The 232,900-nt window shown below is 41.2% G+C and overlaps 4 protein-coding genes across 13 annotated transcripts in view; 2 read left to right on the top strand and 2 right to left on the bottom strand.

Annotated features, from left to right (window-relative positions):
• Nucleotides 1-28,690: 28,690 nt before the first annotated feature.
• On the top strand, nucleotides 28,691-89,489 carry ANKRD13C (ankyrin repeat domain 13C). 2 transcript variants are annotated; one of them, XM_060206419.1, is made up of 14 exons: nucleotides 28,691-29,671; nucleotides 45,992-46,033; nucleotides 50,651-50,755; nucleotides 56,584-56,669; nucleotides 58,697-58,742; nucleotides 60,461-60,527; nucleotides 63,671-63,815; nucleotides 68,835-68,966; nucleotides 72,322-72,483; nucleotides 75,990-76,070; nucleotides 76,463-76,506; nucleotides 77,973-78,071; nucleotides 81,656-81,756; nucleotides 87,439-89,489. In XM_060206419.1, the coding sequence occupies exons 1-14, from the start codon at nucleotides 29,284-29,286 to the stop codon at nucleotides 87,567-87,569; spliced, it is 1,629 nt and encodes a 542-aa protein (XP_060062402.1). In that variant the 5' UTR covers nucleotides 28,691-29,283; the 3' UTR covers nucleotides 87,570-89,489. The 2 variants fall into 2 exon arrangements, with proteins under 2 accessions (XP_060062402.1, XP_060062403.1); XM_060206420.1 differs by lacking the exon at nucleotides 76,463-76,506 and having other exon boundaries at nucleotides 28,696-29,671; nucleotides 75,990-76,069.
• A 6,331-nt stretch (nucleotides 89,490-95,820) lies between these two features.
• On the bottom strand, nucleotides 95,821-134,886 carry SRSF11 (serine and arginine rich splicing factor 11). 7 transcript variants are annotated; one of them, XM_060206404.1, is made up of 15 exons: nucleotides 134,749-134,882; nucleotides 127,206-127,263; nucleotides 123,143-123,364; nucleotides 115,024-115,157; nucleotides 111,297-111,406; nucleotides 110,293-110,385; nucleotides 110,012-110,061; nucleotides 107,954-108,081; nucleotides 107,265-107,349; nucleotides 105,321-105,419; nucleotides 100,767-100,901; nucleotides 98,877-98,966; nucleotides 98,025-98,120; nucleotides 97,304-97,436; nucleotides 95,821-97,198 (listed from the first exon to the last, which is right to left on the bottom strand). In XM_060206404.1, exons 3-15 carry the CDS (start codon nucleotides 123,337-123,339, stop codon nucleotides 97,001-97,003), a joined length of 1,548 nt encoding a protein of 515 aa, XP_060062387.1. In that variant the 5' UTR covers nucleotides 123,340-123,364; nucleotides 127,206-127,263; nucleotides 134,749-134,882; the 3' UTR covers nucleotides 95,821-97,000. The 7 variants fall into 7 exon arrangements, with proteins under 7 accessions (XP_060062387.1, XP_060062388.1, XP_060062386.1 ...); XM_060206405.1 differs by having other exon boundaries at nucleotides 123,143-123,361; XM_060206403.1 differs by lacking the exon at nucleotides 127,206-127,263 and having other exon boundaries at nucleotides 134,749-134,886.
• Nucleotides 134,887-134,951: 65 nt separating this feature from the next.
• Nucleotides 134,952-173,368, top strand: LRRC40 (leucine rich repeat containing 40). Of its 2 annotated transcripts, XM_007525680.3 has the most exons (15): nucleotides 134,952-135,143; nucleotides 139,934-140,115; nucleotides 141,305-141,378; nucleotides 143,598-143,727; nucleotides 146,691-146,814; nucleotides 149,109-149,251; nucleotides 151,270-151,442; nucleotides 153,384-153,471; nucleotides 153,579-153,624; nucleotides 158,116-158,224; nucleotides 161,503-161,610; nucleotides 164,206-164,316; nucleotides 165,594-165,671; nucleotides 167,991-168,176; nucleotides 170,778-173,368. In XM_007525680.3, exons 1-15 carry the CDS (start codon nucleotides 134,990-134,992, stop codon nucleotides 170,881-170,883), a joined length of 1,812 nt encoding a protein of 603 aa, XP_007525742.1. In that variant the 5' UTR covers nucleotides 134,952-134,989; the 3' UTR covers nucleotides 170,884-173,368. The 2 variants fall into 2 exon arrangements, with proteins under 2 accessions (XP_007525742.1, XP_060062385.1); XM_060206402.1 differs by lacking the exon at nucleotides 165,594-165,671.
• A 23,252-nt stretch (nucleotides 173,369-196,620) lies between these two features.
• Nucleotides 196,621-232,900, bottom strand: part of LRRC7 (leucine rich repeat containing 7) — a 583,417-nt gene continuing 547,137 nt past the window's right edge. For both annotated transcript variants that reach the window (XM_016189360.2, XM_016189361.2), the window contains 2 exons: nucleotides 223,097-223,171; nucleotides 196,621-198,720 (listed from right to left, as the gene is read on the bottom strand). In XM_016189360.2, coding sequence (XP_016044846.2) covers nucleotides 198,613-198,720; nucleotides 223,097-223,171 — 183 coding nt within the window. In that variant the 3' untranslated portion in view covers nucleotides 196,621-198,612. The remainder of the gene's footprint in view (nucleotides 198,721-223,096; nucleotides 223,172-232,900) is intronic.

Genomic DNA, 232,900 nt, shown 5'->3' with positions numbered 1-232,900 from the left:
TGAAACAGATCTGCAGGTGTCTATCTATCTCTCTCCCTCTCTGTCTTCCCCTCCTCTCTCCAGTTCTCTCTGTCCTATCCATCAACAACAACATCAATAACAACAATAATAACTACAACAATAACACAAGGGCAACAAAAAGGGAATAAATAAATATTTTTTGAAAAAAAGGAGGTCAAAAGCCCACCAGTATATCCCAGAACTTCACCTCTCCAGAGCCCTGCCCCACTAGGGAAAAACAGAAACAGGCTGGGGGTGTGGATCCACCTGCCAACATCTACATCTATCGGAGAAGTAATTAGAGAAGCCAGAACTCCCACTTTCTGCTTCCCATAAAGAATTTTGTTCCATGTTCCCAGAGGGATAAAGAAAAGAGAAGCTTTCAATAGAGGGGATGGGACATGGAACTCTGGTAGTGAGAACTGTGTGGAATTGCACCCCTGTTATCTTACAATCATAATCATTATTAAATTACTAATAAAAGAAGAAAATGGCAATCTAGTTGTTAAAATGTTGCTTTGATCTCAGTGAGTTAGTTTAGTCAGTCAATCAAACCCAAGAAGGAACTAATCAAAGCTTCCAGTTTACAGTCAGTAGGTCCAAAGAGCAGGGAACTCCCAAGCTTGCAGTTTTGGGAGTTGACATCTGAAGTGTATTTAGTTAGTGGTGCTGGTGGGGTGGAAACCAATCCCCTTTATCTGTGGAACAGGACATTGCCAGAATTGAACTGTAGGACAGGCCTTTGTTGTTCAGCACGTTGCTAGTTGTGGGGCAGGTGGGGCAGGGGTTGGGTGGGTGGATGGGGAGATGGTGGAACTCCAGCCCCCTCCCTTTTAAAATCAGTACCTGAACACTTGTAAAACACTGTCTGTAAAGTGAGTATCCTTTTCTTTTTTTTAAAAAAATTTATATTTATTTCCCCTTTTGTTGTCCTTGCTGGTTTTTATTGTTGTAGTTATTATTGTTGTTGTTGCAGATGTTGTCATTGGATAGGACAGAGAGAAATGGAGAGAGGAGGGGAAGACAGAAAGGAGGAGAGATAGATAGACATCTGTTGACCTGTTTCACCGCCTGCCTGTGAAGGCACTCCCCTACAGGTGGGGAGCCAGGGTTTTTGAACCAGGATTCTTAAGCTGATCCTTGTGCTTGGCTTAACCCATTGCGCTACTGCCTGACTCCCCTGAGTATCCTTTTCTGTTTAATCTCTCCCTCCATTTCCCTCCCTCCCTCTTTCTTTCTTTTTTTAAAAATATTTATTTATTTATTTCCTTTTGTTGCCCTTGTTGTTTTATTGTTGTTGTTGTTACTGATGTCACTGTTGTTAGGACAGAGAGAAATGAAGAGAGGAAGGGAAGACAGAGGGGCGAGAGAAAGACAGACACCCGCAGACCTTCTTCACCACTTGTGAAGCAACTCCCCTGCAGGTAGAGAGTCTGGGGCTGGAACCAGGATCCTTATGCTTTGCAACACCTACTTTTAACCCTCTGCGTTACTGCCCAACTCCCTCTCTCTCTCTTTACCCTCACCCTCTCACCCCACCATAGCACGGGTTCATTGTGGTGCTGGGGATTGAACCTGGCAAGGCTGAGGCTTGAGTATGAAAGTCTTTGCAGAACCATTATACTATCTCCCCAACCCCCCTAGCGTTACATTCCTTATCACTTATGTGGTTTCCAGAACAACTCCTGTTTTTAGTGGAAAGTGCAGACTAAGGTGCCTTGTGTTAAGACATTATGTTCCTAAAGTAAGAGGGGCTGTATCTGAGGATCAGCAGCTCCGAGCTCTGCATCTGCAGATAGCATGCAGAATATATTCCATCAATGTTGTTAAATGACTGGCATGCTGAGTGTGGAAGAAATAACAAGACTTAGATTTTGCCCTCAAGAACTCTAACATATAAAGAGTGGGAGCACACAAGCTTTACCATGTTTTTTGTTGTTTATCTTCAATGAAAGAAAGGGGTTTATAAGGTGATTTATGAATTCCTCAGTGCCCAAATAAATTATGTAAGTCAGCACACTATTTTAATTTATTATAATAATTACTTTATCTGTTACTGATAGTATGTTACAAAATGGTAAGATTACAGTGTATAGTTCCATACCACACCTTCCAACAATGTTCTTTTTTTTCACCAGAACACCGATCATCTCTGGATTATGGTGGTATGGAGGGTTGAACCTGGGACTTTGGAACCTCAGACATGAGGGTCTCTTTGCATAACCATTATGCTATCTACCACCACCCTTATTTTGTATCTCCTACTTAAGTCATCAGCATTTTAAGTTAGTTTTTGTGAAGGGTATAATGTTTTTGTCTAGGGACCAAGGGAGTCAGCATAATGGCTCTGCAAAACGCCTATATGCTTGAGGCTCTGAGGTCCCAGGTTCAATTCCCTGCACCACCAGCAGCCAGAGGTAAGCAGTGCTCTGGTCTCTCTCTGTGTGTGTCTTTCTCTTTGTAATTCTCTCTCATTAAAATATAAAATACATTTTTAAAAAATAGTGTGTAGGGAGTCAGGCAATAGTGCAGCAGGTTAAGTGCACATGACACAAAGCGCAAGGACCAGCGTAAGGATCCTGGTTTGAGGCCCCAGCTCCCCACCTGCAGGGGAGTCGCTTTATAGGTGGTAAAGCAGATCTGCAGGTGTCTGTCTTTCTCCCTCTCTATCTTCTCCTCCTTTCTTGATTTCTCTCTGTCCTATCCAACAATAACAACAGCAATAACTACAACAATAAAACAATAAGGGCAACAAAAGGGAATAAATAAATAATTTTTAAAAATATTTTATTTATTAATGAGAAAGATAGGAAGAGAGAGAGAAAGAACCAGTCATCACTCTGGTACATGTGCTGCCAGGGACGGAACTTGGGACCTCATGCTTGAGAGTCCAATGCTTTATCCACTGCACCACCTCCGGGACCATGTATAAATAAATATTTTTTATAAAATATTTTTTTAATTAAAAAATTTTTTCCCTTTTGTTGCCCTTGTCTTTTTATTGTTGTAGTTATTATTATTGTTGTTATTGATGTCGTCCTTGTTGGATAGGACAAAGAGAAATGGAGAGAGGAGGGGAAAGCAGAGAGAGGGAGAGAAAGATACACCTGCAGACCTGCTTCACAGCCTGTGAAGCGACTCCCCTGCAGGCGGGGAGCCGGGGGCTCAAACCCAGATCCTTTTGCCAGTGCTTGTGCATTGCGCCAAGTGCACTTAACCTGCTGCACTACCGCCCAACTCCCAATAAATATATATATATTTAAAATAGTGTGTAGATTTTTTCTTTTGTACCAAGTGGATGTCATCTGTTTTAGCCCTGTTGAAAGTACTAGTCTAGGGTTGGAGCGATGGCTCACTGGGTACAGTACAGGCTTTGCCACATCAGCTCCACATGAGAAACACAATGGCACTAAATCACTAAATGAAACTCCAGTAGTCGTTTCTCCCTGTTTCTTTTTTATGTCATTATGTCTGACAGAAAACACAAAAACAAAAACAAAATAAACAAACAAACAAAAAACAGCTCAAGGCGGTGACATTGTGCTTGCGCAAGGCCCTATTCCACACACAGAAAAGACTCTGTGCGCTCTATTGGATTGCATACTTTTTCTGCCAAATGTCAGTTGACTATATTGATGAGGGCCTATTTTAATTTTTTAAAAATATTTATTTTCCGTTTTGTTGTTCTTGTTGTTTTTTATTGTTGTTGTAGTTATTATTGTTATTGATATCGTTGTTAGATAGGACAGAGAGAAATGGAGAGAGGAGGGGAAGACAGGGCGAGAGAAAGATAGACACCTGCAGACCTGCTTCACCGCCTGTAAAGCGACTCCTCTGCAGGTGGGGAGCTGAGGTTCAAACCAGGATCCTTATGCCGGTCCTTGTGCTTTGCGCCACCTGAACTTAGCCCGCTGCGCTACAGCCCGACTCCCAATACTTTTTCTTAAAAAAAAAAAAAACACAACAACATTACGAATAGGGGAGGTAGTATCATGGTTATACAAAGAGACTCTCATGCTTGAGGCTCTGAGGTTCCAGTTTCAATCCCCAGGTTCACAAAAAGCCAGAGCTGAACAGAATTCTGGTAAGAAGAAAGAAAGAGAAGAGAAGAGAAGAGAAGAGAAGAGAAGAGAAGAGAAGAGAAGAGAAGAGAAGAGAAAAATAAGGAGGGAAAAGATGATTATTTAGTGTTTATCTTTTTGTTGTTTGGCTCAACAACATTCCATTCTGGTTGTATGTCGAGTCTGCCCAACAGAAGTTGACCTTTAAGGGTCTAGGTGGTAGTGCACATGGCGCAAAGCTGGGACTAGTGCAAGGATCCGGATTGGAGCCCCCAGCTCTCCCCTTGCATGGGGATTGCTTCACAAGAGGTGAAGCAGGTCTGCAGGTGTCTGTCTTCCTTTCTTCTCTCAGTTTCTCTCTGTTCTTTCCAAGAACAACTACAGCAAGGAAAAATGGCATCTAGGAGCAGTAGATTATTGTGCAGGCACCGAGCCCTAGTGATAACCCTGGAGGCAAAAAACAAAAAACAACCAATAAAATAAAATAAGAAGTTGACCTTTTTCCAATCCAGAAACAGAGCTACAAACCATGTTTGCTGCTCAGCTCTGGCTTATGGTGGTGTGGGGGACTGAACCTGAGGTTTTGGGGCCTCAGGCATGAGAGTCTCTTGCATAACTATTATGTTGCTGACCCTGTCCGCATCTGCTTTTCTCTTCACCTCTAATATGTCAGTAATTATTGGCTCTTACCAGACTTCTGAACAGTTTCTATCCTTTCTTTACATCTCTATCCAAAGTAAATCCAAAGAAATAAAGGACCCTAGTTAAAAAAAAAAAAAAAAAAACTAGAGAAGCTAGGTGGTGGTGTACTAGGTAGAGTATGTATATTACTTTGCACAGGATCTGGGCTCAAGTTTCTGGTTCCCCCCTCTAGGGGGGAAGCAGTGCTACAGGTCTCTCTCTCTCTCTTTCTCTCTCTTTCTCCCTCCTCCATCTCCATTTCTCTCTGTCCTATCAAATAAACATAAATAAAAATGGAAGGAGTCTCTCTGGATTGGGAGAGGGCTTCTCTTGGGGAAAAAAAGGTAGCAATTTCTTGGACTAAAAGGAAGAAATGGTGAAATACTTCATCCAGGGATTGGAGTGAAAGGACAAATGATTGCTCCTAGGCCTAGGATTTCTTTCTTTTCTTCCTTCCTTCCTTCCTTCCTTCCTTCCTTCCTTCCTTCCTTCCTTTCTTTCTTTTTTTCTCTCTTTCTTTCCTTCTTTCCTTCTTTCTTTTTCTGCCTCCAGGGTTATTGCTGGGGCTGAGTGCCTGCACTACAAATCCATTGCTCCTGGAGGCTATTTTATCCTATTTTGTTGCCCTTGTTGTTGCCATTGCTGTCGTTGTTGCTGGATAGGACAGAGAAATGGAGAAAGGAGGGAAAGACAGAGGCAGGGGAGGGCAAAAGACAGACACCTGCAGACCTGCTTCACCACCTGTGAAGCGACTCCCCTACAGGTGCGGGCCGGGGATTCAAACTGGGATCCTCCACAACCAGTCCTCGAGCTTTGTGCCACCTACGCTACTGCCTAGCCCCCGGGTGTAGGGTTTCTTTTAGTGGTGATAGAAATGACGTAAAACAAATCATGGTGATGGTTGCACATTTCTGAATATACTATAGAAAACACACATGGACTATGTACTTGAGATGGTTGAGTGGTAGCTGTGTGAGTTAGATCGAAATGAAACTTACTAAAAAAGGAAGGTGGTGGCTGGGAGATAGCTCAGCTGGTAAAACACAACTTCTTTGTTAATATTTTATTTATTTATTTATTCCCTTTTTTTGCCCTTGTTGTTGTTATTATTGATGTTGTTGGATAGGACAGAGAGAGATGGGGAAGACAGAGAGGGGGAGAGAAAGACAGACACCTGCAGATCTGCTTTACCGCTTGTGAAGCGACCCCCCTTGCAGGTGGGGAGTCAGGAGCTCGAACCCGGATACTTATTCCGGTCCTTGCGCTTTGCGCCCACTTAATTCTTATGTAAGCTTTAAGATTGGGATTAGTATTCCTGCTTTAAAATCAAGAAAAATGAGATGTTTTCCCAGAGTCACATAAACAAGTTATGGAGTCTATACTTGACCTGAGCTACAGTTTTAATGTCCCTGCTATAAGTCTCATAGAATTTCTTCACACTTAGTAATCACTTTTGAGACTTTAAAATATCATATTTAAGCATTATATTGAAAGAAAAAAATTGAGTGGTCCAGGAGGTGGAGCAATGGATAAAGCATTGGACATTCAGGCATAAGGTCCTGAGTTCAATCCCCAGCAGCACATGTGCCAGAATGATGTCTGGTTCTTTCTCTCTCTCTTCTCTTATCTTTCTCTTAAATAAATAAAATATTAAAAAAAGAAAAGAAAAGAAAAATTGAGAACTCTCATGTCACTTTTTAGTCTAAATAAATCCAATGCCTTGATCACAATTATTTAATTATGAAGATAAAAATGCTAAGGCTGGGGGGTGCAGCCCAGATGGCAACTCAGAGACAACACCTGGCCTGAACTCTGCAAGGAGGCTGCTTCAAAACTGGGAAGTTCAGCCACCAGGTTCCAGATGCTACCATGATGCCAACAGGCCTTCCCTGGACAGACAACCCCACCAATGTGTGTCCTGGAGCCTCACCTCCCTAGACCTTTGCCCCACTAGGGAAAAATAGAAACAGGCTGGGAGTATGGATCCACCTGCCAACGCCCATGTTCAGTGGGGAAGCAATTATATAAGCCAGACCTTCCACCTTCTGCATCCCCATGATGCCCCTGGGTCCATACTCCCAAAGGGTTAAACAACAGGAAATCTATCCAGAGCTAATGAATAGGAGGGAATGGGATATGGAGTTTTGGTGGTGGGAATGTGTGGAATTCTACCCCTCTTATCCTGTGGTCTTGTCAGTGTTTCCATTTTATGAATAAATTTTTTTAATGTTAAGGTTGGCATGATAATAAGTATGGTATGATTATTAAGTCCAATGTTTGGGTTGATCTTGGCAACATATTTGTGATACCTGTATACTGAAAACATAAAAAGAAACATGTTTTTACTACTTCATGTCAGGAAGTGGAAGTTATGGGTATTACTAATGGCCATGATATATCAGTTGAAATCTTTATCTGACACAGCTATTTTATTCATGTGTACATGTACACACAGACAATGTATTCAATTACTCTTTGCTTCTTAGTGACTAGGTAGCTTTTTTTTTTTTCTTTTTCTTTTCTCACTAGCTTTTAGAAAAAGACAGACAATAAAAGGTGGCAACAAGAAAATGGCTCTCTGGGTAGAGGGTGGGCCTTGTGATGGGCGTGGCCCAGGCTGTATGGCAGCACAGAGGAGGCGCCATGAGTATCCTAGCGCTTGCATGTCTCTCTTTCCTTCTACCTCGATGGAGAAGCAGTCCAGAATGGTGGTGTTCTGTATGTACAAGGCACTGCCTGAGAAAAAAGAGATAAAAGGAGAGAAGACCAGGAGGAAGAGGAGAGGAGAAGGAGGAGGAGAAAGAGAAGAAGAAGAGTAGGAACAGGAGGAGGAGGAGGGGGAAGAGGTGGAGGAGGAGGAGGAGGAAAAAGAAGGAGGAGAAGAAGAAAAGATTTACCTAAATTAATTTTAAATAAAACATATTACAAAATATATGTTGATTGGGAGTTGGGCGGTAACACAAAGGGTTAAGCGCAGGTGTCACTAAGCACAAGAACCGGCATAAGGATCCCGGTTTGAGCCCCCAGCTCCCCACCTGCAGGGGGGTCACTTCATAAGCGGTGAAGCAGGTCGGCAGGTGTCTGTCTTTCTCTCCCCCTCTGTCTTCCCCTCCTCTCTCCATTTCTCTCTGTTCTATCCAACAAGGATGCCAACAATGACAACAACAATAAAAAACAACAAGGGCAACAAAAGGGAATAAATAAATATTAATATATATATATGTTGATTATCTTGACCTTAGAGTTACCAGGATCCAAAATTGTGAGCAATAGATTCCTATTGTTTAAACAACTAATTTATGGTATTTTGCAATGGTAGCCAAAGTTAATTGACTAGGGATTTCTAATTTTGGATTTTATTTATTTATTTTTATTAATGAAAGAGATAGGAAGAGAGAGAGGGAGAGATACCAGACATCACTCTGGTTCATGTACTGCCAGGAATTGAACTCAGGACCTCATGCGTGAGAGTCCAATGCTGTATCCACTGTGCTGTCTCCCAGCCCACTTGACTGAATAGTTTTTTTAAATATATTTTTAAAATTTATTTATTTATTCCCTTTTGTTGCCCTTGTTGTTTTATTGTTGTAGTTATTACTGTTGTTGTTACTAATGTTGTTGTTGTTGGATAGGACAGAAAGAAATGGAGAGAGGAGGGGAAGACAGAGAGGGGGAAAGAAAGATAGACACCTGCAGACCTGCTTTACCACCTGTGAAGCGACTCCCCTGCAGGTGGGGAGCCAGGGGATTGAACCGGATTCCTTGTGCTTTGCTCCATGTGTGTTTAACCCACTGTGCACCACCTGACTCCCAACTGTTTTAACTCAGACTAGAATCTCTTTTAATTGCCCATGACTGTCAATGAGCTCTATCTTCCAGCCCACTGCCGTCTCTGAGAATGACTTTAAGATTTATCTCTTAGGGAGTCAGGCGGTAGTGCAGTGGGTTAAGCGCACATGGTGCAAATGCAAGGAGTAGCGAAGGATCCTGGTTCAAGTCCCTGGATCCCCACTTGCAGGGGTTGCTTCACAGGTGGTGAAGCAGGTCTGCAGGTGTCTCTCTTTCTTTCCCTGTCGTCCCCTCCTCTATCCATTTCTCTCTGTCCTACCCAACAATGACATCAATAATAACTACAACAATAAAACAACAAGGGCAACAAAAGGAAATAATTTTTTTTTAAAAAAGATTTATCTCTTAAACTTGATCCATGTGCTAATGTTCTATAAACAGAACCACTGCATGCATTCACTGAAAGAGAAACTATACTTAAAAAATTTTTACTTAGTTGTTAATGAGAGAGAAAGAACTAGTACATCACTCTGGCACATGGGATGCTATGGGTTGAACTTGAGATCTCGTATTTGAGAGTTCCAGTCTTTATCTGCTGTGCCATTTTCCAAGCTCTTGGACTAGATTATTGTAAGGAATTGTAAAGGAATCATGGATTAGCAGAAGCTAAGAATCCTTAAGAGCTGCAGTTGACAAGCCAGAGACTCAAGATAGCTGATAGAAAAGCTCTAATACTAGTCTGAAGATCTGAGAAGCAGAAACTCAAGGGTGTTAAATTCTAGTTCATGTTCAAGTCTGAAGGCAGAAAGAGATTAATCCTGCAACTTGAAGATGGTATGAAATGTCTTTTTTTTTTCTTTCAGTCTTTTCTTTTATTCAAGATTTTAACAGATTGGTTTGAGGTCCATTTATATTACGAAGGATTATCTAATCTATCTTACCAAGTAAAGTGTTAATCTCATCTAGTAAAACCATCAGAGCTACACAGAATAAAGTTAATCCAAATATTTCCAAATACCTGGGCATAGCATAGTCCAATCAATGTAAAATAGTGCCAGGCTTGTGTCGCAGGAGAGAGACCAGGAACTCATGGTGGTGTGGTAATACAATTCTTTATTCATGCGGGAGCCCCAGAGTCAGGTGTGAGCACAGCGGGTTAAACCAGTGTCCGCCTCCCTGTCTGCACGCCTGCCCTCTTCCAGGTTAGGACACTAAAAAAAAAAAGAGAAACCACAAACAGAAGTGGTTTTTATAGGATAAAACCGGAAGTGGCAAGTCGGAAACAGAAATGGCTACGAAAGGGGGTGGAGAAAGGAAAAAGGCACCCTGGGAAGGTAGAACTTCCTTTAGCAACTGTTGTTATGGTTTTAACTGGTGGTATTAATGTTACCCTGCAGGCAGGGTGGGTCTCAAAGTAGAAAGAAGATAGATCAATGGCAGGGGGGGCTGGCTTAATGCCTGACAAAATGATCATCATAATACATTTATTTCTTTTTTTGTGTGGTCAGACTTTCATTTTAAGTCAAAATTCTTATTTATTTATTTATTTTTTACAAAAGCACTGCTCAGCTCTGGCTTATGGTGGTGCAGGGGATAGAACCTGGGACTTTGGAGCCTCAGGCATGAGAGTCTCTTTGCAGAACCATTATGCTATCTATCCCTGCTCCAAGTCAAAATCTTTATTTATTTAGTTAGTTATTAGTATTATTTTTTTATTGCCACCAGAGTTATCACTGGGGTTCAGTGCCAGCACTACAAATCCACTGCTCCCAACGGCCACTTATTTTTATTTTTTCCTCTAGATAGAACAGAGAGAAATTGAGAGGGGAGAGGGAGAGAAGGACAGGGAAAGAGGGAGAAGCACATAAGCTTGGGGGCTGGGACTTTATTTACATAGAAATTTGAAGAGAGAGGAGTAGCACAGGCACAGGTTGGCACTGCCCATCCAAGCATGATGTGCTGCTGGTCAGGAGTAGAAGGGTTCTTCTCAGGTCTGTGAGTCTCCATCTGTTCACAAACAGAAGTCTCAGACCTATGGAACAAGACACACCAGGCTCTCAAGCCACAATGCCATTAGCAATTAGAATCAAATTACTGGCACTTGATTCTGATTGCTCAATGAACAGCTTTCTGCTTCTTTGGCTTAGCTGGCAGTTGTCTACAGGGACGTCCTGCTGACTGATTGTGGTAGATGTGATACTTCATATTAGCCTGGAATTCTGATGTTAAGTCTTTTAGGTTTGGCTATCTCAAGGTGATGCTGAGAAAAAAGGTCCACTTTCAGGGAGTTAACAAAATTATATCTCTTTACTTGTTGGACTAAGAACCAGCTTACAGTCAATGGTGAATCTACGGTATTAGATGCCTCTGTAAAAGGTTTTTACAAGAGGCCGGGTGGTGGCACATCTGGTTGAGAACATGTTATTTTTTTTTTAATTTTTTATTTAAGAAAGGATTAGTGAACAAAAGCATAAGGTAGGAGGGGTACAACTCCACACAATTCCCAACACCCAATCCCCATAACCCACCCCCTCCCATGGTAGCTTTCCCATTCTCTATCCCTCTGGGAGCATGGACCCAGGGTCGTTGAGGGTTGCAGAAGGTAGAAGGTCTGGCTTCTGTAATTGCTTCCCCGCTGAACATGGGCGTTGACTGGTCGGTCCATACCCCCAGTCTGCCTCTCTCTTTCCCTAGTAGGGTGTGACTCTGGGGAAGCTGAGCTCCAGGACACATTGGTGGGGTCTTCAATCCAGGGAAGCCTAGCCAGCATCCTGGTGGCATCTGGAACTTCAAACTCTAGTGTAGTCATGCTTTCAGGTATATATTTTGCAGTAGTTTATGGATACGTGTGCACATAAGCTCTCTCTCACAGAAACTGGTGTATATCTAGGTTATGGGACTTTGTTAGAAAGTGAACTACCTGAGATGAAATTAGAGTGTACTATTAAAGGAAAGGTCTCACCCGAGTAATGAAGTTGAAGGGTTGTCATTCCACACGTGAAGTCTCTGGATACATTCTGAGGTGAAGCATGTTGAGGAGAACATGTTATAATGTGCAAGGACCCAGGTTCAAGACCCTGGTCCCCACCTGCAGGGGGAAAGCTTTGAGAGTGGTGAAGCAGGGCTGCAGGTGTCTTTCTCTCTGTCTGTCTCTCTATCTTCCCCTACCCTCTTGATTTCTGACTGTCTCTATCCAATAAATAAAGACAATTTAAAGAGAGACTATGCCGTCTGACAGTAAAGCCTTTTATTTATTATTAAACTTCTGCATGCTAAACTCAGACCCACACAATTAATTTTTTTATCTTTATTTATTTATTGGATAGAGACAGCCAGAAATTGAGAGGGAAGGGGGAGGGAGAGAGGGAGAGAGACAGAGAGACACCTGCAGCCCAGCTTCATCACTCGCAAAGCTTTCCCCCTGCAGGTGGGATGAAGGCTTGAACCTGGGTCCTTGCACATTGTCATATATGTTCTTAACATGTGCATCACCACCACCCAGCCCTAGGCAACATTGTCTAAACTGGAGTTAGAAACAGTCAAGGAGCCACAGAGGGTATAGATTTTGACCAATTTTGACACCCTTCAGTGATTATCTGATTGCTTGATTTGTTTTTCTGCTCTTGACATTGTTTCAGAATGACCAGGCTAATACTATCCCAGAAACTGCAGAAGCAGAATATGTGGATAAGAACTCATTAAAGCTGGAATTCGAAAGGTTGAGGATTGGGAATAAGAAGACTGGGGTTGAAGTGGAGAGAGCACCCTTTTCCACATGTGGTTCTTTCCACCTGGTGCTAACTCCTCCCGCTTTGACTTATCTCAGGTACCTGCCTTTCTCTACAAGTGAGAGGAGAAGATGATGAGAGGCAAAGATTTGGAGAAACATCTTTAAATCAGACTGAAGGGAGAGCACCAGTGAAGTCAACAATGGTATCAAGAATACAGATAGGAGTGGCTATGTCACACCAAAGTCAAAGACTCTGGGGTGAGGGGAGTGCTCAGGTTCTGGGACATGATGGCAGAGGAGGTCCTGGGGCGGGGAGGATTCGAATCTTATGTGGAAAACTGAGAAATGTTACACATGTACCAACCACTGAATCTATTGATTGTAAACCTTTAACCCCCTCCTAATAAAGAGAGAAGAAAAACAATTTAAAAGGAACACAGATAAACATGAAAGAGAGTATTCAAGGAAATAAATCCATAGTAAAAAAAAAAGTCGTATTGCTTTATTAAAGTAATAATGCATGGGGGTAGGGCAGTTGTGCAGTGAGTTAAGCACACATGGTGCAAAGTGCAAGGGCTGGTTCAAGGATCCGGGTTCCAGCCCCAGGGCTCCCCAACTGCAGGGGAGTCACTTCACAGGCGGTGAAGCAGGTCTGCAGGTGTCTTTCTCTCCCCCTCTGTCTTCCCCTTCTCTCTCCGTTTCTCTGTCCTATCCAACAACGATGACATCAATGACAACAATAATAACAACGATAAACAAGGGCAACAAGAAGGGGAAAATAGCCTCCAGGAGCAGTGGATTCAAAGTGCAGGCACCAAGCTCCAGCAATAACCCTGGAGGCACACATAAACACAAAAAGTAATAGTGCTTTGGCTTTTTTAAAATTGGGGTTGGGGTAATGGTCACAGTAGGTACAACCCTTCATGCACTGACCTTCACATCCGGGGTTAGAAGGTATTAGTGAGGGGAGTTGGGTGGTAGGGCAGTGGGTTAAGCACACATGGCACAAAGCCCAAGGACCTGCATAAGGATCCTGGTTCGAGCCCCCTGCTCCCCAACTGCAGGTGAGTCGCTTCACAGGCCATGAAGCAGGTCTTCAGGTGTCTGCCTTTGTCTTCCCCTCCTCTCTCCATTTGTCTCTGACCTATCCAACAACGACGACATCAATAACTACAAGTGTTGTTTTCGACGGGCTGGCTTCATGGGCGGGTAACAGATGACCAGAGACTCATGGTTGAGCTGTAGGTAGTATCTCTTTATTCATGCAGGACGCAGGGCAATCTATACCAAGCTAAGCTAAACTAAAAACTACAAACAATCTTCTCCTTATAAATAGCCCAGTAGGGTGGGAACAGGATGCTACGCAGAGAGGGTGGAGAGAAAAGTGACTGGTGAAGATCAGGGTGTGACAAGGAGAGGGTGTGGAGCAGGCAAGAATTCTACCACTGAACCACCAATGCCCTGGAGGGAGGGTGGTGCTTGTTAACAGCGGTTATGTAAATAGAATGAAGTGGTTATGTAAATAGAATAGTGTTAAGCAGGGGGGATTAAACTAATGAAACAGAAGGGGTTTTTAGAAGCATACCAACATCACATCCACTGACTGCTTCCCTTAGACTTAAGATATGATCACACCTCTTCATACCAATGGATACATTCCCCCTTCCTTACCTGTCTACCCTTAGTTGTGGGACCCTAGCTTGTTTTACTTCCTCTGCTCACAATAGGTCCTATAATTCTTTTTTTTTCAACATTTTAATTTATTTATTAATGAGAAAGAGAGGAGGAAAGAGAAAAAACCAGATATCTTTCTGGTACATGTGCTGCTAGTAATCAAACTTGGGACCTCACACTTGAGAGTCTAACGCCTTATCCACTGCGACACCTCCCAGACCACGGTCCTATAATTCTTGACAAGCTCATGGCCTTTTGTGGCAACAGATTGATGCCATAAAGATGCAACCTATACAAACTCACTATCATAGGCTGGACATGGCAGAATATTGAGTTGCTGTGGAGGATTTGCCCCCCTCCATCAGAACGTCCACCATGTAGAGGGCTGGATAGCCAATGACGGGTAAAAGGGAAACTAGCGCTATCCAATCAAGCTAAGACAGGCCACCTGGTACTACTGGGCAAAAATGACCAGGTGTTCCAATGACAGGTAAGACGGAAGGCTGATCCCCAACCTAAGACAGGCACAGTCCACCCTGCCACAAAACAAAGTCCGCCAAACGTCAAAACATGATATAAGATGGGGACATGTGGGGAGCCACGTGTGCCCTCAAGGTTGCTATTGGCATGGCCATAGAGTTTATGTTAAAAGATAGTTCCTGGGAATCAGGCGGTGGTGCAGCAGGTTTAGCACAGGTGGTGCTAAGTGCAAGAACCGGCTTGAGGATCCCAGTTTGAGCCCCTGGTTCCTCACCTGCAGGGGAATCGCTTCTCAGGCGGTGAAGCAGGTCTACAGGTGTCTTTCTCTCCCCCTCTCTGTCTTTCTCTCCTTTCTCCATTTCTCTCTGTTCTATCCAATGACCACAATATCAGTAATAACAACAATATAATTACATACAATAAAACAACTAGGGCAACAAAGGCAAGATACAAAAAAAAAGGGGGGGATAAGATAGTTCCCGCTTCCCTACACCTTAGAGTCTTTGTTAAAAGATAAGTTCTTTTTCCCCATGAATCACCCAGGACCTTCCAGATAACGGCTGACTACCATGACAAATAATATAAAATATAATCATAAATGAATAGGAAAGATACATCCCCCAATACTCAGTTGGTCAAGGCACCAAACCTCTTTTTCTATAAAGCATTCAAATCAGATGCCCTGCTAACCATGAGAAGCAGATTGTTTGTGTTTCTTCCACAGGAATCCCAGAAAAAAAAAAAAAAACATCTGGACCCCTGCACACCCTGACATCACCCACTAGATGGCACGACTACAGTGGCACACCCCCTGAAACCCTAGATGTCACCTGACGCAATCTGAAGAATCTGATTCACAAACTCCAAGGACAGAACCTTTTTGCTGCCTGTCTGCCTTTCCTGCTTTTGCTTTGACCTGTCACGTTTTGGTGGTTCCAGCTCACTTTCTACAGAAAAGCAGAATTCCAGAGGCTGACCTTCCTCATGCAGCATTTCATCCCCTGCCATTTCTCCCCCTAGTCGCCTACTTTGGACTGAGACTTTTATCGGACTTGCTGGTATACCCTTTGGACACTTTAGACAATTTTACAGCAGCTTTCTTCCCTTCACGTTGCTGGTTTTTCATAGACTGACCCTGAGTAGTTCACAGACTTTACACACTGTTGCCCTTGGCATTAGATAAAAGGAAAGGGGGAGATGCTGGGAAATTGTGCAGATGCATTCACATCTGCCATGTTTTCCCCTCAGGCTACTAGTTCCCATGAGAGTTGGGACATTCTGGGAGTGCCATGTTATGCCCTCAGACATTGTCTATATCCCCGCGATATCTGGAGTGCTTTGGTTACTCCTCCCCCCTCCCATTCTAAAGAGAGTTATCATCCTATCCTGGAGTGCTATGGTTACTCCTCCCCCTTCCCATTCTCGTGAATGCTACTCCTATAAAAACCCTTCGTTTTCCGCACCTCAATCTCTTGCCAGCGCTTCACTCCAGTGTTCAGAAGCAGGAAAGGTTACTGCATGAGGCGGCCATTTTCGCTACCTCCACGTGGCCCAACCTGCTTCTCTAGCACCCAACTCTGAGGTGCCAGCGCAAATAAAGATTTGTGTTTCCTATTCACTCCGGACCCCCTCTCTCTCTTCTCCGCGGCCCGCGCAAAACAATATACAAGAATAAAAAAACAAGGGCAACAAAAGGAAATAAATATTTTTAAAAAGAAGGTATTAGTGATTCACAATAGTTTCTTTCCCCTCCCTTTTTGTTGCCCTTTTTTTTAATTATTATTGTTGTAGTTACTGATGCCGTCGTTGTTAGAACAGAGAGAAATGGAGAGACGAGGGGAAGGCGGCGGGGGAGAAAAACACCTGCAGACCTGCTTTACTGCTTGTGAAACGACGCCCCTGCAGTTGGGGAGCGGGCGGCTTGAACCGGGATCCTTACTCCGGTCCTTGTGCTTCGTGCCACCTGCACTTAACCCGCTGCGCCACCGCCTGACTCCCTCACAATTGTTTCTTAACCAGCAATATTATTTAAAAATTACATGCTGTGGTCCATTGGGAGGTACAGTGGTAGAGTTCTGGATTTGCAGGCCTGAAGTCTTTAGTTTAATCCCTGGACCACATAACGCCAAAGTGACCTTTGACATCTCTCCCTCCCTCTCTATTTCTGTCTCATGGATCAAATAAAATAAATACGAATTGAGAGGGGAGAAGAATAGGGCTAGAGAAATAGAGACAACTGCAGCACTACTTCACCGCTCTCTGCAGGTGACAGCCAGGGATCTGAACCCAGGTGCTTGCTCACGGTAATGTGTGTGCTCGACTGCGGGCACCACTGTCCAGCTCCCAAGTAAAATAAATCTTGAAAAGATACAATTTTGGAGACGAAGACCTAGTGCACCTGGTCTCAGGTTATAGACCCCATTTCCCACATGGGAGGACTATGAAGCGGGAAGGCTTCACACGTGATGAGGCAGTGCCATGGTGTCTTCTCTACCATCTTTTTTTTTTCCTCTCTTCTCTTTATTTTTTTTCTTCTTTCTCTCTTTTCCTCTTCTTTTCTTTCTTTCATCAATGTCTCTCTTTCTTTCTCTCTTCTTCTTTTTCACCTTCTTTCTGTGGAAAAAAGGTCATCAGGAACAGGTGGAATCATGCAAAGCTCTGGCAACAAAATAAAGATGAGGAAAATGTAGTAGCTAATTTTTAGATGCTAATTTTTTATTTTATTTTATTTTTAAATATTTTATTTATTTATTAATGAGAAACATAGGAGGAGAGACAAAGAACCAGACATCACTCTGGTACAAGTGCTGCTGGGGATTGAACTCAGGACCTCATGCTTGAGAGTCCAATGCTTTATCCACTGTGCTACCTCCCGGACCACTAGATGCTAATTTTTAAAGGTTTCAGATTTACAGACAAATTTAAATAGTACAGAAAATTTCCATATACTGCTGACAAGTCATTCCCTAGATTGATAATATCACATATCAGGGGAGTCGGGTGGTAGTGCAGCAGTTAACTGTAGGTGGCACAAAGCACAAGGATCAGTGTAAGGATCCCGGTTCGAGGCCCCAGCTCCCCACCTGCAGGGGAGTCGCTTCACAGGCCGTGAAGCAGGTCTGCAGGTGTCTATCTTTCTCTCCCCCTCGCTGTCTCCCTCTCGTCTCTCCATTTCTCTGTCCTATCCAACAACAATAACATCAATGAAAACAACAATAACTACAACAATAAAAAATAAGTTAAAAAATATATATATATCACATATCAGTATGGTATATTTGTAAAGGTTAATAAACAAATATCAATATGATATTAATAAATCAAAATCTTTAGTTAGCAGTACATGTACTCTAGGGAAATAAAGGAGAATAAATTGAGAAGAAAATACAGGTGACAATGGAATTTTTATTAGCCTCCATAACTGCAGTCTTATCAATACATAATAATATGTAAAACAGAATAATGTCTATATATTCATCAAATTTGAATAAAATACAATTTCATAAACTTACCACATATACCTAAAAATGATTGTCACAAACTGATGGGTGCCCACAGTGCTGTAGTCCTCAACAGCAAAAGACCTGGCTTAGGTCTGAAACGAACTTGCACAAGGTGAATAACAGAAGAGTGATTTCCTTTTCTCTCTTATCTCTTTTTGGGGGTTAATGATATACAGTAAGTACAGTCGTTGACACATGGGGATAGTTTCTCTTCTCCCCATGACAAGTGTCTGCAAAAGTCTCTCACCTCCAACCTCGGTTCATCTCCACCACCAAGCACCAGGACCTCAAAGCACTTCCGATCCCTAGTCCTATCCCTGCCCTCTGGGAGGGATTTTATACTACACACTGAGATGGCAAGAGTTTACAATTTTATAAAATTTTTTAAAATATTTATTTGATAGAGTCAGAGAGAAACCAAAAAGGGAGGGATGATTAAAAGGGAGAGAGAAAAACAGAGAGACCTGCGGCACTGCTTCACTGCTTGCAAAGCTCTTCCCCTTCAGGGGCAGCTTGGGAGCTTGAATAAGGTGCCTAGCCCATTATAACGTGTGTTTGCTCAACCAGGTATACCACCACTCAGTTCTCAAGATTTTATGATTTGAGCTACATGTTTATTATAAAGCAGGGCTAACTGCTATACAATTAAAAAATATATTCAAGATTCCTAAACAAACCAGCCCTTATTAATGAACTAATCTATTATTAAAAAAAAAAAACTGGGGCGCAAAGCGCATTGACTGGCGTAAGGATCCCAGTTCGAGCCTCCCCCCCCCCCACTCCCCACCTGCAGGGGAGTCAGTCGCTTCACAGGCGGTGAAGCAGGTCTGCAGGTGTTTATCTTTCTCTCCCCATCTCTGTCTTCCCCTCCTCTTTCCATTTCTCTTTGTCCTATCCAACAGAACAACAGCAATAATTACAACAATAAAACAACAAAGGCAACAGAAGGGAATAAATAAATAAAAATAGTTTATTAAAAAGAAAAACTGGGGACCAGGTGGTAGTGCAGCAAGGTTAAGTGTACATAGTACAAAGCGCAAGGACCATCTGAAGAACCAGGTTTGAGGCCTCGGGTTCCCCACCTGCAGGGGGCTCACTTCACAAGCGGTGAAGCAGGTCTGCAGGTGTCTATTTTTCTCTCCCCATCTCTGTCTTCCCCTACTCTCTCGATTTCTTTCTGTCCTATTCAATAACAACAGCAATAGCAACAACAGCAATAACAACAAGGGCAACAAAATGGAAGAAATGGCCTCTAGGTGCAGTGGATTCGTAGTGCAGGCACCAAGCCCCAGCAATAACCCTGGAGGCAAAAACAAAAACAAGGGAGTTGGACGTTAGCGCAGCGGGTTAAGCAAATATGGCCCAAAGCGCAAGGACCAGCATAGGGGCATAAGGATCCCTGTTCAAGTGCCCCCCCACACACACACACCTGCAGGGGAGTCACTTCACAAGCAGTGAAACAGGTCTGCAGGTGTCTATCTTTCTCTCTCCCTCTGTCTCCCCCTCCTCTCTCCATTTCTCTCTGTCCTATCCAACAACGACATCAATAACAACAACAATAATATCTACAACAATAAAGAAAAACAAGGGCAACAAAAGGGAATAAATAAATAGTTTTTAAAAAGAAAAGAAAACAGGCAATTTAAAACAAAAACAAACAAATAAACAAAGCTAGCTATTGACTTATATAATATGAGAGAAACAGAAGCCAGAGAACTTCTCTGGCATGTCTGTGCTGGGGTCCAAATCCATGACAGCTTTGAGCATGCAAGGTCTACATTTAACCCACAGAGTCAACTCCCTAGCCACTACAGAGAACAAGTATATGAAAGACACATTTGTGTCAGTGCTGTGTGGGAACCATGGACCTTGGGGTAAAGACTACAACATCTCTATACTTTTGGAGTTTGTATGTCAGAGGGAAAAACAGAAAAGTAAGCCCTTACACGACAGCACAAGGAAACGGGAATGGTGACAACACTGACTGCTTCACACTACATGGGAATATCCAGTACAGACAGAGATGGGGTGGAACACAAGTTTTCCTGATGCTCTTATAATTAACTTGAGCCTTTATGACTGAGGGAAAGAAAAGGAGGGCTGGGCTCTTGAGAGAAATTAGAGTGTGGACAGTGACTTGGAGATTTTCTGAAGAAAATTGTTCAGCACGTTCTGTACAATCTGGAAGAGATAAGATGAGAGAGACACATAAGAACAATGAAACCAAGAAGGTGTTTGTGACCCACATTGCATTCTTTGGACTTTATCTAGAAGGCTGTGGAAGAGTTTAAAAATAGCTTATCATCATGTGGGGAGGTAAGAAGCATGTACAAAGCATAATAAGATAACCCATATACATCCCACCAAGCTTCAGAAATGACATACCAGTACACTTTAAGCAAGACGTTCACTTAACCCACAAACAGAACTCTTTGTTTTTCACTAGACCAGTGCTTAGCTCTGGCTTATGGTAGGAGGGAGGAATGGGGTTTGAGTTCTGGACCTCAGAGTCTCAGGCATGAAAGTGTTTTGCATAACCACTAAGCTATTTCCCTGGTCCAACTAAGACACATGAAGGGATGTTTAGTATAACTTATTGATTTATTGGATTGATAGAGACAGATATTGAGAGCAGAGGGGGAGAAGGGGAAAGCGAGAGAGAGAGATACCTGCAGCCCTGCTTCACCACTCGTAAAGCTTTACCCCTGCAAGTGAGGACCAGGGGCTTGAACCCAGGTCCTTGAGGACTGTAATGTGAGTGCTTAATCAGGTGTGCCACCGCCTGGCCCCCTATAATTTACTATTCAGGAAATGCAAATCAGAACCACAGACATACCATTCCACAGCAGTTGAGAACAGCTTGATGGCTCCAATGAGGATGGATCCTAATAGACTGGAAACTAGGACTGGTGAAGACAAGGAGATAAAGGAATTCTGATAAATTGTTAAAGGAATATAAATATATTAGTGTTAAGACTCTGGAAAGTGACAGGGAGATTTCCTCTCTATTTATGTACTGATTTTGTTTTTAATTTTTATTTATTAATGGGGATGAAGGTGGTGGGGGAAGGGAACCAGAGCATCACTCTAGCACATGTGATGCAGGCCCTCATGCTTGGGGATCTATTGAACCACTGAGCCAGCTTCCAGATTGTAGCAGCGATTTTTTTCTTTTTTTTTCTTTTACTTCGGTTTGTGTTTACTTTTTTTTTTTCCCTTTTGTTGCCCTTGTTGTTTTGTTGTTGTAGTTATTGTTGTTATTGATGTTGTCATTGTTGGATAGGACAGAGAAATGGAGAGAGGAGGGGAAGACAGAGAGAGGGAGAGAAAGACAGACACCTGCAGACCTGCTTCACCGCCTGTGAAGCGACTCCCCTGCAGGTGGGGAGCCAGGGGCTTGAACCAGGATCCCTAAGACAGTTCTTGTGCTTTGCGCCACCTGCACTTAACCCGCTTCACTACCACCCTACTCCCAGTTTTTTCTTTTCTTTTTTTTTTTTAAGTGGTTTAATATTGATTGACAAGATTGTGGGATAAGAGCAGTACAATTCCCACCACCAGAGTTGTGTATCCCATCCCCTCCATTGGAAGTTTCCCTATTTTTTATCCCCTCTGGGAGTATGGACCGAAGATCTTTTTTTTTTTTTATTGGGGAATTAATGTTTTACATTCAACAGTAAGTACAAAGGTTTGTACATGTATAACATTCCCCAGTTTCCCATATAACAATACAACCCCCACTAGGTCCTCTGAATCCTTCTTGGACCTGTATTTTCCCCATCCACCCACCCCAGAGTCTTTTACTTTGGTGCGATACGCCAATTCCATTTCAGGTTCTATTTGTGTTTTCTTTTCTGATCTTGTTTTTCAACTTCTGCCTGAGAGTGAGATCATCCCATATTCAGCCTTCTGTTTCTGACTTATTTCACTCAACATGATTTTTTCAAGGTCCATCCAAGATCGGCTGAAAATGGTGAAGTCACCATTTTTTTACAGCTGAGTAGTATTCCATTGTGTGTGTGTGTGTGTGTGTGTGTGTGTGTGTGTCGGGTGTGGGGGGGTTTGCTTCACAAGTGGTGAAGCAGGTCTGCAAGTGTCTATCTTTCCCTTCCCCTCTCTGCTTTCCTCTCCTCCCTTAATTTCTTTCTGTCCTATCCAATAAAATGGAAGGTGGGCAGGGGAAGTCCCCCAGAAGCAGTGGATTCATAGTTCAGGCATTGATCCCTAGCGATAACCCCAGAGACAAAATAAATAAATACATAAATAAAGTTTGGTTTTCATTTAAATATGTCTGGAGCAGTGGATGGACACTTATAGTATATGGAATATTGCCCACGTAAATATTTGGTGTTTATTCACATTAAAATTGTTAATAGGAACCCCAAAGCAAACTGGGTACCCAATGGCTTTGACAAATCTGGCCATTTAGGGATGAGTTAAGAGTTTTGTGTTTGTCTGCACAAGAGGTGAGAGCCAGGAACCAGCAGTCTGGAAGTACTTCCAAGGTGTAGTAAACTGAAGCTAAGTATGGCTGATGTAAAATTGAGAAAAATGGTCTCACATTCCCCCTGTATGGGGAGGTAAAAGATCAAGATTAGCTGACTGGCTTAACTGGAGACTGAGGGAGAGGGAAGATAATGCAAGTGACGGATATATTTTATCAGTGAGATTAGTGGTTAATAAGTGGGGAAGGCTTCCACTTTGGACTTGTTGAGTTGGATGTTCTCTTGAGAAATCGTTGGACTAATTGATAAAACCCCAAGCTATCTGTGGTAATAAAATATTTGACAATAAATACAGAATGTTATATATACAGGTACTACTAAGCCTCATCCATCTATTCTATTTGTTCTCTGGTTATTTGGTCATAGTCTCTTCTTTCCCAACCTTCCCTTACTGCTCTTCCCTCCCTCCCTCCCTTCCTCACTCCCTCAGGAGTCTCTCAGTCTGCTGCAGTATGACTCTGCCTCCTATGGTTCTTTCCTCCTCCTTTCCTTTTGATCTCATATTGATGTGCCCTCTTCTCACATTCCTAGCACCAGCACAGACCCCTACCCTCATCAAACTATGTTTCATCTGTCCCAGAAGAATTCCATAAATAGTGGTACTACTTCAGGGATTTCTTGTATTGGCTTTAGTTTCCTTGGCAAACCCCAACTTGCAAGAGTTTTTCTAATTTTCGAAGAGAAATTTGGCTAACTCACTAATCATCACTGGTGAGAAGTCCTGGAAGCAAAGGGAAATGCCTAGCACTGCGTCTGAGGAAGAAAGTGAACAGATTTAGTGGCAACAAACAAATTGAGGCTTCGGGAGATGGTTGTAACATAAATAAAGACAATGTTTTAAAATTACTATTTTAAAAATTTTATTTATTTATTCCCTTTTGTTGCCCTTGTTTTATTGTTGTTGTTGTTATTGATGTCATCATTGTTGGATAGGACAGAGAGAAATGGAGAGATGAAGGGAAGACAGAGAGGGGGAGCAAGATAGATACCTGCAGACCTGCTTCACCGCCTGTGAAGCAACTTCCCTGCAGGTGGACAGCCGGGGGTTCTAACTGAAATCCTTACACCGGTCCTTGTGCTTTGCTCCCCTGCAGGTGGGGAACCAGGAGCTTGAACTGGGATCCTTACATTGGTCTTTGCGCTTTGCACCACTGCACTTTGCGCCACCTGCACTTTGTGCCACCTGTGCTTAACCTGCTGCGCTACGGCCCGACTCCCTTAAATTACTTATTTTAACTCTGGCTTACAGTGGTGCCTGGGATTGAACCTGGGGCTTTGAAACCTCAGCCATGACAGTCTTTTTTAAAAAAAATTTATTTATTTCCTTTATTGGGGGATTAATGTTTTACATTCGACAGTAAATACAATAGTTTGTACATGCATAACATTTCTCAGTTTTCCACATAACAATACAACCCCCACTAGGTCCTCTGTCATCCTTTTCCAGGACCTGTACTCTCCCACCCACCCACCCCAGAGTTTTTCACTTTGGTGCAATACACATGACAGTCTTTTGTATGACCATTATGTTATCTCCCTAAACAGGGCATTGATTTACTGTTCATTGATCAGTCCACCATTTGGAATGTTGTTAGGGAATATTCAAAAGTAGAACCTCATTAACCAGGCAGCTAGATCACCTAGCCAAGTAGCACTACCAAAGCTGAGCAGTGCTCTGGTAAAATCTGTAAATAAATAAATTGGGTGGGAGAAATAGTATAATGATTATGCAAAAGACACAGATTCAATCCCCCCCCCCCATAAACCATAGAAGTGTTATAGATGGTGGTCATGGCTAGGAACATTCCAGGCTGCACTAATTTCAGGACCCATCTTCCTTGGGTAGTAGGTAGAGTATGTTATACAACCTCCCTTTGGAGAATGGAACATTCTCTACCATTATTGAATCCACATTGAGGGCAAGGTCCAATAGGGGCCCACAGAGGGGTCCATTATGTTGTTCCTGATGGAGATGACCAGTGACAGTGGTGAGAGGGATCTGCTAGAGGTCTAGGCCCATCATGTCTGTGTGGGAACCCAGGGCTCCCTGACTAGGGCCCCAGGTGATGAGGAGGCCTGGTTGTGACTAAAGAGTCATCATGAAAGTATGCCAGTCTCTTGCCCTTATTCAGCTTTTGTAGTCCTTACTTTGTCTGACAAGGTTAGCTTTGGCATGGATGGGGAACATGTAATAGGAGGGTAGGTGATGAAGAGATCTAGGTCTGAGCAGAAACTGTTTCTTTAGGTACTTTAAGGTGTCTTTTTACTTTCTTGCTGCATTTATTGACTCACTGCAAATTACTGTGCACTTTTGCTTTAAGGTATATATATATATATATATATATATATATATATACATATATATATATAATTTCCCCTAACTTATGAATACATGTACATATGCCCTATCTCATATCTAGGTTTTGTTAAGAAGTGCACCACTCAGAATGGAGTTAAGGAGTCCTATGAGCTAGGAGTGGTCTCACCAGATTAATGAAGCTGAAGGGTTGACATTCCATGCCTGATGTCTCTGGACACAGAAGTGAAGCATGCCGAGGTGGTACTGGTTGCATTGATTAGATTGGGATCAGCAGATGCAGTATCAGTTGCTATGATTTGAGAGAAGCATGCAGGAAAGTGAGCCTCACCCTAGAGGTTCTAGGACTGGGAGATGTATGGCCTTTATAGAGAAAGGGGAAGGTTCCTGCCATCTTCAGGTTTTAAGAAGGCAATAGGTAGTTATTGCTATAGCCAAATTATCTGGCAATTGGGTTAACTTTGAAAATCCCATTGTTAGGATTTGCTGTATGATACAAGACCTCAGCATAATTTATGACCTTTTCTGCTATTTATATATAGCTGTAGCTTATAAAGTAACACCAGCAGTTGCTTCTGTTCTCCCTAGTCTAAGCTTTTTGGAGACAGTATTTCAAAGAACAAGTCATTATTAGAAATGTATTTACAATTTGAGCCCACTGTTAAAATTCAATCTGATTGCCAATTTGAAGTCTTAAGTGCTTAGCCTATGGTCCATGCATCAAAAAGTCTGAGACATTCAATCTATTTTTTCCCCTCTCATATTAACTAAATAGTGATTTGTGAGACTGTAAGTCAATAGGAGTGTATATTAACACCATTTCCACCACCAAAGGTCTGTGTCCCTGGCGATTTCTCTAGGGTCCACGTGAGACTTGACTGTGCTACATTCTAGCTTGGAGATGCCAGGCAAGTCCCCCCTCCCCCCAACCCTGCCCCACCAGTGAAGCTTAACATCTACCCTCACCCTCCACCCAGAAATTTCTACTTTGGTTCGCTACTTATATTATTATTTATTTCTCTTTTTAACAGAAGACTGTTCAGTTCTCGTTTTCTTTTCTTTCTTTTTTTTTAAAGTTTATTCATTCATTTGCCCTTTTTGTTGCCCTTGTTGTTTTACTGTTGTAGTAATTATTGTTGTTGTTATTGATGTCATCGTTGTTGGATAGGACAGAGAGAAATGGACAGAGGAGGGGAAGATAGAGAGAGCTAGAGAAAGATAGACACCTGCAGACCTGCTTCAGGGCCTCTGAAGCGATTCCCCTGCAGGTGGGGAGCCAGGGGATCGAACAGGGATCCTTACACCAGTCCTTGTACTTTGTGCCACCTGCACTTAACCCGCTGTGCTACCGCCGGACTCCCTTTTTTTTTTTTTAAAGAGCAACTTAAAAAAAATTTTAAAAAATACTTATTTATTTTCCCTTTTGTTGTCCTTGTTGTTTTATGGTTGTAGTTATTGTTGTTGTCGTTGTTGGATAGGACAGAGAGAAGTGGAGAGAGGAGGGGAAGACAGAGAGGGGGAAAGACAGACACCTGCAGACCTGCTTCACTGCCTGTGAAGCGACTCCCCTGCAGGTGGGGACGGGGGTGGGGGGGCTCAAATCTGGATCCTTATGCTGGTCCTTGTGCTTTGCCCCATGTACGTTTAAACCCGCTGCGCTACCACCCAGCTCCCCAGTTCTGGTTTTCTGCAGGGCTGTGGATTGAACCTGGGACGTCAGATAATCAGGTGTGAAAGTCTTTTTGCATTGCGTTTAGTTTTTTTTTCTTAAAAGATTTATTTGGGGGTCCGGCGGTAGCGCAGTAGATTTATGCGCACATGGCACGGAGCACAAGGACCGGCATAAGGATCCGGGTTTGAGTCCCTGGCTCCCCACCTGCAGGGGAGTCCACAGGTGGTGAAGCAGGTCTGCAGGTGTCTATCTTTCTCTCCCCCTCTCTGTCTTCCCTTCCTCTCTCCATTTCTCTTTGTCCTATCCAACAACAATGACAACAATAACAACAATAATAATCACAATAATGATTTTTTAAAAAAGGGCAATTAAAAGGGGAAAAATAGCCTCTAGGAGCAGTGGATTCATGGTGCAGACACTGAGCCCCAGCAATAACCCTGGAGGAAAAAAAAAATATTTAAGGGAGTCCGGTGGTAGTGCAGCGGGTTAAGCTGGTTAGAGCCCTGGCTTCCTACCTGCAGGAGGGTCGCTTCACAGGCAGTAAAACAGGTCTGCAGATGTCTTTCTCTCCCCTCTCTGTCTTCCCCTCCTCCCTCCATTTTTCTCTGTCCTATCCAACAACGACGACAACAATAATAACTACAACAATAAAAACAAGGGCAACAAATAGGAATAAATAAGTAAATATTAAAAAAATTACTTGTGAGAGAGAAGAAAAAGAAACAGCATCATTCTGGCATATGTGCTGCTGACTGAACTTCAGACTTCATGTCTAAGAGTTCAAGTCTTTTTCTACTGTGTCTCCTCTGATGCCACTGAATACTAAGTATTTTTTTTCACTGCTTTTGATGTTTATTAGGCTTTACAAAAACTGTACATTTTTTCTTAAGAAAAAGCATTAACTTAGTATTGGTATCAAATAGACATTAACAGGAAATATTCTGATTTTTATTTTTGCACGTTATTCTCAAGTACACAATTACAATAATGTCATACATCCCTATATGATTTTCTTTTTATGTATTTTACTTTTTTTATTACAAAGTATACAGATGGAGGAATATACAATATTTCATAGGATATTTCTACAGAACAATAACTTACATTATGTCCTTGTAAAAATCTGTACTTCTTTAAAACATTTAACTGAAACATCCATTTTAGCTTTGCTAATCAAAAAAATTAAGAATTAAAAACTAGGCTGCTTAATGTCAGTACATAACATGAATATTTAAAGTGGTCATAAGTACACATAAAATGGTTAAAAAAGTATTTCACGTAACAATAAAGATTTAAAAGGGCAAACCTCATGTTATTTCCACATTTCACATCCTTAAAAAGCAGTGCACTGGGAGTCTGGGGGTAGCACTGCGGGTTAAGCGCTCCTGAGGCTCTTCACAAGGACCTGTGTAAGGATCCTAGTTCGAGGCCCCGGCTCCCCACCTGCAGGGGAGTCGCGGTGAAGCAGGTCTGCAGATCTTTCTCTCCCTTCTCTGTCTTCCCTTCCTCTCTCCATTTTTCTGTTCTATCCAACAATGACGACATCATTAACAATAACAACTACAACAATAAAACAACAAGGGCAACAAAAGGGAATAAAGAAATACTAAAAAAAAAAAAAAAAAAAAGCAGTGCACTGATTGCAGAGTAAGGTCTAAACTGTTAAGATGACATTCGAATTCCAGCACGAACGGCCCCTGGCGCTTTAGCGAGACTTTACTGTGCTACATTCTATCTTGGAGACGCCAGGCAAGTTTTTTTTTCAGCAGTCAAATGAAAACTAAAAAACTAAAAAAATAAAAAAATTACTTATTACAAATAGAAGTGCCAGACCGCTTAACATGGAGTTAACAGTAATACTGGCGTGTGTGTGTGTGTGTGTATTTTTGTGTATATGTATTCAGTCTCACTGTCTGGGTAGGGTCTGTTAGCTGTTGACTGGGTAACATCTGAACATAGTAACACACATACATCCATATCCAGAGCATCGTGCACCTCTGGCTACTGGTGTTTGTAGGGGATGCCGCTAGGACGTCTGGCCCGCCAGCCCTGCGTGCTGCAGCTAAACGCAGTCAGTGTGGGTCGGGCTGCCAGGCTCGCCGGCCATGTGGCACCGAGTACAGACACTCAGCGACTGTTTACAGAGCGAGCGTCCCGGTGACGTCACTCTGCACGCCATTGGCTCGGTGGCTCCGAGGCCGGAGGAGGGTCCGAACCAATGTTTACAACGTGCCAAGGAGCGCGTCAATGACCGGCGGATGTTCCCTTACACACACGCAAAGCGCGGCCGCCCGCCCGCCGGCCGGAGTGTGGGCTCTCGGGGATTTGTGTTAGAGTCCAGCGTTAACGGGGTGGCTGGGGCCGGACAGGCAGGCACGCGGCCTCAGAAGCCCTCGCGGTGCTCACCCTTTCCGGGACAGGGAGCCGGCGGCTCATTTATCGCGGTATTTTCCTCTTTCTCTGCCTCCCCCATCCGGCTTTTGCGCGAAGTCTCGCGAGAGAAAACCCGGGCAAGATGGCCGCGCCCTGGCTTTGCGCGAAGTCTCGCGAGAGAAAGACTGGGCAAGATGGCCGCGCCCCGGTTCCGGCTCTGAAACCGAGGCGCCGACGTTAGTGGCGGCGTTAAGGATTCCCGTGCGGCGTGCAGACGAGCGCTAGCTCGCCTCCTACCCCCGCGGCGCCGGGGCCGGGAGACGGCTCGGTCCCCGCGGGCGATGCGCGAGCGGCGGGCTCGGGGGCGCCCCGGGAGTTGATGCCGCGCCTCAGGCTCCCGCCCGCCGCCGCGCCCGCCGCCGCCTCGCGCCGCCGCCGCCGCCGCCGCCGCCGCAGCACCCGCGCCGGGGCTCGTCCGCGCCTCTGGCGGCGGCGGCGATGACCGGGGAGAAGATCCGCTCCCTGCGGAGGGACCACAAGCCTAGCAAGGAGGAGGGCGACCTGCTGGGGTCGGGCGACGACGAGGCGGCGGCGGCGGCGCTGGGCGGCGGCTTCACCGGCGGCCGCGGCGGCAAGGGCGGCAGAGCCTGTCCGAAGGGCTTTGGCCACCACCCGCACCCGCACCCGCACCGGCTGCAGCTCAGGGCGCCGCCGGGCCCCGCCGCCTCGGCCTCGGCCGCCGCCGCCAGCCCCGCGGCCCTGCTCGCCGACGGCGGCGGCGCCCGGCCTGCGCTCTTCCCGGTGCACGAGTGCGTGTTCAAGGGCGACGTGCGCCGGCTGTCCGCGCTTATCCGCACGCACAACATCGGCCAGAAGGACAGCCACGGTGAGCGAGGGGCCATGGCGCCGCCCCGGCCCGGCCCGGCCCGGCCCGGGCCTTTCCGCAGCCGCCACACCGCTCCTCGCCCTCTCCCCCTTCCCCTCTTCCCTTCCTCTCCCTTTTCTCTCCCTCTCTCTCTCCCCCTCTCCCCCTCTTCCCTTCTTCTCTCTCTTCCCTTCCTCTCCCTTTTCTCTTCCTCTCTCTCCCCCTCTTCCCCTCTTCCCTTCTCTCTCTTCCCTTCCTCTCCCTCTTCTCTTCCTCTCTGTCTCCCTCGTCTTCTCCTCCTCTCCCCTCTTCCTCTCCCTATTCCTCTCTTCCTTTACTCTCTTCCTTTCTTCTTCTCTTCCTCTCCCTCTTCTCTTCCTCTCTCTCCCTCTTCCCCTCTTCCTCTCCCCTCTTCCTTTCCTCTTTTCCTCTCCCCTCCTCCTCTCCCTCTCTTCCTCTCCCCTCTTTCTCTTTCCTCTTCCTCTTTCCTTTTCCTCTCCTCTCTCCCTCTTCTCTTCCTCTCTTTTCTTCCTCTCCCTCTTCTCTTCCTCTCTTCCTATCGTCTTTCTCTCCCCTCTTCTCCTCTCTTCTCTTCCTCTTCTCTCCTCCTCTCCTTCCTTTCTTCTCCTCTCTCCCTCTCATCTCTTTTCCTCTCTTCTTCTCCCCTCTACCTCTCCTCTCTTCTCTTCCTCTTTCTTCCTCTCCTCCTCTCTTCTCTCCTCTTCTCTTTCCTTCTCTCTTCCTCTATTCTCTTCCTCTCCTCTTCTCTCTTCTCTTCCTCTCCCCTTTACCTCTCCTCTCTTCCTCTTTCTTCCTCTCCTCTCTTCTCCGCTCTTCTTCTCTTCTCTTCTCCCTCTATTCTCTTCCTCTCCTCCTCTTCTCTCTTCTCTTCCTCTCCCCTCTACCTCTCTTCTCTTCCTCTCTTCTCTTCCTCTCTCTTCCTGTCTTCTCTCTTCTTCTCCTCTTCCTCTCTTCTCTTCCTCTCTTCTCTTCCTCTCTCTTCCTGTCTTCTCTTCCTCCTCCCCTCTCCTCCCCATCACCCTGGGCTGTGTCTGTCTCTCCAGGTCTCTGCAGCGCCAGGCATCCTTTCAGACAGACCTTCACCACACACAGACACTTTTTTTTTTTTAAATCATCACTGATTTCAGTGACAGTGAGCAAGATTGTGCAGGGGCACAGTTCCATGCTCCGTGTTCTTTATCCCTCTGGAAGCATGGACCAAACTCTTTACGGGAGCAGAAGGCGGGAGGTCTGGCTTCTGTAACCGCTTCTCTGCCGGACGTGGGTGCTGGCAGGTGGACCCACACCCCCAGCCTGTCTCTGTTTTTCCCTAGCGGGTTAGGGCTCTGGGGAGGGGCGGCTGCCCAGGAGGGTGAGGATGGTGTCATGGCAGCATCTGCAGCTTGGTGGCTGAAAGGCCAGACAGAAAGCAAAACAAAATGATTAATACACAGGAGCCCAGAGGGAGGAATAGAGCAGATGCAGTTAGGGGTCTGCACGTGGGAAGGGGCGAGGAAGTCTATCTTAGGTCTGTCTGTTCCAAAGTCCGTGACTTTGCTGACTTTTGCCTGAGCCTCACGGCTCACATGCAGGTGGACTAAAAGTATCGTCTGGGGAGCTGGTGTATAATGGTGGCATGCCAGTGGTCGGGGGTTGGCTTTTGTGGGTGCAGAGGAGTGTTTCCTCCTTGCCCACCCCCCTAGTTGCCTGTGAGAAGCCGTCCTGTACTAGCTCTGAGACAGGCCTTCAGTGCGTAAGAAATTCTAGGGGGCCTCTCATCCAGTCGGGACTCGTTCCCTCTGTATGTGGACTGTGTGTCTTTCCTCTCTCCGCAGGGTCAAATCTGGGAGCTTAGAACTTCCCGCATTCCCTCTGCCCCAGCTATAGAGCTGGACTGACTGCGCTGGTTGTGGTTTCCACCTGCCTGCCTTCCGGTTCCCTTTCTTTTTTTAAAAATTTTATTTATTTATTTTGATATTTTACTTATTAATGAGAAAGGAGGAGAGAGAAAGAGCCAGACATCACTCTGGTACATGTGCTGCCGGGGATTGAACTCAGGACCTCATGCTTGAGAGTCCAGTGCTTTATCCTCTGCGCCAGCTCCCAGACCTTTCTTATCCCGGAATTTAGGGGAAACTGATACAAAACGTCTGCATGGTCATCTGCATTTGGGATGGAATATAGACACTCTGGTTTCAGAAACTTGTTGGCATTTGGAACCCAGGGCAAGTAAAATAACTTCTGAATAGCACAATTCTGTCGGTAGTTTTCTTTTCTTTTGCTAATTGCTGCTAATGGTAATAAGCATCTTTATGGCCATGGTTAGGATCGTCCTGCAAGATTTCTTAGTAACTTTATCGTGACCTGCATCACAAGTACACTATCCCATGTTACTCCAGGACTGCATTTCTTTTTTTTTTTTTTTTTAATTTTATTTAGTGATGCATGCTGAGATGGTACTTTTTGCATTCATTAGGTTGGGAATCAGCAGATGTAATATCATTTGGCCTGACTTGAGAGAAGAAGCATGCAGGGAAGTGAGCCCCACGCCAGAGGTTCCAGGATTGGGAGAAACATAGGCTCTATAGACGAAGCAAGAGATTCCTGTTGTCTTAGGGTTTAAGAAGGCAACAGATAGTTATTGCAATAATCACATTGTTTGGCAATTGGGTTAACTTGGAAAGAGAACTGCATTTCTAACTTGCCTTCTTTTAAATCATCAACTGATTTTTTTCCCTCTATTTATATATGTTATGTAGAGGACAGAGAAATTGCGAGGGGCAGGGAGATAGAGCCATCTCCAGCACTGCTTTGTCGCTCGTGAAGCTTCCCACAGGCGGCAACTCAGGGCCTGAACTTTGTCTTTTGTGTGGCTGGGTGTGCCCAGCTCTAACAATGCAGTGAGGTTGCGTTAGTGTTATTTTTTCAAGTGTTTATGGAATAATGAGAACGGACAAGAGAACACCAGAACATCACCCTGGGACATTCTGTTGGATCTGAGGAATCCTGAGAAACCCAGCCCAGAATCCCATGCCTTCAACTCTCATGTTCCAGTTAACTGTGCCCATCTGGGCAGCTAGAGTTAATTTTTATACAACAGATTTGTAATAAAAAATTCCGTAGTATAGCTCAAGAGTTACCAAAAAACAAGACCTGAGGCCACATGGAGGGCAGGGAGTTGCGTTTATGTCACGTTAACAAGTTACAGGCTGATTCCTACGAGACCTGCACACGCTTGCCCCACAGCACCTAGCTCTTAGCAGTCTCCACCTGGGTGTGGCACAAGCTGATTGGTTAGAAACAATGTTCGTCAAGGTGCAGATGGTAAAGGAGAGAGCAGCTTGGCTGCCATCAGAGCCCACCACTGGGATGCTGGAATGCAGAAGTGGGCGTCCATGGGCGTCCACCAGGAGCCTGGAGATTTCTCATTTCAGATTCATTAATAAGAACTAACATTAACCCCTACCTTCAGACAGTGATAGGCATTATATTTACTTGGAAGACATCTTGTTGACCCCCTGAGCTCACCTTTTTCAGACAGACAGATGGAAAGACAGCACAGTGCTTAAGTTCCCTGCAGAGCTGAGGGAGGCCAGCTGGAATCTGAGTCATGTGACGACACAGAAGGCATGCCATCCAGGTGAGCTGCCTGCCTGCCATAATAATCTGGGTCATGTGACGACACTGAAGGCGCACCATGCAGGTGAGCTGTCTGCCTGCCTGCCTTCCGTAAGAGGGCGTGTTAAGCTGAGGAGTTGGCAGGTGCTGTTGCTGGCTCTTCTTTTGCCTGAACTTGGACTCTTGTATACATTCAGGTAATACTCACATAATTCTGTGCTCAAAATAATGAAACACTTACTATGGGTAAGCTAGCTTCCTTCATTTCATTGGACTCTATGCTTCTTATTCAAATGGAGGACCAAAACTAAGATTAAAACAATACTAAGTAAGATTTCCATTGTTTGTATAGCTTCATAACAATTGCAGTTGTGTTCTGAATTTGCTATATTGTACAAATATCAATACTTGTCATTTACCTTATATTACCCCCAAAGTCCATAGAAACTGCTCAGTTTTCTTTCCTACATTTCATCATCTTACTACAATTGCAACAAGTATAGTATCATTTGTTGATGGTAATAATACTCTTTAAAAAAATTTTTTTTTTAAATATTTATTTTCCTTTTTGTTGCCCTTTTTTTTAAAAAAAAAATTATGTATTTATTAATGAGAAAGATAGAAGGAGAGAGAAAGAACCAGACATCACTTTGGTACATGTGCTGCCAGGGATTGAACTGAGGACCTCATACTTCAGAGTCCGATGCTTTACTCACTGTGCCACCTCCTGGACCACTTGTTTTTTATTGTTGTATTTATTGTTGTTATTGATATTGTTGTTGGATAGGACAGAGAGAGATGGGGAAGACAGAGGGGAGAGAAAGATAGACACCTGCAGACCTGCTTCACTGCTCTGAAGTGACCTCCCTGCAGATGGGGAGCCGGGGGCTTGAACCGGGATCCTCAAGCCAGTCCTTATGCTTTGTACCACTTGTACTTAACCCACTGCCCTATTGCCCGACTCCTGGTAATAATATTCTAACCCTTTGGGGGAAGTGTGCTTTAGGTTCAAGTTATTAGCCATTTGTTAAGTTTTTTTTCCAGACTTGGTCTTTATTAGTGGCTGTTTTTTTTTTTTCTAATATTTTTATTTAGTATTAGATAGAGAAAGAGAGAAATTAAGAGGGGAAGGGAAGAGGGAGGGAGAGAAACAGAGAGACACCTATAGCCTTGCTTCACTCATGAAGCTTCCCTTCCCACCACGCTCAGGTGGGGAGCAGGGGCTTGAACCTGAGTCCTTGCACACTGTAATGTGTGTGCTTAACCAGGTGCACCTCTGCCTGGCCCCAGTGGCAATGTATCTGTGGCCATTGCCTTTAAAATATAGTTACATTACCTTGAAATGTCTGTGAAAACAGATAAGTTTCCTTTTGAGATCTGTCTTTGAAAGTGGTGAGACATGATAGGACTGGTAACGTACGATAGTAAACTCTATTGGAACTGATCATCTAGGTTAATCACAGAAGCCAGAATTGTAAAATTAATTGGGCTACTACTCTGTGCTGCAGTTCAACATTAGGAGTTAGTTTGATGAAGTATAAATTAATTTCAAAGTAATTAGAACCCTACATACCCTGGAATTCTTGTCCTTAACCCATTGTAATTCTTGTAGAAAATTGTCTTGGTATGCCAAATGTTTGTACTGTAGTCATCCAGATGTGTTTGATAGAAGTAGTTGGGATAATGGACTTGTGAGAAGTGTGACTGTGTCACTTACCCATACCCTCTGAAATACCCATTTCATCTCCTCACTTCAAAAATGGAATCTTCTGGGAAAAGCAGCTTCTTTAAATGGACTGATTCTCCTCCTTTGTTGTCATCTTCTTCTCTTTAAAGATTTTTTAAAAAAATATTTCCTTTTTGTTGCCCTTGTTGTTTTTATTGTTGTTATTATTGTTGATGTTGTTGTTGATGGATAGGACAGAGAGAAATGGAGAGGGGAGGGAAAGACAGAGGGGGAGAGAAAGACACCTGTAGACCTGCTTCACCGCCTGTGAGGCGACCTCCCTGTAGGTGGGGAGCCGGAGGTTCGAACCGGATTCCTCATGCTGGTCCTTGCGCTTTGTGCCACATGCACTTAACCCGCTGTGCTGCCGCCTGACTCCCTTTAAAGATTTATTTTTAATGAAAGAAAGAGTGTGAGAGCTAGAGCATCTCTGTGACAATTCTGTGGAATTCTGGGACTTCACACCTAAGCATCCAAAGCTTTATCCACTTGGATTATTCCTTTATTCCCTCTTTCTGCTGTAGTTGCATAACTGTTTATTACTTTATTCTTGATATTTTATTGAAACTTTCTAGAATGTTTTTCCTTTAAAATTACACATGATAGGATGTGAGGGTGACCTGGCTGCGACACCAGTCACCCCGCTGGTCTCCAGGGTTGATTGTGCTGATCAGGCCAGCCAGGTGGGTGTCCCCTTCCTCCCTCCGTACTCCACGCGCATCTTTGCGGAAGCTGACTCCGGAGTAGACAACCTTCCCTGAATAGAGACTGTCTTCAGTCGAGGCTGCGCTCCCCTGCTAGAACCTACAAACAAGCTCTCACATGACACATACATTCTTTTTAACTTACTCAAACAGAGCAGTGTATTATATTTGGATCATTATAGCATGATAAATGGGTAGCAGACGGATGTGCTCAGACAGATGCAGGGCAGAGCTCTGCAATCATCACACAGCTGGTTTTATCACTCGCTGCTCGGACGGGAGCCCAGAGCCACTTATATGGTGCAGATTGTGGTGGCTGAGCTGCTGATTCTTGTGTTTAGTTGTTTAGTTGCTTGTCTACTTATTTTGTAAGTCACTGGGATTTTACTGCCACAGATAGAAAGATAAAGGAATCACAGCACTGATGCTTCCTTCACTGTAGTGGGGCCCCGGCTCGAACGCGGGATGTGTGCGGTGAGCTGTCTTGCTGGTCCTGTCCTTATTTTGAAGAGGAGGATAATGAAGCCTGGAGACAAACAGGAAGCTTTGCTAAATTTGCATACTTAGTGTAAGGGGAGACACTGGAAATGGAATCAGTAGGTCAGATTTCAAAGCTGAAGCTGATCCTCTGTGTCTGCTGATCAGGACGCTCTGTGTGACAAATCAGTTCTGGTAATACTCATTTGACACTTTGCAGCAACATTCATAACTTTTTTTTTTTTTTAATTATGTTGGGAGAGACCAGATATATCTGGCATGTGTGGTCCCGGAGATTGAACCTGGGACCTCACATCTGCAAGTCTTGGGCTCTGCCTCATTTTTTCAATGCATCATCTCACTTGTCTTTGATAGCACTGTAAAGAGGCTCTGCAGTTGGACAATTCTCAGCTTTTCACAGCCCAAATCTCTTGGTCTTGTTTGTTCTGTTTCTTCTTTATGTGATGGCATAAATAAGTGGACTGCCTCTTCATATGACAGCCCTTTAGAGATTTGAGAAGAGCTATCGTTTCTGCCTGATCTTATCTTCCTTCAGGTTAAACCTTCCGGATTCCTCATATGACATGGTCTGTGAAGTGCTTAACGGAGTCCCCGAAACATAGTGACCACTGTGTCAGTTTGTTCAGTTAGCAGAAGAAACTTGTGGCTTTTTTTTTTTAGGGGGGGGGCGCGGTGTGTGTATGAAAATCTAGTGCAGTTCTTTCCTTTGAGTGTGGTGCTCAGAACTAATGTTGACTGGAGCATTGCCTCACAAAGACATTAAGGAGACTGCTTACGCTTGTGAGCAGTACACATTCAGTTATATGCGTCATCTAAGAGGCAGACAGGATGCAGTGAAAGACTATTTTAACTGTGTGTAAATAAATACATAAATGAATATTTTATATTTATTATTTTTTTTTAAGCAAACCCCTGCTCAGCTCTGGTTTATGGTAGTGCAGGGGATTGAACCTAGGACTTTGGAGCCTCAGGCATGAGAGTCTCTTTGTATGACCATTAGGCTATCCACCCCCTGCCCGAGTATTTTAATTTTTTTCATATTGATTTTTTTCTTTTTTTAAATATTTTATTTATTCCCTTTTGTTGCCCTTGTTTTATTGTTGTAGTTATTATTGTTGTTGTCGTTGTTGGATAGGACAGAGAGAAATGGAGAGAGGAGGGGAAGACAGAGAGGGGGAGAGAAAGACAGACACCTGCAGACCTGCTTCACCGCCTGTGAAGCGACTCCCCTGCAGGTGGGGAGCTGGGGTTCGAACCCGGATCCTTATGCCGGTCCTTGTGCTTTGCACCACCTGCGCTTAACCCGCTGCGCTACAGCCCGACTCCCCGTATTGATTTTTTTCTCAGGTGATTGGCTCCTTTTCATTTTATTCTTTTAATGCACTGATTGTAGTATTTTGAAGACTTCTTTCCATGAGAGAGGAAGAGAAGGGCCAGAGCAGTATTGTGTATGTCCTGGTAGAGATTGAATCCCAAGTCCTTACAAATTCACTGACTCTACCAACTGGGCATCTCCCCAGCTGCTCTCTTTTTTGTTAAAGATTTATTTCATGAGTATATATATATATTTGTTTATTAATGGGAGGAATAGGAGGAGAGAGAGAGAAAGAACCAGAGATCACTCTGGTGTATGTGCTGCCAGGGATCAAACTCAGGACCTCATGCTTGAGAGAGCAATGCCCTATCCACTGCGCCAACTCCTGAACTACAGGATGAATATATCTTCTAATCATGAAAACAGATCTGACTTAAATGTAGTAAGCTTTATCTTTTTAGCTCTGATCCTTTATCCAGCTTTGTTAGGCCAGCCTGTTGAATCCTAATTTGGTTACTGCTTAGCTTACTGTTCATTAAATCAGTTATCATGGTTTAATTTTTGCCCGAGCCCACTAGCTAACGTGCAGGTGAACTAGAAATACTGTCTGGGAAGATGGTGTCAGTTGAGAATAGGCCTAGAAAACTAGATCAGGGCAAAGAGCAGTTCCCAAGATTAAACTAGAGCACTGTTCAGCTCTGACACATGGTGCTGGGGACTGAATCTGGGCCGTCAATGTCTCAGGCATCAAAGTCTTTTTGTATAACCATTATGCTATCTCTTCAGCCTGGGGTCTAATTGCATGGTTTAGTTGAACTTCATGTTTTGAGCCTATTGCTCTTGTTGAAAGACCTGAAAGTATTCACAAAATTGCAATGCCATCTCTGGGTTTGAGGTTGTGGTTTTTTTTTTTTTTTTTTCCTCCAGGGTTATCCCTGGGCTAGGTGCCAGCACCACCAGGAATCCACTGCTCTTGGCAGCCTTTTTTTTTTTTTCCCCTCTTGTTTTATTGGACAGAACAGAGAGAAATTGAGAGAGGGGGAAGACAGAAGAGGGGGAGGGAAAGATAGACACCTACAGACCTGCTTCACCGCTTGAGAAGCAACTCCCTACAGATAGGGGGCCTGGGGCTCAAACTGGGTTTCGTACCATGTGTGCTTAATCCAGTGTGCCACCACTTGACCCCCTGAGACTGTGCTTTTCTGCACAACCTGTAATCTCTATGAGGTTATACTGTTTACTTAAACTCAGAAGTAAATGGAACAGGAAGATCACGCATCCAGTCGATTGCACATTTTACCAGTGCAAATCCCAGCACCTCATGTAAGTACCATAGCACCAGAGGAAGCTCCATGGATAATGGAAGGGTGTTGTGGTATATTTTTCCTCTATTTCAGCTTGGGGATCTAGCATGTGTGAGGCAGAGAGAGTATTACCCCAAAGAAATAAGTAGACATATACCTCTTGGGGCATCATCAGACTCAGTGGGAGACTGCTTGAAAACTATTTTTACTCAGAAGGTTCATATCTATTTCATATTTTGACCTCACTGGTTTTAATGATCTCACAGCAGAATTGTTTTTGAGGTTTACTTAGAACTGCAGCTAAGGTTTCTGGCACTTGAAAATATACTGCTTGCTAATCTGTCAAATGATTGGCTAGACTTGACTCGTAGTCCTAGAAGTCATCTTTTGGTTCCTCTAGGTGTGGCGTGTATTTGAATTCATGGCTGTAGCGACATCCTAGGTGTGTCAAAGTGTCCTCATGCTCTGCTGCATTCTGAATTCCACAAGGCTACTCGTGCGTGGAGGCCCTCTGCCTGGCTTTCATTAAGACTCGTGTAGAGACTTACCTTGTTCTCCATTGAAATGCTTTTTGGAGAGCAAAGGCAGATTTTTTTTGTTTGTTTTCTTTTTTTTTTTTATTCGTATTTTTTAAATTTTTTTTATTTAAGAAAGGATTAATTAACAAAACCATAGGGTAGGAGGGGTACAACTCCACACAATTCCCACCACCTAATCTCCATATCCCACCCCCTCCCCTGATAGCTTTCCCATTCTCTATCCCTCTGGGAGCGCAAAGGCAGATTTTAACACTTTATGCTTTTCTTCCTAGAAAGAAATTAATTTTTTATTATTATTAAAGATTTACATGTCAGGGCTGAGTGGTGGTACACATATCATTCACAAAGACCTAGCTAGGTTCAAGCCCCTGGCCTCCACCTGCAAGGGGGAAGCTTCACAAACAGTGAAGCAGTGCTAAAGGTCTCTCTCTTTTTCTCTCCATCTCTACCCACCCCCTTTCAATTTCTCTCTATTTTTATCAAATAAATATATAAATGTTATTAAAAAAATATTTGTTACCAAGGAAAAGAGAAGAGTGGTCAGGGAGGTGGCGCAGTAAATAAGGCATTGGATTTTCAACCATGATTGAAAATTCCGAGATTCCGAGTTCGATTCCTGGCAGCACATGTACCAGAGTGACGTCTGGTTCTTTCTCTCCCCATACCTTTCTCATGAGTAAATAAGTTCTTAAAAAAAAAGAGGAGAGATAACCAGGGTATCATTCTGACACATGCATTGTTGGGGATCCAACCCTGAACCTCAAGCTTGAAATATTTATTGCCTTTTGTTGCCCTTGTTTTTATTGTTGTTGTTGATGTCGTCGTTGTTGGGTAGGACAGAGAGAAGTGGAGACAGGAGGGGAAGACAGAGAGGAGGAGAGAAAGACAGACACCTACAGACCTGCTTCACCGCTTGTGAAGCGACTCCCCTGCAGGTGGGGAGCAATGTGCTTGAACCAGGATCCTTACACCGGTCCTTGTGCTTTGCGCCACCTGTACTTAACCCACTGCGCTGCCGCCCGATTCCCTCAACAATTTGATTTCAAAAGGCTCACTCTGGCTGCTCTGTTGTGGACCAGAGCCACTTTAACCTGCTTTTCTGGGTTGGGGGGGAGAAGTGGTTAGGAGCGGTTAGAGTCGATGTATGCTCATGTGCATGTGGGAGTGGTGGGAGCACAGTAACTCCTGAGAAAGCTTAGAAATGGTCATTTTGCTGCTGCCTGCTCAAAGAGCACACAGTGTTTGTAGGGGCTGGAGTTGTGTTGGTCCAACTCTGGTAGTCCCCTGTTGTGCCCCCTCACTAGGGGGGTTGTGAAGTTAAAGCTATTCTTACAACACAAAGTCATTTCTTGCCTTTTTTACTGTGCTAACACTTGCTGCTGGTAGTACACTTGCTGTACACTTGCTGTAGTGGATAAAATTGCTCGAACCATAGTGTAAATGGAGACACCAAATGACTAGCACTTACTGTGTTATTCACTGTCTAGACTTCTATTTTAGTTTTGCTTGATTGATTTTTCTGGCCATCCCTGTTCTCACTGAGGACAACGGTACCTGCATGACAGGTCTACTGTGCCCAATGGCCATTTCTCCCCCTTTTTCCTCCCTCCTCCCATTATTTGATAGGACAGAGGGAAATTGAGAGGGGCGGAGGAGGCAAAGAGCAGAGAGAGAGAGACATCTGCAGCACGACTTCATTACTTGTGAAGCTTTCCCTCTGTAGGTGGGGGCCTGGGGCTTGAACAGCAGTCCTTGCATATGGTAACATGCTCGCTTAACTTAGTACACCACTGCTGGACCCTGGACTTGCTTTTTTCTAAAAGTCAGTCTCACTTTAATCTTTGTTGGACATGTAAAAAGCGATTGACTTTATTAAGTCTTAATATTGAGAAAAACCTTTTTTAATTAACAGCTGGGTTATCGCTGGGGCTCAGTGTCAAATCCCAGCAGCCCAATTTTTTTTGATAGGATAAAGATAAATTGAGAGGGGAGGGGGAGAAAGAGACACCTGCAGCCCTACTTCAAAGCTCCTGAAGCATCTTTCTTTCAGGTGGGGAGTGGAGGTTTGAACCTGGGTCCTTGCACCTCGTGACATGTGCACTTAACTGGGTGTACCACTGTCTGACCCCCCAAAAATACTGAGATTGAGAGAGTCAGAGAGAGAGTGAAAGCGACCACAGCACCGAAGCTCCCATCAGTACAGTGGGAGTCCAGTTCACACCTGGGCCACACATGGCAAAACAGCACTTAGCAGGTGAGCTACTTAAATACACAGTTATTTTTAAACTTTCAACATTTTATTTATATATTTATTTTATTTGATAGGACAGAGAGAAATTGAGAGGGTGAGAGGCAGACCTGCTTCCCCACTGGTGAAATGTCTCCCATGAAGGTAGGGCTCTGCACACAGGTCCTTGAGCATGGTGACCAAGGCACTCACTAGGCACAGCTTCACATATTACTGTTAATATGATAGGGATCATACATGATGCCAGTGAAATGGTTCAAGTTTTGAGATGAAAGCTGGAATTGGAAAAGCTTGCTGGCTGCTCTAATAAGCTTAAAAGCATTCCAGTGTTTTTTTTTTTGCCAGAGCATTGCTCACCTCTAGCGTATGGCGATGTGGGGATTAAACCTGGGACTTGAGAGACTCAGACATGAAAGTCTCTTTGCATACCCATTATGCTATATCCCCACCCATGTGTTCCAGTATTTGAAGGCTGGTTTGATCAGAGTGGTGATATTACCAAGTATGACTGTTTTCACTTAGTATGGTGAAATGTTTTAACATTTGGAAGCGTCTGCAGAACTCAGCGAACCAGCATTTTTCCTGATTATCAATGAGTGATGTTAGAAAATTTGGCTTCGGCAAAACCTGGAAGCAACCCAGGTGTCCAACAACAGATGAGTGGCTGAGCAAGTTGTGGTCTATATACACAATGGAATACTACTCAGCTGTAAAAAATGGTGACTTCACTGTTTTCAGCCGATCTTGGATGGACCTTGAAAAAATCATGTTGAGTGAAATAAGTCAGAAACAGAAGGATGAATATGGGATGATGTCACTCTTAGGCAGAAGTTGAAAAACAAGATCATAAAAGAAAACACAAGTAGAACCTGAAATGGAATTGGCATATCGCACCAAAGTAAAAGACTCTGGGGTGGATGGGTGGGGAGAATACAGGTCCATGAAGGATGATAAATGACATAGTGGGGGTTGTATTGTTAACTGGGAAACTGAGGAATGTTATGCATGTACAAACTATTGTATTTACTGTTGAATGTAAAACATTAATTCCCCAATAAAGAAATAAATTTAAAAAAATAAAAAAAAACAAAAAAAAGAAAATTTGGCTTTGGGAGTCGGGCGGTAGCGCAGCGTGTTAAGCGCATATGGCGCAAAGCACAAGGACCTGCGTGAGAATCCTGGTTTGAGCCCCCAGCTCCCACCTGCAGGGCAGTCGCTTCACAGGCGGTGAAGCAGGTCTGCAGGTATCTGTCTTTCTCTCCCCCTCTCTGTCTTCCCTTCCTCTCTCCATTTCTCTCTGTCCTACCCAACAATGACGACATCAATAACAATAATAACTACAATAAAACAACAAAAGAGAATAAAATATTTTTTAAAAAGAAAATTTGGCTTGACAGTGAGGCTGTTCAATGTGTAGAAAATCCAGTGGCTTCTCTGATGCAATGTACAACCTTTTGTTTTTCTAAATATGGTTTAGATTTCTCTTGTGGAGAACCCAAGGAATAGCTTACTGAGTTTTGGCATAGTACCAAAGAGCACACTCAGATGTTTGGAAAGACTGTTAAAATAGAACCCAGTGCACAGTGGTGATGGAAGGCTTAGCAGCTGATGCTGGGAGTGGTGCACAGACAATGATCTTAAGGAGATAAGAAATTGTATTCATTGATCACTACTGTTTTAAAATTATTATTTCCTGGGGCTGCGGTGGTGCATTTGGTTAAATGCATGTGTGTGTCCCAGGCGTCATCATGCATAAGGACCCAGGTTCAAGCTCTCTGTTCCCAGAGGGGACATGAGACTTCATGAGCAGTGTAATAGTGCTGTGGGTATCTGTCTCCCTTTCTGTTCCCTTCCAATTTCTCTTTGCACTATCAAATCAAATAAATAGATCAAACTAAAAAAACCCAAATCTTGCTCCAATAAAATGATTTGGAAAGAAAACCTAGATTCTTTGAACTGTTAAGAAAACAATCAAGCTAAAACAGTATTTTACACACAAATGAATGCAGATGCAATGATAAAAGCCCAGTTGATATCTACTAAGCCAGACATTAAAATAAATCTAATTTAGTATTTTTTTAAAATTGATTTTTTTTTCCATGTTAGGACAGAGAGAAATTGAGAGAGAAGGGGGAGGAGATAGAGAGGGAGAAAGAAGGTTAGACACCTGCTTCACCGCTTGTGAAGCATCCTCCCTGCAGGTGGGGAGTCAGGTGCTACTTCTTGAAGCAGTGCTGTGAGCCAAACCTCTTTTCTGGACACTGTGTGCCAATGTGTCACTGTTGGTGGTGTGTATTAGAGCGGGTTTCCTGTCTCAGCTAGGATAAGCCTAGAGCTGTCAAAATGAGGCAACCTTTTCTCTAGCCACTAATGTAATTTGTACTTGTGTCGACGATCTGACCTCAGTTTCATGCGTACATTTGACTGCTGAGCTCAGGCCCGTCAGTACCTTGTAGCGTCCACTGTAGAATGTAGTCAGAACTCAGTAGTGTGGCCTGCTCTTATCAGTGATCTTTTGCTCCTCTTATCAGTCAGTCCAGTTTCTCCTTTTAGATCTTTATACCATTAATCATAAAACTTATTTTTAGTTCCCCAGTATAAACTTTTTGAATTCAAATGTGATTAAAAAATAAAGACTTATTGGGGCTAGGCGGTAGGTAGCTCACCTGGTTAAGTGCTCACATTACAGTGTTTAAGGACCCAGGTTCAAGCCCCTGGTCTCCACCTGCAGGGGAAAAGGGCTGCAGGTGTCTCTCTGTCTCTCCCTCTCTATCTCCCACTCCTCTCTCAATTTCTGGCTGTCTCTAGCCAATAAAAAATTTAAATTAAAAAAAAATAAAGACTATCAGCATTGTTTTGTAGTCCTATTGTCTTATTACCTCTCGTCATAGACAAACTTAGAAGCTATGCCCTATGTTTCATTACCATGCTGTACTTTCTTTTATTCCAAGACAGAATGTTTATTTCAATAAACCTCTAATAGAAGACTTCAGACAACTTGAGAACTGGCATTAGGTTTTATTCATATCTATTGCAAAACCATGGCAGCCGTTTTGGAATAAGTGAAGACAACGGTGTTACTAGTTTCCTGGAAGTTGCCATAACCCCTTCACTTTCAGTATTAGAAAAAGCTAAGTTACACTGAGGATAAGTGAAAGAGGAAGAGACTTATTTAGCAGTAACCACACAATGTGCATTAATTTCTGTCCTGACTTGGTTCTCCATCCATTATCTTCCAAGTACATGCAACCCAGGGAGACCAGATCCCAAGAGAAAAAGAGGACTGCTGAGGCAAAACTCTGGCTTAAGTAGTTTTCAGAGCTTTGGTTACTGCAGCCTGTTTTTCCCCCCAAATTACATCACAGGCTAACAGCTGACATGAGGCCTGCTAAGCACGCCCAGCATGCCCACGTGCCTCATCTTCCTCTTTGTTTATTGGCTCTGACAGTTAACAGTCACAGTGGATACTCACCGCAGATGTCTGCCCCCTAACTATGAGTATTTAGTAGGTGTCTGAATTGTTTGCTGGGGCTAGGTGGTCGTGCACCAGGTTGAGCAACCATGTTACCATGTGCAAGGACCCAGGTTTAAATCCCCAGTCCCCATCTGTGGGGGGTGGGGGGGAGCTGCACCAGTGGTGAGGTAGTGTTGTAGATGTCTTTCTCTTCTCCCTCCCTTCTCAGTTTCTCTCTGTTCTGTCAAATAGAAGAAAGAGGAAATAATGAAAGGTGAAAAAATAGCTGCCAGGAGCAGTGGGTTTTTGTTGTCTAGGCACTGAACTCCAGCGATAACCCTGGTGGCAAAAAAAAAGAAAAAGTTTGTTGAATAAACAAAAAGTACAGAGAAGTCAGTAGCAAAGGAAACAGCAACATTTATTGGAGAAATCTGTAGAGCAAAATAGGTACGTTTTGTGGAGGTCTGGCCAGAAAGGAGGGAGAGGGTGCCTTGTGTCTAGATGACACCCTTGGCTTAGCCATATAAGCAAAATCATTAAAAAAAAATTTTTTTTTAATTTATTTCCTTTTGTTACCCTTGTTTTATTGTTGTAGTTCTTGTTGATGTCGTTGTTGGACAGGACAGAGAGAAATGGAGAGAGATGGGGAAGACAGACGGGGGAGAGAAAGACACCTGCAGACCTGCTTCACCGCCTGTGAAGCGACTCCCCTGCAGGTGGGGAGCCAGGGGCTCGAACCGGGCCGGTCCTTGCGCTTTGTGCCACGTGCACTTAACCTGCTGCGCTACCACCTGACTCCCAAGCAAAATCATTTTATGGTCATGCTTTTTTCTCCCTTAATCTTGGTGAAATTTCTCAAGGAGCTGAGACCACCATTAAATAAAATGTATTGTTTTCTCATACTAATTCCTGTCTCATCCTCTCTCCCTTTTTAGGAAACACTCCTTTACATCTTGCTGTGATGTTAGGAAATAAAGGTCAGTATTTATCGCCTTTTTACTTTTTTGATGCTTATCTGTATTCAGTCTAAAATTCTCAAAATGAATTTTTCTCTTTTGAGTTCTTACTGTTAACTGGGTTATTTGAAAATTGAATTTATGACTTAGTACACTAAAAAGTACTTTCTTATTTTTAATAGAATTTCCTCAAATGGTAATGATATATTAGATCGTTGTCACATGAGTACAATCTCCTAAAAATGTCATACAGGTGTCTTCGACTGCCCTGAGACCCAGTTGAAGTTCACTCATCACATCTGGTTACCATGCTTCCCCACCCCATTCCCACTTTAAGTAGTGAGTTAACTGTTTTACAAAACTACTAGATTTCTGGGGTGTGATTTCAAACCACAGCTGATGCGTGGTTTGATGCATCAGAGTTCTGCAGTCCACCCTTCCTGCCCTAGTCAGCAGCATAGTTCAGTTGTTACGCTTTCTGATTTTAGTCTGGAAATGTTTGCTCACTTGTTTGTTTGTTTCTCCCTCCTTTGTATCTGAGTTTTGAAGAATTTAAATTTAGCTCAGTAGAAAGTTCCCTATGGTATGGGATGTGGTGCAGCAGAAAAACCATTGGACTCTCAGCATGAGGTCCTGAGTTCAATTCCTGGCAGCACATGTATCAGTGATGTCTGGTTCTTTCTCTCCTCCTATCTTTCTCATCAATCAGTAAAAAAATGTTTTAAAAAAAGGTGGGTCAGATGGGTGGCGCACCTGATTAAGTGCTCACATTACAGTGCGCAAGGACCCAGGTTCAAGCCCCTGATTCCCACCTGTAGGGGGAAAGCTTCACAGTGGTGAAGCAGGGATGCAGGTGTTTCTCTGTCTCTGTTCCTCTCTATCAAACTTGCCCATCTAAATTTCTCTCTGTCTCTATCCAGTAATAAATAAATAAAATATTAGAAAGGAAAAAGAGAAAGAAAAAGGGGCTGGGTGGAGGCGCACCTGGTTGATCGCACATGCTGCAGTGCACAAGGACCCAGGTTTGAACCCCTGGTCCCTGCCTGCAGGGGGAAAACTTTACAAGTGGTGAGGCAGTGCTGCAGGTGTCTCTCTGTCTCTCTCCCTCTTTTTTTTTTTTAATCTTTATTTATTAGATAGAGACAGCCAGAAATGGAGAGGGAAGGGGGTGACAGAGAGGGAGAGAGACCACCACCTGGCCTGTCTCTAATCTCCCCCTCCTGTCTCCCCTTCCCTCTCAATTTCTGGCTGCATAAAAAGTTTCCTTTAAGAAAAAAAGAGAGAGAAAGGGAGTCGGGCTGTAGCGCAGCGGGTTAAGCGCAGGTGGCGCAAAGCACAAGGACCGGCATAAGGATCCCGGTTCAAACCCCGGCTCCCCACCTGCAGGGGGAGTCGCTTCACAGGCGGTGAAGCAGGTGTGCAGGTGTCTGTCTTTCTCTCCCCCTCTCTGTCTTCCCCTCCTCTCTCCGTTTCTCTCTGTCCTATCCAACAACGACAACAACAATAATAACTACAACAATAAAACAACAAGGGCAACAAAAGGGAATAAGTAAATAAAATAAATATTTAAAAAAAAAGATTAAAAAAAAGAAAAAAAGAGAGAGAAACAAATAAAGAGCCCTATTAGGCCAGGCAGCAGCACACCTGGTTGAGCACACATGTCACCATGCACAAGGACCAGAGTTCAAGGCCTCGTTGCCCTGCCTGCACAGAGGAGCTACATAAGCAGTGAAGCAGTGAGGAGGGGCAAGGCAGAAGGTAATGCTCCCCATCCCACATAGGCCTTGTTTGCTTCTCATGCTGTTTCTTTATAAATTGAAAATTAGTTATTGAGACTCAGATTTAATCTAAGTCAGACTTTCTGGAAAGAACAATACGAAGGGACCGGGTGGTGGTGCACCTGGTTGAATGCACATCACATGTCACAATGTGCAAGGACCCGGGTTCAAGCCCCAGGTCCCCCACCTGCAGAGGGAAATTTTTGCAAGTGGTGAAGCAGGGCTACAGGTGTCTCTCTGTCTCTTCTCTCTATCTCTGTATTCTCTCTTTGAGTCTGGCTGTGTCTATCCAATAAATAATGATAATAAAAAGTAAAAAAAAAAAAAACCTTTCAGATTGAGATACAGAAAAGAGAAAGAGAGACATCATTGCTCTGTGATTCCAGAGCTGGAACCCAAGCTGCGCACCAGTTTCTGGCCCACGGTGGGGTTATAAGGTGCTGATTTTCTAGTTTATTCCACATTTAGTAGCTTATTTTTTTAAGTTTATTTTTAAAAAATATTTATTCTCTTTTGTTGCCCTTGTTTTTATTGTTGTAGTTACTATTGTTGTTGTTGTTGTATAGAACAGAGAGAAATGGAGAGAGAAGCAGAGAAAGATAGACACCTGCAGACCTGCTTCACCACTTGTGAAGCGACTCCCCTGCAGGTGGGGAGGCAGGGGCTCGAAACGGGATCCTTCCACCAGTCCTTGGCTTGGCGCCACCTTCGCTTAACCTGCTGCGCTACCGCCCGACTCCCAGTAGCTGATTTTTTTTTTATGTAAAGAATTACTGCTCCCTCCCCGTCTCTGTATCCCCTACCCTCTTGATTGCTGGCTGTCTCTATTCCAATAAGTAAAGATAATAAAAATTTTTTAAATTATTCGGCTTTGCTTTTGAAATAATAAACAGGCTTTTTTCTCTCTGGGCTATTTTTCTGATATAAAATAATTACAAACTGCAAAATAAGTAATTATGGGAACATTGTCAATTCATCTAGTGAACTTAATTGTTTAAATGTATATATTTAAGTATATACATATTTGCTTATTTTTTGTTATTGTCAGGGCTCCACTGCTTTTGGATTACTTTCTCATATAAAGAGAGAGAGAAACCTAACCATGTGAAGCTTTCTCCATTGTTTTGTGGGCCGGACTCACACCTGGGTCAAGCAAATGATCAAGTGGTGCAGTAGCCGTGCAGGCTGTTCCGCCAGCCCTGTATTAAATTACTTAATTACTTATGTCTGTTTAGAAACCTAACCCAGGTTTCATGTGTAGTAAAAATTAGTTCTACTGGGGGTTGGGCGGTGGCGCAGTGGGTTAAGCGCATGTGGCGCAAAGCGCAGGGACCGGAGTAAGGATCACGGTTCGAGCCCCCGGCTCCCCACTTGCAGGGGAGTCGCTTCACAAGTGGTGAAGCAGGCCTGCAGGTGTCTATCTTTCTCTCCCCTTCTCTGTCTTCCCCTCCTCTCTCCATTTCTCTCTGTCCTATCCAACAACGAATTACGTCAACAAGGGCAATAATAATAACCACAACGAAGCTACAACAAGGGCAACAAAAGGGGGGAGAAAAAGGCCTCCAGGAGCGGTGGATTCATGGTGCAGGCACCGAGCCCAGCAATAACCCTGGAGGAGGAAAAAAAAAAAATAGGCTAAAAAAAAAAATTAGTTCTACTACTAAGCTCCATCCCTATATTGATGTATATTGACAAAAATCTTGTTTTTATTTATTTATTTATTCATTCATTCATTCATTCTTTCATTACCTTTTGTTGCCCTTATTTTATTGTTGTTGTCATTGTTGGATAGGACAGAGAGAAATGGAAAGAGGAGGGGAAGACAGAGGGGGAGAAAAAGATAGGCGCCTGCAGACCTGCTTCACCGCCTGTGAAGCGACTCCCCTGCAGGTGGGGAGCCAGGGGCTCAAACCAGGATCATATGCCGGTCCTTGCGCTTTGCACCACGTGCTCTTAACCCACTGTGCTGCCACCTGACTCCCGACTATCTTGTTTTTATAAAATAAATAAAAGCTTTCTATTTCACCTTTTTTTTTGGGGGGGGGTGGTACTAGTTGGTATTTTGATGTGAATAACTCTGAAATACTTGGGCTATCATTTTGAGCTTGGAAACAGTCTCAAAATATTCTAGGGAACATAATGCTTTATTTGTAGAGAAAATTGGTTTATTTTTAGGCGATAGAACAGGGTACTTCTTGAATCTGAGGTTCTGAAATAACCTGGCATAGATACAAAGGAATTTAAAAAGAAATATAGTGTTTGTTTCATAGACCTATTTATAGTAGTTGATTTCTTGAGTTTTTTAATCTTTTTTTAAATATTTATTTACTTCCTTTTGTTGCCCTTGTTTTATTGTTGTATTTATTATTGTTGTTATTGATGTCGTTGTTGTTGGATAGGACAGAGAAATGGAGAGAGGAGGGGAAGACAGAGAAGGGGAGAGAAAGACACCTGCAGACCTGCTTCACCGCTTGTGAAGTGACTCCTCTGCAGGTGGTGAGCCGGGGGCTTGAACTGGGATCCTTACTCAGGTCCTTGCGCTTTGTGCCACGTGTGCTTAACCCGCCGCGCTACCACCCGACTCCCGGTTTCTTGAGTTTTTACGTAAACTTTGTTAAGAGTCCTCCCCCACTCCCCTTGGGGTTTCACTGCTCTGGGCTGACTTCTTCAGGTAGAGACAGAGTCAGGGAGAGACAACATGGCACTGGGGCTTCCCTCACTGTGTTGGGGGCTGGGCTCAAGCCTGGGTGGTGCAGGTGGCAAAGCAGCTCACTGTCCAACTGAGCTGTTCTGTGAGCCCCGTATTGAGAGATTCTTAGTGTTGCCTGATATGTGATATTGTGACCACTGCATGTTTCAGAATGTGCCCATCTGCTTCTGGCTCACAATGCTCCAGTAAAGGTGAAAAATGCTCAGGGATGGAGCCCACTGGCGGAAGCCATCAGCTATGGAGATAGACAAATGAGTAAGTACTCCAGAGAACTTTCACTGAGATGTACCCTAAAGATGAGAATTCAAATAAGTTTTGTTTAGTGTAACTTATATAGTATGGAACTTTGCTGTTATTTGTAAACCTGCATTTGAATTATTCGTGACTTAGGGATTTGAGCCCTTAGGTTGTATAAAATAAGAATTCAGGAATACTGTTTGGAAATTTGTTTCTAATTATTTTTTCTTCTCTTTACAGCTTTCCCCACTACTGATTATCTTCAATTTTTAAATTTATTCAAGATGGGGAACTTAGTAAAAAAAAAACAAAAAACAAAACTGTGACCTGACTGTCATTTTTTGCTACAGCTTAATTCTTTGCAATGTTAATTAGAACTGAAAATAATCAGTGTTTTGTAACAGCCAATCTGTCTTCTTTAATTGCTGGGTGTAGACTTGCTGGAAGCAGGGAACAATTGGCCTCTAATTTCTTTTAGTCTTTTAAAAGAAAAATTGCAAAAAAAACTTTATGAAGTCTCTCATAATATATAGTGTTCATTGCCCATAACCCTGTTTTAAAATAATTTTATATGCAGGGGTTCTGTTTGTTTGTTTTGTTTTTCATTTTTTGCTTGGGCTAGGTGCCTGCACGTGGGCTACATCATTCCCAGCAGTTTTTTTTTTCTTTTCTTCATTTCCTTTCTTCCCCCACCATTTAATTTTTAGAAACAAAAATAGGGAGACGGGGAGAGAAAGAGAGACGCCTGTAGCACTAGTCTGCTGCCCATGAAGCTTGTTCCCTTGTGCAGGTGGGAACCAGGCCTTGAACCTGGTGACTTGTGATGGTGTTGTATGTGCCACCCCTTGGCCCCTGCCGGTTTTTTGTTTGTCAAGATCATCTTTTTTTTTTTTTTTCTCTTTATTTGATAGAGACAGCCAGAAATCAAGAGGCTAATAGAGAGGGAGAGAGACCAAGAAGACACCTGCAGCACTACTTCACCACTCGCGAAACTTTCCTCCTGCAGGTGGGGACCGGGGGCTCGAACCCGGGTCCTTGCACATTGTAATACATGCGCTCAACCAAGTGCGCCACCACCCGGCCCCAGTAGAACATATTGATAATTGAAAATTTTATAAGACAATCTGAAAGAATAAGGCTATTATCTTTTGGGTATTAATACATTTTTATAATTTTGGGCTGAAAATATTTAAATTCAGCTTTGTAGAAGGAATAATAAAATGTTGGCATTTTATTAAAGAACTGCCACATGTTACATTTGGAGAGAGAGAGAGAGAGAGAGAGAGACAGTGTGTGTGTGTGTGTGTGTGTGTGTGTGTGTGTGTGTGTGTGTGTTGTAGTGGAGCTTGTGAATGCACAGTTTTTTCTTTTTTTTTTTTTTAAAGTTTTTATTTATAAAAAGGAAACACAAGACCATAGGTTAAGAGGGGTACAACTCCACACAATTCCCACCACCAGAACTCCGTAACCCATTCTCTCCTTTGATAGCTTTCCTATTCTTTAACCCTCTGGGAGTATGGACCCAAGGTCATTGTGGGATGCAGAAGGTGGAAGGTCTGGCTTCTGTAGTTGCTTCCCCGCTGAACATGGGCGTTGACAGGTTGATCCATATTCCCAGCCTGTCTCTTTCCCTAGTGGGGCAGGGCTCTGGGGAAGCGGGGCTCCAGGGCACATTGGTGCGGTTATCTCCCCAAGGAAGTCTGGTTGGCATCATGATAGCATCTGGAACCTGGTGGCTGAAAATGAGTTAAGATAGAAAGCAGAGCAGTTGTTGACTAATCATGAACCTAAAAGCTGGAGTAGTGTGGATGGAGATGTGGGGGTTTCCATTTTGGAAAAAGCTAGTAGGTCTATTCCAGGTATATTCCAAGGGGCCCATGACCCAACTAGTTTTTGCCTGTGCCTGACATCTAATCTGCAGGTGACCTAAACTAATGTCGGTGTGGGGGGGGCGGGAGGTATGGTGTCACAGTTAGGAAAAGGACCAGAAAGCTGGATCAAGAAAGAAAGTAGCTCCCAAATATGGGAAAAGTATATAAATATTGTTAACTATAAACCCCATCGATCTGATCTGGGTCCCATAGTCAGCATAGGAGCATATGTAACCTCTGCATCCCTGTAGGTCTCAGCTCACATTCCGTGTTCACAGCTAGGAACATTCCAGGCTGCGCCAATTTCAGGACCCATCTTCCTCGGGTGATAGGCAGGGTATGCCATCCAGCCTCCCTTCGGAGAATGGAACATTCCCTACCATTGTTGATCCACATTGAAAGCCAGGTCCTGTAGGGGCCCCCCACAGAGGGTTCCATTATGTTGTTCCTGATGGAGATGATCAGTGACAGTGGAGAGAGGATCTGTTAGAGAGCTTTTTCGTTTTCATTAAGAGAGCGGAGCTAGAGACTTCCATTTGTGGAACTTGGCCCTGATCCTCTCCCTGTTAGCTGCTGACCATTTCGTTTCTCTTGATCCTCCTGTGTATACACACTTCCCCTTCTGCCCCTGTGCCTCTTGATGTATAAGAAGCCCCCTTTTGGCTCCATATGCTGTGTCAGAATGTTACTTGTTGTGCCCCAGGAGATGTTTTGTGGTGGTAGAACACAGAACTTTTTAAGGGCTTCAGATTCAAACCCAGGCACTACATGTGCAGAGTAATATTCTGGTGTTCTCTCCGCCCCCTATTAGTAAATAGTAATAGTAATAAAGGATTTTACCTGTTAATTTCCCTTAGATACAAACTCATTAGAGCAACAATTGTATGTTTGCTTGTACCTACCAGATGCCATTAGCTCTGACTGAGGATTCTTCCAAATTAGGAAATGTAGACAGTGACTGTTCTGTGACATTTGGAGGTGTTTACACATAAGGGGAGCCTGATGTGGGATAAGGTAATTCTGCATTTTTCCAGGTTTGGTTGTTTGAGCTATGTCTCAAGGATTTTAGGATTTTTTCTCTTGTGCTGGTTTTTCTTTTTTTATTAGTGATTTAATAATGATTGATAAGATTGTGATCTAAGAGGGGGTACAGTTCCCACCACAAGAGTTGCATGTCTTATCCTCTCCATTGGAAGGTTCCTTATTCTTTATCTCTCTGGGGCCATGAACCAGGGTCATTATGGGGTGCAGAAGGTGGGAGTTCTGGCTTCTGTAATTGCTTCCCCGCTGGACATGGACACTGGCAGGTGGTTCTATAGCCCCAGCCTGTCTCTGTCTTTCCCTAGTGGGGCAGGGCTCTAGGGAGGGGAGGTTCCAGGACACATGGGTGAGGTCATCTGCCTAGGGAAGTCAGGATGGCACCATAGTAGTGCCTGCAACTTGGTGGCTGAAAAGCATTAAGATATATAGCAAGACAATTTCTTTAATAATCAGGAACCTAAAGGTAAAAGTATAGCAGATGAAATTTGGGGTCTTCATGTTAGTAGAAGGAGCTAAGAAGTCTGTTTTAGGCACAGCATTTTAGAATTTAATAAGGTGGGGTCCTTATTAAAGGGAGCTGGGATTTCCTCTGTGGGCAACTCTTTGCTTTTCTCTAGCAGCCTTCAGAGATAGCTCTAAACCCAGGGTTGGTGTTGGTAAGGTGCCTGTTCTATGGCTGAGCTCTCTTATGGCCCCACTGCTTAATTAATTTGATGTTGATTTGTTGAATTTGAGATATTAGAATTCTCCCAGCAGTCTGGGTGGTGTTGCACTTGTTTGAGCACATATCTTTCCATGCACAAGAACCAAGTTCAAGCTTCCAGTCTCTGCCAGCAGGGTGTGAAGCTTCACAAACAGCGAAGCACTCATTAATGAGAGTGGCCTAGGAGTTGGCACAGTGTTGAAAGTGTTGAGATCCCAAGACAAGGCATCACATGTGCTAGAGTGATGCTCTGGTTTTCTTTCTTTCCCTCGCACAGATAGATAGATAAATAAAAAATATTTACTAGTGAGAGAGAACTAGAGCATTCCAGCAAGTAGGATTGAACTCTTGACATAATTCTTCAGAATCCACCATATTTGGGGCTCCTTTTTCCTGACTTTTAAGGCTCAGCTTCAACTATTATAGAAGTCCCTTAACATAAACATCGCTCTTTGCTTTTTGGCTTTTTAAAAAGTATGTTGAGGTTGTAGTTCAGTTCTGTTGTTGAAGATCAGAATAGATCCTTCTCGGTTTCCTCTTTTCCCTTGAGCTTTTCCTCATACAATCAGTCCTCAGTATCCTTGTTAATCCTTGAAAAATGTGTCTTTAAGCAAGCCAGTATATCTTGAAACCAGTTTTACTAATTAATATAAACTGGAATGATAGTCATAGAGCTTATTTCTGTTCACAAAAACACCACACTTCATGAAGACTCAACATAACGTCTAATACTAAACAACAATATATGTATTAGTCCATTCATTTTCCAGTATGCTCTAATCTGCTTATTCCATTTCAGGGTGATAGATGACTAGAACCTCCCTCAGCTTGGATGTAAGGCAGGAATGAATCTTGGATAGGAAGGACATCCTTCCTTCACAGGATGCGTGTGTACACACACACACACACACACACACACACACACACACACCCCACATGCACACATACACACTCCCACAGTCTTACCTAGACTGTGCCAGTTGACAAATGCCAGTGAGTGGTATGTGCAGCTTTGGAATTATCTGGAGAAAACAATGCATTCTGAAGTATTCTGTGTGAACTCCACTGGAGTGACCCTGGCCAGGATTTGGTTTTTTTCTTTTCCTCATTGTAGTGCAGCAGCATGCAAGGACCTTCTGTGTGATCAAAGCAGATTTGGTCCAGACTTGCACTGCCATTTTTCTAGTTTTTTTTTCCTTCACCTTTCCATTTCTGTTTCCTAAGATTTAAAGTAGTTTATGAGAGTATGTATTGGGGTTGGCAAAAGAACTCACCTAGGTCCAAGCCTGAGCACAGGGATCTTCACTGCTATAATCTCTGTCTGTCTGTCTGTCTGTCTTTGTCTCTCTCTTTCAGTCTGAAAAAATCATCCCAGAGGGATTCGGGCAGTAGCGCAGAGAGGGTTAACTGCATGTGGTGCAAAGCGCAAGGACCAGCGTAAGCATCCTGGTTCGAGCCCCTACCTGCAGGGGATTCGCTTCACAGGCGGTGAAGTAGGTCTGCAGGTATCTTATCTTTCTCTCCCCCTCTATGCTTTCTCTCTGTCCTATGTAACAATGACAACATCAGTAATGACAGCAATAATAACTACAACAACAATGAAAAACAACAAGGGCAACAAAAGGGAAAATAAATATTTTTAAAAATCATCCCAGAATGCTGACACACCAGCAATAACAACAAAGGAATGAAGAATGTATTTTGTGAAATAGCAACATCCACACGTGTAAGTGTGGGATACGCATCTATAGCTCGGCCAGGATCAGAAGAATATCAGAATGCGTCCTTTTCTCCTCAGTGCACATTTTCTTTCCATCCAGGTCTCTTTCCCTTACTCCCTTTTATCTTTTTCCTCTTCTTCCTCCTCTTCTCCTTCCCATCCATCCATCCACCCACCAGAATGCTGCTCAGTTCTGGTTTAAAGTGCTTCTGGGGATTAAAATTGGGACTTGGTAGTCTCAGGCTTGAAAATATTTTCCATAACTACAATACTATCTCCTTAGTCCTATTTTCTCTTATTGCAATAAACATATGACTGAGCATGGTATGTCTTGGTTCAATCAGGTAAATCCTTATTGATAATTAAAAACTATGATTTTAGTATGTTATAGATTGATGCCAAGATGTCATCATTATTAATTTATTCACAGCGTGTTTTTATCTCTAATGGCTTAGTGATAATTTCTAGCATAGGGAAATTCCCCTTAACTAATAAATCATTTAAACTTTAGTTACAGCTCTTTTAAGGAAACTTAAGCAGCAATCCAGGGAAAGTGTTGAAGAAAAGCGACCTCGATTATTGAAAGCCCTGAAAGAGGTAGGCTGTATTGCTTTGCTGATCTTGTACATAAAGATTAATTGTGGGGTTAAGCACACGTGCCATGAATTGCAAGGACCAGTGTACTCTGATTATCATATATTAATGTAGTTTTATAAGAAACACTGTAATGTATAGGGGGAGATTTCTTTTCTGTTTGTTTTGTTTTTCATCTTTTTTTTTTTGTCTTCTCCAGGGCTTCATTGCTTTGAAGAAAATTTATTTAGAGATCAGTTTTATGAGAAGAAGTTTCACACTAGAAATAGAGACAGAGAGCCAGCATATGATGCACTCCGTGCCAGGAATTGGACTCGGAGTCTCAGATATGAAGCTTGGTGCTCTTGGTCTTAGAGCTGCTTTTTTTTTTTTTCCCCCTTAATAGAGAAACAGAAGTAGAGGGGGGAAAAAAGAACACAGCATTCAAATTTCTTCTGGTGCGTTGGGACCCAGGCACCTGGGTAGTGCACAGGACAAAGCTGACACATTACCCAGATGAGTAGATGAGCTAAAGATGTGATTGCCAATGAAAGAGAGAAGGCGAGAGAGAGAACCACAGCACTACTCTGGCACACAGAATACTGGGGCTGGAACTCAGGACCTCAGGCTTGAGGAACACTTTTTCTTTTTAAAAGTTATCTTTATTTATTGGATAGAGACAGCCAGAAATCAAGAGGATAGGGAGAGGTCGAAAGGGAGAAAGACACTTTGAGCACTGCTTTACCACTTGAAAAGCTCCTCCTCTGCTGGTAGGAACCAGAGATTTCAACACTTTATCCATAGTATCAACTCCTGGGCCCCTTGGACATGTCTATAAAATTTTCTTGTAAAATTTATAATGGTACATCATCTTCTTTGTTGATGAATATAGTAATGTGTGCTATTATGTTACTTTATTCTACCTAACAACTATATATATATTTTTTCTAACTCTAGACATTTAAGTGAGTTTTTAAATTACTACTTGCTATGTAGTGTATAGCAAATAGTGTTGACTAGTAGCTTTATTTCATAAAGATGAAACAAGAAACTTATATGTCCTGAAGTATTGCACAAAAAAAAAAAATAAAATGGGAGTCAGGTGGTAGCGCAGCAGGTTAAACACAAGTGGCTCAAAGCGCAAGGACCGGTATAAGGATCCCGATTCCAGCCCCCAGCTCCCCACATGCAGAGGAGTCACTTCACAAGCAGTGAAGCAGGTCTGCAGGTGTCTGTCTTTCTCTCTCTCTCTGTTTTCCCCTCCTCTATTTTTCTCTGTTCTATCCAACAATGATGACATCAATAACAATAATAGCTATAACAATAAGACAACAAGGGCAACAAAAGGGAATAAATAAATATTTGAAAAAAAAAAACCCAGTGAAATATATTCATACTTTAAGGACAGTTAGATTTGCTTTTTTAGTAGAGAAAAACATACATTCTCACTACAATGTGAAAAAACAGTCTTTAACATCTGAAAGTCATATCTATGGCAAATACAAATATGTGTTTGAAATTTTAAGTGAAGAATGAATTACAGATAGTTTCACATCATAGCTGTGAAGTCCAACTTTGAACTCACATACTAACTGTGTAGGGACATTGTCCAACTTTTAGGAGATTATTTTTGTCTTACAATACTTAACATATTAAGTTCTTTTTAAATGTAGGAAGAGTAATATAATGTGAAGCTCAAAATAGTTGCAGCTGTAAACATAGGAATGCATATGTCCCTTTAAATGAGTGTTTCATGGCCCTTGAATAAAAAAAATCCAAGAAAGTATTGCTGGATCTAAAGGTCTGTTTCTACTTAGGGACTCCCATGCTGTTTTCCCTAGAGGCTGCCCTAGTTTACATTCCCATCAGCGGTTAAGAGAGTCCCTTTTTTCCACAACCTTGCCAACACCTATTATTTCCTCTTTTTGTTGATGTAGGCTAAACAGTTTCACATAGACCTTAAATAACAGATCTTGTAAAGCAAAATGTTAAGCAGATATGAAACTGTTAACAAAGGGACATTCAATAACAATTCATATTTTATTTCTCAGCTAGGTGACTTCTATCTAGAACTTCACTGGGATTTTCAAAGCTGGGGTAAGAACATGCTATGTTTGGCTATGCTATGTTTCACTGCTATGTTTTCCTGCATTCAGGCAGGAAAATAAGTACAAAATAAGTTTTATAGAATATTAATATAATAGCTTCTACTTGATATATAAACTGTTAATTGAATGAATATAAGGATTATAAAACCCAGTTGGTTAGTAACTTTCAAAATTCTTAAAGTTGAAAACTGTCTTTTATTTTTAATTAATTAATTAATTAGTTTGTCAGAGCACTGCTCAGTGTTGGCTTTTGGTGTTGCTGGGAGATTGAACTTGGGACCTGTGATCCTCAGGCATGAAAGTCTGCTTGCATAACTATTATGCTATCTTCCCCACCCAAAAATTATCTTAAAACCATTCATTCATTCATTCATTCATTCATTCATTCATTCATTCTAGATAGAGAAGGGGGAAAGAGAGACCGACCACTGCAGTAGGAACTGAGCTTGAACCTGGAGTGCACATGTGGCAAAGGCAGTACTCTATCTAAATGAGCTATTTCGCCAACCCTGTTGGAAACTATCTTAAGGTTTTCTTTACAGATCTTTCCTTCCTTCTTTCTTTCTTTTTTTGACTGGCTATAGTTTTAAGTATTATGATTTTCACTGATAGTTCCCAAGACATAACAATTAATACATAATTTAAAACTAATAATTTAGCATGTGGTGTGAATATGGGCAACATTCTGTAGGTCAGTAGCATGATTCCATTTTATAGATTTGAAACTGAGGTAACGTGAACTTAACTAAGGTTACATATTTGAAATTCAGGGAGTCAGGAGGTAGTGCAGTGGGTTAAGCGCATGTGGTGCAAAACGTAAGGACTGGAGTAAGGATCCTGGTTCAAGCCCCCGGCTCCCCACCTGCAGCGGAGTCACTTCACAGGAGGTGAAGCAGATCTGCAGGTGTCTTATCTTTTTCTCCCCTTTTCTGTCTTCCCCATCTCTCTCCATTTCTCTCTGTCCTATCTGAGAACAACGACACTAATAAAAATAATAACTACAACAATGAAAAACAAGGGCAACAAAAGGTAAAATTAAAAAAAAGGTCATATTTGAATTCAAACTCAAATTTGACATTTTGTTCAAAAATATTTTTCTTTTATGCATGTTAATTTCCTATTTTTTCTAAAAATATTTTTATTTTATTTTAATGAGAAAGAGTAGATACAGAGGGAAAGATACACACATACACACAGAGAGAGAAATGAGAAAACTGCTTGGTTCTGGTTTATGTTGATGCTGGGGATTGAACCTGGGACTTGGGAGCTTCGGGCTTGAAAGGCTTTCGCATAACCATTATGTTGTCTCCCCAACCCTACTTTCCTGTTTTAATCAAACTATATTTAAAAATTCAAAGAGAATTCAGACCTACTCGTTTATATATTCAAGGAGGACTGCTTGTAACGGCATTGCTTTTTTATCTGTAAATGCCCTGCACGTGTATCCAAGAATGTGTCATATTTACTCTGCTACTCTTACATTTGTTTTTGATATTGGTTGGTTGAACTGTACAGAAGTAACAGTTAGTTACAAGGTATCTGATGTTATTCCAGATTGCTTTCTGTATTTCTGTGTAGAAAATACTATATTAAAAGAAAACATTATAAGTTTCCTGAATTAATAAAATGTTATCATTACTTTTAAGTTTAAAGTTGATAACATCAGAGAACTTCAGGTGGTTATGTTTTGCCTTTTTTAAAATGCAGTGCCTTTACTCTCCCGAATCCTGCCTTCTGATGCATGTAAGATCTATAAGCAAGGTATCAATATCAGGTAAGATGACTTAATGTTTTCTGAATAGTAGAACATTGCGATTTAGAGGCGCCTTTTCCTTCTGCAATTATAGCTTACATTTGCTGCAATATTTTGCAACTAAAGATTCTTTAATGTAATTGTAATTGCAATATTTAGTTTTATTTGGGATATATTACAGATAAGGAACTGAAGACTTAAATGTTTTATTACAATGAATTAGTCTGATTGAATAGCAGACTGCCTGTAAGGCAAATAGTAAAGATCATGATATAATACTGAAAAGAGATTACAGCTATTTCCCTTATCATGTAAAGGAGACATAGGAAGACCCAATTCTTGCCCTTTTTTCTCCATTCCTTTGTTTTCCTTTCTTCTCCCCTATCTTTTTTAAAAATTTTTTTTAGAAATGTATTTATTCCCTTTTGTTGTCCTTGTTTTGTTGTTGTAGTTATTATTGTTGTTGTTGCATAGGACAGAGAGAAATGGAGAGAGGAGGGGAAGAAAGAGAGGGGGAGAGAAAGATAGACACCTGCAGACCTGCTTCACTGCTTGTGAAGCGACTCTGCTGCAGTTGGGGAGCTGGGGCCTCAAACCCAGATCCTTACGCCGGTCCTTGCGCTTTGCACCATGGGCATTTAACCTGCTGCACTACCACCCAACTCCCTTTACTCCCCTATCTAAGGATTCATTTATCTCTTCCTTACTCATGTTCATTCTAGCAATTGAACACATGTAGCTAATTGTTACTTTCTCCTGCTCCTTTTAAAACTAAGATTGATGCTTGAATCAGATGGGAAATCTTGTTTTTACTCATTTTATGATCTTACATTTATTACTTTTACATCTTTAGCTTTATGTTAGTATAGGTATGTCTGCACATAGTGGTAGTAAATATACCTCTCTGTGGATACACAGTGCATTCATAAACTGCAGCCACATACACAGAAAAGTATATATCTGTAGATTTCCACAATATTAAAATGGAAATAGAAGCGTCTGAAATGGAAATGTCTTCTAAATGATCTCATTATGTTCGAGTTTCATAGATGAGGAAGTTCGGTGAGGCGAGGTAAGTTTTGCAGGAACATACTGCAAATTAATGATGAGCCAGGGGTGCTGTTGGAAGGCACTCCTGGCTAAGCATTCACATTACAATGCACAAGGACCCAGGTTCAAGTCCAGGTCCCCACCTACAGGGGATACACTTCATGAGCGCTGAAGCAGGGCTGCAGGTGTCTCTCTGCTTCTCCCTCTCTTCCCATCTCAATTTCTTTCTGTTCTATCAAAGAAAATAAATAAATAAAAGCTAAAAAAAAATAAAATAAAAAAGCCTGAGCCCATACCACTGACTTCCTGTCAGTTTTCTCTGTCACAAAACAGGCATATACAAAACAAAAAATGTACAAAGGTTCACTGAGCAACATGTTAGATTATAATGAATAGTAAAACCTAGTGCAGTAAGTTGCAAGAAGGTTATTCTCAAGCAGAATTGGATTAAGCCTTCTCTGAGCTATTTGAGCATATCATGAACATTTGCTATCTGGAGCCTGATTCCAGTCCTTAGTCACTAGAGTTCACTTCCGATGTTTAAGAAACTGAGTCTCTGAGGTTCCAGGTTCAATTCCCAGTGAGTGCTGTCATAAGCCTGAGCCAATCAGTGCTTGTGGTCTCTCTCCCCTCTCTTGCATCCATTAAAATAAATAAACTATATATATGATGACTTCTAGTTCTGCTTGATTCTTAGATGAAGGCATAAGTAATAGCAGGCAAAAGACCACCAGATTTACAAGCATGAAGTCCTGAGTTCTCAGGCACTGCATATGCCAGAGTGATTCTCTCTCTTTCTCTCTCTCCCCCCTTCATAAGCAAACAAATCTTTTTTAAAAAAATATTTATTTTATTTATTTCCTTTTGTTTTTTACTGTTGTAGTTATTATTGTTGTTGTTGTTACTGATGTCGTTGTTGTTGGATAGGACAGAGAGAAACGGCGAGAGGAGGGGAAGACAGAGAGGGGGAGAGAAAGACAGACACCTGCAGACCTGCTTCATGACCTCATCTGTGAAGCGACTCCCCTGCAGATGGGGAGCCAGGGGCTTGAACCAGGATTCTTACGCCGGTCCTTGCACTTTGCGCCCGCTGTGCGCTTAACCCGCTGTGCTACCGCCCGACTCCCGTAAACAAATCTTAAAACATTTTTTATTTATATATGGCTTTTAAAAGTAAATGACACTGTGCATGTTGCATCACAATCATAAGTACTAAAACCACACATTGCAAGAAACAGACTGGAAAACCAAAGCCCAAGGGAACATGATTATGTCAGAGAGTATAGGCTGAGGGAAAGCTACAGTAATTTATCAAGACACTCAGATATGAGGCCTGCTTGTAGCTGAGGATACAGGAGGAATGTGTTAAGCCTAGAGCTCTTAATTATAGAAAGTTCACCAGGTTTGTGGAGAAGCTGGTCTTACAGTGCTTGTCAGGGTTTTGTTGTAATGATGACAAGAGCATATTTAAAGAAAACTGGCAACAGATACATCTAAATGTCATGATTAAAACAATACAGATGATAAAGAGGACATCTTTACAGTTTACTGATGACATCCGTGTGACAAGAATAGAATACGCTTAAAGAAAAAAAATTTATTTATTTATTATTTTTTAAATTTATTTCTTTATTGGGGAATTAATGTTTTACATTCAACAGTAAATACAGTAGTTTGTACATGCATAACATTCCCCAGAAAAAAATTTAATATTAAATAAAAGCTTTGAAATTTAAACATCATGAGTTGACTAGTGCTTTTTAAAAATATCACTTTAAGTGAAGCTGAATTTAAAAAATATTTGATTGCTTTCACTTTTATAAGGGAGACACAGAGAAACAGTGAAGACCAAGGCAGGGTTTAGCTGATGTGTGGTGGTTCCAGTAGGGGGTTGAACCTGGGACCTTGGAACCTTAGACATGAAAGTCTTTTGTCACTTTTTTTTTTCTCCATAAAATATTTAAATTTAACTTAGACATATACATTTGACTTTGAAATACAGGGTTGGCATCTTAGTTTGAGTTTAGAAAGAACAAAGCTGGCTTAATTATTATGTGTTTTTTTTTACTGGAATTTGATTGGTCATAGTTTCTCATGTCCTTGGCCTTTCACAGACTTGACACTACTCTCATAGACTTCACTGACATGAAGTGCCAACGAGGAGATTTAAGCTTCATTTTCAATGGGGATGCGGCACCCTCTGAATCCTTTGTAGTGCTAGACAATGAACAGAAAGTTTATCAGAGGATACACCATGAGGTGAGCTTGTTATCTTTTCTGTATCTCGAAATGGCTTAATGAAATGTTTGTGCTTGTCACCAAGCCCCAATGTAACTGTTTTAAAAGGCATAAGGAATGATTTTAAAATGGTCAGTTTCAGCGCTGTCCTTTCTTTCCTGCTAGCTTTTCTTAATTTCTCCTCATCTAGTTTCTGTCCTGACTACCCCATTAAATGTTTGCTCATAATTTCCCGATGAACATGTGTATCTCCTGTTAAATGAACTTTTGGCTTCTGCTTGTTTGCATTTTTAGTTCCTTTTGCACGTGTGTTGGTAGCTCTTTTACTGTTTATCTCACTGCTTTAGTTTCTTTTAATGTTGCTATCTCTATTTCCTGAAGGTGAACACTTCTTTTATCTATGTGTGGCACTAATTCATGAGTCGAGGACCTCACACTTGCACAGCACTGCTGATAGGCCTCCCTAGCCCAGTTTCTTTGATCTTTTATGCTCAGGTTGAAAGCAAGGCAGGGAGAGAGGAAGAGATCCTAAGCATAGCCCCATGTAAACCTCCTTTGGCTGTTAGTACTCTTGGTTTTCCCTAACTCTTTGGATACCTTTCTCTTCTTTTAAATACTTTCTTAATTAATGAGAGGAATAGGAGGAAAGAGAGGAAGAAACAGACATCACTCTGGTACATGTGCTGCCGGGGATCAGAGTAAGGGCCTCATGCTTGAGAGTTCAGTGCTTTATCCACTGCACCACTTCCTGGACCACCCTTTCTTTTCTATTATCTTAACCCTCTTCTAGTACAGAATTGTCTTCCACCATATCCTATATCTACATTGGAACCTCCATAACCACATTGAAAAACTAAATGCACCACCATCTTCATCCTTTGCCCTCTTCCTTCCACCTTTCTGGCTGTAAGGAAAAGAACTTTTCTAGTATTTACAGATCATTGATAGCACTACCCATCAATGTATTTATTTCTCAAAAATATTGGGTGTCGGTTGGTAGTGCAGTGAGTTAAGTGCATGTGGTGCAAAGCACAAAGACCGGCATGAGGATCCCAGTTCAAGCTCCTGGCTCCCCACCTGCAGGGGAGTTGCTTCACAAGCGGTGAAGCAGGTCTGCAGGTGTCTATCTTTCTCTCCCCCTCTGTCTTCCCCTTCTGTCTCCATTTCTCTCTGTCTTAGCCAACAACAATGACATCAACAACAACAATGACTATAATAAAAAGGGCAACAAAAAGGAATAAATAAATATTTAAAAATCTTAAAAAATATATTTGCAAGGGTAGATAGCATAATGGTTATGCAAAGAGACTCTCAGGCCTGAGGTTCCTAAGTCCCAGGTTCAATCCTCTGCACCACCATAAGCCAGAACTGAGCAGTGGTTTGTTCAAAAAAAGAAACATTTTTCATTCAACATTTTGTTTTGCTACTGTTCCTTCTTTTTTGCTTTCTGTAACTGCTCCAATTCTCTTCATTATCATTTATCACATTAATTGGCTCCTTCCTCAACTTCTAGTCAGTCAGTAGAGATGATCATAGATCCAAGGTACTGATATGATCAGAAAGTAATTTTATTGACTTTATCTTAATTGTTTCTTTTCTGACGTTTATCAGAGTCGACCAGTACTGCTCAGTGCTATATACACTGATATTGTATTGAGTGAATATTAATTACTGTTGTAGTAAGCACTGTTTGCCAGCATATTAGTCATGTAAGTGATTTAGATTTCTTCTCAGTAAATCTTTAAAAGTAACTTGTCGGGCAGGGGTAGATAGCATAATGGTTATGCAAACAGACTGTTATGCCTGAGGCTTTGAAGTCACAGGTTCAATCCCCTGCACCACCATAAATCAGAGCTGAGCAGAGCTCTGGTTAAAAAAAAAAAGTAACTTGTCAGAGTAAATGGTACTGTCTCCATTTTACAGGTGAGAGAATAGACACAGATGTAAATGGCATCTCTAGCATCGTGCAGCTAGAATGCAGGAAGGGTTGGAACAGGGTGAGAAGAGAGGAGGGAAGGCAGGGGAATTACATGAGAAGTCTTTACGAGGTGTTGAGGATCTTGACTGCAGTAGTGTAGTGAGTGATAGTAAGAAAGGGAAACTGCCTTTCTCAGAATGGAACAGTAGCACTTGCTATAAGGAGGAAGGAACATCTGGCTTATGGAGAGCTATTTATTTATTTGCTTTTTTACTGAAACTTTATTGCAAAGACTAGTGCCATGTAGGTATATTTCTGACTAATACCATCATTGGAATTTTATCACAACATCTTCATTTAAAGTTTCTTCAGACATTCACAATAAAGTTTTATTCATTGCTTTGGTAAAGAGATGTCAACAAAACTCTTATAATGGAAAAGAGCCTCCCACTACTGATTTCTTTATTAGTGACTTAATATTGATTTTACAAAGTTTTAAGACAATAGGGATATAATTTCTCACCTTTCTTACCACTAGAGTTCTGTGTCCCCATTCCCTCTAGTGGAAACTCTGGTAGTTCTCCCAAGGTCACAGATATGGGCTATTATTTCTGTATCTGTGTTAGCTTGTGGACAGTTTACAACCCAGAAATCACTTGTTCTGACCCTTCAAGGCAACCACAATTGGAACCTGAAATTCAGTAAATCTAGGACCTTTTATCATAGCATCATTAACTGCTAACTTTTAAAAATTTATTATTGACTAGAGACAGAGAAATTGAGAGGGTAGGGGGAGGTAAAAAGGGGGAGAGAAAGAGAGAGAGAGAGAGAGAGAGAGACACCTACAGCACTGCTTTGCCAGTTGTGAAGCTTCCCCCTGCAGGTGGGGACCAGGGGCTTGAACCTGGGTCCTTGCTTACTGTAATGTGTGCTTAACCAGGTGTGCCATGCCTGGCCCCTTAAGTGCTGTTTTTTAAAATTTCTTTATTGGGAGATTAATGGTTTATAGTTGACAGTAAAATATAATAGTTTATACATGCAAGTGCTAATGTTTAAATTGGTGGTTTCGAATGGGTCACCCATAATGTTGTAAGTATACAAATGACCCTGTGCAGAAAAATGATTTGCCACCCATTTTAATAGCTTGAATGCAGGGAATTAAGTGTTGAAAAGATGCTGGGGGGGCAGGTGGTAGTGCACCTGGTTAAAAACACGTTACAATGTACAAAGTCCTGGGTTCACGTCCTGGCCCCCACCTGCAGTGGGTGAAGCTTTACAAGTGGTAAGGCAGGGCTGCAGGTGTCACTCTGTCTTTCTCCCTCTCTTTCTCCCTCTTCCTCTCAACTTCTGGCTGTCTCTATCCAATAAGTAAAGATTCAATTTTATTTTTTTTAAATGATGCTCTGGGGAGGTGTCTTAGTGGTAGGGTACTGGACTTACATTGTATGAGGTCCCAAAATTGACCCCTGTCATCTTCTATGCTAGAGTGACTAGCATTTTGATTCTCTTTCTTTCATTAAGTAAATGCAAGAGAGTTACAAATATTAAGGGTGGCTAGAGATTCTGCTTTAAAAACTAGAATGATGGTGTTGTAACTGAGAGAGCTGGCACATCTGAGACATGAAACAGGGTTTGATTAGACTAGATTAGGATTAGATTAGATCATAGATAGTACAGAAGCACAGTTTTTCACCTCCTCAAAATACTTCACCATATCACTGTCTCCACCAGACCACCAACACTCCCACACCAAAGTCTATTTTTTATGAACCTGAGTTCTGTCCAGGTCAAAGTCCATGGCTTATTTTCCTGACTTTTGCCCAGGATGAGTCATTCTGTGAGTCCCTCTAGTATCACTTGCAGGCCTGGATTAGTGTTGATGAGTTTCTTCAGCTGTGGCTTGCAGGGAAAAGTTCTTTTTCCCTCCTTTAAACTTGCTGGATAGACATGCTGGATAAAATATTCTTGGGTGGAGGCCCTTTTCACTCAGAACCTAGAACACATCCTGTCAGACCTCTCGCCTTCACAATTTCCATTGAGAAACCAGCTGTTGGGATTTCCTTTGTAGGTGACTGCGTTTCTCTAGCAGCCTTCAGAGTGATCTTTGTCTTTGATTTTTGCCATTGTAACTATTATGTCCCATGGTGAACTTGGGTTTGGGTTTATTTTTCTTGGTCAGTTGAACCTTCTGGATCTGGGGCTCTGTTCTTTAATTTGAGGGAGTTCTCAGCTAAGATCTCCTCAAAGATGAATTATTTTGCTTTTTTCCCTTTTTCCTTGTGCTTAGTTTGAAGTAGTCACCTTTCCCTGTTACACAAGTATCAGTTTATTGGCTTAGAAGTCCTAAATTACAGAGGGTGATACTCTCCTTAATAATTAAAAGACGTGGGGCGAAGCGCAAGGACGTGCTCAAGGATCCTGGTTCAAGCCCCTGGCTCCCCACCTACAGGGGGTCGCTTCATAGACAGTGAAGCAGGTATGCAGGTGTCTGTCTTTCTCTCCCTGTCTTCCCTTCCTCTCTCCATTTCTCTCTGTCCTATCCAAGAATGACAGCATCAGTAGGAACAATAATAACTACAATAAAACAATTAGGGTAAAAAAAGGAATAAATAAAAATAAATACTAAAAAAAAAATCACAGTGGGTTAAGCGCACTTGGTGCAAAGCGCAGGGGCTGGCATGGGGATCCCAGTTCAAGCCCCCAGCTCCCCACCTGCAGGGGAGTCACTTCACAGACGGTTAAGCAGGTCTGCAGGTGTCTATCTTTCTCTCCCCCTCTCTGTCTTTCCTTCCTCTCCATTTCTCTCTGTCCTATCCAACAATGACGACGTCAATAATAATAACTACAGCAATAAAACAACAAGGGCAACAAAAGGGAATAAGTAAATAAATAAATCAATAAATCAGTAGCTGTGGGCTGAGGGTTGGTTTAAAGACTAGAATGATGGACTCACTCACCATCAGGAGTCCTGAATTTTAACCTCAGCCCTGCATATCTGAGAGCGATGCTCTCCTCTCTCATAAACAAATCAGTAGAATTTTAATTGTTGCTATTTTCATATGTGAACTAATAACTTTTAAAAACCTGTATTCTTATATTTTTAACTTTTGCCTCCATTCCAGGAATCGGAGATGGAAACAGAAGAAGAAGTTGACATTTTAATGAGTAGTGATATATACTCTGCAACGTTATCGACCAAATCCATTTCTTTCACACGTGCTCAAACAGGATGGCTTTTCCGGGAGGATAAAACAGTATGTGAAATTAGATTCTAAACTTTAAACAATTGTCTGGTATTCAATACTGTCAAGATAATTTGATGGAAATGCAGGAAGAGGTAGCTTCTGAACTGTTTTGCCTTCTAAGTTGTTTATTCCTCCCTTGAGTCTAGACAGTGAAATGCAGAGTTAGAAGATGCTCTTCTTTTCTTTACTGGGGATTCATGGTTTACAATCGACAGTCAAATATAGGAGTTGCTACATTTCTATCCACATAACAGCTCACCCCCCACTAGGTCCTCCTCTACCGTCATATACCAGGACCTGAAATACCTCCCACCCCCAGAGTCTTTTACATTGGTGTAATACATCAACTCCAGTCCAAGTTCTGCTTTGTGTTTTCTTATTTTTAAATTTCATATGTATATATTAGTGGTTTAATACTGACCAACAAGATTGTGGGATAAGAGGGATACGATTCAGACAACTCCCACCACTAGTGTGCTGTATTCCATTCCCTCCACTGGAAGATATTCTTTATCCCTCTGGGAGTATACACCAAAGATCTCTATGGGGTGCAGAAGGTGGGAGTTCTGGCTTCTGTAATTGCTTCTTTGAAATCTGTGAAGCAGTCTAGCGAACGGGATCCCCATAGAAGAGCTGATGTGGTCTTCACTCTGAAAGGCTGGAATCTTAAGATTTCCATATTGGAATCTTGGGCCAGAAATACTTTGCTTTTATAAAACCTTCAACTTTGCTTTATAAATCTGAAATTAATTAGGTGGTGTCTTACAACATTGTACAGTATAAGCTGCTTTATTCCATTTATTCTAAATGTTAATTACATATAAAAATTATCTTTGCGGCCTCACTTAGGCTGATACTCGACTAAACAACTAGACACCACAGTCCAAACAAGTTGAGAGAAAACGAGCCATGCCTCACAGCCTAATGCATATGCTGAAGAGTGCATCCCTTAAACACTACTCAGGGTTCCAGAAACTTTTGTAGATTATCACCCTGCTTTCTCCAGACTGCTTTTGAATGTTTTATTTATCTTATGAATGTCTCTATTATAGTATGTAACTATTTTTTCCTAAGTATCATAATGATATCAGTTGCTTTGCAATGGTCTTTTACTTTTTAGTGTATCTTAGAGTCTTTTTCTTGCCAATAGTGCTACTTCATTCTTCTTTGGGCAGTTGTACAGTATTCCATAGTATGGGTATAGACTATAATTATTTATTTAGTTTTTCATTTGTGAACTTTTAGGCAAATGCACGTGTTTTTGTCATCTTCTGTCCTATATTACATCCGTTTGCACATGCCTTTACACTGTCACAGAGAGCAAAACATGAAATGGCTGAGTATAGGGAATAAACTCTTGGAATTGTTATCTATTCACTCATTTACTTTTTTTTTTCTTTTGGATCGGGCTGCCTTTTTCAGATGATGATTGATAGATACATAGACAGACAGACAGATTCTCTCTCTCTCTCTCTCTGTCTCTTCTCTCTCCTTTCTCTCTCAGGCAAGGACACCAGAGCACAAAAGCTTCCTTCAGTGTTTTGGGGACCTGGCTCAAACCCAGGTCATGCCATGGCAAAGAGTACAGTCAGAGAATCATTTTGCCAGCTGTATTGATTCTCTTTTAAGATTTCTCATTATAGGATTTCTAAAGCTGATAGTTAACATCTGAGTATTCCCCAGCCCTAGAACACTTCTTCCTCTGAGTCTAGTTTTATCAGTTTTCCTCTCTAAGCCTACTTGGCAACAATGACAACAAAAAGCAGTGTAGGATTTCCAGTTGTGAGCTCCTACATTACGATCCACTTACTGGCTCGAAATCTTACTTGCTTGTACTCTGTTCTTCTGGACAGCATTAGAAGGATCACTTCAAGAGAAGATAAAAATTGAAGCTGCTGCTCCTCTAGTGCTACTGCTAAGCAGCTCAAAGCTCTTGAGCAGCGTCTAGGTGACCTTCTTTAGTCTGTGAAAGGTAAGGAGGGAGTCAGCAATGCTTATGGTTCCCATTTTATAGGTAGAAACAAGTGCAGGTGGCCTTGATTTCTGATGCATGGCAAGGAGCCCACCACAAACAGGGCTGACACAGAAACGGCTCTGACAGAATAGTTTTGAAGAGCCATAGAAGAGCCACTCAGTGGAAACTGAGTGACTTGTACAAAGGTAGAGATTGGAAGCCTGTTTTCAGTAAGCTATTGCATAGATATGTAACGTATTTAAAAACTCCATCCAACCACCTGTGGATCTGAAGAAAGTGAAGGTTAATTTTTTTTAAATTTATTTTTTATTTAAGAAAGGATAAATTAACAAAACCATAGGAGGGGTACAACTCTACACAGTTCCCACCACCCAATCTCCATATCCCATCCCCTCCCCTGATAGCTTTCCCATTCTCTATCCCTCTGGGAGCATGGATCCAGGGTCATTGTGGGTTGCAGAAGGTGGAAGGTCTGGCTTCTGTAATTGCTTCCCCGAAGGTTAATTTTGTAGGAGGAATTTATTGAAAGAAAACACGAGACACCCCCCCTCCCCCAGGTGCTCTTCTCTTACTTGAGTTTCCCTATTCCTGATCCATAATGTAGGTGCTTGGTCGTGTGGTAAGCAAGACTACGATGGTCTCTTCTTTTTGTTGAACTCAACAAGAACCTTGAAGTTTGGTCCTACTAATAAATAGAGGACTGGGGCCCTTAATTAGTTCTTGCTGTCCTAGAGACGCATCTATGACTCATATGATTTCTTTCTTTTTGTTACATTTTTTTTTCTATCTATAAAATGGGAATAGTAATTATCCCTGACCCCTCCTTGTTCTTCATCAGTTGACATTCAGCAACATACAGTTCTAAGACAGCTTTGTGTTACTTGAAAGTAAACTCTAGGGACCGGGTGATGGCACACCTGGTTGATTGCACAGGCTACAATGCACAAGGACCCAGGTTGAAGCCTCCGGTCCCCACCTGCAGGGGGAAAGCTTCACGAGTGGTGAAGCAGGGCTGCAGGTGTCTGTCTATCTCTCTCCCTCTCTATCACCCCCTTCCCTCTCAATTTCTGGCTGTCTTTATCCTATAGATAAAGATAATAAATTTTTGTTAAAAAAATTTAAAAAAAGAAAGTAAACTCTAAGGGAATACTATGTAGCATTTTAATTTAAATTCATTTGCAGCTTAACAGCTTTAACCTTTACATATTTGAAACATGTACTTTTATGTTTTTTAACTTCATAGAATTTATAAGAAATTTGACAGTTTTAATATTTTTTACCTAAGTGTGGCATGCTTTGGAGAAACTAGTATGTGCTTTAAGACTGTTTTTACACACCTAAGATAAATTTAATCTTACTATTTCAAATTATTTGACTTTATTTTCTTAGGAAAGAGTAGGAAATTTTTTGGCTCACTTCTACCTAGTGAATGGACTTGTTTTAGAATCAAGAAAAAGGAGAGAACATCTCAGTGAAGAAGATATTCTTCGAAATAAGGCTATTATGGAGAGTTTGAGCAAAGGTGGAAAGTTAATGGAGCAGAATTTTGAGGTATGACTTTTACTTCTTATAACTTTAAGATTCTAAGGAGGGGCAGACTTTATCCTTGGTCTAAGTGAATGTATTTGTGTTTCTGCTTTATGGCCACTGGTGGTTTTTGTTGCTCTGTTCCTCAACTTTGACTTTGAGTCTTTCCGAACAAATAGATTAATATCACTTCATGGTCATGAAATCCAGTGTTCATTTGAATTTTTTTTTTTCTTTTCCCCACCAGCATTATCACTGGAGTTTGGTGCCTACACAACAAATCTGCTGCTCCTGGTGGCCATTTTTCCTTTTTTGTTGTTGTTTTCTTTCCTTTCTTCGATAGGACCGAGGTAAATTGAGAAAGGAGTGGGGAGATAGACAAGGAGAGAGAAAGAGAAGTGCTGCAGACCTGCTTTACCACTTGTGAAGCTTCCCCTCTGCAGTAGCCTCAGAGTCATGTCTGTTTTATAGATACGCATATGTGTAGTGCTAGGGTATATAAAAGTGAGTCACTGTTTTTAATTTAGTTTTTTATATTCATTTATTTATTCCCTTTTGTTGTCCTTGTTTTATTGTTATTATTGATGTCATCGTTGTTGGATAGGACAGAAAGAAATGGAGAGAGGAGGGGGAGACAGAGAGGGGGAGAGAAAGACAGACACCTGCAGACCTGCTTCAGTGCCAGTGAAGTGACTCCCCTGCAGGAGCCAAGGGCTCGAACTGGGATTCTTAACCTGCTGTGCTACCGCCTGACTCCCGTGAGTCACAGTTTTAAAGATACTGAAAGCTAGGAGACTTAGCTTCCTTGAACATTTAGTTTCACCTCTGTGATATCGCCCCCATACTATTCTCTGTGGTATTCCCTCTTGATTTCTCTCTGTCTTTATCCAATAAGTAAATAATTATTGATGGAGCTCCTTTAAAAAAAATTTTTTTTTTTTTTTAAACCAGAGCCCTGCTCAGCCCTGGCTTATGGTGGTGCAGGGGATTGAACCTGGGACTTTGGAGCCCAAGGCATGAGAGTCCCTTTGCATAACCATTATGCTACCTACCCCTGCCCTGGAGTTACTTTTAATAAAGATCTTCCTGTTTACTACATTTATTTTAATTTTGGCAACATAACAGTTTAGGCTGAGTACATGGAAACAAAACTTCATAACACAGAATTTCATGAACCATTTGCCAGTCGTCTCAGATTGTCTGACTTAGTATTTAAACTTGATTTTTTGGGGGAAGGTGGCAAAGGTTGGATGTAACCCGATGCACTTAAATTGTTAAGGCATCTTTAAATAGCATTTTTGCATATAGAAATTAGGACAGCTTACTCTCCAGTAGCTATATGATAGAACAAAATATGATGAACTTAATAGTTAAACTATTGACTTCTGATAAAAAAAAATCAAAGGACATAGTGCTTGTGTGAACCATAGTTTTTTGAACTTTATAAAAGTTTTGAGAAATACTTAAATTCAACTTATCAGTTTTTATGAAAGGTTGTAAAACTTGGTAAGATTTTGATTAGGATAGTGTTGAGTGTAAAAACAGTAAAGTTCTCCATAAAACTCTTGCTTGATTTTCTAGGTTAAATTTAAACTTTTACTTTTTTAAAAATATTTACTTATTCCCTTTTGTTGCCCTTGTTTTATTGTTGTAGTCCTTGTTTGAAAGGACAGAGAAAAATGGAGAGAGGAGGGGAAGACAGGAGGAGAGAAAGACAGACACCTGCAGACCTGCTTCACCGCCTGTGAAGCGACTCCCCTGCATGTGGGGAGCCAGGGGCTTGAACCGGGATCCTTAGGCGGTCCTTGTGCTTTGTGCCACCTGCACTTAAGCCACTGTGCTACCGCCTGATAGCAAAAACTTTTACTTTTGAGATGATTATAGATTCTTAATAATACGTAATTGTAAGAAATGATAGAGGACTCCATGAATGCTTCATCTAATCCCTACCCACAGTGACCGTTTTTCCTCCCCTCCTGGAGTGTTGCTCAGTTCTAGTTTACAGTGGTTTGGGGAAGTAAACCTTGCATCTCAGAGCCTCTGTGTGAAGGTCTTTTGCATGACCATTACACTGTCTCCTCTGCCACCTCCCTTTATTTTTTCTCTCCTTTCCTGTCCCTTTTCTTTTTTTATTTTTTTTTATTATTATTTTAAATCTTTATTTGCTGGATAGAGACAGTCAGAAATTGAGAGGGAAGGGATGATAGAGAGGGAGGGAGACAGAGAGACACCTGCAGCCCTGCTTCACCACTTGTGAAGCTTTCCTCCTGCAAGTGGGGGCCAGGGACTTGAACCTGGGTCCTTGCACACTGTAACGTGTGCTCAACCAAGTGCGCCACCACCTGGCCCCTGTTCTTTTTCTTTTTCTTTTTTTTTGGCCCTTTAACCACTCACCTGTTTCTCTGTTTCTTTAGTCATTTTGGTGACATTGAATGTAATCTTTGAGTTTGGCCTTCCGTCTTCACTCAGGTTTATCCAGTTTGTCGTGTGTGCCAGTGCTTTCCCCCATGTGATGGTCTGGGCGCCTCTGTCAGAGACTAGGTGTCCATCGGCGTGGGGGCTTTTTGAACTTTTGATAGGGAATCTGAAGAATTATATTTGAAGATGGTTTTGGAGTTCAGTTATAAATTCTTAGAAGGGAGTTAAAGAAAATAGTATTTCTGTTACATAGATATTCATCTAATCAGTCAGCTGCAGAATACTGAAACATCAAAATGGAATTGTTGACTCTAAATACCTATATTGTATTATATATATTACAAATACCTTTTCCCCTTCAAAGACATAAACTTGGGAGTCGGGCTGTAGCGCAGCGGGTTAAGCGCAGGTGGTGCAAAGCACAAGGACCGGCATAAGGATCCCGGTTCGAACCCCAGCTCCCCACCTACAGGGGAGTCGCTTCACAGGCGGTGAAGCAGGTCTGCAGGTGTCTATCTTTCTCTCCTCCTCTCTGTCTTCCCCATCTCTCTCCATTTCTCTCTGTCCTATCCAACAACGACAACAACAATAATAACTACAACAATAAAACAACAAGGGCAACAAAAGGGAATAAATAATAAAATAAATATTTAAAAAAAAAAGACATAAGCTTTACTAACTTGGAAAGCAGCAGAAACTGATATAAGAAAAGTAAAAGACTTCCGTGCTGAAAACTGTGAGTCATTATTGAAGGAAATAGAAAAAGACACAAAGACGTCTCTGTTCATTGGTTGGAAGAATAGACATTATCAAAATGAGTATTCTGCACAAAGCCATATACTTAATGCACTTTCTCTCTGTGTGTGTGTGTGTGTGTGTGTGTGTGTGTGTGTTCCTTTACTCGTTGACTTGTAAACTCTCTACAATTAGCGTTACTTTTTACACTTCTCTGTGGTTTACTTGTTCAGCATCTCTTATCATACCAGGAACCTTTAAATTATCATCTTTCTGATTTAATCTGGAAGTCATATTTTTCTTTGACCCACCCTCAGCATTTCTATCTAGCTTTTCTGTCTCTTTCCCTCTCTTACTTCTTTTTTCTTTTTTGGCAGCCAATTCGAAGACAGTCCCTTATACCTCCTCCTCAGAACACTATCACTTGGGAAGAATATATATCTGCTGAAAATGGAAAGTAAGTGTTCCCTCTCTGTTCATGTGCTTTTTGGTTTTTAGAAAGGCTATATTATAACAACAGCGAGTGGGTGGCATGGTTATTTGAGAGAACGTTGCCACTATAGTTTTGATCGAAGCTTTTCTTCTCCCTTTAGCAATAGAGTAAAGCATGAGCAGAGGGAGAAGTAGCCCCAGTTATGTGCACTTTCAGAAGATGCTTTGACCCCACCATTTCTGCCACTTTGTACATGCCAAAATGCAAGGGTATTGATGAAATAAAACACCTGAAGTACAGTACAGCTTTTTTGAGTTTTTTTTTTTTGTTATATGATGAGCTTTTGTATTTCATTGTTATTATGAGACTTTAACATGACTTAAAAGAAGTTGTTTATCTCCATTCTGCCTTTTCAAGCTCACCACCTGCCGTCATCCCTTGGTTTTAGTTTATGCCTCATTGTATGTCAGTCCCCGAGTATGCAAGGCCTTTGCGCCATGTTCATTACTAACAGTCTAGCTTCTGTCACAGAGTTTGTGTTCAGTCGTTGTCTACTGAATAAAAAAGAATGAATGAACTGACTGCTTTGAATAAATATCTTTCTGTCAATTAAAATGCAGTCCTTTGTAGAAAAAGTTATTCTTTTAGCTGGAGGTTATAAATATTACATCACACCAATGCTATAGAAGGCTCGTTGCTGTGACCTGGGAGGTGGAACAGTGCAGAAGGTGTTGGATTTTGGGGCAGGAGAGTCCAAGGTTGGTCCCTGTCTCTGCATTTCCCAGAGTGAATCTTGCTGATCTGTCATATCAAGAAACACATGAATAAATCTCATTTCTTTAGTTGCCTCCAGGCTTATCACTGGGGCTTGGTGCCAGCACAGGGAATCCACTGCCTCTAGCGGCCATTGTTTCCTTTATTTGTTTATTTGTTAGTTTTTCTGTTTTTATTGGATAGGACAGAGAGAGGAGAGGGAAATAAAGAGGGAGAGAGAGAGATACCTGGAGATTTGCTTTAGCACTGGTAAAGCTTCTCCCTTGCAGATGGGGGGCAAAGGCTTACACCTGGGTCCTTGTGCACTAAAGTGTGCGCACCTAGCCAGGCGCACTACCACCTGGCCCACACACAGAGACTCTTTTTTTTTTTTTAATTGCTGCCAGGCTTGGTGCCAGCCCGATGGCTCCATGGCTCCTGTGGCCCTTTAGTTGCTCTGAAGCAGACCCCCTGCAGGTGTGATGGCGGACTCCAACCTGGGTCCTTGAGCTTGGTAGCTGTGTGCTTGACCTGGTGCACCATCTCCGGCCCCATCACTTCTACTCTGAACAATAGCAAAAGAGATTGAATTAAATAAATGATACTTAGTTGAATATGATGATAATTTAAAAGGCTGTTGTGGGGATTTGATATACGTAAAACTATATTTAGTGCGAAACTTGTTTTTGAATGTTCACACCATTTTGCAACATTTTGGTTGTCCTTGTCTCACTTATTAACTATGCCTCATTCCCCTTCAGCACAGTTTACACTGATGTCCTTATTTAGTAAGGAAACTTGGATGATGATAGATTCTTCTTAGAAAAAACTATTGTCCCCACCTGCAGGAAGGTTGCTTCACAAGCGGTGAAGCAGGTCTGCAGGTGTCTTTCTTTCTCTCCCCCTCCCTGCCTTCCTGAGCTCTCTCGATTTCTCTTTGTCCTGTCCAACAACGACAACAGCAATGACTACAGTGACAGTAACAACAAGGGCAACAGAATGGAAAAAAAAATGGCCTCCATGAGCATAATAAAATAAATAATGGAAAATAAATAAATAATAAGAGATAAAATAAATAAAATGAATAAAATAAATCATAAAAGCAAAGATGATAGTATGGTACGTGTGAGGAAAGTTTCCTAATTCTCTATCTCTCTTATGTATATAACTTCAGAGCTCCTCACCTGGGTAGAGAACTGGTGTACAAGGAGAGTAAGAAAACCTTTAAAGCCACCATAGCCATGAGCCAGGAATTTCCCTTGGGAATTGAGTTGTAAGTTTTTTGTCGTTATTTCTTAATTGACTATAAGTTTGTGAAAGAAGCTAACTATAAAAATTGTATTGATAATAATGTCTGCTGCGTTTGTGTGGTATGTTTAAGGTCTGTGTAATGTCAAAATATAAAGCAAATAAACACCCATTGTTCTGACAGTGCATGCACTGTTCCAGAATTTTCTTTTAGATACTGTTAACATTCTGCTTTTATTTTTTTGAAGTAAACATTTCTATGTGACACTGAGTTATATTGAAAATATTGTAATGTATGCATTCTGTGCCTCACCTGGTTACAGTGAAAACCAGCAGGTGTAGACAGCATTACTCTCACCACCACAAGTTTAATTCTGGAATTTTCTAGTTAAGGCAATATTAACATTTTTGTATTTTTAACCAGATACAATTTTGAGCCAGGTAACCCCCCCCAAAAAAAAATTTATTTAGGGTAGAAGCAGAGCAAAATTGAAAAGGAAGCTTCCCCCTGCAGGTGGGGGTAGGGCTACTACTTGAGTCCTTGCTCATTGCCGTGTGTGCATTCAAGCAGGTGCACCACCACCCAGCCTCTAGTCAGATAGGCATCTGAATAGTGTTTTTAAATGATGAGAACAGTACATGCTTATTGAAATAAATCAGAGTGGGATTTAATAGGATTAAATGAGGTTTTTTAAAGCTTTTTAAAAAAATTATTATCTTTATTTATTAGATGGAGACAGCCAGAAGTCAAGAGGGAAGGGGAGAGAGACAGACAGACACCTGCAGCCCTGCTTCACCACTCACAAAGCTTTCCCCCTGCAGGTGGGGACTAGGGGCTCGAACCCAGATCCTTGAGCACTGTAATATGTGCAATTAACCAGATGCACCACCACCCGGTCCCCGGATTAAATGAGTTTTATCTCATGAATAGTTTATAGGTCTGTAGTCTAATGTTGTCTAGGCATTTTGCTCCTTTTTGCATAAAAATGGTGAATATTGTATATTTTGTTCTTTTTCTTCTTTTAAAAGTGAGTGCATATATAGAAGTTCTTAAAATAATTACATTTTTGTTTTCTTCCTTGGTACTTTGTAGTATTGTTTAGACTGTTTTGTAGCATTGATCATTGTAGGATTAACTTATTACGACATTGCTGATAAAAACTTTTTAAAAAAACATTTTATTGGGGTGGGGGCTAACGATTTATATCACAGCTGTTAACAGGGGTAAAATTTCTCACCTCGCCTTGACAGATGTCTGCAAGACATCTTCATCCCCAATTTAGGTCCTTTTACAACACCCTGCACCATGTCCTCCTGTCCCAGAGTCCTTTGCGTTGGTCAATATAACATCTTTGATTATATATAATCATTATCATAAACAGTACTGCAGTTGACATCTTGAATGTATCTTTTCAAACCTGTAATCACTAGAGGTTCATTTTAAAGAGGAAAGATAGTGCTGGGGAGATTGTATAATGGTTATGTAGACATTTTTCATACCTGAGACTCTTGACTTTCCAGGTTTAATCCCTAGTACCAGCATAAACCAGAGCTGAGCAGTGCTCTGGTAAATAAGTAAATAACTATAAGTAAAGAAAATTTTAAACATGATTGGAATTTGGGTGGGTAAGAGCTGGCTTTTAGAACTGTGACTTCAGACTCTGCCTAAAATAAGGGATGCATCGAAGCCACAGGCTATTTTTTAATTTTTTTTTTTTTTTTTTAGAATTTCATTTATTTATTTTCCCTTTTGCTGCCTTTGTTGTTTTTATTGTTGTAATTTTTGTTGTCATCATTGTTAAATAGGACAGAGAGAAATGGAGAAAGGAGGGGAAGACAGAGGGGGGGAGAGAAAGACAGACACCTGCAGACTTCCATCACCACCTGTGAAGCGACTCCCCTGCAGGTGGGGAGCCAGGGGCTCGAACCAGGATCCTTACACTGGTCCTTGCGCTTCGTGCCACGAGCGCTTAACCTGCTATACTACCACACGACTCCCCCAGGTAGATGGTTCTTAGCAGCTGTTGAGAGGGAATCAGTCATACCTGCAAGACTGCAAAAAATCAACTCAAGGATCCAGCTGACTGAAAAACGCACCAGTTTTATGTTTTTTAAAGAAGAGAACCATGGTTCCTTGGCAGATATCACCAACTAGGAGTCGGTATAATGTGTTAATATGTGAAACAAAAAAATGAGTATTTAGAATTGACAAAATGTAGCAATTATAACCTCTTCCCCACAAATTTAAAATAAGTAAGACATACAGCATATTAAAAAAAAAAATCAGGGAGTCAGGCGGTAGCACAGCAGGTTAAACACAGGCGGGGCAAAGCACAAGGACTGGCCTAAGGATCACAGTTCGAGCTTCCGGCTCCCCACCTGCAGGGGAGTTGCTTCACAGGCAGTAAAACAGGCCTGCAGGTGTCTGTCTTTCTCTCCCCTTCTCTGTCTTCCCCTCCTCTTTCCATTTCTGTCTGTCCTGTCCAACAACAACATCAACAATTACTACAGCAGTAAAACAGCAAGGGCACCAAAAGGGAATAAATAAATTAAATAAATATTAAAAAGAAAGTCTTTTAAAGAATCAGACTAAGAATTCATTCTGGAGTGAAACACAGAAAAACATTACAAGAAAATGAAAGCCTTACAAAGAGTGAAGCAGTGCTGCAGTATCTTTCTTCACTGTATTTCTTCACTTTTTTCACTGTCTCCTCTTTCCTTTCAATTTCTCTATGTCTCTATCCAAAGGAAATAAAAATTCCAGTGGGTAGATAGCAAAATGACTCTGCAGAGTCTCATGCCTGAGGCTCTGAAGTCCCAGGTGTAATCCCTCCACCACCATAAGGTACAGCTGAGCAGTGCTCTGCTTAAAAGAAAAAAGTTATAGTGAACAACTAGTGTAAAACTGAATGCTAGGATGCATTTTGCCTTTATTTAAATTTATTATTTATTTTATATTATATTAATGAGAGAAATATAGAAAGACACAGAAATACCAGATCGCTGCTCAGCTCTGGCTGATGGTGGTGCTGGGGATTGAACCTGGTACCTCAGAGCCTCAGGCATCAAAGTGTTTTGCGGAACCTTTCTGCTGTCTTTCTAGCCCTAGGATCAATTTTTGAGCTGTAGTTTAAAGGCAAAGCATATAAGTCGAAATTTCTTGTCCCTTTATGTTCCCATTTACTATGGGACACACGCACGCACGCGTCAAATTTGCAGGAAGTCAAGGAATGCTAATTATATTCCAGCCCACTCACACACAAAATTGACTTTCAGCCACCCAAACAATTGAGACTAGGGAACCTCGGATCCAGTAGACAAGGAGATAGATTAAGGAACCCTGAACTGTGTAGACTGTAAGATTCTGGTATGTCTTGGACTCATTTCAACACAGAACTATAATATGACTGCACCAGCAAATGTAGATAGAAAGGTTGACATAGTAAAGGGAATAATATAAAAACTAGCAAGGAGGAATAAAGAGGTTGCCTTCTCCCCTGTAATGTTTGTGAGCCAAATACCACACCTAAAACATGCAGCTACAAAAAAATATAAGGACACAAAGAGATCACTTAGAAAAAAATCGACTTTTTTTTCTCCTTCCTTCAGATTATTGAATGTTTTGGAAGTAATAGCGCCATTCAAGCACTTTAACAAGCTCAGAGAATTTGTTCAGATGAAGCTTCCTCCAGGTTTTCCTGTAAAACTCGGTAAGAGAAAAATTGACATGTAATTTTAGTGCTTACTATAAATAGGGACTTTTTGTCTAACATTCAGTAAGAGATTGACTTTCAATAAAAACGAAATTTCTTAGTTATCTTTCTGTAGTTATATACACTAATACTGATGTCCTGCCAAGTCTTTTTTTTTTTTTTTTTTTTTAAAGAATTTATTTATTCATGAGAAAGTTAGGCAGAGAGAGAAAGAACGAGACATCACTCTGGTACATGTGCTGCTGGGGATTGAACTCGGGACCTCATAGTTGAGAACCCAGTGCTTTGTCCACTACGCCACCTCCCGGACCACACAAGTCTGTTCTGTACCTGATAAGAGTTCTGATTCTGCTGGACTTGAGTTGAATTTAAGGAGGATGCAAACATTTCATGCCAAAGGAAGTGGGCAGTGATGCTTTGAATGTAAAATGGATCAGATTTTATTAGACTGAATTTGTGCATACGGATCCAGGTTTTTATATGATATGAAAAGTGTGAGCCATGAAGAAGAAGAATCTTAACATGTATATCTATCACCAGATTGATGCTCTGGCTCTCCTTCCTGTTTCTCTTTCTCAATCACACTAAATAGTTCAAAAAGAAAACCAGGGCGGGGTGGTGGCACACCTGGTTGAGCACACATACTGCAGTGTGTGCAAGGACTCAGGTTCAAGCCCTGGGTCTCCACCAGCAGGGGGAAAGCTTCTCAAGCAGTGAAACCATGCTGTGAGTGTTTCTCTTTCTCTCTTCTTCTCTGTCTCTCCCCCCCCCCCCCGATTTTTTCTTCATCTCTATTCCATAAATAAATAGTAAAGATCTTTAAAAAAAGAAAAGAAAATTGATTGGGATAAAATTTCACTGGAATTTAATAGGAGAGATATAATGGCACTTTCAGAACATTTAAAAACTAAAGATTGGGGGCTGGGTGGTGGCGCATGTGTTAAAGTGCAGAAGAACCTGGGTTTGAGCCCCCGGTCCCCACCTGCAGGGGGAGAGCTTTGTGAGTGATGAAGCAAGTCTGCAGGAGTCTCTCTATCTCTCTTTTCTATCTCTCCTCCTCTCAATTTCTGGTTGTCTCTGTAGAATAAATAAAGATGATAAAAATTTTTAAAAAAAGAAAAAGTAAATTTTTTTTTACCAAAGCTTTGGCTAGATTTTTCCTTTTTAAAAATTATTTTAAAGGACAGACATTGAGAGAGGAAAAGTAGATAGAGATAGGGGACAGATGGTGGGCACCTGGTTGAACACACATGTTACAGTGCATAAGGACCCAGGTTCAAGCCCCCAGCCCCTACCTGCAGGGGAAAAGCTTTGCAAGTGGTGAAGCAGAGCTGCAGGTGTCTCTGTCTCTCTCCCTCTCTATCTTCCCTTTCCCTTTTGATTTCTGGCTATCTCTATTCAATATATAAAAAAATAATTAAAAAATTAAAGGAGAAAAGAGAGAGAGATGGGGGCACATGTGGCACTTCTTCACTGCTCATGACACTTACCCTCACCCTCATCCCACCCCGCAGGTTGGGACTGGGGGTCTGAACCTATCCTTGTGCATTATAACATGAGTGCTCAGCGACAAGACAGCAGGGGTGTGACTCCACACCTTTCCCACCACCAGAGTTCAGTGTCCCCATTCCCTCCACTGGAAACTGCAGTGGTTTTCCCAAGCCCACCGATATGGGTTTGACTATTATTTCTGTAACTATCTATTTATTACTCTATATATTTACCCACTTTTTCTGTGCTCCTACCTTCTGTTCCTCTCTGAGTCACATCTACACTTACTACTACTTCACAATGTCCTTCCTTTTCCCCCTCCTCTCTCTCTGGGCTCTCTAGTCAGCTTCCCCTAGGACCAAAATTCTTTATGGGGTGCAGAATGTGGAAGGTCTGGCTTCTGTAATTACTTCTTAGCTGGACATGGATGTTGGCAGGTGGGATCCATGTCCCCAGCCTATTTCTATCTTTCCTTAGTGGGTTAGGGATCTGGCGAGGTGAGGAAAAATATATAATGAGTGGTCTGGGAGGTGGCGCAGTAGATTAAGCATTGGACTCTCAACCATGAGGTCCTGAGTTCGATCCCCAGCAGCACATGTACCAGAGTGATGTCTGGTTCTTTCTCTCTCTCCTCCTATCCTTCTCATTAATAAATAAAACCTTCAAAAAAATTACTTAAAAAAATAATATATAATGAATTGGACTTCACAATTTTTAGAAAATGCTTCTGTGAAAAACCCAGTTATGAGTCATAAAACACAAGAGCTTTTCAGACTCGTGAGTAACATAGATAACTGTCATGGGGAGATAAGAAATTGTACCTATGCTACCACTGTTTTGTAAATCATTTTGTTAACAAAAAAATTAAAAAAAATAATTCAACAATAATAGCAAAGAAGGGACAGAAAAAAAGCCAAAGACATGAAGAGACCATCCCCTGTCCAGGATATATTAGTGGCAAGTAAGCACGTAAACATTGTTCAGTATTGGATGTGTGTGTGTGTGTGGGGGGGTAGCATAATGCAAAAAGTCTCTTATGCCTGAGGCTTCAGAGTCTCAGGTTCAACCCCCCACAGCACCATAAGCCAGAGATGAGCAGTGCTCTGGTTAAAAACAAACAAACATTGTTCAGTATCAGAAATGCAAATTACATTAAAAAGGCACACGACTGCTCACCTCACAGAATATCTAAAGCAGAACTTTGTGGCCGTGCAGATGTTGGTAAGGCTGTGTCACATGCTCATACTTTGCAGGTGGTGCTGTAAAACGGAAAGTACTTCAGTAGTGTTTGTAGAAAGAGAAACAAGCCTCCAACGTTCACATGACAAAGCATTCGTACTCATTTATTCCCGAAAAATAAAGACTGTTTACACAGAAACTTGTGTATAAAAAGTTCATTCACGGTGACTATTTTCAGCAGCTAAAAACATGGACTAATCCAACTGCTTATTGCAGACTCTCTGTTTCTCTTCTACTCTGTGCTTTCTGTTGATTCCACTGTTTTTGTTTTTATCATAATGTCCCCAAGATTTGAATGATTCCACTAGAATCCTTTTTCTAGTAGAAAAAGAGAGTAGTTTTTCTTTGACTTTTGCTCAACCTCTGAATTGATTTCTTTCTATCTGTAGATACTCTTTCTGGAGCACAGCTACCCTTTATTCTTGGCACCTCACATTATAGCCTCATTACATCTGCTAAAACTTATATGAAGATGCTTGAATTGAAACAGTATTTGTGTTTAATAACCACAAATAAATGAGTTCCCTCGAATAATGGGAAATCTGTAATCATTACATTGATTTCTGTGTGTGTTTTCCTGAGATTGTTTCCTGTAATATATTAGGCTTGTAACAGGTAATGTACTCCCATCTGGTCTAGAGAGACACCTGATTTATCTTTCTCATCTGGAGTTTTAAGTAAACCTTAGAAAAGACTTATTTTAGGGAGTCGGGCGGTAGTGCAGCGGATTAAGCGCAGGTGGCGCAAAGCTCAAGGACCAGTGTAAGGATCCCTGTTTGAGCCCCTGGTTCCCCACCTGCAGGGGAGTCACTTCAGGGGAGTCACTTCAGGGGCGTTGAAGCAGTTCTGCAGGTGTCTGTCTTTCCCTCTCTGTCTTCCCCTCCTCTCTCCATTTCTCTCTGTCCTATCCAACAACAACAACATCAATAACAACAACAAAAACAAGGGCAACAAAAGGGGAAATAAAAAAATAAATCATAAAAAAAAGGAAGTACTTATTTTATAGCTGAAAACTCTGAAACATGTAAGTTGAGTGATTTCTAGTAATCAGAACCAGGCTTTACGACTTGTGTTTTTACGACTTTTCCATCAACTTGCTAGGACTAAAGCTAAACAGAAAAACCTTTTTTAAAAAAAACACTTTTTAAATTTTTATTTATTCCCTTTTCATTGCCCTTGTTTTATCGTTGTAGTTATTGTTGTTATTGATGTCGATGTTGTTGGATAGGACAGAGAGAAATGGAGAGAGGAGGGGAAGACAGAGAGGGAGAGAGAAAGACACCAGACCTGCTTGACCACCTGTGAAGTGACTCTCCTGCAGGTGGGGAGCTGGGGCCTCAAACCCGGATCCTCACCCCAGCCCTTGCACTTTGCGCCACATGCACTTAGCCTGCTGCACCACTGCCTGACTCCCACAGAGTAACTTTTAAAAAAAAATATGTACATATTTTTTTATTTATTACCTTTTGTTGCCCTTGTTTTATTGTGGTAGTTATTATTGTTGTCGTTGTTGGATAGGACAGAGAGAAATGGAGAGAGAAGGGGAAGACGGGGAGAGAAAGATACCTGCAGACCTGCTTCACTGCCTGTGAAGCGACTCCCTTGCAGGTGGGGAACTGGGGGCTTGAACCCGGATCCTTATGCTGTTCCTTCCGCTAAGCGCTACCTGCGCTTAACCCCCTGCGCTACCACATGACTCCCACAGAGTGACTTTTAAAACATTTTTTATTGCCACCAGATTTATCACTGGGACTGTGGGTCTGCCTGGTAATTCCACTGTTCCTGGCAGCTACTTTTTTCCTTTTTCTTAGTATTTTCTTGCTCTTGTTTGATAAGACAGAAAAATTGAGAGGGGAGGGAGGTTGATAGGAAGTGAGAAAGGGAAATACCTGAAGCACTACATCACAATTGTGAAATTTCCCCCTTACAGGGGTCTGGCTGGACACTCTGGTCCTTGTGCATGATAATGTGTGTGCCCTACTGAGTATGCTATCACCTATCCTGTTTGGTCATTTTTTTTTTTTTTAGGATTTTATTTATTCATGAGAAAGATAGGAGGAGAGAGAGAAAGAACCAGACATCACTCTGGTACATGTGCTGCCGGGGATTGAACTCAGGACCTCATGCTTGAGAGTCCGATGCTTTATCCACTGCGCCACCTCCCTGACCACCCGTTTGGTCATTTTTAAGGTTATATTTCATTCAATTTCACCTGTCTTTAATTAGAACAAAAAAAGAAAAGATTGATGTATTTTATATGATGGAATGAAAATGTTGGGTTGTCAGAAAAGCTATGATGTGTAGAAAAAGATTTCCCAACAAACTCCGACATACACCAGCTCAGAGTCAAAAAACTACACTAGAATTGATGAAAAAACAGTTCAGCTGGTCAGGGCGGTGGAGCAGTGGATAAAGCAAATAAATTCTTTAAAAAAATGTTTTTTTTTAATTTTACCTTTATTTATTGGATAGATAGCCAGACATCAAGAGGGAAGAGGGAGATAAGGAGAGAAACACCTGTAGCCCTGCCTCACCCCTCGTTGAAGCCTTCCCCCTGCAGGTGGGGACTAAGGGCTCAAACCTGGATTCTTGAACATTGTAATATGTGCGCTCAACCAGGTGCGCCCCCACCCAGTAAATAAATTCTTTAAAAAAAAAAAAGTAGAAATGTAGTTGCTCAGTTGTAAGAAGAAGAAAAGGTGTCAGAAGTGGAGTTTTAAACATAATGGGAGCTTCAGTTTGCAATACAGTTCTTGATCCTTTGTTTTGTTTCCCCTTAATGATGGGTGAACTCTCCCCTGAAAACAGGCAGACTTAGTGTTACACATATGTTAGGGTCTGTTTCTGAAGTTAAGCTCTTACATTTTATAAGTATAATGTATCTCTACTAGTACCTTATAGCCTATAAATAGACTCACCTTTTATTTTAGTGTTTGTTATTCTCTCCAGACATACCCGTGTTTCCTACGATCACAGCCACTGTGACTTTTCAGGAATTCCGTTATGATGAATTTGATGGCTCCATCTTTACTATCCCTGAGGACTACAAAGAAGACCCCAGCCGCTTTCCTGACCTTTAGCTCACATGGGAAACGATGCCACAAGATGAGGAGGAAGTCAAGGAATCCAGACAGGCAGAACCAAGACTTCAGTGGAGAAAAGGGAATCACACATTGAATTGACACAGCAGATACAAACAAAGAAGGGTCTCCACTAAGAATTCTAGCCAGTTTCCTGATGTGCCATTGTCAGTCTCTTAAAAAACAGATACCTAAGTGTTATAGTTTGACACCTTAATGACCCCAAGTCCTTCCTGCGTAAAACAGCAGAGTGCTGTGATTCGTTTTTAAAGATTTTTACACTTATTGTTGAAAATATATATGCATATAAATATATCTATATTCTATCTATATCTAAAACACTCCTGGACCATTAACATAAATTAAATGTCTTAAGATATAAAGCCCTTTTAAACTTGTCATCTTATATTCAAGGTGACATTTATAAATATTCTTTAAGCTTTGTTTTCATAAAATGTAAATTATGTAACATGTATATTTCAGTAATCTGAATGTCTGTTCAATATAATGAACGAGAAGGAATGCAGTTTTCTGTAGACAAATGAACCCAATGGTCCCATTTAACAGTTGCATTTCTGTGTTGCAATACATTTCAGAGAGAGCGCTCACTGCAGGGAACAAGGTTACCTCCTGTAGCGCCTTAGTGCGACTCATTGTGGTGCTAGTTCTTTTACCTGGGTTCTTTCTTCAATGGGAAAATGTTTGTTACTAATCTTCCTTTCATAGAACCTCTTTTTTTTTTTTTTTCCTAAACTTGAGTTAAAAAAGACTTCTTTTTGGTGTGTGTCTTCAGGATAAGTACAGCCAGCATGCACAGAGCTATTCCTCACCTAAGTCTCAGCACTTTAAAGAAATCCCCACATTTTTAACTCGCTTCCTAATAAGTGCATATCATTCTGATAATTTTGTTTTTAGTGGATTATAGATGGCACTGGTGTCAGTTTAAAAAAAAACACACATTTTTTAAGTCATTTATTTTCCTCTCCAAAGTGTTAAAATCATGCATTACTCATTTTCTACAGTTAAAATGCTCATATTTTATTTATTCCAAAATGGTTTGAAGGTCCAAGAAAAGAAAATTAGGAATAATAACACTTAACCATCATAAACGTTAATGTCTTTTAAAGAACTTAGCTATATAATGTTTCCTGAGAAATGTGTCAGAATGAATCTGTCAATTTTTTTTTTAAGCGTGACCAGTGGTGTAAATGTTTTCCAGGATTTTAAATGAATTTAGACCTTTATTGAAGAGATGATTTATTAAAGATCCAAAGCTTCCCCCATAAGAAGACTTTTATAGTGACTATATTGGAAGCCCCATCTTCCACGGGATACATACCCTACTGCATATGCTGACATTTTCCTAAATACATTTTATAAGAAGAAATCATAGTAGCAAAAACTTCAGAGACAACTACTACCTTCTGTGGGTCTGTTTGTTAAATTTCATGGAGAGGTGGAGTGAACCCTGCCTAGGCTCATGGAGTGGGAGTTGATCCCTATTATTTGGGACAGCTTGTCGATCAGGTGGCTTAGATACCGAATCATCCTTTAGTGACTGTGTGAAGTTTGAAGACTGAGAGGCAGCTGACCACTGCCCTTCTGGCTCCCTTACCTTCTTGGATTAAGATAAGCCTTTGGGGCTGTACTAGAGTGGGGGAAGATGGGGGAGGGACCGCAGCTATCCTGGTGTATTGGCAGCTTGGAGTTGGTCCATTTCCTTCAAACTGTGAATATCTTGCTGGGGGTACACTGGAGGTAAGGAGACTACTGAAAACTTTTGCACTTGGATTTTGTTTTTAATTTTTTTTAATATAGAGTAATAATTATCCATTCCAAAATGTCTTTTATCTGATCACAGAGGACAAGCAAATGTTTCTCTAATGGTGATGAAAACAAGGAGTGAATAAACTTTTCACATTAGAGTTGTGTGCCTTTCAATCAGCTAGTGAAGCAATATGCTATTCAATTAAGGAGACGCAAACACCATGCGGTTTGCTACCTGAAAATCCAGATGTCCTGATGCCACCCCTTAATGTTCTGTGGGACTCCCCTTTGTGTGTTAGGCTTGGGGAAACTGGGAGTGGCCCTCAGACTGGTCATCTGGGGGTTGCCCATATCCTGCCACTGGTAGTGCTTCATTTTTAGAAAGTCATGCTCCAATTTGAAACATTCTGGGCTGGAAGGGCTTTTCACTTGGTTAGCCCACCTGTGCTGTCGTGCGTGTGACCAGGTCCTCACCCAGCTCTCAACGGCCTGTGAGGAAGCCTCACTGCCAGAGTCTCAGTGCTACCCCTGCCCTGAAGGCCAGCTGGAACTGAGGAGCCCTACCGACGACAAAAACAGCTTGCTTCTATCCACAGTCAAATCAGACAATTGTCAAACTTCATACAAGTGAAAAAGCTTCAAGCAGTCAGTCTGATTGGCATAAGTTCAACGGTGGTCTGGAAGTGATCACGTTTCAGAGAAGCCCACAAAAAATCGGTGTTGCCCCGGTAACTGCCAGTGAGCACATTCAGTGTTCTTTATTCCCGAGGGGCTGGGGTGTGACTCCCACTGCGAGCCTAACCCCTTGTGCTTTGAGGCCTTAAGTCATCCTTGGAGCACACGAGCCTTTCCAGCAGTCTGAATTCAGGGGCACTTCTGCTCATGGTGATGCTGCCCGGTACCCAGAGTGTGGTAGGAAGCTGTTGATGTCCTGCTTGAAAACCTGAAGGCAGCCTGGGACGTGGTGCCGTGGGCCAGCGCCAAGGTCAAGTTCAGTCCCCGGTTCTTCCTCTATTTAAACTTTATTGGTTATTTAATGTTGATCTGCAAGACACGGGTATAATCAATCACACACTATTTCAATACCACCAGAGTTCTGTGTCCTCATTGCCTCTATTGGAAGCTACAACTCTTTAAAGGTTGCTGATAGGAGTTTCTTTCTCTCTGCCACACTATTAAGGGAATTTCTGAAAAAAAAAAAGCCAGGTGGTGGTGCACTCGGTTTATTTAAGCACACACATTACAGAGCACAAGGACTCAGGTTCAAGCCCTGGTCCCCACCTGCAGGGTGAAAGCTTTGTGAGTGGTGAAGCAGGGCTGCAGGTGTCATCTCCCTCTCCCCTCTCAATTTCTCTGTCTCTATCCAATTTTATTATTATCTTTATTGATTAAAAAATGTTCTATTAAACAAAAAAAGGAAAAACCCCAAGGAAGGCTGGGTAGACAAATGGTTCTGTGAAAGACTCCTGCCTGAGGCTCCAGGCTCCCAGGTTTAATCCCCAGCACCACCATCAGCCAAAGCTGAGCAGTGCTCTCTTACAGAAAATAAGAAAAGGTCTCACCCGAGTAATGAAGCTGAAGGGTTGTCATTCCACACGTGAAGTCTCTGGACACAGTCTGAAGTGAAGCATGTTGAGGTGGCAATCATTGTGTTGTTTAGGTTGTGATCGTCAGATGCAATATTATTTGATATTGAGTGGGAGAGGCATACGGGAAAGTGGGCCCTATACAATGGTTCCAGTACGGGGAAGTAGGGGCTCTATAGTGGAGATGTGAGATTCCTGCTGTCTTAGGGTTCAAAAAGACAATCGATAGTTAACGTTATCACATTATTTGGTAATTGGGTTAACTTTGAAAAGTCCTTTTGTTAGGGTTTGCTGTACAGTACCCAGTATCTTGTATATAGCTGTGCTATTGGTTGCTTCTGATCTACTTGGTCTAGGCTTTTGAGAGAGTCTGCATATCAATTACACAGCCTATATATTGAAAAGATTCAGTTTGTGTTTTGAAAAACTTCGAGACATACAACTAATTTCCCCCTCTCGTATTAATTAACTAGTGATTTATATGACTACATTTTACTAGGAGTGTACATAAACACCATTCCCACCACCAAAAGACTGACCCATCCCTCCCACCCCCCACTGGCCCAGGAAGCTGCGTGTCTACCCCTCACCACAGGGTTTTTACTTATACCCTTCAGCTTCATTACTCGGGTGAGACCTTTCCTTTCATAGTATACTCTAATTCCATCTCAGGTGGTTCACTTTCTAACAAAGTCCCAAAACCTAGATATACACCAGTTTCTGTGAGAGCGAGCATATGTTCACACGTGCCCGTAAACTACTGCAAAATATATACCTGAAAGCAGAAGTACACTAGAGTTTGCAGTGAGTACCCCCCTAACACTTCCTCTCCACTATTCCAAGCTTTGGGTCCATGATTGCTCAACAATTTGTTTGGCTTCGTATGTTAACTCTCTTTTCAGTCACCAGGTTCCAGATGTCATCAGGATGCCGGCCAGGCTTCCCTGGACTGAAGACCCCACCAATGTGTCCTGGAGCTCCGCTTCCCCAGAGACCCATCCTACTAGGGAGAGAGGCAGACTGGGAGTATGGACCGACCAGTCAACGCCCATGTTCAGCGGGGAAGCAATTACAGAAGCCAGACCTTCTACCTTCTGCAACCCACAATGACCCTGGTTCCATGCTCCCAGAGGGATAGAGAATGGGAAAGCTATCAGGGGAGGGGGTGGGATATGGAGATTGGGTGGTGGGAATTGTATGGAATTGTACCCCTCCTACCCTATGTTTTTGTTAATTAATCCTTTCTTAAATAAAAAAAGAAAAAAGTAAAAAATTTGAAGGGAAATAGCATAAATTATGCGAACAGACTCCCTGGTTTAATCCCCACCACAGTATCAGCCACAGTTGATAACTGGTCTCTGTATTGTTTCACTAAAAAAAAAGAAGAAAAAAAAAGGAGTCGGTGGTAGCGCAGCGTGTTAAGCGCACATGGCACGAAGCACAAGGACCCGCATAAGAATCCTGGTTCGAGCCCCTGGCTCCCCACCTGCAGGAAGTCGCTTCACAGGCGGTGAAGCAGGTCTGCAGTTGTCTTTCTCTCCCCCTCTTCTCTCCATTTCTCTGTCCTATCCAACATCGACGACATCAACAACAACTACAACAATAAAACAAGGACAATAGGGAATAATTAAAAATAAGAAGGGGGCCTGGTGGTGTTGCACTGTGCTGAGCACACATTCCAATAAACAAGAACCCAGGCTCAAGACCCCAGTCCCCACCTGCAGGGTGAAAGCCTCATAGTGGGGAAGCAGGAGGGCTCGAGGTGTGTCTCTCCCTCTCATCCCCTTCCCTCTCAATTTCTGGCTGTCTATCCAATAAAGGTAAGTTTATGAAAATATATTGGGTGGGGGAGACAGCATAATGGTTATGCAAATAGACTCTCATGCCTGAGGCTCCTAAGTCCCAGGTTCAATCCCCCGCACCACCATAAGCCAGAGCTGAGGAGTGCTCTGGTAGAAAAAAATCTGAGGCAGTACCATTTTAGATCGTCATCTAAAATTCAGCAGGTTATCAAAATTTTGGATTTTCTGGTGGTGAACTTATATATTTTAAATTAACTATTTGGATAGAGACAGCCAGAAACCAAGAGGGAAGAGGGTACTAGAGAGACAGACACCTACAACCCTGCTTCACCACTTGTGAAGCTTTCCCCCACAGGTGGGGGCCGGCCGGGGGCTCAAACCCAGGTCCTTGCACACTGCATTATGTGCTCAACCAGGTGTGCCACCACCCAGCCCCGTGAACTTCTAAAATGTAAATTTGTTTTATTTTTAATTTTTTTTTTTATTTTAATGAGATACAGAAAGACCAGAGCACTGCTCAGCTCTAGTTTATGGTGGCACTGGGGATTGAATCTGGGACATTTGGGATTTCAGACATGAAAGTAGTTTTGCATGACCATTACGCTTTCCCCCAACCTGAGTATTATTTTTAGCCACAAAGCACCAAGGTACTTGGAATTAGAATCTTGGCTGCTATTAAAATCACCACCTAAAAACACTTGGTAATTCTTGATGTTTTACCTTAGAAAATCACTCCCGGGAGTCGGGCTGTAGCGCAGCGGGTTAAGCGCAGGTGGCGCAAAGCACAAGGACCGGCATAAGGATCCCGGTTCGAACCCCGGCTCCCCACCTGCAGGGGAGTCGTTTCACAGGCGGTGAAGCAGGTCTGCAGGTGTCTGTCTTTCTCTCCCCCGTCTTCCCCTCCTCTCTCCATTTCTCTGTCCTATCCAACAACGACAACAACAATAATAACTACAACAATAAAACAACAAGGGCAACAAAAGGGAATATTAAAAAAAATTAAAAATTAGAAAATCACTCCCTTAAAATAGAAACTTCTAAACATAACCAAAAAAAAAAAAAAAAAAAAAACTTTTATATACTTGCAATGCCCCAGAGTTCTTGATCACTAAGGAAGGCTGGCAATGGTTGCACTTTTATTTTTATTAATATTTACTGGATAGACAGAAATTGAGAGGGAGAAAGATAAGACAGCTGCAGACCTGCTTCACCACTTGTTTAAACTCCCCCTCCCCCCAGCAGGTGGGGAGCCCGGGGAGCAGGGGCCTGGAACCCATATTCTTGCGCATAACCTGGTGCACCACCCACCTCATGGGTCCCTTACAATCGACTTTTTAAAGTTTTTTAAAAAATGTGTATTTTTTCCCTTTTGTTGCTCAGGTTTTATTGTTGTCGGATAGGACAGAGAGAAATGGAGGGAGAAAGACACCTGCAGACCTGCTTCACTGCCTGTGAAGCAATTTGATTCCCCTGCAGGTGGGGAGCCAGGGGCTCGAACCAGGATCCTAACGCAGGTCCTTACGCTGTGCTACTGGTCCTTACGCTGTGCTACTGGTCGACTCTCATCTTTCAATTTATCACACATACTTAGGCTTCAAAAACATATGGTGAGCACCGGACTCTCAAGAATGAGGTCCCGAGTTCAATCCCCAGCAGCACATGTACCAGAATGATGTCTAGTTCTTTCTCTTTCTCCTATCTTCCTCATTAATAAAGTCTTTAAAAAAAAAAAAAAAACAAAAACATGGAGGGAGCCGGGTGGTGGTGTGGTGGGTTAAGCACACGTTGGCGCAAAGCACAAGGACCGGTATGAGGATGCCGGCTGCTTCACAGGCGGTGAAGCAAGTCTGCAGGTGTCTGTCTAGTTGATAAGAGCTGTGATCAAGTAGCAGCTGCCATCTTCCACACTTGTGTTTTTCTTTCTTTACCTCTTCCCCTCTAGCTATCATCCCCATTTCACAAGCAAGTGGGTCACTGCTAAGAGGTTTCACTCCCTGGGCATGGAGACCAGTCATGGCCAGATTCAAAACACTACTCTTACTTCTAAAAACAAATAAATAGGACCAAGATTTTTCTAACAAAACCACCTTTATTTTTATCTTTTTTTTTAACTACCAAATACAGAACAAAACTCAGGTGTGGAGGCCAGTGTCCACTAGATTTCAGCTGGGTGTCTTGTTTCCAGTGCAACCTACCTTCATGCATGAAAATGTTCGCTGAAAACTGGGAGGCCTGAATTCCCTTCACTGTGGTATCTATAGTTTGTGATACTCCTTCAAGGCCAAAACTTACCCCTTCAAAAAAGGATATAGTGCTTACAGCCAGAGATCATAAGGGAATACTTTTAGTATTAGGTTTAAACCAGATGAACCCACCAATCTTTTGTTTTCGACTTAAAAAATGGCAATGTCAAATGCTTCAACTTAACTCTTAAGAAGTTTTTAAGTTTTAAACAAAGGTTTTGTGTTCAACTTCATGTTTAAAATTGCAGTGGTTATTAGGACCATAACTACAAGTTCTTACTACAGACAAAGTTCTTGTTGATAAAAATTTTAAAAAGCTGCTACAAACTGTAAAAACAACGCTGCTTCTCTATATGGCATTTTAGTTAAAAGTTTTTAAAAAATTAGATTCAAACTTGGTTAACAGCTACAATTCCAAGTCTCACTTCCTTAATCCCAGTCACTAAAAAACAGTATTCATTTTGTTAAGTGAATAAATATACTATGTAGTATATACATATGTAAAAATTGATGGTCTTTATAGCATTTCTGAAAAGGCGATTTCTTTACTGAAAATATATTTGCTCTGGATGGGGCTACTTATTTGTTCTCACCTTCAGTGCTTAGTTCAACCCAATTCCTACATCCCAAATATGAGAGAGAAATTACAGTAAAGATAGGAGGTTAAATAGAAATCAAACCAACTTTGACAAAGTTGATGGCAACTAAAAGCTACAGCGGCAGATTTCAATCTTGTCACTCTTTCAATGTGTGGATTAAAAGGGAGAAAGAACTGGACTTGCAGAATGACGAGGTAAGCAGGATACATTCCACAGTGTAAATAAATACAAATGGTTTTGCGGGGACATACACAGAAGTTTAAGGGTTTTATTATCAAAGTCTTGTAAAACAATTTCAGAAACTGTACATCAACATGGCACAGACTGTAGCCTACTTCTGCTTTTACTGCACAAAAGCATAAAATTTCTGTAACTAAGAAAACAGTTGCCTAACTATTTTGCATTAACATGGAATCACTGTGTGCGTAAGATTTACTACTGCAGTAACAGTAACACAAATTTATTCTTCTTTTACAACTTGAGATCAAATAAAAAAAGTACATTATCAAGTAGATTTGCCTTATTTTAAAAGCATATGAAGTTCAGTTTAAAATGCACTATCCCTTTTTTCAACACCGAGCTTGAATCAAATTAATAAAGAAGGGGAAAAGTGAAATTCAGGACAAGAGTAACTCCCTACAGATGGATTCAGATAAGGATCTAGCTTTCAGTGATGACAGAGGTGGAATAAATTATTAATCCAGGAAAAAAAAAACCCCAAATACTTGATGAAAAAGTATACAACTCTAGTTCAAAATATGCTATTTCCTGTCAAAGACAGCTTAAATTTGAAATCTCATTGTCTGTCATTAAAGTCTAATTAGCCATCACAAAATGGTTAGTGCATATATATAACCCTTCAAAAGTTACACAAAAGACAAAAATTTAGCCAGAAGGCTTAAAGGATTACTTCAAATGCTCATTTTTTCAGATGTAACTATGTGTGTTAAATTTTCATGTCGACAAACAAGTCCAAAAGTAGATTCATCATGTTGGAGATCTGAATGACAATTAGGATATTCCTGCCACAATGAACATGCAATCAGTGCATTCCCTACATGGCTCTATTATGGCAATGAATCAATTTCTAGAAATACTCTAAGTGAACTTGAGAGGCGGCCACACAACATAAAACAGTCCATGCCTGCTGTCGGTGCATGCAGCTTTCCGCGTCTGTTTCTTTGAAGCAGTTCCAGGACAGCCAACCTGCTGGCACTCAAATCACATCTCACCATGTCAAGAACTGGTCACCCACGGAAAATTTTCGAAAAGCTTTTTGATGGAAATAACTAATACCGTTACCAGGAGCTTCACAACCACCTGTAACTCAGAGCTGTGCACGTCTAGGTCTGAGATGAACAAATACAGCATGAAGAATTCACACAGAGGAATGACACTGATGCACGTGTCCAGCCGGACTCCACGGGGCAACACTCAGTCACTCATATCCATGTCCTCCTCATGGTGGTCGTCGCCGTTTACTTTGGATTCTCGGAGTGAATCACCAGCTCCCTTTTCCACAGAACATTCTTTTGCTTTAGGGGAACCTGGTTCTGTTGTTTTCTTCTCCTCTTTTCTTTCTTTCTCGCTGTCATAGCCTTGTTCTTCTTCGTCGTAATCTCGTGTGACCTGCTTTGCCAAGGAAAACAACACAAGTGAATTTCTTCAAAGAAAACACTTGTTAAAAACTGTGCCCCAGCACCCCCCCAGAAGCCACAAGCCAGTATGTGAACATACTTTCACATCCTTGTCGCTCTCTGATCTCCTCTCCCGATCCTTTTCCTTGTCTTTACTCTTCTTCTTTTTGCTTGTAGATCCTTCTCTTTCGTCTCTGCTTCTTTCTTTATCTTTCTTCTTCTCCTTTTTATGTCTAGGATGACAGTAAAATACTTTCAAAGACATTTCTTAAGCCACCAAGTATAAGAGTAAAGCTTAAGATGGTGTGTAGTGGGGAGTCGGGCTGTAGCGCAGCGGGTTAAGCGCAGGTGGCGCAAAGCACAAGGACCGGCATAAGGATCCCGGTTCGAACCCCGGCTCCCCACCTGCAGGAGAGTCGCTTCACAGGCAGTGAAGCAGGTCTGCAGGTGTCTATCTTTCTCTCCCCCTCTCTGTCTTCCCCTCCTGTCTCCGTTTCTCTCTGTCCTATCCAACAACGACTACAAAAAAAAAAAAAAAAAAAAAAAAAAAAGTAAAAAAAAAAAAAAAGATGGTGTGTAGTCTAAACAGCAAAGACCCCATTTCAGAACAATGACCACCTGTAGCAAGCTGTGCAGAATATGGGCAGAATGACTGCAACTGGATCTAAAGTAAATTCCCTCTCAGTGTCTCCTAACAACTCAGGCAACGCAGGGAACAAATCTTTGCACCTGCCCAGGCACTTTAATCTGTTTTCAAACTTATATTAAAACTTGGGGTTTCTTAAAACAATAAAGAAGAAACAAAGAATCCACGTTCTTACCTCCTGGGGGAAGGGGAGCGGGACAGCTTCCTCTTAGGGGACCTGGGCTTTTTAGGAGATCTCGAGCCACTCCTGCTCCGTCTCCTTCGTCTCTCTCTAGAAAGCACAATTGTGCAAACCACATCAGCACATCATCTACAGAATGCATTCAGTTCTTACTAGATGTTCTCTGAGGAAGGCTCATCATGCAGTTCCCAACAGGAGTTTGATAATCGGGAGTCGGGTGGTACGCTCAGCGGGTTAAGCGCACGTGGTACAAAGCGCAAGGACCAGTTAGGGTTCGAGCCCCCGGTTTCCCACCTGCAGGGGAGTCGCTTCACAGGCCGTGAAGCAGGTCTGCGGGTGACTCTCTTCCTCTCGATCTCCCCCTTCTCTCTCAATTTCTGTCTCTATCCAATAATAAAAGGGAGTTTGATAATCAAAGATTATTTTTGAAGCCTGGGATGTGGCCCACAAACATGGGACACGAACGTTCACTGAGTTCCTGCACCTGATTCCAGCATGGCATGCTCTGGCGTGTGCTCTCTCCCTGCGACACCCTTCACTAATAAAATGAGGTTGGCCAGTTAGCCTGCCTCGTCCCAGTACTCTGGAGGAGGCTTTAGTGCCGTGACAACTCCCCCTCTGGTGATTCTTCCTTCAGTGACCTGCAGATGAGCAATTTCTGGGGTCAGGAGTTAACTCACCTGGTTCACTACCATGGGTGAGAAGCTGGCTTTGAACCCAGTCACAAAGAAGCACCATGGTAGCAGCTGGTTCACAAGCCATAGTGAGAAAGACATTACAAACAGGAAGTGTGAAAGAGCTTCTAGAAGAGTCCCATTCTGGCCTGGGAACTGTGAGGCGCCTTACCTACTCGGGCTTCGGGAGCGTCTGGCTGTGCTGTAACTTTTGGGTGGTGTTTTGGAACGCTTTTTTTCCTTGTCTTCTTTCTTTTTTTCTCTAATAAATCAATACAATTTATGAATGTGTTAGGCTCAGCTCATATACATTTACAGGGCAAAAGATAATAAAAAGCGAAAACCAGAACCGAGACAATTTGAAATTAATAACCAAATGGAGTATTTGTGGTAAATACCTTGGGGAAAAACAGTAATAAAAACCTTTCCAGTGGAGCAAATCAGGCCACGTGGCAAAGAAGAAAAAGGTGTGCTAGCTGGTTTCTGGCGATGCAGAAGTCTACTAACCAACAGCAGCAAGTTTAACTACTGTCTGCAGAAAGAATCAACAGCAGCTTCTGGTTCCCAAACAACTGTGGCACTAGCCTCGAGTTTCTCTCCATGCTCCACTGCTCTACTGAACCACGCCTCACTGGTGCCATGTTGTCACAGGGTGTTGGAGAATGGGGCCACTTTCCCAGAAAGTCCAGACCATTTTTTCCATGAGATCCAATCGAGCTGACCCCCAACTCTCCCTTCAGGTCGAGAGAAGGGTTGGTTCCTCTGGTCTCTGGAATTTATGTCAGCGGGACCCTCGGACATGGGAGTCTTTCTACACATGCCACCTCCCCCTTCCCTTTCCTTCTCTAATTAAAAGCCATGGATTACTGTGTTAACTCTAAAACTCCAGCAAAACTGCTCAGCTTTTCCCCTCACTGCTCTAATAAAGTGCTTGCAATTTACCTCCAGAAAAAATGTACACTGTAAAGCTTATGGTCAGTCTATCAGTGAAAATGTAACTATGGATTATCCTACTCTGTGCTTGGGGTAATGGATTCCCCCCCCCGCCCCCCCCCCTGCAGCTATGGCCTATATCTATCTGCATATCTATCTGCTTTCTCTCTCAACTTCATTTAGTCACCCTCCGAGGCTTTTCCCAGGGCTGACTGCTTGTCTGCAAACACTGAGCTGCCCCGGGACTCCCCCACAGGGGTGGAGGGGGGGGAAGAAGAGGGCACCAGTCCAACCTGAGGTATCAGTCATGCCCCACACCAGCTTCCTCGTGAGAACTGCTCTTGGCTCCACAGTACTACCAGGAACCCCACTGTCAAGCAAGGTCTGGTAGCTACAGCCTGACCCCAAATTTTTATAGATTCTCATCAAGTGCACGTTCTCTTTTTAAAAAATATTAATTTATTCCCTTTTGTTGTCCTTGTCATTGTTATTGTTACTGATGTCGTTGTTGGATAGGACAGAGAGAAATGGACAGAGGAGGAAGACAGAGGGAGGGGAGAGAAAGATAAGACACCTGCAGACCTACTTCACCGCCTGTGAAGCGACTCTCCTGCAGGTGGGGAGCCAGGGGCTAGAACTGGGATCTTCACACCAGTCCTTGTGCTTTGAGCTTCGTGTGTTTAACCCGTTGCGCTACCGCCTGACCCCCAAAGTCCACTTTCATTCCCCACTGGGCTCTCCTTGGGGAGCCACCTCCCCCCCTTGTGGGGCAAAGGTAGAAAATGAGCAACACTTGCACCAGGGCTTAAGCTGCATAATGCCACTGCTCCCAGTGGTGGGATTTTCGTCCCCATTTGATTTCAGAGACAAAGAAGGGGATCGGGGAAGAGAAGGGACAACACGGCACCACTCCACCGTTCATAGAGCTTCCCCTGCTGCTTCCGTATGGTGCTGGGGGCCTCCCTGGCAGGTAAGATGTGTCCTCTACTGGGCTACTTGAGTAATGGGTGTTGAAGAATGAGAATCCCATATATCCCCCCCACTCCTATCTCTAACCCTCTATAATTTTCGAAACTCCGTACACCCCTTTTATCTTTCCAGTGGCTCTCCCAGTATACTCTCCATGTACCTGGTTTTGGATGTGCTCCTTGACCTTCGACCTCTTTCTCTGGAATGAGATCTTCTCCGTCTTGGACTTTTGGATCGTCGCCTACTCCTGGACTTAGAATGTGATCTCCTTCTTGACCTGCTTCTTGATGACCGCCTAGAAGAGGAAAAGAAAGGCAAGACCCATATATGAATACAAAACGACAAGTTCTGCTTCCAAGTATTTCAGCTTCACACATGACTCCTACATGTGCAGATATGTGTGCTGACCATCAGCAAGTGGCAATTATTTCCTGCCAGTTGTTACAGTTTCTTTTTTTTAATTTTTATTTATAAGAAGGAAACACTGACAAGACTATAGGATAAGAGGGGCACAACACCATGTTGCAAGTCATACCACTATTATGTCTTACATACTTTAGAAATAAGCATAAAAATAATTTAGCATTGTCGTTTAATACCTGGGATCCATTCCCCCTTTCTTTCACTAGTATTTTTTTAAATAAAGACCGAGAAGGCAAAGAGGCAGAGAATGAGGGAGACCTTTGCTTCCTTCAATGCAGTAGGGGCCAGGCTCAAGCCAGGGTCATGCACATGGCAAAGCAACACCCTATCCAAGTAACGTACTTGCCCCTACTCCCTACTTATTCATGTATTTATGAGAGAGCCAGAACATCCCTCTGGCACACGCCCTGCTTGGGACCTCATGCTTGAAGCGTGCGCTCTACCTGCTGCACCACAGCCAGCCTGGCCTGGGGCTTCACCACTGAGTCAATGCCACCACCCCCCGCCCCCACTAAGAGACAGTAAGAAACAAGCTTCCTTCACATGAGCTATCTTACTGACCTTGCCCTGCCTTCACTCTGTCAAGATGTCAGACATTCAACACTTTAGAAATGAGGGGAGAAGAACCTGTGTTCCCATATGAAAACGACACTCGTTACTCAGCTCCTTTGAGTCTAGTACTTTAGCAAAGAAAATAGTGCTGACACTACAAAGAGTCACAGTCTAAGCAATATACACTGATTCAGCACAGTACTTCCAGGGAAGCCTACACACTCAACGCCTTGGACTATCTCTTAGGAGGCGTTGCAGACAGTGTGGGGACACAGGGTAAGATATGAAATCTGTGGAGTCTCTACAGGGCTCGGAGAGACCGGTTTCCAATGGCAGAGGGAGATGAGGCTTGTTGGTGAGTGAAGTATGCTGGTACCACCCATCTTGGAGAGATTTGAAACACCACCACAGTAGCAAAGGTTTTCGAGTAATATTTCCTCAATAAATTGGTTTGCTGGAGGTGGGGGCTACTGTATTATTATTATTATTTAAAAAATAAAACCTACACCATTTACCTACACTATTCAGACCCAGATACCCTCCTCACCTACCTTCTATTGCACGTCCCTCAATCACTCCAAAGCTAACCCTGTCAGACAAAGGATTACAAAAACTGTAAGAGATTGACATACTTTAATGGTGACTTTTATGTAAATACCAGGACACTCCATCACCTGAGGCCCTAGTCAGGGAGTCCTCGGATTCCCGCAGACATGATGGGCCTAGACCTCTAACAGATCCTTCTCACCACTGTCAATGGTCATCTCCATCAGGAACAATATAATGGACCCCTTTGTGGGCCCCTATAGGACCTGGCCTTCAATGTGGATCAACAATGGTAGGGAATATTGCATTCTCTGAAGGGAGGCTGGATAGCATTACCCTGCCTATCACCCGAGGAGGATGGGTCCTGAAATTGGCACAGCCTGGAATGCTCCTAGCTGTGACCATGGAATTCGAGCTCCGACCTACAAAGATGCAAAGGTTACATAAGTTCCTGTGCTGACTATGGGCCCCAAATCAGATTGATGGGGTTTACAGTTTACAATATTTATATACTTTCCCCATATTTGGGAGCTATTTTCTTCCCTGATCCAGCTTTCTGGTCTTTTTTTCCAACTGTGACACCATCCCCCCCCCCCCCCCCCTGACAACAGTTTAGGTCACCTGCACATTAGATGTCAGGCGCAGGCAAAAACTAGTTGGGTCATGGGCCCCTTGGAATAGACCTACTAGCCTTTTCCAAAATGGAGACCCCCACATCTCCATCCACACTACTCCAGCTTTTAGGTTCATGATTAGTCAACAATTTGCTCTGCTTTCTATCTTAACTCCTTTTCAGCCACCAGGTTCCAGATACTACCAAGATGCCAACCGGACTTCCCTGGGCAGATGAGCCCACCAATGTGTACTGGAGCCCCACCTCCCCAGATCCCTGTCCTACTAGGGAAAGAGAGATACAGACTGTGAATATGGATTGACCTAACAATGCCCATTCAGGGAAGCAATTACAGAATCTAGACCTTCCACCTTCTGCATCCCATAATGTCCCTGGGTCTATAGTCTCAGAGGGCTAACGAATAGGAAAGCTGTGGTCCGGGAGGTGGCACAGTGGATAAAGCATGAGGTCCCAAGTTCAGTCCCTGGCAGCAAATGTACCAGAGTGATGTTCTTTTAATATTTTTCAAAATATTAAAAAAAACAACAAAACAAAAAAATGGGGTCGGGTGGTGGCGTACCTGGTTGAGCACACGTTACAGTGCGTAAGGACCCAGGTTCAAGCCCCCAGTCCCCACCTGCAGGGGTCTCTATGTCCCTTTCTCTATCACCCCCTTCCCTCTCAATTTCTGGCTGTTACTATCCAATAAAAAATAAAGATAATTTTAAAAAAAGAAAAAGAATAGGAAAGCTATCAGGGGAGGAAATGGGATATGGAGTTCTGGTGGCGGGAATTGTGTGGAGTTGTACCCTTCTTATCCTATGGTCTTGTCAGTGTTTCTTTCCATTTTATAAATAAAAACTTAAACAAAAACACAAAAACCCGCAATTTGCTAAACAGCTACTTCAAGGCTTGGCAAGCATGTCTCAAATTTCACCTTCTACTTTTAATATATTTTTAACAAGTTTTCAAATTCTTTGCATCAACAACTCCTTCCAATAACATGTCTAATGTCTACAGGGAATTTTTATGTAGGCTGTCAATCTCTTCTTAAAATACTGATCTTATAGAGAAATCCCAATTGAGATGTAAAGCATTTTGAAAAATAAAAGCTGAAGTTACCAAAACTTGGTATTCTTCATCTTTGGAGGATTCTGGTTTTTAGAAAACATTTTAGATAAACTGAGTTACCTTAAAACAAACAAACAAGCAAAAAACCCCAACTCTTTAATAGATTTAAGAAGAATGTAAACACAGAAGCAAAGTTCTCTGGAGCATCCCAACAAGTCCATCTCCAAAGTACAAATGATATAAACAAGTTGGGTGACAAGCGAAGCAGAACAGACACACCTGCGGCCCACGAGAGACTGCTGCTTGTGTCTTTACGGCACGGGGAACCTGGTCGACTAGTTCTGAGTAAACAGGATCTAATGCTTTTATAAGAGATTCCCTCACCATGCACACATGAGGTCATTTTCTGTACTGTTTCTGCTGTGTGCAAGTCTATAGTAACAGTGCCAAAGGAGAGGTGCTGTCAACTTCCCGCTCTCTCCTTAGTCAAAACCTGATGACTGACCTGCCTTAGCAATAGAAGAAAAGCCACTTTCACTATGGAAAGCCACTTTTCACTTTGATGGAATAGTAAAATTGTATTACAAATATAAAATGATAGTTTCACAATCTAGAGAACTACAAAAGCTGTAGTAAGAGTAGTATAATGAAGTTTAGTCCTCTGAGCAATGGCTTGTGCAATGAGACAAGAATCACATTGAAGCCATTTCTGTTATTTATTTGAATCCAAAGGTATCTGTGTGATGGGCTGTGTACTCATTCATTTTTTATGACACCAGGGCTTCACTGCTCTAGAACAGCCCCCTACCCCCAAGATAGATCTAGAAATAAAGTTCAATCCCCAATACCACCATAAGCCAGAGCTGAGCAATGCTTTGTTGTCTCTCTTTCACTCTGCAACTTTTTCTCTTTAAAATAACTATTAAAAAATAAAAACACAGATTAAAGAGGAAAAAAAAAAAAAAAAAAAAGAAAGATAGACAGCACAGCACTGAAGCCTCTTCAAATCCAGTGGAAGCTAGACCATGTCCGTGGTGTGCTCAAGGCAAAGCACATCAACTATGGGAGCTTTGTTTTTGCTCCCAACTAATTGCTTTAAAAACATTTTTCACTTCTTCGTTCAAATAAACTCAAACTATGATTATTCAGAACTAGGCATTCAGTAGAATTCCTCAGGAAAATTCAAAGCTAATTACTTGAAGCAATTAAATTGTTGTCAGCGACAAACCTGGTATCACTATTATGAACGCAATAGCTCTCAACTATTTAAAATTGGCTTTCTGAGCCAGATGGTGGCATGCCTGGCCAAATGCACGTCAGTGCCTAAGGACCAGGGTTCAATCCTCAGTCCCCACGTACTTTTCTCCCTCTCTGTCCCCCCCACCCTTAATTTCTCTCTGTCCTATCAAATAAATGATTAATATAAAATTCTTAAAAATGACTATAGTAAAAAAAAAAAAATTGGCTTTCTGATAAATGTGCGTTGTCAGGGCCAGTGAAGCGACTCACTTGGATAGTGTGCTGCTTTGCCATGTGTGTGACCCAGGTTCAGTCCGGGCCTCCATGGCATTGAAGCAAGCCTCGGTGCTGGGATCTCTTTTACTCTCCCTTAAAAAAAAAAAAAAATAAAAATAAATAAATGAATTTGTGGTGTTAATACACTTTTAGTTTGTATTAAGAAAATGCACCAATATTTGGAAGTTTGCACTGTACAATGTATCAGTTATTTTCTAAGCCACCAATATACAATGTTACACAAGGACAGCTAGGAAACTGAATGTAAATCCAACATGTCTTCAGCTACACTGGGCATTCCAGAAAAGTGCAAGTGAACCGGAAAATGACAGCACTGGGGAGAATTTTAAAGCTCTCTTCATACTGACTTTACTATTCACACACACAACTTGTAAAAAAGTATTTTATTGGGGTCGGATGGTAGTGTGCCTGGTTAAGCGCACACAGTCCTATGCTGAAGGACCTGCATAAGGACCCTGGTTTGACCCCTGGCTCCCCACGGTGTGTGTGTGTGTGTGTGTGTGTGCGTGCGCGCTTCACAAGTGGTAAAGCAAGTCTGCAAGTGTCTATCTTTCTCTCTCCCTCTCTATCTCCTTCCCCCTCTCAATTTCTCTGTCCTGTCCAATAAAAAAATGGCCAACAGCAGCAGCAGATTTGTGATGCTGGTACTGAGTCCCAGCAATAACTCTGGAGGGAAGGAGGGGGAAAAAAACTAAGGAAAAAGGGAGGTTGAGGGCTCACGTTGCAGAGCACTTTGGTGCCAGGAGCCCAGTGGCCCATCCCCTTTACTGGTACTATTAGTTTGAAATTCTAGTGATTTTGTTGTGCTGGGACCTCATGCATACGTAATTTTAGCTGCTCCTAGAAAAACTGACTTTTCATTTAATTTCTTCTTCTTCTCCTCCTTCTCCTTTAAGTTTCAGAAAGGGAGCAGATACTACAGCATCAGAGCCACACTTCCACATGGTGCTGGCACTCAAAAGTCAGACTGTGCACGTACCTACCAGTCCAGCGTTAGATTTTAATACAGTCAACAAACAGAACATGCACAGAAGGAGCTCCTTGGGGTTCATATATATATTTATATTTTCTTTTTTAAATCACTGGACCTCGGTGCCAGCAATACAAATTCACTGCTTCCATCAGTCATCTCTTCCTATTTTTATTGGTAAGAGAGAAACTGAGAGGGGAGAGGGAGCTAGGGAGAGAGACAGACAGACATCTGCAGACATGCTTTACTGCTTGCGAAGCGACTCCCATGCAGGTGGGGAGTAGGGGGCTCGAACCTGGGTCCTTGTGCTTAGCACTATGTGCACTTGAGTGTGCTCCTGCCCAGCCCCCATTATTATTATTACTAGTATAAAGAAGTTGTACAAATTTGAGACCCACTGATGTAAAGAAAACTAAATATTAATTTGCACAGGTGTCATATGGAAAAAGAGAATTGGGGGCCTGGGTGGCAGTGCACCAGGTTAAGCGCACGTAGTACCATGTGCAAGGACCAGCTCCAGCATCCCGATTCAAGCCTTCAAGCCCCTGGCTCCCCACCTGCGGGTGTGTGTGTGTGTGTGTGTGTGTGTGTGTGTGTGTCCGTGTCCCCTTCACAAATGGTGAAGCAGGTCTGCAGGTGTCTTATTTTTCTCCCCATCTCCCCCACCCCTCTCAATTTTCCTCTGTTCTATCGGAAAAATAAATAAAATAAATGGCCACAGGAGCAGTGGATCTGTAGCAGAGGAACTGAGCCCCAGCAATAACCCTTGAGGCAGAAATAAATAGATAAATTCAGCCTTACTCTAGGCAAGATAAAGGGGAATATCAGCAGAACTTATTAGTAACCAACTGAGCCAGGAACTAGCAAAACAACATGCAGAAAATTCAAACCCGACACAGAAGTGTTTCTGCCCAAGGCAGAAAGCCGGTCAGCAGCATCGATCTAACCTGTGCCTAGAAGACGAGGGTGTCCTCCTCCTCCTGGAGCGCGACCGTGACCTTGAATGCCTCCGCTGCTTCTCCTCTTTCTTATCTGGATTTAAAAGGCAATACAGATGTAATTAAACAGGGAGACATTTCCATTCAGAAGAAGTATCTCCTGAAATATTTTACAAACAGGATGCTCAAGATCAGAGAAGCTGATAAAACTATAGGCTGAACTCAGTGCTTATATTAGATCATTTCGCTAACAGGAATTAATTTACCGTGCAGGTTGTCCTTAACAACAACAAAAATCTTAAGAGAATGTAACAACTCATTTTAGTCACAAGCTTCCAGGAAAAGAGAAACATCACAGTGCTCTTGTTTTCCTCTTTCTAACTGGAACACTGCTCAGCTTATGGTGGTGGTACCAGGGACCGAAACTGGAGTTTCAGGCACGGAAGTATAGCACGTTCTTCTAACTCTGGAGTTAAACTGCTTGTCATGAAACCTGGACTAAAATCAATATCCTTCAATGGACAAACCAGACACTGTGTGTATAGCACTTGGTATCAATTCAGCCACAGTAAGATTTTAAAAATTACTTTGCTAATACACAATTAAGAACCCAAATCACACAGATTAAAAATATAGCATAGCAAGTCACCAGACAGGAATCACAGTTTCAGATCAATACAACTGCAGGGCCACCATACCTGGCTCTATAGCAGCAGAAATCAGGGATTGGGCTTCTCGCACTCTCTTCATGGCCTCCTCTATCTCTTTACTAGAGGTATCTGACTTCAGACTTGGTGAAACCAGGCCAGCAGCTACATGATTCAACCTGGAGTCAGAATCAAGAATCGAGATCTGAAAGTATGTTTTCCTCTACGATATTTTATTCATTTTAGTGAGAGATGCAGAGAGAGAGAGAGAGAGAGAGAGAGAAAGAGGGGGAAGGGGAGAGGAGAGAGGCACATGCACACCAGAGCACTGCTCAGCTCTGGCTATGGTGGTGCTAGGAACTGAACCTGGGACCTTGGAGCCTCAGGCATGAAATTCTCTTTGCAGAACCATTATACGGTCTCCCCAGCTGAGATCTGAAATATTTTAAAAATGTTCAACAGCATCTCAAATACATATTTACGTTTCACGTAATACATCATCTTAAAAGGAGGAGGCAGGACACACAGTAATTCTGGTTGATATGCCACTGGTGGAGCACCTGTAGGCAGAGTGCACACCACCAGGCTTAGGAACCCGGGTTCCGAGCCCTGGTCCCCAACTGCAGCGGGGAAGCTTCCCAAGCAGGAGACAGTGCTCCAGCTTCATCTGTCTACCCTCTTGAGCCTCAGGCATGAGTGCCTGTCTGCAACCCCCATCTGCTATATCCCCCACAAATATGGGAGCATTTTTGTTTTTTTTCTTTTTAACTAAAGCAATGTTCAGCTTTAGTTTATGGGGGTAAGCAGGGGAACTGAACCTAGGATTTCAGAGCTCCTTTCCATTCAATTTCTGTCTCTATTTAAAATAAAAAATTAAAACTACTAAAAATAATCCTGATTAATGATAGAGTAACTTTTTGCACATTTACATGGCATTTGCATTTTAAAGGTTCAGAGGTGTCCAGGTAAGAAGCGGAGCAGCCACACATTCCAGACACTTAGGAACTGCTAGTAGGTGTGCGATCATACGGATACTATTTTTCATCAACAGAATACTGCATCTGGAATATCACCTCATATGCGAGAACTGAGCAGCGCAGTGGACTCACCCGTAAAAACAATGGAATATGCCCTGAAATAACAAAAAACCACCTTGCCATTATAATCTCTTAGAAGAGAATTAATCCTCACGTTTGCTAATGAGGAGAAACTGGAGGCCAGTATGACATCAAAAGTCACTCATAAAATACCCGTTATGTTGACAGAAGATGCACCTTAAGGGCTTCACCAGGGAAGAAGCAACCGTAGACACCCAAGTAGGACACAGTGCCACCCTAAGAGATGCCACAGTGAATGCTGTTCAAGTCTCAAGCATGAGGTTGGTCCGCCAGCATCATGTGTCTCAGAGTGATGCTCTGGCTTGTTGTCAATAATTAAATGTTATTTGGAAGGAGAGTAGAAAATGTAAACAAAAGATAGTTTCTACTGTGCTGCTAATTTTTAAGGGAAAAATAAAAAGAATGAAGAACAAAGAAAAAGCCACCATCATAGTGAGATGATTCTGTTCCTCCCCATCAAGCTCTTCTACTTACTGAGAATGATTTCACCAAGTTAAGGAAACAAAGTTGTTAAAAATTAAGTATTTCATGTATTTGTTACACATCAACACACTGAGCAAGAAATAAACGTCAAGAGATAGTATGCAGTTCACCTTCTAGGTCTTAATCCCTCTGAATTTAAGTTAGCCCTGTATTAATCTCCTGGAATAGCTCTATACTTTCCTAGGTAGGTGCAAATACCTTAGTACACCTAAATAATGCTTCTCCTGCAGGCTAGTGTTTAAATGATGCAAAGGCACAAATTTATCATAATCACTCAATGTGTTTTAAAGTGAAAGCAACTAAATATACCACTCTTATTCTTTTCAAGCTACAAACCCTTTATAGATAATTTCTAGGACCACCCCCCCAGAATACATAATTAAAACATTGTATACCTATCAGTAAGTCTTTCAGCAACCAAAAAGATACCATTCTCTAGACAGCCTTGAAATACATACCCATACTACCAATGAAAATAGATTAAAAAAAAAAAAAAAAAAAGGCTTACTTGGGATCAACAGTACTCATAAGTTTCAGCAACTGGTCTGCAGCAAGAGACTACAAAACAGAAGTGGAACAGTGAGGACACAATTAAGCATTTCTGTAAAGGACTTCAGAGAAAGTTCATGCTAATTATCAAGAGATATTAAGGATTTCCAACTTAAAAAAAACTGTCATTTCCTCCCATCTTTCTGACACATTAATGATAATCTGCTTCCTGTGAAACCACTGCCTCCTATGAACTGTATAAAGGGCTAAACTCTGTAGTGAGTACTGAGACTGTTTTACCTGAGAGTTCAAGTTTGCTCCAGGAAGCCCCAGTGCAGCAAGGGCAGGATCAAGAGTAGGAGCTCCCAAAGCAGCCAATGGAACAGCGCCAATCTGTGAAATTTCAAATTTTCTTTGTAAGCTCTTTCGTTTGTTTCCTCCTGTCAGGAGTCAACTTATATTTTTCCTCTAAAGGGCTAGTGAGCAGATTCTAATCTACTGGCTATGTGGTTTCTCTCATGACTACTAAACTATGCCACCTCAGCTTGTAGTCAATGCACATAGAAACAAACGGGCAGAGTTGTGTCCCAATAAAAATGAGCAAAACCGGAACCCTAACCCCAGCCAGGGCTCTAAGCTTGTGTATCCCCAACTCAGGAGTAACAGGCGGCCCTTATAGGAACTGCAGGCAGAGCAACCTGCCACACTCCTACTTCCTGGGCTGAAGAATCATCATTTCAATGAGGGGATTCTGATCCCCCACTAACAGCAAGAGCAGCTTAGTATCAAGGTGCCTTTATCTGGCGGGTGGGGTGGGAAAGACGTAAAAGGTGCAGAGGCTCTGATTTCCTGGCTCCTCTGTACCCTTTCTGATTGTTACTGCAGTGCCAAGCGGAACACCAGGTGGTGCTCACCTATCTGCCTTGGTTTCAACAAGTCCTGGGACATCGCAGAGAGCTTCTTTAACACGCACTCACATGTGCACTTCTCCTAAGCCCTCAGCAGTACGGTGGCAGCTCATCCACGCAGCTCCTAGCACATGGCATTGCTCTGTGTATATCTTCTTACTAGTTACACCTCATAGAAGCTCTCACTGTTCCAATTACTGTACCTGACCAGACATAATGGTAACTTAACAAAGTTCCATAGCTACAGAGGCAGCCTTTTAACTCTTCCCTTTAGTATCTGATCATCACATAACCTTTCAACCATGCTGTGCACAGGTGATACTGCTTTGCGAACGAGACTGATACGAGCACCTAAAAGCACAATGCTGTCCCTTCCCAGCATCTGAGAACTAGTACCTGGGTAAGCGGGTTAGGGGTAGGCAGGAGTCCACCACCAGGCAGAAGACCTGCCACTGCATTAGCTGGTGCCAACAGAGACAAAGCCTTAGTCTCGTCAGGAATAACTCCTGCAGAGAAATATGTTTGCATTAGAACACACTCTTAAAAAAGATAGAAAACACACAAAAACACCCAGAAAATGTCTCCCTGATACACCACCTGAGTTTGTTGAAAAGTATTTATGTTCGCTAAAATATAAAGCTTGATTTCTATGATTATTTATCATTAATTTTTATGTCAGAATGAAACTTCAATGTGTGATAATTTGATTCCTTTTTTTCTCTACAAATGGTTAAGTTTCTAGAGTAAAAAAAAAAAAATAGCACAATACACACTACTTTTTTGTTAACACTGCCAAGATTTCATCACCTGTACTCGATTTTTAAGTCATGAACCAAACGTAAGCAAGCACAGTCGGTTCTCCAGGGGTGTGCTCTCAACTTTCAAAAGCTGTTTTATGAACAACGACTCGTGTCGGCTGCTTCACTATAAAGCACACAGAAAAATCAAGATACACAAGACAAAAAAAGTTTGATTTAGGGGTTAATAATATGATACATTTACTATGATTTTTTTTTACACCTACCACACAAATTTTGTAAAAATTTAGAAATGTAAAGAAAATATTCTGTTGGAATCAAGCGTAGGGCTTTTGCTGACTCATGGAAATGAATCTATCTGCTGGCTCTGAATACACACAGGCTGTGTGGGAGTGAATGAGACAGTGTAAAACATGGCACATTCCTTACCTGCAGAGTAAAATGCTTTTATTTTCCAATCTGTGCCATGTCAATCAGACCAAAAAATAATACTGCTACACAGTGTCAGTTCAAGAGCTAACTGAAACGCCTAGAAAGCCAAAGCCAACATACATGTCTGCTTTTAAAGTCTAATCTGTGTATTCAGATACAGTCTAGGCCCCTAAGACAAATGTTTATGAAGATAATTTCAATTCTATCCAACAGCAAAAGCCCTATACGATGGATTAATCTGTTAATGTGCCCAAGCCCCCAGAATGAGAGTTCAATAACACAATTAAACTACATATTTGCAAATACCAGTAGTATTTCTGTAATACATAGTAAGAAACTGCATCTCATCATAAAACATACAATATGTACAGGGCACTTAAGAGAAACTGGATAAGCTGCAGAAGAAAACTGTTGGGTGGTATTTTCAGCAGGGCCTGGTATATAGTTCAGGCTGAACCAGGGGAAAGAACTGTAAAACACAACAACAAAAAAGAAAAACCACTGTTAAATAAAGGTAATGGTTCCTTCACCTATACTGAGAAGTGCCGATAATATCAACAAATGTCTACTACACAGCACTGTATCTTGCTTGTGTCAGAGCTGTCACCAATTTAGATACCGAGTATGAAGGGGCAAGGGGAAGATCACTTAGATATGGGGCATTAATGCATCAATAGTAACAAACCTCAGAGATTACGGGGTAATTTTGCATGCAAAATTATGTCTCAAGAGGATAATACTAATTATCAACATCTTATTCAAATTAGTGCATTGCAACATTCCTGGCAAACTAAAATCCTCTTGAATTTATTGTGAGACACCTGGTAGAAGATCTGCATCCATTAAAAAAAAAAAGTCATGCATCTGATCCTCTGATTAAAAAAGACTATTTTAAAAATAAAACTACAATTTAAAAATAGCAATGAGGCCCCTCACCAGTTAATTTTCATGCGTCAAGAGTATTTTTTTTACTGCTGCTTTGATAGAACCATGAAATACTGCATGAATGTGTAGAAATGAAAGAAAAAGAAACAGACAAAAGAAACAAACATTAACCAAGGAACCTAAATATCCCCCCCCCCCAATTCATTACTATTAAGAGTTCCTTCTAACCCAGCTATGTCAGCACTATCAGTTAAAACCATTAACATAGACTTTGTGTCTATTGTTCTAAAATACTGACCCAGAGCTAACACCAAAGTGCTAAGAGCTAGAACCAGGTGAATGGTAACAAAGGGGCTGGGACATCAGTTATCTGCTGGAGGTGACATCAATACAGCATATCATACCAGCAACAATTACATCAAAAGGATTTCAGAACCAAGTGTTATTCTTTTGTACATATTTCCAAATTTCACTTTCAAAGCAAATTTAAAAAGCACTATGGTTTAAAAATAGTTGTGGATGCCAGATATGGTACACTGTATTCTGTCAGGACTTGGGGCCTGTAATACTTACTGAGTAGGGACTCTTTGAAAGCTAATGAATGTGTTGTACATTACCCATATGACTTTGCCCTGGGTCCAAAATTACCACCTATACTTACTTCACCTAAATTTGAAATGTAGAAATTTTATCACATAACAAAAACAGTGACATAGAGAAATAGCTTATCTAATACACACTAACTTAAATGATTCCCAGCAAATAGTAACTTTCAAGTTGGGCCCCCACACTAACAAGGAGACTGTTAATATACAGCATGCCTTAACCCACCTATAAATGTGACTTCATTTCTTAGGAAAACCAGAGGCAATTTTTCTACGTTTTAAGGACTAGACATTGCACAAAAATTACAAGTCATAGTGTAAATGCTTACATTGGCATTCAAAGATCTAAGGTAGCAGCTGAAGTCAACATCAAGATTCTGTGCTTTCACCAACCAGTTTAAGAAAAGGTGAAAGCATTTAAATAACTCCATCAGCATAAATTTTCACTTGAATTTATAAATCTATCTTATTTAAATCATTTCTTCTATCAAAACTTAGTTACCGAAAAGCAAATAAAACAACAGTACACTGGGAACAAACTAATCATAAAATTCTAAAATTGACAAAATAGAATTAAAATAGCACTAGTTTATCATAGTGGCTTTTTTTTTTTTAAGATCCCCAAACCCTGCTCATTATTTTTCTGTCAAATTACTTTATAACAGCCTAAAATACACAAGAGAAAATGTAGTTAAGAAATGGTTACACCAGGAAAACACTTGGGGGCTGGAGTGCTTGCTGGCCTTTAGTTAATGTCTATAGTCCCCTGTAGCTGCAGAGGACCCACTGTTTTTCAGTCATCTGGAAGAGTTTTGCATTTCCTTCTCCACTACAAAAATCACACACACAAATAACAGAGAGAAGAATTTATTATTTAGAGATATTCTAGAAAATATAGCAAGAACGAACAAGAAAATCTGGCATAAAAACAAAAAACACCCAGTGCCCATCTGGCACCTAAACTACAGGACATTCTCAACTTTCATAAAAACCAAACTGTTGTAACCCTTGGTATACTGGAATTCAGTATGGGACTTAAATACCAGTAAGTAGAAATACTAAGGAAATAAAATGAACCCAGCCACATGCATTTATTTGAAAGCTTCTAGCTAAGTGTGCATGGAACACACCAATCACCTTAGAACTTTTTCTCAGTACTCAATGTTAAAATTAAGTAAAAATCCCAAGGAATTACAAGCAGGGACTTAAGTATTAATGAACTAAAAAAAAAAAAAAAAAAAAAAAAAGTTTTACTTTTTTTAAAGAGTGAACCTTTATAAAACCTGTTCTGAGTTCTCTTTTGTATATCAAAAACCGCAGTATAACAAGGGTTTCAGATGTTAACAGCTAGACTTTTCACATGCCACTACTGCTGTCTCTTAAACTCTACTGAGGTAGATGGCCATCCTCAGTGCCCCACAGGTAGTGAAACAAAGCACAAACCTTCTGCATAGGGTACGACTATCAAAGCTCTGTCAACGAACACAGTATTTGTCAGGTGCTGTGCCACAACTGCTGAGTCCGGATCATGGAACTTAACAAAGCAGACACGGGATGAGACTGGCAAAGGCGAATCACTTAAAGAGAGAGAGAAAAACAAGTTAGCACATACATCAACAGAATTCACAAACCAAGAAAGTTATTTTCTAAAAGTAAAGTAGCTCTAACTATACACATCCATCGGCTGAGGAGAAAACAACATTTCCAATCAAGTGCCCCCAACTGAACTCATGGAGACTGACAGCTACTGGGACTGAGGAAGAAGCTCCACAGGTCAGAACACTGTACAGTTCCGTTCCCAGCACAGACTGTGCCACACTGGCACTCTAGCTTCTCTCTCTCTCTCTCAATAAATAAATGCAGTGAAGAAGTCAATAGTTTGACCTTAAGAGCTTTTCACTATGATAAACTTTTAAAGTATATATATATAAAAAAAGTTCTTCCCACTTTGTGACAAAGAACATTACAGGAAAAGTATAAAATACTCAAAATCAGTGTTTTCCTGACCTGCCTACAGAATGTTCTGTCCTCTTTCATCTACAGCATTTAAGAGCGTCCACGAGGCTGAGGAGGTGGCTCAGCTGGTAAAGTGAAGGGCTTGCGTGTGAGGACCCAGGTTTGATTCCTGGCACCATGTACGTCAGAGCATTGCTGTACTCTGGTCTTTCATAAAATGAACAAAGATGAAAACAAAACAGAACAAAAAAATTCTTAGATATTATAAAGAATTAAGAGTTTCTGGTTCAGAGAACATTCAGAGAAAGAAACTACCGACACCACCCTATGCCTTCCACCCATCTCCAGTACCATTATGCAGTTTCAGTATGGGAGAGTCACTTTCTCTAGCAAATGGCTCTCTTAGGAGAAAGAGGGGGAGGTAGAAAAAAATATCACTGAAATGGATGTTATGGTAGCTTGAAAAGATATATTTGGCGCCAGGGAAGACTTTCATGCTGGAGGAATCTTAAGGGTCCAGGTTCAGTCCCCAACACCTTCATGCTAAAGCTGAGCAGTATTCTAAAAGTTTAATAGAACAAACTATTAAATTTCACCAACTGCCCCAGAGAATACGCCCCAATACCTGGGCATTAACGTGAAAACTGCTTGAGTCTTTGCACAACGGGCAAAGCGTTGGGTTCTCAAGCATGAAGGCCTGAACTCCCATCTCTGGCATTCCATATTCCAGAGCAATGCTCTGATGCTGTGGTGTGTTTTCTCTCTCTCCCTCGTAAATACGTAATAAAGTGTTTGAAGAGCCCTAAAAGTTTAACCAGTATTATGTAACCTCTATTTTTAAAAAAATCTTTTATTGGATAGAGACAGCCAGAAATTGAGAGGTAAGGGGGATACAGAGGGAGAGACAGAGAGACACCTGCAGCTCCGCTTCACTTGTGAAACTACCCCCCTACAGGTGGGGACCGGGGGCTTGAACCCAGGTCCTTGTGCACTATAATGTGCGCTTAACCAGGTGCACCACTTCCTGGCCCCATAAATACATATTTTAAATAAAACCCAAACTTCTTACACTTGAATGAGGCTCTATAATCTGAGAACTCAAACCCATATGAATTTTTATACAAATTTTCCTAAAGGCATCATTCACCTTAGATTCTAATCTAGGTTTCAAAGCATAAGTGATGATACATCAAAATGGAATTTTAGCCATTTTGTTACAGTAGTTACTCACTTTTTGAGGATACTGTCTTAAGTGAAGTATTACTCACACAATGTTAAATGTTGAAAGACTGCCATATTGACTATAGTATTCTTCTATTTTTATCTATATTATGACTAAATTGAAAGTCCTTTAAAATGCTGTCACCAATGGCTGAGGAGGTGGTGTTGTGACAAGAGCTTTGGACTTACTACCTTGAGGCATCATTTGATACCCAGAATCCTATGTGCCAAAGCGATGCTCTGGTACTCTCTCTCTCTCCACCCTACCTCTATCAGTAACAAACAAACTTAGAAAATAATGGCTGGGGTTGGGCAGAAGCATATCCCATAAAATATACAAGTTACCACATGCAAGGATCTGGGTTTGAGAACCCAGTCACCAACAGCAAGGGGGAAGAGCTTTCTGAGTGGTGGAGCAAGCTGCAGGTGTCTTCCTGCCTACACTCACCCTTTCTTTTATCATCATTAAAAATACAATTACTATCATCTCCTGTTGCTAACAGCAAACAATGCCTTTGAAAGTAGGAGGCAGTGTTATTTCATCTTGATTTCCTCTGCCATCAGGATTTCTTCTGCAATCCCACAACTTCCAGTGAATGCCCCCACCACCTCCCATCCCATCCCAGAAACCAAAGGTAAGAAAGAAACCACCGTGGTCTGGGAGGTGGCGCAGTGGACAAAGTATTGGATTCTCAACTATGAGGTTCCAAGTTCAATCCCCAGCAGCACATGTACCAGAGTGATGTCTGGTTCTTTCTCTCTTTCCTTTCTCATGAATAAATAAATTATTAAAAAAAAAAAAAAAAACCCACACCACCACTCACTTCTGAAACTTCCTCTGGCATGGTGTCCCTGTAGAGGCTTGCTGTCTCACAAGGCAAATCTCTTAACAAGTGAGCCATCAACTGGCACATTCTTTCTTCTTCTTTAAAGGTGTATTTATAAGAGATAGAGGAGAGCCAGAAGACCACTCTGGCACATGTGAAGCCAGGGTTTAACTTAGGGCTTCCTACCAGAGTCCAACAACCCCTGCACCATCAAGGCCACTGCACTTCCGGGTTGGGGAGGCTGCACAGTTGTTACGTAAATGGCCCTCATGCCTGAGGCTCTAAGGTCCCAGGTTCAATCCCCAACACCACAATAAACCAGAGCTAAGCAGTGCTCTGGTAAAAAAATAAAATAAGGGGGTTGGACAGTAGCACAGCGGGTTATGTGCACATGGCACAAAGTGCAAGGATCCAGGTTCTAGCTTCTGGCTCCGTGTGTGTGTGTGTGTGTGTGTGTGTGTGTGTGTGTGTGTGTGTGTGTGTGTGTGTGTGTATGCGGTCTCTACCCTTCTGTCTTACCTTTGTCCTATCCAACAACAACAACAACAACAAGGGCAATAAGAAAGGGGGGCAGCCTCTAGGAGCAGTGGATTTGTAGTGCAGGCACCGAACCCCAGTGATAATTCTGAAGGCAAAAATAAATAAATAATAAAATGCTTGTATCATTTTTGTCATTTGACCTAAAGAAAAAGGCTACCCAGTGCCAGAGAGCATAACAGCTAAAGGTCATATAAAAGGTTCTCATGCTTGAGGCTCCAAAACCCCCACAACATCACTATTACTGGAAGCTGAGCAGTGCTTTGGTGAAAGAAACAGGCTATCAAATATTGGATTCTTAAAAGAACAGAAACATATTAAATTGTTCCTTAATAAATTAGAACCACCTACATGCTCAATGTAATTTTCAATTTGCTTGGCAATCTTAAAATGATTCATTATTTTTTCTACCCACTCATGTCACAGAACTGCTACCATTACTACTTTGACTCTATAATCCAGTAAGTGGTAATGAGGTTAAAAAAAAAAAAAGACCCAAAAACAAAATAGTGATAACTCAAAAGGATAAATAATGTTATCTCTTCTGCCTTCAAAGATTCATCACCACTTGAAAACACACACACACACACACACACACACACACACACACACACACACACACACACACACCCACCCCAAAATCACTAGAGCACTGCTCAGCTCAGACTGATGGTGGTGGTGAGGGCTGAACCTTGAAGTTTCTGTAATTAAAGTCTTTGCGTAGCCACTATAGTATCCCCCCGACCTGTATTTACTTTCATCATTAAAATTTATCATGATACACTTTAACATGAGAGACATTAGTTTTATCCCCTAGAATTCTGAGTACTACAACTTTACTCCTTATCATGAAGAGTTAACTGGTGAGGGAGAGAGGTTGAAAAGAACTGTAGAGTGAGCCTTGAATTATGGATTTTACTTTTCATATAAGGTTGGTGAAAACGCCACTAGGGAAAGATACAAACAACCTGCCAATGTTCATGGCCAGCGGAGAAGAAATTATAGAGGGCAGACCTTCCACTTTCTGCACCCCATAAACAATTTTGTTTGGTCCAGAAGTCTGGGAGGCGGCGATAAAGGATTGGACTCTCAAGCATGAGGTCCAGAGTTCAAGCCCTGGCAGCACATGTACCAGAGTGATATCTGGCTCTTTCTCCTCCCATCTGCCAAATAAATAGATAAATAAAATTTAAAGAAAAAAAAGTAAGAATTTTGGTCCATACTCCTAAAGGGGAGAAATGTTAGGAGAAGATGACAAGAGGGCTCTGGACCTTGGGGTCCCATCAAGACCCAGAGAGAGAAAGAGGGAAGAAAAAAAAAGAAAGAAAGAAAAATATGGGGCAAATATATATAAACAGTTAACTCTGGTGGTGGGAAAGGTGTAGAGTTATACCCTTATTTTATAATTCTGTAAATCACTATATCACCAGTAAAAAATTTAAAAAACAAGATTGGTGAAAATGGTTTTTAGTTTCCTCCAAGAGTTGATCCAGAATCTTCTGCAATATACACAGGAAATCCAGATTTCTGTCCCATCTGAGTGATACTGACTCTGAGGGTCCTTTACACAGAACTCCAGAACTTGACAAAGCCCCAGTTAATATCTATGGCCACCAAAGAGCGTCCGGCCTATGTCTCTTAAGAGTGTCACTGAACTCTGGCTGGTGGTGACTGGGGATTGAATCTGGGGCCTTCGGCAATGGCATTTCTTTTTGTATGACCAATATGGTATTTCCCTAGTCCTGTTCTATTCTAAAGAAAAAATAAGATACTACATCACTTGAAAATTTAAATTGTTTTTGTCACAGGGTAAATGTTACCATTCTAGGTGACATCCACATCCAGGGGCAGGTTAAATACACCCCCAATTGAAAGGGGAATGTAAAATCACACCAACTTTTTTTTTTTTTTTTTTTGCCTCCAGGGTTATTGCTGGGGCTTGGTGCCTACACTATGAATCCACTGTTCCTGGAGGCCATTTTTCCCATTTTGTTGCCCTTGTAGTTACCCCTTGTTGTTGGATAGGACAGAGAGAAATGGGAGAGAGGAGGGGAAGACAGAGGGGGAGAGAAAGACCTGCAGACCTGCTTCACTATCCCTGAAGCGACTCCCCTCCAGGTGGGGAGCCAGGGGCTCGAACCGGGATCCTTACGCCATGTGAGTTTAACCTGCTGCTGCTCTACTGCCCAACTCCCCCAAGTAACTTCTAATCGACTGTCAAAGGAAAAACGTAAGAGTAGGGTTCAAATGCTGTTCTACCATCTATAGAGTAATTAGAACATAGAAAAATGAACTTCAGCTCAGCGAAAATGGCAAAAATAGTCTTTCTCTGAGTCATTAAGTATCAAGCAAGATAAAAACAAAGTAGCTGGCATACAGCAATTTCAAATTCCCAACACTAGGGACAACTAGATATCAAAATAATTGCCTTTCCTTTCAAAGACTGAAAGGGGGAGTGAGCACCAACAATTTTCATATAGCTTCAGGGTCGTCACTATAAATAACCAAGAAGTAGATAGATTAAATCTGAGAGGAACCTTTTTTCTGTCCAGGGCCATTAGGAAACTCATAGCACCATCTAAGAGGCACATCAAATCATTACCTTACAAAATGAGCACCTAGTGTTGCTATGAAAAAAGCGCCGTTCGCGGGATTTCCAGCTCTGGCAGGCAGGGCCAGGAGCCTCCTGCATGCAGATGACTGCTTAGCTTGCTTGGCTTCCTTGAGGGCTCTGATCCCATGCTCTCCCTGAGTCTAACTTAGATGAAATAACTGAAGGGAGAGAGCTTTTGAGGACATCGCCAGGGAAATATCCACCAGTCCCAGAACCTGCACTACCAACACATACCCTGGGCTCCCTCCCTCCCTCCCTTCAAGGTGCTGAAAAGTGGGAGCCAGCAACTAAGTCCACGGTAGTTGCCTTGTGAACTAGAACACGGAGAGATGCTGCATTTTTAGACCCGGCTAGGTGACAGCTGAGCACTGCAATCAAGCTGGCAGTGATGCTCTGGCCCCTTACCCCTTCATGAAAAGTATGTGTACGTGTATTTATGACATAGTTTTTAGATTGGGGGAGTGAGAGAGAATGCAAAACCAAAGTTTCCTTCAAGTTAGTGGGGTCTGAGCCAAGAAATCTGCGAGCAAGTCACAGACATATCTGAAGGACAGGAGTTCCAGGACTCCTGAGAGTGTATTTTTGAACGATGAAGACGTCAGCACTGGTAGAGCAACAAGGCTTGGCAAGCTACTGTCAGTGAAACATTCCTGAAGAGTTCAAGTGAGAGCAGCAACTGAGACTTGAAGAGCACAGGAGTGGATGCAACAGAGGTCCCAGGCTCAATCTCCCACACCGAGACAAATCTGAGCAAAACAGTAAAAAGAAAGAGGCAGAGAAAAAGGAAGAGGAGAAGGAGTCCTCTGTAAAATGAGTCGCACATCACATCATGCCAGACGATACTCACCAGACCGTGACAGAACTTTGCTTTTCCTGCATGTATAGTAAAGAGAAGGACAGTTCATCATGATGAAAAGATGCTGCCCGGCTCTTTGGCCAAACACAGAGACCTTCACAGTGCACCGTACCAAGTCGCCTTCTAAATTAGGCAACTGCAACATTATTCTGTCTTGCCAGAGTTTTTCATAAAGAACCTTAAATACTATCAAAATAAGATGACTAGGGCTGAGGAGACAGCATGATTATACAGATTATTTTCATGCTTGAGGCCGAGTTCCCAGGTTCAATCGCCAGCATCACCACAAGCCAAAGCTGAGCAGTGCTTTGGTGAAAAACACGGACTCTATCACCCATTTTCATAGTACTAGCTTGCTCAGCAGCGCTGACTTACTAAAGCTTATGTTGTGAGAAAATCGACAGCCAAGCAGCTTTTTCCCTGTTCAAAACAATAGATATCACTTCCCCCGAAATCTACACTACGCACCAACAGACGGGCACCTCGCTCCACCTAAACATACCGAGCTACCAAAATGATCAAACACCATCCGGCCAGGTCACAGCACTGCGTCCAGATGCAGATGCACCGCGCCAGCCACAGCGGGCTCCCCGGGAGCGGCCACTGTCAGCACTGAGGCGACACCAGAAGCCAAACTTGCAGGCTTCCCACTAACAAACATTCTCAAGTAACACACTATTTTTTCAAATGTTTCTCTTTATCATCTTTATTTTTACTGGCTAGAGACTGCCAGACATTGAAAGGAACGGGGAGATAGACACCTGCGGCCCTGCTTCACCACTCGTGAAGCTTTCCCTCTGTAGGTGGGGGCTGGGGGCTCGAACCCGGGGCCTGGAGCACTGCGACACGTGCGCTTAACCAGGTGCGCCACCACCCGGCGCCTCCAGTAGCACACTTATTTATTCGTTTCTTCTCCTTCTTCTTCTAGCGTTTGCCATTCGTTCATTAACCAGAGGCAAATCTAGAGGAAGGGGAGACCCGGGTCCCGGCTCAGTCGGAGCCCCTCCCACCCCGCCTAGCTCGCTCGGGTGCTCTAACCAACACCCGACAGCAAGCCCAGCGCCTTGCGAAACCCCTTCCGCCTCAAACGTGAACCGACCAGAACAGTCTTCACTTCATTAAACAATGGGAAGCCAGGGCTTCGCTCACAACCCGTTTTGACTTAAAAGAACAAAACCAGCAGCCAAGTCTCGAGGACCTGGGAGCACAACGCAGGGTCACGAGGCCCAGGAGCACCGGCCCCGCTGCTCCGACGTGAAGCAGAGGAGCCTCAGCTCGGGGTCCGCCCGACACACGCAGAGCTCGCGGCGCCCGTCCGCCCGCGGGGTGCAGGGGAGAGGCGGGGAGGGACGAGCGCCGGCGGGGGAGAGGCCGGTAGGGGCGGGGAAGGGAGAGGCCGGTAGGGGCGGGGAAGGGAGAGGCCGCAAGGAGGGGAGAGGCGGGGCTGGCGAGGAAAGGCGGGGAAGGGAGAGGCCGCGAGGGGAGGAGAGAGGCAGAGAGGCGGGGAGGGGAGACCGGAGGGCGCCCCGCGGCCATGGCGGCCGTACTCACTCCGGCGGGAAGAGGCGCAGCTCGTCGATCTTGCCCAGGAAGCCGAAGAGGGTCCGCATCTGCTCGGAGCTGGCACTCGGGGATACGTTGGTCACCTGGATCACCTCGGTGCCGCCGCCCGGGCCTCCGCCGCCGCCGCCCGGCCCTCCGCTGGGCCCCGGACCCGCCGCGCCCGGGACGACGGTGGCGTTGCTCATGGCGCCGCTCGGCCGCTCGCTCCTGCTTTAACACATCAAACACACAGACAGTGAGAGGGGGAAGGGGGCCCCGGAGGACGCGCGCACAGGCCCCGCCGCCTCGCCGCCCGCTGCTCGCCGCTCGGGGGGCCGGGGCAGCGCGCGAGTCCCGGGGCCTCAGCAGACAAACGGCGCCGCCGCCAGACCGCCAACCACCAAGCTCGCGGGCCGCCAATGCCCCACAATGCCGCGCGGCGGCGGGTGCGTCATCAGGTCCCGCCCCGTGCAGGCGCGTCATCAGGCCCCGCCCCGCAAGCGAGAAGCAGGTGGTCTAGAGAAGCCTAAGCAGCTTGCTTCTGCTTGCTCCAAACAGTGCTTGTCACTTTTCTCTCCGTCTTCCTGTTTTTTTTAAATCATGCACTGACTGCCCTGGGAAGAAGGCGCGGTTCAGTAGCTATTCTTACTGAGGATGCCAATCGGGTTAATTTCTTTATGAATAATATCAACGTGCCATGTTACTAATGAAAAAAGAATTAATCTTTATTATTTATTGGATAGAGACAAAGAAATTAAGAGGGATGGGGGAGAGAGACCTACAACTCTGCTTCACCACTTGTGAAGCTTTTCCCCTGCAGGTGGGGATGCTTCAGGAGTGGTGAAGCAGGGCTGCAGGTGTCTCTCTTTTCCCTCTCGATTTCTGGTCGTCTGTCCGATAAATAAAGATGACTAAAAAAGAGAGACCCACCAACACTTACCTTCTCAGCTCTATACATAACATTTCTGGGAATCATTACATACATTTTGGTCATCTTAAATTTGTCATCAACTTGCTTTGCCAAGAAAATGCTCAGGAAAATCTTTAATATTGTCCTTCTTAGAGCTTTAAAGATACTTCTTGTTTCTTAAGCTGGGCTTGAAAAAGCACTTTTTACATTACTTAAATGCATTCAAGCTCAATGGGTAGCACATTGGGCTTGTACACCTGAGGTCCCCAGTTCAATCCCCAGCACAGCATGTGCTTTCTAGCTTCTTTCTGTCTTGTTTCATGTGAAACTCTCATATATAGGTGATAAAATAAATCTTACAAAGGTAAATTTAAATATATGACCTGCAAGTTCTGCAGACATGCATGATTTACATGCTTCTTCCAGCTTAAAACAGCTGTAGCTTCTGACTGCTCTGAAGAGATTCTTGATTGTTCACTCACATATGAAGTACTCAACTTTCATCCAGCCCTGTAAGATGACTCACAATCCCCCAAACTTAACAAAATCACTTTACTGTCCATTTATAGAAGAAGTCAATAATCTCCCTTCTCATTGTAACCTCTGTAGCACCTCCCTTCACTCACTGGCACAACTTTTTTTTTTTTTTTTTTCAGCCAGAGCACTACTCAGCTCTGGCATACGGTCGTGCTGGGGAACCTGAAGCTTTGGTGCCTCAGGTATGAATGTGGGCCACATAACCATTATACTGTCTCCCTAGGCCTGCCACAACTCTGCAAGCAACATCCCTCAACAAATATCTATCTTTGTCATAGTGACATATATATCCAACATGTATATCCATAAAACTGTGAGTTTTGGAGCTCAAGCTAGAATCTAGCACAACGGAGGGCTGGGCGGTAGCGCAGTGGGTTAAGCACAAGTGGTGCCAAGTGCAAGGACCAGCATAAGGATCGCTGTTCAAGTCCTGGGCTCCCGATGTGGGAGCAGGCGGGCACTTCACAAGTGGTGAAGCAGGTCTGCAGGTGTCTGTCTTTCTCTCCTCCTCTGTCTTCCCCTCCTCTCTCCTGTCCAACAATAGCTATAACAACAATAACAACTACAACAAGGGCAACAAAATGGGGAAAATGGTAGTGGATTCATAACCCTGGAGGCAGGAGGAAAAAAAAAGAATCTAGCACAATGTCAGTCAATGCCCAATAAATGTATTTAACAATAAAAAGAAAAAAGCCTTAATGGTAGTGCCATTTATTCTAAGAACTGGTGGTTCCTATGCAAGTATTACCAGTTCAACCCTGCTTTGTTGATGAGATCAGGTTTTGTCAGGTATCTTTTGTTCATAAACAAAAAAAGATGGTGTGTGTGTGTGTGGGGGGGGTCTCGCAGTGGAGCACTTGGCTAAGCACATACATTACAGTTCTCAAGGATGTGAGTTCAAGGCCCTGGTCCCCACCTTTGGGAGGAAAGCTTCACAAATGGTAAAGGAGGGCTGCAGGTGTCTCTTTCTCTCTCTGTTTCCCCTTACCCTCTCTGTTTCTGTCTCTATTCAATGGATAATAATAAAAAGGAAGCGAGAAAGAGGAAGGAGCATGGTTGTCTATCTTGGCTGGTGGAGTCCTTTAAATTGACAGTTTTAGAAATCTGAGCTAGTAACTCAATTTGATATTTAAGCAGCTCTTCCTTCCCAGTAGATAACTTTAAAAACAGAGAAGGAAATAGTTTTGTTTCTGATGCTTAAAAAAATATTAGAGCAAAGTTAGCATCTGATATGATTTATCAAGTATGACCCATCAGCTAGAAACTTTACATGTCTCATAATCTTCTCAGAAAAGACTTGGTGAATAAAGACAGGAATGTGCTTACTGAGAAATTTTGTTGAGATAAATTCTGAAAGCATTTTGCTATAATTTCTTTCCAACTGCTATAGAAAGCATTAAGAAACATCCAGGGAATAAAGTATTTGCTTACAAATACGTAACTCTTAAAAGATTCATTCTAATTTGTGTTTCAAATTCTACAGACTGGATAATTATACTTCTGGTCTGTTTCTCATTCTATAAATATTAGCATCTGTTTAAAAGCAAAATGGTATGTCCCTCACTCCCCCGCTTCCTTTGATTCCAAAAATGAAGGGTAAATGTTAAAAGATGTGTTAGCATCAGGACACTGATGCACAGATGAGCACATGGACACATTGACAGGATAGAACAAAAGATGATACGTGTATTTTCATAGACATCTCTTTGTTTATATTATCAATTAATAACAAGGGATTCCATATCTACATTATGAATTTGATAGCAAAAGGATCTGTGAATACCTTAAAATTGCAGGCAAGTATCTGTGCCCATTTTTTTCAAGCTGTCTTTATGAATGACAGGAGAAAAGTAGTTTCAGCTTTAAGATACTGTTATCCATATGCACAATATCCTTGGGTATGTGTATATTATGTATCACTTACAGAAACCAGTGAGGGGCCCAGGCTCCGGCTCACTAGGTTAAGCGCACATAGTGCAAAGTGCAAGGACCATGCAAGGATCCTGGTTCATGCCCCTGGTTCCACACCTGCAGGGGAGTCGCTTCACAAGCAGTGAAGCAGGTCTGCAGGTGTCTATCTTTCTCTTCCCCTCTCTGTCTCCCTCTCTCCTCTCTCTCTTTAAAAAGATTTTATTTATTTATTCATGAGAAATGATAGGAGAGAAAGAACCAGACATCACTCTTGTACATGTGATACCAGGGATTGAACTCGGGACCTCACACTTGAGAGTCCAATGCTTTTATCCACTGCACCACCTCCTGGACCACTTCCCCTCCTTTCTTGATTTCTCTCTATCCTATCCAACAACATCAGCTGCAACAACAGTAACAGCAACAACAACAATGGGAAATCCAAAAACCACAGTGAAATCGTTTTACTCATTTGACTTTTTGGATTGAACGGGTTTAACATAAGTAGCTGGGTGGGGGGAAGTTTTAGGCATTGATGACTCAACACCACCCAGTGTTAAAAGATGTTATTTTTGGAGTTCTCAACTGAGAAAAGGACACCTGAAGGATGTTTCATAAATCAAAAAAAAAATTCAAGTGGGGACTGGGTGTGTGGTGTTACACCATCCTGCAGAACACACGTCAGCATATGCAAGGACTTGGGTTCAAGCTCACCTGTGCGTGTGCGGGGGGTTTTATAAGCAGTTCAGCAGTGCTCTCTTCCTCTTTCTCTCTATCAGGAAAAAAAGAGGGGAAGAAAAAAACAATGGTCACTGGGAATGGTAGTCACTGAGAAGGTGCCAAGCCCCAAGCCCCAAAGATAACCCTGCTGGAGAGAGAGAGGGAGAAGCAGAGGGAGAGGGAGAAAAGAGAAAGAAAGGACATCCCTTATGACCTAGTAATATCACTCTTAGGCATCTAGCCAAAGAACATGAGAACATCAGTTTGAAGGGACATACACACCCCTACCCTATGTTCATAACTTCATTATTTACAATAGCCAAAGAGTGAAAGCAGCCTAACAGCCCACTGATAGATGACTAGATATAGAAGTTATGGACTAGACTCCACGGCACACTACTCTGCAATCAAAAAGGATAGTGTGGTCTTTGGGACAAATTGGATGGAGCTGGAGGTGATTATGCTTAGTGAAATAAAACACGAAAGACAACTACTATATAGTTTCATTCATGTGTGAAATCTAGAGAATGGAAACACATAAACTTGCCAGAACAATCAGGAACAACAAGCACATCAAACAAACCAGAAGTAAACAAACTGGCTCTAAGATTTTGTGTGGACCACGTTAATTATCAATGGGTATAGTTATCAAACTATACCCTGTAATCTTGTAATCTCGTAAATCACTGTTAATTATAAATTTAAAAATGGCTTAATAAAAAAATAATAAAGTGAAAAAAAAAAAAAACCACCCAGCAGTTATTTGTATCTTTTTTTTGGTAAATTGTTTCAAGCATTTTAACATTTGTTTTCCCTAATCAAGGAACTAGACATTTACATCACATTTCTTCTTTCTTTCTTAAAAAAACATATTTATGTAATTTGACAAGATAGAGAGAAACTGAGAGGGGTAGGGAAAGTAGAGAGGAAGCAGGTGCCCCAGCACTGGCCCCTGGTTCCCACAAGCAGAGACAGTGCTGCAGGTATTTCTGTCTCTATCAAATAAAAATAAATAAATAAATAAATAAATAAATAAATAAATAAGAAGCTACTGATTATATTATTCTCTTGAAGGAGAAAAGACATAGCAGAAAGGTAACTTTTATTTTCAAGGATGGAGAAAACTAAGTAGAAAAACAATGTACAGAGCTCTATAGGTATTCTGGAAAAAGTCCAACTAGCATCACCCAAAGTGCAATAGTTGAGTACCTGTATTCGTCCCAAAGTGCAATCTGAGTATCTGAGTATGCGACTCAACACCTGCTGACCCATAACTGTCAACAATTCACAGAAATATCCATCTTTTCCTCCTGGTCAACCTACGCTAACACTAACAATAAAATCTCAGGGGTTGTACCTCGCCTGAGCAAAGCCACTGGGTGCTCTGTGGGTACAGAGCAGTGTTGGGGCCACTTAGTTTCTTTTCTTTTTCTTTTTTATAGTCCTGAGCCAGTAAAGTTGCAAAATGAACACAAGAGAACAAAACTGATAGGAAGTTTTGGCAGAAGTTGATAATGAAGTCAAATTTTAAAATCATGGAATAAATGGGAGTCGGGCAGTAGTAAGCGCACATGGCACAAAGAGCAAGAACTGGTTAGGATCCTGGTTAGAGCCCCCGGGTCCCCACCTGCAGGGGAGTCGCTTCACAGACGGTGAAGCAGGTCTGCAGGCATCTCTCTGTCGCTCTTCCTCTCTCTCTCCCCCTTCTCTCTCAAATTCTGTCTCTATCCAATAGCAAATAAAAAATTTTTTAAAAATCATGGAATAAAAATATTTTGGGGCCTGGTTGAGCACACCTATGACATTGCACAAGGACCCGGGTTTGAGGCCCCAGTCACCACTTGCAGGGGGAAAGCTTTTGAAGCAGTGCAGCAGGTGTCTCTCTGTCTCTCTCCCTCTCTATCTTCCCCTCTTGATTTCTGACTGCCTCTTTCCAATAAATATTAAAAAAAAAAAATACATGGGAGTCGGGCTGTAGCGCAGCGGGTTAAGCGCAGGTGGCGCAAAGCACAAGGACCAGCATGAGGATCCCGGTTCAAACCCCGGCTCCCCACCTGCAGGGGAGTCGCTTCACAGGCAGTGAAGCAGGACTGCAGGTGTCTATCTTTCTCTCCTCCTCTCTGTCTTCCCCTCCTCTCTCCATTTCTCTCTGTCCTACCCAACAACAACAACAACAATAATAACTACAACAATAAAACAACAAGGGCAGCAAAAGGGAATAAATAAATAAAATAAATATTAAAAAAAAATACATGACTTTTTCCACTGGGAAGAGCATGGTGGGTCAGACATACGCAGCGCTGCTCTTGCAGAGTGTATCCCCACACAAGGCCTGAGCCCTGCCTGCACCCTGCCTGCTAGGTCAGCTCTCTGTACACTAAAATACTGCCTTTTTGAAGAGAACTAATTATTGTTACTTTATTTTTATTGGGAGAAACATAGAAGGAAAGGTACATAAACAGAGAGGCCAGAGCACTGCTCAGCTCTTTATGGTGGTGCTGGGGACTGAACTGGGACCTCAGAGCCTCAGACATGAAAGGCTTTTGCAGAACCATTATGTTGTCCCCTGAAACATAGAACTTATATTAGTAGTAGTTTCGCACTGGTGAAGACAGAATACTATGAGGTACACTCCAGGGCCTGGTCCTCCACTCTTACCGCTATTTTACCATAGCAGCATGGGTCTAGTGTACCTACAAATCTACTGCCTTTAGGCTTTCTCACTTTATCCATATATAGAGAGGAGACACCACAAGCCTAAAGCTGTGGTTACGGTGCTCCCTTGTGGTGCCAGGACCACAAAGCAGGGCAAAGCATGACCCCCATTTGCCTCTTCATTTTACTACTTTAAAGCAAAATTTTCATTGAGTTATACAATTAATATAAAAACTTTACAGCATATAGTAACATCGAGCTCTAAAAAAACCCCAAAATATCCAGCTGGGGGCTGGGGAGACAGCCTAACAGTCACACAGAAGACTTTCACTGGTGAGGTTCCAAAAAGGTCCTAGGTTCAGTCGAAGCCAGAGCTGAGCAATGCTTTCACTAAAAACCAAATATAGCTGTTAAAATAAGACTTAGTGGGTACAGCAGAACAGATTTTCAACTTTACAAAGTTTGCTATTTATTTATATTTTGGATAGAGGCAGGGCGGGCGGGTGGGGAGGGAAGGAGAAGGAGATGGAGGGGGGGGGAGAGAGAGAAAGAGAGAGAGAGAGAAAGAGAGAGACCCAGACAAAGCACCAAAGTTTCCTTCCAGGTGGTGAGGGACAGGCTCAAACTTAGGTCGTGCACACAGCAAATCAGTGCATTGCCCAAGTGAGTTATTTCACCTGCCCACTGCTTTTAATTCATTAATTTTCCAAATTAAGAGAGAGAAACAGAGCATCACCCTGGTACAGAACAGTGTACCCGAACTCAGATTAGGGCCTTGTGCTCTAAGGTTCAGTGCTTTGGCCAATGTGCCACTCTGGGCCACTATAACTTTTTTCTTTTGCCTCATCTCCAGTGCTTCACCACTCTGGGCTGACAGAAGCAGAGAGGCAGAAAGAAGGAAAAACAGACACAGCAGCACCGCAGCATCCTTCAGCAGGGTAGAGGCTGGGCTCAAAGCTGGGTTGAGTACATGGCAAAGCATCAATGTTTGCAACAAGTGATGCTTTTTTTATCTGTTTATAAACAAAAATTCTCACTAACCAACCTTATTTTGGCTTTAATAATAAGGAAAAAGACCAAAAAATAAAACTGAAAGCAACTAGAACACTATTTTTACTAGTTTCTCCCTCTCTCCCCCCACCCCCAACCTTAACCAGGTGGTGCAGGGGACTGAACCTGGGATTTTAGAGACTCAGGTGCGAACCTCTTTGCAGAACCATTAATTGCTATTTCCCCCACTCTCTCTTTTCCTTCATTTAAAGAAACCTTTTGTTTTTAGGGCTTTCCTTTTCTACTTAACCTTTACAGATAGAGAGACAGAGGGAGAGACTACAGCACCGAAACCTCCTCCAGTGTGGTAGGGACCCAGCCTGAAGCTGGGTCATATGGAAGGTAAAGAAGGCACATTATCCAGGCGAGTTACCTTGTCAGCCCTCAGTTGAAACTGTTAAAGGAAACTGAGGCCCATGTAACAAACAGCTTCATCACTGAGGACTTGAGGGGGCTGGCGGCGGCACACCAGAGAGCACACAGGTTAGTACTTCGTGAAGACGCACCGAGGTTCAAGTGCCCAGTCCCCATCTGCAGGAAGGAAGTTCTAGGAGTGGTGGAGCAGTGCTGCAGACATCTGTCTTTCTCTCTGTCCCTCTTTATTTCTATCTCTTTCTCTCTCACTGTACTGAGTCACTACTAGGAAGGGGGTGGGGGGCACACCAGCACTCTAGTGCTGTGGTCTTTCTCTTCCTTTCTATGTGAATGAAAAGGTCAGCCTGGGAGTGGTGAAACTACATGAATGGGGTCTAGGCTCTGCAAAGAAATAAAGTAACTTATTCTTAGAGCAAGGAACATAGAAGACTTGGAGCAAAAATCTATATATGGTATATGAAAGCAGTCTGGGAAGTGATGCAGTGATCTGTACACCAGCATGTAGCAAGATGCAACTCAGAAAGTATCTAGAGGGCTGGGTGGTGGAGAGCCTGGTTGAGCACAGAGATTACAGTGCACAGGGACCCAGGTTCAAGCACCTGGTCCCCACCTGCAGGGGAGGAAACTTCACAAGTGGTGAAATGGTGCTGTAGGTGTTTTCTTTTTTTTTCTCTCTCTCTTTCTCTTAATCTCCCCTTCCTCTCTCAATTTCTTTGTCTCTATCCAAAATAAATAATTAAAAAAAGAAATTTTTAAAGAATACACACAGACATGAGCATTCACAGGTGCTGGACAGTGGCACACCTGGTTGAACACAAATGTTACAATGTACAAAGATTCAGGTTCAAGCCTCTAATCCCCACCTGCTGGGGAAAAGCTTCCTGAGTAGTGAAGCAGTGCTGCAGGTCTCAAAAGTCAGATTTCTCTCAACAATTTCACCCCAAACCAGTTTCCACTGATAAGGCAATATTCTCAGATGAACAACCTGATTCAAAATAGGCTAGGGTCATCATGCTACAGAAGATAAAACTTCCTACTTATGTTTCAAAGCAAGTTCACGTTGCTCTTATTTGTAATGGCTTCAAAACAAATGTGTTGGGAAAATCTACAAATTACTATTATTTTCTCTTATGACAACTTTTTGATATGCATAAATATATACACCTTATCAATTATACCTTTCAGTTTTGAAAAAAAAACTAACATGAAGCAGTGCTCATAACTGTCATATTTGAAAGTACTTTACCATTTTATTTTAATAATTATCTTAAGATAATTATTAAACATTCTTTATTATTAAATTTTGAGAGATAAACAGCTATGACTACCATTTCATTTTAATAATTATCTCATTCAGATAATTATTAAACACCATTCTTTATTCTTAGGCTTATTTTATTTTTCACCTAGCAAAGATATGAGTGAGGGTTGGGAAACAAAATAACAGTTATGTAAAAGACATTCATGCCTGAGACTCTTAAAGTCCAAGTTCAATTCCCAGCACCACCGTAAGCCAGAGCTGAGTAGGGCTCTGGTAGTTCTATCATTTTAAAAAGAAATCCTTTCCTTTCTTAGTATGGCAACTATTAATTACTTTTCTGTGTGGAGGATACAAAAAAAAGGAAAAATGAAAGAGAAAGTAAAAAAAAAAAAAAAAGAGAGAAGTGTAATGTAGAATAGTTTGTCAGATGGTCGTCACTCTACCTTTTAATTCTCCAGCCAAGCTGACAGAGTAGGTCATTTCTTTTTATTATGAAAACTATTACAAAAGCTTTATGAAAACAAAAATCACTTCAGGCAAAGGAGGAAGAATCCCTCATCCTTATTAGTGGCACGAACTAGTCAAACTACACATTTCTGACAGAAGCTAACTTTTCAGGAAATACGACTTATTAGATAAATCTTGGTGAACAAAATCTTCATTTTTAAAATACTTATTTTAATGAGAAAGAGACAGATGAGAGCACTAAGCTCTGTCTGATGGTGGTGCTGGGGGTTGAACCTAGGAACTCAGAGCCTCAGAAATGAGAGTCTATTGCAAAAAGTCAGTGATATCTTTCCAATATCATCATTTTACCCTGAGGCCTGCTCAGCTCTGACTTACGGTGCTGCTTGGGGACTAAACCTGGGACCGCAGAGCCTCAGGTAGGAGATTTTTTTTTTTTTTTTTTTTTTTACAGAATATGTTGTCTCCCCCAGCTCTCAAAATTTTCATTTTCTATTCTGCACTGGAAGTCCCTTTGCTCAACAAGAGCTCGCTCTTTACATGTTTCTCTTTTCCTGAATTTGCACATCACCGACGGAGCTAAGAGCGACTGTCTCTAAAAGGAAAGATAGAATCACCTCGCAAGGCGAACAGCAGCCTAAAGGGGCCCAGCTGGGCCTCCACCTCGCTCCTCTGGTCCACCAACAACTGTCCCAACTCTCCTCGCCTGGGTAAAGCGTGCGCCTCCACGAAGCCTCCCCACACTGTCGGGCAGATAAGAACCTTTCTTTTTTTCTTGGTTTCGTTCATTATTTTATTATTGAACCGAGACAGAGGAATTGAGAGGGGAAGGGTGAGAGGAGAGAGACCTGCAGCCCTGCTTCACCACTCGTGAAGTTTCCCCTCTGCAGGTGGGGACCTGGAGGGCTCGAACCCGGGTCCCACTGCACTGTCACACGAGCGCTTAACAGCTGCTCCACCGCCTGACCCTCCGAAAATGGCGATAAAGACAGAGAACTTGAGGGAAGGGGGGTGGGGAGAGTTAGGGAAAGAGACAGACACCTGCAGCACTGCTCCACCACTCGTGGAGCTTCTCCCCTACAGGTGGGGAAGTGGCTTGAACCCGGGTCCTCGTGTCTTGTGATGTGAGCGCTTAACCAGACGACGCTCCACCGCCTGGCCCTCCGAAAATGGCGATTTTCTCTTTCATTTCTATGCTAAAGACGGAAAGAAACTGAGAGGGGGGAGAGACAGAGACAGACAGACACCCGCAGACCTGCTTCACCAGTGGCGAAGCTTTCCCCCCTGCAGGTGAGGACCCGGGGGTGGGGATGGGGGCTCGAACCCGGGCCCGCGGGCACTGTCATGCGAGCAGGGGCTCCCCGCGGGCCCCCACTGCAGCTTTCTTCTCACGCCCCCTCCCCGTTCTCCGCCGCCGGCTCCTGCCTTGCGCTCGGTCTCCAGGGCCCGGGGGCAACCAGACCGGCAGCCAGGAGCCCGCCAGAGCTCCCCGGGCAGGCGACACCCGCGACAGGCACGGCCCGGGGTCCGAGCAGGACGCAGATGGCTCCCGGGACTCCGGGGTTAGTCGAGGCCCACGTTTCGGCCCTGCGCAGGCAAGATGGAAAACGTAACCCTGCAGCCCCACACACAGCTCAGCACGGCGGGGGCCCAGAGCCTAAGGCGGAGCAGTCGCCACGCCACACACGATAAACCCCCAAAGCCTCCTCTGGGCCGGCCAAAGACACTTACTCGCGCAAAGAAATTCCAAGACGCAAGGCCGGCAGCGGCAAGGGCTCCTCTGTCCTCCAACCCTCCGCGGCGCCGACAGTGACGACATCGGGTCCGCGCCACCCAAAGCGAAGGCCCCTCGCGCCGCGCCAACGAGTCCGTCGCCGGACTTTGACATCATCATCCTGGAGGCGTGACGAGGCGGCGCTCCCCTTTTGACGTCATGGGAGCGGCTCGGCTTTCAGGACGTTGGCTTTTGAACATGTCGCGCTTGAAGAGAATAGGAGAGCGGGATCCCCGGGCGGGTTTCAGGGCGGAGCCCAGGGACGGTGGGGCTTCGGCTGTCCCACAGGGACTGTTAAAGGCGGCGAGGAAGAGCGGCCAGTTGAATCTGTCGGGTCGGAACCTCAGTGAAGGTAAGAGGTTGAGGTGCCTCCCCTGTGCAGGGAGGCAGGAAGAAGCTGGGGGTGTGGATCTGGTACAAGGCGCAAGGACCCGGGTTCGAGCCCCTCTCCCCCCCCCCCCCCCCGGTCTCCACCTGCAGAGGGAAAGCTTTGCGAGTGGGGAAGCGGGGCTGCAGGGGTCTCTGTGTCTCCCCCTACTGTCAGTTCCTGGCTGTCTCTATCCGATACGTGATGATGGTGATGCAGATGCAGATGCAGATGCAGATGATGTTGTAAAGAATTTGGGTCCAGGGAGTCGGACGGTAACGCAGTGGGTTAAGCGCATGTGGCAAGGACCGGCCTAAGGATCCCGGTTCGAGCCCCCGGCACCCCACCTGCAGGGGAGTCGCTTCACAAGCGGTGAAGCAGGTCTGCAGGTGTCTGTCTTTCTCTCCCCCTCTCTGTCTTCCCTTCCTCTCTCCATTTCTCTGTCCTATCCAACAACAAGGACAGCAATAGCAACAATAATAACTACAACAATGAAAAACAACAAAAGGGCAAAAAGGGAAAGTAAATAAAAAATTAGAAAAAAAAAAAAGAATTTGTGTCCGTGCTCCCAGAGGGATAAAGAACAGGGAAGCTGCCAACGGAGGGGATGGGGACAGGGTACTCTGGTGGTGGGAACTGTGTGGAATTGTGCTCCCTGTGATCTTACAGTCTTGTTAACCATTATTAAATCACTAATAAAAAAATTTTGAAAAAATTACAGGAAATGGAGTCGGGTGGTAGCGCAGCGGGTTAAGCACACGTGGCGCAAAGCGCAAGGACCGGCGTTAAGGATCACTGTTCGAGTCCCCGGCTCCTCACCTGCAGGGGCGTCACTTCACAGGCGGTGAAGCAGGTCTGCAGGTGTCTGTCTTTCTCTCCCCCTCTCTGTCTTCCCCTCCTCTCTCCATTTCTCTGTCCTATCCAACAACGACGACATCAATAACAACAATAGTAACTCCAACAATAAAACAACAAGGGCAACAAAGGGAAAATAAATAAATATTAAAAAATTTAAACTAAGAATTAAAAAAAAAAGAAAAAATTACAGAAAAAAAGATGCTGAGATACCTCCCCTGTGCAGAGCCCCCCACCCCTCTAGGGAAAGGCAGAGACAGGCTGGGGGTGTGGCTGCACCCGCCAATACCCATGTCCAGCGGAGAATCCAGAACCCCCACCTTCTGCCCCCCATAAAGAATTTCGGTGGTGGCCACGAGTTACAATGAGCAAAGGGAAAGCTTTGCGAGTGGGGAAGCAGGGCTGCAGGTGTGTCTCCATCCCTCTCCCTCCCTCTCTCCCTCTCTCCTTCTCTCCTCTCAATTTCTGGCTGCCTCTATCCAATAAATAAAGACGATGATGATGTAAAGAATTTGGGTCGGGAGTCAGGTGGTAGCGCAGCGGGTTAAGCGCAGTTGGTGCAAAGCACAAGGACCGGCGGTAGGATCCCGGTTGGAGCCCCCAGCACCCCACCTGCAGGGGAGTCGCCTCATAAGCGGTGAAGCAGGTCTGCAGGTGTCTGTCTTTCCCTCCCCCTCTCTGTCTTCCCCTCTTCTCTCCATTTCTCTCTGTCCTAACAATGACATCAATAACTACAACAACAAGGGCAACAAAAGGGAAAATAAAAAGAAATAAATAAATAAGAACTTGGGTTCATGCTCCCAGAGGGATAAAGAATAGGGAAGCTTTCAATGGAAGGGAAGGAACAGGGAACTCTGGTGGTGGGAACTGCATGGAATTGTACCTCCTGTGATCTTACAGTCTTGTTCATCATTATGAAATCACTAATAAAAAATTTAAAAAAAAAAAAAGATGCGGGAGGTGCCACTCGTTCTGGAAAGCTGTGCCGTATTCTCCCCTCAGGCACCTAATTGTGTCCCGTCTGCTCCAGTTTAGATCTCAGCTCCTGTCTCCACTGGGCCCTGTGCTCTCTAGGCATCTATGCCCATGGGGACCCTGCAGTGAATATGTCCTGAGTGTAAGGCTGGCACCATCTTGGGTCCCCTTGCTACCGCATAAGCAGCGTAGGGTGTGACTGAATTAACTGTCAGAGGACAGGCAAGTAGTATAACACGTGTTGTTGGCCCTTATTTCCTGCTACTTAATTTCATTTTATTTATTTTTAACCAGAGCCCTGCTCAGCTCTGTCTGGTTTGGGGTGGGGTGGGGTGGGAATTAGAATTTGAGGCTTCGAGCCTCAGGCATGAGAGTCTCTTTGCATAACCATTATGCGATCTACCCCTTGCTGCTTGATTTGATCTTTGTGCCTGCAGGGTTATTGCCGGGGCTCAGTGCCTGCACCACGAATCCACTGCTCCTGGAGACCATTTTTTCCCCTTTTGTTGCCCTTTTTTGTTTTATCGTTGTTCTGGTTGATTTGATTTCTTATGGCACTTAGAGCAAAACTCTCTCTCTGTTTTTTTTTTTTTCCTGCTTCTTTGTGAATTTCACTGTTTTCTACCAAGGCCCTTCATTTTTGTCTGCAACTGGGCAGAATCACTAAATACAAGTAGTAATAAGCATATTTCTTTTAAAAAATTATTTATTTATAAATAGTTTTATTTAATATATAATTATTTATAACTATAATTAAAATATAATATTAAATGTAATTTAACATGATTTAATATTAATATAATAGATATAATGTAAAATATATTTATAAATTATAAAATTTATTTATTGGATAGAGATAGTCAGAAATCGAGAGGGAAAGGAGAGATAGAGAAGGTGAGAGAGACAGACACCTGCAGCACTGCTTCACCACTTGTGAAGCTTCCCCCCCCCCCCCCCCCCCCCCCGCAAGTGGGAACTGGGGGCTTGAACCTGGGTCCTTGTGCACTGTAACATGCGCTTCTCCAGGTGTGCCACCACGCAGCCCCTATAAGCATATTTCTTAAATGGCAAATCAAGACAGATGTCCAGTAAAGTGATTTGAGAGACACCCTCAAAACCCTGGTGAAGGCTAGCAAGCACAAGTCTGCACTTCAAAACAAATTACCAGCCACGCTTGCATTTTCTCTTGCTTTTGATAGCGAGGAGGAAGGGTTGGGGAGAAGAGAGAATGGAGAGTTCTTCCTAGAATGCTCTTCCTTTTTTTTTTTTTTTTTACACTTTCAGCCATTTGTAAATCCTGATTATTTTTAAAGTCTACAGCATTCAGTCTTGTGATTTTTGTAATGTTAAATCTTTATTTGTCAGTTCTATAACTTTTTTAAATTGTTCATTCATTTAAAACTTCTATTAGTGATTTAATAATAGTATAAAATGTATGGGATCTTATATGCTTCCCCCTACCTCCATCAAATCATTTGGTCTTGCCAAGGGAAGGCAATCACTGGTAGGACTTGAAATTAGAACCTAGGAGTAGTTTTTCTTGTCTTTTTTTAAAATTTTTTTTTAAAAGACTTTTTAAAAAATATTTTATTTTATTTATTCCCTTTTGTTGCCCTTGTTGTTTTATTGTTGTAGTTATTATTGTTGTCGTCGTTGTTGGATAGGACAGAGAGAAACGGAGACAGGAGGGGAAGACAGAGGGGGAGAGAAAGATAGACACCTGCAGACCTGCTTCACCGCCTGTGAAGAGACTCCCCTGCAGGTGGGGAGCCGGGGGCTCGAACCGGGATCCTTATGCCGGTCCTTGTGCTTTGCACCACCTGCGCTTAACCCGCTGCGCTACAGCCCGACTCCCTTTTTTAATTTTTAATTTGTTAAATCATCTTTATTTATTGGGTAGAGACAGCTAGAAATCGAGTGGGAAGGAGGCGGTAGAGAAGGGAGAGAGAGACCTGTCACACTGCTTCACCAATTACAAAGTTTTCCCTTTGGAGGTGGGGACCGAGGGCTTGAACCCAGGGTCCTTGCATATTGTAGCATGTGCTCTCTACCAAGTATGACACCACCTGGCTCCTCTTTTCTTTTCCAGTCCTCACACCATAATAAGCTAGAGCTGTGCAATATTCTGGTAACAAACAAACAAACACCAACAAACATTGCCTGGTATCTATGATTGTAAATATTATTTTTGGCTATTACTTGTCTTTTCTTAGACTTAAAGTATAGTTTTGTTGTAAGAGTTGTAGCATTGGACCATAATTGTTATCATATCTTGTTATTCTGTTAATGTAAAGATAGTCATTGTTTCTTTTTTAAAAGTAAATTTATTTTATTTTAATGAGAGAGAAATATAGAGAGACCAGAGCACTGTTCGATTCTGGGTTATGGTAGTACCGGGAATTGAACCTGGGACCTGAGTTCAAACATGAAAGTCATTTGCATGACCATTATGCTGTGTCCCTGGCCCTCCATTATTTATTTTAATATATCTACCACAGTGTTCTATATAGTTTATGCCATAGTAAAGTACAGTTGAATAATTTAAAAGTGATATCTAATATGCAAAGTACAGGGGGCCAGGCAGTGGTGCACGTGGTTAAGCACACACATTACAATGCACAAGAACCTGCGTTCAAGCCCCTGCTCCCTACCTGCAGGGGGAAAGCTTCATGAGTGATGAAGTAGAGCTACAGGTGTCTCTCTGTCTTTCTCTTTCCCTCTTCCCTCTCAATTTCTCTCTGTCTCTATCTAATAATTAAATTTAAAAAATAAAGTATGTGTTATATGCATAATTTTTGAATAAAGTAATCTTGTGCAATTCATTGCTGCTTGACTTGATTTTTAAGTTTTAGAAGTTGCTTTTAAAGTAAATTAACTCACAAATGTATGCCACTTACTATCTCCTGTTCTCTCTTTTGTTGTGGTGGCCGTGACTTTGGAAATAGTGCCTCAGTGTGTATGGAGACTAAACGTGGATGTCCCTGAGGAAGCCAGCCAGAATCTTTCATTCAGTTCTACTGAGCGGTGGTGGGAGCAGACAGATTTGACCAAACTTATCATATCAAACAATAAACTTAAGTCACTGACAGATGACCTCCGACTTCTGCCTGCACTGATAGTTCTTGATGTAAGTTGACTGATAACACACATCACTCACTGGTCAGTGAGTTTTAGGCTTTGACAAGAAGAAAATCCATGTGTACGGAAGAGCAGGAAATTATGTTATATTAGGCATAATGTCATGGTTAAATATGCTGAGTCAGGAAACTTGTCTTCGGATTCTGACTCTGCCACTGGCCAACTAACGTTCTGCTGTTGCTTCAGTCTCCTTATCTGTCAGCCAGGACTGACACTACTGCCCCTGCCTAAAATTGTGCTTCGAATTGAGTTTATGCACGGAAGCAGAGGTAATACTTCACGAGTGATTGCTCTTCTTTTTTTAAAACGCAATTTCATTAGTATTTATTTATGGGGTAGAGACAGAAACTGAGATGGAAATATGGGAGAGAGAGAGACTTATAGCATGCTTCACTGCTTCTGAAGCTTCCATCTTGTAGGGGTGGGGTACAGGTGCTTGAACCTAGGTCCTTGCACTTGTGTGCTCAATCAGGTGTGCCAACCATCTAGCCCCTTTTTAAAATGGTCAAGAGTGGGGAGTTGGGCAGTAGCGCAGTAGCTTAAGTGCACATGGCGCAAAGCGCAAGGACCAGCATAAGGATCCCGGTTCGAGCCCCCGGCTCCCTGCCTGCAGGGGAGTCGCTTCATAGGTGGTGAAGCAGGTCTGCAGGTGTCTGTCTTTCTCTCCCCACCTCTGTCTTCCCCTCCTTTCTCCATTTCTCTCTGTCCCATCCGGCAACAACGACATCAATAACAACAATAATAACCACAAAAAACAACAACAAAAAAAATGTTCAAGAGAGACCACAAGCCCGAGCCTCACATGAGTGTCAGAGCTTCCCTCGGGCCTTACTTAGGAAAGGCATGCTCTCTGCTGCCGAGTCCTCTCTCCAGCCTAATGGGTAGTTTCCAACATTCTCATTTGAAATTGACATTTCACTCAGCAAGATGAAGCATCTCATTTTTTACATGTAATTTTTCAAACTGAGGAGTTGCCATCTCATGATTTCTGAATAGCAGTTTGGTCAGCTTAAAACTCCTTTCCTTCTTCTGTCTGCAGGGTAATTCCCAATAGCCCCACTCCGTGCTACTGAGTTAAAAGAATGGGGTGATTGTCAAAAATGTTATTTTAATGGCCATACGTTTGCTAATTAATTATGTGGCTAGGATGTTTGACTGTCTTTTAATAACATTTTCAGATACATGATAATCAACTGACATCACTTCCTTCTGCTATCAAAGAGTTAGAAAATCTTCAGAAACTTAATGTCAGGTAAATTTTGAAATCTTTATTTTGATGTTGTTGATGATGATGTTCATATAAGAATGTGAATCTAATATTCTTTTAACTTTTTTTCTAGCACTAAATAGTACTTTTTGCATTAACCACTCTTTAGCACTAAAATGGGGAAAGGGTAGGGATTATTTTTTTTTTAATTATCTTTATTTATTGGATAGAGACATTTAGAAATCGAGAGGGTAGGGGGAGATGGAGAGGGAGAGAGAAAGAGAGACACCTGCAGCACTGCTTCACCACTTGCAAAGTTTTCCCCCTGCAGGTAGGGACCAGGGGCTTGATCCTGGGTCCTTGTGCATTGTAACATGTGTGCTCAAACAGGTGCACCACCATCTGACCCCAGGATAGGGAGTTTTTTAAAATGGTATTGGGAGTCCAAAGGACTGGTAGAAAGATATTGGTAGCTTGGTCATGCATGGGCGTGGTGAAATATATTTGGAAAAGTGAAATAAATATTCTATGCCTAGAACACAGTTTTTTTTTTCTCTTTATTTACTTATTTATTTTTATTGCCATTGGGGTTATCGATGGGGCTCAGTTACAGCTCCCAGTGTCCATTTTCTTCCTTTTTTTTCTTTTCCTTTCTACTATACTTGATAGGACAGAGAGAAGTTGAGAGGGGAGGGAAGATGGTGAGTGTGAGAGAAAGATAAAGACCTGCAGACCTGCTTTACCACTTGTGAAGCCTCCCCCTCCCCCCGCAGGCGGGAAGCTGGGACTTGAACCCCCATCCTTGTCTGTGATAATATGTACGCTTATCCAGGTGCACTACTGTCCAGCCTGAACATAACGGTCTTTTAAGCAATTAATTTAACTATTTCTTTATTGGTCACTAGGGCCTTGCATGTGTATGATTTACTCAAGGATAACTTTTTCAGATCACAATACTCAAGGATTGTCCCCTGAGGTTATGTCTCTCAGGCTGTGTTAGGGATTAAACTTGGATGAGCACAAAGTAAGGCAGACACCCTGCATGTGCATCTTAAAAACCAAAGTCACTTCCATAAAAAACAAAAGTGGTTAAAGCCGAATAATTTGATACTTGTAGAGAAATGCAGAAAGCACATTAAGTCATATTATTATTATTATTATTATTTGCCTCCAGGCTTATTGCTGGGGCTCGGTGCCTGCACCACAAATCCACTGCTTCTGGAAGCTTTTTTTTTTTTTTTAATATTTACTAAAGTTTTTTTTTTTTTTAAATTATCTTTATTGGATAGAGACAGCCAGAAATTAAGAGGGTAGCGGGGATAGAGAGGGAGAGAGAGAGACACCTGCAGCCCTGCTTCACCACTTGCAAAGCTTTCCCCCTGCAGGTAGGGACTGGGGGCTCAAACCTGGGTCCTTGAGCACTGTAACATGTGCACTCAACCAGGTGTGCCACCACCTGGCCCCCTGGAAGCTTTTTTTTTTTTTTCCCTTTTATTGCCCTTGTTGTTTTATCATTGTTGTGGTTATTATTATTGTTATTGTTGTTATTGATGTTATCATTGTTGGATAGGACAGAGAGAAATGGAGAGAGATGGGAGACAAAGACAGACACCTGCAGACCTGCTTCACCGCCTATGAAGAGACCCCCCCCCTGCAGGTGGGGAGCCAGGGGCTTGAACCAGGATCCTTGAGAAGGTCCTTGCGCTTCGCCCCCACGTCTTTTAATTATTAAGGAGAGTATCACTCTCTGTGATTTAGGACTTCTAAGCCAATAAATTGATACTTGTGTAACAGGGAAAGGTGACCACTTCAAACTAAGCACAAAAGAATAGCACCACATATTATCTTTAGCTGGATATGCTAAGACCCTCCAACAAAAGTAATTATCTGTGTTCACGCTAGGTCTAAAGCCTCATCACCAGTACTGCAGTCTGCTGTAGTGTATAGTTTTTTTGTCAAGTGTAGTAAAAGACCTTATAAGTTCATTGTTTACTTTCTCATCACATAGGAAGAGTTGATGATAAGGAAATAGTCAAAAGTTCCATCAGTTTGATTAAAAAACCTTATAAAAGTCTGTATGTTTGTTCACATAGCTGTCATTGTAATGAATATGTATGTCCTCTTATGACCTACAGTGTGATCAGTAGTTAGTAGCTATGTCTCATTTATTAATGAGCAAATATGCTCAACTAGGAAAAATACCCTTATAAAAACACTTACTGTGTGGTCACCAAATGACCCAGCATTTATTTGTCGATTGCCAGCCATAACAAATTGAAAGGACTTCCTGAAGAAATAACATACCTGAGGAATCTCAAGGGCTTGTATCTCCAGCACAATGAACTGACTTGCCTACCAGAGGGACTTGAGCAGCTTCTCAATTTGGAAGACTTGGTAAGTTGTGACTTTCCAATCATAACATAATTTGGAACTGAATAGGTTTTCATTAGGCTAAGAAAATATATGTACTATTGATTATTATTTTATTACATGTATTGAGCTGTCACAGTAGCTCATGTTATGACTAGATTGCTAGAAACCCTATTTCAATTAGAGTTCTGGATTAGTCATTATGAATTTGCTTTTCTTTCTTTCTTTTTTTTTTTCTTATGAGGTCACCCTAATTTTAAATCATATAATTTGGGATAGAATCAATGAGGAGACTTTGTTGCTCAGAGATTTTCATATCTTAGCAAAACAGAGAAGGTATTTTTAGTTCAGACAGTTCCCTTTTATATACTCTGCCCCACTGCCTCCTTTATAGCTTCTATTCCCTCTGTGCTCTTAGTGTTCAGATGATCCTTCCAAGGTGTATCTTTCCTTAGCTATTTTCAAACTGGCCACATTTGTTGGAAGAATTTTTATTTATTCTATTCCTTATCTTAAATAGAGATAGTCATAAAGCACTGTTTTTAACCACATTAAGACTAATACAAAGTGGAATTTTATTTTACTTTGTGCTTTACAAATGATAAGATAGTTTTGTCATGGTATACATAAAAGGAACTAAGGCATATTTTAAAAAAAGTAATTTAGGGCAGGGGTAGGTAGCATAATTATTATGCAAAGAGGCTCTCATGCTTTAGACTCCATAGTCCCGGGTTCATCCCCAGCACCACCATAAGCCAGAGTTGAGCAGTGCTCTCGTTAAAAAAAAAAGTAATTTAAAGGGGTTGGGCAGTGGCACACCCAGTAGAGTACATATGTTGCCCTGTACCCAGGCTCAAGCTCATGGCTCCCATCTGTAGGGAGGAAGGTTCACAAATAGTGAAGCAGTACTGTAGGTGTCTCTCTTTCTCCCCCTCCATCTTGTCCTTGTACTTGACCCTGCAAGTACTTTCCATTTCTCTCTGTCTCTATCTAAAACAAAAACACTAAACATGAAAGTACTTGCAGGGTCTGGGTGGTGGAGTACACGGCGTGCCCAGGCCACTGCCACCGTGCCTGAGGACCCAGGGAGCCTCACAGCTGGTGCAGCAGTGTTGTAGGTCCCTCTCCTCTACCTCTCTTTTCCCTCTCAGTCTCTTTCTACTCAAAATAAATAAATAATAAAGTCACTTTCTAGAAGTCGTGTTACCAATAGGGGAGGAAGTTAGAACAAATGAATTTGATCCCAAAGGATATCATTTCCTCTTTTGACCCAATTTAATACCAAAAGAATATATTTTACTACAAGGTAGTTATTTATTCATTGTTGTTATTGCTGGGCCTTCAATGCTTCTGGAAGACTTTTTTTTTGAGAGAGAGAGATAAGAAACATCAAAGGGGTCTTTTTCTTCTTCATTTTTTAAGTTTGTGATTAGTAGTAGGTTACTACAGCGTGTAGTTCCACACCACCCACCTACCACCCACCACCCACACATGACCATTTTTTTACTTGAGCACTGAAGCAGCTCTGGTTTATATAATGGTGCAGGGGATTGAATCTTTCAAGCCTCAGGCGTGAGAGTGTCTTTGTCTCTTTGCATAACTGTTATGCTATCTACCTCTGCCCTCCCTTATATATCCTTATTCTTTTCCCTATTACATGATTTTTTTAAAGCCAGAGCACTACTCAGCTCTGGCTTATGATGGTATGGGGGATTGAACTTGGGGACTGAAATTCAGAGCCTCAGGCATGAAAATCTCTTTGCAGAACCATTATGCTATCTACCCCTGCCCTCCCTGTTACATGTTTTTGGGAGACTTACATGTGTAATTTAGCTTAAAGTTGTTCTCAGTAAGGGAAAGCTATTCTTGCTACCTTCTTTTTTTCTGTAAATATCTCCTTTTAATTACTAGACCTCATTGGCTCTAGTAATTTATATATATATATATATATATATTTTTTTTTTCTCTACTGTTATTTAATACTCATTTTTAAGTCTAACAGATTGGAAATACTGTTTGTAAAATAAAAGTCTTTGGTGGATAAAACAAATGTCAGAGAAAGGTGCTCTCAGAATTGCTTGTAGTGAAAGCCAGTAACATCTATATTTTTTAAGGATTGTATTAATTTGAGAGAAAGAAAACTGGACATCGAGCAGCACTTCCAACATACGTGGTGCCAGGAATTGAGCTTGGGTCCTCACACATGCAACTCCTGCATTTTCCTTGCTAAACCACCTACCTCCCTGGCCACCGACATTCTTTTTTTGTTTTTTCCCTGCAATTTTGTTTTAACATTTCTGAAAGTTGTATAAAAGCTGTTGGACACAATTATACTTAATAAAGATTTTTTTTCTAAACAGACATTTACTGAAGAATAAGCTGCAGAGCATAAGTATTGATTCATTTTTGTCATGCACAAACTTATGTTTTATGTCTAATGTCATATTACTGCAGCAAAGTAGAGGACTCTGGGAAAGGTGAGGGATGGAGGGCAGAAGTGGAGAACCTTGGGGCCCTGGTGCATGATGGTGTTTGGGGAGATGGCTAACTGTACCCATGTGTCTACAGTAACATGTAGCCATCAACTCTACTCCCCCCCCCGCCTGCCCAAAAATAAGAAATAAAAGTAAAAGAAGGACAAAACCAGAAAACAAAAACAGAAAACAAAACAAAAAAACCTAGATACAAACACTGAAAGAAGTTGTGATGATAAAAGTAACTCAGAGCTGCTCTGCAAAAGAAACACATAAATCTTAAATAAAGAAGAAGAAATATTAAGGTACAGGTTGGTTTAATTAGGTGGACTTGAAGGATTGCTACATTACTGGGCATTTTGAGTTAATGACGGTCTTCAAAACTGTTAATTCAGTGAGTTACCTTGGAGTAGTCTTTTTATGATTCAAGTCTCTCAAAATTCTGAAGACCTTGTTCAAGGTCATTTCTGCTTCTATTGTTTACTCACTCATGTTGTCTTTGTCTTTTTAAAGGATCTTTCCAATAACCGTCTGACAACTGTTCCTGCTAGTTTTTCTTCTCTGTCCAGCCTGGTGCGACTCAATCTTTCCAGTAATCAGCTCAGCAGTTTGCCAGCGGAGATAAGCAGGATGAAAAGTTAGTCTTTGCCTTGTTTTTTGTTTTTGTTTTCCAAATTGAAGTTGGTACAGCTCACATCTAGAAAAAACAATTTTAATATGATTATTCACAGAGAAGTACGTAAGAGGTTGTGTGATGGTCCACGTGAATTGTAACTGCTAGTTATAGTTCGTCCAGGCCAGCATGGGCAGGCAGCTTCCTAGTCAACTAGCACCACAAGTGTACTTGGGTATAGCAAAGGAAAAAAGGAGTATGGATTACAGTGAAATTATAGAGCTGATAAACTGATTGTGATGTTGAGCTATGCTACCCCCCCCCCCGTTCATTCATTCACTCACTCATTCACTCATTCATTCATTCAGCATACCCCCTCTCACGGATGATTCCATCTGTAGATTGTGCAGTAGCTGTAGTCTTTTTGTGGTCTAGAATAACAGTGCCAAGAAGTAGTCTAGTTTTCCCTGAATTCTCCTTTTTCTTTTTTTTTTCTTCTTTTTAAAGAATGTGGTTTTTGCTAAAGGTTAGCATTGAATCATCATGTTTACAGAATTGTAGGGCTAATAATAAGTGATTTAAAAAATTGAGATAAACCATCTCAGTACCTTTTAAATCACCTGAGATTTCTTGAATGAGCCCAGAGTCAGTATAGCAATTTATTTTTATTTAAAGGCAAATGATTTTTTTGTGTATGACCACACTGTGTTTCAGCGATAGATGATTTACTTTATCTAGTCTTTTGTTGATCATATGTAAACTCTCTTTAGTTTTTCAAACCTCTCTTTGTGTAGGGAATTGTAGAAGTGACATTGTACAGTTGATTATAGATTGCTTTTAGTTGACTTTGTAAACTTTTGCTGTTTTACATACATTAATAGTTACTTGTTACTTATATATAGGGAATATGTAACGTAAATCTGCATGAATTGAATTGATAATTTATGGGAGCCTTTACTTGTGATGCGAGTGGCTAAGATGCTTCTTGACTTTGCCATTTTTGGATAAAGCTATTAGAAAGTTAAACAGAAAATATGATATGTAGAGTGAGGATATAAGGGACAAAATTTTTTTTCCCTGATAAATTGAGTGGAAGTATATTGAAATAGAAATAGATAGGGGAATCTGTAGAAAAATATTTGGAGTTTATGGTATTTTTAATACTATACCACATAATTAATCATCAAAGTCATTCTGTCTTTCACCTATGACAGTAATACTTAGCGGCTACTGTACATTTACACGTTATTTCAAAAATAATAATATTTCAGCCCTGTATGGTCATTTAGACCTTAACATGCTTTCACATATGTGATGTTTTCATCAAGACAGAGCTGTAAGTTAGGAGGCATACATAGCATCTATACTTTAAAGACTCAAAAACCGAGGCTTAGAAATTGTATTGTCAGTTGTAGAGCCAGAACTTATCAATCTTCTTACATATTGTTTGGATTTCTAGTCACGCTTCTAGATGTATACAGTTGTAAAAATTAGCCTCTCACTACAAAGCAGTTTTTTCTTTATAGAATTTACTGCATTTGAATAGATCAGATGATGTTTTCCTCAGTGTTTTGATTAAAGTAATGCCTAAGGTTTTATAGTACAATCTCTGTTTTCCCTTAAACACAAATGTGGCTTTTGACAGTTACTTGATACTCATCTATACAACCACTATATGCACCATTTATGTCTTAACTACCTTAGACTTTTTTTTTTTTTCTACCAGAGCATTACTCAGCTCTGGTTTGTGGAGGTGCAGGGGATTGAAGCTGGGGCTTTGGAGCCTCAGGCATAAGAGTCTCTTTACATAATCATTATGCTATCTCCCCTACCCTTGAAGTTTTCCTTTTTAAAGGTATATAACTGAGAAAAGTGATACCTCATATTGTATAGTTCATCCATTTAAAATTACTTTCATGATACTTTTTAAAAATCAGTAACAAAATGACATGGGCAATTATTAAATATTAATTTAAATATTTCTATTAACTTACAATTTTTTTTTTTTTACTTATGTGTTTATTAGAGAGAAAATGAGAGCATCAGCATCACTTTGGCATGTAAAGTTCCAGGGTTCAAACTTTGGACCTTTTATGTATGTAACTTTTATCTTCTGTTGCTGCTTTCTCCTTCACTGCTAAATGTGAAACCGTTCTTAACTTATGTTCATTTAACTCACTTGTTTTCTAATATTCTTGGTTATATAGTTTTATATGATGACCCAGGTTCATAAACTTTTATGTTATTATTCTTTTTTGAAGGCTAATTTATTTTTCACCATAAAGTATTTTTATCTCTTCTATGAATGTATTTTACAGAATTAAAGCATTTGGACTGTAATTCAAATCTCTTGGAAACTATACCTCCTGAGTTGGCTGGCATGGAATCACTAGAATTGCTTTATTTGCGGAGGAATAAATTACATTTTCTACCAGAATTTCCTTCTTGTAAGCTGTTAAAGGTACTGCTTAGCTAATGACTGACTACATTATTTTCCAAAACTTAGTGTGAAAATGAAATTTTTAAAAAGGAACTAATTTTGTTTCACACTGCAGATTTGCAGATAGGTATTGGTTATAATGTTACTGTTTTTCCTATGGGGGTCACTCCAGAACTTTAGTATGAGTGATGACATTAGGAGCACTGTTAGTAATTTTTTTTTTTTAAGAGATAAGGAGTGTCATCTTTTCCCAAATTGAATAATTTATAGCTGGTGATGTGGTAAGTGGTGAGGGTAACATCATAAGTTCTGGCCAAACTATGAGAGATGGAAGTGCTATAAGTGGCATGTGTCCCAGTTCTGATAGTTGCCACCTTGCCTGTCCCCTGATCAAAATGAGATCTGCTTAAAATCAATTACTTGTCGATCTAAAAGCAATCCTCTTTCAGAAAAACACTTCAAGTTCCACAGTCTGAACACAGACAGTATCTTACTCTTCTCTAAAAGCAGCTCTGTGGACTGAATGACACTGCATAAAATTTAAAATCACTAGACACTTGGTCAAGATGCTATGCCAAACAAAACAAAAACTTACCCTGGGTCTAACTAGAAGAAGGAATGAAAATAGAGCAGGAGTAGTTCATCAACCCAATACTGTAGTCACAGAATTCTGCACTTTGACCATTTGCACAAAGGGAAAAGCTTTGAAATATTCATATATATGTATGCACACACACACACACACACACACACACACACACACACACATCTTTAAATTTTTTTTATATTTATTAATTTATTTTTCCCTTTTGTTGCCCCCTCCCCTCTTTTTATTGTTGTAGTTGTTGTTATTGATGTTGTCCTTGTTGGATAGGACAGAGAGAATTGGAGAGAGGAAGGGAAGACAGAGGGGGAGAGGAAGATAGACACCTGCAGACCTGCTTCACTCCTTGTGAGCGACCTCCCTGCATATGGAGAGCCAGAGGCTTGAACCGGGATCCTTATGCCAGTCCTTGCGCTTTGCACCACGTGAGCTTAACTGCCCGACCCCCTGAAATATTCTATGACATTGAGAATAGCCTTTCCTCAAAGTAGTCTGCCATTTACCTGCCATATGGCTGTTTTTCAAAACCTCAGGGACATTGGGAGTGGTTAGAAAGCCCAGACTCAGATATCTCTCCATTCTCATGTTTCTCCTCCCGTTTTCCAGCCAAGAGAGGATGGGCAGCACCTTGACCTAGTTCCTCTCTAGGGAATGTTACCCTATGATACTCAGTTTCTGGACCATGAAACAATTCTAACTGGAAAGTTGTACTGTGATAGCCCATTTTGGCATGCAAAAGTGATTTTTAAATTAAAAATTGAATCAATTTGATACCATTTTGTGTACTTAGGCTATATTTACAATAAATGCAGATCTAATTGAATTCGTATTTCTAAGCTGAGTTCAGCAAACAGCAAAGCTTTTTTGATGTCTTTACAGTATCAGTAGTTCAAAGGAATTTTAACCGTTTTTAACTAGTCTTTCTTTCCTGGAGTGACAGTTATGTTTCAATGTTTGCTTGACATTTTGCTTATTGTCATTGGTGTCAATGTTATATAATTATTAGACTTAACCATCAGATGAAAAAAAATTATTCTTTTTGTGTGTGTGTGTGTTTAAGTATACACCTGGTACCACAGCACCAGTGTACCAAGCATAGAGCTCTCCCAGTCTGTCCACGCAGCTCTCCTGTGGGGCATGGGCTGGAACCCAAGGCATCATATACTTTTAAGACTCGTAACCCACTGAGCTAGCTATCCTGACCCTAACATGGATATTGACTGGTTTTGAAATGACTGCTAAATAATTTGTTTTCTCTGCTAGAAGAAATCTTTCACTATCTTTAAATTTCCAGAGAATTGAGGGAAATATTGGTTGGACTTTTAGGCAATTCATCATTAGCATTTTGCTTTTTTCAGTGGTTTAAAATTAAGATTTTGTTTTTTGAATTAAAATCCAACACAGAAGAACTTATGATCAAAATTTGGTTTTGTAGGAATTACACGTAGGAGAAAACCAGATCGAAATGTTAGGGGCAGAACATCTTAAGCATCTGAATTCTATCCTAGTGCTGGACCTTCGGGATAACAAGTTAAAATCTCTTCCAGATGAAATTACACTACTCCAGTCTTTGGAGAGACTTGACCTAAGCAACAATGACATTAGTAGGTATGTTTAAAGACCGAGTAAGTTGGCGAGAATGTCTGTCTTTACTTACAATTCACATATTAAAATATTTGTAAAAGAAGCATGTAGAGATCTTTTCCTAAATTAAGGCCATTTTATACTGAGCAGGTATTCTGTGTAGACTACAAAACTCAGTTCAGACTTGCCTTTGGCAGTAAGCTTAATATGCTGATATAACTAGAGGTGCTTTTTTGTTTTGTTTTTGACCAGTCTTATTGCTGGAAGTCAGTGTCTGCTCAAGTATCCCATGGCTCCTGGTGGCCATTCTTTTTAGTGACAAGGACAGAGAAATAGAGGAAGATGAGGAAGAGAGATAGATAACTGAAGCATGCTTCACCCTCATAGAACTTTATCCCCAGCAGGTATAGACCAGGGACTTGAACTCATGTTCTCATGCATGGTATCAGGTACTTTACTGGATGTGCCACCTCCTAGTACTAAGTTAAATGATTGAGATGCAGGTCTAGAGAAGCTGGTTTTTTTTCCCCCATTATTTATTTATTTATTGTTTGCCTCCAGGGTTATTGCTGGGGCTTAGTGCCTGCAGCATAAATCCACTGCTCCTGGAGGGCATTTTCCCCCCTTTTTGTTGTAGCCTTTTTTTTGCCCTTATTGTTGTAGCCTTATTGTGCTTATTATTGTTATTGTTGATGTTGTTCATTGTTGGATAGGACAGAGAGAAATGGAGAGAGGAGGGGAAGACAGAGAGGGGGAGAGAAAGACAGACACCTGCAGACCTGCTTCACCGCCTGTGAAGCGACTCCTCTGCAGGTGGGAAGCCGAGGGGCTCAAAAGGGATCCTTATGCTGCTCCTTGTGCTTTGAGCCATGTGCACTTAACCCACTGCGCTACCACCCAACCCACATTTGTTTATTTTTTTAAAGATAGAAACAGAGAGAGTGAGTTGACCACAGCACCAAAGCTTCCATCCATGTGGTGGGGACTGGGCTTGAACCTGGGTTGTACAGAGCCACTATCCTAGTGAACTATTTTCTCTAGCCCACATCTCCCAATTTTTAGAAAAATATTTATTTATTTTTCCCTCTTGTTGCCCTTGTTGTTTTATTGTTGTTATTGATGTCATTGTTGGGTAGGACAGAGAGAAATGGAGAGAGGAGGGGAAGACAGAGGGGGAGAGAAAGACAGACACCTGAAGACCTGCTTCACCACTTGTGAAGTGACTCCCCTGTAGATGGGGAGCCGGGGGCTCGAACCAGGATCCTCACACCAATCCTTGCACTTTGTGCCATTTGCGCTTAACCTGGTATGCTCCCACCCAACTCCCAAATTCCTGTTTCTTATATTTTGGGAAGCTGTGTGTGTCTCTTTATTTCTATGGGAGCTCTTTAAAAGTAACCAAATCTTTGCATAGTGTAGATGCTCCGTAGGTTTCATTGAGATTGAGTATTTATTTCTAGGTATAGACAGTTTATCTTTTGTATAAAAAATAATGGAAACATGAACTGGCTGATGAATATGTTTTCCTTTTTGTCACATTTTCCTTCATTTAGAAAGGATTTTTGTTGCTTACTCAAGGAACAAAAACAAAACATTAGTTACAGCAAGGATATTGCTTTTGAATCTCTCTTTCACTTTGAACATTTGCTTTTTAGCACTAGATACAACTTAACTAATGTTTCATAGTGTATTCTATTTTTTGTAACACAGTGTGACAATTTGGAAGCAAATCTAGCTTATCTTTCAATTGTCAGCATTTATTTCAAGAGGAAATTATCTAGGCCCACATTAATTGACTTAAACAATTAGTCTTCATCTTTAAGGCCAGGTAATGATGGATGTATAGTACGTCACATTTCACTTTTTTTTTTAACTCCACTATCACTTTATGCTAATTCTTTGACAGCCAACTGTTGGGCTGAGTTATAGATAATGTTTCTCCTGAATCATTTTAATCTCTTATAGTTTGCCCTATTCACTGGGAAACCTTAATTTGAAGTTCCTGGCACTAGAAGGAAATCCTTTGAGAAGCATTAGAAGAGACATTTTAAATGTAAGTCTGTGTGGAATTTACCTCTCTCTCCTTGTTATTAAATACATATTGTTCTATAAAGTTGCAAGTATGTCATGGTGAATATATGTCTTTTTCTACTTTTTCAGAAAGGAACCCAAGAAATCTTAAAATACCTACGAAGCAAGATCAAAGGTGCATTTTCATTTTCTCCTCTATTTTGAAGGATAACATAAACAGTGGGAAAATGCTGACATTTCCTACATTCACATGTTTTTTGGGTACTTGGGGAACACTGAGAGCAGAGGTGTAGTTCTCATTCTGAATCTATGTAGACCTTTAGTATGTAGGAATTATGAACACACATTTAAATTCACAGCAATAATGCTTTGAAAAATATATATTTATGTATTTCTTTTGGATAGAAACAGAGAAGTTGAGAGTGAAGGGGGAGGTCGAGAGAGAGAGAAAGAGAGAGAATGAGATTGACCTGCAACACTGCTTTGCTGCTTGGGAAGCTCCTTCCCTGCAGGTGGGGACTGAGGGCCTGCACACAGTAATATGTGCTCTCAACCAGAAACACCACCACTCAGCCCCTAATACTGAGGTTTTATTTATTTATTTTTTTGTCATCAATCGGCCCTCACTGCTCCGGACTGACTTTTTTAGACAGAGAAAGAGAGAAGGAAAAATAAACCATTACATGTAACCCTTGTCCAGTGTAGTGGATTTCAGGCTTGAACCGGGGTTGCACATAAAGCAGAGTACAATTCAAGTGAGCAGCTTTGCCAACACCAGTGTTTTCACTGTAATGTCTTGATCTGTGTTACAGTGTCTAAATTAGAAAATCTGGGCAGGGGTAGGTAGCACAATGGTTCTGCAAAGAGGCTCTCATGCCTGAGCCACCAAAGCCCTAGGTTCAATCCCCCATACTACTGTGAGCTAGAGCTGAGCAGTGCTCTTGTAAAAAAAAAAAAAAAAGTAAATAAAAATGGAAATATAACAAAAATTCAGTTAATACCTAGTGCTTTAACTTTGAAAAAAGCAAAACTTAAAGCTTTTATGGTAAGATACATGGATTCTTTTGAGTAGGAGGTATATTATTTTAGCACTGAGTAATATTCCATTGCTGGGTAAGTGACAGTCTATCCATTCATGTACTCAAGAACATCTTGATTGTTTCATCATATTTATTCCTAATGAGAAAAACAGGAGGAGAGAGATAAAGAACCAGACATCACTCTCATACATGTGCTACTGGGGATTGAACTCAGGACCTCCTGCTTTAGAGTCCAATGCTTTATCCAGTGCGCCATCTCTGGGACCTCGAATTGGGAATGTATTATTTCAGCACCTTGAATTAGGAATATATTACTTGAGCACTTTTTTTTTTTATTGTCACCAGGGTACTATATAAATCTGTGGCTTCTGGCAGCCTTTCTTTCTTTTCTTTTTTTTTCTTTTTTTTGATAGAGGGTGAGAGAAATAGAAAGGTAGCATCACTGCTACACCCTTGTCAAGCTTCTCCCAGGGCATGGTAGTACCGGAACTTGAACCTGGGTCTTTGCACACATGGTAACATGTGTGCTCTATCAGCCATTTAGCCACCTGGCTCCTTCAGCACTATTTTGCTAGTGTCACACCATCACCATTACTGTTACAGTCTAGACATTTGAAAGTACCAGTTCTCCATCTTTGTCTTCTCCCTTTATACTGTACTGACTATTCTTAAGTATTTTGCCGACTATCCATTGTCCCTTCTCAGGTCATTGGAAAGACTTGGCTTAATTGTCAGAAGTAGTTGAGCATAACTGTTAGCTTGTTTTCCTAGATTTCAGTTTTATTCTATTGAACTGTATACAGACACAATTCTAGTATCACAGTCCCTTGAGCATCACTGCTCAGTATTATGTCTTGAAATTTGGAAATGTAAGTACTCCTATTTTTATTTTTTCCAGGCTTGTTTTGGCTGTTCTATTTTTCTTATGACAAATTCCAGAATCTGCTTGTTAACTTCTGCAAAGCAGTCAGCTGGGGTCCCTGTAGGAATTGCACCAGATCTGCTTGGAGAATAGTCCCTTCTTAGGCTTTTTTTTTTTTTTTTTTTGTCTTAACTAAAAAAGAAAAGTGTACATAGCTAAAAATAATAATGATTCACCCTGTGTATTCAAGTTAAATGAAAAGTAAAGCTCTCTCACTAGTCCCTTCCAAAAGAAACAATTATTAAAAGTATCTCTTTGGAAAGTGTGGAGAATACACTCTATCAGCATGTAAGTAAGGTCGTGTACTTGAATATATTTGTTATAAAAGTGCTGGGTTTTGTTGCTGGTTTATTATTTTCCTCTGCTGATGGAATGTTAGCAATGCATAGTATGCATTTTTTCAAGTAAGAAAATCAACTTTTCAGGAATTTCTAAATACAAAAGCATTCACTTGCTATTAACATTTCCCTTAGTAGATCTTTTTTTCTGATATTCTGTCATTTAATCCTGTTAATAAATAAATAAAATACTTAAGTGATGTTTGCATGGGTAATAGTTTAAAAATTATTTATGAAGTGGTCCAGGAGGTGGTGCAGTGGATAACACATTGACTTTCATGTATGAGGTCTTGAAATGTATTCCAGATAGCTCATGTGCTCGGGTGATGGTTTAGTTCTCTCTTCCCTCCTTTCTCCATAAATAAATAAATAAATGAGTGAATCTTTAAAGATTATTGATTAATGAGTGGCTTTGATCTAGATACAGTACAGTAGTACAAGTATATGTGGAAGTTGTAGAAATACTCAGGTAACAGCATTTTGAAGAATCACTTTGTCACTGGGAATAATGAGTTTAGTGTTTCCTAGGCTGGAAACATAGTGGTAGGAATGATAGAAATATGCAGGTAACATTCAGTAATGTTCATTAGATGTCTGCTTGACTGAAGCAACACCAGAGATACTACTGACTTTTATATTCTTTTGGCCAGTCTAATGCTTTTTTTTTTTTTTTAGTATTTATTTTTATTATTGGATAGAGAGAGATAAAATGAGAGTAGAGGGGGAGATAGAGAGGAAGAGAGAGAGAGAAACACCTGCAGCCCTGCTTCACTACTTGTCAAGCTTTCCCCCTGTAGGTTGGGACCAGAGGCAGTGTGGGCTCTTTTGCATACTATAATGTGTGCACTCACAGCCTTCTGTTTTTAAGGGATAAATGTAGAGGTTATCCATAGACTTATTTTATTAATATCTATATTGATGAAGTCTCTTACTGAAAAGTCACAAAGCCATTTCCTTTAAGTGTGTATGAGTTTTCTGTTATAGGGTGGCAGCACTGAATAGTCTCTTGAGATAGTGAAGGTATGTGGTCTGGGAAGTGGCACAGTGGATAAAGTGTTGGAGTCTCAAGCATGAGGTCCTGAGTTCAGTCCCCGGCAGCACATGTACCAGAGTGACATCTGCTTATTTCTATCTCTACTCCTATCTTTCTCATTAATAAATAAAAATTTAAAAAGGGGGGGGGCTGGGCAGTAGCACAGTGGGTTAAGTGCACATGGTACAAAGCACAAGGGCTGGCATAGGGATCCCAGTTTGAGCCCCCAGCTCCCCATCTGCAGGAGCTTGCTTTCCCAGTGGTGAAGCAGGTCTGTAGGTGTCAATCTTTCTTTCCTCCTCTGTCTTTCCCTCCTCTCTCGATTTCTCTCTATCCTATCTCACAACAGCTATGACAACAATAACAATAATAACTATAACAAGTGCAACAACAAGGGCAACAAAATGAGAAAAATGGCTTCTAGGAGCGGTGGATTCGAAGTGCAGGCACCGAGCCCCAGCGATAGCCCTGGAGGCAAAAAAAATTTTTTTTTTAATTATTGATTTATGGTAGCAGTTCTCAAATGCTGTCAATTAAAAAAAAATAATAAAAAAATAAAATAAATTTAAAAAAAGATAGTGAAGGTGGTGATTACATATCATGTGTGAGTTTACATGCATGCTAAAAGGTCTTGCTGAAAATTAAGTCTTGCATTTGCTAAGAAAAACATGCTAACACAAATAATGTACTGAAGCTTATTTGATTATATAAATAGACAAATTTTAAGTAGTGGGGGAATATTAGCATCATTCTATCCTAAACTGAAAAAGGTAGGGGGCCAGGGATAGCTAGCATAATGGCTATGCAAAAAGACTCTTCTACCTGAGGCTCCAAAGTCCCAGGTTCAATCCCCTGCACCACCATAAACCAGAGCTGAGCAGGGCTCTGGTAAAAAACAAACAAACAAAAAAACCAAAAAAAAAAAAAAAAAAAAAAAGGAAGGAAGGGTAGGTAGGCAAGTGCTTACTCTACACACAAATTTTTGGAAATGATGTTTTATTTCCTTGTAATGGGTCATACTATTTCACTTAAGAGGTTTATTCATTGCTTCTTCTGAGATACTGTAATTAGTAGTCTTTGAAGAGTCTTTCTTGCTCCTAAATTTATTTACTTTAGGAGTTATTCAAATATTCTGTACCCATACAGCAATTTTTATCTATTCGCTCTTAAATTCTGTGTTTCAGACCAAAATTGAGTTATTGGGAATAAAGTGTATGACTAAAGACATTTTCACCAGTAGTATCTAGAAATCATAATACTATTTTCATGTTTGCAAGAAATTTATAATGACTCTAATGTATACATAATGATTTTCTGTAACTTCTTTTGTCAGATGATGGGCCAAGCCAGAATGACTCTGTCCCTGCCACGGCCATGACACTGCCCAGTGAATCCAGAATCAACATGCACGCCATCCTTACGTTAAAATTATTAGACTATAGGTATGGATTTAATTTTTTTACAGCATTTCAAAACACAGAGGGAGATTTTCAGGAATAATCTTTCAAAATAGGGATAATTGGTGAGGAAGACTTCATCAAAATGCACCAGTGTTGACTTGGGACAGTAGCAATTGCAAAACCCATGATGGGATATAAAAGCATGTTAAGGGAGTCAGGCGGTAGCGCAGCAGGTTAAGCGCACATGGTGCAAGGCGCAAGGACCGGCGTAAGAATCCCAGCTCAAGCCCCTGGCTCCCCAACTGCAGGGGAGTCGCTTCACAGGTGGTGAAGCAGGTCTGCAGGTGTCTATCTCTCTCTCCCCCTTTCTGTCTTCCCCTCCTCTCTTATTTATCTCTGTCCTATCCAACAACAATATCAATAACAACAACGACAATATAAAAAACAAGGGCAACAAAAGGGAAAATAAATAAATATAATAAAAATTTTTTTTTTTTTAAAAGCCCCAGGTTCAATGCTCCATACCACTATAAGCCAGAGCTGGACAGTGCTTTTGTAAAATACAAATAAATAAATAAATAATATTTTTAAAAAATGTCAAAAGCTTTTTGTGAACTTATATGCTTATTCCTTAGGTGTTATATTCACTATGTTTAAGAAAAAATACATGTGGTTATTAATAGTAAATGTAAAGAAAATTAATCATTATAAGAAATAGGAGTGGGTGGTCCGGGAGGTGGCGCAGTGGATGAAGCATTGGAGCATTGGATTCTCAAGCATGAAGTCCTAAGTTCAGTCCCCGGCAGCACATGTGCCAGAGTGATGTCTGGTTCTTTCTTTCCTCCTATCCTTCATTAGTAAATAAAATATTAATAAATAAATAAATATTTAAAAAATCGAAATAGGAGTGGTAGGATTAGTTGTTAGTAGAGTTTTCTGACTCAGTAGCCAGCATTTAGAAACAATAAGTATCGTTTATTTGATGAACACTTCTTAATATGTCTGAATATAATGAAATAATGTTATAGTACTGTGTTTTACACTAAACACATCGGGTTCGGTGTAGCACATACACCGAACCTGATATGATCACAATGTGGAAACAGAAAAGTATACATTTTTTGTTTGTTTTCATTAAGTGCCATATAATAGATCGGGGAAGGATGATATATCTCTGCAGATGTTAGGAATGATTGTCAAGTATTCTCTAAGTTGTACTAGAGACAACAATGGTAAAAAGTAACTAGAACTGTTACAGTTCTTACAATGATTGGCTTGTTTTTCTTCTTCTCATTCTCCCTTCCTCTCTCTCCCTTTTTTTCTCTCTCATTAGTCCTTTCTATTTGTTAATAACGAGAAAAAGAGAACACCAGATCCTAACTCTGGCATGTGCAATGCCAGAGATCAAACTCCACACCTCCAGCTTCCAAGTTCAACACTCTAGCCACTGCGCCACCTCTCAGCCACTGTTTTACTTCTAGGTATTGTAGTGGGGGGGATATGTATATGTGTGTGTACACACAGACACAGACACACATGTAGTTATTGTTTTCTTCTACATACATTCATTTATCATCCCATTAACATTTTTTTAAAGTGGAAAATGTATTAGGCATTGGAAATTATAAAAGCAGAACATAAGGATAAGAACTGATCATATCCTCACCATTGTACCCTGGAACCCCACCTCTCCAGAGTCCTGCCCCACTAGGGAAAGATAGAAACAGGCTGGGGGTGTGGATCCACCTGGCAACACCCATGTCCAGTGGAGAAGCAATTACAGGAGCCAGACCTCCCATCTTCTGCACCCCAAAAAGAATTTTGGTCCATATTCCCAGAGGATAAAGAATAGGGAAGCTTCCAGTGGAGGGGATGGGACAGGAAACTGGTGGTGGAAACTGTGTGGAATTGTACCCCTTTTACCCTATGGTCTTGTCAATCATCATTATTATTATTATTTTCAATTTTTTTTTTTTTAATTTAAGAAAGGAGATATTAACAAAACCGTAGGATAGGAGAGGTATAACTCCACAGAATTCCCGCCACCCAGTCTCCATATCCCATTCCCTCCCCAATAGCTTTCCCATTCTCTATCCCTCTGGGAGCATGGACCCAGGGTCGTTGTGGGTTGCAGAAGGTAAATGGTCTGGCTTCTGTAATTGCTTCCCCTCTGAACATGGGCATTGACTGGTTGGTCCATACTCCCAGTCTGCCTCTCTTTCCCTAGTAGGGTGGGTCTCTGGGGAAGTGGAGCTCCAGGACACATTGGTGGGGTCTTCAGTCCAGAGAAGCCTGGCCAGCATCCTGATGGCATCTGGAAGCTGGTGGCTGAAAAGAGAGTTAATATACAAAGCCAAACAAATTGTTAAGCAATCATGGACCCAAAGGTTGGAATAGTGGAGAGGAAGTGTTGGGGGGTACTTACTGCAAACTCTACTGTACTTCTGCTTTCAGGTATATATTTTGCACTAGTTTATGGATACGTGTGAACATATGCTCTATCTCACAGAACCTGGTCTATATCTAGGTTTTGGGACTTTGTTAGCAAGTGTACCGCCTGGAATGGAATTAGAGAATAGTATGAAAGGGAAGGTCTCACCCGAGTAATGAAGCTGAAGGGTTGTCATTTCACACCTGAAGTCTCTGGACATAGTCTGAGCTGAAGCAGTCAATCATTATTGAATCAATTAAAAAAGTAATTTTGGAAAAAAACCTGATTATCAGTTTGTTAATTCTGCACAGCCATTTCCTAATTTTCATTTATGATCATATTTTATTGAAAACCTTATAGAAATTTTGAATATAAAGGAAATCCTATATTTATATTTGCACAACGTGAGGTAGAACACCAATCAGTAGCTTTCCAGATTCTCATCGGCACTGTCCATCATGCCCCCACGTGGTGCTGGGTATTGACTCCAGGGCCTCCTGCGCAGAGGGTTCACGCACTACTACAGAGCCAGCTGTCTAGTTCTACCATTGAGTTTGTGAGAACAGTCACCGTCTTGTGGTACATTGTGTACCTCCCTCCAGGATGCTGCCAGGGGTCTCTCTTAGTGTTAAGAAAAGGGCTCAGCAGCTTATGCGCAGCGTGTCCATAGATGAGCAGTGCTCATTGTGCTGCGAGGCAAATGATAGTTTGACTCTTGATGGTTTGACATTTCCTGGGTATGGCAGGTTGCTGTGGCATTCCTTACAGAACTTCATAATCTACTGCTTTGACAGTTTCCTTTGTAAGGTCTTTAAAGACAAAAAGTGATCCTCCTACCTTTATCCACTGCTCAGCGTGATGTATTATTTTTGAAATCATTTTTATCTAGTGAGAAACAAGCAGCTTTGATTCCTGATGAGGTGTTTGATGCAGTTAAAAGCAACACTGTTACTTCTGTTAACTTCAGCAAGAATCAGCTGTGTGAAGTTCCAAACAGGTAAGAACTGTGCACGATGCATTTCTTTCACGTGTACTTTGTTCCTAGTTGTATTTTCATCTCAGTTGCAATGAGTATTTTTTGATAGTTCTGATATTTGAAAGTACATGTAAAAATTCTTGGATTAGTATTTGTGAGGTTTAATATTCACAGAGACCTTTAGCATTTGTTCTCATATGTATGTTGTTTCCCTTTTATTTGAAAACTGGAAAGTAGGTGTCAGAATTTGTATAGATCTTCTGTTACTTTTCCCTTATAATGAAATATTAGATTACTTATTAACATTATTTTTTTATGGCCACTGGAATTATCACTGGGGCTCAGTGCTTGCATGATGAATCCACCATTCCCATTGGCCATTTTCCCGTTATCCTTTTTTTTTTAATTGGATATGAGGGGAGGGGAAGATAGAATAGAGAGAGAGAGACAGAGAGAGAGGCAGGCACCGGCAGATCTGCTTCATTACTAATGAAGCTCCCCTCCTGCAGGTGGTGATCGAGGACTTAGATCTGCGTTCTTTTACATGGTAACATGGAATGAATGATAATATGGCTAGTTATATAATTATACATACTATCTACTTTTAAAATGCTAATGTTGGGGAGTTGGGCGGTAGTGCAGCAAGTTAAGTGCACAAAGCACAAAGCGCAAGGATGTTGTAAGCCCCCGGCTTACAACGGTTTGAGCCCCCAGCTCTCCACCTGCAGGGGAGTTGCTTCACAGGCGGTGAAGCAGGTCTGCAGGTGTCTGTCTTTCTCTCCCCCTGGCTCCTGTTTCTGCATTTCTGATGACAATTCTTTCAAACTCTTTACTCACTTCTGTGACTGTTTCTTTAACTAGCATTTGGATGTTGACCTCTTTATTCTGTGCTTCAACCTTTGGGGGGATTTTAGCTGAACTTTTTTCCTGTTTCATTTCTCCAATATTTATTCTTGTTGGTTTTGTTATGAGGTCCCTCTCTCAGTACTTTTCAAATTACTGATCACTCTTGCCTGGATTGACTTGTGTCTAAGGTACTTAAAGAGTTCACAGTTGTGGAAATTAACAGTTGTTTCTATATTATTTCAATCCCTGAGTTGGAGCAGTGGCTGTTAAAGCCTCTTTTGTTCTTTTTCTTCCCTGTAGGATATGGGATCCTGTGGGCTTTTAAACTATAAGTAGGCTTCTTAGCTTAATCACTCACTCCTGACCAAGAGATAAAGCAGGGTGGGGCAGAGATAATACAGTGGTTATGCAAAGAGACTCACACCCCAAGGATCCAAAGCTCTGGGCTCAATTCAGCTTCTCTGTCTAGCTAGGCAGCACTGCTGGCCCAGTGAGTTTCTAAACAAGTCCTTTTTATAGTCTGTAGTCTGCAATTGTTCACCATGTTCTCACCAGGAGAACAATGTGGAAAGGCTCCCACTATACATCCCCACTGCTAGGTCACCCCACTGCTAGGGCACCTAGGTGTAGCTCTTCTGAGTGTCCTGGTCAGTTCTCTGTTCCCACATGTCAGCACAAGGCCTCCCCGCTGCTGCTTCAGCCTCTGCAGGCAGTAGCAATGGAGACTCACAGTTGCATTTGGTGAGTCTTTGGGGAGTCCTCTCCTCTCTTCAGCTGTCTTTTTGTTGGTCAGACAGACTGGAGGTGGTGTCTCAACTGGTAAACTGCCGGACTGTTACCAGCTGCTCAGTCTCTCCCTAGGCTCCTCTCTGTCCACGAGCCACATATGTTTGCATTCACCAGTGATTTGGTGGGTTCCTGTCATTCTAGTCCTTTCTTATTATGGTCCCAGGTAGTCTCCTTTGGTATTCCTAGAGGAGAGGAGAGAAGCACAGCTGCTGCTGCTTGTAGCCCTGCCTCTGGAAGTCCTAAAATGAAAATTCTTAGACTGATAAAATTAAGGCACAAAAACTATTCTTTTTTTAAACTTTATTTATTCTTATTAGAGACAGAGAAATTGAGGGGGAGGGGAGATAGAGATGGAGAGACAGAGAGACACCTGCAGCCCTGCTTCACCACTCGTGAAGCTTTCCCCCTGCAGGTGGAGACCAGGGGCTTGAACCCGTGTCCTTGTGCACTTTAGTGTGTGTGCTTAACTAGGTGCGCCACCACCTAGCCCCACAAAAACTATTCTTATCAATTGTACATTCCAAACTCATTAACTTTTTTTTTTTCTGGGCAGAAAAGTCAAGGCAACAGGAAACCTTAATTAACAGCAATATAGGACTTTTCCCATTGTTGACTGATTTTACAGCTGTAACATGAATCCAAGTATTATTTATTTATTTATTTTCCCTTTTGTTGCCCTTCTTTTTTATTGTTGTTGTAGTTATTATTGTTGTTGTTATTGATGTCATCATTGTTAGATAGGACAGAGAGAAATGGAGAGTGGAGGGGAAGATGGGGAGAGAAAGATGGACACCTGCAGACCTGTTTCACCGCCTGTGAAGTGACTTCCCTGCAGGTGGGGAGCCGGGGGCTCGAACTGGGATCCTTAGGCCAGTCCTTGCACTGGTCCTTGTGCTTTGTGTCACATGCACTTAACCCACTGCACTACACCCTGCCTGACTCCCGAATCCAAGTATTAACACACAGACATTTTTGTTTCAGGATTGTGGAACTGAAGGAAATGGTTTCTGATGTCAATCTCAGTTTTAACAAGCTTTCTCTACTACCTGTGGAAATGTGTATGCTTCAAAAATTAACTTTTTTGGATCTCAGGTATTTATTGACTTTATTGCTTGACTGTTTTAGTTGTAACTAACTTTTTAGTTCTTCCTCCCCACTGTCATTTGACTCATATCTTCAATGTACATGTAAAATATAATTTGTCATTCTTTTTGGGGGGGGCTTATGGTCATGCTGGGGATTGAACCTGGGACTTTGGAGTCTCGGGCACGAAAGTCTTTTGCATAACCATTATGCTATCTCCCCAGCCCCACCCTTTTTTTGTAAATAGAAAACTTATGTAGCTTATTTGGGTAGTGTCCCTACTTTGTCATGCACAGATCCATGCGTGAACCTGGCTGCTAAGATATTGGAGTAAGCTTCAGTGTTGTAGTGTCTTCATGCTGTCTGTTTCTCTATCTGGAAAAGCCTGCTGGAGCAATGCAGCCTTAGCAAGCAAGGAAAAACAAAACACAACAGACCAAAACAAAACACAGCCACTAAGAAACAGATAAGCAATAACAAAAAAATATATGTAGCTATACTGCCTCTAGAATATTTCTGCCTTTCTTCTTACATTTTTCTCAGATCCTTCCACTTGTAAAGAAGATTCTTTTACTATCAAACTTCAGCAATGTATGAATTTAAAACAGTGCACCAGGCAAACTGAAATTGCACATTTACAACAGAGATGAACCTTGTGTAAGACTTAGGTAGTATCACCTGTGTCTGACAGTATTTTTTACCTTCCTATGTGACGTTTGTTTGTTTTTTGTTTTAAGCAGAGCACTGCTCAGCTCTGGTTTATGGTGGTACTGGGGATTGAACCTGGGACTTTGGAGCCTCTGGCATGAGAGTCTATCTTCCCCTGTCCCCTGTTTGACTCTTTCCTACATTTCATCAGCTCATCATGGATTTCAGTTTCATGTCTGTATGTGAACCATGTGTTCAGATCAGTTAAAGTTTCCGGTACTTTGTGATGCAGTTTCTAGCAGCATGTTCTCAATGAATCCAGCAGTGAGAAGTGTTACTGAGCTCAGTTCAAATGAAAGGGGCTAATGGATTTGTTTGTGGCATTTAGTTTCCTAAATCTATTATTGAAGAGTTGATTATACTGTCATTTGCTTACTTACTGTTATTAGAACTTTGCACACTGACCGGTTACTTAATGCAGCTAACTTTTCAGAATTCTCAGAATTTGGCGTCAGTGAGATCTGGTTATAGACCAACAAAGTCACCCACATAATTGTTTGCCTCATCAACACCTTAATTGCAAATAAAAGTTATAGAGTTTTTCAAGCTTTATACAAATCTTTTTCTTTCCAATTAAGGAACAATCTTTTAAATTCCTTACCTGAAGAAATGGAATCATTGGTAAGACTACAAACAATCAATCTTTCTTTCAACAGGTAAGAGACAAAACAGACAAATCTGTGACTATTTTAAAAATTATTAATAATATTCAAACAAATCAATTTAATAATACTACAAGGTACAGAAATCAAGACCTCTCTCCCCCACCCCCACCTCACCCCCACACTCTAATATATGTGAGCTAGGACCCCACCCCCACCTCACCCCCACACTCTAATATATGTGAGCTAGGACCGGAAGTCAGCCGAGTGTCAGTGTAGTAGTTGACAGGGGTGTTTTCTGCTTTCTTTCTTTGACATTACCACACTTTCCAGGTAATCTTTGGAACTGAAGGAAGGGATTTGCTCTTCTATTCTGCCTCTAGTGAAAGTTTATAGTTCTTTTTTTAATGTATTTTTAAAAATTTATTTATTTATAAAATGTAAACACTGACAAGACCACAGGATAAGAGGGGTACAATTCCCACCACCAGAGCTCTGTATCCCATCCCCTCCCCTGATAGCTGTCTTATTCTTTAACCCTCTGGGAGCATGGACGCAGGGTCATTATGGGGATGCAGAAGGCAGGAGTTATGGCTTCTGTAATTGCTTCCCTGCTGAACATGGGTGTTGGTAGGTGAATCCATACTCCCAGCCTGTTTCTCTCTTTCCCTAGTGGGGCGGGGCTCTGGGGAAGCGGGGCTCCAGGACATATTGGTGGGGTTGTCTGTCCAGGGAAGTCTGGTTGACATCATGGTAGCATCTGGAACCTGGTGGCCAAACTTCCCAGTTTTGAAGCCGCCTCCTATAGTTCTTTTTCATCAGTGAATACAACTTAAAAAAAAACCCCAAATAAACATGAAGACCCTACATCTCATTTCAGTAAAGTGTTCAGGTTTATTGTACTGATTTTTACTTCTTTTTAAAGCATTTGAAAATTATTTAATTTTTATTTTAGATAAAGTCAGCAAAATTGAGAGGGAAGAAGGAGATAGAATGGGGGAGGGATGAAGAGACTTGTAGCACTGTTTCACCACTCATGAACCCCCCCCCCCCCACAGATGGGGACTGGAGGCTTGAACCCAGATACTTGTGCACTAGAATGTGTGCACTCAGCCAGGTGCACCATTACCCAACCTGTTCAGGTTTATTTTCACTTAGTTCTACTTAGAATTGAAAATTATCGTGGTCTGGATGGTGGTGCAATGGATAAAGCATTGGGCTCTCAAGCATGAGGTCCTGAGTTTGATGCCCAGCAGCACATGTACTAGAGTGATGTCTGGTTCTTTTTCTCTCTCCTCCTTTCTCATTAATAAATAAATCTTTTAAAAAATGAGAAAATTATCTTGTTTTTTTAAAATTTCTACTTGATGTCTAATAGATTTTTTCTTTTAAACTATTTTAAGAAACTTGTAGTCTTTTAGCAGAAGCGATTATTTTAATAGTAGTATTTCTGTAATGAAACATAGGATATAAAAAAATGTGTTTTTTTCCACACAACAACACACCCCCCACTAGGTCCTCTGTAACATGCATACTCAACCATGTATGCCACCACCCAGTCCTAATAATTTTTTTTAATAGACCAATTCAGAGGGTACAAGGGAAGGAGAGAGAGAGGGAGAGAGAAAGAGAGAGGGAAGGAGGAAAGGGTAGGGGGGAGGAGAGTGAGAGGGAAAGAAGGGGGGAGAGAGAGACAGACATCTTCAGCACTGCTTATCACTCATGAAGCTTGCTTCCCAGCTGCAGATGGGAGCTGGGGACTTGAACCCTGATCATGAGGCTGGCTTGTGTTCTGCCAGGTGTGCCTCAGGCCAGCTGCTGTTCTTTTTATTTATTTATTTTTTAAGGCTGATACTTTTTGGAAGAGGTGGGACTTGGTCTGAGTTAACAAACCCTAGACTTTGGCAGATTTCCCCTAATGAAGAGGTTGGAGTGACAAAGTTTGACTTTGTGGCACAGGGCATTGGGCCCTTGTTCAGCTTCAGTCTCAAGGGCTCTCTTCTACTTAGTGAATGTGGAAAAAAAAAAAGAAAGAATTTATCCCAAACTATTCTCTGATTGTACACAGTGAATAAAAACTGTTGCAAGTCTTTGCATCTGTCATGTATTTCAAAGAGTCCAAAATTAGCCCTCACTCATTATCTTCTTTTGAGTAAGGACTTAAAGCAAATGTAAAATAGATTCACTAAAGAGGGGCCAAGAGACAGCTCACCAGAAGAATGCAGACTTTATTGTGCTTTTGGACCTGATTTCCAGCCCTCCAGCCACCACTTGGAAAGTATTTATCAAACCTTAGGCTCATCTGTTTGATGGAATGTTTTTTATTTGCCCATGATTCCTGTCTGTTTAGATATTCTCTTCATGATTTCATAGGTTCAAAATCCTGCCTGAAGTTCTGTATCACATCCCCACACTTGAAACAATTTTAATTAGTAACAATCAGGTTGGATCTGTGAACCCTCAGAAAATGAAGACAATGGAAAATCTTATTACATTGGATCTTCAGAATAATGACCTCCTCCACATTCCACCCGAGCTTGGTAGTTGTGTGAACTTAAGGTAACTGTACCATCCCACTAAGGTTTCCATTGTGATGGGTCGTTGAAGCTTTGACTTTTTTTTTTTTTTCTTGGAAGCACCCTTATAGGAAAGTTCAAGTGGCAGATTCAGTCTATTGTCACTAGCTACTTAGGAAACCTAGGCTCACAAATCTGTATTTTGTTTTTCAAGTTTCACACGCACACGCACACACACAAACACACACACACAGAGAGAAGGAGGGAGGGAGGAATGCATATCTGTGGTATATGTGCAGATATCTTCTGATTACTACTACTCCTATACATTTTTTCCATAGGCATTTAGCTCTGTGTGTATTGTATATGTACAGGTATCTTCTGATTACAGATGACTGCTATTTACTTCAAGCCCAGCATTGTCTTTTTCACTGTTTGTGTTGTTCATTGAACCTCAAATGCCTTTACCTTGATCCGACCAGTAATCGGCCTAAGTATCACCTTTGAAAATCTTCCCTTGTTGTCTAGGCTTAGTGAGTTGTCCCTCCCTCTAATTTCTCACCCTGCTTTCTTGAACTATTGATACCATTTTTTTTGTTTTCTTCTAGAAAAGAGTTATCTAAACTCCAGAAGATAACAAACCCCAATAAATACCTGATAGGTGGATGCAAAGGAAGTGTGTGTCACATTCATTTCACATTTCAGTTGATCCTTGGTGAACAGTCAGATTCTCTCTTTTTTAATTTTTAAAATACTTTACTTTTTGGATAGAGACTTACAAATTGAGAAAAAGGATGGAGAGAGCAGGAAAGAGAAAGAGAGGCACCTGCAGCCTTGCTTCACCACTTGTGAAACTTTCCCCCCTGTAGGTGGGGACCAGGGGCTTGAACCTGGGTCTTTGTGCACTGTAATGTGTGTGCTCAACCAGGTGCGCTCCTGCCCAGCCCTGTTCGTGACATTCTCAAGAGTTACTGAGAAGACCTAATAACAGGTGATGAGTTATGACTCACAGGGGTAGGTGCAGTGTTAGGTCCCTGTGAACTTCTGGTCATAGCTTTTAGATCAGCTGTTCAGAAAACGGCATTATTTTGTCTTTGTGTCTGTAGTAAGACACCTTATTTAATATTGTTTTATTGCTTTGAACTCAGCCAAACAGCACTAACTCATATCCGAATAGAGTTTTATCTAATGTGTATATTTTCCCCCCCTGTAAGGCCCATGGCAGCTTGCTTGTGTCTAGGGAATTGAGAGACTTTTGCACTATCCTATGGAGCCATTTAAAACAGTAAAATCACCAATATAAATGCAAAATCATGAAAAAGGTCACACAGAGTAGACAGTGGAAATGACAATGAATTAAGCATGAGAGCTGACACAAGGAGGCAGTGCCACCCTGTTCTGTTCCAGCTGGGAGTATATGCCTATTGAGTGATTTCATTTTATTGTTGTTGTTCTGATTAAGACCCCAAATGACCTTGAAAGTGCCAGGTCTATTGATTTGGGGGTTACAAATAAAGTTTAGTGACTAGGCAAGTCAGCATGCAGATCTGCAAGTAGTGAGGACTGACTGTGACTCACTTCTTTTTCTGTAAATTGGAAAGAGTATCTGAGGTATGGGGAGTCTGGTGGTGGCACAGTGGGTTAAACGCATGCGGCACAAAGCGCAAGGACCAGCATAAGAATCCCTGTTTGAGCCCCTGGCTCCCCACCTACAGGGGAGTCACTTCAGAGGCGGTGAAGCAGGTCTGCAGGTGTCTGTCTATCTTTCTCTCCCCCTCTCTGTCTTCCCCTCTTCTCCATTTTTCTCTGTCCTGTCCAATAACAATGACATCAATAACAACAATAAAACAGCAAGGGCAACAAAAGGGAATAAATTTTTTTAAAAAAAGTATCTGAGTACACAGAAATGTTTGAAGAGACCATTTAGATCTTCTGGTCTGAGTCCTTCCATGGTTGTTCACATGGATACTTACACTGTTACATTGTTAAAAATCAATATGGGGAGTCAGGTGGTAGTGAAGCAGGTTAAGCCCAGGTGGTGCAAAGTGCAAGAACCAGCGTAAGGATCCTGGTTTGAGCCCCCTGGCTCCCCACCTGCAGGGGGTTCGCTTCACAGGTGGTGAAGCAGGTCTGCAGGTGTCTGTCTTTCTCTACCCCTCTATCTTCCCTTCTTCTGTCGATTTCCCTATGTCCTATCCAGCAACAATGACAGCAATAATAGCAACAACGATAAATAACAAGGGCAACAAAAGGGAAAAAAAACTTAAAAAAAGAAGATTAAGGTGATGGGTTCCAATCATAGTTCCTCTGTTTAACAGTTGTGTGATCTTAGACAAGTCTCCCTTATTTTCCTAAACTTGTATTTCCTTGTCTATAAAATCAGAATATTAATAATGTCTATATCATAGGGTTAGGAAAATGGAAAGTCAGTGAATGTGGATTTTTTTTTTCTTTTTACGCAGTACCTTTCACATAATAACTTCAGTTAAGCTTGTTTTGGTTATCAACTATTTTAAATGCTTAGATTTGACAAGGAACAAATAGTAGACACCTACAGGTTTTATTATAATTTAAAAAGTGAAATTAGAAGAAAAGTCTCCCTAAAGAGAACTGTTAAAATTCTAAATTTCTCTCATTTGTTTAGAACGTTACTTCTGGATGGAAATCCATTCCGTGTTCCTCGGGCAGCCATACTGATGAAAGGAACAGCTGCTGTGCTGGAGTATCTGAGAGACCGAATCCCTACTTAGAGTTTTGTTGTAATATTTGTCACGTTAGCTCCTGAATGATCTTGGTTAGTTAATTCTTCGAAATTCTGACATTACATACTAGCATTTTTCTAATGTATGTATTCATCATGGTGATGACTACACATTGAGTTCAGACATTTATTCTCAATGTTTAGCACAAGAGATGCTCTGCTCACTATCATTCCCTTATAATGAATGGTTACCTTAAAAAGTGATGTTTATCCCCCCATAAAATTTTTTAAAAAGTTGATGTTTTATTTAATGTGATTTAATATTTTAATAACAACAAAAATTCTTTTCTAAACACACACACACACACACACACACACACACACACACACACACACTTCTGCTTGTGTTACATAAAATGTGACCAGCTGACTTGAACATGACTATTCAATATCTTTTTTTTTTTATTAGATATAAAATTGAATCAAGTTTTGGTACTTTGTCATTTAAAAACAAAGTAAGACATTGTATTGCCTGTGTATTGTGGCATGGTTGTTGAATTGACATTCACTCTCTTTTTTGCTTTAATTTAGTTGACATATTCCTTTTTTAGTCTTTCCCCATGTTATAAAGTCATTTTGTCAGGCATTCTAGTGTCATAGAAATGAATACTACACAAAATAGTTATTGTTAGAAAAACTAATAATGTCATTTGTTTAATTGTTTTGATGCTTATTGTTTCCTGTTTGTGTCACTTTTTAAACATAAACAGTTGTGACAAGTGTTTTATATGATAACTCAGTATTAAGTTTCCACAAATAATTTAGTACTTCTAGATTCAAGATACCTTTGAAGTGAATGTATTCGTATGCTTTTTGCTCAGACTATAAACATTTGAAAAATATATTTTGTCTTTTATAAAAGTCTACCAGATACCTTACATCGACAAATACCAGCAACAGAAACTAGTACATAACATACTGCATAGAAACCTGAAATGTACTTTGAATATCTCCTAAGCTGGTTTTTGTAGACATCATTTACCCATGTAGGTTAATACTACTCTGTTTTTTAATTTCTAGGATCTTGATTTTTTTTTTTTTGTATTGCTTGTGGTCTTGATAAGACTTAAGTTGGTCATTTTCTAAAAGGGAATGTATTGAAAGAGAACCTAATTTAATAAAAAGCAAATGTAAACCCTTTTATTTACATCAAAAATACCAAAAGTGAATTGCTCACTGCATATAAAACTTACCGTGTTATCCTACTAAGTACCCAGTCAATTGAATAGGCACCAGTCAGCATAGAGAGCTGGGTAGATCGATTTTGGGTGACTGAGGCATGCTTATGTAAAGATCATTGATAATGTAGAGAAATATGACCTAATAATAGGCAGTTTTTAGTTTAGTTTTTTTTTTTTTTTCAAATAATTGATTACAGTGTTTGTTCCTTCCAAGGAATTGTGCTTTTTTTTTTTTTCCTCTCCCATGCTACAAGTTCTGTGGTTGACCTGAAATCTGTTTTGAGAGTAAACAAGAGACACTTTACAATAAGGTGACATTTTATTATTTATACAATAAAGAGACTTTTATGTTATTCAAAACACTTTTTTTTTTTAAATACTGAAAAAGTCAAGTACACCAAAGCCGAAAAATGGCTCTGCTGTACATTGCACAGCATGATTTCAGTCCCTGTATTCTGTGTCTGTACAGAAAGCATCTTCAGAATGCATCCTAATCACATTGTACAACTTTACTGATTAGTGTCAATACATAAAGTAAAACCGGAGAGTGTAAGCTTGCATTTTTAAGTTAACCGACAAAGTAAATTCACCAGTTCAGTAGATTTTAAAATATAGATTCATAGGACATCTTTGCACATCAAAGGAAGCAGCCTGCAGGGTCGCTATGGTCTCATACTGCAAAGAACCATTAAGTACATTCACGATCTATGTTAATAAAGTCGTAGATAGGTCTTCATTCAGCTTTTTATTTACATCAGTATATAGTTCAACTAAAAAGTACTGTTAGTTGTGATACAGTCGTTTTTAACACATACAAAAATGACAATTTTTAAATATAATTTAAGCTCAAAATCACAGTTATCTCAAAATATTAGTTACAATACAGCCATTTCGCTTAAACATGTCATGATTTAATTTTTTATAAAATGGTAAAATTTTTTTTATTAAAGTAAGCAATTTGTTTTGAATTGCCTAGAGTTTACCCACGTAAAAAACCTTAAATGTTAAGAGATGTTGCCTGCCCCCTCCCACCCAAAGTTGTATCCAGCCACCTAGGCTAGCAAAGAGACAGAAAAGGCCCCAATTTATAAAGATTAAGCCTCTTTTGCTATACTGCTGTGGCTTGTTGATTCTTCCATAAAAGCTTTACAAGGGGACTGTCAACTCTGCAGTGAAATGCATGCACTAATATACAGTATGTCTATGTCAAATGTAGTGTTCACTAATGCACATTCAAATGTTCACAAAGACTGCAAAGGAAGTCAGAAATAAAGAAGCACTGATAAAGATCAACTAATTGCAAAGTGTGAACTTGGAAACTAACCAATAATACAAAACTTCTTGAAAACAGATTCCCAATTCAAGTTCTTTCTCTGGCTAAGTGAGTTCTGGGTTCTTGGCCTTAAGATGTCACTGTTGTGCACATATGGTGAAGTCAGAATATTATGCCTGTAGGAACTGTCTTCATTTCACTAAAATAGTAGCCCAACATTGCATGTTTGCTTAAGCTTGAAGAAGAGCGAAATATTTCACTATCTGAATTTCATCATAACTGCAAATGAAAAATGGAATAGGCATGTTGAGTCTGTGTGTGCGGCAAATGGAAATTACTAATACAACGAGGCAGAATTAGAATTTCTTTGAACTTCTTTATACAACAGTAAAGGGGTTGTCCCCCAAAGCAACTGAAGTCAGAAGTAATAAATTATCAAACAGTTTGGGAAAGAAGAATTTTTATGGATACTTTTAACAACCTCTAAAAACACAATGACTAGTATCCTTTCAGTCAATAGTTCTTAAACCAGTTAAAAACCTGACTTTGTTTAGAATTGCTGCAGTTGAAGTCACCTCTCTGAAGATCAGTTTCTATGTAGTGAGCGAGTTTGTGTATAGCTGTGGGGGAGTGCCTTTGATGTAGTGTGGTAAAAAGTGGGGGAAATGAAACTACAGTGCTTAAATACACCTTACTTTTTACAAGATTATTTGTAATTTGTGATGGTCTTTGAAATTTAAAGACAGAATTAAGTAGATTTCTCTGGATTCTTAGCTAGGAAAAAAAATCCCTTCTTCACATGATGACAATTTTATCATTCCTCTAATCCTGACTTCTATACATTGAGTACAGAGAGAAACTTAATTGACTCTTGAAATAAATCTAGTTTATCTGCTAGTTATTTTTCTCGTTCTTCCAAACAGAAAATAGCAAGGACCACAGATTTTAAGAAGGGAAATTTAGTAGGTGATGTTAGGGAGAAATATTTAAATGTCACAAAGCAGCATTGAAATATTTATTGCATTCATTGACACTAGGTGTCATCAAAGCTAAAACCAAATTACCTCAAGTGAAACTCAACATTGATAATATTCCTCACTACCCTGAACAGACGCCTTTCCATATCATGACCGTTAGGGTCCTCTGAGTGGAAAGACTACAAGTATCGAAAATAAAATTTATTTCAACAAATGCATTCTAAATCAAAACAAAACAAAAACTGTCATTCTAGAAACAATGGGAACTGCTTTATATTCTATTTGCCTGAGAATTTCATTTTAGTTTTCCTATGGATTAAAAAAAAAACTAACACAAGATTTTCTGATAATTTTTTTTTTTTTTTTTAGTACAGTGCTGGGGAAGAGGAAAAGGGAATATATAAAGAAATATCTTTACTAACCATTATCATTTTCCTAATCTAGCTATCATAAAGATCAGTTGATTTGCATACCTAGACCTCACATAACCTCAATATCTGTGCAAAATAACTGCAAAGAAAAACATCTATGTATATATGTGTCTATACGGACACATAAAACCTGAGTTTTAATATAAGAAAACTTTTCTTAATGTAGGAAAATAACTTTTGAAGGGCCAAAAATACCTTTGTACAATATAATCAGCTAACATTAAAACTGCATGTGCTTAGGTAACACATTTTTATAAGACCCAACTAGAAAGGAATCATTTACATTTGATAATTTTCTTAACTATAGCTGTGTTACCCACATCATCTCCTAATATCTATTTTTATTCCCCTGAATTCATTCACTTAAAAAAAAGAAGCACATTCAAACACGAGAGCTGTTTAACTTTAGAGGAATAGGTTCGCCTCTCCCCCTAGATAGTGAAGATACAGGGAGTTTGAGGTTGCTGGACGCATAACTTACTGACAAGCCACTATGGAGTTCTGACACACAAAAGAAATGATCTGTTAGTAAGAGAAACATTATTTGCAAGAACACTTTGTAGACTGAGTTGGGCCAATATTTGCATGATGCTGTTCTCTCATTTCTAAAGACTTAACTTCTCAAAAACAGGCCCCCCTTTTTTTCTATGCTCCGTGTCTTTAGGCTCGAGTAGGTTTCCTCCCTTTTTGACATTTGAACCTTGAATTGTCCCAGCTAAATCTCCCTTGAAGCCACCAGTTACAATGTTCTTTTTACTGAGCTGTAATTTCTATAATTTTTTCCTCTCCTAGAAGCTCAGTTCTCTGGATGCCTCCCTGACTTCCCTGTAACCCCCTATTGAGCCACTTAACTTCATTAGGTAAACTTCGTTCATTTCCACTGTACTGTTTAATTGGGAGACACTGATTTAAGGCTCAATTTAGGCTGGACTTACTCTCTGGTCTATTACATACATCCCAGGTACATACTGAGGAAATAGAGAAAACAAGTTCAGCTTGCTGCCCCCACCTGACCCTTGTCATTCATTTTGCATTTAGTTTCGTTAATTCCCTGACATTTAGAAAAGGAACTCATCTGAACTGAAAGGTTTATCCTTGTTTCTGTTGGCCCCTTTGAATATCTGTATCAATAAAGGATACATGATCAAAAGGGGTTCTGGGCTTTGAACTTGAACACCAGAAGGAATGGGCCGGAGTGGAGGATGCCCCTCGCAGGGAATAGAGGAATTGTGGATTCTCCCTGCCACTCACTGAGATCACTGGCAGGAGCTTGTGCAGAAGGATAAAAGCAGAGTCACACTCTCTCTGCCAACAGACTCGTTACCATGGAAACCAATGCAGGAACATGAAAAGCAGGCAAGAAGCTAAGGGTCACATTGGAGGGATGCGGACAGGGAGCTGTTTTCTAGGTGACAATCTCAACATTTTGGGATTGAAAAGAAATAGGACGTCCTTCACGTCAGATCAGTGAAAAAGGCCAAGTCTCGTGCATGCAGCTTTTTGCCGCTGTCTGAGAGAGCTGCCTCTGGGACTTGAGTGCCTCCTGTGTGCTAGGGCTTACTTAGAGGCTATGTGCACAAGGAGCAGCTACTGCTCCTGCCCTGATGCTCCCTCCCCCTTCTCCTGCCTTCCCTCTCCTTCCCTTTCCAGCTCTCCTTCTCTTCCTCCCTCCCTTCTTTCCCAGAGCACTACTCAGCTCTGTTTTAGGGTAGTACTGGGGATTGAACCTGGGACTTTGGAGCATCAGCCATGCAAGCCATTTTGTATAACCATTATGCCAACACCAGTGCCCCAAAGTGGTTTTCTGATGGCTGGTACCTGGAGGCTGAAATGTGGAGGAATAGAAAAGAAGAGTAATTATGTTATAGTTTGAATAAAGGAAAAATAATATCAAGGGCCAGGTGGTGGCATACCTGGTTAAGCACACACAGTGTCCACGGGCCTGGGTTCAAGTTCTTGGTCTCCACATGTGAAGCAGGTTTGCAAGTGTCTTTCTGACTCTCTTTCTCCCCCCTCCCCCTCCTCTCTCACTTTCTGTCTTTATTCAGTAATAAAATAAAAAGTTAAAAAATAATAGTTAAAAAAGGAAAAGAAAATCCAGTTCTATTCCTAATGAAGTTGAGTTTTCCCATCTAAATATTCAACCATATGGGCTTTAAAACACTTCTCACAGGAACACCTCTTGAAATCCCAGTATTAGTACCTTATTCCTATTGCCTTTGGCTTGTATTAAAATGCAGCTGCCCTGAGGATATTGGGGAAAGTCATTCAATGAAAGACTTAATGTTTCCTGGCTAGTTTTTCAAGTAATTCTGACACCCTTCACCTGACTAATCCTCCCAACACAAAATTTAAAACTAGAACAGTCACCCAGGAAGAAGGAAATTAGCTCCTATTGAATAGTTGTCTGTGGGGCATATGTATCCACAAATGGTCTAATTCAAATAGTTTTTGTGCAGTGTTCAGTACACTGGACATAAATTTCACTCTACAAGGTTTATTTCTCAGTCTCAACAATGAGTTTGTGAAATGCCAAAATTCCATTAATTATTGTTTTTCCAAGAGTCCTTACAGAGTTCTGAAATCCACTAAAATATGGAGACATTCTCTGACTTACAGAGTTTGGAAATGTATACAAGACTCCAAACAGTAAAATAATTTGTTTCCTTGTTTTTTTACCGGAGCACTGCTTAGCCCTGGATTCTAGTAGTGAAGATTAAACCTGGGGTTTTGGAGTGAGTGGAGCCTCAGGCATGAAAGTCTTTTGCATAACTATTATGCTATCTCCTCCTCACCAGTAGATTTTTTTTTCTCAATATTCCAATGGATTTATAAGAAGTGAGACTTCAGTACATGGATTTCACTGGTAGGAAGCATTAGAATAATTCATGATGTAGAACATATTATTAAAGGTGAGCAGAGGGGACCAGGCAGTGGTATATCCAGTTAAGTGCACATATTACCAAGGGCAAGGCCCTGGGTTTAAGCCCTTGTTCCCCAGAGGCAGGTGTTCTGCTTCATGAGCGGTGAAGTGGGTCTGCAGGTGTGTATCTTTCCCTCCCTCTGTCAATCTCTTCATCCTCTCTTAATATTTCTCTGTCCTATCTAATGAAAATTAGAAAGAAAGAAATCAGTAAAGGAAAAAAATGGTTGCTGGGAGTCGGGCAGTAGCGCAGTGGGTTAAGCGCATGTGGTGCGAAGCGCAAAGACCAGCATAAGGATCCCGGTTCGAGCCCCTGGCTCCCCACCTGCAGGGGAAGTCGCTTCACAGGCGGCAGGTCTGCAGGTGTCTATCTTTCTCTTCCCCTCTCTGTCTTCCCCTCCTCTGTCCATTTCTTTGTGTCCTATCCAACGACGACATCAATAATAACTACAACAATAAAACAACAAGGACAACAAAAGGGAATAAACACACAAAAAAAAAGGTTGCCAGGAGCCATGGATTCCAGTGCTAAGCCCCAACAATAATCGTGGAGGTTATTAAAAAGGAAAGAGAGGGAGCTGGGCAGTAGCGCAGTGGGTTAAGCGCACATGGCACAAAGTGCAAGGACCAGCATAAAGATCTCGGTTCAAGCCTCCTGGTTCCCCACTTGCAGGGGTGTTGCTTCACAAGCAGTGAAGCAGGTCTTCAGGTGTCTCTCTTCCTCTCTGTCTCCTCCTCTCTCAATTTCTCTCTGCCCTATCCAACAACAACAATAGCTATAATAACAATAACAATAACAACCACAACGAGGGCAAGAAAATGGGAAAAATAGCCCCCCAGGACCAGTGGATTCGTAGTGCTGGCCTGGAGATAAAAAAAAAAGAAGAAAGAAAGAAAGAAAAAAGGTAAGCAGATTTCTTCTTTCTTTCTATTTCTAATTTTTTAGATAGAGACAGAAAAAGAGGGGTGGAAGGGGGAGACCACCGCACTGAAGCTTCCTTTAATACAGTGAGTGAGGGCCAGGTTTGACCGTGGGTCACGCACATGGCAAAGGCAAAGCAGTATACTATCCATGTGAGCTATTTTGCCATCCCAGTAGATACTTTTTTAGGATAGGAGAAACACATCAGAATATTCCCAAGTAGCCCTGTCTTTGAATTTAAAATGATCAAAAGGCGGTTATTTCTGATACAGTCACTAAAGTCAAGCAGCAGATGCTTAGAAGAATGCAAATTGGCAGGGTTAAAAGTAAAACACAATTAAGTTTTTCTGTTGACTTTGTGCTGATTCTGTTCTCTTGTTCGTAGATCCTACCTTGGACAAACTTGACTTTCTTCAGGCTAAGAGGCTTCCTGGAACTACTATATTGGATAATTTTGCCACGTTCATTTTTCAGACAAGAATTTCAAACTGTCATATTCTCAACATGAATTGGAAGTTTAGAGTTCGCTCCTTCAGTTTTTATTTACTTATTGGATGTAGGCAGGCAGAAATTGAGAGGGGAGGGGAAGACAGACAGAAAGAAAAAGACAGACCCCCTGCAGCCCTACTTCACCACTCAGGAAGCTTTCCCCCTACTGGTGGGGACCAAGGGCTTGAACCTGGGTCCTTGCATACTATTATAGTGTGTGTGCTTAACCGAGTGCGCCACCACCTTGCCCTTACCTCTTTCAACTTTTAAAAATGATTTGATTCATCTTCTCAATTTTCTTTGATGTTATATAATTAATTCCCTTCTGCATCATGTACCTTGAAGAGTTGAGTTGCCACATACTATTTTTATTCATTTGACATATATCTCTGTATATCATTTATAAAAGAACCAGTCTCACCATTAGGAGGACACTTCTTGCTTTTTTTGCTGCCACTAATATGCGGGAATCAGAAAAATGTGACATGAATGGAATAGCAATGCCTGTCTGGCAGGTATCTGATGAAGAAATCTATAGAGCTGTAGACAGCAGGACGGCCCCCACTCACAGTGCTGGGATGAATATTGAACACCTTCCAGAAGAGCAGATTTCAGGTGCCCTAAGCACACAAAAAGACTGACTCCGTGAGAAGAGGGCATGGTCCTTAGCTTCACCACAGTTACCAGGCCACCATGGATACAATATGCACACCGAATCGTCATCTTCTATGCTCTAAGCACATACCATTTTTATTAAAAGCAATAGAAAGCCAGGGATATCCCTCTCTCTGGTCACTGTATCTAGATTCAGGTGAGATGTTAAATAAATAAATAGTTAAATGTAGTGTAAGAATGTTTGAGGGGCAGGGTGGTGGTGCACCTGGTTAAGAGCATATAAGTGTTGAGTGTAAGGACCTGCAGATGGATCCAGGTTCGAGGCCCCCTTTCCCACCTGCAGGGGCAAATGCTTCAAATCAGGTCTGCAAGTGTCCTTTCTCTCTCTACCTCCCCCTCCTCTATGTCCTATCCAATAAAATGGGAAAAAAGGCCATGAGCAGTGGATTCATAGTGCAGGCACCATGCTCTGAGATAACCCTGGAGGCAAAAAAAAAAAAAAAAAAAAAACCACATTTGTTCAATCTTAAAAATGAGTTTGTGAAAATAATACTTGCCAAGAGTCCTCTGATGTCATGTTTAAAAAACATGACCTCCCTACACAGTTTATTGCAAATTTTTAATAATCTTATTTTCTAAAGGTATGCACAAAAACCAATAACTTGTTTCAAAGTCAAAACCTCCATTTCATTACCAAATGACAGGTTTTCCAGACCATGACTGAACTCTGAAACTTTCTCAGCTCACATTTACTGAGCAATTGTTGTCCTGCCAGTAGGTTCAACCCAACCAAATACAGAAATCCTTGATTTTTATTCTCAAGGAGAAAACAAAAACTTTGGGACTGTGATTAACTTATACAGCCATACCTGCTAATTCTCTTGCATATGTAGTCCTTTTAAAAAAGATATTATTTACTTGTTAATGAGAAAGATAGGAGGAGAGAAAGAACCAGATATCACTCCGGTACATGTGTTGCTGGGGACTGAACTCATGACCCTGTGCCTAAGAATTCAATGCCCCATCCACTGCACCACCCCCTGGACCACTCTTTGTAGTCTTTAAAGAGATTTCCCCCTCCTAACAACTAGTGGGAATTTCTATGTCTGCTAGTGATACTACCAACACAGTGGAAATTATTACACTGCAGGGTTCTTCCAAAAGGGTTTGGTGGTTACAGTAGCATTTCTGCTTCATGTAAATGACTTGCAGGAATCCTGCTCTGTGCCTGCAGAGTTCAGGGTACTCTTTTATTCTTTGACTTCCTAGTCAACATTATCACAGACACTGCTTCAAGTTGTTCTTTCTTTCCTTTTTCTTTTTTCTTTTTAAAAAGATGTTGATTAATTAGAAAGATAGGAGGAGAGAGAGAAAGAACCAGACATCAGTCTGGTACATGTGCTGCTGGGGATGGAATTCAGGGCCTCCTGCTTGAAATCCCAATGCTTTATCCATTGCGCCACCTCCCGGACCACTCAAGTTGTATTTCTTACTGAACTTCATGCATTCTGTTCTGTGCTTGCAAAGCCTCTCTTTTCCTTGCCTGTGGGTGCATGATAAGTATTTGAATATGTAAGTCTCCCAGAAGTATGTATATTTTTCTTAGGGGTTTTCAAACAGACACAGCTAAGTTTAACTATTCTATTCTCTCATATTCTCTCATTTCCTGAGATTGATCTCTTTATCAAGAAGAGATAAAATAAAGCTTTGTGATCAGACTGAACCCCTTATACCACTAGCTGATCTTGATTCTTGCATCCTTTCTAAAAACTTTGAAAAAGAAGAAAATGAGAGATAGGAGCCTGCTTTCCTAAGGGGATAGAAAGAAAGAAAGAAAGAAAGAAAGAAAGAAAGAAAGAAAGAAAACAAAACCCCTCATTCACCTTATCTAAAGAATGTGGCTGAAAGGAACTCTCCTTTTATTAGTTTGAGAAAGTGTTAACACCTGTTTTTTCTTCTCTCCTATCTTGCACCTTCACAGCAGCACTGCCTCCATACCACACTGTTTCTTTTTTTTTTTTCACACTGTTTCTTGATGAGGAATTTTGATGTATTAATGTTAAGTCCTCCTAGCCCTCTGCTCATGAAGGATTGTTGAATAAGCTGAATGTAGAACAAGATATCGCTAAATTGTTTTAACTAGTGATAACTTTTTTAAAGGAGCACAACACATACTGACTGGAGGTCAAATCTTTGAATTCTCCAGAAGACTCCAGGAGAGCCCCACTTATGTCTCTAACCTTACATCTGGTCAAGCCTGGATAAATATCCCAAACAAAAGCATGCATGCTGTGGGGGTGTAGGTGAACATTCCGAGTATATTTACTGAAAACTTTAAAAGGAAAATTGGGGGGTCAGGCAGTGGTACATTTGGTTAAGCATGCATAGTACCAAACACAAGGACCCACGCAAGGATCTGGGTTCAAGCCCCCGCTCACATGGAGGGGGGGGCATACGCTTCACTGCTTGTGAAGCAGGTCTGTAGGTGTCTTTCTCCCTCTCTCTTTCTCTCTCTCTCTCTCCTTCTCCTCTCAATTTCTTTCTTCCCTGTCCAATAAAATTAAAAAAAAAAATATGGCCGTCGAACTGTGGATTCATAGTGCTGGCACTGAGCCCCAATGATAGCCCTGGAGGCAAAAAAGAAAATTGAGGGAGGAGGAGGTTGTGCACCTGGTTGAGCGCACATGTTACAATGTGCAAGGACTTGGGTTTGAGCCCCTGATCCCCACCTGCAGGATGAAAACTTCACAAGTGGTGAAGCAGGGCTGCAGGTGTCTCTCTGTCTCTCTCCCTCTCTACCTTCCCCTTTCCTCTCAATATCTGGCTGTCTCTATCCAATAAAGATAATTTTTAAAAAGTTTTAAAAAAGGAAAATTGGACAACTTTTATGAGCAGTTTATAATAGACTACAGGGATTAACTACTATATTTTAATCATTTTGTTAAAGAAATGCTGATTTACCCTGTTGTTGTTCCATGGGGTTTATAATTCCATATTTCTCCTCCAAAGAGATGGCAGCTTACCTTACTCTCCAAAACTCTCATTTTCTCCCATCACAGGGCACTGGATCCTGAAGTAACTATCGTGTGTGTGTGTGTGTGTGTGTGTGTGTGTGTGTGTGTATGCGAGAGAGAGATGCCAAATTTTATTTTCTCTGAGAAATGGCCATAAACATAGATCCGAACTGCTTTGATGGCAACATTCATGATTTATTTTCCTCCCTTACATTCGTGATTTTATGAAGAACAGATCAGAATGAGTGTCTGCTAGAGAAGCTGTCTTGATCCAAGACTGACTCTTAAGTTCAAGGTACTTATTGCTAAATTGAATAATGTTACAATTAATGTCCAAAGATTGGTTATCAAAGATAGATAGTTGAAAACAACAGGACATCAAGGAAAAACAAGTGTTATAAGTCAGTACCAGTGGGTATGAGAATAGAGAAGAAAATTATATTTGGAGAAAGATTTAACTCTTGCCTAACAATCTTTTACAGGTGAAATCTGGTTTCATGAACAACAGTACTTTTAGATTCTTGAGTGTTTGGCTGTCTTTCACTTATTTGTGGGAAGATGGTACAATTGGACAGTGAATCGAGTAGTGGGAGGACAAGGAGGGCAGAGTGTCTCAAAGGGAACCCAGGCAATTTAAATCACAGTTTCTTTACTGCTTTCTAATTTTCCTTCAGTTGCTGAGCACCTCACATCGCAGCTTGGTGATATTCTCTTAGATGGTAACTGAAAGCAGAGCTCCCTCACCTCTTTGCATTGTGCACAGATAGAAAATGACCATGCTTGCTTTGTATAGCGGAGTACCAATAGGTGAGACAGCTCTGGGAAGACAGGTGATGCCACATTTGATGGAACGTACATGTTACCATGTGCTAGGACCTGGGTTCAAGCCTCTGTTTCCACCTGCAGGGAAGAAGCTTCAAGAGCAGTGAAGTAGGGAGTCAGGTGGTAGCACAGCAGGTTAAGCGCACGTGGCGCAAAGCGCAAGGACCAGCGTAAAGATCCCAGTTTGAGCCCCCGGCTCCCCACCTGCAGGGGAGTTGTTTCACAGGCAGTGAAGCAGGTCTGCAGGAGTCTGTCTTTCTCTCCCTCTCTCTGTCTTCCCCCTCCTCTCTCCATTTCTCTCTGTCTATCCAACAACAAACGGCATCAACAACAATAATAACCACAACAAAGCTACAACAAAGACAGCAAAAGGGGGAAAAAAGAGCAGTGAAGCAGTGCAGCAGGTGTTGTTCCTCTCTCTCTCTCTCTTTTTCTCTCTCCTCTGTCTTAGCAAAAACAGAAAAAAAGGAAAAAGAAAAAATAGCTACTGGTTAAGGTGGGACTAAGTCAGAATTAAACCCCAGCGATAACCCTGATGGCAAATAAAATATGTAAGATAAAATCTCACTGAGCCCAAGTGAAAGCAGCAAGTCTTGTGACCCCAGGGAATATGTACCTCAATTTTGGGGGGGCATATACTTAATATAAGGTAAGAAGCACTCACTAGAGATAACTTCCAGCAATACAGAATTAAGAGTCCAGGGGGCCAGGCGGTAGAGCAGCTGATGAAGCACACAGAGTATTAAGCGCAAGGACCTGAGTAAGGATCTGGGTTCGAGCCCCCAGCTGACCACCTGCAGTGGGGACACTTCACAAGAAGTGAAGCGGGTCTTCAGGTGTCTCTCTTTCTCTCCCCCCTCTCTATCTTCTGCTCTTCTCTCAACTTCTCTCCTGTCCAATAAAATGGAAAAAATTGGTCACCAGGAGCAGTGGATTCATAGTGGCAGCACCAAGCGCCAGCAATAACCCTGGAGTCAAACAAACAAAAAAATGAATAAAATAAAAATTAAAAGCCCATATATAACAAAAAAGAAAAATATATGTGCATATTAGATAATCTTTGCTGCTTAAAATCTAATGGGCATCCAGCATCAGCACAAATACATAATCTACAGTAGATAAATAGCACCCAAATAACCTTATTCCTCTTAACATCAATCATTAATTTTCATATTCTAACTTAGTCTGGGATTCTAGAATTCACCTTATAATGAAAAGCTTTGGAAGTATAAGGCAGATGCAAAAGATGCAAAAGAAAATGAGGAAAATACAAAATTCAAGGGACTAGGTGCAGCTGGTTAAGTGCTCACGTCAAAGCGCTTAAGGACCCAGGTTCAAGCCCCAAGGGGAGAGCATCACGAGCAGTGAAGCAGGGCTACAGGTGTGTCTCTATCTCTCTTCCTCTCTATCTCACCCCTCTCAATTTCTCTGTCTCTATCCAATAATAAATAAATAAATTAATTAAAAAGGGAATTATTAAGAAAACAAAATTCAGAAGAGATCTGAAAAGAGGATGATGACGGGATGAGGAGGAGGAGCAGAAGGAACAGAAGAGGTGGCAGACACTGGCTGTATTTGCCTTAAACTGTATATCCATGGTTATGCACAGTTTCAATCTGTCTAAGATATTTATCTTCCTTGGAAAGAGAGTTCAGACTTGGCTAGCAAACTCAAGATGGTGCACTAACACCAGCAGGCTTGAGGTCATGCAGTCACAAAGCCCTGGTTCATTAAGAACACACTCTATTAACAGCTAGTTGATTGTGTAGCCAAAAAGGAGCTTTTCTGCGAAGGTAAACATCAGATTTCAATAAATTTACATAGAGTTAGGCAAGGAGTAATTTGTTTCCCCTCAACTTTTGCTTGGGACTGGAAGAAGAAAGAAATGAAATGGTTGACAGAGAAACACCATGAATTCACAAATAAGAAGGATTTTAGAGTTTGCAAAGGAGAGCTGCCCAACAAGGCTGCCAGCTCATCAGTGAGGGTGAGGGTAGAAGCAGTAATCCTTAGAAACATTTGCAGTTGTAAGAGTGACCCACTCACTAGAGACCCTGAAATTCCAGATATTTGAAAAACTTAAATAGCTTGAAGACACAAGTCACAAAGCTGCCAGAGGCTCTGTGATTCCAACAATTAGACATGTGAGTGGGGGGAGTGGGAGGCAGTAGCACTGCGGGTTGAGTGTACATGGTGTGAAGCGCCAGGATCCAGCAAGACTGGATTTGAGCCCCTGGCTCCCCACCTGCAGGGCAGGGGTGGGGGGTAGTCGCTTCACAAGTGGTGAAGCAGGTCTGCAGGCGTCTTTCTCTTCCCCTCATCTTTCGATTTCTCTCTGTCCTATACAACAACAACAACAGCTATAACAACAACAAAAAAATGGAGAGAATGGCCTCCAGGAGCAATGGATTCTTAGTACAGGCACCAAGCTCCAGCAATAACCTTGGAGGCAAAAAAAAAAAAAAAAAAAAAAAGCCACAGGACCAGTGGCTTTGCATTAAACTGTAAACAGTACATTATTACCTCTTGAATCTAGTCACTTCTATAGTAGTGTGAAATGTGGTTATATTATCATGCTAATCACTTTCACATGTTTGTAAATAACACACCTTGGGAGTTTATGCTAACATATCAACTATAACTAAAGCCACATACAGATAAATATACATTCAGATTGGACCAGTTTTCAAATTATTGAAGGAAGATTTTGCTAAGCAAAATTAATTCCTGAAATTTCAGTTTTGGAGAGCTCATTAAAAAAAAAAAAAAAATCTACATTAAGGCTGGGTCATCCTACCCAGCCACTTGAGGAAGCCTGGTCCTGAAATAAATGCAGCCTAGAATGTTCCAGCTGTGACCATGGACTGCGAACTCAAACTGACAGGAACTCAGAGGTTACATGGGCTTTTGTGCTAAATATGAATGGATATGGGCCCTGGGTCTGATCAATGGGTAAACAGTTAACTGTGTATACATACATTTTCTCTGAGTTTGGGGGCTACTCTCTGCCCTAGTCTACCTTTCTAGCTGTATCCTCAACTATTGACACCATTATGACAGACAATATTTTTAGTCTACCTGCATGTTATCAAACTCAAGCAAAAATTACTAATGTCATAGGTCCATTGGAACATACCTAAAATAGACTCTCTAGTTTCTCTCCACCCTAAGATCCCTATTCTCACCTGCTCTATTCCCACTTTTTTGGTTCCTGTATTAAACACTTTCCTGTTTTATATCTTATCACCCTTTATCCACCATGTTGCAGATGCTACTATGATTCTATCCTGACTTTCCTGGGCAGACGACCTCACCAATGTGTCCTGAAACCCCACCTACACAGAGCCCTACCCCATTAGGGAAAGATAGAAACAGGCTGGGGGTGTGGATCCACCTGCCAACACCCATGTCCAGCACAGAAGCAATTAGAGAAGTCTGCTCCCCATAAAAAAATTTGGTCCATACTCTCAGTGGAGGAGAAATGTTAGGGAAAGATGACCAGAGGGTTCTGAACTTCAATTCCATCAAGACCCAGAGAGAAGAAGGAAAATAGAAAAGTCATTTGGAAATAGTAACAGGTGTAGTTGTGACTTAGGAAGAGGAGGCAGGACCATAAACAAATAAACAAACAAAAAACGGGCATATAAATATAAATAGTTATAGAAATAATAGGGGCCAGGCAGTGGCGCACCTGATTAAGCATTCACAATGTAGTGCACAGGGACCCAGGTTCAAGTCCCTGGTCCCCACTTGCAGGGTGAGAGCTTCACTAGTGGTGAAGCAGGGTTGCCGGTGTCTCTCTTCCTCTCTATCTCCCCCTTCCTTCTAAATTTCTCTTTGTTTCTATCCAATAAAAAAGAAATAATAGTTAACTCATATCTATGACCTTGAGAAAATTACTGCAGTTTCCAATGGAGGGAATGAGGACAACAAAAATCTCTAGTGGTGGGAAGTGTGGAATTATACCCATGTTATTCCATAATTTTATGAATCAATATTAAATCACTAATAAAAACTTTAAAAATTCTACTTTAAATAATTTGCAGCAAGTATTTTTGGTGTATTTGGAATGAACATATCTAAATCAGGAAACGACTAAAAGGATGGCAGGAAGGCACAAATATTTAGAAATAACAAGCACATTAGAGATGATCTATCACACTGGAAGATGCAGCATTAAAGTGAACAATTAAGGAACTTTAGAGTGTTATAACATACACCTTCCTATGGCTTACAGAGAGAATGCAGGCCTATTTCTTCCCTTCCCTTCCCTTCCCTTCCCTTCCCTTCCCTTCCCTTCCCTTCCCTTCCCTTCCCTTCCCTTCCCTTCCCTTCCCTTCCCTTCCCTTCCCTTCCCTTCCCTTCCCTTCCCTTCCCTTCCCTTCCCTTCCCTTCCCTTCCCCTCCCCTCCCCTCCCCTCCCCTCCCCTCCCCTCCCCTTCCCTTCCCTTCCCTCCCCTTCCCTTTCTTTTTCTTGCCACAGCACTATAGGACTATTCAACTTTAGCTTTTGATGGTGCAGAGAACTAAATCTAGGACCTTGCAGCCTTAGCCATGAAAGTCTTCTCATGTAACCATTATACTGAGTCTCAGGTCAAAGGTCTCTTAATATCAGGCCCTAAGGTGGTTGATAGAATCTGGGAGGTTTAGTTTAAAAAGAAAAAAAAAAAAACTACTTAAAGTAAGAAAATGTCTCTCACCTTCCCCTTATATTATTTTATCTTAGAGAAGTTTTCAAATTGATTTTTTTTTTAAAGTTACAAAAGGAAGTTATTAACAACTACAATAGGTATAAAAAAAAACCCAAGACGCCTCTAGTGGTAGATTTTCCTAAATGCTTATATGCAGATCTGTCCAACTCTATGTAAGAATAGTATAGATTACATTTGAACCCAATAATTGAAAGATTATGTATTTATTAATATAAGAGAGAAGGAGCAGGAAGAGAGATAGAACCAGTGCATTGCTCTGACATACAATGCCAGGACTTGAACTTGGGGTCTCACACTTCCAAGTCAACACTCAAGCTACTGTGCCACCTTCCATGCTATGAATACAACAATTTAAAAGGAGTATCTTATGGAAACACATGGAATTCTAAGACCGTCTGAAAAAAGGTCAGAGCCTGAAAGATGAATCATCTCATTTAATTTCCACCATCCAATTTCTCTCTTCCTTTTTTTTTTTTTAAAAAAAAAATCTATCTTCTTTACTTTCTCTTGTTACTAATCCCTTAATAATTTATTTATTTATTTATTTTTCCCAAAGCACTGCTCAGCTCTGGCTTATGGTGGGACAGGGGATTGAATCTGGGAATTTGAAACTCCAACCATTATGCTATCTCCCCTGCCCCCCTTAGTGATTTGTTAATTTATCTCCATTATGGAGTCCTCAAATTTGTTGTTACTCTTACTACTATAAAATAATCTTGAAGTACATGAAGTATCCTTATTCTTCTAAGATACTCACATCCACTTAACACTAAAATAATGTCACTCAGTATTTCACCACTCATTTTCACTTTGGTTTTGGTCAGAAAAATTGAATTTAGTGAATTGTTTTCTCTGGGAGATTTCTGATATTGATATAGATGATTTCAGGATGGGTAAAATATCTCACTTTGATAGTGTGTTGCTTTGCCCCATGTACAACCCATGTTATAGCCCAGCCCCTACCACACTGGAGGAAACTGGTACTGTGGTCTCTCACTCTCTCTCTATAAAAAAAGTTATGTATGAATTATATATATAAAAAAAGAACAAAACTTAAAAAAAAAAACTTGGAGAGTCAGGCGGTAGCGCAGCAGGTTAAACAGAGGTAGTGCAAAGCGCAAGGATCGGTGTAAGGATCCCAGTTCAAGCCCCCAGCTCCCCACCTGCAGGGGCGTCGCTTCACAGGCGGTGAAGCAGGTCTGCAGGTGTTTATCTTTCTCTCCCCCTCTGTCTTCCCCTCCTGTCTCCATTTCTCTCTGTCCTGTCCAACAACGACGACAACAATCGTAATAACTACAACAATAAAACAACAAGGGCAACAAAAGGGAAAACATAAATAAACATTTAACAAAAAACAAAAACTTGGTATTGTGTAATTCCAGTTAAATTAAGAGAAGCCATATCCTAAAGTTTGGTACAGTGTTTAAGTCCTGAGAACACACAAAAGGGAAATTAAAGATGATTTATAAAACACAGCACAGTAGCCTAAAAAGGTCTTAAAAGAAATACAGAAGAGGATTGGCATAAAGGAGAGAATTGAAAAAAAAAAAGAAAAGAAAATTGGGGCCAGGCAATGGTGCACTTGGTTAAGCACTCACATTCTACTGTGCAAGGACCCAAGTTCAAGCCCCTGGTCCTCATCTGCACGGGGCAAGCTTCATGTGTGGTGATGCAGGGCTGCAGGTGTCTGTTTTTCTTTTTCCTTCTCTATCTCCCTCTGCCCTCTCAACTTCTCTCTGTCTCTACCCAATAAATGATAGAATATTAAAGAAAAATCAAGGTGAATGACTTGAGAAGGCTTTTTAATTAGGTTATATAAATTTATATGAGACAAGCTCATGCAAATGGTACTGCCATGGGATAGGCTGAACATCAAGCAGAGACCATGTTCTCCACCTACATAAGGGAATGAAGTAAACAGAAAGGAAACGCAGATAACTGAATAACTGTTCAGTTTACTGTGCTTCCAAGTTTGGATCCTATGAACTCCCAAGCTCCCTGATAGGTCACAAGAGTGGTGGCAGGAGGGACCCTTTGAAATCACTCAGAAGAGTCGCTCTAACTCAACAACTCCATGCCTTTAAAAATAATACTGACTTCTGGGGCCAGGTGGTGGTGCACTGGGTTAAGCTCACATAGTTCGAAGTACAAGGACCAGCGCAAGGATCCTGGTTTAAGCCCCCAGATCAACCACCTGCAAGGGGGGGGGGTGGCTTCACAAGCAGTGAAACAGGTTTGCAGGTGCCTATCTCTCTCCCCTTCTCTGTCTTCCCTCTTTCCTCAATTTCTCTCTGTCCTATCCAACAACAACAATGAAAACAAACAAATGAACAACTGGCTTCCAGGAGCAGTGGATTCATAGTGCAGGCACTGAGCCACAGCGATAACCCTGCAGGCAAAAAACAAAACAAAACAAAATAAAAAAACAACAAAATACAAACAAACAAAAAGAACTAAATTCTGTCTATTTTTTTCCCCATCCTGTAATAGGCTGTGGGACACAATTTTTCATTATGTTCTTTCTCCTGTTTTTCAGAAGGTATTTCTTTATCTTCACAGAGATGGATGGAGGGAGAGAAGGTAGGAAGGAATGAAATTGAGTAAGAGAGAACCGGAGCATGGTTCCAACTGATGTTGTGCCAGGGATCAAACCTGGCTTCTCATACTTACAAGTCCTATGTTTAACTACTGAGTCACATCCAAGGCCACTGTCCTCTTTAGAAACAAGAAAATGGTAGGGTCCGGGTGGTGGCACACCTGGTTGAGTGCACATGTTACAATTCACAAGGACCCAGGTTCGAGTCCCCAGTCCCTACCTGCAGGTGGAAAGCTTCATGAGTGGTGAAGCAGTGCTACAGGTGTCTCTCAGTCTCTTTCTCTCTCTATCCAACCCTTCCCTCTCGATTTCTGGCTGTCCAATAAATAAATAAAGATAATAAAAAATTAAAAAATGAAACTAAAATAAAAAAATGGCAAACTTCTCTTTACAGATACAAAGGATTCTGATTGCTATTGTCCACTCATAAGCTGTCACTTACCATTTCAAGCCTGTCAGATACTATCCCCAATCCTGACAAACATTCAGAATGGCCCCCCAAAGGCCATTACACCTGGTAAGGAGAACTTCCTGTAGTTCGGCTGGGGCAGCATGCTCAAAGCCACAGAGATCTGACTTGATAAAGATGCTACTTCCTTTCTCCCTACATAGCCAGATGGCAGGGATGAAGGCATTCTGCAGGTTGCCTTGTTTCTGATCTGCAAGCCCTCTCATGTTTCCACTTGGTTGTGAAGTTCTGTGTCTAGGAACACACCGTACTCTTCCTTGTGCAGTGCCTGATAATATAGGGGAAGCTCAACAAGTATATATATATATATATATATATATATACATATATATATTACTTGTTTATGATAGAGAGAAACTGAGAGTAAAGGAGAGATAGGGAGAACGTAAGAGAGACACTTGTGGGGGGCAGAGTCAAGATGGCGGCTTGAGGATAATACTTGGCCAACTCTACACATACACACACACACACACCCTGCTTTAAACCTGGGATTTCCAAGTGAGAGCAGGATTTCAAGGCCAGTAGGAGAGAAACTATAGAGGAAGGAACAAAGAGGACACAGTGGAACATTATAACTTGCCAAAAGGCTGCTAAAAAGGACAAAGTAGAAAGGTGTTACAGCCACCAAGTTGCAGATGCTACCGTGAGATGCCATCCTGAATTCCTGGGCAGAGGACCTCGCCACTGTGTCCTGGAACCCCACCTCCCCAGATCCCTGCACCACTAGAGAAAGATAGAAACAGGTTGGAGGTGTGGATCCACCTGCCAATGTCCATGTCCAGAGGAGAAGCAGTTACAGAAGCCAGAACTCCCACCTTCTGTACCCCATAAAGATCTCTGGTCCATACTCCCAGAGGGATAAAGAATAGGGAAGCTTCCAATGGAGGGGATGGGATATGGAGCTCTGGTGGTGGGAATTATATGGAATTATTGTAGCCTTTGGGATGCATTGGATCGACCTTCTCGTGGTGCATCCCGTGAGTACCCATTCATTGGGGAAACTGACGATCCTTCCTAGCCAACTGAATCTACATGGATCCCAGTCACTTTCAAAGCCAGCAATAAGCAGCTCCTGACAGCTTTCAACCTGACGCTGTTGACTGGCTATGGAAGAAGGGCAAATGCTAGAAGAATTGTAGCCCTCTCATACCATAATCTTGTTGATCATTATTAAATTACTAATAAAAAAAAAAGAAAGAAAAAACACTCAGCACAATTTGACCACTAGTGAAGCTTCCCTTCTGCAAGTGGAGACTGGGGGTTTGAACCTTCGTCCTTGTATATTGTAATATGTATGCTCAACCAGGGGGTACTACCACCTCAACAAATGTTTACAACATCAGTTCCTGTACTTTAGTTACATGCTTCACTAAAATGTCCCTGCATGTTTTAAATTTATGAATGACATATGCTAGGCTTGTGGATTTGAGTTATACTAGTTGCTTTCCTGTGGAGGAAACATGGAATCTGCTAATAAAAAAAATTAAAAGTCCATGTTCTAAAATATTTTACTTCAAGTATAGGGATAACTGACTGGTTGTTAGGCTTCTTACTCATCATTTATTTGAAGAAAAGGAAAAAAAAATTGCATACATAGTACAGCAGTGGTAGATTAAGAAAAAGTAGACTTTTAGAACTAAAGGAAGATTGGATGGTTTATATGTTTTTTTTTTCTTTCCTTCTTAGAATTCATACCTATGAACAAGGGAAATCCTACTAGCTGAAAGAATTAAAAAAATGCCCTTTTTCTTTAAGGTGAATTACAGAGTGTAGAGACTCTGCAAAACTATGCAAAGAGACACTCATGTCTGAGGTTTAATCTCCTACACCACTATAAGCTAGAGCTCAGCAGTGCTGTGGGAAAAAAAAAAAGAAAGAAAGGAAGGAAGAAAGAAGGAAAAGAAGGAAGGAAGAAAAGAAAGAAAAAGAAAGAAAGAAAGAAAGAAAATTAAGTTAGCTTGAAAAGTCACACCCCTGGAAATTTAACCCACAGGTTTTTCTTCTGACCAGGCTTACATTAGGTCCAACCCTAAAAGAACAAGTCACAGATTTCATTGATTTATGTATATATATATATATGTACATAGCCTGAGTTTGACAACCTTCTACTGCTTGAGGTGCTGCTATGGGATAAAATTAGGTCAAAAAGTGTTGTTGCAACCCACAGCCAGGAAGCTACATTTCTCCTCACCTGTATCCTGTATTCTATATCTGAGCCTCTCTCCTTCCAGGCTTCCCTTATGCACTTCCGTGCTCAAGGGGTTGTTACAAAGTTTGAGTTGACTTTCTCACACAGCATCCACGTTGGGAAACTCTACCATATAAACTGATGCCTACTGGAACTTTGGTAGTGGGTGTCTATGTCTTATATACACACGTGTGTGTGTATGTGTATGACATATATATGTAGAGGAACGAGACTGGACCTCTGAAGTGTAATGATACTGCAAATAATTTTAGATCAATCACTTATAACAATTATGTGACACACTTGAAGTTGGACACACAGAAAGTGCTCAGCACTGTAAAATCCAATATTTTAAAAACAGAAGGGAAACGTAGTTCTACTAAGAATTGCCAGTCTCACTTTGCACACAGGCTGTTCTGGCCCTCATCAGAGACATAAGTGCTTTATCTATGAATCTTGCTTTAATGCTACCATATCAAACACTTTGATCACCCAAGAAAGTTTCCCACACTGGGAAACTGGAATCTTCAGTTACTATTCATTGGTCTCCAAGCAGTTATTAGAGCTCTAAGGGAAACTTTTATTCTTTTGTCAGCAGAATAGAAAGAACCATCCACTAGTGGCCTTTGGAAAAAAAAAATCACAGAGTATTAGAGACTTGGATCTGTGGTAACAACAGCAGTGATAAAGGGAGGTCAGTTAAACATGTTAGAAACAGAATGTCCCAGAAGGCTGAGACAGTAATTAAAAAGGTGATTGAGTTTGTTTTAGTTTTCCACAAAGGATGCTTTAAAACTCTCTCTCTCTCTCTCTCTCTCTCTCCCTCTCCCTCTCCCTCTGTCTCCTCTCTCCTCTCTCCTCTCTCTCTCCCTCCCCCACTCTCCAAATAGTTTACATCACATGGAGCTGAAAGCATACAGAAGAATTTCCAGTAATAATTAACTCATGTTGTTTCTACTCATGCACATACATTTTTCCACAGCCCTTTGGAAAATGTCTCTATTTTCTTGCTGTTAATACCATATACTTGGCGGGGAGGAGGTGGGGAGGAGTGATAGGGATCTATTCTGGGGCAAAGCAGGCTGATTTTTACCAGAACATGTTCATACTGCTAAAGAAAAAAAAAGTTTTTGGGAGTGATCAGGAATTGAGAGATTTCCCCCTAAGCCCAGGAGATCAGGTAGCTAGAATCAGAGAGGGTGCTGCGTTTGAAGCTCTTATTAAGACTCAGAAAGATTCAGCGTTTTTGTGAAAGGAGTTTGACTGAAAACTCGAACTTGCTTTTCTACTAAAGGATTTATCCTCTTAATTTATTCAATTGCACTGTTTGCCTTTTTTACTGACCAAGTGTTTCAAGTAAACTGCTATTTAGTCAGTACTAGAAATTGGTCAAACTTGCTGTCTGAGTGAATGTACCGAAGACTTAGAGTGGTATTTCTCTAGTAAATCTGGTTATTTACCTGGTATGTTGTATTGCTGCTCGAGAACAGAATGTACTCATCACAGTAGACTTTGCTTTTTATCTGTGTGCCAGCGAGGGTCAAAAACTGATGAACAGCTGCATCGTACATCAACAAACACTGGCAAACAGCATATCTTCTAACATTTAAAAATTTGGTAGAGGCATTAAAAAATGTCATGACATAAGCAAAATGTTTTCCTGGCTTCATCTAAATATGTTGGCAAATTAAGATACTTTTCACTGAATATTTGAATACATAAATTTGATTTCTTCAAGTCTTCCCTCTCTCTGAATAACCTCTTTTTTGTTTGCTTTGCAAATGATATTTCAGTTCTACTTTAAAATAGGGTCATATATTAGTGACACATGTGTAACTATCTTTAAGATCAAAAACTAGTTCATGTCGGTTCATCACCCCTTCTTCAAACATTGCTTTCCATTTTGAAGGTGAGGTCCAGAGACAATAGACCAATGTCTGTGTAATGACACTTCTAATTCACTAAGACACAGAAATGTTCTGTGTTTCATAAACAATATGGTAGCATGCTAAGGATATCTGTATCACCTTCTGACTGAGCGTCTCACGTGAAAGCAAACCACATTTATATTTTGCAACCATGATGCTTCTTTGCATGACTTGATGTGTAGAGAACACATTACCATGTATGAGAACCTAGGTTCAAGACCTCAGCTTCCACCTGCAGGTGGAAGCTTCACAAGCATTAAAGCAGTGCTGCAGGTGCATCTTTTTGTCTCTCTCTCTTCCCCTCTATTTCTCTCTGTCTTTTACCTCCTCTTAGAAAGAAAAAGGAAAGATACGACCACCAGGAATGGCAAAGCTGTGTAAGCACAAAGCTCTGGGGGTAACCTTGGTGTCTTACTCCCCAAAATTCTGTGTCCACTTGTTTCTAATTGGTTTGCAAGATCTACAGCAACCCTATGAATACTTTCCAGTGTTTGTCTTGGTCATTTCTAATCTTCCTCTTTCCCCTCCACCATGTCCCATTGATCCATCAGCTACAGACAGCTTCCTCAGCAGAAAGATTCCAATAAAAGCCAGGGACCAAGAGGTAGATTCTACTGGAGCTAGCAAGAATTAATTCCAATCCTCTTCATTGTTATTTTTAATTTTCCTTTTTAAAATCCCTTCTCTTTTTAAAAAATATAAATCAGATTCTAGTTTCAGGTAACAAGACCAGTTACTTTTGAGAAAAGGTGAATACTCCAAAATTAGTATCTTACTGGTTTTGATTACCCGAGAATCAGTTAGTTTGGGTTTTTTTTTTTTTTTTCTCCATCAAGTGGTTAGTTATTATATCCAGTGCACCTAAATAATGCCTCTTTTCTTCATTACATACCTTTCTGTGGTACTCAGGACAGCAATACAAATGACAGGAAGTGCATGGGGATGTCAGATATCTTTTCCAGTTACTCAGGGATCCCTTCCCTCTTTCCCTCACTTCTGAACTGCACAACAGGGAGGATTAGGACATCATTCCTCCTCCTCCTCACCAACTCTGCAAAGAGGTCACATTAGGAGGGGCAGAGCTGTTTACTGGGATCAAGACTCAATCCCTTCTGCTCAGTGCCTCAAAAGCATCTCCTGAAGTCCTGGTTTTGATGAAGGAAATGGACATAGGAGAAAAAAAAGAGAGAGAGAGAGAGAGAGACTGGGGAAATCTTCTGCTCTCCCCATGAACAAGTGAACTAAACTGATGGCATGATGTAAGATGTTTCCTCACCACCAAACTACAACTGTTTTGACTGTTGTTTCTTTAGGTGATTGTGAAGGTCAGTGAGGGTTTCTCTTGGCTAGGGATGGTCATCCTACAGAAGAATCTGGGTAAGATGGTGTGGTGTGACTTTTTGGCAAAGGAAATTAGTCTCTGAAAGATATTTCTCATCAGAAACTGTCAATATATTAAACTTCACTTAAAAAGTTAATTCTGGAAACACGTTAAATAGCCAATAATTTAATCATCTGCTTAGTGTCAAATCCTATAAAGTTCTGGATTGACGTCTAGCTGATGTAAAGCAACAACAAGATTAGTACATCATCTATAAAGCGAAATATCATTTGCCTTCAAATGACAAATTCTATTGTCAAAAACTACCACTGTACTTCTAATAAGTGACACTTGCTTTAATAGACCCTACAAAAATACAATATTTCCAATGCCCCTCTAAAACATTTAACTTGCAAATATTATTCTCAGAGCTCTGATGACATCAAAATGTAATAGTATTGGAAAATTCTAATAGAATACCTGAACCGTAATATATAAAAAGTAAATTCATTATGTATATATATACTTCTTTGAAGAGAAAGAACTTGTATGATAAAGTGCATACAGCCAACTTTGGAAAATTATTTTGAAATTTCAAAGTAAGATCTTATCTCAAAAAGGGATTACAAAATGAATTTTTACTATAAAGAAAAATTTCAGTGTAATAAACAGCCAATTCTGTATTAATCATGCTGTTTTCTCTCTAGTATTTTCTCTTTCTGTTGCTAAAACCAGGCACTGAAATTAATAATAGCTCTGAGAAATTATATTTGAAGTTTCATATTTAAATACCAAAGCTTTTTCAATTCCCCACCATATCTTTCTGACAGAAGTCTTTCTTAATAATAAAATTTACCAATTCCCCTAAACTCATTTTTAAATAATTCAAAAGTAGCAATTCAGAGAAAGCAACATAAAAAAACCCTACACTTAGAAGAAAAGAAGTCACAAGGACTACAGTTTATAATCAACACAAACTTGAAATAAATAAAGCAATACCTTTCCTGCCACCCCATCATTCACTGCTTAAATTTGTGGTCAAAAAGATTTATCTACAATCAGCTTTTTACCTGTTTCTCAACTCTGCATGTACTGTAATCAGCCAAAGGCATCGAACAAATTAATCTGTCCTATTTTTATTCAGGTCCCAGAGATAAATGGCTAATTTATGAAGTGTTTCATTCTGTGTTATGAGATTTAGGAAATGAATATGGAACCAAATATAAACACTTTATACCATATGTACAGTCACTTTCATAAGGCATTATCATGTAATTTTTATTGAAAAAAGATTCAATATAGTAAAGTCTTATTTTAAGATATATTTTCTTTCTCAATCCGAGATGTTTAGTTTATGAAAATATTGTTTTTTTCTCTATACTCTTTTTGTATATATGCCAACATATACCTTGTGCTAGAAATATTTTATGGGAATTACAATTCTTTATGTTTTCTGTATAAAGGCATATACAACTCTGAGGCAGTGTTTCTGATGGAGAGCAGAATTCGTAAAGAGCTTGTGTGTGCTTCCGTGCTCTGAAATTATATGAAATCCACTTCAATAAGAAACTTATTTGATTAGAAAACAAACAAGAGAAAAAAAAAAAAAAGAAAGAAAGGAACTCAAAACTGCACCAATGCACAGCCAAAGGCTGACAGTTAAACTGATACATAACCACAGGAACATCTTATTTATAGTTAACATTTTTAAGGATGATCAGTGCTAACATACAGTATTCGACATTTGGCACTAATGTTTGCCATTGGTCCAGCAATTGGCAAAATTTCTTTCTAAGTATAAATTTAGTTTTGAACATTAGGTTCAGCTAGATGTATCTTCACTACTTATAAAAAATATTTAGACAGTAAGCTCACGTTGAATAACTAGGTCTACTGTATTCTGGAAACTCTTCAGTAGTAATACAGCCTTTTCATGTTCCATGTGTACAAAACTGTGTCCATTAGCCTGTAGAAGCACAAACAAAAGATGATCATCAGTGCGAGCTATATGGTCATCTTCTCATTGTTTCTAATCACAAGACTTAAGAGCGCATTATTGAACAACAAAAAGTCGTCAGTTTTCTAACTTCACAATAAGAGCGTCAATACAGAGACAACGAGTTAATTTCACTCAGCTTCTACCCAGTTTTCTAATTCAACATGTATTTATCAGGGGTCCACTATATGACCTACACAGGACCATCCTGGTATTGTCACACTGGTGACTGTCACACACATGTACTTAAAATAGTACAGTTTGTCTCTGTTGTAGCCCTGGCTGGTTGAGTTTTTGCATAATCTTAGTGGAGACTGTCTGTAAGTGACCATAGGATTGTCACCTTTTTATTACACCATCGCTATGAATCAGTTTGGTCAAATATTTCATTTATCTTAATGGAAACGGAGACATAGAGCATAGTTAAATTTTACTTTGATTTACTGAAAAATTTTCAGTTTCTACACCTTTTTTAATATATTTATTTATTTTCCCTTTTGTTGCTCTTGTTTTTTATTGTTGTAGTTATTTGTTGTTGTTATTGATGTCGTTGTTGTTAGGACAGAGAGAAATGGAGAGAGGAGGGGAAGACAGAGAGGGGGAAAGACACTTGCAGACCTGCTTTACCACCTGTGAAGCGACGCCCCTGCAGGTGGGAAACCGGGATCCTTACACTGGTCTTTGGCGCCAAGTGCGCTTAACCCACTGCGCTATTGCCCAACTCTACACCTTTTTAAGATTTTTTTTTTCATTTTAGATAGTTTTGGTTTGAGGGAGGGATGGATGGAGAAAGAGACAGAGACAGAAAGAGAGACATAGACTCCAGCGTACCCCATGTGGCAACCCAGTCTTGAATCTGGATCCTCATGGGATGGGGCTTCCACCTCTTATTAGTTGAAATAACTTTTTTTAAAATTTATTTTTTTTTAATTTTAATTTCTTTACTGGGGGATTAATGTTTTACAGTCAACAGTAAATACAGTAGTTTGTACATGCATAACATTTCTCAGTTTTCCATATAACAATACAACCCCCACTAGGTCCTCTGCCATCCATTTTCAGGACTGTACTCTCCCCCCCACCTACCCCAGAGTCTTTTACTTTGGTGCAATACACCAACTCCAGTCCAGGTTCTGCTGAGTGTTTTCTCTTCTGGTCTTGTTTTTCAACTTTTGCCTGTGAGTGAGATCATCCCATATTCATTTTTCTCTTTCTGACTTATCTCACTTAATATGATTTCTTAAAGCTCCATCCAAGATGGGCTGAAAATGGTGAAAGCACCATTTTTAATAGCTGAGTAGTATTCCATTGTGTATACAGACCACAACTTGTTAAGTCACTCATCTGTTGTTGGACATCTGGGTTGCTTCCAGGCTTAGTTGAAATATCTTTTCAGTCATTAGTTTCTACCTTTCCTCCCTCAAATAATTGCTTATTTACTGAACCTGCATAGATTAGGTACAGAACTAACTTTAAATTTATATTTTTCAATTCAATGTTGAAGTGTTTGTCTTCAAGTATGCAGTTGTTCTTTTCAGACAAAAGCCATTTTAAGCAATTTAACTGTTTTTTACTCAAGGTTAAAAAAAATGTTATCTTGACCATGATGAAAAAGTGAAAATTAACTACATGTAGTTATTACTTAGGGCAGGGGTAAGTAGCATCATAGTTGTGCAAAGAGACTGTCATGCTTGAGGGTCTGAAGTCCCAGGTTCAGTTCCCCACACCACCATAAGCCAGAGCTGAGCAGTGCTCTTCTTAAAAAAAAATTACTTGTATCAATAGTTTTCCTCTTGTAAAGATCTGACCACCCCTCAAAAAGTACAATAATCAACATGTATCCGTTACAACACAATCTTCTATTATTTCCACACTAAAATGAGATATCCCTTTAATTTTAAATCCATCACCATAGACCAAGAGAAAGTAATTTTATCAAAATTCAAAACAAGGGGGCTGGGTGGTGGTGTACTTGGCAAAGTGCACACATTACAATGCATGAGGACCCAGGTTCAAGCCCCCAGTCCCCACCTGCAGAGGAGAAGCTTTATGAGTGGTGAAGCAGGGCTGCAGGAGCCTGTCTCTCTGCCTATTTCCCTTTCCCTCTCAATTTCTCTCATTCTTATCAAATAGATAAACATAAAAAAATTAAAAGAGAAAAATAAAAATTCAAAAGATAATTTGTGTGGGCTTAAAAAAAGCCAAGAAAAACAAGATACGTAGTACTGTCATTGCTTTTCAGTACCATAACTAAACAGTTGTCAAAATATCACTGATTAAAAATAAAACAGTATTTGTATGTCACTACAACTAAATAGAAGAGGATTTAACCCCTTGGCATCAGAAACCTAGATTTTTCCCAATTAAATGACTGCATACCTCCTCTGCGCTGAGTAGAACCCTCAGGCATACTAGTATAGGATGAATCAACACTCAGACACCATGATAATTAACTTTGATAGAGAATTCATAAATAAATAAAGGCAGAAACAAAAACTTGGTTATAAGCTGGATGTGTCATTAGTTTAAGTTGACGTCACTTTATCCTCAGATTCAAAGCAAACTTTTTTTTGAGGGGGGGAGGGGAATGGAGTGGGGTGGGTATCGGGTCTCTGGGGATGTTGGGACTATGTGTAAGCCTGATAGAGCTTAGGGAGAAATACCCCCATCCTTGGATGGAGGTCTGAGAAGATAACCGCTTGGTGAGTCTCTCTCAACCGAGGTGAGCAAAAGGGGGGAAACTCAGACTTAGTTCTTTCTTTCTTGACTCTCAGGCCCACAGAAACCCCAGTACTTCCCTCCATTAACTGCAGGCCACATGGCCGCAGATTCACTTATTCAAAGTCACCTTCTGATCACAGAAGAACACACCTTATCACACACTCCATCATACACCTCAGACCCCAGACAAGAGAAATTCCAAACTATATGGCCTTTTGATATCCATCTTCTCTCTGTCTCACCCTTCTGGTTTAACCCCTATGCTTCTCTCAAATACCTTTGGATAATTAAGTTGCTTGCGTCATGGAGAATAACTGTCTTGTAACTCATCAATTCCTGTCATACCAGGCCCCTACCATAGGGGCAAGATGACCTTTAAGAAACCTGTAATTTCTGAGATATTTCAAGAATAATTCCCTTTGTTTGGTTTTCTATTTAACTCATGTCCACTTTGCTAATAAACGAGTTCTGAGCACGCTGAAGAGCTCCCCGGTGTCGTTACTCTAAAAAGAATCGGTCTGTTACCTTTCCCCTGGAGATCACCCCGCCAGAGACCCGACAGATGGGGATTAAATTTTATCTTTAAAAACAAAAGTAAAACAGACCAAGTATAAAAGTACCAGTCTTCTGGCAGATCCCAAAATCAGAACTCTGTCATTAGACTAGGTAAAAAATGTCATGAGTCTAACTGTTCTTCTTTATAAAGATGAACAAGACAAAATAAAAACTATTACAGGATAAGGAATCCAGGCAAAGCAGCCATCTCAGTAAAGTATTATCTAAAGTACTATTCTGAGAAAACTGCATATTATTATAAAGTCAAAAGGAAAATAAGATAAAACTATGTACCTTTATTTTATTTACAGTGTGCCTATTCTGAAAGGCCAGGTATAATGGAGGCAGAATTCAAATCCAAAAGTCTGCCTTTTTTTTTTTTTTAACCATCACTTTCTTTAAACAAGGTGTTTCCCACCAGTATCTATTCATCACAAAGAACATAAGCCATGAAGGTGCAGTTCAGAACATTATGGCACAGAAGCAAATCATGTTATGGCCGAGGTGTTTGGTATACAGTGAACTATGGTAATCACCAGGAAAAAAAAGCCTTTCATTTTTATTTTATCTTATTACTTTTTACTTATTAATTTTTATTGTGGGTGTTAATGCTTTACGGTGTAATCATTCACCTGGCTAGACTTCAAAGGAAAAAAGAAAAGTCTTCAGGTCTGTCCCAAGGTCAAGGCCACTAGAACAAAGGCTTCCAAGAAGGACCAAAGTGCCACTCTGCTATTCAGGCTGTGGTTGATAGTCTCTTCCCAACTCCTGTGCAGTCTCCTAGTTGCTGTCACCACTGCTTGCCCATTCATCCTTTCCAGTTCTGGTGAGATACTGTTCCCAAATCCTTTGGGAGCCTCTCCCCAATGTTAATGGTGAGTATCGGTTCTCTCTCTCTCTGTCTCTCCCTCTCCTTTTTAAAATATTTATTTCCTTTTTGTTGCCATTGTTTTTATTGTTGTTGTAGTTATTGTTGTTGATGTTGTCATTGTTAGATAGGACGGAGAGAAATGGAGGGAGGAGGGGAAGACAGAGGGGGGAGAGAAAGACACCTGCAGACCTGCTTCACGGCTTGAGAAGCGACTCCCCTGCAGGTGGGGAACCCGGGGCTCAAACCGGGATCCTTATGTTGGTCCTTGTGCTTTGCGCCACGTGCAATTAACCTGCTGTGCTACAGCCCGACTCTCCTTTCCCTCTCTCTTTAAGTGGGATGATACTTTTTAAATTCTTTTAAAATATATTTTATTATCTTTATTTATTGATTAGATAGAGACAGCCAGAAATTGAGACGAAGAGGGAGACAGAGATGGAGTGGGACAGAGAGACACCTGCAGCCCTGCTTCACCACTCAAGAAGCTTTCCCCCTACAGGTGCGGACTGGGGGCTTGAACCTAGGTCCTTGAGCACTGGAACATGTGTGCTTAACCAGGTGCACCACCTCCTGGCCCCTGTGAGCATCACTCTTTTGGAGTGATGATGGACATTGTGTTGCTACAACAACGCTTCTCACTTTCCTCAGGCTTTTTTTTTTTTTTTTAATATTTATTTATTCCATTTTGTTGCCCTTGTTTTTATTGTTGTAGTTACTATTGTTGGTGTCATCGTTGTTGGATAGGACAGAGAAAAATGGAGAGAGGAGGGGAAGACAGAGAGGGGGAGAGAAAGACAGACACCTGCAGGTGGGGAGCTGGGGGTTTGTACCGGGATCCTTTAGGCCGCTCCTTGCGCTTTGCACCATGTGCGCTTAACCCGCTGTGCTACTGCCTGACTGACTCCCCGCTTCTCACTTTAACCCATGTGAACAGCAAATGTGTATCCACTGTACTCCTGGTCGCCTTTCTCAGTATCTGTTTTGTTAGGCTCTGTACTGGCCTCATCTGCGTCTAGACGGTTGCGTTTCAGAACCTCGAAGAGGAAGCCTGACGCCAGATGACCTGCTGGAAGTAGTCCTCCTGAGTATCAACACTGAGGAGTTACCACCGCCTCCTTGGTCGTAGCCTCAGCTGTGAGTTTCAACACAAAAGAGCTCATTTCTATTTCTCTGTTGTTCAACGAAAGTGTGCTGTGTAGTAGTTCTCAGTGCTGGCCAATATAACTAAAGTGAGCCACCCCTCAGGAGGAGAGGGAGGAGGATTAGCAGTGGGCATGGCTTCCATCTGTGAATTAAGAATCATCTGATCGTTTTTGATATAATTAGGTTAAATTCATCTTTAATTTATGTTAAACACGAATCAAAATTCATTTTAGATACAATTAACCTCAGCTTTCAATTTCAGCCTACCCTTTGGTTATTACTTGATACGGATGCCACAAAACATGCCCATTTCTCTGTCATCAATATTCATGGTTCTCTGGTTTTTCTGTCTATTAAGTGGAAGATTTTCTTTACCAGAATGAATCTTATTAGTAATATGTAGGGAGGTTGAAACACAATAGTTTTGAGACTTGATAAGAGCCAGTCTTGTTAGCCAATAGCTGTATGACTGCTTTCCTTGCAGTGTGAGACTCCGTGATACGGAAGAGTCAGTTAAGCACACTGCTTAGCAAAGTAGAAAGATAAAGCTAAGTAGCCGACTGTTCCCAGTTGATTGATACTGGGCACTCCTTGTCTTTTTTATTTTACTTTTTTATGCTTTATTTCAAGTTACCACCTACTGAATACATTTCACTTCCTTTGACTTTTTTGAATTTAAAATAGCAGTGCCTCTCCAGAAAAACTGTGGTCTACAATCACCTGGCATTATATTTTACTTCCAGTTCAGTAAAATTGGCTTGGTTACTGATGTAATAAAGAAGGGTCTATAATACTACATTTTTTAAACTATAGTAAAGGAAGGGACATACTAATGGGACCTTTGAAAAATCCTATAAATAGGAGCATACATGTGTTTTGAATTTCTCTGTGATATGTAGTATGTATATGCCCAAATGACTACATGTGCAAGTATGCTGCTTTTCTAACTTTAGTGACAGGAAACTATAGTTGAGTAGCACTTTGGATATTTTACAGTCCAAATTTCTTGCTACCAAAATTTTAAAAGGGGCCAGGCAGTGGTCCACCTGGTTAAACACATTACCACATGCAAGGACCTGGATTAAAGCTCCCAGTCCTCACCTCTAGAAAGGAAGATGAAGTAGTACTGCCTCTCTTTCTCCATTTCTCACTTTCCTCTCAATTTCTCTCTGTCCTATCAAATATAAGTAAAAAAAAAAAAAAAAAAAAAGGAAAAATTGGCTTCTGGGAGTGGTGGATTCATTGTATCCCAGTGATAAGTTTAGTGGCAAATAAGTAAATAGAAACCAGATAGCTGACCTCCACTTACTGTTGCTTTTGCTCACATGGTGATCTGGAGTAGACAATATGATTGATGGGAGATATATTGTTGTTACTGTTGGATTTATTGATCAAGAAAATAGTAAACAGGTGAAATATGCTTAGTCCACTGAAGCTCGGAGAGTATGATACCTAACTTATTATCTCTAATATGACCTTGCTCAATCAATCCACCACTTTTGGCAGGCATTCTCCCTTCCCCTCTCACACCCCTTTTTATTTTCTTTAAATTTTGTTTTATTTGACAGGAGAGAAATTGAGAAGGGTGGGGGGGGTAGAGATGGAGAGAGAAAGACACCTGCAGATCTGCTTCACTATTCGCAGAGTCTCCCTTGTGCAGGTGGGGAGTGGGGGCTGTGGGAAGCTTTCAATGTACGGGATGGGACATGGAACTCTGGTGGTAGGAATTGTATGGAATTGCACTCCTCTTATATGACAATTTTGTCAATCATTATTATATCACTAATCAAAATTATTTAAAAAAAGAAGAATGGGAGTTGGGCGGTAGCACAGTGGGTTAAGTGCAGGTGGCACAAAGCGCAAGGACTGGCATAAAGATCTCGGTTCGAGCCCTGGCTCCCCACCTGCAGGGGAGTCACTTTACAGGTGGTGAAGCAGATCTGCAGGTGTCTGTCTCTCTCTCCCCCTCTGTCTTCCCCTCCTGTATGTATTTCTCTCTGTCCTATTCAACAATGACGACAACGATAACTACAACAATAAAACAAGAGCCACAAAAGGGAATAAAGAAATAAAAATAAAAAATAAAAAAGAAGAAGAATGTGTTTGACAGAAGAGTCCATGCCTGGATTCTCCTCTGGCCCAGGACATGCAAATTGGCTCTTTTAAGCAAATTCTACAACAGTTCACTCAGGGAAGAGTTCTAAGATGCACCACATAGAAGCAATATTTGTTAAAATTTACAAATTTCAGTGAGAATTTTGGTTTTGCAACCATTAGTTTTCAAATGAAAGAGACCTCAGATAGACCAAGCAACTTGACTGAGGTCACATAGAACTGGATATCTAATACCATAATATTTCTTCTAATTTTTCTCAACATAATTTTTTTTACCATAGTTGCAAAGCTATAATTCTTATTCAGGTTCCTATAATGTTTAGTTAAACTAATTCAAAAAATGCTGGTAGAATTATATCTTAACTCTTTTTCAGCTATTAGGTTCCAGATACTACCATGATGCCAACCTGACTTTGCTGGGCAGATGACGCCACCAATGTGTCCTGGAGCCTCATCTCCCCATCTCCCTGCCCCATTAGGGAAAGAGAGAGAGAGGCTGGAGTATGGATTGATCTGCCAATGCCCATGTTCAGCAGGGAAGCAATTACAAAAGCCAGACCTCCCACTTCCTGCAGCCCATAATGACCCTGGGTCCATGCTCTCAGAGGGATAAAGAATAGCAGAGCTATTAGGGGAAGGGATGGGATACAGAATTCTGGTGGTGGGAATTGTGTGAATATAGACAGACAGTTTATAGAAGTAATAGTCAATCCATATCTGTGATCTTGGGAGAACTACTGCAGTTTCCAATGGAGGGCATGAGGACACAGAACTCTGGTGGTTTTAGGAAAGGTATGGAATTGTACCCCTGGTATCTTGTAATTTTGTAAACAAATATTAAACCACTAATTAAAAAATTCAGCTTTCACCACAGCAAGGGGAGTTTTCTCTCTTAAAAATAGAAAAACTAAGTTGTATTATCTGCTAGGGCAGTACCAGGAGACTTGAAAGGAAACAGATTAAAAAGGAGAAAACTTAGTGTAGAATCTGAGTTGGCACCTGATTGGATGGACAAGAGTCAAACTGTGATGCCATCAACAGAAAATGGAGATGCTGGTGGAAAAGCAAGCTTAATTGGGAGGACAATGCAGCTTGTGGTACCCATGATACATTACAATGGAAATGTTGATCATATATTTAGAAGTAAGAGACAACAGCTCATGAAGGAGGTCAGAGTGGACACAGCATTAGCCAGAGAGGTTAGGCTTTTCTGGAGCTTGGTATTAACCACAGGGAGATGCTGAGAGATTTGTCAGAAAATACATTTAGAAAACAGCCTCGTGACAGAAGGGAAATTAACTGTGGGGAAGAGAGGAGGGTTATAGCTTTGGACCTGTAGAGCAGAAATGAAAGGTAGTGTTTGTTTTTTGACAGTGTTTGCTGGCATCTGGGAAAATCTTTCTCAAGTGAGGGAGGGAAAGGTAAGACAGGGCCCAATCCTTCCTGCTAAATGGTGGCAGAAATCTGCCACTAGCCAGAAAGTCTAACAAGAAAGGAAAGCAGGGATTCTCACAACTACCAATGCAAGCAGAAAGGAGACAGGAAGACTGGATTCTAAGCCATATAGGCAGAGCAAGTGGAAGGTGTCATTTTGAAGGGGGTCGAGACAGAATGTATAGAAGTCATAGGTTACAAAATATTTTTTTCCTGGTAACTCTATTTCACCCAACTTCTCTGTAGCACAGAGGACAAAGCAGAAACCAGGCTATTCTAGCTTTGAATCTGGGTCTTTTCCCAGTAAACCAGGTTTGAGGATGTTCAAAATTAGACTCATATCAATAAACTGGGCTCTAACTCTGGGCTAGAGAGGACACCCCATTTTAATACAGATTTAAAGCATAGGTTTTTCATTTTTTATGCTTTGAAGTACAAATTAGAGTTATATGGTTAGAAATACAAATACAGAGCTGTTTTCCCAGAAGGAAATAAGTAGAATAATAAATTACATCATGAGTCAAATAAATATCAGAACTTTTCTTCCCTGCTTTATTGTGGGGAGTTAATGGTTTACAGTAGAGCTGTTGACACAGAACTGCACCTATTATTTATCCATGTAAATATTGGGACTCTTATCTATCCTTTAGTCCCCAGGGATTTCTCTAGATCTATACCCAAATTTGGTGAACCACAAGAGGCCTAGTTAAAGGAGTACTAGAACTGCTGCCATGAACATTGGTGTGCATAAGTCTTTTCAGATAGGTGTTTATGTTTTCCCTGGGTAAATCCCCAGGAGAGGGGTTGCTAAGTCCTAAGGCAGGTTCATTTCTGGAGTTCTGATGAATCTCCGGACTGTTTTCCAGTAGGGGTTGGACCAACTTACATTCCCAGTTGGAAGCAACCTAGATGCCCAGTGACAGATGAATGGTTAAGGAAGTTGTGGTACGTATACACAACGGACTACTATGTAGTTGTTAAAAATGATGAGGCCTCTGGGAGCTTGGACCCAGCATCATTATTGGGTACAGAAGGTGGAAGGTTTGGCTTCTGTCACAAGCCACACCCTAGAGTTTCCAAGACTGGGAGAAATATGGGTATTATAGAGAATGGAGGAGGTTCCTGCTGTCTTAGAGTTTAAGAAGGCAATATATAGTTATTGTTATAGTCAAGTTATTTGGAAGTTTGGTTTACTTTGAAAATGCCATGGTTAGGATCTACTGTACCATACAAGACCTCACCATGACTTATGTCATTTAAAGCCATTTACAAATAACTGGATCTTATATAATGACAAGACCAGTTGCTTCTGTTCTCCTTGGTCTAAGACTATAGGTGATTTAATATTTCAAAGAAAAAGTTATTGTTAGAAATATATTAACAATTTAAGCTTACTGTTAAAATTCAATCAGGTTACCAATTTGAAACCTTAAGTGCTTAGATGGAGGGAATATATACACAGAGCCTATGCATCAAAATATTGATTAGTGGTTTATAAGACTATAAGTTAATAGGAGTGTATATTAACACCATTCCTGCCCCCCAGGGTTTTTGTCCCTACCCCCACCCCTTATAGTGGAACTGAAAATCTGCCCTCCTCCTTCCCTCAGAGTTTTTTTTACTTTGGTGCAATTCTCCAAACTCAGTCAAATTCTGCTTTGTGTCTCCTTTCCTGTTCTTCTTTCTCAACTTCTGTTTATGTATAATATAAATGCAAAGATGATGTGAAAAATAAATGGTAATGAAATTCTAAAACATGTTGCCACATTTTGTTACATGTATGTTGTATAGAAGTACAGAAGCAGTCTATCAAAGATTATAATAAAATAAGTGTAATTTTGAGGAAATTTGCAATTTCATGAAAAATGAGAAATAAATGAATGAGCTTATTCAATTAAAATGAAGTTAATAAGAAAGAAAAGATTTAAAAAAGTTTATGCTTCATGAAGATGTAATTAATGGGTTTCTAATTCAGCTGACTTGAAAATATAGCAACAGTTTTCTTATCGTCTTTATTTTGGGGGGGCAATATCTTTTCTTATTTTAATTCTACTTGGTATCTTGTACAAAATGTATTTTGGTTGTCCCTATGTTGTTAAGTCGATGAATTATAGATGTTCATGCAACAGAAATTCTCCAGAGGATGCAGGAATTCTCTTGTGTTTACTTGAAGTTTTAATGTTAAAAATTATTTTCCATTTTGGGTGACACCATTACTTTCATAGGATTCTCTGATTCCACTCCAGGTGGTTCAGTTCCTAACGAAGCCCCAAAACCTAGATATAGACCAGGTCCCATGAGATAGGGCATATGTTCACACGTATCCATAAATTATGATAAAATATATACCTGAAAGCAAAAGTACACAATAGTCTGCAGTGAGTCAGTATAAAGTTCATAATGAAATAGTGTCTACTTAGACTTACGTTCACACGTATCCATAGATTTCAGCCACCAGGTTCCAGATGCTACCATGATGCCAACCAGCCTTCCCTGGGCAGACAACCCCACCAATATGTTCTGGAGCTCTACTTCCCCAGAGCCCCGCCCCACTAGGGAAAAAGAGAGACAGGCTGGGAGTATGGATCGACCTGTCAATGCCCATGTTCAGCAGGGAAGCAATTCCAGAAGCCAGAATTTCCACCTTCTGCATCCCACAATGACCTTAGGTCCATACTCCCAGAGGGATAAAGAATAGGAAAGCTATCAGGGGAGGGGCTAGGATACAGAGTTCTGATGGTGGGAATTGTGTGGAGTTGTACCCCTCTGATCCTACGGTTTTGTTAGTGTTTCCTTTTTTTTTTTAAATAGATAAATAAATAAATAAAAAAGCTTACTGGAAAAAAAAAAAAACTTCCAGAAGGGTTTTCCATGGGGCCTGGTGGTGGGACACCTGGCTAAGCACTGGGTTCAAGCCCCTGGTTTCTACCTGTAGGAAGGACGCCTCAAGAGCGGTGAAGCAGAGATTCAGGCCTGCTTCTCTCTCTTCCTCTCCCTTCTCCCTCCCCCTCTTTCTCTTTCCATTTTTATCAAATAAATAAATAAATAAATAAATATTAAAAAAATGTTTGCCTCAAGGTTGGTGGAATTCCCCAATAAGGATAGTATACTCTTAGAATTCAGATGAGAATTGGAATGAAAACAGGGTATGTGATTTTTGGTTGATTTAAAAATATTTTTAAGGAAGAGATATTACAAGGGCCAGTAGACACACATGCACACACACACATATACACACATACACAAACACACTTATATCCCAAGCTTTTCATGCCTATAGTTGCGGGAATGAGGAAAATTGAATAATACAGCAACTATATTAGAGCTACTAGGAGAGTCTTTATGTTGCCTAATTTTTTTTCTTTTTTATTTAAGAAAGGATTAATATGTTGCCTAATTCTAAGGTACTAGTGGAAATAGCAGTGACCCTATGTAAATACAATTGTTTCATATTAGCCACCTTGAATTAATTCTCATTTCAGAATTTTAATCTGATAGAGTGCTCTCATTAAGTATTGGGGTATATTTAGGGCTGAGTAGTTTGCATAATCAATACTAGAGTGATATTGTGCCAAATTATCTGAAGAAAAATTTGAACAACAGACCTTAAATTCTTAGTGAGTTAATTTAATAAAAAATTTACACTGAACTTTTTAAATATGAAAAAGCTTTAAGCCTTATTGGCTTTTGCTGCACTGTTAAACCATTTTCATAGAATAAATCACAGATAAACATTTCTGAAGTGTATAAAAGTCTGGAGCATGAATTTTTCATGAATTGAGGTTTAAAAAAAGACATGGAAGATAGGAATGATGCAACTAAAGACTTTTCAAATAATTTGTATAGGAATTTGTGCACAGAACTGATAATAAATAGTAATTCTGAAGACGTTTACTTATTCATTTGCCTTGATTTTTTTCATTTGCTCTGACTTTCAACTGCTGAATAAATATCTCTAACGATGAATATCCTACATTGGCTTGCAAAAAATTTTCCTTCGAAGATGTACATTATTCATTCATTTTTTGCCAAAATAGAACAACAAAATCAATCAATCAGTCATGAATCAGTCAATGAATCAGTCAATGAATCTCTTTCTCTAAAGTTATTTTCTGTTTAGGTGGAGAAATGGTTCTTTTGAGGAAATGGACTGGGAATTCATTTTATTAAACTTATCTGTTAGTTCTTTACTCTCTGTTTTCTGCCTTCACTTCTGCTCTATAGAATTCTGGCATGTCTACCTCCAGCACGAGGTTGTGTATAGATAGGAACTTACTGCATTGTTTATTTTACTTGGAAAAAATGAGATTTTCATAATTTTTTCCCCAAATAAGTAGAAAATATACTGTTTGTAAAAATTCACTTCATTAGAACCAGTAAGTACACACACACATCTATCTATCTATCTATCTATCTATCTATCTATCTATCTATCTATCTATCTATACATATACATACACATTCTTTTTACCAGAGCACTGCTAAGCTCTGGCTCATGAAGGTGGTGGGGGGATTGAATCTGGGACTTTGGACCCTCAGGCATGAGAATCTCTTTGTATAACCATTATGCCATCTGCCTTACCCAGAGATATTTTAATTCTTATTTATTATTTATTTTTTTGCCACCAGGTTGCTGCACAGTGACTATACTGTCCCAGGTGATCTTTTTTTTTTTTTTTTCCCTTTTTCTTTCTTTTCTGATAGAGATGCTTTCCCCCTGCAGGAGAAAGATAGACATATGCTTCAATCCTGCTGGTAGGGACTGGGGCTTGAACTAGAGTCCTCATACATGATAATGTATTTTATCTATCAGGTGCACCACCACTCAGCCCCTGTTATTTTAATTTTCATCAAATATGGAAGTCAGAACCGGCCTAAAACACTTATTTTTGTCTTTATTGATTTTCCTGCTTTCAACAAAATTTAATTTTTTAAAGTATTTTTATTTACTTATTTACTGGATACAGACAGAGAGAAATCAAGAGGAGAGGGGAAGATAGGGAGAGAGACAGAGAGATACCTGCAGCCTTGCTTCACCACTCGTGAAGCTTCCCTCCTGCAGGTGGGGACCAGGGGCTTGAACCCTTTGTCTTTGGTCATTGTAACATATGCATTCAACCAGGTGCACCACCACTGCCTAGCCCCCAAATTTATTTAATTTTATGGAAAGAGAGAGAGAGAGAGACAGAGAGATAGAGAGAGAGAGGAGAGAGGGAGAGAGATATATACCAGGGCACTGATAAAAGCTGGAATGTTATCATAGAAGTTCTGTGCTTATTACTAAGCATGTCCTAGACCCCTGTTTCCATACCTTATTCTTTTTGATTTGTAAAACAGTTTCTCATTTTTATATTATTTGTACTGAACTTTACATATTATTAATATTTATGTATATGTGTATATATACCATATATATACATTATATATCTATACACACATATATAAATATATAATGTATATATATACACATACACATATATGTATATATATTTATATATACATTATATATTTATACTTATAAATATATATATATTTATGTATATGTGTATATATACCATATATATATACAGTGAGAAGCTAGGTGGTGGTGGTACACTTGTTTGAATGAACATGTAGCCAAGTGCAAGGACCTGGGTTCAAACCCCTGATCCCCATATGCACGACTATGTTTCACAAACAGTGAGGCAGTGCTGTAGGTTGTCTCTCTCCTCTTTCTTTCTTTTTTATTTTATATTTATTTATTTTCCCTTTTGTTGCCCTTGTTTTTTATTGTTGTTGTGGTTATTACTGTTGTTGTTACTGATGTCGTCGTTGTTGGATAGGACTGAGAGAAATGGAGAGAGGAGGGGAAGACAGAGAGGGGGAGAGATAGACAGGCACCTGCAGACCTGCTTCACCGACTGTGAAGCGACTCCCCTGCAGATGGGGAGCCGGGGGCTCGAAGCCAAATCTTTATGCGGGTCCTTGAGCTTTGCGCCACGTGCGCTTAACCTGCTGCACCACCACCCGACTCCTTCTTTCTTTCTTTTCTTCCTTCCTTCCTTTCTCCCTCTTTCTCTCTCTCTCTCCTTCCTTCCTTCTCTCTCTCTCTCTCTCTCTCTTTCTTTTCCCTTTTGTTGCCCTTGTTGTTTTTCATTGTTGTAGTTATTATTGTTGGTTATTGATGTAGTCGTTGTTAGGTAAGACAAAAGAGAAATGGAAAGAGGAGGGAAGACAGAGAGGGGCAGAGAAAGACAGACACCTGCAGACCTGTTTTACCGCCTGTGAAGCAACTCCTCTGCAGGTGGGGAGTCAGGGGCTCAAACCGGGATCCTTACGCCCGTCCTTGCACTTTGTGCCACGTGCGCTTAACCAGCTGGCTACCACCTGACTCCCGTCTCTCTCCCTTTTCCATTTCAGCTTCTCTCTGCCTCTAATAAATGAGCGAATAATGATAAAATAGTAAATTATAAAATATTAAATTATAAATTATAATTAAATTGAAATATTTAAAAAAGATACACAGTGAAACTGGCACATATGCCCTACACATTTTAAAAACATTAAAAAACTAGATTTCTAATCTGATTATATCAAACAAATCTCATACTTGAAATTTATTAATCCATTTTATTTTTTATAGATATCTATTTTTAAAACCTTTTTGTTTTTATATTTATTTTATTTTTCTTATATTTGATTGGGCAGAATGAAATTAAGAGGGGAGGAAGATATAGAGAAGGACACAGTTTCACTGTTCATGAAGCTTCCCCCCTGCAGAAGGCCACTGGGAGCTTGAACCTGGGTCCTTGCATATGGTAATGTGTGCACTCAACCAACTGTGTTACCATTCAGCCCCTATTATGTCGTGGTAGGCATTAGTTTTATAAATTACCTGATTACTGCCCTTTGTCTGTTTTCCTAATTACCAGCTTTCAGATGTTTGTGATTTACAGCCATCAAATACAACTCACAACAGAAAAATATTAATTTTATCTTGTTGGAAAATATTTTAGTGAAATTTTCAGAAATCTTTTTTTTTTTTTAGCTTAGAAACTTGTTTTAACTCTACAGTCATTTGAGGATTGGTTTTGTACAGCTGTATATAAAATCTTCATAGAGGAGGCACAGATAAGTCAAACACTTCTTTTTCTCAAAGTTTAATATTCAAAAAAGTAATGCTTTATTTATTTTTTAGATTTATTGATCGATTGATGAGAAAGATAAGAGGAAAGAACCAGACATCACTCTGGTACATGTGCTGCCAGGGATTGAACTCAGGACCTCACACTTGAGAGTCCAATGCTTTATCCACTGCACCACCCCCCAGACCACAGTAATGATTCATTTTTAACATACATACAATGTCTTACCAATAGTATTCACAATACCCTGTGGTCAGGGGTATTGAGATAAGCCAGAAGGAGGAGACATCTAGGGATGATGTCACTCAGGGTGGGACATAAGAGACCAAGTGAGAACATACAGGGTGAAGCTTGACTGACTGTGCTTTACTGAAGCAGGGCAAAGGACTCTGAAGGGGGAGAAGTGGTAGGGCACCCATCAAGGGCTGAGGACCCAGTGCATGGGAGTTCAGAAACTGTACATGTGTGGGAACTGTCTTGAAAATCATTGCTTTCCCACCAATAAAATGATAAGAAATAAATATAGAATAACCCCAGAGCCTAAGTTAAAATTTCAAGGACTTTACATTGTACTTGAACCATGTGGTTTTGTTCTACTTTTGGGAGGAAGAAAAAAGATTATTTTTAATTATCTTTATTTATTGGATAGACACAGCCAGAAGTTGAGAAGGAAAGAGGAGATAGGGAGGGAGAGAGACAGAGAGACACCTGCAGCCCTGCTTCACCATTCACAAAGCTTTCCCTCTGCAGGTGGGGACTGGGGACTCGAACCCTGGTCTTTGGGCATTGTAAATTGTGCACTCAATCAGGTGCACCACCACCAGGCCCATATATATATCCAGTGATTTAGTAGTAATATACAGGATTATAAGATTCTATGCCTCACCCACCATCAAAATTCTGTGTCTCCCCTTCACCCCAATGATAACCACTATAGTTCTCATCAAGTCTTACAGACATTTTGGCTATTTATGTCTTAGAGAAAAAAAAAGAAATAACTCACAGAAATGAACATGCTCTAACCCACTCTCCATGTTCACAATAAGCATGAACCGGAGCACTCTCTGGGATCAAGTCAGGGGCCCAGTGAGTAGCATCTTCAGTATACATTTCCCAAACTGTACTTCATGTGAACATGGCTGACTGTTGTTACTAAAGCAGACTGTGTGGCTGAAGACACTGGGAAATGTTTGTAAGACGTCTTAGGTTCTAAATGTAATTAGTACACTGTGACATTTTGAACTGAATGACAGAGTCTGAGATAGCTCTGAAACTTACTAGACTAAAGAAATTCTTGGGAGTCGGGCGGTAGTGCAGTGGGTTAAGCGCAGGTGGCGCCAAACTCAAGGACTGGCAAAAAGATCCAGGTTTGAGCCCCCGGCTCCCCACCTGCAGGGGAGTCGCTTCACAGGCGGTGAAGCAGGTCTGCAGGTGTCTGTCTTTCTCTCCTCTTCTTTGTCTTCCCCTCCTCTCTCCATTTCTCTCTGTCCTATCCAACAACAATGACATCGATAATAACTACAACAATAAAACAACAAGGGCAACAAAAGGGGAATAAATAAATAAATATAAAGTAAAATATAAAAAAAAGAAATTCTTTCTTTCTTTCTTTCTTTTACTTTTTTTTAAATATAATTTTTATTTTAGTTTTTTAAACATATTTAGTGCCTTTGTAGTTTTCTTTTTTTTAATTTTTTTTCTCATTCATTTATTTATTTATTTATTTTCCCTTTCGTTGCCCTTGTTGTTTATCGTTGTTGTTGTTATTGCTGTCATCGTTGTTGGATAGGACAGAGAGAAATGGAGAGAGGAGAGGAAGACAGAGAGGGGGAGAGAAAGATAGACACCTGCGGACCTGCTTCACCGCCTGTGAAGCGACTCCCCTGCAGGTGGAGAGCCGGGGGCTCGAACCGGGATCCTTATGCCAATCATTGTGCTTTGCGCCACCTGCGCTTAACCCGCTGAGCTATGCCCGACTCCCCTTTTTTTTTTTTAAAGGTATCTTAAGTGATACCTTTGGGAAGCACTGCATGTCACTGCTGTACTTTTTGGATTTTCTTTCTGTTTTCTAAAAGAAGTTCCTCTCCTTAACGGAGAAGCTGTCAGCTATGACTTCTTGCTTCTGGCAATATGCCTGGACCCAAAAGTTTTCCTCTTGTTGGTCTGAAAAGGAGGTGAAAGATTTCAAGAATGAAATACATTCTTTCTTATGAGGAGATTTGGTGCACTGACCTTGTGACATTAATCAGGGCTTCTGAGAAGCGTTTTGTTTGCTTTGTAATTTATGCTTTTGTTCCCAATAGATGAAGTTGTTAAATAAATAAACTTTAGAAAAGTTTTGTTATCAGGTAATCACATCTACTGGCCTCTTAAAGGGCGCATAAAACTTGACTTCAGGCAGGAAAATTTGGCTCTGTGGTCATAGAGAGATTAAGCCCTTCATATATAAGAGATCCAGCCATCACTGGCATTTTATTTAGACTTCTGAGAAGCCTAAATTTTCTACTCATTCTGAATTTTGAAAGATGTCTCATTATCTTCTATCCATCCTCATTTCCATTTCACACCATCTCCATACCTGAACTCTCCAACTCAATAAAAACTTTAAAATTGGGGGCTGGGTTAAACGCACATGGCATGAAGCATAGGGACCCAGGCAAGGATTCTGGTTCCAGGCCCCAGCTACCCACCTGCAATGGAGTCACTTCACAAGCAGTGAAGCAGGCCTGCAGATGTCTATCTTTCTCTCCCCCTGTCTCCTCCTTCTTCTCTCTCGATTTCTCTCTTGTCTTATCCAACAATGCTGATGACAACAACAGTAATAATAACAACAAAAATGATAAACAACAAGGGCAACAGAAGGGGAAAAAATAGCCCCCAGGAGCAGTAGATTTGTAGTACAGGTACCGAACCCCAGCAATAACCCTGGAGGTAAAAAAAAATTTTAAATTTCAGGAACATAAATAGCATAAAAGAACATAAATTATGGCGAGGTCTTGTATGCTACAGCAAATCCTAACAATGGGATTTTCAAAGTTAACCCAATTGCCAAATGATTTGATTATAACAATAACTATCTATTGCCTTCTTAAAGCCTAAGACATCAGGAACCCTCCATTTTCTCTATAAAGTCTATATTTCTCCCAGTCCTGAAACCTCTAGGGTGAGGCTCACTTTCCTGCATGTTTCTCCCATTTCATACCAACTGATACTGCACCTGCTGACCCCAACCCAATCAATACAACCAGTGCCACTTCGGCATGTTTCACTTCGGACTGCATCCAGAGACGTCAGGCATGGAATGTGAACCCACCAGCTTCATCACGATGGTGAGACCTTTTCTAGCTCATAGGACTCCTTAAATTCATTACAGGTGGTACACTTCTTAAAAAACCTCAAAACCTAGATATAGACCAGGGCCCATGAGATAGGGCAATAAGTACATAGATCCAGGAGTTGGTGATAAACGTATACCTTAAAGAAAAAGTGCACAGTAGTTTGCAGTGAGTCAATAAATGTAACAAGAAAGCAGAAAGACCTAAAAAGACAGCATAAAGTATCTAATGAAATAGTCTTTACCTAGACCTGGATACCCTCCTCACCTACCTTCTCAATCATCCCAAAGCTAACCCTGTCAAACAAAGTAAGGACTACAAAAGCTGAATAAGGACAAGAGACTGGCATACTTTAATGATGATTCTTTAGTAAATACCAGGCCACCCCATCACCTGGGGCCCTGGTCAGGGAGTCCTGAGGTTCCCACACAGACATGATGGGCCTAGACCTCTAACAGATCCCTCTCTCCACTGTCACTGGTCATCTCCATCAGGAACAACATAATGGACCCCTTTGTGGGCCCCTATAGGACCTGGCCTTCAATGTGGATCAACAATGACAGGGAATATTGCATTCTCTGAAGGGAGGCTGGATGGCATACCCTGCCTATCACCCAAGGAAGATGGGTCCTGAAATTGGCACAGCCTGGAATGTTCCTAGCTGTGACCATGGAATGCGAGCTCCAACCTACAAGGATGCAAAGGTTACATAGGTTCCTGTGCTGACTATGGACCCCAGATCAGATTGATGGGGTTTACAGTAAATGATATTTATATACTTTCCCCATATTTGGGAGCTATTTTCTTCCCTGATCCAGCTTTCTGGTCTTTTTCCAACTGTGACACCATCTCCCCAGACAATAGCTTAGGTCACCTGCACATTAGATGACAGGTGCAGGCAAAAACTAGGTCATTTATGGGCCCCTTGGAATAGACCTGGAATAGACCTGCTAGTTTTTTTCCAAAATGGAAACCCCAAAATCTCCATCCTTTGGGTTCATGATTAGTCAACAGTTTGCTCTGCTTTCTATCTTAACACTTTTTTCAGCCACCAGGTTCCAGATGCCAGCATGACACCAACCGGACTTCCCTGGGCAGATGAGCCCACCAATGTGTCCTGGAGCTCTGCTTCCCCAGAGCCCCACCCCACTAGGGAAAAAGAGAGACAGGCTGGGAGTATGGACCCACCTGTCAACACCCATGATCAGCGGGGAAGCAATTCCAGAAGCCAGACTTTCCACCTTCTGCATCCCATAATGACCCTGGGTCCATACTCCCAGAGGGTTAAAGAATAGGGAAGCTATCAGGGGAGGGAATGGGATATGGAATTCTGGTGGTGGGAATTGTGTAGAATTCTACCACTCTTATCCTATGGTCTTGTCAGTGTTTCCATTTTATAAATAAAAACTTAAAAAAAAAGTTTATCATACTGGGACAGGGTGGTGGCACTCCCAGCAGAGCACACATGTTAACGTGCTCTCACTCTCCTTCACTCTCAGATAAGTGAGATTTTTCAGAAGGAAGGCTATCTGAGTCATATTACCAGGACAATTTTTTTTAATGCCTCAATGTCTTAAAGCAAAATAGCAACGTTCATAATTTGAATACACTCATTAATTCTAGTATGTCCATACTGGAATCAAGAATAGTGCAATGACAGAAAAAATCCTGTGGATATGTCTTAATTAACATCAGCCCTTTGCACACTGAATTCAGGTTAATTCAAACAACATGCTTAGTATTCCATTACTGATAAAAAGAAAACAGTAGGGAGCCAGGCCACAGTGGCACAGCAGGTTAAGCACACATGGCACAAAGCACAAGGACTGGCATAAGGATCCAGTTCAAGCCCCCAGTTCCCCACCTGCAGGGGGTTTGAACGGGGATCCTTACATAGGATTGTGCTGTGTGCTTAACCCGCTACACTACCACCCGACTCCCTCTCTCTTTTCCTTTCTACCGTGATTTCCCAGCCTGTACTTGTTATAGTTTGCAAAGAAATCTAATTCATATGAGAACATATCTTAGGGATATGCTCTCTGCTATTTGCTACATCAGGAGTTCATGTCTCTGTGATGTTTGCTCTTCTGTACATCTCAGGGGCCAGAAACACCGATCCCCCCACCTTCCCACACAGAATTTCACAGTCAGAAGAGACTATTCTAGTCCTGCCACCAGACACTTCCTTTTTTTTTTAAATCTATATTCACATATAGACCTAGGATATCTCTGTATCTATGTATAACATTTCATGTCCATTTTATACACTTCTTTTCTGAATTTGGAGAGAAAAGCCTTGCGTCTGCTACCTCTGTCATAGATAAAGGCAATTCCTCAAACCTGTGTCAACATGTGGAATGGTTCTCTCCTCACTCCTGCATTCTATTAGATCAGAATTTTGAGATTAACTGATTATATTTTTTCAGACTCTAATACTTAAAATAATTCCTTTGAAATTCAGTAAATAAAAAAATCAAGTCATTTTCCCTTGCTAAATTGCAGCACCTAGCTGATGTTAGGGAATTAGCAACTGTCTTGGTAATTGTCATGGAGATTGATCGATTATTGAACAGCTTTATTTCTGAGCTGCAGGGACCTCAGATATAATATAGATCACATTTCATTTTACATATAATGAAGCTGAATCCCATATACATTATACAAGGTATTATGAACAAACCACTAAATTAGGCCATTCAAAAATATAGAACTTTTATCATAAAGTAGCACGTATTTATTTGTATGTTAACACTCACTAGAACAACTTTTTCTTGCATGGAATGACCAGAATTATTGGAGGAAATTTTTATTGTGTTCTTCCTAGAGGCTGCAACAACTTATACTCATTTCAGAAAATTATCTTGTCTGAAAACATGTTTTTTTTTTTGTTTTGGTTATCTTGCTAGCTAGTTTGAAATATTTCTGAGTATAAAATATTAAAGTGATTTACAAATATATACATATATATTTGAACACACACAGAGAGTTCTACATTTCAAAAACTCTCTCAGAGAGTTTGTTAAGTAAGAGGCAGGTGATCTCTTCAACTGTAAGTAGGATGGGGTCCTTGTATTCTTGTAATTATAAGAGAGAAAAAGTCTGCTTTCCCTCAGGCAATACATATAGAAAAGTCACCTTACTTATAGCTAAACTATTATTTTAACATTTGAGCAGGAAAAGTAAAGAGACTTAAAGGGGAAGCTTCACAGTTGGTGACTGTGCTGTGGCATCTCACCTTCTCCCTCTCTCTCTTTCTCCCTCTCTCTTTCACCTACTCTCAGAAAAAAAGGTCAGTGAGCATGAGGGAGCAGTATAACACACAGACATGAAACTACAGTGAAGTTGTGGTTAAAAAAATAACCCTTCACCTATGGACATCCAATTTTTGATAAGGGAGTCCAAAATATTAAATAGAGAAAGGGGAGTCTCTTCAACAAATGGTGTTGGGAAAGTTGAGTTGAAACATACAGAAACATGAAACTGAACCATTACATGTCACCACACACAAAAGTAAACTCCAAATGGATCAAGGATTTGGAGTTAAAACTAGAAACTATGAAATACTTAAGAGAAAAATACCGACAGAACTCTTTTCCATCTAAGTTTTATAGACATCTTCAGTGACTCAAGTCCAGTTGCAAGGAAGATGAAAACAAAAATAAACAAGTAAGACGACAAGAAATTGAAAGGCTTCTGTACAAAATGAAACTACCACCCAAACAAAGAGATTTCTTACAGAAAAGGAGATCTCTACATGCCATAAATCAGACAAGAGGTTAATAACTAAAATGTATAAAGAGCTCACCAAAATCAGCAACAACAACAACAACAAAAGATCTTATCCAAAAATGGGGAGAGGATATGAACAGAATATTCACAACAGAAGAGATCCAGCAGGCCAACGAACATATGAGAAAATGCTCCAGGTTACTGACTGTCAGAGAAATGCAACCTGAGACAACAATTAGATACCGTTTCACCCCTGTGAGAATGCCATATATCAGAAAGAATAGTAACAACAAATGCTGGAGAGGTTGTGGGGGCAAAGAAGCCCTCCTACACTGCTGGTGGGAATGTAAATTTCTCCAGCTCCTGTGGAGAGCAGTCTGGAGAACTCAAAAAAGGCTAGAAATGGACTTACCCTCTGACCCTGCAATTCCTCTCTTGGGGATATAGCCTAAGGAACCAAACATACCCATCCCAAAAGATGTGTGTATACCTATGTTCATAGCAGCACAATTTGTAATAACTAAAACCTGGAAGCAACACAGGTGTCCAACAACAGATAAGTGTTTGAGAAAACTGTGGTCTATATACACAATGAGACTCAGCTATTAAGCATGGTGAATGTACCTTCTTCACCTCATCTTGGATGGGGCTTGAAGGAATCATGTTGGGATAAGCCAGAAAGAGAAGGATGAATATGCAGTGATTTTACTCATAGGCAGAAGTTAAGAAATAAGAACAAAAGGGGAAACACAAATCAGAACTTGGACTGGGTTTAGTGTATTACACCAAAGTAAGGGACTCTGGGAGTGGGGACAGGGGGACTTTCATGTCCTGGTGCCTGATGATGGAGGAGACCTAGGCTGGGGTGAGAGTGTTTGTAGAATACTGAGAAATGTTACGTATGTACCAACAACTGTATTTATTGTGAACCATTAGTCTCTTACAACAAAAATAGCATATATATATATATATATGAAAAAAGAAATTAAATTCAGATTATTTTGTCTCCTTTTTTTTAAAAAAAAACACAGGGGTATCCTATTTAGGCATATTCTTATTGTTACTTGACAACTATACTCACAGATTCTTCTTAAATTCCCAAATGCTTCAACAAAAAATTTGCAGAACCCTACATGTGCCAAGTTCTGGGCATACTGAGTTTTATGCTACTGAACTGGCATCTGGTCCCTGCCTGCCAACACAATAAAGACAAATAGGAAATGTCAGAAGGACCTATGTCCTATCAGTTTGACTAACAGCCACACAGCACATACAGGGTGTAGTGTTGCCACTTGAAGCTTTGCTTTAATTTGTCTTACCTGAAGGATCTTGTCACCGGGCTGTAGAAGGTTGGATGCTGGTCCATCAGGCTGTACCCTAGTAACAAAGATACCCTATAAGTCAGAAGTAACAGAGGGAGGTTAGGATTCTATTATCAAGAACTAGGTTTACTTAAAACAACAACTATGCACATAGAAAACAGATGGAAAACAATTTACACATGCAAATATCAAAGATTACTATAGTATTTCAAGCAAGACACCACTCTCCAAGTCAAATTTAGGACAGCCATACTGAAAAGAAAAACAAAGAGAAAGACAACTGCGTACTATTTGTCTGAAAAACTCATCTTGTTTTTAAAGTGCACATATGATTTGCCAACTAATTTCAAAAAGTATTCTTATTTTTTTTGATTCACTAAAAAATTCAAATATCTTTCCCTATTGCGTTCTTTCTACCGTTTTTCCCAAGGTCCACTGGGAGGCCCTTTTTTCCCTCTGGTAATTCCAGGTTTAAAAAAATTTGTTGTTATTGTTCACTATTTTATTTTATGTTCATTCATCTTTATTAAAGGATTGAAGTAGGCTATTGAAATACTGATGCTTTTTGTGCTGCATTAAGTCATTCCTACTAGCCTACGAATTTCAATGTGCACTTTAAAAATCTTAATAGAATTGCATATAAACACTAATTTATTGTTAATGACTGTTATTCTGTCACTGGGAGTTTAAAAAGAAAACATCTATTAGCAAGTTAAACACAAGACAACTCTCACATTCACTTAGATAAGTTAATGTCTAAGTTCACAGTTATAAAACTCCTATATTGATTAATTTACTTAATAAATGAGTCAATTTAACTTTATCGAACATATATAAGTACAGAGAGCAAATAATCATGGACTGTTTTCCATTTGGTGGATATATATATATTTTTTTTTCTTAAAAATTTTTTTTGGTATTATCTTTATTTGTTGGATAGAAACAGCCAGAAATCAAGAGGGAAGGGGCTGACAGAGAGGGAGAGAGACAGAGACACCTGCACTCCTGCTTCACCACTTGCAAAGCTTTCCCCCTACAAGGTGGGGACTGGGGGCTTGAACCTGGGTCCTTGTGCATTGTAACCTGTGCGCTCAACCAGGTGTGCCACCACACAGCATATATATATGTATTTATTCAGGAGGGTTATCACTGTGGCTCTATACCTGCCGAACAACTCCACTGTTACTGATGACCACCTTTCCCACCATTTTCCTTCACAGGAGGTAAGAAAGAGAGGAGAGAGTCGTTTAGGAGAGCCACCTGCAGCACTGCTCTAGCACTCACTAAGCCTCCTCCCGCTGGTGAGGACTGAGGACTTAAAAGGAGTCCTTGTGCATGGTAACATGCGTATTTTTTTAGATAGACACACCAACACATGGCCCTCATACATTTTGACTTTTAGTGTTACAAAGATATGTGGGATATAGTTTCTGAATTCAACGAGCTCACGTCACAGCAGAGGAAAAGTTGCCAAACTAAGAATCATAGAACAGAGCAACAGGTGTTATGATAGAGTAATAACAGGTTATCAAAAATGCAGGCCTGGATCTGGGTGGTGGTGCACCTGGTTGAGCGCATATGTTACAATGTGCAAGGACCTGGGTTCAAGCTCCTGGATCCCACCTGCAGGGCAAGCTTCATAGGCAGCAAAGCAGTGCTGCAGACGTCTCTCTCTTTCTCTAGTTACCTCTCTCTCCCCTTTTGATTTCTCTATCTCCAGTCAATAAATACATACATAAACAAAATATTTTTAAAAATGTGGGCCCATCTTGTCTGGAGTGTGTTAGGGACTTTATGCATAATCATTATGCTGTCTCCTCAGCCTCTGTTAGGCACTTTATGAAGAGAGAACACCTGACAGCTGAATCATAAAGGGATCTATACCCATACGCGTAAAAGGAGATATTCCAGAGAAGAGAGTCGCAGTACACAGTGAGAGTGCCTGACATTCTGCAGAGCGCAAGTAGTTCTTTAGAACCGGAGTGGTGGCGGCAGGGGGCAGGGTGGGGGGTAGGAGTCTGGAGATCAGGGTAACAAGGACCTTGGGGGGTCAGATGCAGGTGGCCCTTTAGTAGACATGCTCTTAAGTCTGTGGGGTGCTGAGGTACTTTAAACATGACCGTGACAGAATCAGAATGAATATTCAAAGAATGAACTGATGAAAGGATAAAGAAAAACACGAATCTTTATTCAGTAGAGTATTACGTAATAAGTAACTGAATAAGGTGGTGCGGTGGGTATCCGATTTATGTACATCAGGTTTTGAGCTGGATCTCTGACACTGCCTATGCCAAAGGGTTGCTTTAAAAAATAAATGAATAGATCTCTCAAACAACAACAACAACAACCGCACAAATTCCAGTTGCCTCTTATTATTCAAAAGGGGCTAATTCTAGTGTATCTTCACTTGCCCCCAGCAGAGCCCCAAACCTTCAGATGGTTACCGACTTTATATAAAATGGTAGGACATTTGCACATGATTTACGAGCGGCCTCCTTACATACTTAAGATAATCTCTAGGTTACTTGTAGCACCTCATACAATAGAAATGCTGTGTAGATGTCTGCTATACTGTAATGTCTTGGGGGAAATAATGACAAGAAAGAAACACTCTGTACACATTGAATGCAGATGCATTTATTGTAGCTTTACCTTTTAAAAATTATTTATTTATTTATTAATGAGAAAGATAGGAAAAGAGAGAGAAAGAACCAAACATCACTTTGGTATATGTGCTGCTGGGGATTGAACTCAGGACCTCGTGCTTGAAAGGTCAATGCTTTATTCACTGTGCCACTTCCCGGAGCACTGATTTTTAAAAAATATTTATTTATTTTCCCTTTTGTTGCCCTTGTTTTTTATTGTTGTTGTGGTTATTACTGTTTTTGTTACTGATGTTGTCGTCGTTGGATAGGACAGAGAGAAATGGAGAGAGGAGGGGAAGAAGAGTGGGGGAGGGGAAGAAGAGTGGGGGAGAGAGAGACAGACACCTGCAGACCTGCTTCACCGCCTGTGAAGCGACTCCCCTGCAGGTGGGGAGCCGGGGGCTGGAACCGGGATTCCTACGCCAGTCCTTGAGCCTTGCACCAATGTGCACTTAACCTGCTGCGCTACCGCCCGGCCCCTACATATACTTCTTTATTGTTATCACTTTAACTCATTTACTTTTGACTTCTCAGACATGCTTTCATTACTAAAAATCAATTGACATGAGTCATTTTAGTAATGTTTACATGAATCTGGACCATAGGAACTGAATTATAGCTATCTGCAAAGCTGAGAGGAACCAGCGACACTTCACAGCCCAACTGCTTACAAAGAATGCAAACACACTACCCACGGCAGGCTTCATTTCAGCCATGACCTAGTTCTCAGGATTCAACAGTGGTTCTTAGAACCAGACCTGAGAGCTGCATGTTGAAGTGGTTTCCAAAGCAAATTCACTGCTATTCTCCTAGCATATTCCCTTCCAGTCAGTAAACATCACCAACTAAGAAACGACTATTTTTAAAAAATATTTTATTTATTCATTCCCTTATTGCTTTTGTTGTTTTATTGTTGTAGTTATTATTGCTGTTGCTATTGATGTCGTCATTGTTGGATAGGATAGAGAGATATGGAGAGAGGAGGGGAAGACAGAGAGGGGGAGAGAAAGAGACACTTGCAGACCTACTTCACCACCTGTGAAGCGACTCCCCTGCAGGTGGGGAGCCGGGGTCTCGCCGGTCCTTGCGCTTTGTGCCACCTGCGCTTAACCCGCTGCGCTACCGCCCAACTCCCACTATTTTTCCAGTACCAGTTTCTATTTTCCTACACACAACCTGCACACTAATGTTTGTCAAAATGATAGCACCGAGGCCTACATCGGATAATGGCTAGTGGTATTCACCTCCAGCACTGATGAAGACGGAGTAATTCCCAAAAGATTGCCTGCAAAGGGCCCTGGTTTTCCCCTGTACTTATGCACATAAATGCTGCCCTATGCAATAGCACAAAGAACCTTGAATTTATTCTGTGGCCTCTGTTATGAGGAATGTTGATGAGGCCTATGTAAACTTTTACACTTTTGATAAAGCTCACTGCGGCCCTGTGTCACTCTTTCAACCTAATCAGGTTATTCTGGGATTTCAAAGGATGCTTTCCACTCAGGATGACTATTTGTATTATGAGAATTAGAACCATAACTTTCTACTATTTGGTCAAAAGATGTTACTTAACTTTGCAATGGCACAATAATTATTTTTCTTAGCATTACCTCTAGAGGGCGCTTCACAATGGAGCAACAAGGCAGGTGCTTATGATCCCCATCCCCAAAAGTTGGTTTTTATATATGTATTTATTTTCTGCCTCCAGATTTATTGCTGGGGCTTGGTGCCGGCACTATGAATCCACTGCTCCTGGAGGCTATTCCCCCCCCCTATTTTATTGGACAGGACAGAGAGAAACTAAGAGGAGAGGGGAAGATAGAGAGGGAGAAAGAGACACCTGCAGACCTGCTTCACTTTTTGTGAAGTGACCCCCCCCCCCCCCACCGCCCCTGCAGGTGAGGAACCTGGAGCTGGAACTGGGATGCTTGAGCTGGTCCGTGTGCTTAGTACTATCTGCACTTAGCCCGGTGTACCACTGCCGGCCCGCTCAGGCTTCGTTTTCTTCAGATACTACACCTGACAGACAATCAGGCCCAGGGGACTCATGCTTGGTGAGGGATCCTCACAGTCTTAAAGCCAAGCTAATCTCCAGAGAGATGACTGCATGCTATAAATAGGCGTGATCAGCTGCTTTTTGTCTTCCTGCAAGTCATAAATGTTATACTTAGAGTGGCCATAATGTTTCTCTTCTTAAGTTTTACTTTTCATAAGTAATTTTTGGGGAAAAAAGGTGATTAAGGTTTTCAGAGCTCAGGTCTAACCTTGTCTCACTAGGTTACTTGGCCCGTCCATCTCCAGACACAAATTTTAAAGGATTCAGAAAGTTAGTCTGTAAGACCAACATTTAAAAGTCTAACTTTAGAGGAGAAAGGAACTTTATATGGCTTCTTAATGATTAAGGTCAATGACTGTGACAGTCTTAGCTACTGTAAAAGCAGACATCAAAAACAGAACGTGTCTCAAGGGAACTTCAACTTCAACTTATGAAATATGCCTTTTAAAAAAAAGTCTGAAAAGCCTCGTCTCTAGCTGATGCTAAGAAATTGGTTTCTAGGAAGGCCATGGCTCAGATAAAAATCACACACTATTACAACTACAATTTAGAGCACATTGGCTAAACAGGGGCAGCTTGGAACGTTCCTACTCATGGCCACAGAATGTGAGTTCAGACCTACAGGGATGCAGAGGTTACATAGGCTACTAAGCTGAAGATGGGCTCCAGACCAAATTGAATAGGGTTTACAGTCAACAATGTTTATACACCTTTCCCATATTTGGGAGCTACTCTCTTCCCTGATCCAGCTTTCTAGCCCTTTTTCCAGCCATAACATTATCTCCCCAGACAACAACTTGGGTTCACCTGCATATTGGATGTCAGGCTCAGGAAAAAACTAATATAGTCATGGGCCCTTTGGAATATAACTAAAATAGGCCTACTAGCTATCTTCAAAACAGACACCCCCAAATCTTCATCTGCAATATTCCAGCCTTTAGGTTCATGACTAGTCAACAATTTGTTTGGCTTTATATGTTAACTCTTCTTTCAGCCACCAGGTTCCAGATGCTACCATGACGCCAACCAGACTTCCCTGGGCAGATGACGCCACCAATGTGTCCTGGAGCACCACCTCCCCAGAGCCCTGCCCTGCTAGGGAAAGAGAGAGGCAGGCTGGGAGTATGGATGGAACTGTCAACACTCATGTTCAGCGGGGAAGCAATTCCAGAAGCCAGACCTTCCACCTTCTGCACCCCACAATGACCTTGGGTCCATATTCCCAGAGGGATAGAGAATAGGAAAGCTATCAGGGGAGGGGATGGGATACAGAGTTCTGGTGGTGGGAATTGAGTGGAGTTGTACCCCTCTGATCCTATGGTTTTGTCAGTGTTTCCTTTTATAAATAAAAATTAAAAAATAATACAGCATTTTATGTTTTCACATAATGATAAAAGCAATTTTTCTCTTTTTAAATCTTTAAATTTTTTTATTATCTTTATTTATTGGATAGAACCAGCCAGAAATCGAGAGGTTAGGGGGAATTAGAAAGGGAGAGGCACAGAGAGACACCTGCAGCCTTGCTTCAACATTTGTGAAGCTTCCCCCCTGCAGGTGGGGACCAGGTGCTTGAACTGGGGTCCTTGCACAGTGTCACATGTGTGTCTAACCAGGTGCACCACCACCCGGCTCCAAAACAGATTTTTCCAGAGAGTATTTCTGGAGAAAAATGGACTCAGGTAAACAGCAAATCCAGCTCTAGCTTCAATAGAAGGAGGAAACTTTCTTTTGCCTAAGATATGAAAAACAATGTATTTTTCATGAATGGACAAGTTTATCAATAGTATGAAGCTGTGTTGTGACTCAAAGAAACCCCATTGCTTGCAAACAGCAGATGACATTTAACTCACTCCAGTGTTTATTAGAAAAATGGATGTAGAGAGGACAAAGGTATCATCAATAGTTTTTTTCTTGGGATTGAGAAAATAGGTTGCAGGTCTGAGGCTCCATGCTTGATGTGCCGAAGGGAGTGGTGCTGATGAATTTCATGTGAAACTCCACAAGAAATCCCCAGAGCCCTGCCCACTAGGGAAACATAGAACCAGGTGAGGGGGTGTTGATCCACCTTCCAAGGCCCATATCCAGCAGAGAAGCAATTATAGAAACCAGAACTCCCACCTTCTGCACCTCATGATGATCCTGGGTCCATGTTCCCAGAGGGATAAAGAATAGGGAAGCTTCCAAAGGAGGGGAGGGGACACGGAACTCTGGTGGTGGGAACTGCATAGAACTGTACCCCTTTATCCTATGGTCTGTTGATCATTCTTAAATAATAATAAAAAATACATTAAGAATTAGTTTCCTGGGGCCAGGTGGTGGTGTACCTGGTTAAGTGCTCATGTTACAGTGCACAAGGACAAAGGTTCAAGCACCTGGTCCTTGACTGCAGGGGGAAAGCTTCACAACTGGTGAAGCAATGCTGCAGGTGTCTTTCTGCTTCTTTCCCTCTATCTTCTGCCTCCCATCAATTTCTCTCAGTCTCTATGTATAAATAAATAAATGAATAAATAAAAGTTTCCTCTCCATGGTCACAACTGTGATGAGAAAATATATATTTTTAAAAGATTTTATTTATTTATTAATGAGAAAGATAGGAGGAGAGAAAAAGAACCAGACATCACTCTGGCACATGTACTGCCGGGGGATCGAACTCAGGCCCTCATGCTTGAGAGTCCAAAGCTTTATCACTGCGCCACCTTCTGGACCACAATGAGAAAATATTTCAAGGCTAATTTCTGAGGGTCAGATCTCAAGCTTGAAATCATCTGCTACCTGATATGTGAGAGATTTATATGCATCAGAAGCATGAACCCAGTGTTATAGAGACAAAAGAAGGAGAGGGGAAGGATGGGGAGAGAAGGAATGAAGAGAGAAAGATAAAAAGATATTGATAGCCGAATAGGATGTTTCAATATATGACTAGACTTTGGCTGTGAAACTGTAAAACTTGAACTCGAGAAGAAATGAACAGAAAGGGGCTGGGTAGGTAGCATAATGGTTACACAAACAGACTCTCATGCCTGAGGCTCTGAGGTCCCAGGTTCTAAATCTTGCACCACCATAAACCAGAGTTGAGTAGTGCTCTGGTAGAAATAAATACATAAAATAATAAATAAATAAAGTCTTTTTAAAAACTATATTTACTGGGTGGAGAAATAGCATAGTGATTATGCAAACAGACTCTCATGCCTGAGGCTCCCAGGTCCCAGGTTCAATCCCTCACACCACCATAAGCTACAGCTGAACAGTGTACTGCAAAAACAAAACAAAACAACAACAAAAAAAAAATGGTGAAAGAAATGAACAGAAGGGAGAATTGTTTCATTTTTTGCAAATGTTGCTTATTAGACAGACAGACATGAGAACACCACTTTGGCATGTGGCTTCAGGGGTCAAAGCTAGAGTCTCACACACTCAAGTCATCTGCTCCAGTATCCTCAACACCAAGCGTTGCTTTAAACACCTAGAAATCTTGCGCTTGGAGTGACAGGTACAAACAAGAATTCTACAGCTGACTAAAATCTCTTCACAAAAATCATGTGTATGGTTGTTTAAAGGAGTTCTAAACTTTTTTTTTTTTAAATTAAAAACAAACTCTAAAATAGAGATCATCTGGATGTATCTGTAAGAAATACTCAGAAGAAAGTGCTAGGCAGTGGAGCACCTGGTTAAGCAGGTCTGCAGGTGTCTCTCTGTCTCCCCTTCCCCTCTTGGTTTCTCTCTGTATCTTTTCTAATAGAGAGGGAAAGAGACACAGACAGAGAGACACCTGCAGACCTGCTTCACCACTCATGAAACTTTCCCTTTGCAGGTGGAGACCTGGAGCTTGAAATTTCTAAAGAAAATACCAAGAAGATTCAGAAAAAATCGACTATGTACACGGAAAAGGTCTTAGTGGCCATGTAATGAAAACTACTCTATAAGAAGAAATGTACATTACTTGCTCTTCTGACATGTATCATTCTTCTTGGCCACTGTAAAGATTTGTTCAGTGACCCCTCCATTTTTTTTAAAGTTTTAAATTTTTCCCCTTTTTGTTGCCCTTATTGTTTTATTGTTGTTGTTACTACTGTTGTTGTTATTGATGTCGTTGTTGTTGGATAGGACAGAGAGAAATGGACAGAGGAGGGGAAGACAGAGAGGGGAGAGAAAGACAGACACCTGCAGACCTGCTTCACCACCTGTGAAGCGACTCCCCTGCAGGTGGGGAGCTGGGGGCTCGAACTGGGATTCTACAGCGGCGGTCCTTGTGCTTTGTACCACATGTGTTTGCTTAACCCGCTGCACTACCGCCTGACCCCCTATATTTTTTGAGACACCATACTTCTGATTTATCAAAAGCACTAAACACATGTAAAAGGTTATTTCTTCCAGAATGACAAATTTACTGGTAAAATATTTGTATATGGTGATATGTATATGGTTAATCTTTTCCTTCGGTGGAGAATTCAACTATAAGAGTTAAAATTATGTTTAGCTGTGGTTCAAATTTTATAATTAGCATTTTCCTCTTATTATTTGCTCTAGTATTCCAATTATTATATAACAACTAAACATCTCTGGGATGTTTCACTCTTGTAACTGGAAGCACATTTGCCTTCTGTTTAAAATTTCTGTTGAGATCCTAGCATGGGTCCTTGCACTTCTATGCATTTAAGCCAGTGCACCACTGCCCGACCCCTGATGATCTGTTTTATTAGAATTTTTTTGAAAGGAAAGTAGTATAACACAACTTTGAGGGGGCCAGGTCACCAGGGGCACACTTGGTTAAGTGATCACATTATAGGACTTAAAGAACTAGGTTCAAGCCCCTGGTCCACACCTTGCATGGAAGAAGCTTCACGAGTGGTGAAGCAGGTGTCTCTCTCTCTCTCCCTCTCTATCTCCCCTTCCCCTCTTGGTTTCTCTCTGTATCTTTTCTAATAATAATAATAATAATATATATATATATATATCCCAACTTTGTGGATGGTTACAGTGTTTCATTCTTCCACCACCCCCTTCCAAGGTGATTTATCTGCCTACCCCTTGAGATAAAGGAGGAGACCCAGAAAGAAGGAGAGACAGCACTGCACCAGAGTTCCTTTGGATGCTGTACCA

The sequence above is a fragment of the Erinaceus europaeus genome, chromosome 13 (genome assembly GCF_950295315.1).
Source record: "Erinaceus europaeus chromosome 13, mEriEur2.1, whole genome shotgun sequence".
In the NCBI taxonomy this organism is placed as follows: domain Eukaryota; kingdom Metazoa; phylum Chordata; class Mammalia; order Eulipotyphla; family Erinaceidae; genus Erinaceus; species Erinaceus europaeus.
Note: the sequence above shows the minus strand (reverse complement) of the source record. Positions and strands in the feature narration are given on the sequence as shown.

Bases quoted from the DNA above. Each gene is read 5' to 3' on its own strand.
- ANKRD13C (XM_060206419.1), top strand. From the start codon at position 29,284: ATGACCGGGGAGAAGATCCGCTCCCTGCGGAGGGACCACAAGCCTAGC. The intron at 29,672-45,991 runs GTGAGCGAGGGG...CTCCCTTTTTAG, and splicing joins CGGCCAGAAGGACAGCCACG to GAAACACTCCTTTACATCTT. The intron at 78,072-81,655 runs GTAAGTTTTTTG...TCCTTCCTTCAG, and splicing joins TTTCCCTTGGGAATTGAGTT to ATTATTGAATGTTTTGGAAG.
- LRRC40 (XM_007525680.3), top strand. From the start codon at position 134,990: ATGTCGCGCTTGAAGAGAATAGGAGAGCGGGATCCCCGGGCGGGTTTC. The intron at 143,728-146,690 runs GTAAGTTGTGAC...GTCTTTTTAAAG, and splicing joins TTCTCAATTTGGAAGACTTG to GATCTTTCCAATAACCGTCT. The intron at 158,225-161,502 runs GTATGGATTTAA...ATTTTTATCTAG, and splicing joins TTAAAATTATTAGACTATAG to TGAGAAACAAGCAGCTTTGA.
- SRSF11 (XM_060206403.1), bottom strand. From the start codon at position 123,339: ATGAGCAACGCCACCGTCGTCCCGGGCGCGGCGGGTCCGGGGCCCAGC. The intron at 98,121-98,876 runs GTAAGGCGCCTC...TGTGCTTTCTAG, and splicing joins CGCTCCCGAAGCCCGAGTAG to AGAGAGACGAAGGAGACGGA. The intron at 97,437-98,024 runs GTAAGAACGTGG...CTGTCATCCTAG, and splicing joins CGCTCCCCTTCCCCCAGGAG to ACATAAAAAGGAGAAGAAGA.